This window comes from Somniosus microcephalus, chromosome 32, assembly GCF_052327205.1.
Source record: "Somniosus microcephalus isolate GS21.2 chromosome 32, FLI_Smic_1.0, whole genome shotgun sequence".
NCBI classification, from domain to species: domain Eukaryota; kingdom Metazoa; phylum Chordata; class Chondrichthyes; order Squaliformes; family Somniosidae; genus Somniosus; species Somniosus microcephalus.
In genome coordinates, this window is record NC_141018.1 from 3,149,932 (window position 1) to 3,438,289 (window position 288,358).

Genomic DNA, 288,358 nt, shown 5'->3' on the forward strand with positions numbered 1-288,358 from the left:
TGAAAGACGGCGCCTCCATCAGTGCTGCACTGGGGCTTCAGTCTAGAGATTTGTGCTGAAGTCACTGGGCTGGGACTTGAACACACAACCTTCTGACTCAGAGGCGGGAATACTTCCCCCTGAGCCACGGCTGGCACATGTCAACAAAACAGGGATAAGGAGGGAGGAGTGGCGAGACCATGGAGGGAGGAGTGGCGAGACCATGGAGGGAGGAGTGGCGAGACCATGGAGGGAGGAGTGGCGAGACCATGGAGGGGGGAGTGGTGAGACCATGGAGGGAGGAGTGGCGAGACCATGGAGGGAGGAGTGGCGAGACCATGGAGGGGGGAGTGGTGAGACCATGGAGGGGGGAGTGGCGAGTCCATGGAGGGAGGAGTGGCGAGACCATGGAGGGGGGAGTGGTGAGACCATGGAGGGAGGAGTGGCGAGACCATGGAGGGAGGAGTGGCGAGACCATGGAGGGAGGAGTGGCGAGACCATGGAGGGAGGAGTGGCGAGACCATGGAGGGGGGAGTGGTGAGACCATGGAGGGGGGAGTGGCGAGACCATGGAGGGGGGAGTGGCGAGGCCATGGAGGGGGGAGTGGCGAGACCATGGAGGGAGGAGTGGCGAGACCATGGAGGGAGGAGTGGCGAGACCATGGAGGGAGGAGTGGCGAGACCATGGAGGGAGGAGTGGCGAGACCATGGAGGGGGGAGTGGCGAGACCATGGAGGGGGGAGTGGCGAGACCATGGAGGGAGGAGTGGCGAGACCATGGAGGGAGGAGTGGCGAGACCATGGAGGGAGGAGTGGCGAGACCATGGAGGGAGGAGTGGCGAGACCATGGAGGGAGGAGTGGCGAGACCATGGAGGGATTTGAACACGAATTAGCGGATATTGGCCCAACATCTGCAATCGGAGGCTTCCCGCGGGCGGATGCTTCTGGCCTGTAAAAAAAAATCTACGCATTTACCCAGTGGCCCGTGAGATACGGAGGCTCGCGATCCTGGGCCTCTTTGGTTACGCGCGGGCAGAGGCCCATGCATCAGTGGGGTGCATGCGTTTCGCAAGCGCTCCTGGGATCACGGGGGCCGGCCCATCCAAAACAAAAAGGGAATCAACATTCATATTTATGGGAGTTCCGTATCTACAGAACTGTCATAAATATGAATGGGGATCACTTAAAAAATACAAGAACAGTTAAAATATTTATTTTAAATTACATATTTAATATTAATTAAAATGTCATTTAATTAAATACTTTAAGCAAAAATTTAATTTTTTATTTTTTATTATATGATTTAGCTTATTTTTTAGATGTTTCAAATGATCTTACCTTATTGGGCAGGGTTTTTAATGGATAAATGAGTGATAACATTTTGTTATTCTATTTCTTAAAACTCTTATGCTAGCCAAAGCAGGCCGTACACCTGCTTTCCCCAGGCTTAAGAAGTTCACGGGCATTCAGCGGGGAAAAGTTGGACAAATAGCGCAACTCTCCATCCACAGAGGCCCATTTTGACAGTTCGCAAGTTACAGGTTTTAGCGCATGCACTTCTCATGCCTTAACCCGGAATCTGCGCGGCCCAGACGGGCGCCTGCGCACCTCGGACACACCCATAGGGGTCGCAAAATGCGGCCCATTGTCTCATCCAAACATGCTGTTATAATTACCACATATACAAAGCGTGCAATTATATAGCCCCTTAAACATTGTAACTACGTCACAAGGCACCTGATATTAGGACGGATGGCCGAAAGGAGGAGAGAGAAGTTGAGAGGCGGTGAGGATTAGCGAGGTGATTCCAGATTTTAGCGCCCAGACAGCTGAAGACACGGCCGCCAATGATGGAGCAATCGAAATCTTGGATTGCGCAAGAAGCCTGAATTGGAGGAACGCTGAGATCTCGGAGGAGTGTGGGGCTGGAGGTGGTCACAGAGATAGGGTGGGGGCCAAGGTCATGGAGGGATCTGAACAAGAGGATGAACATTTTAACAACAAGATGTTTCTGTAATGGGTGCCAAATCAGATCAGCCAGCACAGGGGTGATGGGTGAATGGATCTTGGTGCCAGTTAGGACACGCCCAGCAGAGTTTTGGATGGGCTGAGGTTTATGGAAGGTGGGAGCTGGGTTACCGGAGAGCATTGGAATTGTCGAGTTTAGTGGTAGCACGGGATCCCAAGGCAGCATTGTTTCTCAATCCTGTCTCTTCGATACAAAACTCAGAACCGCCTGTCAGACAGGTTTGAAGGCACATTGAACTTTTGACTGAACAAGATTATTTGGGCTGTGTTGGCGGGGAACTGCGCAAGACGTTTAAGCACTTTTCTCACCTAAATCCTCTAAAGATTCCTCGCATGTGTTTTTTTCTGGAATACAGCAACAAAAGGAAACTCTCAGGCATTTTCATTTCAACTGAACAGTGTTTCTTTTTTTCTCCCTGATGCTATAATGCTGGAACAATAAGAACGTGTTAAACAGCCACCAAGCTCAGGGGATGGACAGACACGGCCTGAGTGACGAACCTCTAGAATTGACAAAAGCGGTTGCTGCAAGTCTGAACTAAAAACAGATGACCCGTCGTCAGAAATCCAGTGCAAATGAGTGCACGGGGTTGGGTAGGTTGCTGGGGCAGCGCAGAATGTAGAAATGTAGTGGTCATCGGAGATTCGATATTCAGGGGGATAGAAAGGCGATTCAGCAACCGCCTCTCTCTTGTTAGGATATAAAGGACATCACTGAGAGGGTGCCCATCATTTTGAAGGAACAGACAAAAGTAGTGGTCCCTTTGGGAAAAAAATTACAAGAAAGTAAATGGCTGATCTCCTGCAGTCTGAGTTCTAGGAGCTAGGGGCTAGTGAAGAAGCAAGACCTCAAATGCTTTTCCCAAACAGCCTCACCGTCCTTTATTTAAGAAGTCGCCGAATATAAACATTATTTGTCAATTAAGCTCGTCGTTGAAAGAAACGCTTGGATTTATACAGCGCCTTTCACGACTACCGGACGTCTGAAAGCGCTTTACATCCAATGACGTACATTAGGAGTGTAGTCACTGTTGTAATGTAGCAATTTGAAAGTTATATCTGGTAATAAGGGCGTAAGCACTGGCTTAACGACGTGCTGATTGATATTGACCGTCATGAACAGCTCAATTGGTCTAGCCTCGACAGGTTTCTGTGGGAAAATGTTCAATTTTTCCCCTTCCACTTGTGCGAAGAAATGCTCCTGGACAGCACCCCCCCACAACTTTGAAATAATGCCCCCCTATTCTGAACTCCCCCCACTGACTGAAATACTTTCACTCTATCTACCCTATTAACTCCTTTGATCATCTTAAGCACCTCAGTGAGATGACCGTTTAATCATCTATACTCATGGGAATACACTCCCAGTCATTGCAACCTGTCCTCATAATTGGTACTTTTTCCCAGTTTTAGCCGAAGTATCATTCTAGTAAATCTGTGCTGCACCAGTTTCAAGGCCAATATAGCTATCCTGAATCGATTTGTAAAATGTTTCGTGAAAAAAGAAATCGAAACAACAGTAAAGCACTCTTATTATTTGTATTTTAGGATTATATTCGCTAGAGTTTAGAAGAATGAGAGGGGAGCTCATTGAAACATATAATAATTCTAACAGGACTAGACAGGCTAAATGCAGGAAGGATGTTCCCGATGGCCGGGGAGTCCAGAACCAGGGGTCACAGTCTAAGGATAAGGGGTAAGCCATTTAGGACTGAGATGAGGAGGAATTTATTCACCCAGAGTGGTGAACCTGTGGAATTCTCTACCACAGAAGGCAGTTGAGGCCAATTCATTAAATATATTCAAGAAGGAGTTAGATATATTTCTTAAGGCTAAAGGGATCAAGGGATATGGGGAGAAAGCAGGGACAGGGTACTGAGTTTGAATGATCAGCCATGATCTCATTAAATGGCGGAACAGGCTCAAGGGGCCGAATGGCCTACTCCTGCTCCTACCTTCCATGTTTCTATGTATTCTGTAAAGTAGTGAACCTATAAACCATTTACCTTTTCCTTTTGTTCTCAGCTTCTCTTCTGTTAAGAAACAAACAACTTGAATTTAATAGCGCCTCTAGCGACCTCAGGATCTCCCTTTGCACTTTACAGCCAATGAAGTACTTTATGAAGTGCAGTCACTGTTTTAATGTAGCAAACACAGCAGCTATTTTAAGAACAGTGAGCCCCCACAAACAGCAATGTGATAAGGACCAGACAATCTGCTCTAGTGCTGTGAGTTGCAGCCTAAATATTGGCCAGCACAGCGTGGAGAATGCCCCTGATTTTCTTCGAAATATTGGCATGGGATCTTATATGTCCACTCGAGAGTTCAGACGGGATCTCCTTTTAATGTCTCATCTGATAGACATCACCTACGGCAGTGCCCAGCCCCCGCAGTACTTCAGCATCAGCCTAGAGTTTATGCTCACGTCTCCGGATTGGGAGCTGAATCCAGGACCTTCTGACGCACAAGGGCGAGAGCTGCGAACTGAGCCACAATCTGACACCTAGAATGGAGTTCTGCTGTGTTTACCCAGATTGGGCTTAGAAGTTACTTCACTACCAAACCAATGCAATTGACTCTTAACACCCCTCAGAAATGCATGGAAAGCCAGTTTTATACAACCGCTTAACATCAATAGAGGTGAATACCGGGCGAGGCGTATAACTGGGGAGCGATGCCGTAATGCCCGCTATGCGCTACATTCCAAAACGGATTTCTCCCCCACTGAACTTCTGGTTTATTCCAAGTGGGGCCAAACATAATTGGGCTGTAAACTGGAAGTGCTTCCAATAGGTGCAAAGCACTTTTCTCACCTAAGTCTTTCAAAGAATCCGTCACTTTTTTCAGTTCTAATGCACAGAAAGGGAAATATATCAGCCCTTACGCTGCAATTCATTATTGTTATCACGCCTACCGTAATGCAACTTTGAAACAATGATACAAATAACTTTTTTGGAAAGAAGGCGGCGTGCATCATAGAGGTCACAGACCCGGAAGCATAAGGAAATCTCCACATAACAGTCTGTGGCCGCTGTAAATCCTTCATCACAGCAAAGCTACAGACTGCTGGTGATCGATATAACCAAAGCGCCATAATTCAAGTTCAGTCATAGGACGGACATTCATAGCATCAGGCAGCAGCATGCAACACCCGAAGGAGGCCATTCGGCCCATCGTGCCGGTGCAATATATTCTAAATAGCTAACCAATTAGTCGTGATCCCCTTGAGCTTTACCCATTGCCCGACATATAGAAACAGAAAAATAGGAGCAGGAGTCGGCCATTCAGCCCTTTGAGCCTGCTCCGCCATTTAATATGATCACGGCTGATCCTCTATCTCTATATCATATTCCCGCTCTCTCCTCATACCCCTTGATGCCTTTTGTGTCTAGAAATCTATCTATCTCCTGCTTAACTATATTGCTCCCTTTCAAGCACTTGTGCTATTCCCTTTTGAAAGTTACTCCATCAAGACTTCCAGGCACTGCATTCCAGATCATAAAAACGCTCTGATTAAAAATGAAATCTCCTCATCTCCACGCTGTCTGATTTGCCAATTACTTTGAATCTGTGGCCTTTGGTTATCGACTCTCCTGCTGCAGGATACGGTTGCTCCCCATCTACTCTATAAAACGCCTCTTCGTTTTCAGCACCTCTATTAAATCTCCCTTCAACGTTCTCTGCTCTAAGCTGAACAATCCCAGCTTCTCCAGTCTCTCCACTTAACTGAAACCCCTCATCCCGGATATGATTCTGGTAAGACTCTCTCCACCCTCACCAGGGCCTTGAGATCATTCTTAAAGGGTGGTGCCCAAAATCGGACTCAATAATCCAAACTGAGGCCCGACCCATGATTTACAAGGGATTAGCATAATTTGCTTGCCATTGTATTCTATGCCTCTATTGATATAGCCAAGGATCCCATAAGCATGTTTAAGCACACAATATGCCTTTGTACCTCGAAACATGTTTAACTTTAATCAGTCAATTTTGAAACTACCTTTAGCTTTGGCATTCAGCTTTTCCTCTGTTATGGTGTTAAATTGTTACCAATGAGAACACAGGAATGTACTTGCACACACATGTTGCTACATCCATTACATTGTGGTTGGTTGGGGATGGATTCTGTCAAAATTGTCTTGTACATACACTGCATAAATGTTAACACTATATTAAGAAGCACAGCACAGACTTACGAAACAATTATGGGGCTGGGGGGAGAATAAATTGGACTGGGTTGGCAACTGATATAGGACTCGACCAATATTGAAGTCAATGGAACTGAATATCACGCAGGATAGATAACGGGCGATCAAGGCGATAACTCCCGTTTGTCGACTCCGCCCCTGCCCGATCTCACCCCTTTCACGTAATAATTCTATTTCGATGCAGAATTCGCAATTGCTTGCTACTAATCTGCTGTGCACTTTTACAAGCAGTTTCAATTTTTGGTTCCTTCTAAATGGGAACAAAGGTCAATCGGGCTACTATAGACAGCAAATAGTTGAGGTGGCTTAAACAGACAACAACGACTCTCCCCACCTAAATCTTCTAAATTTTCTTCGCATTGGATTAAATCTGAAAGACAGAAAAGGGAACGTTTCAGTATTTACAATCAACCGAATTTCATCTCCCCACCCCCAACAGCTTTTGAAAATGTTTCAATAACTTTCCGTTTCCTATTGCATAAACGGCATCAGAGTGCTCAATGATTGGGCAGCTTTGTCACATGGTCTAAGGCAAATCTGGGAATATAGTTCAGTCATCAGAATTCATTTCAGGTATTAACTCTGTGCTGCGGATGTATTGATCATATAATTACATACATTTCTTAGTACAGAGAAAGGCCAACAGCCCCATCTGGTCTATGCCGGTGTTTAATCTCCATACGATCCTCCTCCCAAACCTACGTTAATCTCACCCAATCAGCAGAACCTCACTGTTCCTTTCTCCCTCGAGCGCTTATCAAACTTCCCCTTAAATGCATCTGCTATGTTCAATCAGCTACTCCTTGTGGGGGCGAGTTCCACATTCTCAACTCTCGTTGGTAACTAAGTATACGATGAATTCCTGATTGGATTTATATATGACTATCTTATACTTATGATGCCCCAGTTTCGGAGTCCCGCTCAAGTGCAAACATCTTCTATATCTCTACGCTGTTGAAACCCTTAATAATTTAAGACCAAGTAAATTAATTTTAGTAATCTTTCTTAATCATCAAAAATAATCAAGGGAACTCAAAACTCAATCATATGACCAATGGACAATTCAATTGATGACAAATATGTTGCCATTCTGAAAAAACTGGAATGTTGAATGCAATCATATAAACATAGAAACATAGAAGATAGGAGCAGGAGTAGGCCATTCGGCCCCTCGAACCTGCTCCACCATTCAATGCGATCATGGCTGATCATCCAATTTCTCCCCATACCCCTTCATCCCTTTAGCCTTAAGAAATATATCCAACTCCTTCTTGAATATATTTAATGAATTGGCCTCTACTGCCTTCTGTGGTAGAGAATTCCACAGGTTCACCACTCTCTGGGTGAAGACATTTCTCCTCATCTCTGTCCTAAATGGCCTAACCCTTATCCTTAGACTGTGACCCCTGGTTCTGGAATCCCCGACCATTGGGAACATCCTTCCTGCATATAGTCTGTCCAGTCCTGTCAGAATTATATAAGTTTCAATGAGATCCCCTCTCATTCTTCTAAACTCCAGCGAGTATAAGCCCAATCGACCCAATCTCTCCTCATACAACATTCCTGCCACCCCAGGTATCAGCCTGGTGAATCTTCGCTGAACTCCTTCCATGGCAAGAACATCCTTCCTGAGATAAGGCGACCAAAACTGCACACAATACTCAAGATGTGGTCCCACCAAGGCCCTGTACAACTGCAGCAAGACATCCTTGTTCCTGTGATGCGCTATCAATCATTCAAAAGACTGAGGTTAAGCGAGTAACTAACAGGCTTTTATTAACAAGAGAATGAAGGTGTGCCTCGAGTGGTCGACCAGTCCAGAATACAGAGGGACTGTGGAGCAGTCACCTTTATACCTGGACTCGTGGGCGGAGTCAGCCGAGGCATGTACAGACATGTACACAGTGGAATACAAACAGTGGTTTACCACATTCACCCCTTGTTTAAAAATGAGTCTGGCGGGGTGAAGTGTACTAAAAGTTTGTGTATTGGAGTCTCTCCGGAGGTCTTGTCTGCCGCTGTGATCGACGTGGCGACGGCAGGGGTAGTGAAGCTTCCGGCGTCGAGTCCTGTGTAGGCTGGGGCACTGGTGTGTAGTCCTTGTGGGTGTCGAGCGGGTCGCGGGGCCCAGGCGTGCCATCTGCTGGGGTTGGATATTGGATCGTGGGGGGGGGGTGGTAGTGGGTAGTGGGTTACTGGGGCCCCCGAGGGTGCGAGGTCTCGTATGGAGACTGTGCCCTCCCGCCCGTCCGGCTACGCAATGTAAGCGTACTGGGGGTTGGCGTGGAGGAGGTCGACCCTCTCGACCAGGGGGTCCATTTTATGGGTCCTCATGTGTCTTCTCAGAAGGACCGGCCCTGGGGACGTCAGCCATGGCGGTAGCGATGTCCCCGATGTGGACTTCCTTGGGAAGACAAACATTTTCTCATGAGGGGTGGCGTTAGTGGCAGTGCAGAGCAGTGACCGAATAGAGTGGAGCGCATCGGGGAGCACATCCTGCCAGCGGGAGGTCGGAAGGCCCCTAGACTTTAAGGCTAGCAGGGCGGCCTTCCAAACTGTCGCATTCTCTCTTTCCACCTGTCCGTTCCCCCGGGGGTTGTAACTGGTGGTCCTGCTTGTGGCAATACCCCTAGCGAGCAGGTACTGGCGGAGTTCGTTCATAAACGATGAGCCCCGGTCGCTATGGATATAGCTGGGGAAACTGAACAGGGTGAAGAGGTCGTTCAGACATTTAATGACCGTGGCACTGGTCATGTCTGGGCAGGGGATGGCGAACGGGAAACGGGAGTACTCATCAATAATGTTGAGGAAGTATACATTATGGTCGGAGGAGGGGAGAGGCCCTTTAAAATCAACGCTCAGGCGCTCGAAGGGGCGAGTGGCTTTTATCAGGTGAGCCCTGTCTGGTCTATAAAAGTGCGGTTTGCACTCAGCGCAGACTTGGCAGTTCCTGGTCATGGTCCTGACCTCCTCAATGGAGTAAGGCAGGTTGCGGGCCTTGATGAAGTGGAAGAACCTGGTGACCCCTGGGTGGCAGAGGTCATTGTGGAGGGCCCGCAGTCTATCGATTCTGGCGCTGGCGCAGGTGCCACGTGATAGAGCATCCGGGGGTTCATTGAGCTTCCCGGGCCGGTACAAGATCTCGTAATTGTAGGTGGAAAGTTCAATACTCCAGCTCAAGATCTTGTCGTTTTTGATTTTGCCCCTCTGCTTGTTGTTAAACATAAAAGCAACTGAACGCTGGTCAGTAAGCAGGGTAAATCGTTTTCCGGCCAGGTAGTGCCTCCAATGACGCACAGCCTCCACAATAGGCTGGGCCTCCTTCTCAACAGCGGAGTGTCTGGTCTCTGGGCCCTGGAGGGTTCGTGAAAAGAAGGCCACGGGTCTCCCCGCCTGATTAAGGGTAGCGGCCAGGGCAAAGTCGGACGCGTCGCTTTCCACCTGGAAGGGGATGGATTCATCCACTGCGTGCATGGTGGCTTTGGCAATGTCTTCCTTGATACGGTGGAAGGCTAAGCGGGCCTCTGCCGTCAAGGGAAAAGAGGTGGACTTGATCAGCGGACGGGCCTTGTCCGCATAGTAGGGGACCCACTGGGCGTAATAGGAGAAAAATCCTAGGCACCTCTTCAGGGCCTTGAGGCAGTGGGGCAGTGGGAGTTCCATAAGGGGACGCATCCGGTCGGGGTCGGGACCGACGACTCCGTGTTCCACAACACAGCCAAGGATGGCGAGGCGGGTTGTGCGGAATATGCACTTCTCCTTGTTATACGTCAGGTTCAGGAGTTGGGCGGTGCAGAGGAATTTTTCGAGGTTTGCGTCATGGTCCTGCAAGTCACGGCCGCAGATGGTCACATTGTCCAGATATGGGAAAGTGGCCTGCAACGCATTTTGATCGACCATCCGGTCCATCTTCCCTTTGGTGACGCCAAAGGGAACCCTAAGGAAGTGATAGAGGCGGCCGTTTGCCTCAAAGGTAGTATACTGGCGGTCCTCAGGGCGGATAGGGAGCTGGTGGTACGCTGATTTCAGGTCAATGGTCGAGAAGACGCGGTACTGCGTGATCTGGTTGACCATATCAGCTATGCGGGGGAGTGGGTAAGCGTCCAGCAGGGTGTAGCGATTTATTGTCTGGCTGTAGTCGATGACCAGGCGCTGCTTCTCGCCGGTCTTAACGACCACAACCTGGGCTCGCCAGGGGCTGGTGCTGCCCTCAATAATCCCCTCCTTCAGGAGACGCTCCACTTCGGTTTTAATGAAAACCCTGTCTCCGGCACTGTATCGCCTGCTCTTTGTGGCGATGGGCTTACAGTCGGGGGTGAGGTTAGCAAACAGTGCGGGGGGGGTGACTCTGAGTGTGGCGAGGTTGCACCTGGTGCGCGGCGGGCAATTTGGAAGCTGCTGGCTGTGGACTGTGAGTGGGGGGAGGGGTCCACCGTACGCCATCGTAACACTTTTAAGGTGGCACTGAAAATCTAACCCCAGTAGAACGGCAGCGCAGAGGTGGGGCAGGACCAGAAGTTTAAAATTATCGTACACAGTCCCGTCTACTAAGAGTGTCACCACGCAGTAGCCGCCAATGTCCGCCGACTGGGACTCGGAGGCCATAGAAATCCGCTGGTGCGCAGGCAGGACTGGGAGAGAGCAACGCCGCACCGTGTCGGGGTGGATGAAGCTCTCCGTGCTCCCAGAGTCAAAAAGGCAGATTGTTTCGTGACCATTTACCTTAATGTCCATTGTGGACCGGGCCAGTTGGTGCGGTCTCGCTTGGTCCAGCGTAACGGAGGCCAGCGTAGGGGTCGGTGTGTCGTTGCGGGTATCAGATGAGGCGGTGTTGGGGGCCTGCTGCGTCCCAGCTGGCGTCCAAAATGGCTGCTGTTCCGGTGGTTCACACAAGGCTGGGGAGGCCCAAGATGGCGGCCCGCACGGCCCACACGCGGCGCTGCTGGGGTTCGGGGTGGCTTTGGCCCTGCAGACGCTGGCGTAGTGTCCCTTCTTCCCGCAGCCCAAGCAGATCGCATTTTTCGCCGGGCAGCGCGCTCTGGGGTGTTTGGCCTGGCCACAGAAGTAGCATTTCTGGCCTTGGGACACTGCTGCAGTAGTTGGGCCGTTGCTGGGATGTGGCTGGGGTGGCACGGTGCTATGAGGCGGTCCTACCGTGTCCCAGGCTATCGTTCCCCGCGGCGTCCACGGTGCAGAGGAGTAGGCATCCATGCCCCGGTAGGCTGCGTCCAATGATAGTGCGAGTTCAGAGGCCTTGTTGAGGTCGAGGTCACTCTGCTACAATAGACGCTGTCGGGTGTAATTGGACCTGTGGCCCACTACAAAAGCGTCCCGGATAAGTTCCTCTGTGTACACGGCGGCCTTTACATCCTTACAACCACAGGCCCGGCCAAGCACAGACAGTGCCTGAAGGTATTCCTCGGTCGATTCCCCAGGTTGTTGTTTACGACTCCCCAGGAGGTGCCTGGCGTACACCTCGTTCACTGGGCACGTGTACTGGTCCTTGAGGACCTTGATAGCAGCCGTGTACGAGGTCGCGTCCTGGATGACCGAGTACGCTCGGTGGTTCACTTTGGAGGTCAGGACATCCAGTTTGTCCTCATCCGATTTGACCGTTGCAGCGGAGGCGATCAGGAATTTTTCAAAGCACCTAAGCCAGTGAGCAAACTTGGTGGATGCGTCCGCCTCCCGATGGTCTAAGTCTAGGCATGCTGGTGTGAGGATCTTCTCCATTATAAAAAATCTTGTTAATAAAATTGATGCGCTATCAATCACTCAAAAGACTGAGGTTAAGCGAGTAACTAACAGGCTTTTATTAACAAGAGAATGAAGGTGTGCCTCGAGTGGTCGACCAGTCCAGAATACAGAGGGACTGTGGAGCAGTCAGCTTTATACCTGGACTCGTGGGAGGAGTCAGTCGAGGCATGTACAGACATGTACACAGTGGAATACAAACAGTGGTTTACCACATCCTGTACTCAAACCCTCTCGCTACGAAGGCCAGCATACCATTTGCCTTCTTAACCACCTGCTGCACCTGCATGCTTACCTTCAGCGACTGGTGTACAAGTCAATAAACGGTTAAATTTCAAATACATTTTGCAGAGTCCAAAACTTGTCATTAATAAATCCAGTAAGCAATGTGGGAGAAATTTATGAATCCAGTAAGTGACTAGGATGTCGAACTAGCTAATGGATGGAGTAGTTGGGGGAATAGCACGACTTTAAGGTGAAGGAAGTTACATACAGGAGGGAGTAAATAAAGGACGGCTATGCTGATAGCGTTAGAGGCAAAGGTTTGGGAAGAGTCCCTGGTGGACACATGCATAGACCAGTTGGGCCGAATGAACAGATTCAGTGCTGTAAATTATATGGACGTCTGTACAATTAATGCTTCATTGTGTGGTCTGCAACTTTACCATTGCTGGAAGATCTTTGGCATGGCCTTCTGCCTGCTTTTACCAGCTTAAGAGTTTAAAATATATATATATTTTCACTCATTTATAATTTAAAAATACTTTTTAAAAAGGTAAGTTTATGTTTAGCACCGTAAAAAGATTTAACAATTTTTTCCAAAATTAAATTTTTGTTTAAAATACTAAATTTAACGTAATTTTAACTAATTTAAAATATGTGATGTTTTTATTATTTATTTCATGTGTAGCAGTTTTTTAACGTGATCCCTATTCATACTTTTCACAGATCTGTGCGTAGAGACCTGGCAAAAGTGCGAAGGGGGTTTCCCTTCTTTGATTGGTTCCTCATGGCCCACGTGATCCCATGAACTTTTGTGAACCGCATGCACCCCTGGTGTGGTGTATGTAACCGTTCCACCTTTAAGAGAACTATTTTAAGAGTTGCACTACTTTATCTTGGCTGCTGTATACTGTAATACCGGTGGTGACCACACCGGTATATAAGTGCTGTGTAATGATTTATTGGGCAGTTCTGCCCTGACCTTCAACTAGTAAAGACCTGTTAAAGTTTACTTTTGTGGTCTGTGTAGTAATTCTCAATATAACACACAGACTTAACAGTGGCGACGAGTACGATCTTACCCTGCGGCAGAGATACATCCAAGGCAGTTTAACGGGCGTCGAGAGGAGGCATCCGCCCTCATCATTCTGCTGAGAGAAGACTCGGGTCTGCAGAGCAGAGGAAGAATTCTGACACGAAGCCTTCCATCAGCAACAGGCAGTGGTAATCCCTTCTATCACGGTGGTGGGTAAGCCGATCAGCGACGAGCAGCCAGTCGGCAACGTTGACTGTGAAGTAGGGGAGGGAAAAATGGAGAATTTAAGGGCGGAGAACTCGACCACGGCCGGGGGAAAAGAGCCGGACAGAAGTCGGGGCCAGAGGCGCTGAGACTGGGGCAGCGTAAGGCACGGGAGCCGCGGTGAATGTAAATGCAGCCGATGCGAAAGACCGGGCTGCAAGCGGGCTGGGAGACGCAACAGCGTCTAGAGAGAGCTCAACCGCGACCGGTGAAAAAGGCCGGGCAGCTACCGAGGCCGCGAGGCGCAGCGACCGGGTCAGCGTAAGGCGCGGGAGAAAATAAAAACTGCGGAGAACTCAGCCGCAGCCGGGGGAAAGGACTGGACTGCAAGAGGGGCTGGGAGGCACGATTCGAAAACCGCTGGGGAGGGCGAACGCAGCAATACGGCAATCGCCATTACAGCCAGCGGGGGAGAAAGGCAAACGCGGGAAGCCGCCATTTTCGTAGGCGGGGGAAGAAGACAAGCGCGGGAAACCGCCATTTTAAAAAACAAAAATATAAAAGAAAAATTTCTTTTTGTTCTCAAGAAGACTGCGAGGATGCCTAAGCGTGGTAACATCAACGATTTCGATCCCGATGTTGAAGATTGGGCCACGTATGTAGAACGCATAGCGATATATTGTAAGGCAAATAAAATATCGGATGAAGATAAAGCACTAACCTTACTAAACTCAATGGGTGCAAAGACATACGGGCTACTGAAGCATCTTCTATCACCAGCTAAACCGGCGGATCAGACTTTCGCTAAAATTGTTGCTGTTCTGAAAAATCATTTGAACCCCACACCGCTGATGTTAGCGGAACGATTTAAATTTTATGCGAGAACGCAACTGAAAGAGGAAAGCAACGCGGAGTATTTAATTGAACTGCGTAAGCTAGCGAAATACTGTCAGTTTGGGGAAAGTCTGGCAGAGGCACTGAGAGACAAATTCGTGTGTGGATTGTCGAAAGAAGGAACACAAAAGCGGCTGCTTGAAGAGAATGATCTTACACTTGATAAGGCTGTCACTATTGCAGCATCGCACGAAGCCACAGCGAGAGGCACTGCGGAAATGCAGCTGAAGGCAGTGGTACTCAGCGTAGATCAAATGGCTTTGGGTACAACGAAATGTTATCGTTGTGGGATGACAACACACGATCAGAACCAATGCTGGTTTAAAAACCAGGAATGTAGATAATGTGGCAAGCTTGGTCACATAGCTAAAGTATGCCGGTCAGGAAAGAAGACCAGCAACAAAAAGTCACCGCAGGAAAAGTGCAGAAAGGTACATAAGGTGGCTGAGAAGAGTTCGGATGAACAGAATGCGGATTCAGACTCCAACAGCAAGGAACTGGGTAGTCTGAGAATTCACAATGTGAGTAAGGAAGCTGACCGACAAACTATCTGGGTCACACTTCAGATAGCAGGAGTCCAGGTGAAAATGGAATTGGACACCGGATCGGCGTTGACAGTCATGAATAAGCAAGATTACAAAAAGTTATTCACACATATTCCCCTACGGGAGACGGAGATAGTATTGCAGACATACACGGGGCAAAAAGTCTACCTCATCGGAAAGATAAAAGTCAAGGTGGTACACAAGGGCAAAGAACACCAAGGAATGGACATATATGTACTACCTGAGGGAGGTCCACCACTTCTGGGACGGGAGTGGGTCAGGAAAATAAATATGGACTGGCACTCCCTAAATGCAATAACGGTAGATTCCGAAAAGAAAAAAGATGTCAAACCTGAACGATTGTCCAGAATATTGGATGAAGCTAAAGAGGGACTGGGAACACTGAGAGGAATTAAGGCAAAAAATCCAGTTTGCAGAACATGCAAACCCAAAATTTTTCAAAGCCAGACCGGTACCTTATGCGATACGACCTGCTGTGGAAGCTGAGCTGGAAGGGCTTGAACGTTCAGGAGTGCTGTCTAGGGTGGAATGGAGTGAGTGGGCCACGCCCATTGTTCCCGTCATGAAGCGTTCATCGAGTAGCAAGCCAGGGGAACCGGGGAAGGTCCGCATCTGTGGAGACTTCAAGATCACAGTTAATCCGGTGCTTCACACGGTGCAATATCCGCTTCCGCGGATTGAGGATATCTTTGCTTCATTGTCTGGCGGAAAACACTTCACCAAGATAGACCTGGCGCAAGCGTACTTACAGATGGAAGTTGAGGAAGAGTCGCGCCAGTATCTCACAATCAACACGCACAGAGGCTTGTATCGATATAATAGACTGGTTTTTGGAGTGGCTTCGGCTCCAGCAATTTGGCAGAGGGCCATGGAGCAGGTATTACAGGGAATTCCAAGCACTCAATGTTACTTGGACGATATCCTGATTACAGGAGATGACGATGAGGAACACCTTGCAAATTTGAAACTGGTGCTCACCAGGTTGAAGGAATATGGCCTTCGAGTTAATCGCCAGAAATGTGAGTTCTTTCAGAAACGGATCTCGTACTGTGGTCATATCATTGACCAGGAGGGGCTGCACAAGTCACCTGACAAGATCGAAGCTGTTGTGAAGGCTCCCGCTCCGGAAAATGTATCCCAGTTGAGGTCGTTCCTAGGGTTGATTAACTATTACCATAAGTTTCTGCCAAATCTATCCACGGTGCTGCACCCGCTGAATGCTCTTTTGCAGAAAGAAGTACCATGGAAGTGGAGCGAGGACTGTAAGAAGGCCTTTCGCAAAAGCAAGGCATTGATCACCTCAGAGGAAGTGTTGGCTCACTTCAACCCAACGCTACCTATTCGTTTAGCTTGTGATGCTTCTCCTTATGGTATTGGAGCAGTACTCTCACACAAGTTGCCAAATGACTCGGAAAGGCCAGTCGCATTTGCATCCAGATCATTGACCTCCGCTGAGCGCAACTATGCTCAGATAGATAGGGAGGCTCTCAGCCTGGTGTGGGGAGTAAAGAAGTTTCATCATTACCTGCAGGGCCAGAAGTTTACACTGCTGACAGACCACCAGCCGTTGGTATCCATATTCAACCCGTTTCCATTATGACAGCGCAAAGGCTACAGAGGTGGTCCCTTTTCCTAGGGGCCCACCAATATGACATAGAATACAAAGGATCAAAACAGCATGGGAATGCTGACAGTTTATCGCGCCTACCGTTGCCAACGGTAGAAGAGGCGCCTACAGTGGACCCAGTGGAGATGTTCCACTCAACCATAGTGGAATGTCTACCAGTAACAAATTCTACGATCGAAAAGGAAACAAGAAATGACCCGACTCTCTCACGAGTCTACGATTTAACGGTGAAGGGATGGCCAGCACATGGCGAACCACTGTTGCCAGCATTTTCGCAAAGAAGAGAACAGCTGTCAGTGTGCCGAGGAACTTTGATGTGTGGATCCAGAGTGGTGATTCCACCCAAACTCCAGCATAAAGTGCTAAAGGAACTTCACGAGGGGCATCTGGGTGGAGTGAAAATGAAGAACCTAGCCAGAGCGTTTGTGTGGTGGCCAGGTATCGATGGAGACATCGAAGAAATGACCAAAAGCTGTCCAGGATGCCAGAAGGTCCAAAACGCCCCACCACAAGCTCCTCTACATCCATGGGAGTGGCCCTCATCTCCATGGCAAAGGGTACATATCGACTTTGCTGGTCCATTTATGGACTCAATGTTCTTAATCGCGGTGGATGCACACTCCAAGTGGCCGGAGGTAATAAAGATGTCCTCCACCACCACGGAAAAAACCATCACAGTATTAAGGACCATATTTGCCAGGAATGGGCTGCCGGAACAGATCTGTTCTGATAATGGACCGCAATTTGTGTCCGAAGAATTCAGGAAGTTCTTGAAAAACAATGGGGCTAAGCACTACACGTCTGCCCCATACCATCCCGCCACCAATGGATTAGCTGAAAGGTTTGTCCAGACCTTCAAGAAGGCCATAAAGGCCATGGGTAAGGAAGACATAAATCTACAACATAAGGTAGATAACTTCTTGTTGGCGTACAGGAATGCAACACATGCGGTTACAAACCAAACTCCCGCCATGATGTTTTTCAATAGAAGACTAAGATGCCGGCTGGATTTGATCAAGCCAAACATCAGAAGGGACGTAGAGAACCGACAATTTCAAGGCATGAATGAAAGGCCAACTAGAACCTTCCAGATAGGTCAACAAGTTTTGGCCCGGGACTACCGTACCGAGAAATGGCAGCCTGGAACTATTTGCACACGACTGGGACCGCTGATGTATACCGTGGACATTGGTGAAAGCATAATAAAGCGTCATGTTGACCAGATCATAGAGTCATCCGAAAAGGGACAACCTACTCCACAACTCTATATGCCTAATGATGAAGCAGAGATACCCATAGGAGCTACCTCCGATCCGGTGATACTGGAATCAGATGAACCCGACACTGGCATTCAAGCCGAATCGACCTTGCCAAAAGAACCTACTACACCACCGAAAACTACTACACCACCGAGGCGTTATCCGGACTGAGTCAGGAAGCCTCCAGATAGACTGAATCTGTGAACTGTTTTTACATGAAGTTGTGTATATATGTTATTATGTTATGTTAATGGGGAATATATACTGTTAAGCTAAAAAGGGAGGATTGTGGTGTATGTAACCGTTCCACCTTTAAGAGAACTATTTTAAGAGTTGCACTACTTTATCTTGGCTGCTGTATACTGTAATACCGGTGGTGACCACACCGGTATATAAGTGCTGTGTAATGATTTATTGGGCAGTTCCGCCCTGACCTTCAACTAGTAAAGACCTGTTAAAGTTTACTCTTGTGGTCTGTGTAGTAATTCTCAATATAACACACAGACTTAACACCTGGGATACCTGGGACTCTGCACAGTTCGAAGAAGAGAGGCCCAGGATCGGAAGTCTCGGGCCTACTACTGTAAGATTCGCGAAATTTTTCATTAAATAATCACGTAGGGAAATAGGGTTAATAAAACAGCTTTATTGACCAAAAGAAGCTTATACAGAGAAACCTTTGATAAAAGGGCACACAAAATGGCCGCCAGACCTCGTGACCAGCTTCTGTGACCATTTGAATTTCTGTTACTGCAAGCCAGACAGGCTTGTGGATTGAGGGCATTAAAAGCCCTCGAAAACCAGTTTCGGGAAGCCGAAACTCATGGAACTGAGCATACATATTGATTAGATTATGAGTACAGGACAGATTTGGATGGCAGGATGAGACCTATCAAGAAATGGGCGGACAATTGAACGAACGCTTAAACCCATTACACTGTACAAAGAGAAGCCGTTTAACAGCCATCCAGGGCAATCTCCAGACCGATCAATATACAAACCAAGTTACGGTAACAAAGCAAAGACATTATCGGCCCAGGAAGGCCAGTTAAGCTATCACCGACTCCCGTTATGAAGACAAAACACCCCTGCAGAGAGTTCTGCCCGCCAAAATTATTACAAAGACAGGACTATGATTTGGCGGGAGATAAGAATGTTCCAAAAAGGTATAACTGTGGATTGAGAAAAGTCCTTCAGAAGCACTTCGGTTCGGAGCATCGAAACTCTTCGGTTCGGACCGTGTTCGGTGTTCGGCCAGGCAAGGCCCGGCCACGACGGGAAGACGACGAGGGAGGCCCGGGTACTTTTGTCGGGAGATCATCGACGACCCAGGCCGGAGAAGAAGACACTCAGGTCCCAGAGGGTACACCCAGTTCTTCAACAACACATCGGTAATGGATCCATCCGTGGTGAGCGCTCACCAAGGTTGTATCGGCTGCCTCCATCGCAGGAGAACCAAGAGGAAAACAAGCTGCGCCAGAAGCTTCCAAACCCACGTGACGACGGAAAGCTGTGTCGAAAGGCTGCAAAGCCTTTTTCGCAATTCTTAAAGTGGTGAGCATAATCCCGAGTCCCTCAAATCGAAACTTAGTTAGGTTTAGGGGAGGGGGTTAAGGGTAATTGTAATGTGTTACCCCTTTCACGATGTGCCGTGTGTTCCCCATTTCTATAGAGTTAAGTTTATAGATGTGTGCATGCTTGTAGTTGCTTTAATCTGTGCATATGACATGTATTTTATAATGCTGCAAACTGTTCAATAAAGGCATCCATTTCGTGCTATTCGACCTGGTCTATTGAGTTTTTCTCTGCACAACAGCTCCCTGCACCTAAGTCCAAGTTCTAGGACCGTAGGGGCGAGAGGGTCGAACCACTCAAGGGTAATTATTGCAAGGAGCCTGGCAGGAGACCAGAGCAGGCAAGAGAAACCCCCTACAGAGATGGCGACCGCGGCAGGACCTTGGCAGCAGGAATGTAGTGTTTTAGATCAAGGTCTGAATAAACGAAATGTGATGGATGAGAGAATAGCGGATTATGTTTTTGGGAAGGTAAACCTTACAAAACAGTGGATATCCAACCTATTAAGAGATAGGCGCCCGCTAGACGCAGCCATCAAGTGGACAGAAAGCAAAGAGCACAAAAGATCTGTAGAAAAAGCGGTCTGGCTGATGTGCTACAAGAAGCAAGTCCAGTTTTTGGACCAAGTCGTTGTAGCACAGATGGCCCAGATCAAAGGGTTACTAGCAGAAGTAGAGGAAAAGGTTGCGGGAGGAAAGAGACTGATTGCATCGCTCAACGCGCTGAATCAGGAACGCCACTCCGTAACCAATCGCCATGAGACCAAGATAGATTACTTGGAGTGTCAGGTCACTGAGGCCAAGTCCAGTGAAGGAAGAATAAGAGACAGGTGTGTCCGCCTAGCTCAGCAGGTAAAGGCACAGGAGGAGAGTATTCTGGGAGCTAGAGCAGCGTACAAGATGGCCATCGAGGACAGGTCTGAGAACGCCGACCATAACGCTTGCCAAAGGGAGCTAGAGGACCTGAGAACGGCCCTAGCGAAGGCAAATGGCTTGGTGTGTCTCATAAACCCACCAGCGAGCCATCTACAGTTAGCCAGGGAATCCAAAAGACCGATTCCGCGAGAGGCAGTTGGGGTACCAACCACCGAGCCCTCGGCACCTCCCAGCTATGGTGAGTCTTGGGTTGCGGGGGAGGAAACGGTGGAGTTAGTCGAAGAGATTCCTGAGGTAGAGCAACCTCAGGTAGTAGGGTCGAAGCCGGCACCGATGTGTCCCGCTCGACACCGGAGGCTCGGTCCGGACGAAGCGAATGGCAATGACGGACCCCTCATGAATCAGATCGTAATGCCCCACAGCGCACAACAGCTAAGGGCAATGATAAGCCACATTCCAAAACTCTCCAAGTCAGGAGATCCCTCCGTCCATTTTAGGGACGTGGAGCAGACCGCAGCAGTTAATGACTGCGATGGGAGAGAGCAGTCCAGAATGCTGCTGTTCTCCCTGGACAGCTCAATCCTCCAGTGTCTCTCTGATGAGAGCAAGAGAGGACACGGGGAGTATGAGGATTTACGGGACGAGGTCCTGCAGGTTATGGGGGAAGATGACGGAAGTCCGTTCCTCTGATTGGGTAGGACGGTACAGCTAGAGGGAGAGCCCCCACGGGTTTTCGCCGGAAGGTCCTGGCCAGTGTATCGGCACAGCTGCCCGGGCGGGCCGGCCCGGGACAGGCTGGACGCTGGTCAAAGGGTTCATTGGCTCCGGTGCCTGGTCACCAATTGCTTGCCACAGGTGAGGGAGCTGGCCAAAACATGGTTTGACCCCAATAACCCCCGCTCCACGGAGGAGATAGTACTTGATCAGCTCACGATAGGTTACAGGAACAGCAGGAGTAGGGAAGTACCTCCCCCGAAGGGAAAGGTGCATGAGGTGAGGCCTGCCGCTCCTGTTAAAAAAGAGTGGCATCAGGAGGGGAATCGCCCTCCCCAAGCCAAGAATAGTTGTTACGGGTGTGGGAAGGAAGGTCACTGGCGCCGGGACTGTAAAACTCCCTGGAAGGATTTAAAGGGAAAAGCTCCCTCAGCCCCAGCCCAAACGCCCATCCGGGAGAAAGGAGCTGATGTGTCGATCCATCCCGCTGCGATTGAGTCAGTTTTAGAGGCAATGCGGTCTCTAATGACCTCGCAGGGGAAGGTGGCAGTCGCCAACGGCCCTGTTGCTCCCCCAGCCCCAACCGCAGTGCCCCAATGACTAGAGCCAGCGCAGCCTGTCGACCTGTGTCCCCCAGAAAGACATGCACAGGAAAAGACCTCCAGTAAAATGGAGGAAAACCTGCGGTGCCAGGTTGCGGAGGCTAAGTTAGTTGAGCAGGCTTTAAGGGAGGAGAACGTTAAGTTAACAGCGAGGGCTGGCAGTTTAGAGGGTCAGCTAAAGGTTTTTAAAATGGTTCATGAAGATTTTCAGCCACCAGCAGCGGGTGGTGAGGGGATACCTGCCCCCAGTACAGGAGTGGGTAGGGAAGAGGAGATAAAACTAGATTACTGGCTAGCTGCCAGGTATATTAACCAGTGTAAACTGTTTAAGCCGGGTGCACAAGGGCCAACAACAGGGGCCAGGTCTGAGGACAGAAATCCTCAGCCTGAGACAGGGTCACAGACCACACAGGCTGGAACTGTAGCCTGCGTGAGGGGAGGAGTCATCCCATCGGAGTGGGAGGTCTCCCCGTTAGTTTGGGATTCGGACGAGGGAGAGCCCGAACAGCTCGACCCCGCCCCGATCCGATCAAGGAGGAGGAGGAGCCGGAGGACGAAGGTCCCGCCCCCGACTCGAGCATAGGGGAGATAGGGATTGGGGGCGGAGACTCACCACCTGTGGGGACAGGTGGGGTGGAGTCGGATGCCACGGATCCCAGCCCCAGGGGGGCGGAGCCTGAGGGAAGGGAGCCGGAGCCGGCAGCTGTGGTGGGACCACAGGCTGCGACGGTGGAGGTCCCGATCCCCGGTCCGTTAGCCCTGGGAGCCTCACCCAAGGTGCCCCCTCGTAGGTCGGCTCGGACGCCACAGCCCAGGAAGTTTTGGTCAGATTCTCCTTACTTCCCCCAACATCGATCCAGGGTAGCCCAGGAAAGACACGATTCCCGTTCAGCAGCGACAGGCTGCGGGGGATCAAAGCCAAAGGTCAGTGCAGCCCCACTGTAGGGGGTTTCTCTTGCTCGTTCTGGTCTCCTGCCAGGCTTTGTGCAATAATTACCCTTGAGTGGTTCGACCCACTCTCCCCTACGGTTCTAGACCTTGGACCTAGATGCAGAGAACTGTAGTGCAGAGAAAGGACTCAATAGACCAGGTTGAATAGCACGAAATGGATGCTTTTATTTTTAAACAGTTTGAAGCATTACAAAATACATGTCATAGGCACAGATTAAAGTAATTACAATCATGCACAAATTTATGAACTTGACTCTATGGAAATGGGGAACACACGGCACGTCGTAAAAGGGGAAACACATTACAATTTAACCTTACTCCCTCCCCTAATACCTAAACTAAGTTTCGACTTGAGGAACTCGGGATCATGCTCACCACTATCAGAATCGCAAAAGGAGGGGTTCGCAGCCTTTCTGGCACAGCTTTCCGTCATCACGTGGATTTGGAAACTTCTGGCGCAGCTTGTTTTTCTCTCTCTTTCTCAGGCGATGAGGCAGTGGACACAGCCTCGGTGAGCGCTCGTCATGGCTGAAATCCACCAAGTCTGTTGTGGATTTGGGTTCATGGAACAGAACAACACCTCGATGGGATGTTGAGGCACGGAAGTGCTAGGCCCGGAGTGTCCTTTTCTCCGGCCTGGATCGTCGTTTTCCCAAGGGTGTCTTCTCCTTCGGCCTGGGTCGTCGATGATCTCCCGACAACAGCACCCGGGCCACCCTTGTCGTCTTCTCGTCGTGGCCGAGCCTTGCCTGGCTGAACACCGACCACGTTGTCTTTTCACCGAAATTGTCCGTCTGAAGCGTCTTTATCGATTCCGAAGCTACCGAGGTGGAAGAGAGGGCAGGGCAGGGCTGATGGACTTTTCAAAATGCATATTTATACCCTTTTGGGCCAGCCTTATCTCCCGCCAGATCATAGTCCAGTCTTTGTAATATTTTGGCGGGCAGAAATCTCTGCAGGGGCGCTTTGTCTTGTAACGGGAGCTGGTGATAACTTAACTGGCCTTCCTGGCCGATAATGTCTTTTAATGTCTTTTACATTGTCACCGTGACTCGGTTCGCATATTGATCGGTCTGGAGATTTCCCTTGATGGCTGTTAAACGGTTTCTCCTTTGTACATTAAATGGGTTTAAGTGTTCATGCATTGTCCGCCCATACCTTGATGGGCCCCACCCTGTTTGCCTGAAACCGTCCTGTACTTAGAATCCATTGAATATGTATGCTGTTTCCCTGAGTTTCGGTTTCCCGATACTGGCTTTCGCGGGCTTACTGTCTTCAATCCACAAGCCTGTCTGGCTTGCAGTAACAGAAATCAAATGGTCCAGAAACTGATCACGAGGCCCGGCGGCCATTTTGTATGCCCTTTTATCAAAGGTTTTTCTATGCAAGCTTACTTTGGTCAATAAACTGTCTTATTTTATCCTGTTTTCTTGCGTGATTATTGCTGAAAATTTTGAATCTTACAGGCCCCCCTGTGATACTGATAGCTTGCTAGAGGTATCAATGATCCTTGGTGAGCAAATTTTTCCCTGATTCCCCAAATCCAAACATTCCTGGCACTTAACTATCTATGACCCTCACGACACATGCAGTTCCCATTTCCGAAAAAAAATGAAAATTACCTTGTGCACATTTGGACAATCATAGGCAGCACTTCTTAAACTATAACACATTCATCTGTCTGATGTGCAGGGGTTGATACCCTCTTGCACCACCTGCATACACCTTTTATTAATCCCAAAACTTAACAACGACTAATAACATGACAATATTCATATAAAAAAACGCGCAAATGGCCAACATCTAAAAATGGAGGGACGCCTAACTTTCAATACTAGCAGCTTAAAGTGGGGTGTCTTCTTCCCCCATTCGCACATAGCATTCTCTCCATTCTCCTGTGTTCTCGTGCCTCTGGAGGCGTTTGCCTCTTTTGCAATGCACGAACAGCAAAAATATCACAATTAAAACCTGACACACTACTAGGATGTGGGATGCTATTCTAATCCAGGCCGGGACCTCTATGTTAGTGAACAAGTCCCACCATGGTGGGATGACTATGTCCAATATGTCTTTTCCTATCTCTAAAGTCTTCTGCTCCAGTGTGTAAAAATGTTTCTGTGAAACTATAACAGCTTTTAAAATCTTGGTGAGGTGTTCGGGAAGAGGGGGAATGACATAACCAAAATGCGCGACGAATCATTGCAAGTCGCAATGTGTGATATATAGGCCTCCAAATAGTAATATGGAGGTGAGGGAAGGCATAAAAAGGGAAATTAGAGAAGCGTGCGATAAGAGCACAGCTGTCATCATGGGTGACTTTAATTTACATATTGATTGGACTACCCAAATTAGTAAAAATTCTGAGGAGGAGGAATTCCTGGAATGTTTTCGGGACGGTTATCTGGACCAATATGTCGAGGAGCCGACTCGAGATCAGGCCATTTTAGACTGGGTATTGTGCAATGAGAAGGGACTTATCAGCAATCTTCTTGTACGAGGCCCCTTGGGTCAGAGCGATCATAATATGATCGAGCTCTCAGTCGAGATGGAGAGTGAGGAAATTGAATCAGAGACTAAGGTCCAGAACTTAAATAAAGGGAATTACGAGGGTATGAGACGGGAATTGGGTAAGATTGATTGGGTGGTGTTTCTGGGGGGATTGACAGTGGATAGACAATGGCAAGCATTCAAAGATAGAATGGAAGAATTCCAGAACATGTTTATACCGGTTTGGCATAAAAATAAACCTAAAAAGGTGACTCAACCGTGGATAACGAGGGAAATTAGGGACAGCATAAAATCAAAAAAAAGGGCATATCAACTGGCAAAAAAAAGCACCAGACCGGAAGATTGGGGGCAGTACAGGATACAGCAAAAGAGGACAAAGGGATTAATCAGGAAGGGGAAAATAGAATACGAAAGTAAACTTGCAGCAAACATAAAGACAGACTGCAAAAGCTTTTATCGGTATATCAGGAGGAAAAGACTGGTAAAATCCCAAGTCGGTCCCTTGCAGTCCGATTCGGGAGAATATATAATGGAGAATAAGGAAATGGCAGACCAATTAAACTCATACTTTGGTTCTGTATTCACAAAGGAGGACACAAATAACCTCCCAGGAATATCGGCAAACATAGGGACTAATGAGAGGGAGGAGCTGACAGAAATTAGTATCTCTAGGGATATGGTGTTGGGTAAGTTGAGGGGACTGAAGGCCGACAAATCCCCAGGGCCTGATAAACTACATCCTAGGGTACTTAAGGAGGTGGCCCTGGAGATAGCAGATGCTCTAAGGATCATCTTCCGGAACTCCATTGACTCGGGAACAGTACCCGTGGATTGGAGGGTAGCTAATGTTACCCCAATATTTAAAAAGGGGGGTAGAGAGAAAGCAGGGAATTATAGACCAGTAAGCCTTACATCGGTTGTGGGCAAAATGCTAGAGTCCATTATTAAGGATAAAATAGCGGAGCACTTGACAAATGGGGAAAGGATCGGACAGAGTCAACATGGATTTACAAAGGGTAAATCGTGTTTGACTAATCTGCTGGAATTTTTTGAGGAGGTAACTGGTAGAATAGATGGGGGAGAGCCAGTGGATGTGGTGTACCTTGACTTCCAGAAAGCCTTCGATAAGGTTCCACACAAAAGATTATCATGCAAAATTAAGGCTCATGGGATTGGGGGCAAAGTATTAACGTGGATAGAGAACTGGCTGGCGGATAGAAAACAGAGAGTTGGAATAAACGGCTCGTTTTCGGAGTGGCAGGCAGTGACCAGCGGGGTGCCGCAAGGATCTGTCCTGGGACCCCAGCTGTTCACAATATATATAAATGATCTGGATCAGGGAATTGGATGCAATATTTCCAAATTCGCTGACGACACTAAACTAGGAGGAGGGGTGGGCTCTGATGAGGATGTCAGGAGGCTACAGTGTGATTTGGGCAGGTTGGGGGAATGGGCGGATACGTGGCAGATGCACTATAATGTGGATAAATGCGAGGTTATCCACTTTGGGGGTAAAAACAGGAGGGTAGATTATTATCTAAATGGCAATAGATTGGGAGATGGGGAAGTGCAGAGGGACCTGGGTGTTCTTGTGCACCAGTCACTGAAGGAGAGCATGCAGGTGCAACAGGCGATTAAGAAGGCAAATGGTATGTTGGCCTTCATATCAAGGGGGTTCGAGTATAGGAATAGGGATACCTTACTACAGCTGTACAAGGTGCTGGTGAGACCGCATCTGGAGTATTGTGTACAGTTTTGGTCGCCCCATCTGCGGAAGGATGTTCTTGCCATGGAAAGAGTGCAACGGCGATTCACCAGGCTGATACCTGGAATGGCGGGAATGACCTACGAAGAGAGATTAAATAGTTTGGGCTTGTACTCACTGGAGTTTAGAAGATTGAGAGGGGATCTCATCGAAACATATAAAATTATGGCAGGCCTGGACAGGCTGAATTCAGAGAGAATGTTTCCAATGGCCGGGGAGCACAGAACCAGGGGCCACAGTCTAAAAATAGCGGGCAAATCATTTAAAACAGAGATGAGGAAGAATTTCTCCACTCAAAGAGTGGTGAGCCTGTGGAATTCCCTGCCACAGAGGGCTGTGAAGGCTAATTCAATAAATATTTTCAAGAGAGAATTGGATATATTTCTGAAGGCTAAGGGGATTAAGGGTTACGGAGAAAAGGCGGGGACGGGGTACTGAACTGGTAAGATCAGCTATGATCTCAGACGAAGATCAGCCATGATCTCATTGAATGGCGGAGCAGGCTCGAAGGGCCGAATGGCCTACTCCTGTTCCTATCTCTATGTAATCTATGTAAAAAGTCCGTGATATTCTCTTTTACAGTGAGGTGAACGGTGGAGGGTGCAGGAATGGGGACAATTCGTTGTTGTGCCACTTGAACCTCGGCCCTGGGTTTGAAACAGAAACTGCTATCACTGATCGAACACCACTCGTGTTGTCCGTAGCGGTAGTGAGGCGCTGCAGTGGTGACGCAGCATGTCCCACCCCCGATATATGCTACCTGCGGGGGCACATGCTCCTCTGCCATTGCCTCCATGGTGCAATTTATTGGCTTCGCGCTAGCGGTTCTGAACCCGCACTGTGGTTCAAAAAGGCATTCAAGTGCTGGGGACACAGGATGATGTGTGCTCCCCAGCTCCGATACCCCGAGAGGTCGGTGCCTGTCATCGTACGCTCCCATCTGATGACGTAAGGTGGGACCACTGCGTAACGAATGTGTGCGCCCCCCTGAATGACTCCAATGTTCTCCACCCTGTATACCGGGGCGGGCTTTGCTGCGGGACCCAACACCGGCATTCTTACCACTATTCCCATGATAGTATGATTCGAACGTCCGCAGTCCACTGGGACTGGGTACGCTTCTGCAGCTAGTCTGAGCTGGCACGGGCTTAATGCATTCTCAAAAGGGTGGAGCGCTTGCAAGTGCTTGTTGCTGATCCAGGACGGGACCAAACCCTGTTTTAAATCCTCAAGATTACTGCGGCCCTCGCCCAGTAACCACGCCCCGTATAGCACACAGGCCTCGTTTTGCGCAGCTTGATCGGACGCATTCCGATCCTCCTTAATGAGCGCATTTACCGTTCTCGCGTGTTTCTCCAGCTCAGCTATTATTTCCTTAAAGTGTAGTGTCATGGCCTGGTCTTCATGTAACTCAGAACCCACTACCTTATTTTCGTCTGTCAGTATGTTCCTTAACTGGGCTTTTAAACCGTTGATCTGTGTCTGCAGCTCCACGTTATCTAGAGCATTGACGACAGATGTCCCGGTATTAAAAGCAGTGAATATGTCATTTACTGTACCCCTTCTTTGCCTCCCGACTCGATCCAAAACTTCCGGTGGTGTGGTGTATAATTTGTCTTTGTTGATGTCGGCAAAGTCAAACTCGTAAAACTGTCTAAACATTTGGGTTAACAGGACCTGGTATAATTGTTCCGTTTCTTTGGGACACCACTCCGGCAATCGTACATCAGTGAGGTTTAAAATCACTGAGGCCACTGTGTAGTGTACCCCTTGGTACAGCACCTGACCGGTGGGTACCAATACTAAACCGTTCCCGGGTCCCTTGGTGGTGGTTGGGCACCCTTCTTTCAGGGCTAGTGCTACCGGAAGCGTGGGCAGGGGCTTGCGTGGGCGGGTGATGAGTTCAGTGGCGTTTACCGGAATAGGGGAGTATGGGGCTCCGCACGCTCGAGTGCTGACATCCCATCTCATCCCCTTTCCTTCATCCTGCCACTGCCTCTGGAAGAAGATGGATACGCCCTTGGGGCAAACGCGTTTTGAACCCCACATACAGACATATATTCCTTCATCTGGTTCCCACCATTTGTCCCAACACACACGTAATTGTCCGTGAGTCCCCGTAATAGTCCGATGGGTATTATTACCCAGTCGCTCCCACTCGACCGTAGAGTTCTTCATGTCCTTTCCCAGGTTTCGCAGCCACCACCATCGCCTTAGTGGTACGTTCCCATTACACACCAGACAGATCCTCTTTCCCACGGTAACGCTGACTCTGGGTGCAAGGATCCTCACCCGAGGGCACGTTAACGAAGTCTCTTGGTAGGCAAAACCGAAATTGCTGGAGTATTCCGTAGAATTCGTCCCCAGCCAACCTGGCCATCTCCCCTGGTGGAAGTAGGTGGCGGTTTCCTCAACCTCTCGCTCCCCTGTCCCATCCGTCGTGATGGGGGCTGTGTCCCCGGAACACCCGAAGATGATGACGTCCTTGGTGCGGCCTCGGTAGGCCCACCCGCACCCGATCGCCACGAACACGATGAGAATCTTTTTCATCATATCCCAGGTTTCTGTAACCAATAAAATGATGTAGCCAGGCTCCCAATAGGTGCTGGCCTAATTAAATGGATGCGCGGGTTCCTAGACCCCACTTCCAAACAGGCACACATACCGGGCAGACTTCAAAATTGTACTCTTAACATTTCTTAACACTGTATACTTTATATTCCTTAAACTAATCATCATAATTACCTAACTTAACTTATGTACAGTGCCGCCCTCTGCCGGGCGGCCTACTGAATTCCTGTGAGGGCTGCAGCGTGCCGCATCCTGTGGTGGGGCTGCACTGACCTTCGGCTTTGATCCCCCGCAGCCTGTCGCTGTTGAACGGGAACCATGACTTTCTGGGGCTGCTCTAAACCGAGGTTGGGAAGGATGGGGAGAATCTGGCCAAAACTTTCTGGGCTGGGGCGCTCGAGTCGACCTACGAGGGGCTGCTTTGGGTGAGGCTCCCGGGGCTGATGGACCGGGGGTTGGGACTGTCACCGTCACAGCCTGTGGTTCCACCACAGCTGCCGGCTCCAGCTCCCCTCCCTCAGGCTCTGCCCCCCCGGGGCCGGGATTTGTGGCTTCCGACTCCACCTCACCTGTCCCTACAGGTAGTGAGTCTCCGCCCCCATTCCCTACCTCCCCCAAGCTTGAGTCGAGGGCGGGATCGTCGTCCTCTGACTCTTCCTCCTCCGTGATTGGGTCTAAGGCGAGGTCGAGCTGTTCGGGCTCTTCCTCGTCCGAATCCCAAATTAGAGGGGTGGCCCCTCCCTTCACGCAGGCTACTGTTCCAGCCTGTGTGGTCTGTGACTCTGTTACAGGCTGAGGATTTTTGTTCTCAGACCTGGTCCCTTTTGTTGGCCCTTGTGCACCCGATTTAAACAGTTTACACTGGTTAATGTGAAACCATTTGGTACGTCGGGGCACCTTCACTGCATAAACCATGGGGCTGGCCTTGTCTACAATGCTGTAAGGCCCCATGTACAATGGTTCAAAACTCCCTACCCTGGCGTAGTTTCGGACCATGACCTGGTCTCCGACTACCCACTCTTGTTGCTTACGAGGTTCCAGTAACAGTCGATTTCCCTGGTGCTGTCTTCCCATGTTCCCAGCCGCCTGCCCATAAACCTGTTTCAGGCGCTCCAAAAGGGTTTGGACGAATTTGTCTCGCTTCACCTCTCGGAGCTGGCCCTCAGTGAGCACCGGGGCTAGTACATGGGTGGGTGTTCGCATGATCCTTCCAGTCATTAATTCATGCGGGGAATACCCCGTACTTTTGGACTGGCTGGCTCGGATCCCCATGAGGACTAAAGGCAGGACCTCCGCCCATTTCTGGGGCGAGCCCATTGTCTCTTTCCTCAGCTTTTCCTTGAGGGTCCGGTTCATGCGTTCAACAATCCCGGATGACTGGGGATTGTATGCTACGTGCCACTTCCCCTCAATGCCCAAGAGCATGAGGGCGTTCTGCATTACTTGACCGGTGAACTGACTCCCCTGGTCGGACTCTACAAAACGGGGGAGTCCCCACCGTGAGAACACATCCCGAATCAAGATCTTAGCAGTGCCCAGTGCCGTAGCTGTTCTGCACGGGAAAGCTTCTACCCATTTGGTGAACACATCTACCAGGACAAGGCAGTACTTATATCCTCCCTGGGCGGCGGGCAGGGGCCCTATGTAGTCGACCTGAATCGACTGCCATGGTCCCGCTACCCTCCTGATGTGCCCCATGGGCACCTTCCTTTTGTGGGGGTCTGGGTTGTTTGCAGCGCACACAAGACAGCTTGTGCAGAATTCGCGGACATCGTCCCGAAGTCCCGGCCACCATCCCGCCTGCTCTACCCGCTGCCAGGTAACCTCATGCCCAGGGTGTCCCACCCCTGGACCCTCGTGGGCCAGTTGCAGGAATTCCCTCCGGTGCTGCTGCGGCACAACCCACTGCTCCTCTCGGAACAGCATGCCTTCTTTGACTGAGAGGGCTGCCGTACTGTACGGACCCTGTACCTGCTTGCCTTCTGTGATTGCTTTTAGGACTGTTTTTGGGCGGGATCCAGGGTTTGGGCGGTCTTTAGGTCTGGGGGCGGTGTCACCCCTGTGTTCCCTGGAATTCCCTCCCTGCCTTGGATCGCCGCCACGGGTCCGGGTCCATAGGGGTCCCAGAGAATGCCGTTGCGGGCACCCTCCCTGGCTAGTGCATCCGCCTGCTGGTTGCCCTGACTGCGGGGTTCTGTGGTGGAATGAGCCTTCACCTTATGGATGAACACCTCCCCTTCCTCTCCCACAGCTGCCAGGATCTTTTCCAGCAAGGGCTTAACTGTTAAAGGCCGCCCGTCCGCGGAGGTATATCCGCGGCGGGACCAGATGGCGAGGTACTCCGTACACGAATTGCATGTGAACATGCTGTCTGAGCAAATCGTGTATGGGGTTGGGAAAATCTCGGGGTGGGTAACCACGTATGCCACCGCGGACAGTTCAGCCTGCTGTGCGCTCATACTGCTGGGGAGCTTAATTGCCAGGGCAATGTTTGCCGCAGGGTCATAAACTCCACACCCTGTGAGTCGTTCGCCAGCAGATACAGTGCTAGAACCGTCTACGTAGATTTCGCGGCCTGTGGGGTGTATCCCGGCCCGTAAACCCATGTTGACCTCCCATACCCCTTCTACGGAACACCGATGGGCTGTTTCGGGATATACCATGTTGGCTGCGAGCTTTGGCTCGCAGAGGCCTTTAACTTAGAGATCCATCTGGGAAAGGAGGAGGGTCCAGCGCGCAATCCGAGCGCTGCTTACGGTCCCATCCTTAATCCTTCCATCCAGAAGCATTTTTGTGGGGGTGTGATGGATGAGGATCGTGATGGGAGAGGTTCCTGTGAAGATCACTGATCTGTTCACAGCCCAATGCGTGGCCAGGAGATGCCGTTCGCAATTGGAGAAACTCCTCTCTACATCCGTGAGCACCCTGGAGGAATAAACTACCGGTCTCAGCTTGCCGTGCCGCTCCTGGAGCAACACGGCGCTCAGGCTGTCCCCACTAGCGGCTACCTCCAGGAAGAACTCCTCTCCCCCATCTATGGCCCCTAGGGCTGGCGCGGTCTGCAGATCTCTTTTCAACTTCTCAAATGCTGCCTGGCACCCCTCATTCCAAGACCACTCGATTCCCTTGTCTAAGAGTCGGAGTAGCGGGGCTGCTGTGGCAGCATAGCCCTCGATGAAATCTCTGCATTACCCGGTCAATCCCAAAAAGGACCTTACACCCGTTACTGTGTTGGGGATCGGCAGATCTTGTACTGACTCCCTTCTGGCCTTATCTATGGCTCTTTCTCCAGCGCGGATGGCCAGACCCAGGAATTTGACTTTGAAACCCTTCCTTTCTAACAGCTCCAATAATTCGGCTAATTGTGGGCCGTGCTCCTCCCTTGTGTCCGTGAACAGGAGTAAGTCGTCCACATACTGTACTATCTGGTTGGGCTGGCTAAATTCTTTTAAACTCCCCGCCATGCATTGATGGAAAATGCTGGGGCTGTTGTGAAAACCCTGTGGCAAGCAGTTCCAAGTGTACTGTTGCCCTTTGAAAGTAAAGGCAAACTTGTACTGATCCTCCCGCCGGAGCAGAATGGACCAAAAACCGTTCGAGATATCCAGCACCGTGAACGTGGTCGCCGATGCTGGAATATTCCCTATTAGGTCTGCAACTGCTGCTACCGTGGGCGCGCAGGCTGGGATGTTACTATTGAGGACTCTGTAGACCACCGTGGCTCTCCACGAATTGTCCGGCTTCTTTACCGGCCATAAGGGGGAGTTCACGTGAGTGGCTATTGGTCTCAATACGCCCTGCTGCACCAATGAATATATTGCAGTATCCATGTCGGGTTCTGCCTCCTTGGGGAAATTATACTGCTTTTGGGGTCGGATCATGGGGTCCCTGTCTACGCTGACTTCAAACCCAGTGACTCTCCCACAGTCGTGCTTGTGGGTGGCAAACGCAGTCAGATTTTCCGACACACACGCCTGCAAGTCCGTTGGGACGTTCGCTACCATGAGCTCGAGATCGTAACCTCCTGACGGCTTCATGGTGCACAGGGCCCCCTTTTCTTCCCTCCCTGGGATTACGACTACCTTACCTACGGCACAAATAATGACATATGGGTATGATCTTGTGGCCATTACAGAAACATGGCTGCAGGGTGACCATGACTGGGAATTAAACATACCAGGTTATTTAACAATCAGGAAGGACAGGCAGGAAGGGAGAGGAGGTGGGGTGGCTATGTTAATAAAGGAAGGAATCACTATAATACAGAGAAATGATATTGGGTCAAAGGAGCAGGATAGTGAAACAGTTTGGGTGGAGGTAAGGAATAATAAGGGGAAAAAAACACTAGTGGGTGTAGTCTATAGGCCTCCGAACAGTTGCAACTCTGTTGGACGGAGTATTAATCAGGAAATAGTTGAGGCTTGTAATAAGGGAACAGCTATAATTATGGGGGATTTTAATTATCATATTAACTGGACAAATCAAATTGGGCAGAGCAGCCTTGAGGAAGAGTTCATTGAGTGTATTAGGGATGGGTTTCTTGAGCAGTATGTAACTGAACCGACCAGGGGGCAAGCAACCTTAGATCTGGTCCTGTGTAATGAGACGGGATTAATTAAAAATGTCCTAGTAAAGGATCCCCTTGGAATGAGTGACCATAACATGGTTGAATTCCATATTCAATTAGAGGGTGAGAAGGTTGGATCTCAAACAAGCGTGCTGAGCTTGAATAAAGGAGACTATGAAGGTATGAGAGCGGAATTAATTAGAGTGGACTGGGAAAATAGATTAAAGGGTAAGACGGTACATGACCAGTGGTGTACATTTAAGGAGTTATTTTACAACTTCCAAAAAAAATATATTCCACTGAGGAAAAAAGGGTGTAAAAGAAAAGATAGCCATCCGTGGCTAAGTAAAGTAATTAAGGATAGTATCCGACTAAAAACAAGGGCATATAAGGTAGCCAAATCTAGTGGGAGGATGGAAGATTGGGAAGTCTTTAAAAGACAGCAAAAAATAACAAAAAGATTGATTAAGAAAGGGAAGATAGATTATGAAAGTAAATTAGCAAAAAATATAAAAACAGACAGTAAAAGTTTCTATAGTTATATAAAAAGAAAAAGGGTGGCTAAAGTAAATGTTGGTCCCTTAGAGGATGAGACCGGGAAATTAATGGTGGGAAACATGGAGATGGCAAAAACACTGAACAATTATTTTGTATCAGTCTTTACAGTAGAGGACACTAAGAATATCCCAACACTGGACAAACAGGGGGCTCTAGGGGGGGAGGAACTAAATACAATTAAAATCACTAAGGAAGTGGTACTTGGTAAAATAATGGGACTCAAGGCGGATAAATCCCCTGGACCTGATGGCTTGCATCCTAGGGTCTTGAGGGAAGTAGCGGTAGGGATTGTGGATGCATTGGTAATAATTTTCCAAAACTCACTGGACTCAGCAAAGGTCCCGGCAGATTGGAAAACTGCTAATGTAACACCCTTATTTAAAAAGGGTAGTAGGCAGAAGGCTGGAAACTATAGACCTGTTAGCCTAACATCTGTGGTTGGTAAAATGTTAGAGTCCATTATTAAGGAGACAGTAACGGGACATTTGGATAAACATAATTTAATAGGGCAAACTCAGCATGGTTTCATGAAGGGGAAGTCATGTTTAACAAATTTGCTTGAGTTTTTTGAGGAAGTAACATACAGGGTGGATAAAGGGGAACCAGTGGACGTAGTGTATTTAGACTTCCAAAAGGCATTTGACAAGGTGCCACACAAAAGATTATTGCTCAAGATAAAAAATCACGGGATTGGGGGTAATATTCTGGCGTGGGTGGAGGATTGGCTCTCTAACAGAAAGCAGAGAGTTGGGATAAATGGTTCGTTCTCAGATTGGCAACCAGTAACTAGTGGTGTTCCGCAGGGGTCAGTGCTGGGTCCCCAACTCTTTACAATCTATATTAATGATTTGGAGGAGGGGACCGAGTGTAACATATCAAAGTTTGCAGATGATACAAAGATGGGACGGAAAGTAGTGAGTGAGGAGGACATAAAAAACCTGCAAAGGGACATAGACAGGCTAAGTAAGTGGGCAGAGATTTGGCAGATGGAATACAATACTGGAAAGTGTGAGGTTATGCACTTTGGCAGGAAAAATCATAGAGCAAGTTATTATCTTAATGGCAAGAAACTGGAAAGTACTGTAGTACAAAGGGATCTGGGGGTCCTGGTGCACGAAACTCAAAAAGTTAGTATGCAGGTGCAGCAAGTGATTAAGAAGGCCAATGGAATGTTGGCTTTTATTGCTAGGGGGTTGGAATATAAAAACAGGGAGGTATTGCTGCAGTTGTACAAGGTATTGGTGAGGCCGCACCTGGAATACTGCATACAGTTTTGGTGTCCATACTTAAGAAAAGACATACTTGCTCTCGAGTCAGTACAAAGAAGGTTCACTCGGTTAATCCCGGGGATGAGGGGGTGGTCCTATGAGGAGAGGTTGAGTAGATTGGGACTCTACTCATTGGAGTTCAGAAGAATGAGAGGCGATCTTATTGAAACATATAAGATTGTGAAGGGGCTTGATCGGGTGGATGCGGTGAGGATGTTCCCAATGATGGGTGAAACTAGAACTAGGGGGCATAATCTTAAAATAAGGGGCTGCTCATTCAAAACTGAGATGAGGAGAAACTTCTTCACTCAGAGGGTGGTAGGTTTGTGGAATTTGCTGCCCCAGAAAGCTGTGGAAGCTACATCATTAAATAAATTTAAAACAGAAATAGATAGTTTCCTAGAAGTAAAGGGAATTAAGGGTTACGGGGAGCGGGCAGGAAATTGGACATGAGTCTAGGTTCGGAATGGTCATGGCCCTGTGGGTAGTGGAGTGGGCCCAGGGGCCGTGTAGCCTTGTTCTGCTCCAACTGTGTTCTAATTCTGTTAGATTTCAGGAGATGGTTTTATTCCTGTTCCTGGCTGGGGTGGAGATCGCCTTTACAGAAGGTAAGTACTGTAGAAAATATAGGGACAGAGTGATCTCCTGGAAGAATTTCGATCGCCTAGATGGGTCGGAGAGGAATTTCCCAGATTTTTTTCTTCCAAATTGGCCATTGGGTCTTTATCTGGTTTTTCGCCTCTCCCGGGAGATCACATGGGTTCGGGTGGATGCAGAGTGATAGAAGATTTGAGGTTAGGATCAGATCAGCCATGATCTTATTGAATGGTGGAGCAGGCTCGAGGGGCCGATTGGCCTACTCCTGCTCCTATTTCTTATGTTCTTATGTTCTAAACCGCTCTCGGCTCCCCAGAGACAGTGATTTCTCAGGTCCACGAGGATCCCGTGTTCCACCAAGAAATCAGCCCCGAGGATGCCTTTTCCACCCCCCTCACTCCACTTCAATAGGATACACGTCCATGTGGTGTGGAGTGCTCCCAAATGAATGGAGAGCGGGATGGAATACGCGCCAGCCTGTTCTCCGCCTGTGAAACCCGCTACTGAGAATGGAGCCTGGGTGGACAGAGGTGAGGCAAAAGGTCTAGCTGTGTGGATCACGGTACAAGAAGCTCCCGTATCCAACAGGTAACTACCCTTTTCCCTTTCCACCTCCATTTCCACCACAGGTCTTCTCCAGGCGTCATAGCGGAGCGGACACAAGTAGACGGGCTGCGCAGGCGTCAGTCATTTAGGTGCTTCGGTTGGGGTCTCGGGAGCGATAGGGCTGTTGGCGACTGCTACCTTCCCCTGCGAGGTCATTAGAGACCGCATAGTCTCTAAAATTGACTCAATCGTAGCGGGATCCACAACCGCACCACCTCCTGTTGCTGGGGCAGGGTCTACGGTTGGGTTTTGGGCTGGTGCTGGGGCAACGGTCTGGGCTTGGGCTTGGGCTGCGGGGAATCTCCCTCTATTATCCTTCCATGGATTTCTACAGTCCTTGCGCCAATGACCCTCCTTCCCACACCCGTAACAACTGCTTTTGGCTTGGGGAGGGCGATTCCCCTCCTGATGCCATTCCTTTTTAGCAGAAGCTGCGGGCCTTGCCTCATGTACCTTTCCTTTTAAAACAGGCATTTTCCTACCCTTGTTGTTCCTGTAACTGATCGTGAGCTGATCAAGTACTAGTTCCTCCGTGGAGTGGGCGTTAGTGGGGTCAAACCATGCTTTGGCCTGCTCCCTCACTATTGGCAAGCAACCTGCTACCAGGCATCGGAGCCAATGAGCCCTTTGTTCATCATTTAGCGCGTTCCGTTCCGGTCCTCCCGGGCAGTTGCGCCGATACACGGGCCATAACCTTCCGGCGAAAACCCGTGGGGGTTCTCCCTCTAGCTGCACTGTCTTTTCTAAACGGAGGAACGGAGTTCCGTCACCCTCTCCTATAGTCTCCAGGATCTCGTCCCATAACAACTCATATTCCCTGTGCCCTCTCTTGCTCTCATCAGGGAGGCACTGGAGGAGCGCGCTGTCCAGGGAGAACAGCAGCATCTTAGACTGTTCAGCCCCGTCGCAGTCATTAACTGCTGCGGTCTGCTCCACGTCCCTAAAATGGACGGAGGGATCTCCTGACTCGGAGAGTTTTGGGATGTGACTTATCATTGCCCTCAGCTGTTGTGCGCTGTGGGGCATTATGATCTGATTCACAAGGGGTCCGTCCTCGCCATTGTCTTCGTTCGGACCGAGCCTCCGGTGTCGAGTTGGACACATCGGCGCCGGCCCCGACTCTACTATCTGGTGTTACTCTACCTCAAGAACCTCTTCATCTACCGTCTCCGTTTCCTTTCCCGGAGTCCAAGACTCATCATAAGCAGGAGGCGCAGAGGGTTCGGGGGTTGGTTCCTGAACTATCTCTTGTGGAATCGGTCTTTTGGATTCCTTGGCTAGCAATAGCTGGCTCGCTGGTGGGTTTATGAGACACACCAACCCGTTTGCCTTGGCTAGGGCCGTTCTCAGGTCCTCTTGCTCCCGGCGGCAAGCGCTGTGGTCGGTGCTCTCAGATCTATCCTCCATGGCCATCTTATATGCTGCCCTGGCTCCCAGAAGTTTTTCCTCTTGGGTCTCTATTTGCTTAGCTAGACGGAAACACCTTTCTCTCATTCTACCTTCACAGGCCTTGGCTTCAATGACCTGACATTTTAAATACTCTACCCGGGTTTCGTGGCAGCGAGTTGTGGAGTGGCGTTCCTGATTCAGCGCGTTAAGCGATTCAATCAGTTTTTGACCTCCCGCAACCTTTTCCTCTACGTCTGTAAGCAACCCTTTGATCTGGGCTGTCTGTGCTGCAACGACTTGGTCCAAAAGCTGGACTTGCTTCTTGTAGCACATCAGCCAGGCCGCCTTTTCTACAGATTTCTTATGCTCTTTACCCTCTGTCCACTTGATGGCTGCGTCTAGCGGGCGCCTATCCCTTAATAGGTCAGATATCCATTGTTTTGTGAGGTTGACTTTTCCAAAAACATAATCCGCTATTCTTTCATCCATCACATTTCGTTTATTCAGACCTTGATCTAACACACTACTTTCCTGCTGCCAAGGTCCTGCCGCGGTCGCCATTTCTGTAGGGGGTTTCTCTTGCTCGTTCTGGTCTCCTGCCAGGCTTTGTGCAATAATTACCCTTGAGTGGTTCGACCCACTCTCCCCTACGGTTCTAGACCTTGGACTTAGATGCAGAAAACTGTAGTGCAGAGAAAGGACTCAATAGACCAGGTTGAATAGCACGAAATGGATGCTTTTATTTTTAAACAGTTTGAAGCATTACAAAATACATGTCATAGGCACAGATTAAAGTAACTACAATCATGCACAAATTTATGAACTGGACTCTATGGAAATGGGGAACACACGGCACGTCGTAAAAGGGGAAACACATTACGATTTAACCTTACTCCCTCCCCTAATACCTAAACTAAGTTTCGACTTGAGGAACTCGGGATCATGCTCACCACTATCAGAATTGCAAAAGGAGGGGTTCGCAGCCTTTCTGGCACAGCTTTCCGTCGTCACGTGGATTTGGAAACTTCTGGTGCAGCTTGTTTTTCTCTCTCTCTCAGGCGATGAGGCAGTGGACACAGCCTCGGTGAGCGCTCGTCATGGCTGAAATCCACCAAGTCTGTTGTGGATTTGGGTTCATGGAACAGAACAACACCTCGATGGGATGTTGAGGCACGGAAGTGCTAGGCCCGGAGTGTCCTTTTCTCCGGCCTGGATCGTCATTTTCCCGAGGGTGTCTTCTCCTTCGGCCTGGGTTGTCAATGATCTCCCGACAACAGCACCCGGGCCACCCTCGTCGTCTTCCCGTCGTGGCTGAGCCTTGTCTGGCTGAACACCGACCACGTTGTCTTTTCACCGAAATTGTCTGTCTGAAGCGTCTTTATCGATTCCGAAGCTACCAAGGTGGAAGAGAGGGCAGGGCAGGGCTGATGGACTTTTCAAAATGCATATTTATACCCTTTTGGGCCAGCCTTATCTCCCGCCAGATCATAGTCCAGTCTTTGTAATATTTTGGCGGGCAGAAATCTCTGCAGGGGCGCTTTGTCTTGTAATGGGAGCCGGTGATAACTTAACTGGCCTTCCTGGCCGATAATGTCTTTTAATGTCTTTTACATTGTCACCGTGACTCGGTTCGCATATTGATCGGTCTGGAGATTTCCCTTGATGGCTGTTAAACAGTTTCTCCTTTGTGCATTAAATGGGTTTAAGTGTTTATGCATTGTCCGCCCATACCTTGATGGGCCCCATCCTGTTTGCCTGAAACCGTCCTGTACTTAGAATCCATTGAACATGTATGCTGTTTCCCTGAGTTTCGGTTTTCCCGATACTGGCTTTCGCGGGCTTACTGTCTTCAATCCACAAGCCTGTCTGGCTTGCAGTAACAGAAATCAAATGGTCCAGAAACTGATCACGAGGCCCGGCGGCCATTTTGTATGCCCTTTTATCAAAGGTTTTTCTGTGCAAGCTTACTTTGGTCAATAAACTGTCTTATTTTATCCTGTTTTCTTGCGTGATTATTGCTGAAAATTTCGAATCTTACACCGCCACGGGGAGCGGCACGCTGCAGCCCTCACAGGAATTAGGTAGGCCGCCCGAAGGAGGGCGGCGCTGTACATAAGTTTAGGTATGTTATGTTTAGGTAATGATAAGTTAAGTTAAGTAATTTTAAGGTTTGTTTAAGGCAGGTTTTGATTGTAATATATTTACTGTTCGTGCATTGCAAGAGAGGCAAATGCCTCCAGAGGCACGAGAACACAGGAGAATGGAGAGACCGCTATGTACGAGTGGGTGAAGAGACCCTCGCTTAGGCTGCTAAGTATTAAAGGATAAAGCATCCCTCCACTCTTGGTTTTGGTTACTATATGATTTAAGTGTATGAATATAAACATTGATCGGTTTTCCATTATTGATTAATAAAATGTGTATGCAGGTGGTGTAAGGGGTATCGGCCCCTTCACATCTGAAAGATGAATGTGTTATAGTTTGAGGTAGTACTGCCCATGGTTGTCCAACTGTACACAATGTAATTTTTCTGAAATGGGAACTGCATGTACCGTGGGGGTCATAGATAGTTAATTACCAGGAATGTTTGGATGTGGGGAATCAGGGAAAATTTGCTCACCAAGGGTTATTGATGCTTTAAACAAGCTATCAGTATCACAGGAGGGACTGTAAGATTCGCGAAATTTTTCATTAAATAATCACGTAGGAAAATAGGGTTAATAAAACAGCTTTATTGACCAAAAGAAGCTTATACAGAGAAACCTTTGATAAAAGGGCACACAAAATGGCCGCCAGACCTCGTGACCAGCTTCTGGGACCACTTGAATTTCTGTTACTGCAAGCCAGACAGGCTTGTGGATTGAGGGCATTAAAAGCCCGCGAAAACCAGTTTCGGGAAGCCGAAACTCATGGAACTGAGCATACATATTGATTAGATTATAAGTACAGGACAGATTTGGGTGGCAGGATGAGACCCATCAAGAAATGGGCGGACAATTGAACGAACGCTTTAACCCATTACACTGTACAAAGAGAAGCCGTTTAACAGCCATCCAGGGCAATCTCCAGACCGATCAATATACAAACCAAGTTACGGTAACAAAGCAAAGACATTATCGGCCCAGGAAGGCCAGTTAAGCTATCACCGACTCCCGTTATGAAGACAAAACACCCCTGCAGAGAGTTCTGCCCGCCAAAAATATTACAAAGACAGGACTATGATTTGGCGGGAGATAAGAATGTTCCAAAAAGGTATAACTGTGGATTGAGAAAAGTCCTTCAGAAGCACTTCGGTTCGGAGCATCGAAACTCTTCGGTTAGGACCGTGTTCGGTGTTCGGCCAGGCAAGGCCCGGCCACGACGGGAAGACGACGAGGGAGGCCCGGGTACTTTTGTCGGGAGATCATCGACGACCCAGGCCAGAGAAGAAGACACTCAGTTCCCGGAGGGTACACCCAGTTCTTCAACAACACATCGGTAACGGATCCATCCGTGGCGAGCGCTCACCAAGGCTGTATCGGCTGCCTCCATCGCAGGAGAACCAAGAGGAAAACAAGCTGCGCCAGAAGCTTCCAAACCCACGTGACGACGGAAAGCTGTGTCGAAAGGCTGCAAAGCCTTTTTCGCAATTCTTAAAGTGGTGAGCATGATCCCGAGTCCCTCAAATCGAAACTTAGTTAGGTTTAGGGGAGGGGGTTAAGGGTGATTGTAATGTGTTACCCCTTTCACGATGTGCCGTGTGTTCCCCATTTCTATAGAGTTAAGTTTATAGATGTGTGCATGCTTGTAGTTGCTTTAATCTGTGCATATGACATGTATTTTATAATGCTGCAAACTGTTCAATAAAGGCATCCATTTCGTGCTATTCGACCTGGTCTATTGAGTTTTTCTCTGCACTACAGCTCCCTGCACCTAACTCCAAGGTCTAGAACCGTAGGGGCGAGAGGGTCGAACCACTCACGGGTAATTATTGCAAGAAGCCTGGCAGGAGACCAGAGCAGGCAAGAGCAACCCCCTACAGAGATGGCGACCGCGGCAGGACCTTGGCAGCAGGAATGTAGTGTTTTAGATCAGGGTCTGAATAAACGAAATGTGATGGATGAGAGAATAGCGGATTGTGTTTTTGGGAAGGTAAACCTTACAAAACAGTGGATATCCGACCTATTAAGAGATAGGCGCCCGCTAGACGCAGCCATCAAGTGGACAGAAAGCAAAGAGCACAAAAGATCTGTAGAAAAAGCGGTCTGGCTGATGTGCTACAAGAAGCAAGTCCAGCTTTTGGACCAAGTCGTTGTAGCACAGACAGCCCAGATCAAAGGGTTACTAGCAGAAGTAGAGGAAAAGGTTGCGGGAGGAAAGAGACTGATTGCATCGCTCAACGTGCTGAATCAGGAACGCCACTCCGTAACCAATCGCCATGAGGCCAAGATAGATTACTTGGAGTGTCAGGTCACTGAGGCCAAGTCCAGTGAAGGAAGAATGAGAGACAGGTGTGTCCGCCTAGCTCAGCAGGTAAAGGCACAGGAGGAGAGTATTCTGGGAGCTAGAGCAGCGTACAAGATGGCCATCGAGGATAGGTCTGAGAACGCCGACCATAGCGCTTGCCAAAGGGAGCTAGAGGACCTGAGAATGGCCCTAGCGAAGGCAAACAGCTTGGTGTGTCTCATAAACCCACCAGTGAGCCATCTACAGTTAGCCAGGGAATCCAAAAGACCGATTCCGCGAGAGGCAGTTGGGGTACCAACCACCGAGCCCTCGGCACCTCCCAGCTATGATGAGTCTTGGGTTGCGGGGGAGGAAACGGTGGAGTTAGTCGAAGAGATTCCTGAGGTAGAGCAACCCCAGGTAGTAGGGTCGAAGCCGGCACCGATGTGTCCCGCTCGACACCGGAGGCTCGGTCCGGACGAAGCCAATGGCGATGACGGACCCCTCATGAATCAGATCGTAATGCCCCACAGCGCACAACAGCTAAGGGCAATGACAAGCCACATCCCAAAACTCTCCGAGTCAGGAGATCCCTCCGTCCATTTTAGGGACGTGGAGCAGACCGCAGCAGTTGATGACTGCGACGGGGGAGAGCAGTGTAAAATGCTGCTGTTCTCCCTGGACAGCTCGATCCTCCAGTGTCTCTCTGGCGAGAGCAAGAGAGGGCACAGGGAGTATGAGGATTTACGGGACGAGGTCCTGGAGGTTATGGGGGAAGATGACGGAAGTCCGTTCCTCCGATTGGGTAGGACGGTACAGCTAGAGGGAGAGCCCCCACGGGTTTTCGCCGGAAGGTTCTGGCCAGTGTATCGGCGCAGCTGCCCGGGCGGGCCGGCCCGGGACAGGCTGGACGCTGGTCAAAGGGTTCATTGGCTCCGGTGCCTGGTCACCAATTGCTTGCCACAGGTGAGGGAGCTGGCCAAAACATGGTTTGACCCCAATAACCCCCGCTCCACGGAGGAGATAGTACTTGATCAGCTCACGATAGGTTACAGGAACAGCAGGAGTAGGGAAGTGCCTCCCCCGAAGGGAAAGGTGCATGAGGTGAGGCCTGCCACTCCTATTAAAAAAGAGTGGCATCAGGAGGGGAATCGCCCTCCCCAAGCCAAGAGTAGTTGTTACGGGTGTGGGAAGGAAGGTCACTGGCGCCGGGACTGTAAAAATCCCTGGAAGGATTTAAAGGGAAAAGTTCCCTCAGCCCCAGCCCAAACGCCCATCCGGGAGAAAGGAGCTGATGTGTCGATCCATCCCGCTGCGATTGAGTCAGTTTTAGAGGCAATGCGGTCTATAATGACCTCGCAGGGGAAGGTGGCAGTCGCCAACGGCCCTGTTGCTCCCCCAGCCCCAACCGCAGTGCCCCAATGACTAAAGCCCGCGCAGCCTGTCGACCTGTGTCCCCCAGAAAGACACGCACAGGAAGAGACCTCCAGTAAAATGGAGGAAAACCTGCGGTGCCAGGTTGCGGAGGCTAAGTTAGTTGAGCAGGCTTTAAGGGAGGAGAACGCTAAGTTAACAGCGAGGGCTGGCAGTTTAGAGGGTCAGCTCACAGAAATCACAGAAATCACAGAAACCCCACAGTGCAGATAGAGGCCATTTCGGCCCATCGAGCCTGCACCGACACATATCCCACCTGATCCCTGTAACCCCTACATCAACACATATCCCACCCTATCCCCATAACCCCACGTATTTAATCCCCCTAACACTAAGGGTCAATTTATCATAGCCAATCAACCTAACCCGCACATCAACCTAACCCGCAGGTTTTTAAAATGGTTCATGAAGATTTTCAGCCACCAGCAGCGGGTGGTGAGGGGATACCTGCCCCCAGTACAGGAGTGGGTAGGGAAGAGGAGATAAAACTAGATTACTGGCTAGCTGCCAGGTATATTAACCAGTGTAAACTGTTTAAGCCGGGTGCACAAGGGCCAACAACAGGGGCCAGGTCTGAGGACAGAAATCCTCAGCCTGAGACAGGGTCACAGACCACACAGGCTGGAACTGTAGCCTGCGTGAGGGGAGGAGTCATCCCATCGGAGTGGGAGGTCTCCCCGTTAGTTTGGGATTCGGACGAGGGAGAGCCCGAACAGCTCGACCCCGCCCCTGATCCAATCACGGAGGAGGAGGAGTCGGAGGACGAAGGTCCCGCCCCCGACTCGAGCATAGGGGAGGTAGGGATTGGGGGCGGAGACTCACCACCTGTGGGGACAGGTGGGGTGGAGTCGGATGCCACGGATCCCAGCCCCAGGGGGGCGGAGCCTGAGGGAAGGGAGCCGGAGCCGGCAGCTGTGGTGGGACCACAGGCTGCGACGGTGGAGGTCCCGATCCTCGGTCCGTTAGCCCTGGGAGCCTCACCCAAGGTGCCCCCTCGTAGGTCGGCTCGGACGCCACAGCCCTGAAAGTTTTGGTCAGATTCTCCTTACTTCCCCCAACATCGATCCAGGGTAGCCCAGGAAAGACACGATTCCCGTTCAGCAGCGACAGGCTGCGGGGGATCAAAGCTGAAGGTCAGTGCAGCCCCGCCACAGGGAGCGGCACGCTGCAGCCCTCACAGGAATTAGGTAGGCCGCCCGAAGGAGGGCGGCGCTGTACATAAGTTTAGGTATGTTATGATTAGGTAATGATAAGTTAAGTTAAGTAATTTTAATGTTTGTTTAAGGCAGGTTTTGATTGTAATATATTTACTGTTCATGCATTGCAAGAGAGGCAAACGCCTCCAGAGGCACGGGAACACAGGAGAATGGAGAGAACGCTATGTACGAGTGGGGGAAGAGACCCCCGCTTAGGCTGCTAAGTATTAAAGGATAAAGCATCCCTCCACTCTTGGTTTTGGTTACCATATGATTTAAGTGTATGAATATAAACATTGATCGGTTTTCCATTATTGATTAATAAAATGTGTATGCAGGTGGTGTAAGGGGTATCGGCCCCTTCACATCTGAAAGATGAATGTGTTATAGTTTGAGGTAGTACTGCCTATGGTTGTCCAACTGTACACAATGTAATTTTTCTGAAATGGGAACTGCATGTGTCGTGGGGGTCATAGATAGTTAATTACCAGGAATGTTTGGATGTGAGGAATCAGGGAAAATTTGCTCACCAAGGGTTATTGATACTTTAAGCAAGCTATCAATATCACAGGAGGGACTGTAAGATTCGCGAAATTTTTCATTAAATAATCACGTAGGAAAATAGGGTTAATAAAACAGCTTTATTGACCAAAAGAAGCTTATACAGAGAAACCTTTGATAAAAGGGCGCACAAAATGGCCGCCAGACCTCGTGACCAGCTTCTGGGACCATTTGAATTTCTGTTACTGCAAGCCAGACAGGCTTGTGGATTGAGAGCATTAAAAGCCCGCGAAAACCAGTTTCGGGAAGCCGAAACTTATGGAACTGAGCATACATATTGATTAGATTATAAGTACAGGACAGATTTGGGTGGCAGGATGAGACCCATCAAGAAATGGGCGGACAATTGAACGAACGCTTTAACCCATTACACTGTACAAAGAGAAGCCGTTTAACCGCCATCCAGGGCAATCTCCAGACCGATCAATATACAAACCAAGTTACGGTAACAAAGCAAAGACATTATCGGCCCAGGAAGGCCAGTTAAGCTATCACCGACTCCCGTTATGAAGACAAAACACCCCTGCAGAGAGTTCTGCCCGCCAAAATTATTACAAAGACAGGACTATGATTTGGCGGGAGATAAGAATGTTCCAAAAAGGTATAACTGTGGATTGAGAAAAGTCCTTCAGAAGCACTTTGGTTCGGAGCATCGAAACTCTTCGGTTCGGAATGTGTTCAGTGTTCGGCCAGGCAAGGCCTGGCCACGACGGGAAGACGACGAGGGAGGCCTGGGTACTTTTGTCGGGAGATCATCGACGACCCAGGCCAGAGAAGAAGACACTCAGGTCCCGGAGGGTACACCCAGTTCTTCAACAACACATCGGTAACGGATCCATCCGTGGCGAGCGCTCACCAAGGCTGTATCGGCTGCCTCCATCGCAGGAGAACCAAGAGGAAAACAAGCTGCGCCAGAAGCTTCCAAACCCACGTGGCGACGGAAAGCTGTGTCGAAAGGCTGCAAAGCCTTTTTCGCAATTCTTAAAGTGGTGAGCATAATCCCGAGTCCCTCAAATCGAAACTTAGTTAGGTTTAGGGGAGGGGGTTAAGGGTAATTGTAATGTGTTACCCCTTTCACGATGTGCCGTGTGTTCCCCATTTCTATAGAGTTAAGTTTATAGATATGTGCATGCTTGTAGTCGCTTTAATCTGTGCATATGACATGTATTTTATAATGCTGCAAACTGTTCAATAAAGGCATCCATTTCGTGCTATTCGACCTGGTCTATTGAGTTTTTCTGCACTACAGCTCCCTGCACCTAAGTCCAAGGTCTAGAACCGTAGGGGCGAGTGGGTCGAACCACTCACGGGTAATTATTGCAAGAAGCCTGGCAGGAGACCAGAGCAGGCAAGAGAAACCCCCTACACTATGGAGCCAGCAGGTAATTGCGTAGATTTTTTCCGATCAGAGGCATCCGCCCGCATGAAGCCTCCAATTGAAAATTCAGGCCCAGTATGACAGTTCCGTATGTTCAGAATCGTCAAAAGTATGAATGGGGTTTGTGATAATAATAATAACTTCCGGGAAGTTATGTGCATCACTTCCTGTGAACTGTGAACTGTGAACTATGAACTGTGAACTTTGTACATACATCACTTCCTGTCATATGTCACTTCCTGTTGGACTGGTATAAATAGTGAACTCCTCAGTATTGTAAGGGGCTTCTACCAGAGGCATGGTGAAGACCTCTCTTGTATATAGTGTGATTATAAGTTGCTTAAAGTATACTTTAAAGTTACTTAATGTGTGAGACTCCTTTTTCTTACATCAATTTAAGCAACTTAGTATTTACACTCACAAATACTAGACCTTCGGACAAACTCGGAGTTAAGGATCCAGGGAACCACCCATCATGGAAAAGATCCTTAAACCTACTCGTCTGGACTTGGACCCAAACACACCAGCAGCTGGCAGGGTATGGAAGCATTGGTACCGTACTTTTGAGAATTTCCTTGATGAATGTAACGCGGATGCTCCTACTAAACTGAGGATACTTAGCAACTATGTGACTCCAACTGTGTTTGAATATGTTGATGAATGGGATAATTACGATGAGGTGATTCGGGCGCTTAAAAAACTGTATGCCAAGACTCCAAATGAGGTCTATGCTAGACATCTACTGGCCACAGCCCGACAAGGGCCAGGGGAATCAATTAACGAATTCCTTCAAGAACTTTGCAGGCTCAGCATAGATTGTAACTTTCAGGCAGCCTCAGCTGAGCTGTACTGCGAAGAAATGATTCGCGATGCTTTCATCTGCGGGATTGCCTCTCCATTTATACGCCAGCGTCTACTAGAAAGTAAAACACTTGAGCTACAAAAAGCTTTTGACCTAGCTTGTTCTCTGGATTTGTCAAAGAGAAATGCAGACCTCTATCAGCTGCCCAGATCTCGATCTGCTGCTGTAACTGCAACCAGACAATCCAAGTGGTCTCAGGTGAACCCTATCATGGAGGAATCTAATCCTGATAATTCTGATGAAGAAGAGGAGGATGACCCCACTTTAGCAGCCTCTTGGCAATCTATGAAGAAATGCTTCTTTTGTGGCGATGCTTTTCACCCTAGGAAACTCTGCCCTGCCCGCAATGCGTTCTGCAGTCATTGCAAAAAAAAAGGACACTTTGCTAAAGTTTGCCAATCAAGAGCCTCTACGAGGGCCTATCCAGCTAAGGCCTACCGAACTGCCCCAATTAGGGCCTATCAAGATGCTCCAGCTAGGACCTATCAAGCTTCCTCTCGAGCTCTCTCCCGAAGAAGCACACCGAGAGTTTTAGCCACTCTCTGTGTAACGACACCAATTACAGCTGCTTGCCCACAGAACCTGTCTCATGCAGCTACAAAAGTTTCAATTAAAGGGCATACCTCAGATGCCTTAATTGACTCAGGAAGTACTGATAGTTTGACCCGAAACGTTGACTCTATTTTCTCTCCACGGATGTTGCCTGGCCTGCTGAGTTTCTCCAGCATTTTCTGTTGTTATTTATAATTGTAGTGTATGTAACCTGTACCACCTTAAGAGACTACCTTAAGGTGATGGACTACTTTCTGGTGGCTCCTGTATATTGTAGTACCGGTGGTGACCACACCGGTATATAAACCCTGTGGAGCAAAAGTGTATTTCAGTTCAGCCCTGACCCTCAGTTACTAAAGACCTGTTTAAGTATTCTGTTGTCTGTGTCCAGTTATTCAGCATAACTATATTTGAAAGCACAGACTCAACAGTGGCGACGAGTCTGATCGTACCTAGCGGCAGTTTTGCTTCCAAGGAAGCTTCGTCCTCAGAACGGGCGTCGAAAAGGGGCATCTGCCCTCAACATCCTGCTGAGCACTGCATCGCACGGGAGGCCATCGGGAACCTGGGTTGGTTTGCTGGCCACGAAGTCCACCATCAGCAACAGGCAGTGATCATCCCTTCTACGACAGCGGCGGGTAAGCCCGATCGAGCGGCACGGAGGGGAAGTCGGCCGAGTTGTCAGTGGGAGAAGGGGAGGGAAAACGAAGAAAAGGGCGGAGAACACGACCGCAGCCGGTGTCAGGGGCCGGACTGCAATCGAGGCAGAGACGCGCAGCAGCCAGAAAAGCGTTAATGTCCACGAGGACCGCGGGAGCGGTGGGGAACAAGAGCAGCAGCGTCGGGGGAAATAAAGGACCGCTGGGAGGCGAGAACGGCAACAGCGTGGTAATCGCCATTTTAGTCGGCGGGTGAAGAAGACAAGCGCGGGAAAAGCCGCCAAGCGCGGGAAGCTGCCATTTTGAAAAATAAAATAAAATAAAGGAAACTCAACAAGGATGCCAAAAACGGGTAACATCACTGCTTTTGATAGCGATGTAGAAGATTGGGCCACTTATGTGGAACGCGTTGAAGTTTACTGTACAGTGAATGAGGTACCGGCGGATAAGAAAGCACTAACCCTATTAAACTCGATGGGTGCGAAGACGTACGGGTTATTAAGGCACCTTGTAACACCAGATAAACCGATAGGAAAGAGTTTCGTGGATATTGTTACTATCCTGCAAGAGCATTTAAACACCACGCCGCTGCTGATAGCGGAACGATTTAAATTTTACAAAAGAATTCAGCTTAAAGAGGAAAGCAACGCTGAATTCTTAATCAAACTGCGCAAGTTATCAAAGTACTGTCAGTTCGGTACAGGACTAGCAGACGCTCTGAGAGATAAGTTCGTGTGTGGGCTACTAAAGGAAGGAACCCAGAAGCGACTGCTAGAGGAAAAGGATCTTACGCTGGACAAAGCTTTCAGCATTGCAGCATCGCACGAGGCAGCAGCACGAGGCACTGCAGAAATGCGGCAAAGGCCATCGGAATTCAGCACCAATGAAATGGCATTGGGCGCAGTAAAGTGCTATCGTTGCGGAAGGACAACGCATGATCAGAACCAGTGCTGGTTCAAAGATAAAGAATGCAGGCAATGTGGCAAACTTGGTCACATAGCGAGAGTATGCCGGTCAGGAAAGAAGACCAGCAACAAAAAGTCGCCGCAGGAGAAGCACAAAAAAGTACACAAGGTGACAGAGAACAGTTCGGATGAACAGAAGACGGATTCAGACTCCAGCAGTAAGGAACTGGGTTGTCTAAAAATACATAGTGTGGGTAACACAGCAGACCACCAAACTATCTGGGTCATGCTTCGGATAGCAGGAGTCCAAGTGAAGATGGAATTGGACACTGGATCGGCATTAACGGTCATGAATAAGCAAGATTACAAAAGGTTATTCTCACACATTCCCCTGAGGGATACGGAGATTGTATTGAAAACATACACGGGGCGAAGAGTATACCCCATCGGAAAGATAAAGGTAAAGGTGGTCTACAATGGTAAAGAAAGACAGGAAATGGACTTGTATGTGTTACCTGAGGGAGGTCCGCCACTACTGGGACGGGAATGGATCCGGAGAATAAATATGGACTGGCATGCCTTACAAGCACTAACTGTAGATTCCTGTAAAGAGGACGACGTCAAACCTAAACGACTGTCCAAAATATTGGACGATGCTAAGGAGGTGTTCCAACAGGGACTGGGAACACTGAAAGGAATTACGGCAAACATCAAGGTTGAAGAACATGCAAACCCAAAATTTTTCAAAGCCAGACCGGTACCTTATGCGATACGACCTGCTGTGGAAGCAGAGCTGGAAGGGCTAGAACGTTCAGGAGTACTGTCAAAGGTGGACTGGAGCGAATGGGCCACACCCATTGTTCCCGTCATGAAGCGTTCGTTGAGCAACAAGCCGGGTGAACCTGGGAAGGTTCGCATCCGTGGCGATTTCAAGATCACTGTTAATCCGGTTCTTCACACGGTGCAATATCCGCTTCCACGGACTGAGGATATCTTCGCTTCACTGTCTGGCGGGAAACACTTCACCAAGATAGACCTGGCGCAGGCGTACCTACAGATGGAGGTTGATGAAGCGTCACGCCAGTATCTCACGATCAACACACATAAGGGCTTATATCGGTATAATAGACTGGTTTTTGGAGTGGCATCGGCTCCAGCGATTTGGCAAAGGGCCATGGAGCAGGTATTGCAGGGAATTCCAGGCACACAATGCTACCTGGACGACATTCTGATTACAGGAGATTATGATGAGGAACACCTCGCGAATTTGGAGCAGGTGCTCACCAGATTGAAAGAATATGGACTCAGAGTTAATCGCCAGAAATGTGAGTTCTTTCAGAAGCGAATCTCGTACTGCGGTCACGCCATTGACCAGGAGGGGCTTCATAAGTCACCTGACAAGATCGAAGCTGTTGTGAAAGCTCCCGCTCCGGAAAATGTATCCCAGTTGAGGTCGTTCCTTGGGTTGATTAACTATTACCACAAGTTTCTTCCAAATTTATCCGCGGTGTTACACTTGCTGAACACTTTTGCAAATGGGAGTACCATGGAAGTGGAGCGAGGACTGTAAGCGGGCTTTTCAAAAAAGCAAGGCACTGATCACCTCTAAGGAAGTGTTGGCTCGCTTTAACCCAACGCTGCCTATTCGTTTAGCTTGTGATGCTTCTCCATATGGTATCGGGGCAGTGCTCTCACATAAGTTGCCAAATGGCTTGGAAAGGCCAGTCGCGTTCGCATCCAGATCATTGACCTCCGCAGAGCGCAACTTATAAGAACATAAGAACATAAGAAATAGGAGCAGGAGTAGGCCAATCGGCCCCTCGAGCCTGCTCCACCATTCAATAAGATCATGGCTGATCTGATCCTAACCTCAAATATACTATCACTGTGCATCCACCCGAACCCATGTGATCTCCCGGGAGAGGCGAAAAACCAGATAAAGACACAATGGCCAATTTGGGAGAAAGAAATCTGGGAAATTCCTCTCCGACCCATCTAGGCGATCGAAACGCTTCCAGGAGATCACTCTGTCCCTATATTTTCTACAGTACTTACCTTCTGTAAAGGCGATCTCCACCCCAGCCAGGAACAGGAATAAAACCATCTCCTGAAATCTAACACAGAATTAGAACACAGTAGGAGCAGAACCAGGCTACACGGCCCCTGGGCCCACTCCCCTACCCACAGGGCCATGACCATTCCGAACCTAGACTCATGTCCAATTTCCTGCCCGCTCCCCGTAACCCTTAATTCCCTTTACTTCTAGGAAAATATCTATTTCTGTTTTAAATTTATTTAATGATGTAGCTTCCACAGCTTTCTGGGGCAGCAAATTCCACAAACCTACCACCCTCTGAGTGAAGAAGTTTCTCCTCATCTCAGTTTTGAAAGAGCAGCCCCTTATTTTAAGATTATGCCACCTAGTTCTAGTTCATCACAGAAATCACAGAAACCCCACAGTGCAGATAGAGGCCATTTCGGCCCATCGAGCCTGCACCGACACATATCCCACCCAATCCCCGTAACCCCTACACCAACACATATCCCACCCTATCCCCGTAACCCCATGTATTTAATCCCCCTAACACTAAGGGTCAATTTATCATAGCCAATCAACCTAACCCACACATCTTTGGACTGTGGGAGGAAACCGGAGGAAACCCACGCAAACACGGGGAGAATGTGCAAACTCCACACAGACAGTCGCCCAAGGCCGGATTTGAACCCGGGTCCCTGGCGCTGTGAGGCAACAGTGCTAACCACTATGCCACCGTGTATCATTGGGAACATCCTCACCGCATCCACCCGATCAAGACCCTTCACAATCTTATATGTTTCAATAAGATCGCCTCTCATTCTTCTGAACTCCAATGAGTAGAGTCCCAATCTACTCAACCTCTCCTCATATAACCACCCCCTCATCCCCGGGATTAACCGAGTGAACCTTCTTTGTACTGACTCGAGAGCAAGTATGTCTTTTCTTAAGTATGGACACCAAAACTGTATGCAATATTCCAGGTGCGGTCTCACCAATACCTTGTACAACTGCAGCAATAGCTCCCTGTTTTTATATTCCATCCCCCTAGCAATAAAAGCCAACATTCCATTGGCCTTCTTGATCACTTGCTGCACCTGCATACTAACTTTTTGAGTTTTGTGCACCAGGACCCCCAGATCCCTTTGTACGACAGTACTTTCCAGTTTCTGGCCATTAAGATAATAACTTGCTCTATGATTTTTCCTGCCAAAGTGCATAACCTCACACTTTCCAGTATTGTATTCCATCTGCCAAATCTCTGCCCACTTACTTAGCCTGTCTATGTCCCTTTGCAGGTTTTTTATGTCCTCCTCACTCACTACCTTCCGTCCCATCTTTGTATCATCTGCAAACTTTGATATGTTACACTCGGTCCCCTCCTCCAAATCATTAATATAGATTGTAAAGAGTTGGGGACCCAGCACTGACCCCTGCGGAACACCACTAGATACTGGTTGCCAATCTGAGAACGAACCATTTATCCCAACTCTCTGCTTTCTGTTAGAGAGCCAATCCTCCACCCACGCCAGAATATTACCCCCAATCCCGTGATTTTTTATCTTGAGCAATAATCTTTTGTGTGGCACCTTGTCAAATGCCTTTTGGAAGTCTAAATACACTACATCCACTGGTTCCCCTTTATCCACCCTGTATGTTACTTCCTCAAAAAACTCCAGCAAATTTGTCAAACATGACTTCCCCTTCATGATACCATGCTGAGTTTGTCCTATTAAATTATGTTTATCCAAATGTCCCGTTACTGTCTCCTTAATAATGGACTCTAACATTTTACCAACCACAGATGTTAGGCTAACAGTTCTATAGTTTCCAGCCTTCTGCCTACTACCCTTTTTAAATAAGGGTGTTTCATTAGCAGTTTTCCAATCTGCCGGGACCTTTGCTGAGTCCAGTGAGTTTTGGAAAATTATTACCAATGCATCCACAATCCCTACCGCTACTTCCCTTAAGACCCTAGGATGCAAGCCATCAGGTCCAGGGGACTTATCCGCCTTGAGTCCCATTATTTTACCAAGTACCACTTTCTTAGTGATTTTAATCGTATTTAGTTCCTCCCCCCCTAGAGCCCCCTGTTTGTCCAGTGTTGGGATATTCTTAGTGTCCTCTACTGTAAAGACTGATACAAAATTATTGTTCAGTGTTTTTGCCATCTCCATGTTTCCCACCATTAATTTCCCAGTCTCATCCTCTAATGGATCAACATTTACTTTAGCCACCTTTTTTCTTTTTATATAACTATAGAAACTTTTACTGTCTGTTTTTATATTTTTTGCTAATTTACTTTCATAATCTATCTTCCCTTTCTTAATCAATGCTCAGATAGATAGGGAGGCTCTCAGCCTCATGTAGGGAGTTAAGAAATTTAACCATTACCTGCAAGGCCAAAGGTTTACGCTATTGACAGATCACCAGCCGTTGGTTTCCATTTTTAACCCTAAGAAGGGTGTTCCGGTTATGACGGCGCAGAGGCTTCAGAGATGGTCCCTTTTCCTAGGGGCACATCAATATGATATCGAATTCAAAGGTACAAAGCAACATGGTAATGCTGATGGGCTGTCACGCCTGCCACTACCTACAGCGGAAGAGGCACCGGCAGTTGACCCTGTCGAGATATTTCACTCGACCATCATCGAATGCTTACCAGTCACCAATGCGAGTATTGAGAGAGAGACCCGAAACGACCCGACACTGTCTCGGGTCTACGATTTGACAGTGAAGGGATGGCCAGCACATGGCGAACCACTGTTACCTGCATTCTCAGCCAGACGAGAACAGCTGTCCGTCTGTCAAGGAACATTGATGTATGGAACAAGGGTGATTATTCCTCCTAAATTAAGGGAGAGAGTTCTGAAGGAACTGCATGAAGGTCATCTGGGGGGAGTCAAGATGAAAGGCCTTGCTAGGGCTTATGTGTGGTGGCCAGGTATCGACAAACAAATAGAAGATCTGACTAAAAGCTGCTCAGGGTGCCAAAAAGTTCAAAATGCACCTCCAATTGCACCGCTGCATCCGTGGGAATGGCCTTCAACCCCATGGCAACGTGTGCATATCGACTTTGCAGGTCCATTCATGGATTCCATGTTTTTGATAGCGGTAGACGTACATTCTAAATGGCCAGAAGTGATTAAGATGTCGACCACTACCTCTGAAAAGACGATCGCAGTTCTAAGAACCATATTTGCAAGGAATGGGTTGCCGGAACAAATATGTTCAGACAACGGACCACAGTTCGTGTCAGAAGAATTCCAGAAATTCATGAAAAGGAATGGGGTGAAACACTATACATCTGCCCCATATCATCCGGCTACCAATGGGTTGGCCGAGAGATTTGTACAAACGTTCAAAAAGGCGATAAAGGCCATGAGCGAAGACCATATTCCACTACAACACAAGGTGGACAATTTCCTGATGGCATATCAAAACGCCACGCATGCAGTGACAAATCAAAGCCCTGCCATAATGTTCTATAACAGAAGGTTGCGGTCCCGGTTGGATTTGTTAAAACCCAATGTGCGTAGGGAAGTCGAAAAAAAACAATTCCAGCACGTAAATAACAAGGCCACTCGGAGTTTCGAAATAGGACAACCAGTGTTGGCCAGGGACTATAGGAATGATAAATGGCAATCCGGAACAATTCGTGCCCGACAAGGATCCTTGATGTACAAGGTAGACTTTGGTGAGAACGTAATACGACGTCATGCTGACCAACTTGTGGAATCGAGAACAAGGGTCGACCCCATGTCTACGGCAGAGACACCAGTTGAAGAAGTTATTGAGCCTGTAGCATCTACCTCAGACTCGAACGTACATGATGATGTTCAATCCATAAGAGATCAAATGGATGAGTCACCCCAGCAACGAGAACCAGAGACCCCTGAAAGGCGTTATCCGGCCCGGATCAGGATGCCTCCTCAGAGACTGAATCTTTGAACAGTTTTGTATGAAAGTTGTATATATGTTATCCATGTTATGTTTAAATTGGGGTGTACACTGTTAAGCTAAAAGGGGAGGAATTGTAGTGTATGTAACCTGTACCACCTTAAGAGACTACCTTAAGGTGATGGACTACTTTCTGATGGCTCCTGTATATTGTAGTACCGGTGGTGACCACACCGGTATATAAACCCTGTGGAGCAAATTGTATTTCAGTTCAGCCCTGACCCTCAGTTACTAAAGACCTGTTTAAGTATTCTGTTATCTGTGTCCAGTTATTCAGCATAACTACATTTGGAAAGCACAGACTCAACATAATGTAGGAACGAGGCAGTCAGTTTTCTGGCAGTAAGACCCCACAAACACCAGTGGTACAAGGACTGATTATCTGTTTCTCAGTGATGTCGGTTGAGGTGTTAATATTGGCCAGGTTACCCGGGTGAACACCCCTGTCCTTTTCTTCATGATAGTTGCCAGGGAATCCTTTATGTCAACCGGAGAGGGTAGTGGGGCAGAGGGTTAACGCCTCATCCGAAATATGGCACCTCTGACAGTGCAGCACTTCTCCTACACTGCACCAGAAGACTCGGCCTCGATTTTCTGCTCAATTGATCCACGGCTGACGTTAATAAAGTTGCTGGTAGAAACGGACCTGCCTCATTCATCGATCACATCTACTAAAGCAAGATGTGAATCTCTTCATGTAATAACACAGAGAAGGCACGGTGGCATAGTGGTTAGCACTGTTGCCTCACAGCGCCAGGGACCCGGGTTCAAATCCGGCCTTGGGCGACTGTCTGTGTGGAGTTTGCACATTCTCCCTGTGTCTGCGTGGGTTTCCTCCGGGTGCTCCGGTTTCCTCCCACAGTCCAAAGATGTGCGGGTTAGGTTGATTTGGCTATGATAAATTGACCCTTAGTGTTAGGGGATTAAATACACGGGGATAGGGTGGGATATGTGTCGGTGCAGGCTCGATGGGCCGAAATGGCCTCTATCTGCACTGTGGGGATTCTGTGTCTGTGTGTGAAGGAGGAACGAGTGAAGAAAGTGTTAAGCATCCCCCATCCACCACTGGAACTAATTGCTAGCTTCATTTAAGGTTACATAGAAATTATTTTCACTTTTATATGGACTTTCACAAACACAGGATGCTAGAGGTGCATGTTGGATGGTACAGCAATCAGCATACTTTTAAAATATTTTCGCTCTTAATTATAATGAACTCTGAAGCCAGGTACCTTTGCCTTTTGTTTTCAACTTTTCGTCTGTGAAGGATTAGCAGACAAACCAAAATTACATGAAATTAATCGAAGGCAGATTTCGTTTTGGTGGGAACTTAACATTGTCTCGTGCGGGAGATTTTTAAATCTGCAGACTTCGTATAAATCTGGCGAGTCAGTTTGTATATCCTTTACATTTATTACATTGCTAATTTAGGGTAATAATTTCATCAATCACAATCAAATGAACAAAACTGCCCTTTTTAAAATGGAATTAAGGAACAGGAGTTGGCCATTTCGCCCATCTAGCCTGTTCAGCCATGCAATGAGATCTTAGCTGATTTGAGACCTAACTCCTTATACTGGCCTTTGCCCCACATCCATTAATACTTTCCTTCACAAAACATTATCAATCTCAGATTTAATATTAACAGTTGACTCCCTGGCTACAATTGCCTTTTGCAGAAGGGAATTCCAAAATTCAACCACACATTTGTGTGTAGAAGTGTTTTCTAACTTCGATGCTGAAAGGCCTGGATCTAATTTTAAGACGAAGCGCCCTAGTTCTAGACTCCCCAACCAACGTAAATAGCTTCCAAAATGTAATCTAAAAATGCCGCTTAATTACTGGAAGCCATCGATCAAATCACCCCTTCAACTTCTTAATTTGAGGGAATAAAACCCTTATTTGTGTAATCTCCCCTCATAATTAAAACCTTGGTGTCCAGATATCATTGTGGTAACTCTACGTTGCACTCCCTCCAAGGTCACTATATCCTTCCAAAGTTGTCGTGCTGGAACAGCTCACCATGCTTCAGGTGTTGTCTAACAAGGGCTTTGCATAGCTGTAGCGTTACTTTTAACCGTTCGCATTGTAGTCCTCTTTGACATAAACAATAAACTCAACATTTTAATACAACTAAAAGGAAACCTATCAAATCAGAATATTATTCACTGTTTTGAGTATCCACTCCAGCCAATGCCCAGGAGCAGACTCATGAGGATCTCCTCCGAAATGCGCGGCCCCTCCGCACCGTATGGCCAAAGACCAAGAGCGTCATATAGGCCCTTTAAGGGACCCCAAATGAAGCAAGTGACATCACAAGAAGACGGGATCATTACAGGTCGTATCATGTGCCTCACCAGGTTTACAAGAACAGGAAAATGCGAACAATAATCGATCATTGATATATGATTCACGATTGCGTGGCCAGGAGGTCATTCCATGTTGCTTTAGAAGCACTTATGTTTTCATCTAAGTCCGGCGAAAACATTGGAACAGGGCTATAAAAATGGGCATCCACTGGTTCTCTCACCTAATGCTTTTAAAGATTCTTGACATTTAATTAGCTCTGAAATCCAGAAATATAAGCTTAATTTTCAACTGCAATTTGTGTCTGTTGTCGTTTTCGTTAAGGCTAAAAAAAAGTTTCAAATTTTACTGATTAAATGTTTCTTTCCTTGAGTGAAGAAGTCATGTTCTGTCACAGTAGGGTAGAAAATCAGCTGGGAAGGAAGCTTAAAACGGATGTTAGTGAATTGACACTGTAAGGGGTTTTCTCTCTGAGGTCGCAGAGGTTTCTCTCGCCAGAGGCCTCTCTCTCTCTCTCTCTCTCTCTCTCTCTTGCACAGTAAAACCTTGAGTGGTTTGACCCACTCGCCCCTTAGATTCTAGACACTGGGCTTAGGTGCAGGAACTACAATGCAGAGAAGACTCTTATAGACCAAGTTTAATGAATCAAAATGGAATTTCATAGCATGTGGAAAAACAAATCAAATGCAAGCAAATAAGAGGATACATGGGAGGGAAAAACAAATCATAACAATACCGTACTAGCTAAAATAGATACAGGCATATTATACCTTACAGCAGTCATCATGAAATGGGGAAACACATGGAACATCGAGGGACAACAACTCATGTTAATTATACCCAAAATGACCACCCCCTTTAACCTATCTAGATCCGATTATGAAGGGCCTAAAACATGCTCACCAGTCCAACTGGAAAAGTATAGAGTTATGAAACAGGTCTGCATTTTGATCCCCTCAGGCATCCTGTTTCCTCGTGGTCAGTGGAGCCACAGCGAGCTGCGCCACACCTCTCTCCTGAGGTGGGGGTCGGGGACGGCTGGACACCGGCTGGCCTGGATGTCGGCGGGGTCGGGGATCGTCTGCTCGACCCCGGTCAGAGGAGCCTCGGGTTGGCCCCCATAGTTTCCTTCTGTAGTTTTTTATTGTCTCTTCCCCCGATCCGGGGTGGGTCGATGGCCTCCTGACGGTTACCTCGGGGCGGGATGCAGACTTAGAGCTACCTTCTTGATGGCTGCCTGGTTTTCTTCTTCTTCCCCTCCGATGATGGAGCCACGCTGATCTTCTTCCAAGCAGCCCCTCTCTGCCAAGCTCCCCAAAGCTGATAAACTGATCAAGCTCATAACCTTCATTAAGCTTTCTTTCTACCCAGGTGTCTCCCAATTATACTTCTCATCAGAAGCCCCTATCTCGCGCCAAATCAGGTTAGTCTTTTGTTTTAATTTTGGTGGGCTGGTTGCACAACGGGGTAGTTATTATATTTTAAACTGTTCTTGGATGGCCGGTAACGGGCCATCTCTGGTCTGGAATGACCTTCATTGTTTTTAATGTCCTGGTGATGTCCTTAACGGGCCCTTGATGCTCTTCTCATGAATGTGTAGCTGTTTTCCTTTGTCTGGGTAAACATTTAGATGGCCTTTATCTACAGGCCGATCTGGTTGGATCTGCATCCAATCTATATGTATACTAGCTGGGGAGCCCCGCGTTGCGAGGGCAATTTTGGGGCGCGAGGGCAATTTTGGGGCGCTTGATCTCCCTGCCCCTGTGTGTCCCCCCTCTCCCTGTCCTATCCCTCCCTCCCCTCCCCTCCTCTCCCTCCCCTCCCCTGTCTCCCTCCCCTCGCCCACCCCCACCCCCGCTCCCCCACTCCCCTCTGTCCCTCTCTCCGGCCCCTCCCCCTGCCTAGCGCCTGAGGTCCGGAGCTAAGGTCCCCCGCGTATGGCGCGGCTGATGGACGGCCGCTGTGGGCGGGCGGGCGGGCGGCGCATGCGCGGTCAGTGGGCAATTTTGGGGCGCTTGGTCTCCCTGCCCCTGTGTGTCCCCCCTCTCCCTGTCATGTCCTCTCCCTGCCCTATCCCTCCCTCCCCCTCCCCTCCTCTCCCTCCCCTCCCCCACTCCCCTCTGTCCCTCTCTCCGGCCCCTCCCCCTGCCTAGCGCCTGAGGTCCGGAGCTGAGGTCCCCCGCGTATCGCGCGGCTGATGGACGGCCGCTGTGGGTGGGTGGGCGGCGCATGCGCGGTCAGTGCGGGCGGCGCATGCACGATCAGTCCGGGCGGCGCATGCGCGGTCAGTGCGGGCGGCGCGAGCGCCCCGCGGTTTCCCGAGGCTCTCCCCCCCCCGCGATTTCCCAAGGCTCTTCCCCCCCCCGCGATTTCCCGAGGCTCTCCCCCCCCAGCGATTTCCCGAGGTTCTCCCCCCCCCGCGATTTCCCGAGGCTCTCCCCCCCCCCGCGATTTCCCGAGGCTCTCCACCCCCCCCGGCGATTTCCCAAGGCTCTCCCCCCCCTATTAAATTGTTATTTAATTCCCTAACACATCATTAAAATATTTACCTTAGTTCCCTAACACACAGAAAGTGTGGGGGAAAAAATTGTGAAAAATCAAGATGGCGGCCACTCACCTCGGTTCAGAAGGATAAGGCCCGCCCACACACGCACCGATTGGTCGACCAGTCAGGTCACCGAAGCGTAGGATTGGTCAATCGTCGAGTCACTCGACACTCAACTGTAGGAAGGAACCCGCCGTCCGATTGGTGGACCTCGACGTCACACGGTCGCTAATGAGATGCTAATGAGCGGAACGCTGAACGTTTTTGGGATACCGCGGGCAGGATTTTTGTCCGGCCGAAACGTAAATACGCCTATGACCGGTCCTGAATCGCAAGCTTTCTTTTGAGGTGACGCGCGTGTCGGTACGCTCTGTAACTTTCAAACGTATAGAGAACGGACAGACAGACATCAGGACAGACAGACATCAGGACAGACATCGGGACAGACAGAAGAGCTGCTTTATATATATAGATGTTAAAATCTGGTTTTGTTTTCTCAGAAACGGCTTCCAGAACTTACTGTGGGTTGAATCCACAAAGGCTGTCTGAGGACTGCAGGAACCATTTTAAAGTGTCCCAATAAGTTGGTCACGGGGTCTGGTGGCCATTTTGAATGCCCCTTTTTCCTAGGCTTCTTTTAAAACAGTCTTTAAAATCATGGCCTCTTCTGCCATTCGACCCTTATTAATACAATATAAATTTTGCGAATCTTACAGATAGCCAATTTTGCTTTATAAGTCCGCAAAAACATCGGAAAAATGAACTTCAATATAGACATGACGCCGGGATTGCCAGACAGTTACGTCGAGATATTGAGAATCTGGGATGGTTCTCATCAGAGCAGACAGGTGGAGGCGGAGATTTAATCGTGGTTTCAAAGTCATGAATGGCTTTGATAGAGTAAATAAAGAGAAGCTGTTTCCAGTGTCTTACTGGTTGGCAACCAGGCAACACAGATTTAAGTTATTTGACAAAAAAGCCAGATGGAAGAGGCGGAAGTTATCGTTACGCAGCAAATAATTACGATCTGGAATGCACTGCTTGAAAGTGTGATGGAATAGATTGAATAATAACTTTCAAAATGGAAGCGGATAAATACTTCAAAGAGGAAAACAATTGCAGGGCTATGGAGAAAGAGTAGGAGGGTTTGACTAATTTTTTTTTTTAATTCAGTGATGGGATGTGGGCGTCGCTGGCTAGGCCTGCATTTAGTGCCCATCCCTAATTGCCCTTGAGAAGATGGTGGTGAGCCGCCTTCTTGAACCGCTGCAGTCCATATGGTGTGGGTACACCCAAAATGCTGTTAGGAAGGGAGTTCCAGGATTTTGGCCCAGCGACAGTGAAGGAACGGCGATACAGGTCCAAGTCAGGATGGTGTGTGGCTTGGAGGGGATCTTGTAGGTGGTGATGTTCCCATGCGTCTGCTGCCCTTGTCCTTCTAAGTGGTAGAGGTCACAGGTTTGGAAGGTGCTGTTGAAGGAGCTTTGGCGAGTTGCTGCAGTGCATCTTGTAGATGGTACACACTGCAGCCACAGTGCGCCAGTGGTGGAGGGAGTGAATGTTGAAGGTGGTGGATGGAGTGCCAATCAAGCGGGCTGCTTTATCCTGAATGGTGCCGAGCTTCTTGAGTGTTGTTGGAGCTGCACTCATCCAGGCAAGTGGAGAGTATTCCATCACACTCCTGACTTGTGCCTTGTAGATGGTGGAAAGGCTTTGGGGAGTCAGGAGGTGAGACACTCGCTGCAGAATTCGCAGCCTCTGGGCTAGCTCAATGGGCCGAATGACCCCATTCTGCGCTGTGTCACTACATATTTCTATTATTCTGTAAGGGTGATGTGTTATATTTTGGTAGGAGGAACAAGGATACCGCCATCTCCATGGAAAATAATAGTCAAAATTGTATAGAGCAGCAAAGGTATCTAGGGATGCACTTTCACAATTCATTAAAAGCACCAATGATAATGGCCAAGGTAAGCATTTTTAAAAGGATAGAATTCAAAAGCAGGGATGTTATGTTAATCTAGCATATATCCTTGGTTAGATCACACTTTGGGTTATTTTGCACAGTTCTGGTCTCTGTATTACAAACACTGGAGCAGGTGCAAAAAATATTTACAAGTATGATATAAGAGCTGAGAGGTTATATCTATCAGGGAAGACTCAACAGGCTGGGGCTCCTTTCTTCAGAGTAGAGAAGGCTGAATTGTAACATGATTGGGATATTCGCTAGGGTAGACGTCGAGACAATGCTTCCACCTGTGGAGATCCCAAAACTAGGGCCAATGAATATAAGATAGTCAGTACCATAATAACATAAGGACATAAGAAATAGGAGCAGTAGTAGGCCATATGGCCCCTCGAGCCCGCTCTGCCCTTCAATAAGATCATGGCTGATCATCGGCCTCACCTCCACTATTCCGCTTGATATTCATATCCCTTGATTCCCCTAGAGTCCAAAAATATATCTATCTCAACCTTGAATATATTCAAAGGATCAGCATCCACAGCCAACTGGGGCAGAAAATTCCAAAGATTCACAACACACTGAGTGAAGAAATTCCTCCTCATCTCGATCTTAAGTGGCTACCCCTTATCCTGATACTGTGTCTCCTAGTTTAAGACACTCCTGCCAGGGGAAACAAATTCTCAGCATCTACCCTGTCAATCACCTTCAGTACCTTGTATGTTTCAATGAGATCACCTCTCATTCTTCTAAACTCCAGAGAGTACAGGGACATTGTACACAATCTCTCATCATTGGACAGCCCTCTCGTCCCAGGAATCAATCTAGAGAACCTTCGTTGCACCACCTCCAAGTCAAGTATATCTTTCCTTAGATAAGGAGACCAAACTGTGCACAGTACTCTCGGTGTGGTCTCACCAAGGCCCTGTACAATTGTATCAAGACTTCCTTACTCCGATACTCCAACCCCCTTGCAATAAAGGCCAACATGCCACTTGCCTTCCTTATTGCTTGCTGTACCTGCTGATGTGCCAAATAACTGCCCGAATCCGTGAAGTTAAAGTTTAAGACTGAAGGCTTTTATTAAGTAAGAATCATGGCAGAGTTAACAGAGTTCATCATTGACCGAGCCCTTGATAGAACATACCAGAAGAGGGGCGGGGCCAGGGAGGAGCATTAGTGGTTCCCCCCGGTGGAAGTACAAATACAAATACAAGTACAAGTACAAATATCAGAACACAGTTATTTCATTACATTCACCCCCTGCTATAGATTCAGTCTGTCAGGAGGTCTGATAATCCTCTGGGAACGACGTAACTCTTGCTGAGGCTCCTCCCGGAGTACTAACTCCGGTTCATTCGAATTCCCAGAATCATCAGTATTTTCCACACTGAGGGTTTGTGTCTCTGAAGGTCCAATACCACGATTGTAAACTCTACTCTCAGAGTCGAACTCTTTTCGAGCTCCAGCAGGTGCAAGATCTTTAATAGAGACTGTATCCTCTCGCCCATCCGAATATTGAATATACGCATACTGGGGATTAGCATGGAGGAGTTGTACTTCCTCCACCAGTGGATCAGTCTTGTGGCCTCTCACATGTCTGTGCAACAACACAGGGCCCGTGGTCGTCAACCATGTGGGTAACGATGCTCCATTAGTAGCTTTTCTTGGAAAACTAAACATCCTTTCATGAGGGGTGGCATTCGTCGCTGTACACAAAAGAGACCTTATGGAATGCAGCATGCCTGGCAGGACATCCTGCCAGCGAGAGGTCGGCAGGCCTCGTGACTTCAGAGACAGTGCGATAGCCTTCCACACTGTCGCATTTTCTTTCTCGACCTGCCCATTACCACGAGGGTTATAGCTGGTAGTTCTACTCGTTGCAATCCCCTTCGATAGCAAAAACTGTCGTAATTCTTCGCTCATAAAGGAAGAACCCCTATCACTTTGTATATAGTTAGGCATGCCAAACAAGGAAAACAGTTGGCAGAGGCATTTAATTACAACAGCACTAGTCACATCCAGACAGGGGATAACAAAAGGGAACCGAGAGTACTCGTCTATAATATTAAGAAAATAGACATTACGGTCGCTCGATGGAAGGGGACCTTTAAAATCGAGACTCAAACGCTCAAATGGTCGAGTTGCTTTAATAAGATGAGCTGGCTCGGACGGCTTATAGAAGCGGGGTTTGCATTCAGCACAAACATGACAGGTTCTGGTCATTGTCCGGACCTCCTCAATAGAGTAGGGTAGATTGTGGGACTTAATGAAGTGGTTCATTCTGGTAACCCCAGGGTGGCAGAGTGCGTCGTGGAGACTTTGAAGCTTATCTGTACCTAAACTAGCACATACTCCTTGTGACAAAGCATCCGATGGCTCATTAAATACTCCAGGCCTGTACTGAATATCATAGTCATATGTTGACAGTTCTATTCGCCATCTTAAAATATTATCATTTTTGATCTTGCCTCTCTGCTTAGTGTTGAACATAAAGGCCACGGATCGCTTGTCAATAATGAGCGTAAAACATTGGCCAGCGAGATAATGTCTCCAATACCTGACTGCTTCGATAATCGCCTGTGCCTCTTTTTCCACTGAAGAATGTCGAACTTCTGGTCCTTGCAATGTACGAGAGAAGAAAGCTACTGGTCTACCAGCTTGGTTAAGAGTTGCTGCCAACGCAAAATCAGATGCATCACTTTCCACTTGAAAAGGGATCTTCTCATCCACGGCACATACCACTGCCTTCTCAATGTCCCGTTTGATATTAAGGAAAGCCTCCTGAGCTGCCGCCGATAGCGGAAAAGACGTCGACTTAATAAGAGGTCGGACTTTATCTTAGTAGCTAGCCACCCACTGGGCATAGTACGAGAAGAATCCCAGACACCTTCTTAAAGCTTTTACAGTGTGAGGTAAAGGTAACTCCTTAAGTGGGCGTAATCTTTCAGGGCCTGGCCCGATTACCCCATTCTCCACAATGCAACCAAGAATACACAAACGTGTAGTATTGAAGGTACACTTGTTTTTGTTGTAGGTCAGGTTTAACCTCTTTGCAGTCTTTAGGAACTTCGCGAGATTTTGATCATGCTCACGCATGTTGGTCACACCCACAGATGGTAACATTGTCCAGGTACGGGAATGTTGCTTCCAATGCGTATTCATCCACCATACAATCCATCTCCCGTTGGAAGACGGATACCCCATTCGTCACTCCAAAGGGCACCCGAAGGAATTGGTACAGGCGCCCATTAGCTTCGAAGGCCGTATAAGGTCAGTCTTCTATTTTGATGGGGAGTTGATGGTAGGCAGACTTTAAATCAATGGTGGAGAACACGTGGTACTGAGCTATCTGGTTCACCATCTCAGAAATACGAGGCAAAGGATAGGCGTCTAATTGGGTATACAAGTTTATAGTCTGGCTATAATCGACCACAAGTCTTTTCTTCTCATTAGTTTTAACCACCACCACCTGGGCACGCCACAGGCTACCACTGTGTTCGATGATTCCCTCCTGTTGAAGCCTTTCCACTTCCTCTTTTATAAATGTTTTATCTTCTGAACTATACCGTCGACTCTTAGTCGCTATAGGTCTACAATTAGGAGTAAGGTTCGCAAACAAAGAAGGCGGACTTACGTTTAAAGTAGAAAGGCCGCAGACTGTGAGTGGAGGCTGAGATCCACCATACTTAAGGGTAACGCTCTCATGCTGACACTGGAAGTCCAAGCCTAATATTAAGTTCACACACAACTGAGGTAATATGAGGAGTTTAAAGTCCTTATACTTCGTATCCTTAACGGTCAATGTGGCTTTACAATATCCAGTTACCTCCGAAGTAAGGGATTTGGACGCCATCACAATTTCACTTCGAGTAGGATACACCTTCAATGAACAGGAGTTAACAAGGTTGGGGTGTATAAAACTTTCAGTACTGCCACAGTCTATCAAACACCCAGTAGGACGACCATTAATCTTGATGTCCATCATAGATTTTGACAAGGAACACGGTATGGTCTGGTCAACCGTAGCCGAGGCTAGAGTAAAACGATAGGCGGCAGCAGAGAAGACATCGGGTACAGGATTACCCTTACACACTTTACTAAAATGTCCCCGTTTCTTACATTTAAAACAGGTAGCCTCTCTGGCTGGGCAACTTTGCCTGGGGTGTTTAGATTGGCCACAAAAATAACACTTAGACCCATGGGGCACAGCCGCAACAATAGGATTAAGTGGGGGCTCCATTGGTGTTATGGATGCCTCCATACTCGGAACACACGAGGCTGAGAGAGATGCATGGGCTGATGCATACACTTCTGAATTCTTCTGGGCTACATCTAACGATCGAGCAGCAGCGACGACCGTTTTTAAAACTAACGAGTCGTTCTCGAGGAGTTTCTGTCTAATATAATTAGATCGGAGGCCAGATTTGAAAGAATCGCGGATGGCTTCTTCCTGATACACTATGGCAGAGACAGCCTTGTAGTTGCAACCCTTAGCCAAAGCCTTATGGTCCTGCAGGAAATCGTCCAGAGATTCCTCGGGTAATTGCCTGCGAGTAGACAGGAGATACCTGGCGTATACTTCGTTAACCGACTTAAGGTACTGGGCTTTAAGAGCTGTGAGGGCCTCTTCCTATGTAGTAATATCTTCAATTATAGAGTAAGTTTGATGACTTACCAAGTTGGTTAGAAGACCCAACTTGTCAACCGTCGAATCGAACGATGCGATGAGGTGTTCAAAACATCGCAGCCAATGCGTAAATTTCTTCGACGCGTCTGCCGAATGCGGATCGATATCCAAACGCTCTGGTTTCAAAAATTGATCCATCTTCCAAAAGTTGTTACTTAATAAAATTGATGTGCCAAATAACTGCCCGAATCCGTGAAGTTAAAGTTTAAGACTGAAGGCTTTTATTAAGTAAGAATCATGGCAGAGTTAACAGAGTTCATCATCGACCGAGCCCTTGGTAGAACATACCAGAAGAGGGGTGGGGCCAGGGAGGAGCATTAGTGGTTCCCCCTGGTGGAACATTCCAGACATTACAAGTACAAGTACAAATATCAGAACACAGAGTTATTTCATCACACCTGTATGCTAGCTTTCTGTGTTTCTTGCATCCAAATCCAATAGAGAATTCACTGGAAACATATTTACTCAGAGCGCAAAGCGAATGTGTAACTGGATGCCAAAATTGAGCCGAATATCTTAGACACATTTCAGGGGAATTTGAAAGTACATGAGGGAGAAAGGACTAGAAGGATGATGTCATGTACAGGTTATATGAATTAGGTTTGGGGGAGGCCCGTGTGAAGAATAAACTCCGGCATGGTACAGTTGGGTGAATGGCCTGTCTCTTTGCTATAAATACTATGAAATTTATTTAATGATCTACTATCAAAATAAGAAATTGGTTGTCTCGTGTAACTCTAGGAAGGGATTAAGAAGAAGAAAGCAGAGTTAGCTAGCAGAGGGCGTAATTTGAAAGTGGGCTTTCAGAGAATTGGCGACGTCAGAAATGAAATGTCTTAAAGCAGAGGTTTGTTCGTGTTTGGAATGAGTTGCTACAGGTAATGATTGAAGTTGAGATCATTACACCTTCTAAGAGAAATGAATAGATGTATATTTGAAGAGGGAGGAAACATACAGGAACTGCTGGTAGTGTGAAGGCAGTGGGGTTCGTTTTTGGATGGATATAGCAATGCGCTGGCATAGACACGGTAGTCCAAACAGTCCATTTCGGTGCTGTCAACATCGATAGCGCTACACCAAAATACATGCATGGGAAAGAAGAGAGAAAACGAGCACAAGGACAAGACAATTGCGATGTAAAAATAGAGGGGGTGAAATTGGACATGGACCGGAAGGCAAAAGAGGCGGAATCGCCATAGGCACACAATATAGGACTCGATCCATATACAGATACATAGGTCAATATAACTGAATATGGGATGGGGAGTATAACGGACGATCAGTGTTTTGCATCCATGCCAAATACCACCCGTTGGACTTTCTGGAATGTAATTTAAAAAAAGGAACAGTCAAATAATGGCCGTATATTCCGATCCCTACAGGTGTGTAGGTGCTGTGTAAACACCAGTAGGGACATCGGAAATGCCGGTTTCAGGCATGCCAAGCACATGCGCTGAAAAACAGCCTTTCCAATCTGACAGATTGGACACCTGCCCTGGAGAAGGGCCTCTGCAGGCGGATAGTTCCGCTTTCTGGAGAACCTCCGTCTGCAGAAAACACTTAGAAATGGTACGCCTGGCAATAGCGGGCGTAAGGCCTGTTTTTACCAGCGTAAGGTTTGAGAAAAGTTAAAAAAACAGTGTTCTTGGGGTGATCTCCATTCATATATTTGACAGGCCCCTCGACAACCCTCAGGTCAGTCCGTAATTTTTTTCCAGATCAGAGGCCTCCGCACGCAGGGCTCCCGAGGGCCGGACACTTCCGCTCCTGGGCCGCTGCAACTCGAAATGCGCAGGGCCCACGTATCCCAGAGGCGCATGCGGTTGGCAAGCGTCCCTGGGATCATGTGGGCCATGTGGAGCCAATGAAAGAGGGAATCTCCCTTCATACACTTGACAGATAGACCTGTCAAATATATGAATGGAGATCACCCGAAAAACACTGTAAAACATTCAATACATTTTTTTTTTAATCACATTTTGAAATTAGTTAAAATTACAATAAATTGCACCCACGGGAAGCCTCCGACCCGAATTTCTGGGCCAATTAAATGTTAAAACTATTAATTAGAAAATCACGCAACCAACTACCTTTTTCTTTTGCTTGCAGCTTTTCATCTGCAAAGAAGCAAATAGTTCACGTTGCGAGTTCAGAGGACAGATACAGAATAATGTGCAATTGATCACAGCCACTTGGAGTACTGTGCACCAATTACACTGGTATGAGAATACTGAACGCAGTTCTGGTGTCCATTTGCATTGTCTATCCCACGCTTCGAATAATTTACACAGTTCTGGTCCGTATAACTGGCTTAGACCAAACCTGGAGCACTGTGCACAATTCCGGTCTCCATCTAACTGACTTAGACAATACTTGGATTTCTGTACTCAAATAAGTTGGTTAGAAAGCACTTGAAGTATATTACACAGATACAGTCTCTATTTATCTTAATTAGGTAACACTAAGGGAGAGATACACAGTTCTGGTCTTCATATACTTTGATCAGACTGTGTAGTTATCTGTTCTACATAAGAAATAGGAGCAGGAGTAGGCCATTCGGCCCCTCGAGACTGCGCCGCCATTCAATGAGATAATGGCTGATCTTCTGCCTCAACTCCATTCACCGGACTTGTCACCATATCTAGTGATACCCTTACTAGTCAGAAATCTATCGACTTCTGCTCTGAATATACCCAATGACTGAGCCTCTGCAGTCCACTGGGGCATAGAATTCCAAAGATTCACCACCCTCTGTATGAAGAAATTTCTACTCATCCCAGTCTTCAATGGCCTACCCTTGTTTCTGAGGCTGTGTACCCTGCTTCTACACTCCCCAGTCAAGTGAAACATTCTCCCTATCAAGCCCTGTAATAATTTTGCATGCTTCAATGAGATCCCCTCTCATTCTTCTGAATTCAAGCAAATACAGGCCTAGTTTACTCCATCTCTTCTCATTCGACAGTACCGCCATCCCAGGAATCAATCCTGTGAACCTTCGTTGCACTCCCTCTAGGGCAAGTATATCCTTCTTCAGGGAAGGAGACCAAAATTGTACACAGTACTCCAGGTGTGGTCTCACCAAGGCCGTATATAATTGGAGTAAGACTTCTTTACTCCTGTACTCAAATACTCTTATAATTTCCTTCCTAATGGCTTGCTGCACATGCACATTAACTTTCTGTGACTCGTGTACAAGGACACCCAGGTCCCTTTGAGCATCTGCATTCCCCAATCGTTCACCATTTAGGAAATACTCTGCCTTTCTGTTTTTTCTACCAAAGTGGACAACTTCACATTTATCCACATTATATTCCACCCGCCATGTTCTTGCCCACTCACTGAGGCTGTCGAGATCCCCTTGAAGCCTCTGCACATCCTCTTCACAACTGACACTGCCACCTATCTTTGCCTCATCAGCAAGTTTGGAAATGTTACATTTATTCCCCTCATCCAAATCATCCACTTCAGCTAGTCCCGCTCCCCAACCATTTCTCTATAGCCCTGCATTTTTTTCCTGCAGGTAATTAACAAATTCATTTTTGGAAACCATGATTGAATCTGCCTTCAACACCCTCTCAGGCAGTGCATTCCAGATCATAACCAGTCGCTGAGTAAGCAAGTTTTTCCTCATGTCGCATTTGGTTCTTTTGCAAATCACCTTAAATCGGTGTCCTCTGGTTTTCGACCCTTCCACCAATGGGAACAGTTTCTCTCTGTCTACTCTGTCTAGACCCCTCAGGATTTTGAACCCATCTTCTCTAAAACTTCTCTGCTCCAAGGAGAAAATGCCAATAAAGCACTCTCGATGTAGAATTCACCTTGACTTGACAAGTAAATTTCCTTGAACAGGTTTATTTTGACCTTGAACCTACAGATGTAGAAATTCACCTTGGGTGATATCACATTGAACGCCTTTTATAGGCCCTGCTTGATATTCCGTTCAATTGATATTATCAGGGCAGAATAAGGGGCAGGGTTGTAACAGGCATCGGACTCTATACCTTCCATTTTTCACTAAGGCTCAAGGCTTATCACCACTGCTTTGGTTTATTCAAAGATGGGGCAATAAATAAGCAGGTAACTTTTAACAAGAACTATGCAAGAGCTTGAAGCAAAGAGCAAGCATTTCTCTCACCCAAATCTTCCAAACTTTCTTCGCATGTGCTTAGTTCTGGGAAGTAGAAGAGGGAACGTTTCAGCACTTGCACTTCAAGCGCACCTTGAAGTTCTGTATCCAGCGATTCTAAAACATTCCCATTTTTGGATCACAACATCTCTTTTCCTACTGGAGGGTAGGTCTGTTTGTGGAAGAACTCGGAAGGCTGTCCGAATTGCCATGAACCAGCTGATCTTCTTCATTAAAATACACCGTAAACATTAAAGGAGTTAAACTTGACATGGCTGGGTGACAGACGGAACAGGTGTTGGCATCCGGTAAAGGACACGCCCAATATTCACTTCTATTGAAAGAATGAAATAACTTTAGCAGTTATATAGCGCCTTGAACTCCCTCAGGACTTCGCAAAGAGCTTTACAATCAATTCAATACATTTGGAAGTGTAGTTACTGTTGTAATGTAGGACATTAATGTTTTTTATTCATTTATAGGATGTGGGCATCCAGGAATTTGGCACAACGACGATGTAGGATCGGCGATATACTTCTAAGTCAGGATGTGTGTGACTTAGAGGGGCACTTGCAGGTGGTGGTGTTCCCATGTGCCTGCTGCCATTGTCCTTCTAGGTGGAAGAGGTCACGGGTTTTGGAGGTTTCTGCTGAAGAAGCCTTGGCGAGTTGCTGCAGTGCACCTTGTAGATGGTCCACACTGCAGCCACGGTGCGCCGGTGGTGGAGGGAGTGAATGTTTAAGGAGGTCGATGGGGTTCCAATCATGTGGGCTGCTTTGCCCTGGATGGTGTCGAGCTTTAGACTGTTGTTGGAGCTGCACTCATCCAGGCAAGATGAATATTGGGTTGGGTGCATTGCAAGCGGCCGATGGAATACCACCTGTGTTGCACTACAGCCCAAGTCCAATTGCTAACTCTCTATACAATAGCAAAATACTGCGGATGCTGGAAATCTGAAATAACAACAGAAAAGACTGGAAAAACTCAGCAGGCCAGGCAGCATCGGTGGAGAGAGATACAGAATTAACGTTTCCGGTTCTGACGAAAGGTCTTTGACCTGAAACGTTAACTCTGTTTTTCTCTCCACGGATGCTGCCTGGCCTGCTGAGTTTTTCCAGCCTTTTCTGTTGCTAACTCTCTATCATGCTACTTTGTAGGCCACTTTGCCAAAAAACTATTGATGATTTAGAGTCAGAAAATTACCAGACCAATTACCTTTCTTTTTATTTTTCAGCTTTTCTTCTGTGAATGAGGACAGTTTTCTGGTTGAGAATACACTCACAAATACTCCAAAGCTTGCACAGAGCAACATCTGATGGGATTCATTACACGAGACAGCCAAACATATGATAATGAGTACCATTACAATCATGTCAACACAGGACGATCACTGCAGCGAATTAGCAGGGATTCTTGATAAAGCTTTGCCTTTTTGCCCACGCTGTATATCTGAATTCATGATGGAGCAGATTGCGGGATTCTGAGTAAATTGAATAACATTATTTAGAATTCAAGCGCAGAAATAGTACATTCGGAATAACTGGTCTATGCCATTGTTTATGTTCTACACGAGCATCCTCCCACCCTACTTCATCGAACCGAAATGGCAAATCCTTCGATTCCTTTCTCCTTTATGTTCTGATCTAGATCTCTCTTCAATGCAACTAAACTATGCACCTTAACCATTCCTTGTGGTAGCGGGTTCCACATTCTACCCACTCTATGAGTAAAGAAGCTAGTCCAGAATTCACTATTGCATTTATTGTTGACTGTTTTATTCTTATCGTCCATCTTATGACCCCTAGTTTTGGACTAACTTACTAGTGGAAACATCTTCTCTATATCTGCACTATCGAGCCCCTTCATAATTTAAAAGACCACTAGTAAGCCTCCTCTGCACTTTGTCTTTTCTAGATCAAAGACCCAATCTGTTCACTCATATAAAACCCCTCCTAATTTTCTTAAAATCGATGATTCGGCGCATAACTCACAATTGAATAATAAACAACAACAACATCAACAGCAACATGTTTTTATATAGCACCTTGAATGTAGTAAAACGTCCCCAAGGCGCTGCACAGGAGTGTTTTCAGAAAAGAAAATTGACACCAATCCACATAAGGATAAATTAGGGCAGGTGACCAAAAGCTTGGTGAAAGAGGTCATTTTTAACGAGCGTCTTAAAGGAGTAAAGAGAGGTAGCAAGACGGACAGGTTTAGGCAGGGAGTTCCAGAGCTTAGGGCCGAGGCAACTGAAGGCACGGCCACCACATGTTGAGCGATTATAACCAGGGATCCTCAAGAGGGCAGAATTAGAGGAGCGCAGATATCGCGGGGTTGTCGGGCTGAAGGAGATTACAGAGATAGGAAGGGGTGAGGCCATGGATGGATGAGAATTTTGAAATCGAGGCGCTGTTTAACCGGGAGCTAATGTAGATCAGCGAGCAAAGGCATGATGGGCGAGGGGGACTTGTTGCGAGTTAGGACACTGGCATCCGAGTTTTGGAAGAAATCGGCCTAGAAATTCAGTGGCGTTTGCGCCCACTTAACGCCTGAGGAGGTGTTTTGCGCCGGAAGTGTTGTTGCGCCTGAAATTCAGTTCTGGGCGAAATTCGGCGTTAGCCGGTAGCGCTGCGCCGGCACCGATGACGTCATCGGTGTGCGCAGCGCCCCGGTTCCAACGCGATGCCGGCCCGACGCCCAAATTCAGTTGCGGCCGCCTCTCCCGTAGCGGCCGCAAAGAGCGTTTGTAAAACGGGGCCTTGCAGCTCCGAGAGGCCGGGGCGTAAAGTTGGAGGTGCGGCCGGCCGCTTTCCCGGCGGCCGCCTGGCCGCACCTTCCTCCCCGGACTCCCACACCACCCCCCCCCGCGACATTGGTCTCTGACCCCCGTGAGCCCGGCACTTCTCCGTGGTGCCGGGCTCATTTGCCGGGGGAATCCAGCGGCGATCTCACGGCTGCAGGCAGCTCCTCCTTAAGAGAAGGAGGAGGCCTGCAGCACCCCAGCCTGCCGCACCGCATCGGATGGCGCTGCGGCAGCTGGACGCCTGAAATTGACTTTCAGCACCCCAAGCGGAGGTGGCCAAACCCTGCAATAGCGCCCGCCTCCGTCTTGGGGTGCTGCAACTGAATTTCAGGCGGGTGCTACGGGAATCCGGGCGCAGCGCAAACTTTCGGGCGCTAAACACCAGGCGCGGCGATAGGGAATTTCTAGGCCCTCAAGTTTACGTAGGGTGGAATGTGGGATGCCAGCCAGGAGTGCATTGGAAATTTCAAGTCAAGAGGTAAAAAAAGGCATGGATGAGGGTTTCAGCAGCAAATGAGCTGAGGCTAGTGCGGAGTCGGGCAATGTTACGGAGTTGGTAGTAGGCGGTCTTTGTTATGCTGCGGATATGTGGTCGGAAGCACATTTCAGGGTCAAATATGACACCAAGGTTGCGAACAGTGTGGTTCAGCCTCAGACAGATGTTAGGGAGAGGGATGGAGTCAGTGGCTAGGGATCGGAGTTTGTGGTGGGGACCGAAAACAATAGCTTCGGTTTTCCCAATATTTAATGGGAGAAAATGTTTGCTCATCCAGAACTGTATGTCGGACAAGCAGTCTGACAATTTAGCCACCGTGGAGGGGTCGTGCGAAGAAGTAGTGAGGTGGAGCTGGGTGTCCTCAGCGTACATGTGGAAACTGGCGTTGTGGTTTCGGATGATGTCGCCAAGGGGCAACATGTAGATGAGAACTAGGAGGGGCCAAGGATAGATCCCGGGGGAGGCCTCCGGCCGCAAATTCAGGCCCAATGGAACTAAATATTTGTGGGGGGGGGCGTATACCATTGCTTATACCTTTGATGAGCAATTTCTACGCTATTGGTCTGTTGTGGACAAGATTAGATAAAGATTCTAAACTGATACGAAACTTCTCTCTCACCCAAATCTTTTAAAGATTTTAGGCAGTTGTTCAGTTCTGGAATACAGAAAAAAATAGTTTATCACAGCATAAACCTCAACGAAAATGCATTTTGGACGGGATTATACAGCTTTCCAAGACATTGATCCTATATTTATTTCTTCAGGGAAAAGTGTTCCTTCTCATAGAGTCATAGAGTTTTACAGCACAGAAAGAGGCCATTCGGCCCATCGTGTCTGCGCCGCCCATCCCTCCCTGTCACAAGGTTCCCTGACCCGGAAGCAGTGAGCGAGTGATTTCCCACCAGCATGTGGCCTTCATCAGAGTTAATTTCCACTATTTACAAACTGCTAATTGTTGTAGTCATCAATACATTATGTTTATTTAAAGCTGAACGATAATATGTGGTACAAATTTGATAGAACATACAGCACTGAAACTGACCATTTTGCCCAAATGCTCTTTGCCAGCGTTTCAATCCACTTGAGCCTCCTCCCATTCCTCTTCATCTAACCCTCTCAGCATACCCTTCTATTCCTATGTCACACATGTGCTTATGTATCTTCCCTTTAAGTACAAGGCCTTGGTGAGACCACATCTTGAGTATTGTGTGCAGTTTTGGTCACCTTATCTGAGGAAGGATGTTCTTGCCATGGAGCGATTGCAGTGAAGATTCACCGAGACTGATGCCTGGGATGGCAGGAATGACGTATGAGGAGAGATTGGGTTGATTGGGCTTATACTCGCTGGAGTTTAGAAGAATGAGAGGGGATCTCATTGAAACTTATAAAATTCTAACAGGTCTAGACAGACTAGATGCAGGAAGGATGTTCCCAATGGCCGGGGAGTCCAGAAACAGGGGTCACAGTCTAAGGATAAGAGGTAAGCCATTTAGGACAGAGATGAGGAGGAATTTCTTCACCCAGAGAGTGGTGAACCTGTGGAATTCTCTACCACACAAGGCAGTAGAGGCCAATTCATTAAATATATTCAAGAAGGTGTTAGATATATTTCTTAAGGCTAAAGCGATCAAGGGATATTGGGAGAAATCAGGGACAGGGTACTGAATTTGGATGATCAGCCATGATCTCATTGAATGGCAGAGCAGGCTCGAGGGGCCAAATGGCCTACTCCTGCTCCTATCTTCTATGTTTCCATGTTTCTATGTGGTAGCAAAATATTCAATAGCAACTTTCAAAAGGAAAGTGGTTAAACCTTTGAAGAGTGGAAGATTACACGGATATGGGGAAACAGCGGGTGAGTTGCACTAATTAGCCTGAAGTGCTATATCCGGTTAAAATTCCCTCCAACTGCACCCACATTAATGTCAAGATTCACATGCCGTTACTTTGCAAAGCATTTGTAAAATTGGTGGAGTTAAAATAAAAGGAAATGGATTTTCAATCAGCGAAAGACAAAGCACAAAAGGAGCTGATGCTGGCTGTGCCGGTTCTTTGAAAGAACTGTCCAATTGTCCCAGTCCCCTGTTCATTTCCCATACCACTGCAAGGCCACCAAGCGTATATACAAATGCCCTTTTGAAAGCTCCTATTGAATCTGCTTCCACACCACCTTCAGGAGGTGCCTTCCTGATCATAACTACCGACTGCGTTAAAAAAAAATCTCATCGTCCCCCTGGTTCTGTTGTCAAATCAGTGTCCACTGGTAACCAAAGTTCCTGATAGCAACAAATGTGTTTCCATATTTACTCTATCAAAACCCCAAATAATTTTTAACACCAGTATCAAATCTCCCTTTAAACATTTCTCCTCCAAGGAAAACAATTCCAGTGTCTCTACCTAACTGAAGTCCCTCTTCCCTGGTACCAGTCAATGTCAATGGATGTAACCGATGAATTTCGAAACCAGCTACCTTGTTCTTTCGCTTTCAGTTTCTCATCTGTTAAGGAGACAACATGAACAAGCGGGGGAATATTGCAAGGAATATCGAATTAATCTCATAATTTTCTGCCTTACTTGGGATATTTAACACAGGATAGAGCATAGCCAATTAAAAACAGGGTGTGTTTGTAATAGACCTGCCAGTAAACCCCAGCATCATTCGGATAATTACTGAGGATTATGTACACAGATCGGGTTCAAACACGCGGTCTACAGTAACACGCATGTTAATGTGCACAGTGCAGCGTTGTGAAGAAATATTCACTTAGTAATCTCCATCGATACAGAATTCAAAATGACATGAAGGGGTATAACTGGAAATGAGCAGGCCGCATCATTTGCTGTAATCCGCATGCCATTTTCAGCTTTGTTGACATTATTAGAAATGAATATTGGGCATGTCCTTCACAGGGCATACAGGGCGATTGTGCTTGTTTTGCCTGCCCAACCCATGTCTAACTTCGCCTCCATATTTTTTTTACAAGCAACTGGGACCTTTGGCTTAAACGAAGTCAATGCATGTAAGTTTTCAGCACAGAATAAGAGCATTCTGCTCAGCGAGTGCATGCTGGTGTTTATGTTCCACTCCAGCCTCCTCCCAACCTATTTCATCTCACCCTATCTGCATATCCTTCTATCACTGGCTCCCCCATTCAATAATCTACCTTGCTATTACAGGAAACTTTCGATTTACCGGCACCGAAATAATCTGAAATCTCGGTTAACCGGCAAAATTCAGGTGTAGGTTCAGGTAAGTTTTACTTCATATTCTACTTGCCTTCCTCGATTTGTTGCTGTGCAAGGGTGTGGCTGCAGCTGTTGCTAAGCTACAGAGACGCTTGGAACTTGTGGCCATTGTTCTGAACCTGTTGCTAAGCAACAGGGTTTGTTGCTTTATACGGAGCTCTCAGCTCTCCCTATCTTTTACTAAAGCTCTCGGTTATCTGGAATTTTTGATGAACCGGCACCACGTCGGTCCCGTCGGTGCCGGATAAAAAAAAGTTTCCTGTAAATGCATGATATCCACCTCCACTATTGCATGCGGTAGCGAATACCGCGTTCTCACCATTCTCTGAGTAAAGACGCTTCTGCTGAATCCCTTATTGTACTTATTAGTGGCTATCTTATAGTCATGCCCGCTAATATTGGATTTCCCACAAGTGGAAATGTCATCTCTACATCTGCCCTATCAAACCTTTTCATAATTCTAATGACTTCTATTTGGCCATCCATCAGTCTGCTCTTTTCTAGTGAAAATATGCCCAGCCTCTTCAATCTTTCCTGATAGTTATAACTTCTCACTTCTGAAGTTATCCTATTTTTTTTACCATCTCCAGTGCCTCCATATCCTCTTTGTAATATGGAGCCGGGAACTGAGCACAGTACCTAGTGTGGGCTAACCAAGATTCCATACTTTGGAATGCTATCCCGCTGGTAATTAACCCCAGTGATTAGATTTCATTGTTAGTGGCATTGTCTACTTGCACCGTTAAGATTAATGATTTGCGAAGGTGTTCCGCACATCAGTTTGCTCCGCTACCCCATTTAGACTGGTAATAGTTGGGTTATTGTGGACAACATCTATGAATGATAACTAAACAAGCAGCAAGTTGCTCTCCCACCTAAATCTTGTAAAGAAGTATCTTGTTCTGGAAAAAGAAACGATAAAACACAAACATTTTTAACAAATTGTGTATTTTATTCATTTTTATGTGATGAGGGTATCACTGGCAAGGCCAGCATTTATTGGCCATCGCTACTTGCCCTAGAAATGGTGGTGGTGAGCCGCCTTCTTGAACCGCTGCAGTCAGTGTGGTGAAGGTGCTCCCACAGTGCTGTTAGGTTGGGAGTTACAGGATTTCGACCAAGCGACGATGAAGAATTGGCGATATACTTCTAAGTCAGGATGGTGTGTGATTTGGAGGTGCTGGTGTTCCCATGCGCCTGCTGCCCTTGTCCTTCTAGGTGGTAGAGGTCGCGGGCTTGGGAGGTGCTGCCGAAGAAGCCTTGGCGAGTTGCTGCAGTGCATCTTGTAGATGGTACACACTGCAGCCACGGTGCGCCGGTGGTGGAGGGAATGAATGTTTTATGTGGTGGATGGGGAGCCAATCAAGCGGGCTGCTTTGTCCTGGATGATGTTGAGCTTATTAAATGTTGTTTGTGCTGCACTCATCCAGGCGTGTGGAGAGTATTCCTTCACACTCCTTACTTGTGCCTTGCAGATGGTGAAAATTGTGGTAATGAACATTTGCTTCCTAGGATGACATAAGCATCTCTGGTTACATGGCTCCCTGAATGAACTCATGATGACCAAAGACCTGCCAGTTAGATGTTTACACTCCGCTCAGGAGTCAAGTCACAGAATTAATTAAGGCCCTTTAAAACAACTTGCACCTTTATAGCGCCTATAAATTATGAAGACACCCAAAGCAGCTTCCAGGAACATTACTAAACAAAACTTGACATAAAGAGATATTAGAGCATGCGATCAAATGTTTATTAAAAGAGGACAGTTATTAAGGAGCATCTTTGAGGAGGAGAGAGAGGTAAAGAGGCGAAGAGGCTCAAGGAGGGAATTGCAGAGATTAGGGCTTAACCCGCTGAAGAAACAGCCGCCAATGGTATGGTGATGAAAATTGGGAACGCACAATGGGAATTCAAGCGTACAGCGATATTGCAGGGCTGAAGGTGGTTACAGAGATATGTAGGGGCTCCGCCATAGACGGAGATCTCAACAAGTATGACACTTTTCAGATCGAGGCGTAACAGCCCGTGAGTCAATGTAGGCTTACAAACACGGGGGTGATGTGTGAAAGAGACTTGGTGCGAGTTAGGTTCAGGAGGCAGAGTTATTTATGAGTTCAACTTGAAAGAGGGTGTAAGGTGTAATGCGGACTACAAGAGCATTCAAGTAGTCGAGATGAGCTGAGGTGGGGTGGAGATGGACGATGTTACGAATGTGGACATAGGCGGTCTTGGTGAGGGAGATGATATTGGGCTGGAAGCTGCCATCAGGGTAAAATTAGACTTAATTCTTTGCTAGCAAAACCAGTCAGGTGTTGCCACACTGCCCACATCTTCAGCAGTTGAAGTTAACACCGTGCCCTTGTATGGTTTCCTTTTCTGCCCCCTTGCCCAAGCTCTTTCTTAGCTCCCAGGCGGAGAGCACAAAGTTTGGCACCAGCGGGTAGAAATTCATCTCTCCAAGTTGATAGTGCAATACAGGGAGTAGCGAATCGCCCACCTGTTGTGCCTGCGGCCCGATATTGAATTCAATGAAAGCGACGGGTTGCCGATTCTCTATCACCCACTTTGCACTCCAGCCCCAGGCCAATTTTACACTCCTCTGGTAGTGTCTGCTTCATGTCTCACAGCTTTTACATGTAGTGTAATTGTCTGTGGAACATGTTCCCTGTTGACAAGAGAATCTGGGCTGAAACTGGCAGAAGCCGCAAGAATATATCTTAACCATAGGAATGGCAGGAATGACGTATGAGGAGAGATTGGGTCGATTGGGTTTGTACACGCTGGAGTTTAGATGAATGAAAGGGGATCTCATTGAAACTTATAAAATTCTAACAGGACTGGACAGACTACATGCAGGAAGGATGTTCCCGATGGTCGGGGAGTCCAGAACCAGGGGTCACAGTCTAAGGATAAGAGGTAAGCCATTTAGGACAGAGATGAGGAGGAATTTCTTCACCCAGAGAGTGGTGAACCTGTGGAATTCTCTACCAAAGAAGGCAGTAGAGGCCAATTCATTAAATATATTCAAGAAGGAGTTGGATATATTTCTTAAGGCTAAAGGGATCAAGGGATATGGAGAGAAGGCAGGGACAGGGTACTGAGTTTGGATGATCAGCCATGATCTCATTGAATGGCGGAGCAGGCTCGAGGGGCTGAATGGCCTAATCCTGCTCCTATCTTCTATGTTTCTATGTTTCTATGAACAGAAGTAGGCCATTCAACCACTTGAGCCTGTTCCACCATCCAAGTAGTTCATGGTAAATTTGTATGCTAACTCCATCCTTGACCCATGTTTTTACCACTTCTACGCTATTTCTGGAGCTAAACCCTGACTATTGTCACATTCGCCTCGCAACTTACAGGAAATGAAAGAGAGATTTGCATTTCTATAGTGACTTTCCGACCTCACAAGCCAAAGCGCTTAACATCCAATGAAATACCTTTGAAATGTAGGCACTGTTGTAATGTAGGAAACATGGCAGCCAAATTGCGTGCGACAGGCTATAAAATAGTAACCAGACAAACTGTTTTAGTGATGTTGGCTGAGGGAAAACTGTTGGCCCTTGAAATAGGGCTAAGGGATCATGTGCACCAGTCTGAGAGGACCACTTTAACGTCTCATCCGAAATATGGATCATCCATGGCCACCACTAGTCCTGGCATGGCCGTCTCAATGATGATCATTGGCTTGCTGATTATTCACAGTTTAAGATACAAATATTTGCAGAACATGTTATCTTGCAGTGGCTTGTCGAAAATTTTGACCGTAGAGGGTTTTAAGTGGCTTGGAGTTGGAATTGTGGGTATTGACATGTTAAGGCATTGCAGTCACTTCTTGATGATGCTTAGTCTGTTAATCACACACTGGGCGGAGGAGGAAGAGTAGGAAGAACAAGGTGAGGAAGACGTGCAGGAGCCGGCGGAAGAGGAGGAGGAAATGACTGGGAGGAGCAGGACAAAGAGGAGCTGGCAGAAGAATAGAAGGACCAGGAATAGGAGGAGGGGAAATTGAATGAGGAGGAGGAGGGAGAAGAACAGGCGGCAGAGGCATAGGAGGAGGAGGAAGAGGAGAATGAGGAGCAGGAGGAAGAGGAGCAGGAGGAGGAAGAGGAAAGTGAGGAGCAGGAGGAAGAGGTGGAGGAGGAGGGAGTGGAGGACCAGGAATAGGAGGAGGAGGCAGGGAATGATGATAAGGAGGAAGCAGAGCATGCGACGGAGGCATAGGAGGAAGAGGAATAGGAGAAGAAGGTGGAAGAGGATGCTAAAGAAGAAGGAGCATGAAGAGGAAACAATGGAGGAGCAGGAGACATGGTTGAGGGAGGGTCAGGACTGGCAGCTCAATATTCCGGGGTATAGAATCTTCAGGCGAGACAGAGGGGGGTGTAAAAGGGGAGGGGGTGTTGCAATATTAATTAAGGAGTCAATTACTGCTGTAAGGAGGGATGATATATTAGCGGGTTCCTCTAATGAGGCCATATGGGTAGAACTTAAAAACAAAAAGGGGGCAAGCACTTTGCTGGGAGTGTACTATAGGCCCCCAAACAGTCAGGGGGAGATAGAGGAACAGATATGTAGGCAAATCTCCGAGAAGTGCGAAAATAATAGGGTAATAATAGTGGGGGATTTCAACTTCCCCAATATAAATTGGGACAGTCAGAGTGTGAAAGGCTTAGAGGGTGCAGAATTCTTAAAGTGCATCCAGGAGAGCTTTTTGAGCCAACATGTAGAAAGTCCTACAAGAGAGGGGGCGGTACTGGACCTAATTCTGGGGAATGTAGCCGGGCAAGTGGTGGAAGTGTCAGTAGGAGAGCATTTTGGCGACAGTGACCATAATTCGGTGAGATTTAAGGTGGTCATGGAAAAAGACAAAGACGGCCCGGAAATAAGGGTTCTAAATTGGGGGAAGGCCGATTTTAATATGATAAGGCAGGATCTGGCCAAAGTGGACTGGGAGCAGCTGCTTATAGGAAAATCCACATCAAAACAGTGGGAGACTTTCAGAAGGGAAATAGAGAGAGTACAACGCCAACATGTTCCTGTAAAGGTCAAGGGTGGGACCAACAAGCAAAGGGAACCTTGGATGACAAGGGATATACAAAAATGCATTAGAAATAAGAGGGGGGCTTTTGGCAGTTACAAAAGACTAAAGACAGAAGAAGCCCGAGAGGAGTATAAAAAGTGCAGGGGCATACTTAAAAAAGAAATTAGGAGGGCGAGGAGGGGCCATGAAATAACACTGGCGAGCAAAATAAAGGAAAATCCTAAGATGTTTTATAAGTATATTAAGGGCAAGAGGATAACCAGGGAAAGGGTAGGGCCCATTAGGGACCAAAGTGGCAATCTGTGTGTAGAGCCAGATGATGTAGGCGGGGTTTTAAATGAATTTTTTGCATCTGTGTTCACTATGGAGAAAGACGATGCAGACATAGAAATCGGGCAAGGGGACTGTGACATACTTGAACATATTAGCATCGAGAGGGAGGAGGTGCTAGCGGTTTTAGCGGGCCAAAAAGTGGATAAATCCCCAGGCCCGGACGAGATGTATCCCAGGCTGCTGTGGGAGGCAAGGGAGGAGATTGCAGGGGCTCTGACACTAATTTTCAGAACCTCTCTGGCCACAGGGGATGTACCAGAGGACTGGAGAACAGCTAACGTAGTACCATTATTCAAGAAGGGTAGCAGGGATAAACCAGGGAATTACAGGCCAGTGAGTCTAACATCTGTGGTGGGGAAATTATTGGAAAAAATTCTGAGGGACAAAATTAATCTCCACTTGGAGAGGCAAGGATTAATCGGGGATAGTCAGCATGGCTTTGTTAAGGGTAAATCATGTCTAACAAATCTGATCGAATTTTTCGAGGGGGTGACTAGTGGGGTGGATGAGGGAAATGCTGTGGATGTGGTGTACATGGACTTCAGTAAAGCTTTTGACAAAGTCCCGCATAGGAGACTGGTCAAGAAGGTAAGAGCCCATGGGATCCAGGGTGCCTTGGCGCGTTGGATCCTAAACTGGCTGAGTGGCAGGAGGCAGAGGGTGATGGTCGAAGGTTGCTTTTGCGACTGGAAGCCTGTGTCCAGTGGGGTACCTCAGGGATCGGTGCTGGGTCCCTTATTGTTTGTGATCTACATAAATGATTTGGATGAAAATGTAAAAGGTATGATCAGTAAGTTCGCAGATGACACGAAAATTGGTGGGGTGGTAAATTGCGAGGAGGAAAGCCTCCGGCTACAGGACGATATAAACGGGTTGGTCAGATGGGCGGAAAAGTGGCAAATGGAATTTAACCCTGAAAAGTGCGAGGTGATGCATTTTGGACGGACAAATAAGGCAAGGGAATACACAATGAGTGGTAGGACCCTAGGAAGTACAGAGGGTCAGAGGGACCTTGGTGTACATGTACATAGATCCCTGAAGGCAGCGGAGCAGGTAGATAAGGTGGTTAAAAAGGCATATGGGATACTTGCCTTCATTAGCCGAGGCATAGAATATAAGAGCAGGGAGGTTATGATGGAGCTGTACAAAACGCTGGTGAGGCCACAGCTGGAGTACTGTGTGCAGTTCTGGTCGCCTCACTATAGGAAGGATGTGATTGCTTTGGAGAGGGTGCAGAGAAGATTCACCAGGATGTTACCTGGGATGGAGCGCCTCAGCTATGAAGAGAGGCTGGACAGGCTGGAGTTGTTTTCCTTGGAGCAGAGAAGGCTGAGGGGGGACCTGATTGAGGTGTACAAAATAATGAGGGGCATAGATAGGGTAGATAAAGAGGAACTTTTCCCCTTAGTGGGGGGGTCAATAACAAGGGGGCATAGATTCAGGGTAAGGGGCAGGAGATTTAGAGGGGATTTGAGGAGGAACTTTTTCACCCAGAGGGTGGTTGGAATGTGGAACTCAATGCCTAAAAGGGTGGTGGAGGCAGGAACCCTCACAACATTCAAGAAGCATTTGGATGAGCACTTGAAATGCCATTGCATACAAGGCTATGGACCAAATGCTGGAAAATGGGATTAGACTGGACAGGGATGGATGGGCGGCGCAGACACGATGGGCCGAAGGGCCTCTTTCTGTGCTGTAAAACTCTATGACTCTATGACTCTATGAGGTGTAAACAGAGACGTGTAGGATTAAGAAATAAAAGAGAGGAATGGGGGAAAGGGGAGTTTGAGGAGGAAGAGGAGGCGCATTGGAAAATGAGGAGTACAATGGAAAGGATGAGCAGGAAGAAGAGACGGAGCTGGAACAAGAGCAGTTGGGGAAGGATTAGAGTGGAGGAGGGATAGGGAAAGGAGGTGAAGGAAGAGCTGGAGGAGGAAGTGTAGGAGCAGGAGAGGCAGGAGGAGGAGGAAGAGGAACGTGCAAACATAGTTGCAGTTGGAGAGTGGCAGCATTTCCAGAACTAGGGGGTGGTCAGTCATCACTTGTGGCACCTCTTTCCCGAGAAGCTGGAGCCAACAGTTATATATCGCCCAGCATTTCTCGCTGCAATGAAGCGCAGGGGAGCCCTGACCTTCCTTTGTCCTGGACCTTTCCTGGCTGCTATCAGAGATCTCAGCAACTCCGGCATGTTAACAAACAATAAACGTACATGAAGTGCCTCCTACTGTAAATTGTTTAGCCAGGTCTCGCTTACCGGCTGCTTTCAGCTTATCTTCTTCTGCTGGGGAGCAAACACATGCGCAATGAGTGTCGAAATAATCAAAACAGCTAAAGGGAAGGTAGGATTACCGCTAGTTTTGCGCCCAATTTTCAGCACATCCCAGACGGAATCAGGAGAACTAACGCAATAGATTGGGGAATATCACACTTAAGTGAGTTATGCACCAAAACCACATCATTTCGTCTTTTACGCCAGCTTTTCCACTGGATCAAGATTCCATTTGCCTGTAGCTGCCCACACAAGCACCTGTCCATGACCCAAGACAAAACTGCGAGATTCTGTCGATTGCGTTTGCTCGCGAAGACTGTTCAAATCTCACTAGTCCTTAGGCGGACAGGCACCAGTAGCCACGTTTTAAAACATTTTTCACATCCTAACATGATCAGTGTAGTTATTGAGTAGTTTGGTATACCAATGTAAAGTCAGCTTTAGTGATTTTATATCAGGTTACTCCTCGTTTCAAAAATGCTTAATATCAGCTTGTTTTTATAACTGCACTAGGTTCACACTCTTAAAGACATGACGCAGTATTTCTTATTGAAAAAAACCTATTCATTCCATTCTGCTGCCGGATTGCGCTGGTTCATGGAAGATTTTACGTTTGTGATTCTGCAGAAGGATTTCAGCGGACTCGCTGCAGGTATCCTAATGGTGTAGGATTAAGCCAAAGATGCGCTAAAGTAGCACTATTGCATATGGTTATGAATCTTATGATCCATGAAGAAAGACTCATGAAATAACAGTGGACGGCCAGCTGGTGGCGCCGTCCAAGGAGTATAAATACTCGGGCGTGGGCCCAGCTTTTCCCAGGACATTTTGTAAACAGGAACTAGTGAAAGATAACTAGACCTCTATGTTTTGAAACAAGTTGATTAAAGCCTTTCTTTATACTCGAACCAAGTGCACAGTGAGTTTTCTTACGTCACATATATGTTGGGGTAACCAACACTATGCGATGAATTAGCATGGGCTGTGTAAAAATGAAAATATTCTTTAAAAGCTGTGTATTTTAGCACATATATTAAGCAAGTTATTTACAATAAATATGCATGTTATAATTTCTGGTCTATACGGAATTCGCATGTACATTTGCTGCCAAATAATGTGCATGAGACTTACAAAAAAACAAGGAACCGTATTCTCACCCAATTCTTTTAAAGAGGCGTCGCATTCGCTGAGTTCTGGGATAAAGAAATTGAATCATCTGAGGACGTATCTTTCAATCATCATACATTTTGCACTAGATTAAACAGAGTTCAAAAAATTACATGCCATTGGGCCGATCTGCTCCAAGTCGGAGATCATGCTCCACACGACCTACTTCCATAATTCATTCAAACCTATCAGGCCTTGTTCTATTTATTTTTTCCCTCCCGTATTTATCTGGCGTCTGCTTAAATGCATCTCTGCTATTCGCCTCAATCACGCCATTTGGTAGCAAGTTCCACATTCTATGCACTCTCTGGGTAAAGAGGTTTCTGCTGAATTCCCTTTGGGTTCAATGGTGTATAACTTCAGTTAATGATCCCTTGTTATTGTTTTCCCCTAAAAGTGCAAACATATTCTCTACATAGAAACATAGATGATAGGAGCAGGAGTAGGCCATTCGGCCCCTCGAGCCTGCTCCCCACAGCACACACGCCCACCCAGCTTTGTGTCGCCTACTGTCTACTCTATCAAATCTCTTAATAATTTAAAAGAACTCTATAAGGTCATCATATTCGAGAGAAGCAAGACACAGCCTGTTCAGTCTTCTATGATAGTTAATACCTCTCAGTTACGATGTCATTCTTCTGAATATATTTCGCATCTTTTCTGCTGCCTCTATCTGATTTGTTTTTGTAGTATTTAACTGCCTCACTGCTGCATTGGATTTGGTGCTCAAATCCCTGGAGTGGGACTCGAACTCACACCTTTCTGACTCAGAGGTGAGCGCGCTCTCCATTGAGCTGTGGTTGGCAAAAGTGCGAATAACACATTGATCACACTGTCGCTAACTGAGATTAAAATGATTCATAGGTCTGTATGAATGTCATGTGAATAAAATAACAACACCAAACAGACTTGGAATAACAGTGCTTCTATGCACTGAATTGCCAAAGCAACTACCTTTCTCTTTCTCTTTCAATTTCTCATCTGTTGAAGATGAAGTGTCCCACTTTAAAAATGCACAGGACATTATTACCCCACTATGCAGAAATGAACAAATTAACAGCAATTTTATTGGTGCATTCCTGCATCACACAAAGCAGAGCAAATCAAAAATGACTGTCTTTCCAAGCACGTTATCACTCGCAGCCTTGTGCACCGAGATTGCAAGAAGTGTGCCTTAGGATAGAAATGCCTCTGAGGCGGTAGCACAAAGTGCTGGTATCTTACCTGACGCACTTTATACTTCCACCCGATTAGTTTCCTTCAATAAAACTAAAAGTCGCGCGGGGAGTATAACAGATGACCAATTCAGTGCCTCCACTGCCCAAGTCTAATTTCTACCCCATTTTGTGTATACGTCCATTACCCTTCCACTCATGTATGTTTATAATTCTCCATCTACACGGAATTAATTATTTGGAACACAGGAAGAGGAGGAGGCCATTCAGCCTCTCGAGAATGCTGCACCATTCAATTAGATCATGGCTGATCTGTACCTTTACTCCATCTACACATCTTGGCCCTTAATACACTTGCGTAACAAAAATATATCAATCAAAGTTTTTTTTAATTTTGTATTGACGTAGCCTCAACAACTTTAAGGGGAATAGAGTTCCAGGTTTCCAGGGCCCCATCTATAAGATTCCTGACATCACGCCTGAACGACATGGCTCTAATTTTAAGTTTGAGCCTCGGAGTTGACTCCCCGCCACTGGAAATATAATTACCCTCTATCCATTTTATAAACGTTTTAATCATCTCAACACCTCAAGTAGATCATCCTTTAATCTTCTATACTCAAGAACTCAAGAGCTAATGCAGTTTTGCTAAGAAATTTTATTTTAAATCTGGACACAATGTATTCGGCAGATGAGGACAGTCACTGTGTAAGTATTTTAAACAGAAACCACACATTTTACTGACCTAACTCATTTAAATCTAACATGCATTTCTTTAGCACTGCAATACAGAAGTGGAAAAGTTTAATTGTTCGCATTTCACATGACATACGTGTGCTACCTCTCCACCTACCAATATCTAGATTTCCAAAAAAAACCTATGTATTACATTTTCTTCCCTATTGGGAGGAAGATGTGATCTCGCACACAGTTCATTGACTCAGGAGCTTTGTCCTTCTTTCATTAGAATTCAGTTCAGATTTTTATGGAAAAAAAGAAAGCAAAGGAAGGAAAAATAGAATGAAGGAAGGAAGCAAGGAAGGATGGAAGGAAGGGAAGAAGGAAGGAAGGAAAGAAGGAAGGCAGGAAGGCAGGAAGGAATGAATGAGGGAAGGAATGAAGGATGGACGGAGGAAAGGAATGGAGGAAGAAAGGAAGGAAGAATTGAAGGAAGGAAGGAAGGAAGGAAGTCTGGATGGAAGGAAGGAAGGAAGGAAGGAAGCAAGGAAGGAAGGCATGAATGAAGGAAGGAAGGAAGGAAAGAAGGAAGGAAGGAAGGCAGGAAGGAGGGAATGAATGAGGGAAGGAATGAAGGATGGAAGGAGGGAAGGAAGGGAGGAAGAAAGGAAGGGATGAAGGGAAGAAGTAAGGACGGAAGGAAGGAAAGCAGAAATGAAGGAAGGAATGAACGAAGGAAGGAAGGAGGGAAGGAAGGAAGGAACAAAGGAAGGAAGGAAGGAAGGTTTGAAGGAAGGAAGGAAGGAAGGAAGGATTGAAGGAAGGAAGGAAGGAAGGAAGGAAGGAAGCAAGGAAGGAAGGCATGAATGAAGGAAGGAAGGAGGGAAGGGAGGATGGTGGAAAGGAAGGAGCAAAGTAAGGCAGGAAGGAACGGATGAAGGAAGCAACAATGGGAGGATGGAAGGAAGGAAGAAAAGAAGGAGGGAAGGAAGCATGGAAGGAAGGAAAGGCAGCAGGAAGGAAGGAAGAAAGGAAGGAAGGAAGGAAGGAAAGAAGGAAGGAAGGAAGGAAGGAGGGAATGAATGAAAAAAAGAATGTAGGAATAGAGCTTCTCAGGCCACGAAACACTTCTCAAAGTGCAATCAGGGTGGCTCTGTGTGACCGCACATGCTGCTGGAATCAGGGAGTGCGGTGAACCAGTAATCATTTTGATGAAAAGATTCAATCGCCAATGTATCTGCATGCTAGAATTGTTGTGGGTAAAGGTTAATAATACATGGTCATCTCGGATGAGGTGATTTTGTATGATCGTCAATGACCAGTCACTCGCCCACTGCCACACTAATGCAACAGCTCCATTTGCAACAGCCACCGTGTTTTTTACTATCTCTGAATTATTGCAGCTGCTTTTAATTTAGCAAGATGCAATTTCGTTGCAAACTGCTGTCAACTAATGGTTACAGTTTCTTTGCAAGTTTGCAAGATATAATGCAATCCCAATCCGACTGCCTATCCAATGCATTCAGAGCATGCATAAGCATAGCCCTGTGTCTGTGCTTACATCGAGAATAACTATAAATGTTTAGCAATTTCTGGAAAATACTTTTGTACTGTTTAATCCTGGATCCCCGGTGTTTTATTCCTGCTCCCATTCACTGCCTCCATTGTATAGCCATCAGTTTGCCTCTCCTGTTCTGCCGCTTGTAGGTGTCTGAGAGGCAGCTGCCATCTCGGCCTCACACTCTGTGCAAAGGGAAGGTTGAGTGAACAACGAACGAGACCTGTTAACTCTCTGCATGCTGGTCAGTGTCTCGGGCGGCAAGCCTCTGTGTTGATTTGTGCGATTATAATTGAGGGCAAGACGGCAGCAAAAGCAAGCTGAGTCGCCTTCTGGATCCTGCAATCTTGGTGAACAAAGTTTTAGATTTGTTATTGTTATTTATTAGTTTATTGATTCATTTATTGTGCAGTTTATTTGTGACTTAGCTACAATGTTATGTTTTATAAGTTATATCTTTCAGTATATCAATTAAAAACAAACCTTTGAGATTACAGCTTTAATTCTTAAAATTTCGCTAATACTACAATATACTTCAACTCAATGATAGGGCTCCAACATACAAGATCGCCCGGGGCGCAATTTTCCACAAGTAATGTATGGAAATCTGCAGCCATTTACCACCAAAGAGAATGGACATAAATGATTAGATGATATAGGAATTGTGCTGTACGCTCCTTTACTTCTTCCTAAAAGGCCAGCCATGCCTCTGGTCAATGCCTCAACTTAAAGGCGGAATCTCCGAGCGTGCAGCACTCCCTCAGTACTGTGTTGGAGTGCCAGCGTTGATAATGTACTTCAGTCTCTCAAGTGGAACTTGGACTCACGATCTGAGACTTAACAATGAGAGTGCTATCACTGAGCAAGGGCACGTAAAAATGCAAGTAACATGGAACCATTGACTTATGATGCATTGAAGGAGGCCTCTTGGCCAGTGGTGCCTCTGCTGGCTCTGTGAAAGTTCTATCCTGTTCGGCCCACTCCGATGCTCAAACCCCTCAGCCCTTCTATTGTTCAACCCTTCAAATATTTCTCCAATTCCATTTTGATAATGGAAAAAAAGAGATACTTGCATTTATATAGCACCTGTTACGACCAGCGGAAGTCCCAAAACGCTTTACAGCCAATGAAGTACTTTATCAAGTGCAGTCACTGTTGTGAAACATAGAAACATAGAAGATAGGAGCAGGAGTAGGCCATTCGGCCCTGCGAGCCTGCTCCGCCATTCAATGAGATCATGGTTGATCATTCAAATTCAGTACCCTGTCCCTGCTTTCTCCCCATATCCCTTGATCCCTTTAGCCTTAAGAAATATATCCAACTCCTTCTTGAATATATTTAATGAATTGGCCTCTACTGCCTTCTGTGGTAGAGAATTCCACAGGTTCACCACTCTCTGGGTGAAGAAATTCCTCCTCATTTCTGTCCTAAATGGCTTACCCCTTATCCTTGGACTGTGACCTGTGGTTCTGGACACCCCGACCATTGGGAACATCCTTCCTGCATCTAGGCTGTCCAGTCCTGTCAGAATTTTATAAGTTTCAATGAGATCCCCTCTCATTCTTCTAAACTCCAGCGTGTATAATCCCAATCGACCCAATCTCTCCTCATACATCATTCCTGCCATCCCAGGTATCAGCCTGGTGAATCTTCGCTGCACTCCCTCCATGGCAAGAACATCCTTCCTCAGATAAGGCGACCAAAACTGCACACAATACTCAAGATGTGGTCTCACCAAGGCCAATGTTATTAAATATTCAGCTTCCAGCACTTTTTCAGGCAATGGATTCGAGGGAATAAGAGCTCGCTGTAGAAAAAAACCCGCCTGATCTCCCCTATGGTCCTTTCGCCAAATATCATGAAACAGTGTCACAGAACTTCCTGCCAGTGGAGACAGTTTCTCCTGATTTACTCTATCAAACCTGTCATATTGAACGCCTCTATTCAATCTCCACTTAACCTGCTGTAATTCTAGGAAAACAATCCCAGGTGCTCTAATCGCTCCATATAACTGAAGTCCATCTCCCCTGGCACCATTTTAGTAGTTCTCATCTGTACCCACTCTTTTCATCGTTCCTAATGTGTGGTGCCCAGAATTGGACACAAAACACCAACTGGGTCCTATGTAGTGATGTATAAGGATTTATGGAACATTCTGTCCCTAAACTCTGCTGCAGTCAGCTTTTGGTAAATATGATAGTCAAGTGGAAAAGCCTGGAGTAATCGTGCTTTGCTGCACTGAATTTCAAAATCACCTACTTTCATCTTTTGCGTGCAGTTTCTCTTCTGTTGAAGAAGAAATGTTTCCCTTTACAATATGCAGGAAAATATTGCCACCGATGTCGAACTAAACAAAGTAACTTGTATTAATGTCGACTCTTCTAGGCCACGCAGTGCAGAACCCGTTATGTGGAAGATCGACTGCTTCACGTAAAGGATGTAACATCCATTCATGCATCATGATCATAGCGTGGATTGTCTGAAAGCCTTGGGGTAGAACTTTGTCTTGGCCGAGAAGACAAAACATGTTGGTATGCTATATGGTGACATTTAGATATCCCGCCCGATATTCAGTGCCAGTGATGGCAAAAGCTGCCGATACATTAATGACAGTTTAGATCCATCGACTAAGAATTATTTGTTTTTTTTATATTCATTTATGGGATGTTGGCGTCGCTGGTGATGTCTGCAATTATTGTCCATCCCTAATTGCCCTGGAGAAGGTGGTGGTGAGCCGCATTCTTGAACCGCTGTAGTCCGTGTGGTGAAGGTACTCTCACAGTGCTGTTAGGGAGGGGGTTCCAGGATTTTGACCCAGCGACGATGAAGGATCGGCGATATATTTCCAACTCAGGATGTTGTGTGACTTGGAGGGGAACCTGGAGGTGGTGGTGTTCCCATGTGCCTACTGCCCTTGTCCTTCCAGGTGGAAAAGGTCGAGGGTTTGGGAAGTGCTGCCGAAGAAGCCTTGGCGAGTTGCTGCAGTGCATCTTGTAGATGGTGCACACTGCAGCCACGGTGCGCCGGTGGTGGAGGGAGTGAATGTTTAAGGTGGTGGATAGGGTGCCAATCAAGTGGGCTGCTTTATCCTCGGTGGTGTCGAGCTTCTTGACTGTTGTTGGAGCTGCACTCATCCAGGCAAGTGGAGAGTATTCCATCACACAGAGCTGGGTGGGTGTGTGTATTCTGAGGAGGATGCCGAGAAACTCCAGTATGATTTGGACAGGTTGGGTGAATGGGCAGATGCATGGCAGATGCAGTATAATGTGGATAAATGCGAGGTTATCCACTTTGGTGGCAAAAACAGGAAGGCAGATTATTAACTAAACAGCAATAGATTGGGAAAAGGGAAAGTGCAACGAGACCTGGGTGTCCTTGTGCACCAGTCGCTGAAGCTACGCATGCAGGTGCAGCAGGCGGTTAAGAAGGCAAATGGAATGTTGGCCTTCGTAGCGAGAGGGTTTGAGTACTGGAACAAGGATGACTTGCTGCAGTTGTACAGGGCCTTGGTGAGACCACATCTTGAGTATTGTGTGCAGTTTTGGTCGTCTTATCTGAGGAAGGATGTTCTTGCCATGGAGGGAGTGCAGCGAAGATTCACCAGGCTGATACCGGGGATGGCAGGAATGATGTATGAGGAGAGATTGGTCGATTGGGCTTATACTCGTTGGAGTGTTAAAGATTGAGAGGGGATCTCATTGAAACTTATAAAATTCTAACAGGACTGGACAGATTGATGCAGGAAGGATGCTCCCGATGGCGGGGAGTCCAGAACCAGGGGTCACAGTCTAAGGGGTAAGCCATTTAGGACTGACATGTGGAGGTATTTCTTCACCCAGAGAGTGGTGAACCTGTGAAATACTCTACCACAGAAGGCAGTGGAGGCCAATTCATTAAATATATTCACGAAGGAGTTAGATATATTTCTTAAGACTAAAGGGATCAAGGGATATGTGGAGAAAGCAGGGACAGGGTATTGAATTTGGATGATCAGCCATGATCTCATTGAATGGTGGAGCAGGCTCGAGGGGCCGAATGGCCTACTCCTGCTCCTATCTTCTATGTTTCTATGTTACACTCCTTAATTGTGCCTTGTAGATGGTGGTAACGCTTTGGGGAGTCAGGAGGTGGGACACTCGCCATAGAATACCCAGCCTCTGACGTGCTCTTGTTGCCACTGTATTTATGTGGCTGTTACAGTTAAGTTTCTGCTCAATGGTGACCCCCAGGATGTTGATGGTGCAGGAATCGGCGATGGTAATGCCGTTGAATGTCAAGGGGAGGTGGTTAGACTCTACTTTTTTGGAGATAGTCATTGCCTTGCCCTTCTGTGGCTCGAAAGTTACCTGCCACTTATCAGCCCAAGACTGAATGTCGTTCACATCTTGTTGCATGTTGGCATGGGCTGCTTCATTATCTGAGGATATGTGAATGGTGCTGAACACTGTGCAGTCATGTCTATGTAAGCCTGTGCGGTAAGCCTGACATCAGTAGTGCGGAAAATGCTAGAGTCCATTATAAAAGATGTAATAGCAGAGCACTTGGAAAACAGTGACAAGATCGGACAAAGTCAACATGGATTTACAAAAGGTAAATCGTGCTTGACTAATCCACTGGAATTTTTTGAGGATGTAACTGGTAAAATAGATAAGGGGGAACCAGTGGATGTGGTTTATTTGGACTTTCAGAAGGCTTTCGATAAGGTCGCATATAAGAGATTAGCGTGTAAATTTAAAGCACATGGGATTGGGGGCAAGGTATTAACTTGGATAGAGAATTGGTTGACAGACAGAAAGCAAAGAGTTGGAATAAACGGGTCTTTTTCCGAGTGGCAGGCAGTGACTAGTGGGGTACCGCAGGGATCAGTCCAAGGACCCCAGCTATTCACAATATATATTAATGATCTAGACGAGTGAACTAGATGTAATATCTCCAAGTTTGCAGACGACACAAAGCTGGGTGGGCATGTGTGCTGTGAGGAGGATGCCGAGAAACTCCAGTAAGATTTGGACAGGTTGGGTGATTGGGCAGAAGCATGGCAGATAAAATATAACGTGGATAAATGCGAGGTTATCCACATTGATTTCAAAAAAAGGAAGGCAGATTATTATCTGAATGGCAATAGATTGGGAGAAGGGGAAGTGCAATGAGACCTGGGTGTCCTTGTGCACCAGTCACTGAAGGTAAGCATGCAGGTGCAGCAGGCGGTTAAGAAGGCAAATGGTTTGTTGGCCTTCGTAGCAAGAGGGTTCGAGTACAGGAACAAGGATGCCCTGCTGCAGTTGTACAGGGCCTTGGTGAGACCACACCTTGAGTATTGTGTGCAGTTTTGGTCGCCTTATCTGAGGAAGGATGGTCTTGCCATGGAGGGAGTGCAGCAAAGATTCACCAGGCTGATACCTGGGATGGCAGGAATGACGTATGAGGAGAGATTGGTTCGATTGGGCTTATACTCGCTGGAGTTTAGAAGAATGAGAGGGGATCTCATTGAAACTTAGAAAATTCTAACAGGACTAGACAGACCAGATGCAGGAAGGATGTTCCGGATGGTTGGGAATCCAGAACCAGGGGTCACACTCTAAGGATATGGGGTAAGCCATTTAGGACAGAGATGAGGAGGAATTTCTTCACCCAGAGAGTGGTGAACCTGTGGAATTCTCTACCACAGAAGGCAGTGGAGGCCAATTCATTAAATATATTCAAGAAGGAGTTTGATATATTTCTAAAGGGATCAAGGGATATGGGGAGAAAGCAGGGACAGGGTACTGAATTTGGATGATCATACATGATCTCGTTGAATGGCAGAGCAGGCTTGAGGAGCCAAATGGCCTACTCCTGCTCCTATCTTCTATGTATCTATGTGTCTATGTCATCAGCGAACTTCTCCATTTCTGACCTTATGTTGGAGGGAAGTTCATTGATGAAGCAGCGGTAGATGGTTAGGCCTAAGAAACTGTCCCGCGGAACTCCTGCAGCGATGTCCTGGGGCTGTGATGATTGACCTTCAACAACCATAACCAGCTTCCTTTCTCCACACTTAACTCTGAACACAATTAATTGGGCTGCCATGGACTGTCACTGTGCAATAGTTTCAACAGGCACAAATCAATTTACTGACCTGCACCTTTCAAAGCTTCTTCACCTGTGTCTTTTTCTGCAAAACAGGAAATGAAAGATTTCAGCCTTTACAATTCAAACTGCAGCACCTGTTCCCCACGTCCTTCACCAGTGTACCGATTTCCAAAAACTTGACAGTAACATTTTGCTTCCTATTTGGGAGAGAGCGGATCGCAGACATCAATCATTGAACTGGAGAAAGAAAGTGAGGAAGATAGCAAGAAAGATAGAAAAGCGAAAGATAGGCAGAAACAAAGAAGAAAGGGGAAGAAAAGCAAACAAGAGAGAGTGCGGAAGAGAGAGAGAAAGAAAGGAGGAATAAATAAATAAAGACAGAAAGAAAGAAAGAAAGAAAGAAAGAATGAAAGAAAGAAAGACAGAAAGAAAGAAGGAAGAAGAAAGAAAGAGAAAAGTTTAAAATGGGAGAAAGAGAGAAAAAGGGAGAAAGAGGCTGACAATGTTGGTCCCGCCAATCAATAAGTTTCCGGATATCCTGTTGCCCTCGCCACCATTATCACCTCGCACTTCCAGCAAGGATACGAGGCAAAACAAATATAGGGCTGATGGTGGAGGGATAAAGTCGAAATAATGGTGTACGCCCTGAGATGCCCACACCAGAAAGACCTGGAGCAAATTTTGAGAAGCAGTGAATTCTTAAACCAGATACCTTTGTCTTTTGCGTCCAGCTTATCTTCTGCAAAGGATGAAATTATTCACTTTGAAAGTAAGTTGGAATATATTTGCCAGAGTGTAGAATTAAGCAACAACTGGCTTTTTTGAGCAATTTTCTAAATTGATATCTGTGCAAACATGGTTTGGCTTTGGAACCAGCTTCGGTCTCACCACACGAGGGATGACACAGTGGCCTGGCAAAAGCTTCAAAGGAGATCTAACAGAATAATCCTAGGCTAAAGAATCTCAGCTGATCACATCGGCTCAAGGGCCTTGATTCATTTGCTTCAAAGCAGCGTAGACATAGAGGTGACCTGATAGAGGTGTGTAAAATAATTAAGCGAATGGATCGTGTGCGTGTGTGTAGATAGATTATTCCAGTTCGACAGGTTGGGGTGGACCAGGCAACAGATGTTTAATATTTGGAAGACTAGGAATAGACTGGATGTTGGGCAGTTCTTAATTTCATAGGGAGTAGCGAGCCACGGAATGGAAAGCCAGCTAGTGCAGTGGAAGCGGCATCTCGGTATCCATTTAAGAATCAGCTAGATAGGTTCATAAATGGTGCAGAGATCGCAACATATAGAAGGGAATTGGCTTTATCGTTAGCACCTGGTCCATGTGATATGCTGGACTGTGTTCGATTAGCTGAGTGGGTCAGAGAGGAATTATCCAGTGTATAGTCAGGCGGTTAAGAAGGCAAATGGTATGTTGGCCTTCATAGCGAGAGGGTTTGAGTACAGGAACAAGGATGTCTTGCTGCAGTTGTACAGGGCCTTGGTGAGACCATATCTTGAGTATTGTGTGCAGTTTTGGTCACCTTATCTGAGGAAGGATGTTCTTGCCATGGAGGGAGTTCAGCGAAGATTCACCAGGCTGATACCTGGGATGGCAGGAATGACTTATGAGGAGAGATTGGGTCGATTGGGCTTGTACTCGCTGGAGTTTAGAAGAATGAGAGGGGATCTCATTGAAACTTATATAATTCTGACAGGACTGGACAGACTAGATGCAGGAAGGATGTTCCTGATGGTCGGGGAGTCCAGAACCAGTGGTCAAAGTCTAAGGATAAGGGGTAAGCCATTTAGGACAGAAATGAGGAGGAATTCCTTCACCCAGAGAGTGGTGAACCTGTGGAATTCTCTACCACAGAAGGCAGTAGAGGCCAATTCATTAAATATATTCAAGAAGGAGTTGGATATGTTTCTTAAGGCTAAAGGGATCAAGGGATATGGGGAGAAAGCAGGGACAGGGGATTGAATTTGAATGATCATCCATGATCTCATTGAATGGCGGAGCAGGCTCGAGGGGCCGAATGGCCTACTCCTGCTCCTATCTTCTATGTTTCTATGTTTCACTTATTGGCGCTGGGATTTCTGTTTTGGCTTAGTCCTCGCCTCTCCCAGGATAGTGCATTGCTGCGACGGGGAGGAAGTGTCTGTTCATGGTGCTCAAGCTATCATAGTGTGGGACAGGCTTGATCGATCAGCTAGTATGTTTCTACCCATTATATTCGTAAGTTCCTATGTTCCCACCCCCAATAATGCGCGCTGAGCTGGTGTGGATTAAGGATAACACATACTTCACAAGATTGACATTTTCACACTGTATTATCAAAATATATATGACCACGTAGAAGAGGCTGGCTTTCAAATAAACGTTAACAAATTACCCTTGACACGGAAATGTCAATTGCAAGCAAATGCCGCCCGCTGATCAGAATTACGAGCAAATTCAGCAGATGTCTTTTTCCATATAGAATACTAATTGGACTGTTGCAGACTGTAACTGTGCAGGGGCTTCAAAGAAACACGATTCAGAAACCTTTCTCACCTAATTCGCTTATAATTTTGTTGCACATGGATAGTTCTGCAGTGAAAAAACAAAAAATTGCATTTACATAGCGCCTTTTATGACCTCAGGACGTCCTAAAGAGACTTACAGCCATTAAAATACATTCAAGGTTTAATTGCTCTTGTAATGTTGGAAATTCAACAGCAATACTGGCCCAGAAATTTGGGTCAGGGGCTTCCCACGGATGCAAGCCCCCGACCTGCACTTACCTAGCGCGCCGGCCGTTGTGCTGTGGGCCCGGGTGGGATTCCGATCCTGGGCCTCCTCCAGCTGCCGGCGCGCAGTGCTTGCATATCCCAGGATCGCAGTTAGTTCGAAGCGTCCCTTGGGATCACGTGGGCCATGAAGCGCCAATGGTAGCAGGGAATGCTTCATTCATAAGTTTGACAGGAAGATCTGTCAAACCTATAAATACTATAAGCCCCAAAACATCACTAAAACTTCAAATACATTTTTTTTTAAATCTCATTTTTAAAATAAACTATAGATTACATGAAATAACTATTTTAAACACTAGTTTAAATTTTTGAAAAAATTAATTACATTTTCTAATGGGGCTAAAAATAAACTTACCTTTCTTTAAACATTTAAATATAATAAACCTGTGGAAAAAATGTTTTAATTTTAATTAATTCACCACTTACCTTGTAAGAAGCAGGCCCTGCGCCTGCTTTTTAAAAGTGTAACTCCTGGAGACTCTCCCTCCTGGGAAAACCTGCAAAAAAACCTAAGTTCGATGCGCACGCGCTGCCTCTCCTGCGCATGCGTTCTACCTCTGAACCCCTTCTTTCAGGGGAACTGAAATGCCGGATTCCCGCGCATGCGCAGTGCATGCACGAAACCAGCACTTCCATTCAGCTTACGGGTGAGTACCCCATGCGTACTCACCCGTGGAAACCCGAATTTCTGGGCCTATATAATGCACAGAAAGTTCCCATACACAATCATGATCATTTTTTTCGGTAATTGCAGTTAGGTGATGATTATTTGGCCATGTGACCGGAAATAATCCAATGCTGTTTTTTTCAATAGTGCTGTGGGATCCTATAAACATATTTGAAATGGTAGACGGGGCCTCCGCTTAACATCTCATCTGAAAGTCGGCACCACTGACCGTGTAATGCTTGCTCCGAACTGCTATAGGGGGGTTTTGGTTTGGGGTTTTGTGTCTGGCCAGTCAGTCATGTCTGAGCTGCTCCAGCCCCGTGCGGTTCGAATCGCTTCCCCCTTTTAGTTCTGAGCACCGGACTTATTTACGAGTAGCGATATAGACAAACGAGACCAGTGGTTCGGTGCAAAGAAAACCAATGTTTATTAAAATAGAGAAACAATTACTATACAGAGAAAATCACTATGGATGCATCACAATTACACTTAGGAGAAACGGACACATCGAGGGAAAATGACTAAAATGACACTTTAGCAATTCCCCTTAAATCCCACCCTTTATACCTATCTAGGTTGTCTTGTAATGGGCCAGAAAGTTGATGCTCACCAGTCTAGGATGTTGAAATGCCTGCTCCATGCCCTGTCGCCTGCCGATGTTTTAAGGTTTCACCGCCCCAAAGCAGAGATACCCCAGTAATTCAAACGTGACTGCTGGTGTCCTACTTCCCTGGACAGGCTCTTCGTCGACAATCCTCTCACTGGGTTGATGATACGGCAGGGCACTGGAGGCCAGGCATGAGAGAGAGAGAGAGATGGCTTCCTGAGGGACTAGTTATACCCTTCCCAGTAGCCCTTATCTCCCGCCAGATCAGCTCATTTCTTTGTCTGGGCTGGACGTGTTGAAGCTCACACAAAGGAAACCGATCTGGGCCCATCGACCTGGATGGCCGGTTAATCAGTTTTAAACGTCTCATCAGTGTTCCCCTTTGTCCAACGGGTTTCGTGATGGGGCCATTCCAGTCTGAATGCCCCGTTGATTGTTTGTAAACAGTGTTGATGTTCTCTAACCAAGGTCTGAAATGCAGCTAAGCTTGTCCCATTACATATTGAATAGGCCTTGCTTGCTCTTGATTGTTTGTGCAAACAACCTTGATGGGTTTTAATCAGAGGCCCGAATGCCACTGGGTTTGCTTCTCATGCATAAATGCAGAAGGTCTGTCTGCATTCTAATTTCTGGAAAGTTCCTTCTTTGTCAGTCCAAACTGAAACTTACAGGCCTTGGCCACGAGGTTGACCGCAGCCATCTTGTTGAGACCTGGAGCCCTGGATTTTAAACTCAGTCCAACCAGGGTTTTTTTTTCAATAAGCCAAAAGTAAATATTTGGGGGAGACATGAAATTTATGAATCCTTTCACTGCACTTGATGTGTCAGACTAGATTTTGTACTCAAATCCCTTGAGTACGTCATGAAGCCCCAACTTTCTGATTCTGCCCGTTCTGCGCTATCGCCCAACATTAACTTCAACCTGCTTCAATCAAGGGTTTATAAAAAGTCACCTGCCTTTCTCTTTTACGTTCATCTTATCCTCTGTTCAAGAGCAAAATTGCATGCGCACAGGTAAATAGTCTCGCGAATAAAACATTCCATATTATCTTTAGTTATATATGTTTATGCACAACAAAGGAAGTAGAAAATCGTGAGGCGCTAATGTATGTGTTCAAACCTGTTGTGACAAATACTCATGAGCGCCGAGGTACCTGGGCAGCCTGAAATCCATGGGGGTGATCCTTGTTTCGGCCAATGGTGTAAATAGGTTGCAAAATGTTCTTGGAGGTTTTATCACACGAGCTCTCACTTGCAACCGGTTTGCCCAGTCAAACATCCACTTTCCCATCTGTAATATTTTTTATTTATTCACGGACATGGATGTCACTGGCATGTCCAGCATTTATTGCCCCTCTTTAATTGCCATTGAGAAGGTGGTGGTGAGCCGCCTTCTTGAACTGCTGCAGTTCATGTGGTGAAGGTGCTCGCACTGTGCTATTAGGGATGGAGTTCCAGGATTTAAAGCCAGCAAGGTTGTAGGAACGGCGATATATTTCTAAGTCAGCACAGTGTCTGACTTGGAGGGCAACTTGCAGGTGGTGGTATACTTATTCGCCTGTTTCCTTGGTCCTTCCAGGTGGTAGAAGTCGCAGGTTTGGAAGATGCTGTTGGAGCAGCCTTGGTGATTTACTAAAGTGCATCTTGAAGATGGTAAACACTGCAGAAACGATGCGCCGGGGGTGGACAGAGTGCATGTTTAAGGTGGGGGATTCAAGCGGGCTGCTTTTCCCTGGATGGTTGTTGGAGCTACACTCATCCAGGCAAGTGGAGAGTATTCTATTACACTCCTGACTTGTGCCTTGTAGATGGTGGAAAGTATTCTGGAGTCAGGAGTTGAGTGACTGGCTAAAAAAGACCCAGCCTCTCACCTGCTGTTGTAGCCAGAGTATTTATGTGGCTGGTCCACTTAACTTTCTGGTCAATGGTGATGGCCCATTATGTTGATTGTGGGGGCTTCGAAGAAGGTAATGCCATTGAATGTCGAGGGGAGGTGGTGAGACGCTCTCTTGTTGGAGATGGTCAGTACCTGGCACTTGTGTAGCATGAATATTACTTGCCACTTACCAGCCCAAATGGGAACATTGTCCAGGGCTTGTTGCATTCGGGCATGGACTGCTTTATTGTATAAATGCAAGTTGTTATTGTTGTGCAGAAGATGTAAACAGACGGGGACCACGTCTCTCACCTAAATCACTTAAAGCTTCGTTGCACGTGCTTAGTCCTGAAATAAAGGAAAGGACGCGTGTTTGTCCAGATACGCTTTCATGGCAATTTGTGCACCAACCCCGTAATCACACCGATTTCCCAAGCACGATGAATAAGATGTTTCTACCTAATGGAGAGGAGGGTGGTTTCAATCACATTGTCCTTGGACCCAGTAGAATATCCTGAAAATATGGCCAAGTGACCTGATGCTAGGAACTGTGGCTGAGCAGAGAGATTTCGGGGACCCAGCACCGAAATCATTCAAAGTTGTGGACAGGTACAGAAAATAGTTTAAAAGAATGATGGGATGATGGTCTTCATCACAAGGCGGCTGGAATACAAAATATGGGGAAGATATTTTACAGTTACTTAAAATCAATTCGATGCTATTTAGAAAATAGTTACATTCAATTCCGAGAACCACACCTCAGGAAGGAAGTGTTGACCTTCGTGGGGGTGTAGAGTAGACTCACTAGAATGTTGCCGGACCTAGAAGGGTTAAATAATGAGAATGGCTTGCATGGACGAGGATTGTATTCTCTTGAGTTTAGAAGAGTAAGGGGTGATCTAATTGAGATGTTTAAGATGAGTAAAGCTTTTGATAGGGTAGATACAGGAACAAAAAGCGATTTCCTCTGGTCGGGGTGTCCAGATCAAGGTGGGATAATGTTAAAATTAGAGCTAGGCTGTTCAGGGATGACATCAGAAAGCACAACAGGAAGGTTCACGGAAGTCAATAGCCAAAGTTTGCTCTTCCATCGGAATTGAGCTCCGACATTTGCCCTCTGATGAGGATGTTATATTCATGTATACAATAAAGACTTTGCAAATCCGCAACATAAGAGGCATCAGTGTATACATTTTGCGAATTTATATGCTCGTGTCTAAAAGGGAATGTACAGTGTGCGAATGAAAACAATTCATGTCTGGGCTGTGGGGTCAGTTTTAGATTTGCAACGGGGACGTGTATAATGCTCCGAACAGCCTCCTTGGGGTCGGAATAATACGTCTTGGGTGGGAAGCGAAACAGGCGTAAACACAGCGGCCGCCTGTTATAAACCCGCCATGTGCTCAGTTACATTGAAGTCAATGGAACCGAATAACAAGCGGGATTATAACCGGCAGCCCATACTGTACCGCCCATATTGCGCTACAATCTAAAGTGACCTTCTACATTTTAATACTTCAGGTTTGAGAGACTTTGTTTGTGGTATTTCAAAAGGAGATATAGTTAGAGAGGAGCAGTTATGGACCCTCCAGTCCCTCAGGAGTGTTGCAGCATTCAATTAAATCATGGCTGATCTGCAGTTTATCTCCATCCACCATCCCCGCTTCTTTCCCTAACTATTCATACCCTTGCGAAGCAAAAATCTATCATTCTGAGTTTTGACATATTCCATAGGCCCAGCCTGAAAGGTTTTTGAGGGAGAAGCTTCCAGGTATCCACTACCGTTTGTATGAAGAAGTGATTGCTGAACCCATCCCTGATCAGCTTAGCTCCGATTTTAAGATTATGCCTGTGCATTCTGGACTCCCCCACAAGAAGAAATAGTTTATCTCTATTAATTCTTTCATCAATGTAAATACCTCAAGTAGATCATTCCCGGAAATACAAGCCTGCCCTATGCAACCTGTCCTTATAATTCAACCCTTTCACCGAATCAGTTCCTCAGTTTGCACCCCCCCCCCCAAAATTATTTTGTTTCATTGAAGTCAAAGGAAATGTATATCGAGCGGGATATGTAGACTGTTTCCTGGCGCCAGTTCTGTGCTTAGCCCAACACCAATTTCACCCCATGTTAATCATCGGTCAATGGAGAGCCAGCTACCTTCATCTTTTACTTTCATGTTATCCTCTGTTGAAAGGGCAAATGATTATTTTAAAACGAGCAGCTAAATATTCCCAAGAATTAATCAAAAAGCAACTTGTATCTCGATTATACGGTGGTGGACAACATAGAAAGTAGACAATCATGAGGCTCTGTTTTATATTTAGGAATTTCTTATCACTTCCATTCATGAGTGCTGGAACAGCGTGGATTTTGTGCAAACCAAGGGGTTAATGTTGACAATTCTGGGTGAACATAATCCCCGAGGGTTTATCACATGAAGTCCCACCTCCAACCGACCGTCCCATTCAAACATATTATTTCCCCATCTGCATTTTTTCAATAATTAATATTCAGAAGCTTTGAAAGGAAATAACAATAGTTTCACGTTTTTCTACGAGCTTTGTCTCGGATTCACTCGCAGCAATGCCCTGGTGCGTAATGCTTAACTCCTGAAGACTCCAGCGCTGTACTGGATTGTCGACAGTCGGAGGTGTAATGCGGGCGATATCAAATTGTCGCCCGTTAAAACAATTTCCTTTCAAAAGGATTGGATAATCGGAAGAGCCGCATAATGGGGCGTTAATTAGATCTCGCCAGTAATCCATATAATTGCACCGAATATACCGTAGATAAGCAGGCCATTCGACACAACTTGTCCCTGCCTGAGTTTAAGATCCACGCGAGACTCCTCCTACACTACGTCATTATATTTAGCAAGGCCGTCGTTGATTGCCCTTGAGAAGGTCGTGGTGAGCCGCCTTCATGCAACGTAGAGTGCAGTTAAGAGTGAACTTCATGGCTGGGGTTCTGCAGTCACATATAGATCAGCCCAGGTAAGGGCGTCAGATTTGCTTCCCTAAAGGACGTTAGAGGTTTTCTTTATGACTAACCGGTAGTATCATAGTCATCATTAATCTGATACTAGTTTTTTTTTTGCAGAATTTTAAATTCGGCAGCTCTCGTGGTGGGATTTGAACACACGTTTCCACATCATTAGTCCAGACCGCTCGATTATTGGTTCAGTATCATATCTACTATGCTACCATTCTCCTTACTTCATCTCACCCTATCAGCATATCCTTCGTTCCCTTTCTCTCTCATGTACTTATCTAGCGTCCACTTAAATGCTCCTGTGCTAGTCGGCTCAACTACTCATTGTGGTAGCGAGTTCCACAATCTAACCACAGTGGGTAAAGAAAATGTTCCTGAAATCCCAACTGGAATTATTGCTGAGTATCATAATTATTAGCACTGGTTTTGCTGTCCCCGCAAGTGGAAACATCTTCTCTACTTCTAATCTATCGTAGCCCTTCATAATTGTAAAGCTCCATATCAGGTCACCCGTCAGACTTCGATTTATTGCAGTGAAGTGCTTATCCTGTCAGTTCTAGTAAAATCGTTGTTGATCTTAAACTGTACAAATTTAAAATAACCTGTTTGTATTTATACACGCTATCAATTTGAATACATATATTACCACATGATTGCAGTATTTTTTTAACAAATATACTCCATCTACTCAAAATTCACAATTCACAATTGAATGATCACACCATTTCACTATGTTGACAACACACATATTGAACGTACAGTCTGAGAAATATATGATAATTTAACTGATGTGGACTTTTTTAAAATTTGTTTTTATGGGAGTTGGGCGTCGCTGGCAAGGCCAGCATTTATTGCCCATCTCTGATTGCCCTCGAGAAGTTGGTGGTGAGCCACCTTCTTGAGCCGCTGCTGTCCGTGTGGTGAAGGTACGCCCACAATGCTGTTAGGGAGGGAATTCCATGATTTTGACCCAGCGGCGATGAAGGATCGGCGATATATTTCTCAGTCAGGATGGTGTGTGACTCGGAGTGGAACTTGAAGCCGCTGCTGCTTCCATTTTAAATTTGAGATTGATAGATTTTTGTTAAGCTGATGTGATCAGGGATATGGAGCAAAGGTGGGTATAAGGAGTCAGGTCGCATGATCTCATTGAAGGCGGAACTGGCTCGAGGGTTTAAACTACATATTCCTCTTCCTATCTTCTCGTAAGGTACATGTAAGCTCATGTGGTGTATAAACTTTGGCATTGAACAATCGTGCACAATGTCCTGTTCCTGTGCTTGTAAAACCTTTGCATGTCTATGTAATTATAAGTGTGCCCTTTGCCTTACATTTACTTCCACTCCTTAAGTAGAACTGAATATGGGGCGGGTTGTATAATGGGTAGTCGATTCGATAATGCCCGGTTCGCACAGCCGACCAGTGCCAGAAATGTAAACATACAAGTGTTTCAATGGACAGGAGTCGCTTTTCTCACCTAAATCTTTTAAAGATTCTTTGCAGGCGGCAAGTTCTGGAATGAATGAAAGGAAATGTTTCAGCTGTTTAATTTCAATCAAAAATAACAATTTGCCTCCATAACGCCGGTTTATCTTAGTTAATCTTCTGTCAGGCGCATCGCAAGGCCGTTTTCAGACATAAGCTGACACTGAGCCACATCGGGAGATGTGAAGACAGGTGCCGAAGGTTGTTAAGGAACTTTTTTAAGCAGGAGCGAGAGGGAGTGAGGTTAGAGGGGCAATTCCAGGACTGAGGGCAGCTGAAGGTATGGCACCCAACGGTGGACCCAGGATTGGTACAGCATAGTATTGACGAATGGCTATAGGGCTGGAGCAAGTTACATAGACAGGGAGGAGCGAGGTTCTGTCAGTTTGGCCCCTGTACCAGAAGCAAGGTCCAATTACTTCATACCAACCCCTGGAGGTCCTTCATCAGATGTTCCTTCAGAGATTCAGGGCAGGTTGAAATTGGTCATGGCCGGTAGTGCAGAACGGGCGGCCGGTTCGATGCCAATTGCTTTGTGGTAGAGCATTTGGGCTACTGTGGGCAACAGCTGCAGACGATTTGTAAAACTACAACCTGTAGCTCAGTCGAACGCACTCTCGCTTTTGAGTCCGAAGATCGTGGGCTTGAGAGGTTTCAGCACAAGATCTCGGCCGAGAGACCCTGCGCAGTACTAAAGGAGCGCTACACTGTTGTAGATGCTATCTTTCGGATGAAACACTAAACCAAGGCCCTGTGGATGTAAAAGTACCCATGGGACTATTTTGAAGACGATCTGGGGAGTTCTCGCTCCATGCAGTTGTAGAAACCGCCCCTCAGGAAGGATAAATTGGCCTTGAAAAGGATGACAAATGAACATAAAAATATAAGAATTCGGAGCAGGAGTAGGCTATAGGCCCTTTGAGCTTGTTCCACCATTCAATAAGATAATGGCTGATCTTTGATCTCAACTCCACTTTCCCACCCGATCCCCATATCCCTTGATTCCCCTTGTGGTGTATGTGCCTTTAAGAGCAATTATGGTGTATGTGCCTTTAAGAGCCCCAGGTGTGCGTAATGCCGGTAATTGCCACTTGGGCTATATAAGCCTGTGTATTGTGTATATCCTTTAGAAACCCCCCCCCCCCAGACTTGCTTAGTAAATACCTATGAACCAACTCCTGTCTTCAGTGTCTTTATCTACACACGGACACTACAGTGGCGACGAAGTGGAAACGGACTTACCTGCAATTCGGCAGCACCTCAAGGACATCGATTCCTCCAGCATCCAGAAGACTCAAGGAAGTAAGAGAAACTGTGGTTTCACCAGCTGGCCAAGCTGGTGACAGGTACTGCGCTAATCCTTCCTGGGCGTCAGGCTGGAGCTCCAGCGGCGGGCTCTACAGCTGAGACAGGCAGCAAAATCGGAGGCAAGCAATAACAGACTGGGAGGGTGCACTCGAGAGACGGCCGGCGCGGCAAGCAGGTCAGCGTTTAGACCTCCGTCGGGAACGAGTCTCCAACAGTGAATAAACGGAAAGCACAGTAAAACAGCGTTGCTATCGGTAGCAGCAGCGGGAAAGCGCGGGAAGCGCCATATCTTTGCTACAGAGAGAAAAAAAAAGCGCGGGAAGCGCCATATCTTTTCTGAAATGCCTAAATCTGGTAATATTGAGGCTTTTGATGGTGAAATAGAAGATTGGACCACATACGTGGAAAGAGTAGAGGTTTATTGCACTGCAAATGGAATAACATATGAAAAAAAAGCTTCAGTACTTCTGAACTTAATGGGCGTGAAGACATACGGGCTGTTACGAAATTTAATCACTCCAGCCAAACCAAAGGACAAGACTTTTAAAGAAATTGTTGATACCCTGCAGGAGCATTTAAACCCAACACCGCTGCTGATAGCGGAACGATTCAAGTTCTTCAAGAGAAATCAACACAAGAATGAAAGTAACGCTGATTACCTAACCGAATTAAGAAAGCTATCAAAGTACTGCCAATTCGGAGCAGGACTATCGGATTATCTTCGAGACAAATTTGTTTGCGGTCTCTTAAGTGAAGGAACACAAAAAAGACTGCTTTCTGAAAAAGATTTAACATTGGACAAAGCTTTCAGTATGGCTGTATCATACAAAGCAGCAGCAAAAGGAGCTGCAGAGATACAACAAGAGACACAAGACTTCGGCACCCATAAAATGACACAGGAGTTCGGAAGATGTTATCGCTGTGGCAGATCCACCCATAACCAGAGGGACTGCTGGTTCAAGGGCAAAGCATGCAGGCAATGTGGTAAGATTGGACACATTGCACGGGTATGCCAATCTGGACAAAATAAATCCACTGACAGAAAACAAAAAATCAATAAAGAAAAGTACAGGAAGGTACAAATGATGACGGACAATAGCTCCGAAGACCAGAATAGCGATAGCGACTCCGGGAACAAGAGACTAAGCTGTCTTAAATTACATAATGTACTTGCCAAAGAGGATTACCAAACCATTTGGGTTACCCTCACAATAGCAGGGTCCCCAGTTAAAATGGAGCTAGATACAGGATCAGCTCTAACCGTAATAAATCGACGAGATTACGAGAGGCTATTTTCGCATATACCGCTAAAAGACACATCCATTATCTTGAAAACATATACAGGGCAGAAAGTCTACCCCAAAGGAAAAATAAGAGTGCCTGTGGTATACAACGGCAAAGAAATACAAAAGTTGTATTTATACATTCTACAAGATGGTGGTCCACCGTTGTTGGGACGTGAATGGATAAGGAAGATACGTTTAGACTGGCACTCCATTCAGGCACTGACGGTGACCAGTAAGGAAAAAAACAATGATGACATCATACCTGAACGATTAAAAGACATCTTGGCCAACGCCAAAGAAGTGTTTCAAGAGAAACTAGGAACCTTGAAAGGCATCACCGCCTCAATAAAAGTGGAAGATACAGCAATTCCAAAATTTTTTAAGGCAAGACCGGTGCCATACGCAATACGTCCGGCAGTCGAGGCAGAGCTGAAGAATTTGGAAAAGGCAGGCGTATTATCCAAAATAGATTGGAACGAATGGGCAACACCCATCGTTCCAGTCATGAAAAAAACATTGAAAAATAACTCTGAGGAACAGAAAAAATTTTGCATCTGTGGGGATTTTAAGGTGACCGTAAACCCGGTCCTTCACACGGTACAGTATCCTCTTCCGAGGATAGAAGATATTTTCGCCTCACTATCCGGAGGGAAACGTTTCACAAAAATTGACTTGGCACAGGCATATCTACAGATGGAGGTTGAGGAGACCTCTAAAAAGTATCTCACAATAAACACACACAAAGGCCTGTACCAGTACAATCGACTGGTTTTTGGAATAGCATCAGCTCCAGCTATCTGGCAAAGAGCTATGGAGCAAGTCCTGCAAGGGATTCCGGGGACTCAATGCTACCTAGACGACATCCTTATAACAGGAGAAAACGACAACGAGCACCTTGCCAATTTGGAGCAGGTGCTCACTAGGCTGAGAGAACGGGGCCTACGAGCAAATCGCCCCAAGTGCGAATTTTTCCAAAATCAGATATCATATTGTGGCCACATAATTAATAAGGAAGGGTTGCATAAGTCACCTGAAAAAATTGAAGCAGTTATAAAAGCCCCAGCACCTGAAAATGTTTCACAATTAAGGTCATTCCTGGGATTAATAAATTACTATCATAAATTTTGACCGAGCTTATCAACTATTCTACACCCTCTTAATGATCTTCTACAGACAAGAGTGATTTGGAAATGGAACGAAGACTGTAAACGTGCCTTCCATAAATGTAAAGACTTAATCACATCCGAGAAAATTTTGGCTCATTACAACCCATCACTACCAATCAGACTGGCGTGCGATGCATCCCCTTACGGCATAGGAGCGGTATTGTCCCATAGATTCCCTGATGGCTCGGAACGGCCGATAGCTTTTGCGTCACGCTCATTGAACTCAGCTGAGCGTAACTATGCCCAGATAGACAGGGAAGCACTCAGCCTGGTATGGGGAGTGAAGAAATTCAACCATTACCTACACGGACAAAAATTTACCTTGCTGACTGACCATCAACCCCTCATCTCCATATTCAACCCTAAAAAAGGTGTCCCCATTATGATGGCACAAAGACTACAGAGGTGGTCCCTTTTTCTTGGGGCACACCAATACAACATTGAATACAAAGGGTCAAAACAGCATGGGAATGCTGACGGTTTATCACGCCTACCATTGCCAATGATAGAAGAGGCACCTACAGTAGACCCAGTAGAGATATTCCACTCTACCATAGTGGAATGTCTACCGGTGACAAATTCTGCCATTGACAGGGAGACAAGAAATGACCCTACTCTCTCACGGGTCTATGATTTAACAGTGAAGGGATGGCCAGCACATGGCGAACCACTGTTGCCAGCATTCTCGCAAAGAAGAGAACAGCTGTCAGTGTGCCGTGGAACCTTGATGTGTGGATCCAGAGTGGTGATTCCACCCAACCTCCAGGATAAAGTGCTAAAGGAGCTTCACGAGGGGCATCTGGGTGGAGTGAAAATGAAGAACCTAGCTAGGGCATTTGTATGGTGGCCAGGTATCGATGGCGACATCGAAGACATGACCAAGAGCTGCCTAGGATGCCAGAAGGTCCAAAATGCTCCGCCACAGGCCCCTCTACATCCATGGGAGTGGCCCTCATCTCCCTGGCAAAGGGTGCACATCGACTTTGCTGGTCCATTTATGGACTCAATGTTCTTAATCGCAGTTGATGCACACTCCAAGTGGCCGGAGGTAATAAAGATGTCCTCCACCACCACGGAAAAAACCATCACAGTATTAAGGACCATATTTGCCAGGAATGGGCTGCCGGAGCAGATATGTTCTGATAATGGACCGCAATTTGTGTCTGAAGAATTCAGAAAGTTCTTAAAGAACAATGGGGCAAAGCACTACACGTCCGCCCCATACCATCCCGCCACCAATGGATTGGCTGAAAGGTTTGTCCAGACCTTCAAGAAGGCCATCAAGGCCATGGGTAATGAAGACATAAAACTTCAGCACAAGGTGGATAACTTCTTATTTGCATATAGGAATGCAACGCATATGGTTACTAACCAAACTCCCGCCATGATGTTCTACAATAGAAACCTAAGATGCCGGCTGGATTTGGTCAAGCCCAACATCCGAAGGGACGTGGAGAACCGGCAGTTTCAGGGCATGAATGAAAGGCCAACTAGGGCCTTCCAGATAGGCCAACCGGTTTTGGCCCGGGACTACCGTACCGAGAAATGGCAGCCTGGAACTATCTGCACACGATTAGGACCACTGATGTATACCGTGGACATCGGAGACAGCATAATAAGGCGCCATGCTGACCAAATCATCAAGTCATCCGAAAAGGGACAACCTACACCACCACTCTATACATCTAACGATGAAGTAGAGATACCCATATCTACCTCCGATCCGGTGATACTGGAGCCCGATGAACCCGACACTGGCCTTCAAGCCGAATCAGCCTTGCCAGAAGAACCTACTACACCACCAGAAACTACTACACCCCCGAGGCGTTATCCGGACCGAGTCAGGAAGCCTCCTGAGAGACTAACTTATAATTAATTAATACAGCAATGTATATTATTTTGCATATAACATGTAATTAATAATTACTTAAAATATGATGTACTAGTTAGCTAGAAGGGGAGGAATTGTGGTGTATGTGCCTATAAGAGCAATTATGGTGTATGTGCCTTTAAGAGCCCCAGGTGTGCGTAATGCCGGTAATTGCCACTTGGGCTATATAAGCCTGTGTATTGTGTATATCCTTTAGAAATCCCCCCCAGACTTGCTTAGTAAATACCTATGAACCAACTCCTGTGTTCAGTGTCTTTATCTACACACGGACACTACACCCCTAGAATGGAAAAATCTATCCATCTCAGCCGTGGCTATACTCAATGCCTCAGCAACTACAATTCTTTGGGGTAGAGAATTCTAAAGATTCACAACCCTCTGAGTGAAGACATTTCTGCCCATCTCAGAATTAAAATGCTGACCCCTTATCCGGAGACTGTGCCCCCTAGTTCTAGACTCTCCAGCCAGGGGAAACAATCCCTCTGCATTTACTCTGTCAATCCCACTCAGAATCTTATATGTTTCAATGAGATGACCTCTCATTCTTCTAGGGGGAGCTGCAGAAATTCAACAAAAACCACAGGAATACGGCACCCATGAAATGACACAGGGATTTGCAAAATGTTATCGCTGCGGCAGAACTAACCATGACCAGAAGGACTGCTGGTCCAAAGACAAAATATGCAGGCAATGCGGGAAGATGGGACACATTGCACGAGTTTGCAGGTCTGGGAAGAAGACCAGCGACAACAAAAAGGCTACTAAGGAACCGTACAAGAAAGTACAAAAGATGACGGACAGTAGTTCCGAAGACCAGATGAGCGATAGTGAATCCGGGAACAGGAGACTAAGCTGTCTCAAACTTCACAATGTAATCGCAAAAGAGGATCACCAAACCATTTGGGTCACCCTCACAATAGCAGGGTCCCAAGTTAAAATGGAATTGGATTCAGGATCAGCGTTAACCGTCATGAATCGATGAGACTACGAGCGGCTATTTTCACATATACCCTTGAGAGAGACATCCATTGTCTTGATGACGTATACGGGGCAAAAAGTATACCCCAGAGGAAAAATAAGGGTGCCTGTCGAATACAACGGCAAGGAAATACGGAAATTGTATCTCTACACACTGCCAAATGGTGGACCACCGTTATTGGGACGGGAATGGATCAGGAAGATAAACTTAGATTGGCACTCCATTCATGCAATGATGGTGGACGGCAAGAAAGATGAAGACGTCACTCCTGGACGATTGTCAACAATCTTAGCTAACGCCAAAGAGGTATTTCAACAAGAACTGGGCACGCTTAAAGGCGTAACCGCCTCGATAGAAATAGAAGAGAATGCAGTTCCCAAGTTTTTCAAAGCAAGGCCGGTACCATATGCAATTCGCCCAGCCGTCGAGGCAGAGCTGGAGAATCTGGAGAAGGCAGGCGTGTTGTCTAAGGTCGACTGGAGCGAATGGGCGACACCCATCGTTCCTGTCATGAAGAAAACGTTAAGCAATAAGTCCAGGGAGCCAAGGAAGATTCGCATATGTGGGGATTTCAATGTGACGGTGAACCCAGTCCTTCACACAGTACAATATCCTCTTCCAAGGATAGAAGATATCTTTGCCTCACTGTCTGGAGGGAAGCGTTTTACAAAAATTGACCTGGCACAAGCATATTTGCAGATGGAGGTTGAGGAGTCCTCTAGGAAGTATCTCACGATAAACACTCACAAAGGTCTTTACCAGTATCATCGATTGGTATTCGGAGTAGCATCGGCTCCGGCGATATGGCAAAGAGCGATGGAACAAGTCCTGCAAGGGATTCTGGGGACTCAGTGTTACTTGGACGACATCCTTGTGACAGGTGAAGATGACAGTGAACACCTTAACAACCTAGAACAGGTGCTCACTAGACTACGGGAACATGGGCTACGAGCCAACCGCCCCAAGTGCGAATTTTTTAAGAAACAGATATCGTATTTTGGCCACGTGATTGAAGAAGAGGGGTTACATAAGTCCCCTGACAAAATTGAAGCGGTTGTTAAGGCCCCAGCGCCTGAAAATGTGTCGCAACTGAGATCATTCCTCGGATTGGTGAATTACTACCATAAGTTTTTGCCGAATTTGTCGACAATTCTGCACCCACTGAATGCCCTGCTACGAACGGGGGTAGCATGGAAATGGAGCGATGATTGTAAGCGGGCCTTTCAGAAGAGTAAGGACTTAATCACTTCAAGGGAATTATTGGCTCACTACAACCCAGCACTGCCGATCAGACTGGCGTGTGATGCGTCTCCCTACGGTATTGGGGCAGTACTTTCACATAAATTCCTTGATGGTTTAGAGAGGCCGATAGCTTTTGCGTCACGCTCATTAACTTCTGCCGAGCGTAACTACGCCCAGATTGACAGAGAGACCCTCAGCCTAGTGTGGGGGGTGAAGAAGTTCAATCACTACCTGCACGGTCAAAAATTTACTCTACTAACCGCTCATCAACCTCTTGTCTCCATTTTCAACCCTCAGAAGGGCGTACCGATAATGACAGGACAACGGCTGCAGAGGTGGTCCCTTTTCCTAGGGGCACACCAATATGACATCGAGTACAAAGGAACTAAACAGCATGGAAATGCTGATGGATTGTCACGCCTACCGTTGCCGACGGTGGAAGAAGACGACGTTGCAGTGGATCCAATGGAGTTATTCCACTCGACCATAGTCGAATGTCTCCCTGTGACGAATGCAAACATAGAAAAGGAAACACGGAATGACCCGACACTATCACGGGTCTATGATTTAACGGTGAAGGGTTGGCCAGCACAGGGCGAACCACTGCTGCCAGCATTCTCGCCGAGAAGAGAACAGCTGTCAGTGTGCAGAGGAACCTTGATGTGTGGATCCAGAGTCGTAATTCCACCTAAGTTGACGGATAGAGTGCTCAATGAGCTTCATGAGGATCATCTGGGTGGGGTAAAAATGAAGAACTTAGCCAGAGCGTTTGTGTGTTGGCCAGGAATCGATAGAGAAATCGAAGAGATGACCAAGAGCTGTGCAGGATGCCAGAAGGTCCAAAACGCCCTGTTGTGTATGTACCTTTAAGAGAATAACTGATCTCAGACTGCAGTACCGGCAGTGACCACCCCTGTATAAAAGGCGCTATTGAGCCTCTGTGCTTTTTTAGTTTCACTATTGACTTCCACCAGTAAAGACTTACTTTGTTCACTCCTGCTGTCCGTGTCTCAATTATTCACGGACGTAACACTGGCGACGAGTAAGAAACAAACTTACCTGCAACTCGGCAGCACCTCAGACGACGTTATTGAAGGTCGAAGCCAGAAGAAAGAAAATAAATAAATAAATTTAATCCAAAGAAACTCGAGAAACGGGCGTCGACCGTGGGCAACTGCCCTCCAAATCATCGGATTGGAAACTTGCAGGAGAGACTGTCCAGAGCTAGGCTTGGTTCCTCGGTCTGTGGTTTTCCAGCTAATCGGGCTGGTGGCAGGTAGTGCACTGATCCTTCCTGGGCTGCGGCGGGCTGAAGTTTGATCGGGTGGCTTTTCAACAGGGCCGGGCAGCGAGTCGGGAAGCAAAGAGAGAGAGAGAGGGTGGAGCACACAGGGCGCGGCCGGTGCTTCGGAGCCGGGCAGCGTTCGGACCTAAGAAGAGGGAGGGAAGTGTCCCAGAGGGTCCGCTCCACGATGGGAAAATAATAAAAGAAAAAAAATCAATATTAAACACGCAAGAAACCGTGGAAAGCAGCGCTAACAACAGCGGGGAAGAAGGCAAAGCGTGGGAGGCGCCATTTTAGATTTGCAAGATGCCGAAGACTGGCTGTATCACTGCTTTTGATAATACAATAGAGGACTGGACCACGTATGTGGAAAGAGTCGAGGTATATTTCAAGGCAAACGAAATAGCGGAGGGGAAAAAGGCATCGATATTGCTAAACTTAATGGGTGCTAGAACGTACGGCATATTGCGGGACCTGATTACTCCAGCCAAACCGAAGGCGAAGAGTTTTAACGAAATTGTTGCTGTCCTACAGGAACACTTAAACCCTGCACCGCTGTTGATAGCAGAAAGATTTAAATTCCACAGGAGAACTCAGCACAAAGATGAGAGCAATGCTGAGTATCTTACCGAACTACGCAAGCTATCAAAGCACTGCCAGTTCGGAGCAGGACTGGCAGATACCCTACGGGACAAATTTGTCTGTGGACTCCTGAGTGAAGAAACACAGAAGAAGTTACTCTCAGAGAAAGAGCTGACGCTAGATAAGGCTTTCAGCGTGGCAGTATCGTATAAAGCAGCAGCCAGGGGAGCTGCAGAAATTCAACAAAAACCACAGGAATACGGCACCCACGAAATGACACGGGGATTTGCAAAATGTTATCGCTGCGGCAGAACTAACCATGACCAGAAGGACTGCTGGTCCAAAGACAAAATATGCAGGCAATGCGGGAAGATGGGACACATTGCACAAGTTTGCACGTCTGGGAAGAAGACCAGCGACAACAAAAAGGCTACTAAGGAACCGTACAAGAAAGTACAAAAGATGACGGACAGTAGTTCCGAAGACCAGATGAGTGATAGTGAATCCGGGAACAGGAGACTAAGCTGTCTCAAACTTCACAATGTAATCGCAAAAGAGGATCACCAAACCATTTGGGTCACCCTCACGATAGCAGGGTCCCAAGTTAAAATGGAATTGGATACAGGATCAGCGCTAACCGTCATGAATCGACGAGACTACGAGCGGCTATTTTCACACATACCCTTGAGAGAGACATCCATCGTCTTGACGACGTATACGGGGCAAAAAGTATACCCCAGAGGAAAAATAAGGGCGCCTGTCGAATACAACGGCAAGAAAATACGGAAATTGTATCTCTACATACTGCCAAATGGTGGACCACCATTATTGGGACGGGAATGGATCAGGAAGATAAACTTAGATTCATGCAATGACGGTGGACGGTAAAAAAGATGAAGACGTCACTCCTGGACGATTGTCAACAATCTTAGCTAACGCCAAAGAGGTATTCCAACAAGAACTGGGCACGCTTAAAGGCGCAACCGCCTCGGTAAAAATAGAAGAGAATGCAGTTCCCAAGTTTTTCAAAGCAAGACCGGTACCATATGCAATTCGCCCAGCCATCGAGGCAGAGCTGGAGAATCTGGAGAAGGCGGGCGTGTTGTCTAAGGTCAACTGGAGCGAGTGGGCGACACCCATCGTTCCTGTCATGAAGAAAACGTTAAGCAATAAGTCCGGGGAGCCAAGGAAGATTCGCATCTGTGGGGATTTCAAGGTGACGGTGAACCCGGTCCTTCACACAGTACAATATCCTCTTCCAAGGATAGAAGACATATTCGACTCACTGTCTGGAGGGAAGCGTTTTACAAAAATTGACCTAGCACAAGCATATTTGCAGATGGAGGTTGAGGAGTCCTCTAGGAAGTATCTCACGATAAACACTCACAAAGGTCTTTACCAGTATCATCGATTGGTATTCGGAGTAGCATCGGCTCTGGCGATATGGCAAAGAGTGATGGAACAAGTCATAGATACATAGATACATAGAGATAGGAACAGGAGTAGGCCATTCGGCCCTTCGAGCCTGCTCCGCCATTCAATGAGATCATGGCTGATCTTCATCTGAGATCTTAGCTGATCTTACCAGTTCAGTACCCCGTCCCCGCCTTTTCTCCGTAACCCTTAATCCCCTTAGCCTTCAGAAATATATCCAATTCTCTCTTGAAAATATTTATTGAATTAGCCTTCACAGCCCTCTGTGGCAGGGAATTCCACAGGCTCACCACTCTTTGAGTGAATAAATTCTTCCTCATCTCTGTTTTAAATGATTTGCCCGCTATTTTTAGACTGTGGCCCCTGGTTCTGTGCTCCCCTGCCATTGGAAACATTCTCTCTGAATTCAGCCTGTCCAGGCCTGCCATAATTTTATATGTTTCGATGAGATCCCCTCTCAATCTTCTAAACTCCAGTGAGTACAAGCCCAAACTATTCAATCTCTCCTCGTAGGTCATTCCCGCCATTCCAGGTATCAGCCTGGTGAATCGCCGCTGCACTCTTTCCATGGCAAGAACATCCTTCCGCAGATGGGGCGACCAAAACTGTACACAATACTCCAGATGCGGTCTCACCAGCACCTTGTACAGCTGTAGTAAGGTATCCCTATTCCTATACTCGAACCCCCTTGATATGAAGGCCAACATACCATTTGCCTTCTTAATCGCCTGTTGCACCTGCATGCTCTCCTTCAGTGACTGGTGCACAAGAACACCCAGGTCCCTCTGCACTTCCCCATCTCCCAATCTATTGCCATTTAGATAATAATCTACCCTCCTGTTTTTACCCCCAAAGTGGATAACCTCGCATTTATCCACATTATAGTGCATCTGCCACGTATCCGCCCATTCCCCCAACCTGTCCAAATCGCACTGTAGCCTCCTGACATCCTCATCAGAGCCCACCCCTCCTCCTAGTTTAGTGTCGTCAGCGAATTTGGAAATATTGCATCCAATTCCCTGATCCAGATCATTTATATATATTGTGAACAGCTGGGGTCCCAGGACAGATCCTTGCGGCACCCCGCTGGTCACTGCCTGCCACTCCGAAAACGAGCCGTTTATTCCAACTCTCTGTTTTCTATCCGCCAGCCAGTTCTCTATCCACGTTAATACTTTGCCCCCAATCCCATGAGCCTTAATTTTGCATGATAATCTTTTGTGTGGAACCTTATCGAAGGCTTTCTGGAAGTCAAGGTACACCACATCCACTGGCTCTCCCTGCAAGGGATTCCGGGGACTCAGTGTTACTTGGACGACATCCTTGTAACAGGTGAAGATGACAGTGAACACCTTAACAACCTAGAACAGGTGCTCACTAGACTACGGGAACATGGGCTGCGAGCCAACCGCCCCAAGTGCGAATTTTTTAAGAAACAGATATCGTATTGTGGCCACGTGATTGATGAAGAGGGGTTACATAAGTCCCCTGACAAAATTGAAGCGGTAGTTAAGGCCCCAGCGCCTGAAAATGTGTCGCAACTGAGGTCATTCCTCGGATTGGTGAATTACTATCATAAGTTTTTGCCGAATTTGTCGACAATTCTGCACCCACTGAACGCCCTGCTATGAACCGGGGTAGCATGGAACTGGAGCGATGATTGTAAGCGTGCTTTTCAGAAGAGTAAGGACTTAATCACTTCAAGGGAAGTATTGGCTCACTACAACCCAGCACTGCCAATCAGGCTGGCGTGTGATGCGTCTCCCTACGGCATTGGGGCGGTACTGTCACGTAAATTCCTTGATGGTTTAGAGAGGCCGATAGCTTTTGCATCACGCTCGTTAACTTCTGCCGAGTGTAACTACGCCCAGATTGACAGAGAGGCCCTCAGCCTAGTGTGGGGGGTGAAGAAGTTCAATCACTACCTGCACGGTCAAAAATTTACTCTACTAACCGCTCATCAACCTCTTGTCTCCATTTTCAACCCTCAGAAGGGCGTACCGATAATGACAGGACAACGGCTGCAGAGGTGGTCCCTTTTCCTAGGGGCACACCAATATGACATCGAGTACAAAGGAACTAAACAGCATGGAAATGCTGATGGATTGTCATGCCTACCGTTGCCGACGGTGGAAGAAGAAGACCTTGCAGTGGATCCAATGGAGTTATTCCACTCGACCATAGTCGAATGTCTCCCTGTGATGAATGCAAACATAGAAAAGGAAACACGGAATGACCCGACACTATCACGGGTCTATGATTTAACGGTGAAGGGATGGCCAGCACAGGGCGAACCATTGCTGCCAGCATTCTCGCTGAGAAGAGAACAGCTGTCAGTGTGCAGAGGAACCTTGATGTGTGGATCCAGAGTAGTAATTCCACCTAAGTTGACGGATAGAGTGCTCAGTGAGATTCATGAGGGTCATCTGGGTGGGGTAAAAATGAAGAGCTTAGCCAGAGCGTTTGTGTGGTGGCCGTGAGTCGATAGAGAAATCGAAGAGATGACCAAGAGCTGTGCAGGATGCCAGAAAGTCCAAAACGCCCCACCACAAGCTCCTCTGCATCCATGGGAGTGGCCCTCATCTCCATGGCAAAGGGTGCACATTGATTTTGCTGGTCCCTTCATGGACTCGATGTTTTTAATTGCGGTGGATGCACACTCAAAGTGGCCAGAGGTAATAAAAATGTCCTCAACCACCACGGAAAAAACTATCACAGTTTTACGAACCATATTCGCCAGGAATGGGCTGCCTGAACAGATTTGCTCTGACAATGGACCACAGTTTGTGTCTGAAGCGTTCCGGAGGTTCTTAAAGAACAATGGTGTTAAGCATTACACATCTGCCCCATATCATCCAGCCACTAATGGATTGGCGAGACGTTTGTCCAAACATTCAAGAAGGCTATCAAGGCAATGTGTAATGAAGATATACCCCTACAACACAAGGTGGACAACTTCTTGTTTGCCTACCGGAATGCGACACATGCGGTTACCAACCAAACTCCAGCCATGATGTTCTTCAATCAAAGACTACAATGCCGCTTGGATTTGGTTAAGCCAAACGTCCGAAGAGATGTGGAGAACAGGCAGTTTCAGAATATGAATGAAAGGCCGACCAGGAGTTTTAAGATAGGTCAACCAGTTTTGGCCCGGGACTACCGCACTGAGAAATGGCAGCCAGGAACGATTTGTACACGACAAGGACCTCTCATGTATACCGTGGACGTTGGGGAGAGCATTGTAAGACGCCATGCTGACCAGATTCTAGAGTCACTGGAAAACGTCAACTCCACACCACGATCTGATAGACCTGGTAATGAAATCGACGTTCCAATTGCAGCTACCGCAGAACCGGTAATATTGGAAGCAGATGAACCAAACAACGACATTGATCCTGACTCAACATTGCCAGAAGAACCTGATACCCCAAAGAGGCGTTATCCAGACAGAATCAGGAAGCCTCCTCAAAGACTGAACTTATAATTGCTTAAACTTAACCAATGTATCTAGCAACCGTAATTGTGATTGTAATTAGTTATCATTTAGTTGTTAAATGAATGTTATGTACTGTTTATCTAAAAGGGGAGGAATTGTTGTGTATGTACCTTTAAGAGAATAACTGGTCTCAGACTGCAGTACCGGCAGTCACCACCCCTGTATAAAAGGTGCTAGCGAGCCTCTGTTGTTTCAGTTTCACTATTGACTTTCATCAGTAAAGACTAGTTTTGTTCAACTCCTGCTATCCGTGTCTCAATCATTCACGGACGTAATAGTGTTGTAATGTAGGAAACGCGGCAACCAGTTTGCCCACAGCAAGATTCGAAAAACAGCAATATCATTGTCTTCATCCCCATCCCTAAGCCTGTCCACCAGCTGCCAACTCCATCCCTCTGACTGGGGCTGAACCAGACCGTTCTACATCTTGGCATCCTATTTCACCCTGGGATGTATTTCCGACCATACATCCTCTCCATCACGAAGACCGCCTATTTCTACCTCTGCAACATCGCTCGTCTCTGACCCTTCTCATCTGCTACTGATGCCCTCATCCATGCCTTTGTTACCTCTAGACTTGACTATTCTAGTGTTCTCCTGGCCATCTCTACAGCTTCCACCCTCCAGAAACTATCCCCCATGACCTCGCTCCTCCCTATCACCCAAAAACCTCTCTGGTCCTAGAAGCCTTGAAAATCTGTGCGCTCCTCCAATAATGGACTCTTGCTCATCCTTGGGATATATCGCTCCAGAATTGCCGGTCATGCCTTCAGCTGAATGGATTCTAAGCTCCAGAAATCCCTCCCTAAACATGTGCACAACGTTACTTCTTCCTCCCTATTAAGACGAGTCTTAAAACCTATATTTTTGACCAGTTCTTTTGGTCACCTATCGTATTGTCTCCTTGTAGTGATTGGTGCCAAATTCTGTTTGATAACGCTCCTGTGACGAGCCTTGGGACTTATTACGATGCTAATAGCACTTTGTAAATGCAAATTGTTGCTGCCTTTTGATATATTGGCCCAGAAATTCGGGTCTCCACGGGTGAGTATGCACGGGATACTCACCCATAGGCCCAATGGAAGTGCCGGTTTCCTGCATGCACTGCACATGCGCAGGAAACAGGCACTTCCATGCCCCTGAAAGAAGGGGTTCAGAAGTCGAACGTGTGCGCCGGAGAGGCAGCGCGTGCGCATTGAACTTACGTTTTTTTTGCAGGTTTCTCTGGGAGGGTAAGTCTCCAGAAGTTAGTGGTGAATTCATTAAAATTATAACATTTTTTCCACAGGTTTATTATTTTTAAATACTTTAAAGAAAGGTAAGTTTATTTTTAGCCCCATTAGAAAATAAAATTATTTTTTTCAAAAATTTAAATTATTGTTTAAATTGTTATTTCATGTAATTTATAGTTTATTTAAAAAATGTGATTTTTCTAAAAATTTATTTGAAGATTTAGTGATGTTTTGGGGCTTGTAGTATTTTATAAGTTTGACAGCCCTTCCTGTCAAACTTATGAATGAAGCATTCCCTGCTCCGATTGGCTCCCCATGGCCCATGTGATCCCAGGGGATGCATCGAACTAACTGCGCCTCTGGAATACGCAAGCACTGCGCGCCTGCATTTGGAGCAGGCCCAGGATCGGAATCCCACGCGGGCCCACAGCACAACGGATGGCGCACAAGGTAAGTGCAGGTCGGGGGCTTGCACCCATGGGAATTCCTTGACCCAAATTTCTGGGCCAATATGGCAAGATGAACAGCGGTTGTGTATGTTTGGTGTGGAGGTAAGATTGAGTCGACTATGTGTATATTCTTTCAAATTTACAAGAATGTAAGGTGATCTCATTGATTGAATGCAAAATTCTTGCAGGGCTTGATAGGGTAGATGCAGCGAAGATGCTTCCCCTGGTTGGGGAGTCTAGAACCAGAGGTCACAGTCTCAGGATAAGGGGTCGGCCATTTAGGACTAAGATGAGGAGAAATATATTCATTCAGAGTTTGGTTAATCTTTGAAATTCTCTACCCCAGAGGGTTGCAGAGGCTCAATCATTGCGCATACTCAAGACAGAGATCGATAGGTTTTTGAATATTACGGGAATCACGGGATATGGGGATAGTGCAGGAAAGCGGTGATGCGGGAGAAGATCAGCCATGGTCTTATTGAATGGTGGAGCAGGCTCAAACGGCCAAATGATCTACTTCTGCTCGTATTTCTTATGTTCTTATGTCATGTTATTAAATGCCCGTATATGCCAATTGTGATGAATTATGTGCTATAAATTCAATGGAAGACTGTGTAAGTTAACCAGATAGTCTGTTCTAGGTGCTATTGATGATGGGCCCAATGTTGATCGGAATACCAGGGCAACTCCAGATTCTTAATTGTAAACTTCCGTGGTATCCTTTGTGCCTGCATCTGAAGGACTGCACTCCTTCTATGGCCCAGAAATTCGGGTCGGAGGCTTCCCGCGGGTGCAAGCCCCCGACCTGCACTTACCTTGCGCGCTGGCCGTTGAGCTGTGAGCCCCCGTGGAATTCCGATCCTGGGCCTCCTCCAACTGCCGGCGCACAGTGCTTGCGTATCCCAGGGGCGCAGTTAGTTCGATGCATCCCCTGGGATCACGTGGGCCATGGAGAGCCAATGGTAGCAGGGAATGCTTCATTCATAAGTTTGACAGGAAGAGCTGTCAAACCTATAAATACTATAAGCCCCAAAACATCACTAAAACTTCAAATACATTTTAAAAAAATCACATTTTTAAAATAAACTAAAAATTATATGAAATAACTATTTTAAACAATAACTTAAATTTTTGAAAAAATTAATTACATTTTCTAATGGGGCTAAAAATAAACTTACCTTTCTTTAAAGTATTTAAAAATAATAAACCTGTGGAAAAAATGTTTTAATTTTAATTAATTCACCACTTACCTTGTAAAAAACAGGCCTTGCGACTGCTTTAATGCCTAACTTCTGGAGACTTACCCTCCTGGGAAAACCTGCAAAATAAAGTGAGTTCGATGCGCGTGCGCTGCCTCTCCTGCGCACGCGTTCCACCTCTGAACCACTTCTTTCAGGGGAACGGAAGTGCCGGTTTCCTGCGCATGCGCAGTGCATGCACGAAATCGGCACTTCCATTGGGCTTATGGGTGAGTACCCCGTGCATTCTCACCCGTGGAGACCCGAATTTCTGGGCCAAAATTATTGCACAAGAATGTCACCCGGGATTATAAGCTCAAATCTTTTTATTGCGACTATCTGTCCCAGAGGCGAGTGTGATACTACTGTGTGAAGTCTGATATTTGTCCTCTAATGTGGCAAACATTGATATCCGCCTCTACAGTATTGTAAAGTTAGTGGGTGGGGCGGGCAACCACATCGAGTTGAATTGCGTTTGTACGCAATGAATTTCAAAATAAATGCCTTCCTCTGAATTAAGTCTCATGTGAAAGACTTCACCTCCGGCAATGAAGCACTCCTTCATTACTGCACGAGAATGCCGGCCTGGATTATGAGCTCACCTCTCTAGATTTGGACCTCAGTCTCACTGGTAAGTGTGCTACTACTGACCCACCTCTGAAATTACTCAGCTATTGTCACTTGCAGTGATTTCCATCTCGACTGCAATGGACATTTGGCGAAATACAACCAAATTAAGTTGCAATGCGTCTTAAGGCCCTGAAATGCAAAATCAATTACCCTCATCTTTTGCTTTCAGACTTTCTTCTGTAAAGGAGCAAATAATTTAATTTGAGATGTAGAAGAAGAAAATATTGCCAATACTGGTGGACATCGATAGAAATGTGTATTTCGTCAGGCCAGTCTGTATGTCAGTTTTACAGTTCTTAACGATCTAGTTAGACCCCATCTAGAGGACTGCACTATGTTCTGGGCATCACACTGCAGGAAGGAACTACTCACCTTGGAGGTGCTGCAGCGCAGTTTTACCAGCTTAGTACCAATACTGGGACGACCAGGGTTAAATTTTGAGGAACGGTTCCGTAGACTAGCCAAGGATTCGCTTGACATAGAAAATTAAGCCTGATCTCACTGAGTTGGTTAAGGTCATTTTGGATTTGATAGAATCATCATCAACATCATCTTCAGTAACATCCTCATCACCATCATCTTCATCATCATCACCATCATCACCACCATCACCATCACCATCACCATCACCATTGATTGGGGCATGTTTGCCCATAATGACATCGATGAATACGCATCCACAGTGCTATTCTATATCAGCAGCTGCGTCGAGGTCATCACGACCCATAAAAATATCAGGACATACCCCAACCAGAAGCCTTGGATGGACGGAGAGGTCCGCTCACTGTTGAAAGCACGCGATGCAGCATTTAAATCTGGCGACGCGGCAGCTTACAGTGCAGCTAGGACCAACCTAAAAAAAGGTATCAGGACTGCCAAAAGGAAACAGACACTGCGGATAGAGGATCACTTCCGCAACAACTCGGACCCCCGGCGCATGTGGCAAGGCATCCAGTCCATCACTGACTACAAGGGCAAAAACACCAGCCCCCCGGTCAGCGATGCCTCCCTTCCGGAGGAGCTTAACAACTTCTACGCTCGCTTCGACAGGGACAACAGGGAGCCGGCTACCAAAGCCTTGCCACCCCCGGAAGACCAGGTGCTCACTCTGTCGACCTCTGACGTAAGGGGTGTGCTACGCGGAGTGAACACACGAAAGGCTGCTGGACCGGATAGCATCCCTGGACGGGTACTCAAGGAATGTGCTGATCAGCTGGCTGATGTGTTCACCGCCATCTTCAATCTGTCATTGGCCCAGGCAGTAGTCCCTACATGCTTCAAGACCGCTACCATTATTCCTGTGCCAAAACAAACGGCTGTGACGTGCCTGAATGACTATCGACCTGTCGCACTCACACCCATCATAATGAAGTGTTTCGAAAGACTGGTCCTGGCTCATATCAAAGCCAGTGTTCCTGCCTCTCTTGACCAACACCAGTTTGCCTATCGTGCAAACAGATCAATGGAGGATGCAATCACAACTGCTCTACACTCGGCACTGAATCACCTAGATGGTAAGGGGACCTACATCAGAATGCTGTTCATAGACTACAGCTCAGCATTCAACACTATCGTCCCCAACAAGCTGGCCACCAAACTCCAAACTCTTGGCCTGAACACTTCCCTCTGCAACTGGACCCTGGACTTCCTAACAGACTCCAGTCTGTCAAATTAGGTAACCACACCTCCCCCCCTGACCCTGAACACGGGGGCCCCACAAAGATGCGTGCTGAGCCCCCTCCTCTACTCCCTCTTCACCCACGACTGTGTGGCTATTAATGGTTCCAACACCATCATCAAGTTTGCGGATGACACCACGGTAGTAGGCCAGATCACCAACAACGATGAGTCAGCCTACAGGGAGGAGGTCCAGCATCTCGTGAAGTGGTGCGCTGATAACAACCTGGCCCTTAACATCAAGAAAACCAAAGAAATCATTGTGGACTTCAGGAAGTCCAAAGGCGGAAGTCACACCCCCATCCACATCAATGGGGCTGTGGTGGAAAGGGTGGACAGCTTTAAGTTCCTCGGAGTCCACATCACGGAAGACCTCTCCTGGTCACGCAACACCTCCTCTCTGGTGAAGAAGGCCCAGCAGCGCCTTTATTTCCTAAGGAGGCTGAAGGGATGTAACCTGTCACCCCTGATCCTCTCTAACTTTTACCGCTGCACAATAGAGAGCATCCTGACAAACTGTATCACAGTATGGTATGGCAGCTGTAGCTACTGTGACTGGAAAGCCCTGCAGCGGGTAGTCAAAACTGCCCAACGAATTACCGGCACCCGGCTACCGACCATAGAGCACATATACCAGAAACGCTGTCTACGGAGGTCACGGTCCATCATCAAAGACCCTACCCACCCCAGCCACAGTCTGTTTACTCTCCTGCCATCTGGGAGACGCTACAGATGCATTCGCACCCGAACGACCAGATTTAGGAACAGCTTCTTTCCCAGGGCTGTCATCCTACTGAACTCCACAAATAAACTCTAAAGCCTGCACATCTGCCAATGCACTTTATTAGGGTTATGTTTATGTTAATATACTACAAGCCAAATGTATGTTGAATGTTTAAATGTCTTAATCCAAATGTACACTCTCGGGAGCCGCAAGCCTACATTTCGTTGTAGTGCACTTGTGCACTAACAATGACAATAAAAGTTGATTTGATTTGATTTGATTTGATCACCATCATCATCGTCATCATCACCATCATCATCATCGTCATCATCATCACCATCATCACCATCATCACCATCATCACCATCACTGATGCGCTATTAATTACTCAAAAGACTGAGGTTAAGCGAGTAACTAACAGGCTTTTATTAACAAGAGAATGAAGGTGTGCCTTGAGTGGTCGACCAGTCCAGAATACAGAGGGACTGTGGAGCAGTCACCTTTATACCTGGACTCGTGGGAGGAGTCAGCCGAGGCATGTACAGACATGTACACAGTGGAATACAAACACCCACACAGGCAGGTATAACAGTGGTTTACCACATTCACCCCTTGTTTAAAAATGAGTCCGGCGGGGTGAAGTGTATTAAAAGTTTGTGTATTGGAGTCTCTCCGGAGGTCTTGTCTGCCGCTGTGATCGATGTGGCGACGGCAGGGGTAGTGAAGCTTCCGGCGTCGAGTCCCGCGTAGGCTGGGGCACTGGTGTGTAGTCCTCGTGGGGGTCGAGTGGGTCGCGGGGCCCAGAGGTGCTGTCTGCTGGGGTTGGATATTGGATCGTGGGCGGGGGTGGTAGTGGGTTACTGGTGTCCCCGAGGGTGCGAGGTCGCGAATGGAGACTGTGTCCTCCCGCCCGTCCGGGTACGCAATGTAAGCATACTGGGGGTTGGCGTGGAGGAGGTCGACCCTCTCGACCAGGGGGTCCGTTTTATGGGTCCTCACGTGCCTTCTCAGTAGGACCGGCCCTGGGGATGTCAGCCATGGCGGTAGCGATGTCCCCGATGTGGACTTCCTTGGGAAGACAAACATTTTCTCATGAGGGGTGGCGTTAGTGGCAGTGCAGAGCAGTGACCGAATAGAGTGGAGCGCATCGGGGAGCACATCCTGCCAGCGGGAGGTCGGAAGGCCCCTAGACTTTAAGGCTAGCAGGGCGGCCTTCCAAACTGTCGCATTCTCTCTTTCCACCTGTCCGTTCCCCCGGGGGTTGTAACTGGTGGTCCTGCTTGTGGCAATACCCCTAGCGAGCAGGTACTGGCGGAGTTCGTCGCTCATAAACGATGAGCCCCGGTCGCTATGGATACAGCTGGGGAATCCGAACAGGGTGAAGAGGTCGTTCAGACATTTAATGACCGTGGCACTGGTCATGTCCGGGCAGGGGATGGCGAACGGGAAACGGGAGTACTCATCAATAATGTTGAGGAAGTACATATTGCGGTCGGAGGAGGGGAGAGGCCCTTTAAAATCAACGCTCAGGGGCTCGAAGGGGCGAGTGGCTTTTATCAGGTGAGCCCTGTCTGGTCTATAAAAGTGCGGTTTGCACTCAGCGCAGACTTGGCAGTTCCTGGTCATGGTCCTGACCTCCTCAATGGAGTAAGGCAGGTTGCGGGCCTTGATGAAGTGGAAGAACCTGGTGACCCCCGGGTGGCAGAGGTCATTGTGGAGGGCCCGCAGTCCATCGATCTGCGCGCTGGCGCAGGTGCCACGCGATAGAGCATCCGGGGGTTCATTGAGCTTCCCGGGCCGGTACAAGATCTCGTAATTGTAGATGGAAAGTTCGATTCTCCACCTCAAGGTCTTGTCGTTTTTGATTTTGCCCCTCTGCTTGTTGTTAAACATAAAAGCAACTGAACGCTGGTCAGTGAGCAGGGTAAATCGTTTTCCGGCCAGGTAGTGCCTCCAATGACGCACAGCCTCCACAATAGCCTGGGCCTCCTTCTCAACAGCGGAGTGTCTGGTCTCCGGGCCCTGGAGGGTTCGTGAAAAGAAGGCCACGGGTCTCCCCGCCTGATTAAGGGTAGCGGCCAGGGCAAAGTCGGACGCGTCGCTTTCCACCTGGAAGGGGATGGATTCGTCCACTGCATGCATGGTGGCTTTGGCAATGTCTTCCTTGATACGGTGGAAGGCTAAGCGGGCCTCTGCCGTCAAGGGAAAAGAGGTGGACTTGATCAGCGGACGGGCCTTGTCCGCATAGTAGGGGACCCACTGGGCGTAATAGGAGAAAAACCCTAGGCACCTCTTCAGGGCCTTGAGGCAGTGGGGCAGTGGGAGTTCCATAAGGGGATGCATCCGGTCGGGGTCGGGACCGATGACTCCGTGATCCACAGCACAGCCAAGGATGGCGAGGCGGGTTGTGCGGAATATGCACTTCTCCTTGTTATACGTCAGGTTCAGGAGTTGGGCGGAGCAGAGGAATTTTTCGAGGTTTGCGTCATGGTCCTGCTAGTCATGGCCGCAGATGGTCACATTGTCCAGATATGGGAAAGTGGCCTGCAACGCATTTTGATCGACCATCCGGTCCATCTCCCTTTGGAAGACGGAGACCCCGTTGGTGACGCCAAAGGGAACCCTAAGGAAGTGATAGAGGCGGCCGTTTGCCTCAAAGGCAGTATACTGGCGGTCCTCAGGGCGGATAGGCAGCTGGTGGTACGCTGATTTCAGGTCAATGGTCGAGAAGACGCGGTACTGCGCGATCTGGTTGACCATATCAGCTATGCGGGGGAGTGGGTAAGCGTCCAGCAGGGTGTAGCGATTTATTGTCTGGCTGTAGTCGATGACCAGGCGCTGCTTCTCGCTTAACGACCACAACCTGGGCTCGCCAGGGGCTGGTGCTGCCCTCAATAATCCCCTCCTTCAGGAGCCGCTCCACTTCGGTTTTAATGAAAACCCTGTCCCCGGCACTGTATCGCCTGCTCTTTGTGGCGATGGGCTTACAGTCGGGGGTGAGGTTAGCAAACAGTGGGGGGGGTGACTCTGAGTGTGGAGAGGTTGCACCTGGTGCGCGGCGGGCAATTTGGAAGCTGCTGGCTGTGGACTGTGAGTGGGGGGAGGGATCCACCGTACGCCATCGTAACACTTTTAAGGTGGCACTGAAAATCTAACCCCAGTAGAATGGCAGCGCAGAGGTGTGGCAGGACCAGAAGTTTAAAATTATCGTACACAGTCCTGTCTACTAAGAGTGTCACCACGCAGTAGCCGCCAATGTCCGCCGACTGGGACTCGGAGGCCATAGAAATCCACTGGTGCACAGGCAGGACTGGGAGAGAGCAACGCCGCACCGTGTCGGGGTGGATGAAGCTCTCCGTGCTCCCAGAGTCAAAAAGGCAGGTTGTTTCGTGACCATTTACCTTAATGTCCATTGTGGACCGGGCCAGTTGGTGCGGTCTCGCTTGGTCCAGCGTAACGGAGGCCAGCGTAGGGGTCGGTGTGTCGCTGCGGGTATCAGATGAGGTGGTGTTGGGGGCCTGCTGCGTCCCGGCTGGCGTCCAAGATGGCGGCGTCCATGATCCCCATGTGGCTGGAGGCGTCCAAATGGCTGCTGTTCCGGTGGTTCGCACATGGCTGGGGAGGCCCAAGATGGCGGCCCACACGGCCCACATGCGGTGCTGCTGGGGTTCGGGGTGGCTTTGGCCCTGCAGACGCTGGCGTAGTGTCCCTTCTTCCCGCAGCCCGAGCAGATCGCATTTTTCGCCGGGCAGCGCGCTCTGGGGTGTTTGGCCTGGCCACAGAAGTAGCATTTCTGGCCTTGGGACACTGCTGCGGTAGTTAGGCCGTTGCTGGGATGTGGCTGGGGTGGCACGGCGCTATGAGACGGTCCTACCATGTCCCAGGCTGTCGTTCCCCGCGGCGTCCATGGTGCAGAGGAGTAGGCATCCATGCCCCGGTAGGCTGCGTCCAATGATAGTGCGAGTTCAGAGGCCTTGTTGAGGTCGAGGTCACTCTGCTCCAACAGTCACTGTCAGGTGTAATTGGACCTGTGGACCGCTACAAAAGCGTCCCGGATAAGTTCCTCTGTGTACACGGCGGCCTTTACATCCTTACAACCAGAGGCCCGGCCAAGCACAGACAGTGCCTGAAGGTATTCCTCGGTCGATTCCCCAGGTTGTTGTTTACGACTCCCCAGGAGGTGCCTGGCGTACACCTCGTTCACTGGGCGCGTGTACTGGTCCTTGAGGAGCTTGAGAGCAGCCGTGTACGAGGTCGCGTCCTGGATGACCGAGTACGCTCGGTGGTTCACTTTGGAGGTCAGGACATCCAGTTTGTCCTCATCCGATTTGACCGTTGCAGCGGAGGCGATCAGGAATCTTTCAAAGCACCTAAGCCAGTGAGCAAACTTGGTGGATGCGTCCGCCTCCCGATGGTCTAAGTCCAGGCATGCTGGTGTGAGGATCTTATCTATTATAAAAAAAATCTTGTTAATAAAATTGATGCGCTATTAATTGCTAAAAAGACTGAGGTTAAGCGAGTAACTAACAGGCTTTTATTAACAAGGGAATGAAGGTGTGCCTCGAGTGGTCGACCAGTCCAGAATACAGAGGGACTGTGGAGCAGTCACCTTTATACCTGGACTCGTGGGAGGAGTCAGCCGAGGCATGTACAGACATGTACACAGTGGAATACAAACACCCACACAGGCAGGTATAACAGTGGTTTACCACAATCACCATCATCATCATCACCATCACCATCATCACCACCATCACCATCACCATCACCATCACCAGCATCATCACCATCACCATCACCATCACCACCATCACCACCATCACCACCATCACCACCATCACCATCATCACCATCATCACCATCACCATCATCACCATCAGCACCATCACCATCGCCATCGTCACCGTCACCATCATCATCATCATCATCATCACCATCGTCACCATCACCATCAACATCGTCATCGGCATCGTCATCATCATCACCATCACCATCACCATCATCATCATCACCATCATCACCATCATCACCAGCATCATCGTCATCGTCATCGGCATCGTCATCATCATCACCATCACCATCATCATCATCACCATCATCACCATCATCACCAGCATCATCACCATCGTCATCGTCATCGTCATCGTCATCAGCATCATCATCATTACAATTCCCATCAGCACAACCGTCTACATCTCCAGCACTATCACCATCACTGTTATCAACACCATCATTATCAGCGTCACCGTTATTATTATCACCATATGCTGATCATCTCTCTATCTCTGTTACCCGCACCATCATCATAATCAGCACCATTAGCATCATTATATTCAGCTCCATCTCCATCTTCTTCACCATCAGGATCATCATCATCATTGATTAAATATCACCACGGTTGCTTTTACCTTCGTCTTGCTGTCTTTTATTCTCTTTCATTTTTACGGAACATTGTTCAACATATATGCGATGGAAAATGTCCGAATGGCTGAAGGACCTAATCCTGCCCCTATGTTCTCATTGAATCGAGTCACATTATGTTTGCAACCATTGAATTTCAAAATCAATTACCATCATGTTTCGATTTCAGCTTCTCTTCTGTAAGTAGTGAATTATTTACATTGAGAACAGACAGGAAAGTTTATTGCCAGGAATTTCGTTCAACAAAACAAGTTCAGATTGGCTGCGTTTTTCTGCATGACACAGAACATTGCCCAATGTTGTGCTGAATTGGTATCTTCAGTAAATCTCACCACATGTGCCGTAAAATCTTCCTCCTGGGCGATAACGCTAAATGGGTGGTATTGTAACAGTCTCCTGTAAATCATTTGTACATTTTCACGCTAAACTTAATGCAGATTTTTTGAGGCGGATTGCACGGTCCAGTTGGGACGTATATCCTGGAGCTGTGTTGTAACATTTATATAATGCTAGGTAAAACCCTGCTCTTTGATTAATTGCAATGACTTCAGCAGATATGAATATAAATCGGGTTGTATAACTTGCTGCCGAACTGATGCCATCCATTTCGCCCTAGCTCCTCAGTCCAGTTACAGTCCCATGCAAAAGCTTTGAAGAGACAGAACTCCTTTTTCTCACCTAAATCTTTCAAAGATTCTTTGCAAGCGCTGAGTTCTGGCACGAAGAAAATGGAAGTTTCAGCACATTAATTTTTTAGACAAAGTGAGATGTACATTTATACCGCGCCTTTAATCAAGGAAAACTTTTAAAACGTACTTCCACACTTGTATTTTTCACATGTTGTAATGAAGGAAATTGGGATTCCATTTTGAAGACCAATGTCCCACAGACAGCAATGAGATAATGAACAGATCATCTCTTTAGTTCTTTAAGGGAAAAATATTGGCCTGGAAACCGAGGAGCTTTCCACTGCTCTTCATCGATATAGTGCCAATGGATCTCTGTCATGCACATGAGAGGGCAGATCGAGCCTTGTTTAAAGATCTCTTTGAAAAGCTGCACATCCGGCAGTGCCCCACCCACTCATTACCCAGTCGCAGCCAAGATTTTGAATGCAAGTTCCTGGAGAGTTTCGATGTACTCGCAAACTAACTGACTAGAAGGCGAGAGTGCAGCACCTCCCAAACCCAGGACCTCTTCCAGCTAGAAGAACAAGGGCAGCAGGCGCATGGGAACATCATCGCCTCCAAGTCCCCCTCCAAGTCACGCACCATCCTGACTTGGAAGTATATCACCGTTCCTTCATCGACGCTGGGTCAAAATCGAGGAAATCCCATCTTAACAGCACTGTAGGAGTACCTTCACCGCACGGGCTGCAGCGGTTCAAGAAGGCGACTCCCCACCACCTTCTCAAGGGCAGTTAGGGATGGGCAATAAATGCTGGCCTTGCCAGCTACGCCCACATCCCATAAACAAATAAAAAAAGAGTCAAAAAAGCCAACTGTGACAATAGTTTACCCTACATTCCGCATCCGTCATTACAAGGCGCACAGGAACGCATAGTTGGGTGGGGTGAATGCAATCAAATTCAGTTCAAAAATGTCTGTACGCAATGAATTTCAAAATGTACTACCGTCCTCTGCTGATTGTAACTTTTCTTCTGCAAAGGAGAAAATAATTTTCGTTGAGAAAACACAGGAAATAAGATTGCCAAGAATGGTAAACGTACAAAACTAACTTGCGTTTTGAAATATAGAACATAGTAACATGGAAAAATATGAGCAGGAGTAGGCCATTCGGCCCTTTGAGCCTGCTCCGCCATCCACTATGATCATGGCTGATCCTCTATCACAATACAATATACCCGCCCTCTCTCCCCATACCCCTTGATGCCTTTTGTGTCTAGAAATCTATCCATCTCATTCTTAAATATATTCAGTGACTTGGCCTCCACAGCCTTCTGTGGTAGAGAATTCCACAGGTTCACCACCCTCTGAGTGAAGAAATTTCTCCTCATCTCAGTCCTAAATGTCCTACCTCGTATCCTGAGACTGTGACCCCTTGTTCTAGACCCCCCCCAGCCAGGGGAAACATCCTACCTGCATCCAGTCTGTCTCGCCCGGTCAGAATGAGATCCCCTCTCATTCTTCTAAACTCTAGTGAATACAGGCCTAGTCGACCCAATCTCTCCTCATACGCCAGTACTGCCATTCCAGGAATCAGTCTGGTGAACCTTCGCTGCACTCCCTCTGTGGCAAGTATATCCTTTCTTAGGTGAGGAGACCAAAACTGCACACAGTACTCCAGGTGTGGTCTCACCAAGGTCCTGCACAACTGTAGTTGAGAGCCAGGATATCATGAAAAAAACAAAGGAACGCTAACATTTAAATGAGCACATTGAAAGTTTGCTTCCCTCTGAGTCTTATAAGAAATGCCCGTTACGGATTATAACAATGCGAAAATGTTGTACAAATAGAAATCCCGTTTCTGACCTGCATTTTGCAATGAATCTTTGCATGCAGCGAGTGCTGGAATAGACATAAATCAATGATGCCCTTTTGGTTCAACAGAAATTGATATTTCCCTCCCGCCCCTCAAAGGTTGTACAGATTTTCATCAGTTTGTTAATAACGTGTCAGTTTCCATTGTGCAGGAGGCGTTTTAATAGATGAAATAACTTGTACTTCTACCGTGCCCTTCACAACGGTCGTGCGGCCAGATGCGCATTGCAACCAACCAGTTACTTTGGAAGCCTAGTCGTTATTGTAATGGGCCACAGTTTCCGATCGGAACATCTACGGACTGCATGAGGGCTCCTGAGGTCCGGACACTTCCGCCCCTGGGCCTCTCCAAAATCACAATGTGCAGGGCCCACGTATCCCAGAGGCGCATGCGGTTCACAAGTGTCACTGGGATCCCGTGGGCCATGGGGAGCCAATTCAAGAAGGGAATCTCCCCTCATACACTTGACCGATAGATCTGTCAAATATATGAATGGAGATTGTTATAAATCTCATCATCATCAAGAAACTACTCATGAAATAATGCTGGATGACCAGCTGGTGGCGCCGTCCAAAGAGTATAAATACTCAGGCGTCGGCCCAGCCTACCAGGGACATTTTGTAAGACAGGGAACTAGTGAAGTACAACTAGAACTCCATGTTCTGAAACAAGTTGATTAAAGCCTTGCTTTATACTCAAACCAAGTGCTGAGTGAGTTTTATTACGTCAGAGAACACACCAAAAACACTGTAAAGCACTAAATAAATTTTAAAAATTCACATTTTTAAATTGAGTTAAAATTACAATAAATTAAATATTTTAAACAAACATTTTTGAAAGAAATAGTTAAAAATTTTTACGGGGCTAAATATAAACTTACCTTTATTAAAGTCTTTTTAAATGATAAATGAGTGAAAAACATATTTTTTACTCTTTTTCGACTCTTGTGCTGGTAAAAGCAAAGGCAGGCCTTCTGCCTGTCCTTTACCAGGCGTAAGGTTTCTAAGGGTTGTCTGCGGGCGGAGGTTCTCCAGAAAGTGTTACTATCTGCCCGCAGAGGCCTTTCTCCAGGGCAGGCGTTCGATCTGTCAAGAGTATTCTTGATAGATCAGAAATGCCTTTTTTCAGCGCATGCACTTGGCATGCCTGGAACCGGCATTTCCGATGTCCCTACAGGTGTGTAAACACAGTGTGTACACACAAGTAGGGAATGGAATATCTGGCCCATTGTTGGATACATTTCAACCAATTTACGCACAGTTAGCTCCCACAGACACCAATGTAATGGGGCAGTAATTCGGGTCGGTGGCTTGCCGCGCGTGCAAGCCCCCGATATGCACTTACCCGACGCGCCTGCCGTTCACCTCCAGGGACGCCTGGAATTCCATTTTGAAACAGAAGAATCCCGGGCAGCGTTTGACGTCACGCCGCCCAGGAGTGCAGCCAGCGCGAAGCCTGGAGCGCGCTGTGCAAGTGAGACACGCCCCTTAAGGTCTCATTGTAGTAGGACACGCCCCCAATCTCTCCAAGCAGCTGCAGAGGACTTTGTAGTTACACAGCTGCAGGGAAAGTAAGTTATCTGCTATTTTATGAATGTTTTGTGAACTTTTATAAAATTTTAAAAACGTTTACATTATTTTGAAGAATCTGAAGTAGTTTTGAACAGAATTAAAGCAATTTAAAGACTTTTAAAAGCCCTAAAATAATTTTTTTTATTCCATTTATTTATTTAGCAATGTCGTCGTCATACGTGTCTTCACACTGTTCCCTTTGGGGAACTGTATGAAGTGGTGGAAGGATTTATGGCCGTGATTAACGCTCATTCCGTGACCGTAACCATCTTTGAACCAGCCATTAGGGTGGTTAGTCCTATGGCGGGAGGGTTTTACGGGCTCCCACAAGCTATACAAGGAGGGGGGGCCACCCACACCCACGGACGCAAATATCCCGCTGGATGTCAACCCAGAATTTAGAGCCGGAGCTCCGACTCCACTTGCCGGGACTGTCTGGAGCGGGGTTCGAAACCCTACCCCGTCTGGCCCAGCGGCGGGGATCCTACCGCTACGCCAAAGGCCCAATCCGATTAGCAACGTGAAATGGCTGGAATGAGCACAATTCACGGCATTAAAAGAACTCACAATTGAACTGATGATGACCTCAGCAATCTCCTCAACGAGGTGGAGGCGCAGCGCCTGCTCATCATTGGTAATGAGAAGTCAAAGGCGCCGCAAAAAGGACAGATGATAGCTTGATCTTTCAAGTGGCAGCATAGGGCTCCAGTCACGGGGAGGGAAAAGGCGCAGGAAACGTATGGGTGTCACCTTTTGCGCGGAGTGGGCCTTTTGCGTAGCGGTAAGCATCCCCGCCGCTGGGCCAGAAGGAGTAGGGTTTCGAACCCCGCTCCAGACAGTCCCAGCAAGTGGAATCGGAGCTCCAACTATAAATTCTGGGTGGACATCCAGCGGGATACTTGCGTCCGCGGGTGTGGGTAGCCCCCCCAGCCCGTAAAACCCTCACGCCATAGGACTAACCACCCTAATGGCTGGTATGAAGATGGTTATGGTCACGGAAGGAGTGTTAACGTGGCCAGAAATCCTTCCACCACTTCATACAGTTCCCGAAAGGGAACAGTGTGAGGATACGTACGACGATGACCTCTTGCACAATGCACCTCCTTGGACCCTCAGTCGCAGATGCGAGGGGGCAAATCGTGCAATTGTTAAATTTTTCATTTTATTGACATGTAAAATGTTGGCCCAGTAATTCCCTTCCAAACGCGCGAGTACGGTCGGGGTACTTACGTGTCTGGCCGGAGGAAATGCCGGTTTTCAGCATGCACAGTGCATGCGGGGAAAACCGGCATTTCCTGTCCTCTGAACGAAGGGGTTCAGAGGCAGAACGCATGCGACTGTACAGGCAGCACGTGCGCAGTAAAATTCTCCGCTTTCATTCATGCTTTCAGTGAGGTCAAGTCCTTACAACTTACACATGAAAAAAGCATGAGTACAGTTGCTCCAGAGGCTGCGGAGGAAGATATTTCTTATCGTGGAGCTTCTGAAAGGCAATATTTTTGTTTGGGAAAGGGAGGAAAGCTATTTTAAGAAATGCTGAGGTAAGTTTTAAAGTTTATTTTTGTTTTTTAAAACGGGTTTTCAGTACTGTAGGTAGAAGGATCAATTGTGGCTATGTGAATTGAATTTGCTGTGTTTATTAAATGTGAAAATGACTCTGACATTTTTAAGAAAGAAACTTTTCATCAGTAATATATTCTTTTAAGTAATTATGTATGTATGTCTGTATATATTCCTTTGCGTGTATGTATATATTCCTTTACTTATGTGTATGAATGTATGTATTTAATTATGACTTTCAGAGAAAGTAACTTATTGGAAAATCATAATTAAAAACATACATTCATACACATAAGTAAAGGAATATAAAACACACATACATATACGTAAAGGAATATATGCGGACATACATACATAATTACTTATTACTGATGAAAAGTTTCTTTCTTAAAAGTGTTGGAAATGTTACATTACTCATTTTAGAACACTCATTCTCACATTCAATTCACACAGCCACAATTGCTCCTTCTACCTACCGTACTGAAAACCTGTTTTAAAAAAAAAAAATTTAAACTTTAAAACTTACCTCAGCATTTCTTAAAATAACTTTCCTCCCTTTCCCAAACAAAATTATTGCCTTTCAGAAGCTCCACGATAAAATATATCTACCTCCGCAGCCTTGGAGCAACTTTACACATGCTTTTTTCAAGTGTAACTTGTAAGGACTTACCCTCACTGAATCCATGAATGAAATCGACGAAGTTCACTGCGCACGCGCTGTGCCTCTGAACCCCTTCGTTCAGAGGACTGGAAATGCCGGTTTTCCCCACATGCGCTGTGCATGCTGAACGCCTGCATTTCCTCCGGCCAGACGCGTGAGTACCCCGACCGTACTCACGCGTTCAGAGGGGAATTACTGGGCCAATATTTGATGAGAAAACCTGTTCGTTTAATTGCTGTTGGTTGCGAGCAAAACATTGGGCCAGAAATTCGGGTCCAAATGCGTGAGTACGGTTTGGGTACTCACGCATCTGGCTGGTGGAAATGCCGGCATTCAGCATGCACAGCGCATGCGGGGAACGCCGGCATTTCCAGTCCTCTGAACGAAGGGGTTCAGAGGCACAGCGCGTGCGACTGCACAGGCAGCGCTTGCGCAGTGAACTTCGTCAATTTCATTCATGGATTCAGTGAGGGTAAGTCCTTACAAGTTACACTTGAAAAAAGCATGTGTAAAGTTGTTCCAAGGCTGCGGAGGAAGATATATTTTATCGTGGAGCTTCTGAAAGGCAATATTTATGTTTGGGAAAGGGAGGGAAGTTATTTTAAGAAATTTTAAGTAAGTTTTAAAGTTTAATTTTTTTTTTTAAAGGGTTTTCAGAACGGTAGGTAGAAGGAGCAATTGTGGCTGTGTGAATTGAATGTGAAAATGAGTGTTCTAAAATGAGTAATGTAACATTTCCAACACTTTTAAGAAAGAAACTTTTCATCAGTAATAAGTAATTATGTATGTATGTCCACATATATTCCTTTACGTATATGTATGTATGTTTTATATTCCTTTACTTATGTGTATGAATGTATGTTTTTAATTATGATTTTCCAATAAGTTACTTTCTCTGAAAGTCATAATTAAATAATACATTCATACACATAAGTAAAGGAATATATACATAACACGCAAAGGAATATATACAGACATACATACTTTCAGAAGCTCCACGATAAGAAATATCTTCCTCCGCAGCCTCTGGAGCAAATGTACCCATGCTTTTTCATGTGTAAGTTGTAATGACTGGACCTCACTGAAAGCATGAATGAAAGCGGCGAATTATACTGCGCACGCGTTCTGCCTCTGAACCCCTTCGTTCAGAGGACAGGAAATGCCGGTTTTCCCCGCATGTGCTGTGCATGCTGAAAACCGGCATTTCCTCCGGCCAGACGCGTAAGTACCCCAACCGTACTCGCGCATTTGGAAGGGAATTACTGGGCCAACATTTTACATGTCAATAAAATGAAAAATTTAACAATTGCACGATTTGCCCCCTCGCATCTGCGACTGAGGGTCCAAGGAGGTGCATTGCGCAAGAGGTCATCGTCGTACATATCCTCACACTGTTCCCTTTCAGGAACTGTATGAAGTGGTGGAAGGATTTATGGCTGTGATTAACGCTCATTCCGTGACCGTAACCATCTTTGAACCAGCCATTAGGGTGGTTAGTCCTATGGCGTGAGGGTTTTACGAGCTCCCACAACCCATCTGAGGGGGGGGGCCACCCACACCCACGGACGCAAGCATCCCGCTGGATGTCCACCCAGAATTTATAGTTGGAGCTCCGACTCCACTTGCCGGGACTGTCTGGAGTGGGGTTCGAAACCCTACTCCTTCTGGCCCAGCGGCGGGGATGCTTACTGCTACGCAAAAGGCCCACTCCGCACAAAAGGTGACACCCATACGTTTCCTGCACCTTTTCCCTCCCCGTGACTGGAGCCCTATGCTGCCACTTGAAAGACCAAGCTATCATCTGCCCTTTTTGCGGCGCCTTTGACTTCTCATTACCAATGATGAGCAGGCGCTGCGCCTCCACCTCCTTGAGGAGATTGCTGAGGTCATCATCAGTTCAATTGTGAGTTCTTTTAATGCCGTGAATTGTGCTCATTCCAGCCATTTCACGTTGCTAATCGGATTGGGCCTTTGGCATAGCGGTAGGATCCCCGCCGCTGGGCCAGATCAGGGTAGGGTTTCGAACCCCGCTCCAGACAGTCCCAGCAAGTGGAGTCGGAGCTCCGGCTCTAAATTCTGGGTTGACATCCAGTGGGATATTTGCGTCCGTGGGTGTGGGTGGCCCCCCCTCCTTGTATAGCTTGTGGGAGCCTGTAAAACCCTCCCCCCATAGGACTAACCGCCCTAATGGCTGGTTCAAAGATGGTTACGGTCACGGAATGAGCGTTAATCATGGCCATAAATCCTTCCACCACTTCATACAGTTCCCCAAAGGGAACAGTGTGAAGACACGTATGACGACGACATTGCTAAATAAATAAATGGAATTAAAAAATTTTTTTAGGGCTTTTAAAAGTCTTTAAATTGCTTTAATTCTGTTTAAAACTACTTCAGATTCTTCAAAATAATGTAAACGTTTTTAAAAGTTTATAAAAGTTACCAAAATCTTCAAAAAACTTCCAAAAACCTATTTAAACTGCTGCTTTGCATGTAAAAATGCTTAGCAGCTTGGCAGAAACATTGGGGGCGTGTCCTGTTAAACTGAGACCTCAAGGGGCGTGTCTCAGTTACACAGCGCGCTACAGGCTTCGCGCTGGCTGCACTCCTGGGCGGCGTGACGCCATACGCTGCCCGGGATTCTTCTTTTTCAAAATCGAATTCCAAGCGTCCCTGGAGGTCAACGGCCAGCGCGTCGGGTAAGTGCAGATCGGGGGCTTGCACGCGCGGCAAGCCCCCGATCTGAATTTCTGGCCCATTATCTCGGGACACCAGGAAGCATTCTCCTACGCTTCTTCGAAGTACTGACATGGGAGCTGTAACGTCCACATGAGAGGTCAGACAGGGTTCGAAATTGTTGTTAATATTGTGTCACTTTCTCGTTGCCAGAGTCTGTTTCCCATCGAAAGTTACCTGACCCGGAAGAAAGGTTCATTTCCAGCAAATCAGCTGCCTTTTGCTGGAGCCATTTCTTCACATTGCACGTCAGAGTTCGACGGATGTATCTGTAAATGGCCGGCAGCGCGTAACTGTCTTTATTGCATCATTCGCCTGTTAGATGCACCTCGCTGCCCTCCGTTCCTTTTGCCTACAAAGTAATTAATAGAGGGTGTGTCCTTCAATGGGCGCCAGCACCGATTCTGCCAGTTTGGCATTAACGCCCATGTCCAGGTTCATACTCAATGTTGTACCAGCTGTAATACGAAGGGAACCTTTAGCTTCTCCCTGAACTTCGCAAGAACTTGGAGAGAAATGAGTCATGTGACAGTTTCTCAATTATTATATTGGTCTCTAGTTATGCGAGTCGCACTTTATTCATTTCAATTGACTTAAGAAATCGAAGAAAGGAGTGTTACTCAAGGCACACCCTCGGGTGTGGAGTGTTACTCAATGGTCACCCTCGGGTGTGGAGTGTTACACAATGGTCACCCTCGGGAGTGGAGTGTTACTCAATGGTCACCCTCGTGTGTGGAGTGTTACACAATGGTCACCCTCGGGTGTGGAGTGTTACTCAATGGTCACCCTCGGGAGTGAAGTGTGACTCAATGGTCACCCCCGGGTGTGGAGCGTTACTCAATGGTCACCCTCGGGTGTGGAGTGTTACTCATGGTCACCCTCGTGTGTGGAGCGTTACTCAATGGCCACCCTCGTATGTGGAGTGTTACTCAATGGTCACCCTCGGGTGTGGAGTGTTACTCATGGTCACCCTCGTGTGTGGAGTGTTACACAATGGTCACCTTCAGGAGTGGAGTGTTACTCAATGGTCACACTCAGGTGTGGAGTGTTACTCAATGGTCACGCTCGGGTGTGGAGTGTTGCTCAATGTTCACCCTCATGTGTGGAGTGTTACTCAATGGTCACCCTCGTGTGTGGAGTGTTACTCAATGGTCACCCTTGGGTGTGGAGTGTTACTCAATGGTCACCCTCGTGTGTGGAGTGTTACTCAATGGTCACCCTCGTGTGTGGAGTGTTACTCAATGGTCACCCTCGTGTGTGGAGTGTTACTCAATGGTCACCCTCAAGTGTGGAGTGTTACTCAATGGTCACCCTCGTGTGTGGAGTGTTACTCAATGGTCACTCTCGTGTGTGGAGTGTTACTCACTGGTCACCCTCGTGTGTGGAGTGTTACTCAATGGTCACCCTCGTGTGTGGAGTGTTACTCAATGGTCACTCTCGTGTGTGGAGTGTTACTCAATGGTCACCCTCGTGTGTGGAGTGTTACTCAATGGCCAGCCTCGGGTGTGGAGTGTTACTCAATGGTCGCTCTCGTGTGTGGAGTGTTACTCAATGGTCACTCTCATGTGTGGTGTGTTACTCAATGGTCACTCTCGTGTGTGGAGTGTTACTCAATGGTCACTCTCGTGTGTGGAGCATTACTCAGTGGTCACCCTCGGGTGTGGAGTGTTACTCAATGGTCACCCTCGGGTGTGGAGTGTTACTCAATGGTCACCCTCGGGTGTGGAGTGTTACTCAATGGTCACCCCCGGGTGTGGAGCGTTACTCAATGTTCACCCTCGGGTGTGGAGTGTTACTCAATGGTCACCCCCGGGTGTGGAGTTTTACTCAAAGGCAAGCCTCGTGCGTGGAGTGTTACTCAATGGTCACCCTCGGGTGTGGAGTGTTACTCAATGGTCACCCCCGGGTGTGGAGCGTTACTCAATGGTCACCCTCGGGTGTGGAGTGTTACTCAATGGTCACCCTGGTGTGTGGAGTATTACTCAATGGTCACTCTCATGTGTGGAGTGTTACTCAATGGTCACTCTCGTGTGTGGAGTGTTACTCAATGGTCACCCCCGGGTGCGGAGTGTCACTCAATGGTCACTCTCGTGTGTGGAGTGTTACTCAATGGTCACCCTCGTGTGTGGAGTGTTACTCAATGGTCACCCTCGGGTGTGGAGTGTTACTCAATGGTCACCCTCGTGTGTGGAGTATTACTCAATGATCACCCCGTGTGTGGAGCGTTACACAATGGTCACTCTCATGTGTGGAGTGTTACTCAATGGTCACCCTCGGGTGTGGAGTGTTACTCAATGGTCACCCTCGGGTGTGGAGTGTTACTCAATGGTCGCTCTCATGTGTGGAGTGTTACTCAATGGTCACTCTCATGTGTGGAGTGTTACTCAATGGTCACCCTCGTGTGTGGAGTGTTACTCAATGGTCACCCTCGGGTGTGGAGTGTTACTCAATGGTCACCCTCGGGTGTGGAGTGTTACTCAATGTTCACCCTTATGTGTGGAGTGTTACTCAATGGTCACCCTCGTGTGTGGAGTGTTACTCACTGGTCACCCTCAAGTGTGGAGTGTTACTCAATGGTCACCCTCGTGTGTGGAGTGTTACTCAATGGTCACCCTCGTGTGTGGAGTGTTACTGACTGGTCACCCTCGTGTGTGGAGTGTTACTCAATGGTCACCCTCGTGTGTGGAGTGTTACTCAATGGTCACTCTCGTGTGTGGAGTGTTACTCAATGGTCACCCTCGTGTGTGGAGTGTTACTCAATGGCCAGCCTCGGGTGTGGAGTGTTACTCAATGGTCGCTCTCGTGTGTGGAGTGTTACTCAATGGTCACTCTCGTGTGTGGAGTGTTACTCAATGGTCACCCTCGGGTGTGGAGTGTTACTCAATGGTCACCCTCGGGTGTGTAGTGTTACTCAATGGTCACCCCCGGGTGTGGAGTTTTACTCAATGGTGACCCCTGGGTGTGGAGTGTTACTCAATGGTCACCCTCGTGCGTGGAGTGTTATTCAATGGTCACCCTCGGGTGTGGAGTGTTACTCAAAGGCAAGCCTCGTGCGTGGAGTGTTACTCAATGGTCACCCTCGTGTGTGGAGTGTTACTCAATGGTCACTCTCGTGTGTGGAGTGTTACTCAATGGTCACTCTCGTGTGTGGAGTGTTACTCAATGGTCACCCTCGTGTGTGGAGTGTTACTCAATGGTCACTCTCGTGTGTGGAGTGTTACTCACTGGTCACCCTCGTGTGTGGAGTGTTACTCAATGGTCACCCTCGTGTGTGGAGTGTTACTCAATGGTCACTCTCGTGTGTGGAGTGTTACTCAATGGTCACCCTCGTGTGTGGAGTGTTACTCAATGGCCAGCCTCGGGTGTGGAGTGTTACTCAATGGTCGCTCTCGTGTGTGGAGTGTTACTCAATGGTCACTCTCATGTGTGGTGTGTTACTCAATGGTCACTCTCGTGTGTGGATTGTTACTCAATGGTCACTCTCGTGTGTGGAGCATTACTCAGTGGTCACCCCCGGGTGTGGAGCGTTACTCAATGGTCACCCTCGGGTGTGGAGTGTTACTCATGGTCACCCTCGTGTGTGGAGCGTTACTCAATGGCCACCCTCGTATGTGGAGTGTTACTCAATGGTCACCCTCGGGTGTGGAGTGTTACTCATGGTCACCCTCGTGTGTGGAGTGTTACACAATGGTCACCTTCAGGAGTGGAGTGTTACTCAATGGTCACACTCAGGTGTGGAGTGTTACTCAATGGTCACGCTCGGGTGTGGAGTGTTGCTCAATGTTCACCCTCATGTGTGGAGTGTTACTCAATGGTCACCCTCGTGTGTGGAGTGTTACTCAATGGTCACCCTTGGGTGTGGAGTGTTACTCAATGGTCACCCTCGTGTGTGGAGTGTTACTCAATGGTCACCCTCGTGTGTGGAGTGTTACTCAATGGTCACCCTCGTGTGTGGAGTGTTACTCAATGGTCACCCTCAAGTGTGGAGTGTTACTCAATGGTCACCCTCGTGTGTGGAGTGTTACTCAATGGTCACTCTCGTGTGTGGAGTGTTACTCACTGGTCACCCTCGTGTGTGGAGTGTTACTCAATGGTCACCCTCGTGTGTGGAGTGTTACTCAATGGTCACTCTCGTGTGTGGAGTGTTACTCAATGGTCACCCTCGTGTGTGGAGTGTTACTCAATGGCCAGCCTCGGGTGTGGAGTGTTACTCAATGGTCGCTCTCGTGTGTGGAGTGTTACTCAATGGTCACTCTCATGTGTGGTGTGTTACTCAATGGTCACTCTCGTGTGTGGAGTGTTACTCAATGGTCACTCTCGTGTGTGGAGCATTACTCAGTGGTCACCCTCGGGTGTGGAGTGTTACTCAATGGTCACCCTCGGGTGTGGAGTGTTACTCAATGGTCACCCTCGGGTGTGGAGTGTTACTCAATGGTCACCCCCGGGTGTGGAGCGTTACTCAATGTTCACCCTCGGGTGTGGAGTGTTACTCAATGGTCACCCCCGGGTGTGGAGTTTTACTCAAAGGCAAGCCTCGTGCGTGGAGTGTTACTCAATGGTCACCCTCGGGTGTGGAGTGTTACTCAATGGTCACCCCCGGGTGTGGAGCGTTACTCAATGGTCACCCTCGGGTGTGGAGTGTTACTCAATGGTCACCCTGGTGTGTGGAGTATTACTCAATGGTCACTCTCATGTGTGGAGTGTTACTCAATGGTCACTCTCGTGTGTGGAGTGTTACTCAATGGTCACCCCCGGGTGCGGAGTGTCACTCAATGGTCACTCTCGTGTGTGGAGTGTTACTCAATGGTCACCCTCGTGTGTGGAGTGTTACTCAATGGTCACCCTCGGGTGTGGAGTGTTACTCAATGGTCACCCTCGTGTGTGGAGTATTACTCAATGATCACCCCGTGTGTGGAGCGTTACACAATGGTCACTCTCATGTGTGGAGTGTTACTCAATGGTCACCCTCGGGTGTGGAGTGTTACTCAATGGTCACCCTCGGGTGTGGAGTGTTACTCAATGGTCGCTCTCATGTGTGGAGTGTTACTCAATGGTCACTCTCATGTGTGGAGTGTTACTCAATGGTCACCCTCGTGTGTGGAGTGTTACTCAATGGTCACCCTCGGGTGTGGAGTGTTACTCAATGGTCACCCTCGGGTGTGGAGTGTTACTCAATGTTCACCCTTATGTGTGGAGTGTTACTCAATGGTCACCCTCGTGTGTGGAGTGTTACTCACTGGTCACCCTCAAGTGTGGAGTGTTACTCAATGGTCACCCTCGTGTGTGGAGTGTTACTCAATGGTCACCCTCGTGTGTGGAGTGTTACTGACTGGTCACCCTCGTGTGTGGAGTGTTACTCAATGGTCACCCTCGTGTGTGGAGTGTTACTCAATGGTCACTCTCGTGTGTGGAGTGTTACTCAATGGTCACCCTCGTGTGTGGAGTGTTACTCAATGGCCAGCCTCGGGTGTGGAGTGTTACTCAATGGTCGCTCTCGTGTGTGGAGTGTTACTCAATGGTCACTCTCGTGTGTGGAGTGTTACTCAATGGTCACCCTCGGGTGTGGAGTGTTACTCAATGGTCACCCTCGGGTGTGTAGTGTTACTCAATGGTCACCCCCGGGTGTGGAGTTTTACTCAATGGTGACCCCTGGGTGTGGAGTGTTACTCAATGGTCACCCTCGTGCGTGGAGTGTTATTCAATGGTCACCCTCGGGTGTGGAGTGTTACTCAAAGGCAAGCCTCGTGCGTGGAGTGTTACTCAATGGTCACCCTCGTGTGTGGAGTGTTACTCAATGGTCACTCTCGTGTGTGGAGTGTTACTCAATGGTCACTCTCGTGTGTGGAGTGTTACTCAATGGTCACCCTCGTGTGTGGAGTGTTACTCAATGGTCACTCTCGTGTGTGGAGTGTTACTCACTGGTCACCCTCGTGTGTGGAGTGTTACTCAATGGTCACCCTCGTGTGTGGAGTGTTACTCAATGGTCACTCTCGTGTGTGGAGTGTTACTCAATGGTCACCCTCGTGTGTGGAGTGTTACTCAATGGCCAGCCTCGGGTGTGGAGTGTTACTCAATGGTCGCTCTCGTGTGTGGAGTGTTACTCAATGGTCACTCTCATGTGTGGTGTGTTACTCAATGGTCACTCTCGTGTGTGGATTGTTACTCAATGGTCACTCTCGTGTGTGGAGCATTACTCAGTGGTCACCCTCGGGTGTGGAGTGTTACTCAATGGTCACCCTCGGGTGTGGAGTGTTACTCAATGGTCACCCCCGGGTGCGGAGTGTCACTCAATGGTCACTCTCGTGTGTGGAGTGTTACTCAATGGTCACCCTCGTGTGTGGAGTGTTACTCAATGGTCACCCTCGGGTGTGGAGTGTTACTCAATGGTCACCCTCGTGTGTGGAGTATTACTCAATGATCACCCCGTGTGTGGAGCGTTACACAATGGTCACTCTCATGTGTGGAGTGTTACTCAATGGTCACCCTCGGGTGTGGAGTGTTACTCAATGGTCACCCTCGGGTGTGGAGTGTTACTCAATGGTCGCTCTCATGTGTGGAGTGTTACTCAATGGTCACTCTCATGTGTGGAGTGTTACTCAATGGTCACCCTCGTGTGTGGAGTGTTACTCAATGGTCACCCTCGGGTGTGGAGTGTTACTCAATGTTCACCCTCATGTGTGGAGTGTTACTCAATGGTCACCCTCGTGTGTGGAGTGTTACTCAATGGTCACCCTCAAGTGTGGAGTGTTACTCAATGGTCACCCTCGTGTGTGGAGTGTTACTCAATGGTCACCCTCGTGTGTGGAGTGTTACTCACTGGTCACCCTCGTGTGTGGAGTGTTACTCAATGGTCACCCTCGTGTGTGGAGTGTTACTCAATGGTCACTCTCGTGTGTGGAGTGTTACTCAATGGTCACCCTCGTGTGTGGAGTGTTACTCAATGGCCAGCCTCGGGTGTGGAGTGTTACTCAATGGTCGCTCTCGTGTGTGGAGTGTTACTCAATGGTCACTCTCGTGTGTGGAGTGTTACTCAATGGTCACCCTCGGGTGTGGAGTGTTACTCAATGGTCACCCTCCGGTGTGGAGTGTTACTCAATGGTCACCCTCGTGTGTGGAGTGTTACTCAATGGTCACTCTCATGTGTGGAGCATTACTCAATGGTCACTCTCGTGTGTGGAGTGTTACTCAATGTTCACCCTCGTGTGTGGAGTGTTACTCAATGGTCACTCTCGTGTGTGGAGTGTTACTCAATGGTCACTCTCGTGTGTGGAGCATTACGCAATGGTCACCCTCGGGTGTGGAGTGTTACTCAATGGTCACCCTCGGGTGTGGAGTGTTACTCAATGGTCACCCTCGGGTGTGGAGTGTTACTCAATGGTCACCCCCGGGTGTGGAGCTTTACTCAATGGTCACCCCTGGGTGTGGAGTGTTACTCAATGGTCACCCTCGTGCGTGGAGTGTTATTCAATGGTCACCCTCGGGTGTGGAGTGTTACTCAAAGGCAAGCCTCGTGCGTGGAGTGTTACTCAATGGTCACCCTCGTGTGTGGAGTGTTACTCAATGGTCACTCTCGTGTGTGGAGTGTTACTCAATGGTCACTCTCGTGTGTGGAGTGTTACTCAATGGTCACCCTCGTGTGTGGAGTGTTACTCAATGGTCACTCTCGTGTGTGGAGTGTTACTCACTGGTCACCCTCGTGTGTGGAGTGTTACTCAATGGTCACCCTCGTGTGTGGAGTGTTACTCAATGGTCACTCTCGTGTGTGGAGTGTTACTCAATGGTCACTCTCGTGTGTGGAGTGTTACTCAATGGCCAGCCTCGGGTGTGGAGTGTTACTCAATTGTCGCTCTCGTGTGTGGAGTGTTACTCAATGGTCACTCTCATGTGTGGTGTGTTACTCAATGGTCACTCTCGTGTGTGGAGTGTTACTCAATGGTCACTCTCGTGTGTGGAGCATTACTCAGTGGTCACCCTCGGGTGTGGAGTGTTACTCAATGGTCACCCTCGGGTGTGGAGTGTTACTCAATGGTCACCCCCGGGTGTGGAGCGTTACTCAATGTTCACCCTCGGGTGTGGAGTGTTACTCAATGGTCACCCCCGGGTGTGGAGTTTTACTCAATGATCACCTCCGGGTGTGGAGTGTTACTCAATGGTCACCCTCGTGCGTGGAGTGTTACTCAATGGTCACCCTCGGGTGTGGAGTGTTACTCAAAGGCAAGCCTCGTGCGTGGAGTGTTACTCAATGGTCACCCTCGGGTGTGGAGTGTTACTCAATGGTCACCCTGGTGTGTGGAGTATTACTCAATGGTCACTCTCATGTGTGGAGTGTTACTCAATCGTCACTCTCGGGTGTGGAGTGTTACTCAATGGTCATTCTCATGTGTGGAGTGTTACTCAATGGTCACCCTCGGGTGTGGAGTGTTACTCAATGGTCGCTCTCATGTGTGGAGTGTTACTCAATGGTCACTCTCATGTGTGGAGTGTTACTCAATGGTCACCCTCGTGTGTGGAGTGTTACTCAATGGTCACCCTCGGGTGTGGAGTGTTACTCAATGGTCACCCTCGGGTGTGGAGTGTTACTCAATGTTCACCCTCATGTGTGGAGTGTTACTCAATGGTCACCCTCATGTGTGGAGTGTTACTCAATGGTCACCCTCAAGTGTGGAGTGTTACTCAATGGTCACCCTCATGTGTGGAGTGTTACTCAATGGTCACCCTCGTGTGTGGAGTGTTACTCACTGGTCACCCTCGTGTGTGGAGTGTTACTCAATGGTCCCCCTCGTGTGTGGAGTGTTACTCAATGGTCACTCTCGTGTGTGGAGTGTTACTCAATGGTCACCCTCGTGTGTGGAGTGTTACTCAATGGCCAGCCTCGGGTGTGGAGTGTTACTCAATGGTCGCTCTCGTGTGTGGAGTGTTACTCAATGGTCACTCTCGTGTGTGGAGTGTTACTCAATGGTCACCCTCGGGTGTGGAGTGTTTCTCAATGGTCACCCTCCGGTGTGGAGTGTTACTCAATGGTCACCCTCGTGTGTGGAGTGTTACTCAATGGTCACTCTTATGTGTGGAGCATTACTCAATGGTCACTCTCGTGTGTGGAGTGTTACTCAATGTTCACCCTCGTGTGTGGAGTGTTACTCAATGGTCACTCTCGTGTGTGGAGTGTTACTCAATGGTCACTCTCGTGTGTGGAGCATTACGCAATGGTCACCCTCGGGTGTGGAGTGTTACTCAATGGTCACCCTCGGGTGTGGAGTGTTACTCAATGGTCACCCTCGGGTGTGGAGTGTTACTCAATGGGCACCCCCGGGTGTGGAGTTTTACTCAATGGTCACCCCTGGGTGTGGAGTGTTACTCAATGGTCACCCTCGTGCGTGGAGTGTTACTCAATGGTCACCCTCGGGTGTGGAGTGTTACTCAAAGGCAAGCCTCGTGCGTGGAGTGTTACTCAATGGTCACCCTCGTGTGTGGAGTGTTACTCAATGGTCACTCTCGTGTGTGGAGTGTTACTCAATGGTCACTCTCGTGTGTGGATTGTTACTCAATGGTCACCCCCGGGTTCGGAGTGTCACTCAATGGTTACCCTCATTTGTGGAGTGTTACTCAATGGTCACCCTCATGTGTGGAGTGTTACTCAATGGTAGCTCTCATGTGTGGAGTGTTATTCAATGGTCACTCTCGTGTGTGGAGTGTTACTCAAGTGCCACCCTCGTGTGTGGAGTGTTACTCAATGTTCACCCTCGGGAGTGGAGTGTTACTCAATGGTCACTCTCGGGTGTGGAGTGTTACTCAATGGTCACCATCGGGTGTGGAGTGTTACTCAATGGTCACCCTCATGTGTGGAGTGTTACTCAATTGTCACTCTCGGGTGTGGAGTGTTACTCAATGGTCACTCTCGTGTGTGGAGTGTCACTCAATGGTCAACCTCAGGTGTGGAGTGTTACTCAATGGTCACTCTCATGTGTGGAGTGTTACTCAATGGTCACCCTCGGGAGTGGAGTGTCACTCAATGGCCAGCCTCGTGTGTGGAGTGTTCCACAATTCCCAGTGTGATTCATGCCCGTTGAGCGCTACCATCCAAGACGGATTTCTAACCCACCGCTTTTCATTGTTTTCTCACCTGCTCCTTCTGCAGATTTCTTTGAATCTTCAATTTCTGCCGTGAAACAGGACAGGGCTCCTTAAGCACCATATACCAATCGATATTCCGATTACACGCTCTGTGCTAATAGATCAGAGTATTAAAATCACTAACGACACTTAGGATATTTATCATTATCTTAATCATCATCATCAACATCCACATGATCAGCATCACAATCATCATCAACACCATCTCTATCACCGTCACCATCTTGATAATCATTGTAGTCATCATCAACACCAACACCATCTTCACCAACATCATTATCAGCACCATTTTCCAAAAAATAACCTCCATCACCATCATCATCATAACCACAAAGATTAGCCATCATCACAATATTCATCATCATCATCATTGTAGGGGTTCGCAAAAATCCCCTCAGTCCCCGAAGATCGGGAAATATTAATCTACATTGCGGAAATTGCCCCTGGGTTGGACAATGTTTTAAACATACCCACAATTGCAGGGGGGCTGCATTGAGTTGGGCAGCACGTGGACAACACCGGAATCGGGAAACTTCATGGAAAAATTCAAACACTTTAAGACAGCACATTTTATTAAAATTTGTACCCTTGAGTTTGGTAAATTGCAAAGGGGTTTAAAAATGGCAATTGGAATGTGTGGCCAAGGACAAAGGAAGCAGCTTTCTGTGTGTGAAGCAGTGGCAGTCAGATTCTGTCAATCAAAAAGAGAGTTTCCCTTCCCTTCAGAGGCAATCGATGTTTGTTTACAGGAAACTGCTACCTTGTTGACATAAGGGATTAAACCACTTGAGACTGCAGTTTCAGTAACCGCAGGACAAAGGGCTCCTGTTTACCTAGTAATCCAACTCCATTCAAAACCCATCACACACCATGAGACACACCTAAACTATGGAAGAGACTTTTTAAACTAAGAAAAGGAACAGTTTAAGAATTAATGCGTTTGAATAACCCATTCCAGACAATGGGAGCAGTTTGGCCACTGGGAAATAGCCCATTTGAATCAGCGAATTGTGGCCTTTCTCTTGTGTATTCAAACTTTTCGGCGCAAATTTGCACACAGACCTTTTCAGTGCCAAAACAGCAGGAGCTCCCAGGATATAAAGATAGCTTCTCAGAAGCATATCTCTCTCTTACTCTTTGGACCACAGGTGAGCAGGTTTCTGACTCCTCAACAAGGCAACCTAGTGAGAAAGGGGTGGTAATTTAAGGGAAATGTTCTGAGATTGTAAGGTTAACATTGTAGCCATTTATCCCTCATTTTTGCCATCTGCCTTCCCCTGTTAAGCAATTTTAACTGTTGTATTGATCGTGTGGTGTAGTTTATTTAGTTAATAAAGTTTGATTTTCTCGCATCCAGACCATTTTGTCCATTTTAATATATCATTAATTATAAGTCCCTCCAGTCAGAACTGGAAGGGTGGGTTTAGCGATTCGAAACCGCTGTTTCGGATTGGTCAGAGTGCAGCAGAAAAAAAGGGCTGCTTGACCAGGTAAATTACCGTAAACCAGGTAAAGGAAGGTGAATTACCGTAAACCAGGTAAAAGATGCCCCCCACATCATCATCTTCACGATCATCAGTATAATTACCATCACTATCATCATAACGCTCAGCACCATCAGCAGCCACCATGCCGACACCAAAATCAGCACCATCATCACCATGAGCATCGCCATCTGAATCATTACCATAATTACCATCAATATTGCCATCACCAACAAATGAGCAGGGAGGTCATGAGAAAGGACCTTACCCAGTCAGCGGAGAGAATCTCGATTTCGGGAGCATAAGGACAGCTTGAGGTGGTTTGCATAGTACAGCTGTGACATTTTCCTCGTACAGTGCTGTAACTACTGTGTAATTTCAAGTATACGCCCCGCTCTATAGATAGTTGCAATGGGCTGGATTTTCCGACGCTCACGGATGCATACGAGGTGTGGGCTCGCCTGTAGTTGCTGCGCAAGTGCCGGTTTCAGACATGTGAAGCGCATGCGCTGAAAACCGGCACTTGCGATCTGTCAAGAATTCTCTGGACAGATCATCTGCCTGCTGGGGAAAAGGGCATCCGTGGGTGGAGAAATTCACTTTTTGCACAACATCCGCCTGCTGAATGCCTGTCAAAGTCTTACGCCTGGTAAAAGCATAAGGCCTAAGGCATAAGGGCTGCTTTTAAAAGCTTAAGAATTTTACAAAATAGACAAATGAAAATTGATAAATTATTTATAAAGTAACAATAAACTTCAAACACGTAAGTTTATTTTCAGCCCCGTATAAACATTAAAAAAGTTCCTTTAAAATATTTAAGTAAATGGCATTTTAATTAATTTTAATTACGTAATGTTTTTGAAATATATATTTACTATTTTAGTGCGTTCTAAAATGTGATCCACTTTCACACTTTTGACAGTTCTGTCCGTACGGAACTATCAAAAGTATGAAGGGGTGATTCCCTTCTTCCAGTGGTCCGCCTGGCCCACATGATACCAGGGGCACTTGCGAACTGCATACATCCCTCTGATAGCTGGAACTCTATGTATTTCGAAGAGCAGAGGCCCAGGATCGCAAGCCTCAGGATTAACGGAACTAGCAGGTAAATTAGCAGATTTTTCTCTGATCGGAGGCATCGCCCGCAAAAAGCCTCTGATCGGAAATTCAGGGCCATTGACTTCAACAGATCTGAATGTCAACCAGGTTGACACGGCACTCGACCGCGTCCGTTCTATCTCCCTCATTTCTGCCCTCGCACCTGCCCCTCCCTCCCGGAACCACGATAGAGTTCACCTTGTCCTCACCTTTCACCCCATTTCCGCCACCTCCAACGTGATCCCACCACCAAACGCATCTTCCCCTCACCTGCCCTTTCCGCATTCCGTAGGGAACGCTCCCTCCGCGACACTCTGGTCCGCTCCTCTATCACCCCCAACACACCTTCCCCTTCGCCTGGCACCTTCCCGTGCAAGCGCAGGAGATGCAACACATGCCCTTATACCTCCCCCTTCCCACTGTCCAGGGCCCCAAACACCCCTTCAAGGTGAAACAGCGATTTACTTGTACTTCTCGTAATTTAGTATACTGTATTCGCTGCTCACGATGTGGTCTCCTCTACATTGGGGAGACCAAACATAGATTGGGTGACCGCTTTGCGGAACACCTCCGTTCAGTCCGTAAGGGGGTCCCGAGTTTCCAGTCACCTGTCACTTTAATTCACCGCCCCATTCCCACTCGGACCTCACCGTCCTCGGCCTCTTGCATTATTCCATGGAAACCCAGAGTAAGCTCGAGGAACAACACCTCATCTTTCGATTAGGCACATTACAGCTTTGCGGACTCAACATAGAGTTGAACAATTTCAGATCATAACCTCGGCCCCTATCACATATATATTTTTTATCCGCACTTTTTGTTTGTGCTTTTTTTCCCCACATGGCAGCTGTCTTTCATTCTGCCAGCGCAATTCACACTCCATCTGGAGCCATCCTTTGTTCCTTAACCTGTCCCATTACCGTCTCCTCTCGCCTTGAATATCTCTCAATGCCTCTTTTCTTCCCCTGCCTTCCATCCGATCACAGACCTTCCCTTTTGATCTTTTATCCCCTCCCCCATTTCCCAGCCCCTGAACTTGTTTTAAAATCTGTTCCATTTCCTGCTTGTTTCCAGTTCTGATGAAGGGTCACAGACCTGAAACGTTAACACTGTTTCTCTCTCCACGGATGTTGCCTGGCCTGCTGAGTTTTTCCAGCGTTTTCTGTTGTTATTTCAGATTTCCAGCAGCCGCAGTATTTTGCTATTGTAGGTTGTACAACGTGCTGACGAAGTGATGGCACCCATTTTGCTCTACACCCTGAGTTCAATTTCAGGCCCTGTAACTTTGAAAAAGCTTTGAAGAGACAGAATAACTTTCTCTCACCTAATTCCTTTAGAGATTCTTTGCATACATTGAGTTCTGGTGTGAAGAAAAGATAATCTTCAACACATTTATTTAAAGGAAAACTGAAATGTACATTTATATTGCGCCTTTAAGCGAGAAAATATTTTAAAAGCTACAAGAATTCACTGCATTTGACGAGGATTCACTGTTATAATGAAGGAAATTAGCAAAACAATTATCACAGAGCAAGGTCGAGCACACAGCAACAAGATAATGAACAGATCATCTGTTTAGTTGGTTGAGGGATAAATATTGGGCAGCAAGCCGAGGCGATCTCCCCTGCTCTTCATGGAAGTAGGTTCAGAGAAGGTTCACTCGGTTGATTCCGGAGATGAGGGGGTTGACTTATGAGGAAAGGTTGAGTAGGTTGGGCCTCTACTCATTGGAATTCAGAAGAATGAGAGGCGATCTTATTGAAACATATAAGATTGTGAAGGGGTTGGATCGGGTGGATGCGGGGAGGATGTTTCCACTGATGGGTGAGACTAGAACTAGGGGGCATAATCTTAGAATAAGGGGCTGCCCTTTCAAAACTGAGATGAGGAGAAACTTCTTCACTCCGAGGGTGGTGAATCTGTGGAATTTGTTACCTCAGAGAGCTGTGGAAGCTGTGACATTAAATAAATTTAAAACGGATATAGACAGTTTCCTAGCAGATAAGGGAATTAGGGGTTACGGGGAGTGGGCAGGGAAGTGGATGTGAGTCTAGGTTCGGATCAGCCATGATCCTATTGAATGGCGGAGCAGGCCCGAGGGGCCGTATGGCCTACTCCTGCTCCTACTTCTTATGTTCTTATGTTCTTATGTATTGACAATGTATCTTTCATATCCCCCTAAGAGGGCAGATCGAACCTCGGTTTAATGCTTCAATTGAAAGACGGCAAATCCGAAAATGCGGCACTCACTCAGTACTCGCACTGTAGGGTCAGCCAAGGCTTGAGCACAAGTTTCTAAAGTGGGCCTTGATGTCACAATCTAACTGACTAGAAGGCGAGAGTACAAGCAATTGAGCCACAGCAGCCGAAAATGGCACCGTTGTAGCCTACATTCTACCCTAATGCGGTTACCAGACATTACAAGGCCTACAGGAATGAATGGTTGGGCGAATACAACTCATTTGAATTTAAAAATATCTGTGTGCAATGAATTTCAAAATCAAATACCGTCCTCCTTTGATTTCAATTTTTCTTCTGCAAAGGGGGAAATGATTTATGTTGAGAATACGGAGCAAATAATATTGCCAAGAATTTTAAATGTACAATTACAGATCAAAGCTCTGCTGTCCTGCCACATCCAGTTGTGAATTGTGGTGGACAATTAAGCAACTTACGGGAGGAGGAGGCTCCATGAGTATCCCCATCCTCAATGATGGCGGAGCCCAGCACGCGAGCGCAAAAGTCAAGGCTGAAGCGTTTGCAACCATCTTCAGCCGGAAGTGCCGAGTGGAGGATCCATGTCGGCCTCCTGCTGAGGTCTCCACCATCACCTTAATATTCATATTGACTGGACAAATGAAATTTGCAAAGGTAGTCTGGAGGACGAGTTCATGGAATACATTCGGGACAGTTTATTAGAACAATACGTCATGGAACCAACCAGGGAACTGTCTATTTTTGATTTTGTAATGTGTAACGAGACAGGGTTAATTAATAATCTCATAGTAAAGATACTCTGGGGTCGAATGATCATAATATGATAGAATTTAACATTAATTGTGAGATTGACTCGCCTAAGACCGAAACTAGAGTCTTAAAATTAAATAAAACCAATTACATAGGTATGAGGGTCGAGTTGACTAAGTAGATTGGAAAAAGAGATTGAAAGGTATGGCTGTAGATAATCAGTGGCTAGCATTTAAAGATTTATTTCATAATTCTCAACTAAGCTACATTCCATTGAAAAATAAAAACTCCACGGGAAAAGTGAGCCAAACGTGGCTTACTGAAGATGATAAGGATAGCATTAGATGGAAAGAACAAGCTTATAATGTTGCAAAGAATAATAGTAAGCCTGAGGATTGGGAGAGATTCAGAAACCAGCAAAGGATGTCGAAATAAATGATAAAAATGGAAAAAATAGAATGAGAGAAAACTAGCAAGAAATATATAAGCAGATTGTAAGAGCTTCGACAAGTATGTAAAAAGGAGGAGAGTAGCCAATGTAAACGTTGGTCCCTCAGAGGCTGAGACAGGAGAAATTATTATGGGGAATAAGAAAACAGCCGAAAAGTTAAACAAATATTTTGTATCTGTCTTCACAGTTGAAGGCATCAAAAGCATACCAAAAATGGTGGGGAGCCAAGGGTCTAATGAGGGTGAGGAACTTAACATAATTAATATAAGTAGAGAAAAAGTACTAGTGAAACTATGTAAATAAAATCCGACAAATCCCCTGGTCCTGACGGCCTACATCCTAGGGTTCTAAAAGAGGTGTCTGAAGAGATAGTGGATGCATTGGTTTTGATCTTCCAGAGTTCCCTATATTCTAGAATGGTGCCAGCAGATTGGAATGTCGCAAATGTAACACCGCTATTGAAGAAAGAAGGGAGAGAAATAACAGGGATCTACAGGCCAGTTAGCCTGACATCAGTAGTCGGGAAGATGCTGGAATCCATTGTTAAGGAAGTGGTAAAAAGTCACTTGGCCCAGAACTTCGGGTCTCCACGGGTGAGTACGCACGGGGTACTCACCTGTAAGCCCAATGGAAGTGTCGGTTTCCTGCATGCACTACGCCTGCATGGGAAACCGGCACTTCCGTTCCCCTGAAAGAAGGGGTTCAGAAATAGAACGCGTGTGCCGGAAGAGGCAGCGCGTGCGCATCGGACTTACGTTTTTTTTGCAAGTTTTCCTGGGAGGGTAAGTCTGCAGAAGTTACACATATAAAAAGCAGGCGTAAGGCCTGCTTTTTACAAGGTAAGTGGTGAATTAATTAAAATTAAAACATTTTTTCCACAGGTTTATTATTTTAAAATACTTTAAAGAAAGGTAAGTTTATTTTTAGCCCCGTTTATTGTTTAAAATAGTTATTTCATGTAATTTATAGATTATTTAAAAAATGTGATTTAAAAAAAAAATTATTTGAAGATCTAGGCCCGTAGTATTTCTATGTTTTGACAGCTCTTCCTGTCAAACTTATGAATGGGCATCCCCTGCTCCGATTGGTTCCCCATGGCCCACGTGATCCCAGGGGACGCATTGAACTAACTGCACCCTGCGATACGCAAGCACTGCGCGCCGGCAGTTGGAGCAGGCCCAGGATCGGAATTCCATGGGGGCCCACAGCGCAATGGCCAGCGCGCTAGGAAAGTGCAGGTCAGAGGCTTACACCCGCGGGAAGCCTCCGACCCGAATTTCTGGGCCAATATGATTAGGCAGAGTCAACCTGGTGTTATGCTGGACAATTGTATTAGTGTTTTTTAAGATGTAACTAGCAGGGTAGATGAAGGGGAACCAGTTGATGTAGTATATTTGGATTTCCAAAAGGCATTCAATAAGGTCCCACATAAAATGTTATTACACAAGATTAGGGCTCATGGGGTTGGGGTTAATAAAGTCGCATGGATAGATGATTGATTAACAGACAGAAAGCAGAAGGTAGGGATAAACAAATATTGTTCAGATTGGCAGGCTGTAACTAATGGGATGCCACAAGGATCATTGTTGGGGCCTCAGCAATTTGCAATTTATATTAATGACCTAGATGAAGGGGCCAAGTTTAACATATCCAAGTTTGCTGATGTAGCAAAGCTAGGTGGGACAGTAAGCTGTGAGGAGAACACAAAGAGTCTGCAAAGGGATATAGACAGACTCAGTGAGTGGGCAGTGAGGTGGCAGATGGTGTACAATGTACGGAAATGTTAGGTTATTCATGTTATTAGGAAGAATGGAAAAACAGCACATTTTATACATGGTGAGAAGCTTTGAAATGTTGGTGTTCAGAGACTTTGTTGCCCTCGTGCAAGAAACACAGAAAGCTAGCATGCAGGTAGAGCAAGCAATAAGGAAGGCAAATGGCATGTTGGCCTTTATTGCAAGGGGCTTGGAGTATCGGAGTAAGGAAGTCTTGCTCCAATTGTACAGGGCCTTGGTGAGGCCACACCTGGAGTACTGTGCGCAGTTTTGGCCTCCTTATCTAAGGAAGGAAAAGCATGCCTTGGAGGCGGTGCAACGAAGGTTCACTAGATTGATTCCTGGGATAAGAGGATTGTCCTATGATGGGAGATTGTGTACAATGGGCCGATACTCTCTCGAGTTTTGAAGAATGAGAGGTGATCTCATTGAAACTTACAAGATTCTGAAGGGGATTGTCAGGATAGATGCTGAGAGGTTGTTTTCCATGGTTGGTGTGTCTAAAACTAGGGGGCATAGTCTCAGGGTAAGGGGTAGGACATTTGAGACCGAGATGAGGGGGGATTTCTTCACTCAGAGGTTTGTGAGTCTTTTGGAAAGCTCTGCCCCAAAGAGCTATGAATGCTGAGTCTTTGAATGTACTGAAGGTTGTGACAGATAGATTTATGGACTCTAGGGGAATCAAAGGATAAGGAGATCAGGTGGCCTTGATCTTATTGAATGGCGGAACAGGCTCGAGGGGCCGTATGGCCTACTCCTGCTCTTATTTCTTATTTTCTTATGTTCTTATCACAGAATCCAGTCTTCGGCCAATTCAATTCACTCCATGTGATATCAAGAAACAGCTGAGCGCACTGGATATAGGAAATGTTGTGGGCCCCGACAATATCCCAGCTATCGTGCTGAGGATTTCCGCTCCAGAACTAACCACGCCTCTAGCCAAGCTATTCCTGTACAGCTACAACACTGGCATCTACCCTACAATGTGCAAAACTGCCCAGATATGTCCTTTCCAGAAAAAGCAAGTCAAATCCAATCCAGCCAATTACCGCCCCATCAGTCTACCCTCACAAAGGGATGGAAGGTGTTGTTGACAGTGCGATCAAGCTTACTTACTCACCAATAATCTTCTCACCAGTGCACAATTTCGGTTCCCCCAGAACAACTCGGCTACAGAGCTCATTACAGCCTTGAGCCAAACATGGACAAAAGAGCTACATTCCAGAGGCGAAGTGCGTGTAACTGCCCTTGACATCAATGCAGCATTTGACCAAGTGTGGCATCAATGAGCCCTTGTACAATTGAAATCATTGGCACTCAGAGGGAGAAAACTCCATTGGCAGGAGTCATACCGAGCACAAAGAAAGATGGTTGTGGTTGTTAGATGCCAATCACCTCAACCCCAGCACATGATTGCAGGAAGTTTAGAGGGGATTTGAGGAAGAACTTTTTCACCCAGAGGGTGGTTGGAATCTGGAACTCACTGCCTGAAAGGGTGGTAGAGGCAGGAACCCTCACAACATTCAAGAAGCATTTGGATGAGCACTTGAAATGCCATAGCATACAAGGCTACGGACCAAGTGCTGGAAAATGGGATTAGATTAGACAGGGCTTGATGGCCGGCGTGGATGCAATGGGCCGAAGGGCCTCTTTCTGTGCTGTATAACTCTATGACTCTATGACTAAGTTCCACAGGACGATGACCTAGGCCCAACAATCTTCAGCTGCTTCATCAATGAACTTCCCTCCATCACTAGGTCAGAATTAGGGATGTTCACTGATGATTGCAGTGTTCAGTGCCATTCATAATACATCCGAGAAAGAAGCAAACCATTCAGCAAGACATTGACGACTTTCAGGCTTGGGTTGCTAAGTGGCAGGTAACATTTGCGCCAGGCAATGGCTGTCTCCAACAAGTGAGATTCTAACCATCTCCACTTGACATTCAATGGCATTTCCATTGACGAATCCCACAACATCAACATCCTGGTGGTCACCATTGACCAGAAACTTAACTGGACCAGCCACATAAATAATGTGGGAAGAAGAGTAGGTCAGAGGCTGTGTATTCTCAGTGAGTGACTGACCTCCCGACTCCCCAAAGGCTTTCCACCACCTACAAGGCACAAGTCAGGAGTGTGATGGAATACTCTCCACTTGCCTGGATGAGTGCAGCTCCAACAACACTCAAGAAGCTCGACATCATCCAGGACTAAGCAGCCCGCTTGATCACACCACATCCACTCCCTTAAAATTGTCCTCACTCCACCACCGGCGCACCATGGCTGCAGTGTGTGCCATCTACAAGATGCACTGTTTCAACTCGCCAAGGATTCTTTGGTAGCACCTCCCAGCCCACGAGCTCTACTAGCTAGAAGGACAAGGGCAGCCAACGCATGGGAACACCATCAGCTGCAAGTTCTCCTCCAGGTTACACAGCATCCTGACGTGGAAATATATCGGTTTTTCCTTCATCGCCACCGGGTTCAAAATCCTGGAACTCCATCCCTAACAGCACTGTGGGAGCACCTACACCACACGGTCTTCAGCGGTTCAAGAAGGCGACTCACCACCAGATTCTCAAGGGCAATTAAGGGTACAGGCAGCAGAGTTTTGGATGAGCTCAAGTATAGGAAGTATGAAAAGTGGGAGGCCAAAAAGTTGAGCATTCAAATATCTGAGAGAGGATCTATTGAAAAAACAAATCAAAGCTAGAAATTATGAAGACGCGTTGAAAGTTTGCTTTACTCTGATTCTGATAAGAATTGTCCATTATGGATTATAACAATACAACAATGTTTTACAGATAGAAACCCGTTTCTCATCGCCATTATGCAAAACATTCTTTGCATGCAACGAGTGCAGGAACACAGACCAATAAAAATTGCAGCTCTTTCATTATGACACAAACTGACAACATTTCCCTCTGACCTCCCAAAGTTTGTACAGATTTCCAAAAGTTTATCAATTACGTGTCAGTTTCGACAGCGCAGAAGGCGTGTTAAGGGCTGAAATAATTTGTCGTTAAGTCGCGCCATTCACGACGGCCATGCGTGCGAATGCGCTTGTTAGTCAATGAGTTACTTTTGAACTGCAGTCACTATTCTAATTTCGGAAATGGGGCAGCCAATTTGCGCACAGTAAGCTCCCACACACATCAGTGATATAACTGAACAGATAATCTGTTATTTTAGAGTTTTTAGTTGAGAGCTCAATATTGTCCTGTGTCACCAGGGAGAATCCTCAGCTCTTTTTCGAAATACTGCCACGTGATCTTTTGCGTTCACCTGAGGCATCAGATATGTCTATACAGCATCACAAATTGTTGTTACTTATTTGTCACGTTCTCCTGGGAGGAGTGCGTTTCCCATCGAATTTTTCATGACCCGGAAGCAAGGTGCATTTTGGAAAAACCAGCTGGTTGCTGCTTAGAAAATAAGAAATAGGAGCAGGCGTAGGCCATTCAGGCCATCGAGCCTGCTCCTCCATTCAATGAGATCATGGCTGATCTTCTGCCTCAGCTCCATTCACCGGTCCTATCGCCATATCCCTTGATGGCCTTACTAGTCAGAAATCTATCGACTTCTGTTTTGAACATAACCAATGACTGAGCCTCCACAGCCCTCTGGGGTAGAGAATTCCAGAGATTCACCACCCTCTGTGTGAAGAAATTTGTTCTCATCTCAGTCCTGAATGGCATACCCTTTATCCTGACGAGCCATTTCATCAGATTGCCCGTCAGAGATAAGGGTGAAATAGTAAGTGGTCAGCCACGCATAACGGTCTGAATAGCATCAGTCGCCCATTATATGCAACTCGCCATACTCAGTTCCATTTACTTCAGATAAATTAATGGCCCAGAAATTTGGGTCGGGGGCTTCCCGCGGGTGAAAGCCCCCGACCTGCAATTACCTAGCACGCCGGACATTGAGCTGTGGGCCCCCGTGGGATTCCGATCCTGGGCCTCCTCCAACTGCCGGCGCGCCGTGCTTGCGTATCCCAGGGGCGCAGTTAGTTCGAAGCATCTCCTGGGATCACGTGGGCCATGGAGAGCCAATGGTAGCAGGGAATGCCCATTCATAAAATTGACAGGAAGAGCTGTCAAAACTATAAATACTATAAACCCCAAAACATCACTAAAACTTCAAATGAATTAAAAAAGATCACATCTTTAAAATAACTATAAATTACATAAAATAACTATTTTAAACAGTAATATAGATTTTTGTAAAAACGAAACTTACCTTTCTTTAAAGTATTTAAAAATAATAAACCTGTGGAAAAAATGTTTTAATTTAAATTAAGTCACTACTTACCTTGTTAAAAGCAGGCCTTGCGACTGCTTTTTCCATGTGTAGCTCCTGGAGACTTACCCTCCTGGAGAAAGCTGCAAAAAAAACAGAAGTTCGAGGCGCACGCGCTGCCTCTCCAGGAAGGGAAGTTCCTGTTTCCCGCGCATGTGCAGCGCATGCACGAAACCGGCACTTCCGTTGGGCCTACGGGTGAGTACGCCATACTCACCCGTGGAGACCCGAATTTCTGTCCTTCAGCTGTAATATGAAGGGAAACTTTAGCTCCTCCCTTACCTTGGGAAGAATGGGATAGAAAATAATCATTGGGCGTCATCGTATCGGCTTCTCGTTATGCGAACCCCGCGATTTTCAGTTCTATTGACATAAAATCGACGTATATTGGGCGGTCAGTGTGATGCCTGACCGTTAAGCCTTACCGTCCACGTCGAATTTCAACCCCACAACTCTCCATTGTGTGCTCACCTGCCCCATCTGCAGATTTCTGTAAATCTTCCATTTCTGCAATGCAAAATGACAAAGCTCGTTAGGTACCACAAAGCAAGAGAGATTCCGAATCCAATGCTGCCACTGCAGATCCCAAGATCTGCAGCTGAGAATTTATTTCAAAATCTCATTCATTTTGCCAGCCTTCCTATCCATGACACATTCTTTTCTGAATGATCACAGCAATAACAGCATTACCACAAATTAGGATAATTATCATTATCTCCATCCTCATCATCAGCTTCATCATCATCATCAACATAACCACAATTACTACCAGGATAATCATCGTCATCATGATTATCATCATTTTAATTACCATCGCCATCATTGCCACTGACAGCATCACCATCAGCAGCATTGTCGACAACAAAATCTCCATCAGCACTGTGGTGTATGTAACCTGTTCCACCTTAAGAGAACTTAAGCCTGTTCCACCTTAAGAGATGTACTACTTTCTCTGGCTGCTGTATACGTAATACCGGTGGTGACCACCGGTATATAAGCACTGTGTAGTAATATTGTATTTAGTATAGTCCTGACCTCCAACCAGTAAAGACCTGTTGAACTTTAATCTTGTAGTCTGTGTTAGTAATTACAACTAGAACACACAGACTTAACAGTGGCGACGAGTCCGATTCTTACCCTGCGGCAGTTTATATCCACGGCGGCTTCATCCACAGAACGGACGTCGAAGAGAGGCTTCCACCCTCATCACCCTGCTGGAAGACACGTCGCGCGGCAGACATCGAGAAACCAGAGTGCAGAAGACATCCTGAACTCGAAGCCTCCATCAGCGGCAGTCAGCTATCTTCTTTCTACCTCGGTGGTGGGTAAGCCGGGCAGCGACACGACCAGAAAGTCGGCCGCGTTGGCTGTACAGACGGGGAGGGAAGACGGAGGAATAAGGGCGGTGAGATCGATCGCGACCGGAGATAAGGGCCGGGCCGCATTCGGGCCGAAAGGCGCAGTGCGGGGACATCGATCGTGGCTGGTGATAAGGGCCGGACCGCATTCGGGCTAAAAAGGCGCAGCGTCTGGGGCAACTGAAGGCGCGAGAGCTGCGGTGAAGCGGAGACAGCGTCGGGGGACGGGTGAAGACCGCCAAGCGCGGGAAAACCGCCATTTTGTAGGCGGAGGACGAAGACAAGAGCGGGAAGCCGCCATCTTGGATAAAAATAAAAATAAATTAAATTGCAACGATGCCTAAACATGGGAACATTAATACCTTTGATAGCGACATCGAAGATTGGGCCATGTATGTAGAACGCATACAAAATTATTGTAAAGGCTCCCGCTCCGGATAATGTCTCTCAGTTGAGGTCGTTTCTAGGATTGATTAACTATTACCATAAATTTCTACCAAATCTATCCACGGTACTGCATCCGCTAAACGCTCTTTTACAGAAGGGGGTACCATGGGAATGGAGCGAAAACTGTAAGAAGGCATTTCGCAAAAGCAAAGAATTGATCACCTCAGAGGAAGTGTTGGCTCACTTCAACCCGACACTGCCTATTCGGTTGGCTTGTGATGCTTCTCCACATGGTATTGGGGCAGTACTCTCACACAAGTTGCCAAATGGCACGGAAAGGCCTATCGCGTTTGCATCCAGATCATTGACCTCCGCTGAGCGCAACTATGCGCAGATCGATAGGGAGGCTCTCAGCCTTGTATGGGGAGTGAAGAAGTTTAATCATTACCTGCAGGGCCAAAAATTCACACTTCTGACAGACCATCAGCGGTTGGTATCCATTTTTAACCCTAAGAAGGGTGTTTCAGTGATGACAGCACAGCGTCTCCAGAGATGGTCCCTTTTCCTAGGGGCACATCAATATCAAATAGAATTCAAAGGTACGAAGCAGCATGGCAATGCTGATGGGCTGTCGCACCTGCCACTACCTGAAGAAGAAGAAACGACGAAAGTTGACCCTGTTGAGTTATTTCATTCGACCATCATCGAGTGTTTACCAGTCACCAATGCAAGTATTGAAAGAGAAACCAGGAACGACCCGACACTGTCCAGAGTCTACGAGGTGACAGTGAAAGGATGGCCAACACGTGGTGATCCTCTGTTACCGGCATTCTCGGCAAGGCGAGACCAGCTGTCCGTCTGCCATGGTACTTTGATGTACGGGACAAGAGTGATTATTCCTCCCAAGTTAAGGGAAAGAGTTCTAAAAGAACTGCATGAAAGTCATCTGGGGGGAGTTAAGATGAAAAGTCTTGCTAGGGCTTATGTATGGTGGCTGGGTATTGACCAACAGATAGAGGAGTTGACGAAAAGCTGCGCGGGGTGCCAAAAAGTGCAAAATGCACCTCCGATCGCACCACTACACCCATGGGAATGGCCTTCAGCCCCATGGCAACGTGTACATATTGACTTTGCTGGTCCATTCATGGACTCCATGTTCCTAATTGCGGTGGACGCACATTCCAAATGGCCAGAAGTGATCAAGATGAATACCACTACTTCAGAAAAGACAATTGCGGTGTTAAGAACAATATTCGCAAGGAACGGATTGCCAGAACAGATCTGTTCGGACAACGGACCACAGTTGGTGTCGGAAGAATTCCAAAAATTCTTAAAGAAGAATGGGGTGAAACATTATACCTCTGCCCCATATCATCCGGCGACAAACGGGTTGGCCGAGAGATTTGTCCAAACATTCAAAAAGGCAATAAAGGCCATGAACGATGATCAGATTCCGCTACAGCACAAGGTGGACAATTTCCTAATGGCATATCGAAACGCCGCTCATGCAGTGACTAACCAAAGTCCTGCCATGATGTTTTATAACAGGAGGTTGCGGTCCAGGTTGGACTTGTTAAAACCAAATGTGTGGAGGGAAGTGGAAAACAAACAGTTCCGGCATATTAATAACAAGACCACTCGAAGTTTCGACGTAGGACAACCAGTGTTGGCAAGGGGCTATGGAAACGAAAAATGGCAGTCCAGAACAATTCGGGCCAGACAAGGACCTCTGATGTACACAGTAGATATTGGTAACAATGTGATAAGGCGCCATGCGGATCAACTGGTAGAATCGAGAGCAAGGGTCGAACCCATGGTTGCGACAGAGACAACTGTGGAAGACGTTAATGAACCTGAAGCATCTACCTCGGTAGGGACTGTACCTGATGATGATAACACCCAATGCATGGGAGACCAACTAGAGGAGTCACCTCAGCAACAGGAATCAGAGACCACTGAAAGGTGTTATCCAAACCGAATCAGAAGGCCTCCTGAGAGACTGAACCTTTGAACTGTTTATACCTGAAGTTATATATGTTATTATGTTATGTTAAATGGGGATATGACTGTTAAGCTAAAAAGGGAGGATTGTGGTGTATGTAACCTGTTCCATCTTAAGAGAACTTAAGCCTGTTCCACCTTAAGAGATGTACTACTTTCTCTGGCTGCTGTATACGTAATACTGGTGGTGACCACCGGTATATAAGCACTGTGTAGTAATATTGTATTTAGTATAGTCCTGACCTCCAACCAGTAAAGACCTGTTGAACTTTAATCTTGTAGTCTGTGTTAGTAATTACAACTAGAACACACAGATTTAACAAGCACCACCCTGAGCATTGGGAACGGTAGCATTGTGGTTATGTTATGGATTAGATCATCTATGTTGAGACCTGGACAACTGATCTGGAACTTGCACAGTTCACATTCCAAAATGACAGCTGGGGAATTTAAATTCAGGCAATTAATTGTTTTCATTATATTCTTTAATGGGACGTGGGCATCGCTGGCACGGCCAGCATTTATTGCCCATCACTAATTGCCCTTTAAGGTGGTCGTGAGCCACCTTCTTGAACTGCTGCAGTCCGTGTGATGAAGGTGCTCCCACAGTGCTGTCAGGATTTTGACTCAGCGACGATGAAGGATCGGCGATATACTTCTAAGTCAGGATGGTGTGTGACTTGGAGGGGAACGTTGAGGTGGTGGTGTTCCCATGCGCCTGCTGCCCTTGTCCTTCTAGGTGGAAGAGGTCGCGGGTTTGGGAGATGCTGCCGAAGAAGCCTTGGCAAGATGCTGCAGTGCATCGTGTAGATGGTACACACTGCAGCCACGATATAGAATCAATATGGAGTAAAAAGCTAGAGGATTTTTGGAAAAAAAACATCTTGTTCACTAATGTCCTTTAGAGAAGCAAATCTGTTCTCTGGCCTATATGTGACTCCAGACTCTAAGCTGCCCTGCGAAATTCAGTTGTATCAAACCGCTGCAATGAACAAGGGTTCAAGAAGGCGGCTCACCACCGCCTTCTCAAGGGCAATTAGGGATGGGCAATAAATGCTGTGCCTGCCAGCACATTCCATGAACGAAAAAGTAAATTAAAGAAAAAGCTTCTGCATCTTAATCGCTATCATTATCAGCGTTGTTATTATCAGCATCACCCTCACCATCACCGTCATCATTCAAATACCACGATGGTCGCCTTTACCTTTGTCTTGCAGTATTTGTTTCCTGTTTCATTTTTACGGAGCATAATTCCATATATGTACGGCGGAAAAGACCCGAGTAACTGAATGTGTAAATCCCATTCCTTTGTTCTTATTGATTCGAGTCATATTTCCTCTGTGTTTTCGATATAAATGATGTGTACCTTGACAGAAGGAACTGAATACCAGGTGCTGCATATAGCGGGCAGCCGATCCCATAACGCCACATTTGCGCCACCACCTGAAACTAATTTCGAGGTCACGTTCTTTATTTCCTGTAGGTCTTGTAATGAATGTTAACCACTTTACCGCGGAACGTAGGATATGCTTTTGTGCGATGGGCTGCCATGGCACAATTGCTCACTCCCTTGCCTTCTGGTCAGATAAGTTGTGAGTTCATGGCCCAATCAAGGAACTTGAGTGCAAAATCTTGGTTGACCCTCCAGTACAAGTACTGAGTGAGTGACGATTGTCGGAGTTGCCGTCTTTCAGACGAGTCGTTAAAGCGAGGTTCGATCTGCTCTCTCAGCTGGATGTCAAAGATCGAGTGGCACTATTTCGATAAAGAAAACCTTAAAAAACCTTACGCCTGGTAAAAGCAGGTGTAAAGCCTGCTTTAACCAGCATAAGTGTTTAAAGAAATAAAAACATATTTTATTCACTCATTTCTAATTAAAACAAACTTTTTAAAAAGGTACATTTATTTTTAGCACGGTAAAAATCTTTAATTACTTTTTTTTTAAATTTCATTTTGTTTAAAATATTTAATTTAATGTAATTTTAACAAATTTACGTGATATAAAAAATATATACTTAATGTTTAACTGTGTTTTTTAAGTGATCCCCATTTAGACTTTTAACAGGCCTGTGAGCAGAGATCTGTCAAAAGTGTGCAGGCAGCTCCCCTTCTTTGATTGGTTCCCCGTGGCCCCCATGATCCCAGGGACGCTTGCGAACTGTGTGCGCCCCGTGATACCTGGGCCTCTGCGCATTTTGCAGTGGCGAGGCCCAGAATCGGAAGTCTCGGGAAGTACGGAGCCAACAGGTTAGTGCGTAGATTTTTCCCAATCAGAGGCTTCCGCCTACAGGAAGCCTCCGATCGGAAAACCCGGTCCATTATATCCCTCTATTTATAAACCCACGTAACACATGATATTTTTTAACCAACCTATCAACTTGCCCTGCCACCTTTAAGGATTTCTGTAAATGAACACCAGGGGCTCTCTGGTCATCTATAATTTTAAAAGTAGTGCCATTTATAGTCTAATGTCTATCCATATTTTTCCTCGAAATGTGCATCACTTCACACTTCTACGCATTAAACTCCATCTGCCATGTTGCTGCATGTTTCAATAGCAGGTCTGTATCATCATGAAGCCTACAGCTATCCTCATCATGATCGACTGCTTTGACAAGTTTCGTCCCATCTGCAAAGTTTATAATGCTGCTCACTGCACCCGAGACTGGGTCGTCGATAAAGATTGCAAAGCAAAATGGAGACAAAACTGACCCTTGGGGAACATCACCGAAAACCACTTCACAACATGAAGAACATCCATCCAACACCACTCTTTCCTTCCTGTCACTGAGCAAATTGTTTACCCAACCCACCAGATTCCCCTTAATTCCACGGTTTTATATCTTCTTAATAAGCCTCCTGTCTGACACTTTGACGGATCCCTTCCGAAGGTCCATATATACATCATCCATTAGCTCAATCAACCTTCTCTAGTACTTCATCGAAAAATTCAATCAAGTTAGTCAGGCACGATTTATATTTAATGATTATCTGCTGGCTCTCTTTGATTATCCCAAGCCTTTCCAAATGAAAGTATATTTAGTCATTGACAATGCTTTGCGATAACTCCCCGACCACCGATGGCAGGCTGACTGGCCTGCATGTTCCTGGAGTATCCCTCTTGCCTTCCTTCAATAGAGGTATAACATGAACAAACCTCCAGTCCTCCTGCACTACTCGTCCATCCAATAAGGATTGAAAAAATAATTAATTTATGGGATGGGGTGTGACTGGCAATGCCAGCATTTATTGCCCATCCCTAATTGCCCTTGAGAAGGTGGTGGTGAGCCGCCGTCTTGAACCGCTGCAGTCCGTGTGGTGAAGCTACTCCTACATAGCTGTTCAGTAGGAAGTTCCAGGATTTCGACCCAGTCACGATGAAGGATTGGCGATATACTTCTAAGTCAGGATGGTGTGTGACTTTGAAGGGGAACTTGGAGGTGGTGGTGTTGCCATGCGCCTGCTGCCCTCGTCCTTCTAGGTGGTAGGATTCGTGGGTTTGGGAGGTGCTGTCGAAGAATCCTTGGCGAGTTGCTGCAGTGCATCTTGTAGATGGTACACACTGCAGCTGCGGTGCGCCGGTGGTGGAGGGAATGAATGGTTAATATGGTGGATGGGGTGCCAATCAAGCGGACTGCTTTGTCCTGGATGGTGTGGAGCTTCTTGAGTTTTGTTGGAGCTGCACTCATCAAATCAATTGGAGAGTATTCCATCACACTCCTTACTTATGCCTTGTAGATGGTGGAAAGGCTTTGGGAAGTCAGGAGGTGTGACACTTGCCGCGGAATACCTAACCTCTGTCCTGCCTTGTTGTCACAGTATTTATGTGGCTGGTCCAGTTACGCTTCTGGTGAATGATGACCCCAGGATGTTGATGGTGGGGGATTTGGCGATGGAAATGCCATTGAATGTCAAGGGGAGGGAGTTAAAGTCTCGCTTGTTGGAGATATCATTGCCTGGCACTTCTGTGGTGCGAATGTTACCTGCCACTTATCAGACCAAACCTGAACATTGTCCAGGTCTTGGTGTATGCAAGCACGGACTGCTTCATTTATCTGTGATCAGTTCATCTACTATTTCTATCTTTGCATGTTCTTGTAGCCTAGGATACATTCCATCTGAACCAGTTGATTTACCAAGGTTCGTAAATGCTAATTGTGTTCATACATCTTCTCTATCTATTATTATCCTTGGTGTGGAGATGCCGGTGTTGGACTGGGGTGGACAAATGTAAGAAGTCGCACAACACCAGGTTATAGTCCAACAGCTTTATTTGAAATCACAAGTTTTCGGAGCGCTGCTCCTTCGTCAGGTGAAGTGGAGAGATGCATATAGACACAGCTTATATAGTCAGAGAATACTGCCAGATGATTACAGGTAATCTTTCTAACTGCCCTTTCTCACACCTCGGCAGAGAGATAATCACAGCAATCAAAGGTGTGAATGGTGTCCAAACAGGTCAGTCAGGATAACATTACATCAAAGAACAACGAGGTGGGGTCACAAGGGGTCAAATGTTGCAGATGCTGGGGTCTGTATGAAAAACAAAAAGCAGACAAAAAACATTTTTTTTTGCTGGAAATCAGAGCAGGTCCAGCCGCATCTGTGTAGAGAGAACAAGCCAATGACGACTCGAGTCTGGATGACCCTACATCAGGCGGGGTTACATGTAGCATGACATGAACCCAAGATCCCGGTTGACGCTCGACTCATCGATCGACAGTTCCGACGGGCCACAGCGAAAAATCGCATAGACCTCCTCAGAAGACAAACACGGGACACAACCAACAGAGTACCCTTCATCGTCCAGTACTTCACTGGAGCAGAGAAACTACGCCATGTTCTTCACAGCCTTCAACATGTCATCGATGATGATGAACACCTCATTAAGGCCATCCCCACGCCTCCACTACTCACCTTCAAACAGCCACCTAACCTCAAACAGACCATAGTTCGCAGCAAATTACCCAGCTTTCAGGAGAACAGCGACCACGACACCACACAACCCTGCCACAGCAACCTCTGCAAGACATGCCAGATCATCAACACAGATACCATCATCACACGTGAGGACACCACCCACCAGGTACATGGTACATGCTCATGTGACTCGGCCAACGTTGTCTACCTCATACGTTGCAGGAAAGGATGCCCCGGAGCATGGTACATCGGCGAGACCATGCAGACACTGCGACAACGGATGAATGGACACCGCGCAACAATCGCCAGGCAGGAGTGTTCCCTCCCAGTCGGCGAACACTTCAGCAGTCAAGGACATTCAGTCTCTGATCTTCGGGTAAGCGTTCTCCAAGGAGGCCTTCGAGACACACGACAACGCAAAATCGTCGAGCAGAAACTGACAACCAAGTTCCGCACTCATGAGGACGGCCTCAACCGGGATCTTGGGTTCATGTCACGCTACATGTAACCCCACCTGACGTAGGGTCATCCAGACTCGAGTCGTCGTTGGCTTGTTCTCTCTACACAGATGCGGCCGGACCTGCTGCGATTTCCAGCAAAAAAAAAATGTTTTTTGTCTGCTTTTTTTTTCATACAGACCCCAGCATCTGCAACATTTGACCCCTCGTGACCCCACCTCATTGTTCTTTGACGTAATGTTTTCCTGACTGACCTGTTTGGACACCATTCACACCTTTGATTGCTGTGATTATCTCTCTCCCGAGGTGTGAGAAAGGGCAGTTACAAAGATTACCTGTAATCACCTGGCAATATTCTCTGACTATATATGCTGTGTCTATATGCATCTCCCCACTTCACCTGACGAAGGAGCAGCACTCCGAAAGCTTGTGATTTCAAATAAAGCTGTTGGACTATAACCTGGTGTTGTGCGACTTCTTATAATTATTATTATCCTGGCCTTTAGTTCCCTATCCTGTTCTAGTTTAAGGTGCAAAGGGGGTGGGTGTCGAGTATGTGGGAGAACTTGGGGAAGTATCAAGGTGTGTCTGGGGTAACTGGGTGATAGGGGATCTGTGGTCATGCGTGAGCACTGTGCGAGTGTGTGTCTAGCAGTGCAGGGATCTGGAGATGACATGGAGCACTGTGCGAGTGTGTGTCTAGCAGTGCAGGGATCTGGAGATGACATGGAGCACTGTGCGAGTGTGTGTCTAGCAGTGCAGGGATCTGGAGGTGACATGGAGCAAGTATCTGTAAAAAGAGCCGCCTGCTGCCAAAAATTCTCAGGGATGGAATAGTTTTGTCAAAAGGGATAATCTGCACAGTTCTGGTCTCCATATTATAAAAATGATATAGAGTAACAGCATAAGGTGAAAACAATATTAACAAGAATAGTAAATTGAATTTTTTGATGAAGTAACAGGGAGGATTGATGAAGGGAATGCAATGGGTGTTTTCTACATGGATTTTAGGAAGGCTGTGCCACATAGAAGGCTGGTTAACAAAGTTGAGGCTCATGGAAAAGTTGGTTCAGTGGCAGCTTGGATATTGAATTGGCTTAAGGACAGAAAACAGCGAGTTGTGGTAAATGGCTTTTTCTCAGACTGCAGGCTGGTAGACAGTGGTATTCCCCAAGGGTCAGAGCTGGGGCCATTGCATTGTTATTTATAAATGACCTGGATATTGGAATACAGAGTAGAATTTCTAAATTTACCGATGGCACCAAACTTGGGGGTGTGGCAAACAATGACGATGATACCAATCGACTGCAACGGGATATAAAAAGGCTAGCAGCATGGGCAGACCATAGGCAGATGGAATTTAATACAGAGAAGTGTGAGGTGATGCATTTTGACAGAAGGAACAGGGAGAGGCAATATACAATTAATGTCACAGTTTTAAAGAATGTGCAGGGACAGAGGGACCTGGGAGTTAATGTGCATAGGTCCCTGAAGGTGGCGGGACATATTGAGAGATTGGTTAGCAAAGCATATGGGATCTTGGGCTTCATAAATAGAGGTATTGAGTACAAAAGTATAGAAGTTATGCTGAACCTTCATAAAGCGCTGGTTAGGCTACAACTAGAGTATTGTGTGCAGTTCTGGTCGCCACACTTTAAGAAGGAGGTGAAGGCCCTTGACAGGGTGCAGAGAAGATTTACCAGAATTGTGCTGGGAATGGGGGATTTCAGTTACAATGTCACGTTAGAGAAGCTGGATTTGTTTTCATTGGAGCAAAGAAGGTTGAGGGGTGATTACGATAGAGGTGTACAAGGTTATGATCGGTTTGGATAGGCTAGACGGGGGTAAAGGCTGTTCCACTAGTTGATGGCACAAGGACTATGTGACACAGATTTAAGGTCTTGGGCAGGAAATACAGGGTGCATGTGAGGAAAATCTTTTTTACGCAGTGAGTGGTGAGGACCTGGAGCTTGCTGCCATCGGACGTGTTACTTTCAAGGGGAGACAGGTAAGGAACTTGAGGGAAATAAACTTGTAGGGCTACGGGGATAGAGCAGGGGGAATGGGACTGACTGGATCGCTCTACAGGAGAGCCGGCACAGACTTGTTGGGCCGAATGGTTTCCTTCTGTGCCGTTGTGACTCAATGACTAGAACTGTGAGGTTCAAAAATAAGGAACCGCATTATAGGATTGGGCTCTTTACTTTAGATAATAGAAGGCTGGGGTGACCTAATGGTGTGTGAAAATTATGAAGGAGTTTCAGTAAGCTAGACGTAGAGACGTTGTGTCCTCTTATGGGGGAGATCAAAACTAGAAACTAAAAGTTAGTCCCTAATTAATCCAATAAGGAATTCGGGAGAAAAGTCTTTACTCAGAGAGCGGTTGGATCTAGCTGCCTCCAGGAATAGTTGAGGCGAATAACATTGCTGCATGTATAGGAAAGCTACGTAAGCTGATACATTAATGGAATGATATGTTGATAGGGTGAAATGCAGGCTGCTGGAAGGAGGCTAGTGTCAAGCATAAAAGCAGGCATAGATCACTTGGGCCGAATGTCCTGTACGTCTGCTGTAAATTCTACGTAACCTCGCCAATATATAGTGATTTTGCACGTGGTTTTATATAACATGGGAGTATGAAAATTATTATGAAGTATTTTACCCTTTTCTCTATCCTTCAGCTCTTTACCTGCAAGGTATAAAAATGCACAAATTGAAAATATAACTAGAAGTAAACCAAGTCCAGACAATTCTCATTTACGCACGCGATATTTTAGCTAAAGGAGTGGGATCAATGTGTGTACAAGCCAATTTAGGCTGGCTATCACAATGGTGTAGGGTGAACAGGACAAGGTTAGTCTGCGACATAGGTTATGGCAGGAGATTTTTTCGATCAGCTCATGTTTGCGGTGGGTGTTGGGCGAAACATTGGATCTGTTCTAGCTCAGGGAAGCACTGGGATGCGTGAGGTCCGGTGCGTGAACCAATTACTATTGGGCGTTTCTGGATGAACCGTGAATGTTCAGTAAAGTGTACTGAAGTCAACATTTAGCTGTGTTGCTTACTGTTACGTTTCAACTCCGCCTCCAACTCTACAATAGAAATATGGAACAAAATGAATAGTTACCGTTAGAAATTGGCATCTGAGAATGCAGCCACATAAATGCATGCACTTGCTATAAAACACCGTCATAACATATCGCAAGAGTCATCATTCTGTACATTTACCTTTTATCTTTCGCTGAAGCTCCTCTTCTGTAAACGAGCCAATGAGAGAATCAAAGAATCATACAGAAGGAGGCCGTTCGGCCCATTGTGCATGTACAGGCTCATCGGAAGAGTTATCTGATTAGTCCAACTCTCGCCCTGCTTTTTGCCCTTAGGCTTGCAATGTTACGCTTCAAATATACATGAAATTCCCTTTTGAAACTTATTATTGAATCTGCTTGCACCACCCTTAGAGGCAGAGCATTGAAGATCACAGCGTAAAAATAATCTGCTCATCACTCCTCTTGTTCTGTTACTAATTATCTGGTCCTCTGATTATCGATTCCCCTGCCCGTGGAAGCAGTTTTACCCGATTTAAGTATATCAAACCCGCGTCATTTGGAGCACCTCCATTGAATCTCCCCTTAACCAGCTTTGCTCTATTGTGTACAATCTCAGCTTAACTGAGGAAGAATGTTCTTGCCATGGAGGGAGTGCAGCGAAGATTCACCAAACTGATACCTGGGATGGCAGGAATGATGTATGAGGAGAGATTGGGTCGATTGGGCTTATACTCGCTGGAGTTTAGAAGAATGAGAGGGGATCTCATTGAAACTTATAAAATTCTAACAGGACTGGACAGACTGGATGCAGGAAGGATGTTCCCGATGGTTGGGGAGTCCAGAACCAGGGGTCACAGTCTAAGGATATGGGGTAAGCCATTTAGGACAGAAATGAGGAGGAATTTCTTCACCCAGAGAGTGGTGAACCTGTGGAATTCTCTACCACAGAAGGCAGTTGAGGCCAATTCATTAACTATATTCAAGAAGGAGTTGGATATATTTCTTAAGGCTAAGGGGATCAAGGGATATGGGGAGAAGGCAGGGACAGGGTACTGAATTTGGATGATCAGCCATGATCTCATTGAATGGTGGCGCAGGCTCGAGGGGCCGAATGGCCTACTCCTGCTCCTATCTTCTATGTTTCGATGTGTAACCAGTCTCTTTGCCTATTAGATATCCTCTTCCAATTGCAGTAAAGTCCACTGCAACCTCTCCAAGGCATTGACAGCATTCCGATAGTATGGTGCCCAAAATTAAACACCATAATTTTTCAGCGTAACTGCTTTTCTTTTGTGCTCTATGCCTCTACTTGTAAACCGAAGGAAACCAGTATGTTTTTTTCTTGCCAGCCTTATCGACATGTCCTGCCGCCTTCAAGGACCTTGGGGTAGATACTTGCTTTGGGCAGGAAACGGTTCTTTTACTACAGAAAATGCTTCCTTTTATATGGAACATTACAAAACCAGATAAGACAACAGTTTGCTCACCAGCTTCGTTTTGCACTTCAGTCTGGTCTTTGAGTTCTGCAGAAATAAGTAGAAAGCTCTACTTCAGCAATTACTGTTAACGTTTACGGCTCCATGCTCCATGCTTTATATTTTTCTAGTTCCAATTTCCTTCGCAGTTGTAAAGTCTCCACGGTCATCTCCCAAGCATATATGCAAATACGCACACTGGCTTTCAGGAAATTAAGTAGGTCTTATAGTAAGGTGTCATAGGAACAGAGGAAAAGGAACATGGCATTCAACACTTCCAGCCTCTTCCACCATTCAATTAGATCATGGCTCCTCTCTCTCTTACCTCACTCCAGCTACAAACTTGTTTCTGTATCCCTCGATTCACAAAATATCATCAATTATGAAGCTTTCAATTGACCTTGACTCAATACAATTTTGGGGGAGAGAGTTCCAGATTTCAACTAATGGTTGTTTCAAGAAGTACTTCTTGAAATCAGCCCTGCACATCCTAGATCTAATTTCAAGGTTATGCCTCCTCGTATGGACTCCAATACCATATGATATAATTTCTCGCTACTCTACCAACTCCTTTAAACATATTAAATGGCACACTTACCTCACAACCTTAATAATCTACACTCCAGGGAATACTAATCTAGTGAATGTAATCTATTCGCTTAATTTAACCTTCAGCCCCGGTAGCATTCTGCTGAGTCTGCACTGAACACCCTCCAAAGCCAATGAATCCTTCCTGAAGTTTGGTGACCAGAACTGAACACAGTAGGCTAAATGGTGTCTAATCAATGCTTTAAGCTCAGCATTTCCCTCTCTTTAAGTCTCTTTGCCTCTGTACCTCCCTTTCCTTTTATAAGATGATCCTTAACCAAGTTTTTGGTTACCTGTCCGCATATAACCTCATGCAGCTCGGAGTCAAATTTTGCTTCATAACACGCCACTGATGCGCCTTCGGTCATTTTATGATGTTAAAGGCGCTATATAAATAAATGCGACAAAAAAATCGTCTCGGACGTTATACGCAGCGCCTGATATTCAGTTCCATTACCTTCAATGGAAATGTATATTGGATGGGTATATATCGGGCGTCAGATGTGATTCTGTCCATGACGAATTTCTATCCTTCCAGGTTAAACGTAATAATAGGCACATTGGAAACTGATATCAGCAAGGCCTCCTTCGCATAACACATATAATGGTTCCGGCTGGAGCAGAAACACTGGAAAAGAACACTTAAATGGAAGAAAGAAAGACTTGCATTTATATAGCGCCTTTCATGACCACCAGACGTCCCAAAGTGCTTTACAGCCAAAGAAATAATGTTTTGAAATGTAATGTTGAGACGAACGGCCTGTTCTGTGCTGTTAATTCTCTGTAGTTATACGTAAAAAGAGCAATAATTGGATAGAAATTAAACTTGGGCGGTAACGCATAATGGGGTTTTTGAATGCGACGCCCATTATACTCCTCATCTGGTATTCAGTCACGTTAACTTCAAAGGAACAGACTATCAAGCAGGGACTATAACAGGCGGCTGGTATGATACCACCCGTTTAGTGCCACCCCAATGAATAATTTGCATTAAGTAGAGGAAGTAACTAATGAGGAAGTAACTAAAGAGGAATATTCTGCATGCACTGGATGCACAGAAAGGCTTTGGGGATATGCATCGAAAATGCACTTGTAAAAAGGTATAAAACGGCCAAAATCACTTTGGGTTTTCTAAATAAGTGCATGGAGCACAAGAACACAGATTCAATGCTTAATCGGAAATAATACACGGTTTGTGAAAGAAACTAAACGGTTTGATTTCCAAAGGGAGGCGCTCATACTTTGTCTCTAACAAATTTTGACCAATTTAGGCAGAATTCTCACAAGCACCTACTGAGATCATTTTTATTTATTATTATTCATTCAAAGGATGTGGGCGTCGCTGGCAAGGCCAGCATTTATTGCCCATCCCTAATTGCCCTTGAGAAGGTGGTGGTGAGCCGCCTTCTTGAACCGCTGCAGTCCGTGTGGTGAAGGTGCTCCCACAGCGCTGTTAGGGAGGGAGGTCCAGGATTTTGACCCAGCGACGATGAAGGAACGGCCGCTATATTTCCAAGTCGGGGCAGTCTGTGACTTGGAGGGTAATTTGGTGGTGATGGTGTTCCCGTGCGCCTGCTGCCCTTCCCTTCTAGGTTTTGAGGCCGTAGGTTTGGGAGGTGCTCTCGAAGAAGCCTCGGCGTGTTACACTGGCACACATTGCAGCCATGATGCGCCGGTGGTGGAAGGAATGAATTTTAAAGTTTGTGGTGGGGTGCCATTGATGCGGGCGGCTTTGTCCTGGCTGGACAAAAAGATTCAACGTAAAAAGAGTCATAGTTGAGGAATTATTCCGAGCAGCGTAAAATCGGCGGGAGATCGGCGGGACATTGCGTAAGCAGACTCTCTTCCATGGAAGTTACTGCGGCAACATTGAGAGAACCTCCGAAGGAAATCGCGCCTGCCAGTCCCGATTTTAACAGGTGGACCCGGACATGAACTGGGCATAGTACTCTCCCTTGCCAGTTCAGCACCCTGCCCAATTTTAAGCTCCATCTTACTTGATGATTCCTAAAGATTTCCCTAAAATCAACCAGATCTCGATAGTTTACTGATATCACCTTTTTATTGCTTGTGTTTTTAAAACTGAATTTACATTGCATCCATCCATCTGTCCGTCCGTCCATCTATCCATCCATCCATCCATCCGTCCATCCGTCCATCCATCCATCCATCCGTCCGTCCGTCCGTCCATCTATCCATCCATCCGTCCGTCCGTCTATCCATCCATCCATCCGTCCGTCCATCCATCCATCCGTTCGTTCGTCCGTCCGTCCGTCCGTCCGTCCGTCCGTCCATCTATCCATCCATCCGTCCGTCCGTCCATCTATCCGTCCGTCCGTCCGTCCGTCCGTCCGTCCGTCCGTCCGTCCATCTATCCATCCATCCATCCATCCGTCCGTCTGTCCGTCCGTCCGTCCATCCATCCATCCATCCATCCATCCGTCCGTCCATCCATCCATCCATCCATCCATCCGTCCGTCCGTCCGTCCATCGGTACATCCTACTGCACCTACCAGATTCTTTATCTTTTAATTTTGTTGCTGAAGTATAAATACAAATTAACAGTGATTAATTATTTTTCAAATATAGTGCTAAATCTTTTCGAACCTGGCAGGGAGATTAGCTAGTGCTGGTGCGGGACTGTTTGAACCAATTTGCAGGGGTTAGGGGCACCGTGATGAAGCAGTAGAGAGGAGACACAAGGCGCACAGACGGGCAAACAACATCAGGATAAAGAGTAGATCAGGAATCAGAGGGAAATGGACAGGGGGGACATTCCACGCAGACTAGTGCATGGGCGCAAAGTGTCAATGGCCGCGAGGGCCCGACACTTGCTGAGGGACAGAAACCAAACTGCAATGATGAACATTTCTTCTTCTGACTGGTGGGCTGTGTGTAGTAGTGTCCCCTAGGGCTCGGTGTTGGGGCAATTGCTCCTTTTGATTCTTATAAATGACTTGGACTTGGCTATATGGGCATAATTTCAAAGTTTGCAGGTGACATGAAACTCGGAAATGTAGTAAACAATGAGTAGGATAGTAACAGCATTCAGGGGAATATAGACAGACTGAAGACATGGGCATGCACATGGCAGATATCATTTAGCGCAGGGAATTGTGTCGTGCTTAATGTTGGGAGAACGAATGAGGAGAGGCAATGTAAGCTAAATAATACAATTGTAAAAGTGTGCAGGAAAATAGAGACCTGTGGGTTCATGTACACAAGTCTTTGACAGTGAATGGACAAGCTGTGAAGTCTGCTAAGGTGGCATACTGGGGCCAGGGCTGTATAAAGAGAGGAATCGTGCACAAAAGCAAGGAGGTTATGCTGTATTTTTTGCCAATTGTGGGCATCACACTTTAGGAAGTATGCCAATGCTTTGAAGGAGATTTACTGGAATGGTATAAAAGATGAAGGACGCAAGTTAAGTGGCGAGACCAGAGAAACAGGGGTTGTTCTCCATAGAATAGAGAAGGTTAAGGAAAGACTGATAGTGGTGTACAACAGCGTAAATAAGGAGAAACTGTTTCCAGTGGCAGAAGGGTCGGTTACTAATGAACACAGAATGAGTGTAATTGGCAAAATAACCCGAGACAACATGGGGAAATAATTTGATGCAGCGAGTTATTGTAATTTGTTGTGCTCTGCCTGAATGATTGGTGGAAGCAGATTCAATAATAGCTTTCAAAAGAGAATTGGATAAATACTTGAAAGGGAATACTTGACTGGCTATGGGGAACGAGCAGGGGAGTGAGGCCAATTGGATAGTTCTTTCAGATAGCCGGCACAGACAAGATGGGCCGAATGACCTCCTCCTATACTGTATAATTCTATGATTCTATTATTCTCTGAAAAAATAGTGAAGCATATAATGTGATGAGAAGTGAATAGAAAGAAAGGCTGATTTTATACATCCATCAAGCCAAACAAAGGGACATGACTTGCATTTAATAATTAGGTTGTGTTATAAAATAAAGTTAGCACGGCACCAATTTGTAACTAACAAAGAACATTGCGACTAAATTAAAGAGGATATTTTAGCACAGTGCTTATGCTACTGGGTAAATAATCCCGAGGCCTGGACTAATGATCCGGAGACATTAATCCCACCACGGCCATGCCTTCCGGGCAGGATATTTTCCAATCGGGGTTATTTAACTGGGCTTCTTTCAAAATCTATTCCAAACTATTCAGATTGACTCACCTAATTCTTGCATTTTTCTTTTCAGCCTGGCAATTTCTGCAAAAGTTGACAAAAGCACCCCAAAGGTTTAGCTCCAAACCAGGAAAAGTCAATTTATTGGCTGGCCATGCTTTGCGCGTTTGTACCCTTTTTGATTCTTTCTCACAAGCATCCTATCGTTCACCTCAGTTGTGAAGAGATCAAAAGCTGGCCAGCTTATTTCCGCTAATCATAACGACATAGGAACCGGAGTAGGAAATTCCACCCCTCGAGCCCATTCCCTAATTGAATTGGGCCATGGCTGAACAGTATCTCAGTTCCATCCACCCGCATTGGATACAGAATCCTCAGTACTGTCGACTAAAAAAGCCTATTGTAAAGTCTGTGGGTTGTGCAGTTAATAAATACACAGACTTCAGAAGTAACAAACAAAACAGGTCTTTACTATTCGAAGGTCCGGGCGAATCTGCCCCAGCAATCCTGCTGCAACACTTATATACTGGTGTGGTCACTATCGGTATTACAGTATACAGAAGCCAAACAAATAGTGCCATACCTAAAGTAGTTCCCTTAAAGGTGAACGGTTACATTCAATAGTTCCCTTAAAGATAGACGGGTACATACACTACACCTATCTAATTTGGTTTTGCAATTTTCAGTTGTCCTCCAGCCTCAGCAGTGATTAGTGGAGAGCCTTCTTAATTTCCAATTCATGCTGTGTGAGTAAAAGCTTCTTGATTTTACCCCATAAGGTGCAGCGATGATTTTAAGGTAAAACCCCTTGTTCTGATCTCCCCCGCCAGGAAAAATAGATTTTCTCTATCTACCCCACCAAATCATTAGATCTTCGTAAACACACCAATCCGATTAAGTGAAGGGAATTTAATTGAAAGTGACAACTGAAATGACCAGACATCAAGGGAATTCCAATTTTCCTTTTCCAACTTCTTGCAACTTTATCTTTATTCGTTTATGGGATGTGGGCGTCGCTGGCAAGGCCAGCATTTATTGCCCATCCCTAATTGCCCTTGAGAAGGTGGTGGTGTGCCACCTTATTGAACCGCTGCAGACCGTGTGGAGAAGGTAGTCCCACAGTGCTGTTTGGTAGGGAGCTCCAGGATTTTGACCCAGCGTCGATGAAGGATCGGCGATATACTTCTAAGTCAGGATGGTGTGTGACTTGGAGGGGAACTTGGAGGTGGTGGTGTTCCCATGCATCTGCTGCCCTTGTCCTTCTAGGTGGTAGACATTGTGGGTTTGGGAGGTGCTGCCGATGAAACCTTGGCGAGTTGCTGCAGTGCATCCTGTAGATAGTACACACTGCAGCCACAGTACGCCTGTGGTGGAGGGAGTGAATGTTTAAGGTGATGGATGGGGTGCCAATAAAACGGGCTGTTTTGTCCTGTCCTGGATGGTGTCAAGCTGCTTGAGTGTTGTTGGTAACTTTTGCGGTTCCCAATGGGTCACTGTGGAGATCATTTCCGCCAGCACCAACTGGGTAGTAATCACTTCGTATGTTGCAAACCAGGGTCCGAATTCTAATCAGGAAGTTTCTGCTGAATTCCATGTTAGATTTACAAGTGACTAACTAGTTTGTTGTAAGTTCTCCATGCCTCCAACTCATTAGCTGAAAGTGTGGTTTCAATACTCACTCCGAATAATTAAAGCAGAGAGAGGTACCGGCCAATGGGAAGAGACCATGGGGTAATATGATTCGTTTGTGATTTCACTAGAACTAAAAACTATCACAGGTGCAATGCGCAGGAGCGAACCACCTCCTTCTCTGTTTACAGTCAATGGGGCTGAATATTGGGCCGGGCGGGTAACAAGCGGCCAATGCAATTTTGTGCTGCCACCTGATTCATAGAAACATAGAAATATAGAAAAATAGGAGCCGGAGTAGGCCATTCGGCCCTTCGAGCCTGCTCCGCCATTCAATAAGATCATGGCTGATCCTTTATCTCAATACCATATTCCCGCCCTCTCCCCATACCCCTTGATGCCATTTGTGTCTAGAAATCTATCTCCTTCTTAAATATATTCAGTGACTTGGCCTCTACAGCCTTCTGTGGTAGAGAATTTCATACCTTCACTACCCACTGAGTGAAGAAATGTCTCCTCATCTCAGTCCTAAATGTCCTACCCCTTATGCTGAGACTGTGATTGCTCGCTCTAGACCCCCCAGCCAGGTAAAACATTCTCCCTGCATCCAATCTGTCTAGCCCTGTAGAATTTTACACGTTTCAATGAGATACCCTCTCATTCTTCTAAACTCTACTGAATACAGGCCTAGTCGACCCAATCTCTCCTCATACCGACCCAAATTCCTGCCATCCCAGGAATCAGTCTGGTGAACCTTCGCTGCACTCCCTCTATGGCAAGTATATCCTTTCTTAAGTAAGGAGACCAAAACTGCACACAGTATTCCAGGTGTGGTCTCACCAAGGTCCTGTACAACTGTCGTAAGTCATCTTTGCTCCTGTGCTCAAATCCACTTGCAATGATGGCCAACATACCATTTGCCTTCCTAAATGCTTGCTGCACCTGCATGTTTGCTGTCAGTGACTGGTGCACAAGGACACTCAGGTCCCTTTGTACATTAACATTTCGCAAGCTATCACCATAAAAAATCTACATGTGCGAATTGAAAGTAGTCGCCCAAGTGTGTGAGAAATATGTAGGAAACATTAACGGGGATTCATTACCATTGTCTTTTTCTAACAGCTGGTCTTCTGTAAGGATAGATATATGAACGTCATGACTTACTTTGATAATAGCATGAAAGCAATTGTATAATTCCATAGATAGTACAGCTCCGAAGCAGACCATTAAGTCTAACAGGTCCATGCCGCTGCTAATTGCTCCTCAACACCCTCCTCCCACGTTATTTAATCTCACCCTATCAGCATATCTCACTATTCCTTTCTCCCGCATGTGCTTATCTAGATTCCCTCTAAACACATCCATGATTTTCATCTCAACTGATCCGTGTTGTACCGAGTTCCACCTTCTGCCCACTCATTGTGTAAAGAAGTTAATCTTCAATAACCTATTGGGTTTATCGTCTCTTATATTTATGGCCTGTAGTTTTGGACTCTCTAACAAGTTGAAACAACTGCTGTACGACTATCCTCTCTAGCTCCTTCATAATTTAAAAGACCTCAATTAGGTTGGCCTCCGTCTTCTCTGTTCTGGAGAAACACCCCCAGCCTGCTCAACCGTTGCAGGTCGTTCTGATCTCTCACTTGTATAACATATTTGTGAACCTTCTTTGCACCATCACCAATGCCTCTCTATCCTTTACCTATGAGGAAAGCAGACTGCGCACAGTAGACTGAGTGTGGTCCAACTAGGGTTCTATAAAAGTTGAACAAAACGTCTCTGCTTTTAAATTTTATTGTGGCGGAGCCACCAAAGGACTCAGATCGTTTGTATATAATTCCTTTAACAACATGTTAGCTACAGCCTGAGTCTGTATCTTTATTTATGCTGCTTAACTGTACAGAGCGTGGTTACTTTAACAGCGCGGCTAAAACGTGATGACATCACGCCGTTCATCACGTGATTCCCCACTGGCGGGAAAATGTGATGACGTCATGACGTCAGCCACAGGACTGCCAGAGCAGTCCTCATGGAGCCTCCAGAGAGAGCAGACCTACATTCGATGTTATCCTGCAGTTTCTTGTTAAAACCTGTTTGTTTCATTAAAGTTCGTTTTGTTTGATCGCCTGAGTAGAACTCAGTCTTTTTGTTAGGAACCCGCGTTCCTACATTGGTGACCCCGACTTTCGCGAACGGTTTTCGTGGAAGATCTTCAGCATGGACACGAATGCCGTGACTCTGAAACTGCCACAGTTCTGGGAGCAACAACCAGCCGCGTGGTTTATCCAGGCTGAAGCCCAGTTCGCCATCAGGAATATCGTCGCAGATCAGACCCATTATTACAACGTGGTCTCCGCGCTCGATAGTGCAACTGCCTCACGGATCGTCAGCCTCCTCGGTAGTCCTCCTACTGACAGCAAGTATGATACGTTAAAGGCGCGGTTGCTACAAGTCTTCGGGCCCTCAAAGTCAGAACGCGCTCGCTGGCTCCTCGCTATGCCCGGCCTTGGGGACTCCAAACCGTCCGAGCTCATGAGCCAAATGCTCACACTGTTAGGTGCCGAACTGGAATGCTTCCTCTTCCAGGAACTATTCTTCTGCCAACTGCCAGAGCAGGTGCAGGCTGCCCTAGCCAGATCCGAGGTTACAGATTGCGCCGCGCTTGCTGCCGAAGCCGATAAGATTTTCACAGTAACCCAGCAGTGCTGCGCTGCCACGAGGCGCCCATCCCCCACAGACGCAGCTCCAACTCCTCTTGCAGCGGGCTGGTTCTCCTACCATGCCCGTTTTGGCGCGAAAGCATGACGCTGCCGCTCTCCCTGCAACTTTTCGCCCAAAAATAAAACAAGGCACCTGCAGCGTTCCTGGAGAAGGAGGACCATGTCTAACGGGCGCTCCGCAGCTGCAATGGCTATTGGATCTTCGCAAAACTTCTTTACATCACCGATTCCCTCTCGGGTCGACGTTTCCTTTGTGACACCGGGGCGCAGTGTAGCATCCTACCTGCATTGCATCTCGATATGCAAGCAGGGGACCACGGTTTTTCCCTCGTGGCTGCTAATGGCGCAGCCATTTGAACTTTCCGAAAGCGGCAGGTCCAAGTGTGTTTCGGCGGTCAGCGCTTCCATTGGGAATTCGTCATGGCCACAGTCTCGCAGGCCATCCTAGGGGCGGATTTTCTGTGTGCCAACGGCCTCCTCGTCGATGTCCGGCACCGCCGGTTGATCACCGCGGCCACCTTCCACTCGATTCGGTGCCACCACGGCACCACCGTGTCGCGCTCTATCGCCTGCACGTTCCCATCTCCGGATGACTTCACTCAGCTCCTCGGAGAGTTCCCGGAGCTGACCAGGCCCACTTTCTCCTCCTCGGCCACGAAGCATGGTGTTGAACATCATATCACCACTACTGGCTCCCCGGTTTATGCACGGGCTAGAAGGCTCGAACCCGGCAAGCTCGCGGCTGCAAAAGCGGAGTTCGACGCGATGGAGCGGCTGGGGATTATTCGCCGGTCGAATAGTCCCTGGTCTTCGCCTCTCCACATTGTTCCGAAACCGGGCGGCGGCTGGCGGCCATGCGGTGACTACCGACGCCTGAACGACGCCACTACTCCTGATCGGTACCCGAGCCCGCATATTCAGGATTTCTCAGCCCATTTGGCGGGAAATTCTATCTTTTCAAAGGTCGACCTCGTCCGGGGGTATCACCAGGTTCCTGTGCACCCGCAAGATGTCCCGAAAACTGCAGTCATCACTCCTTTCGGCCTTTTTGAGTTCCTGCGGATGCCGTTTGGTTTGAAAAATGCGGCACAGGCTTTCCAGCACCTAATGGACTCCGTGGTCCGAGACCTAAACTTCAACTTCGTCTACCTCGACGACATTCTCATCGCCAGTGCTAGCAAGGAAGAGCACATCTCCCATTTGCGTACCCTCTTTGCACACCTCAGTCAGCACGGTTTGATCATCAACCTGGCCAAGTGCTAGTTCGGCCTGCAGCGGATCGATTTCTTGGGACACCGCATAACATCAGATGGCGCCGTCCCCTTACTGATGAAGGTGGAAGCTGTTACCTCTTTCCCGCGCCCGCCAACCATCAAGGCCCTGCAGGAGTTCCTCGGGATGGTCACTTTCTATCACCGATTCTTCCCTAAGGCAGCTCAGCTTATGCAGCCTTTGTACGGGGCCCTCAAGGGCAAGTCCGGTAAGGATCCAATCAGCTGGATGGCCGAGATGGACCAGGCATTCGTCAACACCAAGAGCGCTTTGGCCAATGCAACCATGCTGGCGCACCCACTTCATGGTGCCACCATCGCCCTTACCACAGATGCGTCAGACTATGCCATTGGCGCAGTGCAGGAGCAGTGGGTGAACGGCACATGGCAACCGCTGGCATTTTTCAGCCGTCAACTACGGAGAAATGAAAGAAAATACAGCACCTTCGATCGGGAGTTGCTGGCCCTTTTTCTAGCCATCCGCCATTTCCAGTTCTTATTAGAAGGACGTCCCTTCACGGCTTTTGTCGACCACAAGCCTTTAATATTTGCCATGGCCAAGACCGCCGAACCGTGGTCAGCTCGTCAACAACGTCACCTGACGTTTATTTCTGAATTCACCACGGACATTCAACATGTGTCTGGTAAAGACAACCTGGTGGCGGATTGCCTCTCCCGCGCGACGGTCCATGCGGTTCACCTTGGGATTGACTACGCCCTCATGGCTGCGGATCAGGCCTCGGACCCAGAGGTCCAAGCATACAGAACCGTCCCATCTAGTTTCCAAGCGACCGATGTCAGTTTCCAGGCCGCAGGCACCACGCTCCTTTGCGACGTCTCCATGGGCGTTCCCCGACCTATCGTGCCAGTCGCATGGCGCCGGAAGGTGTTTGACGCCATACACGGGTTCTTGTACCCTGGTATGAAGGCTTCACAACGGCTAATGTCGGCGAAGTTCGACTGGAAGGGTATGCACCTTGATGCCCGTGACTGGGCCAACACCTGCGTGGTCTGCCAGAAGGCCAAGGTCCAGCGTCATATAAAAGCTCCAGTGGCTACGTTCGCTGTTCCAGAGCGTCGTTTCGACCACGTGCATGTGGACCTTGTGGGGCCACTTCCGCCTTCCCATGGTTATACGCATCTCCTTACCATGGTGGACCGCACCACTAGGTGGCCAGAGGCAATTCCTTTGGTTTCCACCACTTCATAAGAACATAAGAAATAGGAGCAGGAGTAGGCCAATCGGCCCCTCAAGCCTGCTCCACCATTCAATAAGATCATGGCTGATCTGATCCTAACCTCAAATCTTCTATCACTCTGCATCCCTTCTGAAACCATGTGATCTCCTGGGATAGGCGAAAAACCAGATAAAAAACCCAATGGCCAATTTGGGAGAAAAAAATCTGGGAAATTCCTCTCCGGCCCATCTAGGCAATCGAAACTCGTCCAGGAGATCACTGTCCCTATATTTTCTACACTACTTACCTTCTGTAAAAGGTGACCTCCACCCCAGCCAGGAGCAGGAATAGAACCATCTCCTGAAATCTAACACATAATTAGAACACAAGAAGTAGGAGCAGAACCAGGCTACATGGCCCCTGGGCCTGCTCTTTTACCCACAGGGCCATGACCGTTCCGAACATAGACTCATGTCCAATTTCCTGCCCGCTCCCCGTAACCCCTAATTCCCTTTACTTCTAAGAAACTGTCTATTTCTGTTTTAAATTTATTTAATGATGTAGCTTCCACAGCTTTCTGGGGCAGCAAATTCCACAGACCTACTACCCTCTGAGTGAAGAAGTTTCTCCTCATCTCAGTTTTGAAAGAGCAGCCCCTTATTCTAAGATTATGCCCCCTAGTTCTAGTTTCACCCATCATTAGGAACATCCTCACCACATCCACCCGATCAAGCCCCTCCACAACCGGTGGCATAGTGGTTAGCACTGTTGCCTCACAGCACCAGAGACCCGGGCTCGAATCCGGCCTCGGGCGACTGTCTGTGTGGAGTTTGCACATTCTCCCCATGGTTGCGTGGGTTTTCTCCAGGTGCTCCGGTTTCCTCCCACAGTCCAAAGATGTGCTGGTTAGGTTGATTGGCTATGATAAATTGACCCTTAGTGTTAGGGGGATTAAATACGTGGGGTTACAGGGATAGGGTGGGATATGTGTTGGTGTAGGGATTACGGGGATCGGGTGGGATATGTGTCGGTGCAGGCTCGATGGGCTGAAATGGCCTCTATCTGCACTGTGGGGTTTCTGTGATTCTGTGAAGATCGCCTCTCATTCTTCTGAACTCCAATGAGTAGAGTCCCAATCTACTCAACTTCTCCTCATATGTCCACCCCCTCATCCCCGGGATTAACCGAGTGAACCTTCTTTGTACTGACTCGAGAGCAAGTATGTCTTTTCTTAAGTATGGACACCAAAACTGTATGCAGTATTCCAGGTGCGGTCTCACCAATACTTTGTACAACTGCAACAATACCTCCCTGTTTTTATATTCTATCCCCCTAGCAATAAAAGCCAACATTCCATTGGCCTTCTTGATCACTTGCTGCACCTGCATACTAACTTTTTGAGTTTCGTGCACCAGGACCCCCAGATCCCTTTGTACTACAGTACTTTCCAGTTTCTTGCCATTAAGATAATAACTTGCTCTATGATTTTTCCTGCCAAAGTGTATAACCTCACACTTTCCAGTATTGTATTCCATCTGCCAAATCTCTGCCCACTTACTTACTATGTCCCTTTGCAGGTTTTTTATGTCCTCCTCACTCACTACTTTCCTTCCCATCTTTGTATCATCTGCAAACATTGATATGTTACACTCGGTCCCCTCCTCCAAATCTTTAATATAGATTGTAAAGAGTTGGGGACCCAGCACTGACCCCTGCGGAACACCACTAGTTACTGATTGCCAGTCTGAGAGCAAACCATTTATCCCAACTCTCTGCTTTCTGTTAGATAGCCAATCCTCCACCCATGCCAGAATATTACCCCCAATCCCATGATTTTTTATCTTGAGCAATAATCTTTTGTGTGGCACCTTGTCAAATGCCTTTTGGAAGTCTAAATACACTACATCCACTGGTTCCCTTCATCCACCCTGTATGTTACTTCCTCAAAGAACTCAAGCAAATTTGTCAAACATGACTTCCCCTTCATAAAACCATGCTGACTTTGTCCTATTAAATTATGTTTATCCAAATGTCCCGTTACTGTCTCCTTAATAATGGACTCTAAAATGTTACCAACCACAGATGTTAGGCTAACAGGTCTATAGTTTCCAGCCTTCTGCCTACTACCCTTTTTAAATAAGGGTGTTACATTAGCAGTTTTCCAATCTGCCGGGACCTTTGCTGAGTCCAGGGAGTTTTGGAAAATTATTGCCAATGCATCCACAATCCCTACCGCCACTTCCCTCAAGACCCTAGGATGTAAGCCATCAGGTCCAGGGGATTTATCCGCCTTGAGTCCCATTATTTTACCAAGTACCACTTCCTTAGTGATTTTAATCATATTTAGCTCCTCCCCCCCTAGAGCCCCCTGTTTGTCCAGTGTTGGGATATTCTTAGTGTCCTCTACCTTAAAGACTGACACAAAATAATTGCTCAGCGTTTTTGCCATCTCCATGTTTCCCACCATTAATTTCCTGGTCTCATCCTCTAAGGGACCAACATTTACTTTTGCCACCCTTTTTCTTTTTATATAACTACAGAAACTTTTGCTATCTGTTTTTATATTTTTCATAATCTATCTTCCCTTTCTTAATCAATCTTTTAGTTATTTTTTGCTGTCTTTTAAAGACTTCCCAATCTTCTATCCTCCCACTAGATTTGGCTTGTTTTTAGTCGGATACTATCCTTAATTACTTTACTTAGCCACGGATGGCTATCTTTTCTTTTACACCCTTTTTCCTCAGTGGAATATATATTTTTTGGAAGTTGTAAAATAACTCCTTAAATGTACACCACTGATCATGTACCGTCTTACCCTTTAATCTATTTTCCCAGTCCACTCTAATCAATTCCACTCTTATACTTTCATAGTCTCCTTTATTCAAGCTCAGCACGCTTGTTTGAGATCCAACCTTTTCACCCTCTAATTGAATATGGAATTCAACCATGTTATGGTCACTCATTCCAAGGGGATCCTTTACTAGGACGTTTTTAATTAATCCTGTCTCATTACACAGGACCAAATCTAAGGTTGCTTGCCCCCTGGTCGGTTCAGTTACATACTGCTCAAGAAACCCATCCCTAATACACTCAATGAACTCATCCTCAAGGCTGTCCTGCCCAATTTGATTTGTCCAGTTAATATGATAGTTAAAATCCCCCATAATTATAGCTGTTCCCTTATTACAAGCCTCAACTATTTCCTGATTAATACTCCGTCCAACAGAGTTGCAACTGTTCAGAGGCCTATAGACTACTCCCACTAGTGTTTTTTTCCCCTTATTATTCCGTATCTCTACCCAAACTGTTTTGGCAGACGTCGCTAGAGCTTTCATCTCCTGTTGGGTTGCTCGCTTCGGGGTACCGGCGGACATCTCCTCCGATCGTGGGCCACAATTTTCCTTAAAGCTTTGGAACGCTGTACCTCAGGGGCTCGGCACCAAACTTCATCACACCCACCGCCTATCATCCACAGGCGAACGGCCTGTGCGAGCGCTTCCACAGATCACTTAACGCCGCCCTATAGGCCAGTCTGCAAGGTGCAGGAAGGGTGGACAGACTCCCATGGGTCCTTTTGGGTCTTCGTACAGCGCCCAAAGAAGACCTGCAATCATCCTTGGCAGAACTCGTTTATGGCCAGCCGCTCCAAGTAGCGGGGGAATTCCACCCTTCTCCCACAGAGCCATGGTCCACCTCCCAGCAACTCGTCAGCCACCAGGAGGCGGCCAGATGCTTTGCTCCGGTGCCTACATCAAATCACGGCCTACCGAGCTCCCACAAGCCAGCGGAGCTGAAGAACACCGAGTACGTATTTATCCGCCACGACGCTCACCGGGATCCGCTCAAGCCCCCTTACACTGGTCCTTTCCGCGTTATCGAATCAGGAGACAAATCCTTTTCGGTCGACATCGGAGGAAAGCTGGATCACATTTTGGTGGACCGGTTGAAGCCGGCTCACTTGGACCTGGACCGCCCAGTCGTCATCGCTCAACCGCCGAAACGTGGCCGACCGCCCACAGCCGCCATGCCAGATCAACCACAGCCGCCCGCCAGCTCGACCACACTCGCTGCGCCAGCTCAACCACAACCGCCCGCCAGCTCGACCACCGTCCATCAGCTTCCTCTGCAGGGTTACCGAAGTTGCTCGGACAGACTTGTCAGGCCTCCTCGACGCCTCACTTTTGCTGTTAAAGACAATTCTGCGGGGGTGCATGTGGCGGAGCCACCAAAGGACTCAGATCATTTGTATATAATTCCTTTAACAACATGTTAGTTACAGCCTGAGTCTGTATCTTTATTTATGCTGTTCAACTGTACAGAGCGTGGTTACTTTAACAGCGTGGCTAAAACGTGATGACGTCACGCCGTTCATCACATGATTCCCCACTGGCGGGAAAATGTGATGACGTCATGACGTCAGCCACAGGACTGCAGGGGCAGTCCTCATGGAGCCTCCAGAGAGAGCAGACCTATATTCGATGTTATCCTGCAGTTTCTTGTTAAAACCTGTTTGTTTCATTAAAGTTTGTTTTGTTTGATCGCCTGAGTAGAACTCAGTATTTTAGTTAGGAACTCGCGTTCCTACACTATCTCATTAGAAAAGAACCCCAGTCCATTGTTTACTTCTTAATGGCCTTATTAAACAGCGTTGCTACCTCTCATGATTTGTTTATCTGCAGCCGTAGGCCCCTTTGGTCATCTACCCCGTTTCAACATTAACTTCCCATCACTATATGGCCTCCGTATTATTCCTACCAAAATGCACCAGCCCACAATTATTCGTTGTTGTCTTTCCCCCAAAGATTCCCCACTCAAATAACGGAACAGGTTTTCCACTCCATAACTGGACGCCAGTAATCTGTCTTGAAATCAGCCGTTTAAGATGTATATTTTGCTGCCTGGATTATTTTCCCAGAAGGGGCATTCTTTGGCGTCCACTGGAAGCAAGTGGGACTTACATTGGTCTCAGGAATGGGTGTCAGGAACGGGGCTGCTCCGTGTTCCAGCGTGAGGGCAGTTAGTCTTCAGGTTCTCGGCCTGCCCGTCCCATCCTCACCTGCTGCGAAGGTGGCGTCAGGGTGGAGGTTCAGACGGCAAGAGCTTTAATCAGCCAGAACATGTCACAGATAAGTCTTTCTGGGAATCTGCACAACTTTCTTCCAGTGTCAATTCGTCTTCTAACATTTATGGAGGCAGGATTGACCACCACGATAAACTAATTAAGCGATACCGGCGGCAGAACATCGTCCTCGGTGGATGCGCAATTCTAGCCGTACTGATTCGGCCGCCCTTTATAGGCCCTGCCCAATGTTTCGATCCATTGAGTTCAATAGAATTGATTATCGAGCAGCCACAATTTGCCTTTTATATATCGTCATTAATTGCGGGCCAGATTTTGCGACCCATTACAGCTGCGTAAGAGGTGCGCATGTGCCCGCAGGGGCCACGCAAGTGCCGGATTTAGGCATGCGCTGAAACACGGCCCTTGCGATCTGTCACGAATTCTCCTGACAGATCCTCCGCATGCCCAAGGAAAGTGCCTCTACGGGTGGAGAATTGTGCTTTTTCACAACTTCCGCCAGCTGAATGCCTGTCAAATTCTTACGCCTGTTGAAAGCAGGAGTAGCGCCTGCTTTTACCAGCATAAGTTTGAAAACGTAGAAAAAATAATTTTATCTCTCATTTATACGTGAAAAATATTCTTCAAAAAGGTAACTTTATTGATAGCTTCAATTATTTTGTTTAAAATGACATTCTCATTAATTTCATTAATTTTGAATATGTAATTAAAAAAGATATATTAAATATTCGGGTCGGGGGCTTCCCGAGGGTGCAAGCCTCTGACCTGCACGTACCTACTGCGCCGGCCATTGAGCTGTGGGCCCGCGTGCAATTCCGATCCTGGGCGCGCAGTGCTTGCGTATCCCAGGGGCGCAGTTAGTTCGAAGCCATGTGGGCCATGGAGAGCCAATGGTAGCAGGGAATCTCTATTCATAGATTGGACAGGAAGAGCTGTCAAACCAATAAATACTATAAGCCCCAAAACATCACTAAAACTTCAAATAATTTTTTTTTTAAATCACATTTTTAAAATAACTATAAATTACATGAAATAACAATTTTAAACAATAATTTAAATTTTTGAAAAAAATTATTACTTTTTCTAACGGGGCTAAAAATAAACTTACCTTTCTTTAAAGTATTTAAAAATAATAAACCTGTGGAAAAAAATGTTTTAATTTTAATTAGTTCACCACTTACCTTAAAGCAGGCCTTGTGACTGCTTTTTAAAAGCGTAGCTCCTGGAGACTTACCCTCCCGGGAAAGCCTGCAAAAAAAAGTAAGTTCCAGGCGCACGCGCTGCCTCTCCGGCGCATGCGTTCGACCTTTGAAGCCCTTCTTTCAGGGGAATGAAAGTTCTGGTTTCCCGCACATGCGCAGTGCATGCACGAAACCGGCACTTTCGTTGGGCCTACGTGTGAGTACCCAGCGCGTACTCACCCGCGGGGACCCGAATTTCTGGGCCAATGTGTTGGTGTATTTTTAAGTGTTCCCCAATCATACTTTTGACAGTTGTGTACGTACGGACCTTTCAAAAATATGCAGGGAGATTCTCTTCTTTAATTGGTTGGGACAGCCCACGTGATCCCAGGAGCGCCTACGAACCACTTGCGCCCCTGGGATACGTGGGGCCCCTCCCCCATGGACCCGGAGAGGCCCAGGATCACAAGCCGCCATTCCCAGTCGCTCACCTTTTAAAAATACTCTGCTTTTCTATTTTTCCTACCCAAATGGATTACTTCAAATTTCTCCAAATTAAACTCCATTTGCCTCTACTTATTACAGAGAAGCTGACAGAGAGATTTTATAGAGTTGGTCAATGTTTTCAGTGATTTTGTTAGAGTAGATTGGCAGAATCTGCTTCCAATTACATGAGGGTCAGTAACCAGAGGACTTAAATTTATTGGCCCAGAAATTCGGGTCTCCACGGGTGAGAACGCACGGGGTACTCACCCGTAGGCCCAATGGAAGTGCCGGCTTCCTGCATGCACTGCGCATGCGTGGGAAACCGCCACTTCCGTTCCCCTGAACGAAGGGGTTCAGAGGTCAAATGCGTGTGCTGGAGAGGCAGCGCGTACGCATCGAACTTACGTTTTTTTTGCAGGTTTTACCAGGAGGGTAAGTCTCCAGAAGTTACACTTTTAAAAAGCAGTCGCAAGGCCTGCTTTTAACAAGGTAAGTGGTGAATTAATCAAAATTAAACCATTTTTTCCACAGGTTTATTATTTTTATATACTTTAAAGAAAGGTAAGTTTATTTTTAGCCCCATTAGAAAATGTAATTAATTTTTTCAAAAAATTAAATTACTGTTTAAAATAGCTATTTCATGTAATTTATAGTTTATTTTAAAAATATGGTTTTTTAAAATTTATTTGAAGATTTAGTGATGTTTTGGGGCTTATAGTATTTATAAGTTTGACAGGTCTTCCTGTCAAACTTATGAATGAAGCATTCCCTGCTACCATTGGCTCTCCATGGCCCACGTGATCCCAGGGGACACTTCGAACGAACTGCGCCTCTGGGATACGCGAGCACTGCGCGCCGGCAGTTTGAGGAGGCCTAGGAACGGGATCCCATGCGGCCCACAGCTCAACGGCCGGTGCGCTAGGTAAATGCAGGTCGGGGGCTTGCACCCACGGGAAGCCTCCGACCCGAATTTCTGGGCCATTATAATTCGAAAATAGACCGGGTGAGTTGAGTAGAATTGTTATTCACGCATCCAGTTGTTATGATATCGCATGCGCTGCGTGAAATTTTGGTGGAAGCTGTTACAATATTAAGTTTCAAAAAGGAATTCAATCTCGACTTAAAAAAGGTACAGTGGAATGATCTGGGGAGTGGAAGTAATTGGATAGGTCTGCAAAAGACCCGGCACAAGCATAATGGGCCGAATGGCCTGCGTAGGTGCTGTTGCATTCTATGAATATTTGATTACAATTTTCACTATGCAATTCAGATTTGAAGTATTCACTTTTGTAAATAGTTTGAAATTTCTACATATTGTCTTTGATGTTTTAAAATCCTTTCTTTCCTGAAGGTTTCCCGGGATTATTTCTAATGACCTTCTGTTGGTTTTATTGTAATTGTGATTCGGTAAAGGTTTCGAATTCGACACAGCCACGTTCTGGCACCAGTTCAACAAAGAGGGGGACTGGAATGCTTATGGGCTCATCCAGGGAGTTAACGAGCAGTGACTGGAAGAGTTACTCGCAGCGATGAGAGGCAATATTCAGCCATATGACAAGGGGGATCCCACTACTCTGTCGCCCAGCTATACTTTGGCTGCAAGTGGATTTCGGACCGTGTTATCCTGCACCTGAATTGATTAAGCTGGTGTCTCATACCACCAACATCCTCTGAAGGGATTCGATAGAGTAAGCAAGGAGAAACTGTTTCCACTGACAGAAAGGTTGGTAACCAGTGGGCGCATATCTAACGAAATTAGCTAACCAGCCAGTGGGGAAACGAGGATGTACAGGAAACATTCGATTTACCGGCACCTAAATAACCGGAAATCTCGGTTAACCGGCAAAGTTCAGGAGTAGGTTCAGGTAAGTTTTATTACTTGCCTTCCTCCATCTGTTGCTGTGCAAGGGTGTGGCTGCAGCTGTTGCTAAGCTACAGAGCCGCTTCAAACTTGTGGCCATTGTTCTGAACCTGTTGCTAAGCAACAGGGTTTGTCGCTTTATACGGAGCACTCAGCTCTCCGTATCTTTTACTATAGCTTTCGGTTATCCAGAGTTTTTGATGAACCGGCACCACGTCGGTCCCGTCGGTGCCGGATAAAAAAAAGTTTCCTGTATGTTTTATCACAAGTTGATATTCTGTAGAATGCATAAGAACATAAGAAATAGGAGCAGGAGTCGGCCAATCGGCGCCTCTAGCCTGCTCCGCCATTCAATAAGATCATGGCTGATCTGATCCTAACCGCCAATCTACTATCACAGAACCATCTTCTGAATCTAACAGAATTAGACACATGAAATAGGAGCAGGGTCAGGCTACACGGCCCCTGGGCCCGCTCCGCTACCCACAGGGCCATGACCGATCCGAACCTAGACTCATGTCCAAATTCCTGCCCACTCCCCATAACCCTTAATTCCCTTTACTTCTAGGAAACTGTCTATTTCTGTTTTAAATTTATGTAATGATGTAGCTTCTACAGCTTTTTGGGGCAGCATATTCCATGGACCTACCACCCTCTGAGTGAAGTAGTTCCTCCTCATCTCAGTTTTGAATGAGCAGCCCCTTATTCTAAGACTATGCCTCCTAGTTCTAGTTTCACCCATCATCGGGAACATCCTCCCCGCATCCACCCGATCCAACCCCTTCACAATCTTATATGTTTCAATAAGATCGCCTCTCATTCTTCTGAACTCCAATGAGTAGAGTCCCAATCTACTCAACCTCTCCTCATATGTCCATCCCCTCATCCCCGGGATTAACCGAGTGAACCTTCTTTGTACTGACTCGAGAGCAAGTATGTCCTTTCTTAAGTATGGACACCAAAACCGTACACAGTATTCCAGGTGCGGTCTCACCAATACCTTGTACAACTGAAGCAATACCTCCCTATTTTTATATTCTATCCCCCTAGCAATAAAAGCCAACATTCCATTGGCCTTCTTAATCACTTGCTGCACCTGCATGCTAACCTTTTGAGTTTCGTGCACCAGGACCCCCAGATACCTTTGTGCTTCAGTACTTTCCAGTTTCTTGCCATTAAGATAATAACTTGCTCTACGATTTTTCCTGCCAAAGTGCATAACCTCACACTTTCCAGTATTGTATTCCATCTGCCAAATCTCTGCCCACTTACTAAGCCTGTCTATGTCCCCTTGCAGGTTTTTTATGTCCTCCTCACTCACTACTTTCCCTCCCATCTCAGTATCATCTGCAAACTTTGATATGTTACACTCGGTCCCCTCCTCCAAATTGTTAATATAGATTGTAAAGAGTTGGGGACCCAGCACCGACCCCTGCGGAACACCACTACTTACTGATTGCCAGTCTGAGAATGAACCATTTATCCCAACGCTCTGCCTTCTGTTAGATAGCCAATCCTCTATCCATGCCAGAATATTACCCCCAATCCCGTGATTTTTTATCTTAAGCAATAATCTTCTGTGCGGCACCTTGTCAAGCACCTTATCAGGACTGAGCAACTTGTCAGCACCTTGTCAAGACCGAGAACAAAGGGAAAAACCACAGAACTTAATACAAGCAAAACATAACACAGATAAACAGTTATTGACATAGGAGCTCAAGGCAAGCAACCACTAAGGCAACCGGCTTGTCAAGGCAAGCTACCACATAGGCAAATGGCTTGTCGAAACAGAGCACCTAGTCGAAACAGAGCACCTAGTCAAGACAGAGCACCTAGTCAGGACTGAGCCCAGAGGGAAGAAACCACAGAACTTAAATACAGGCAAAAACAGGTGAAAACAATAAACCAAATAAAAAGCAGTTAAGTAATAAAGAGGAAAAACAAGTAACAATTAACAAAAGGAAACCAACCAGTGAAGGTGCCATCTAGGGGTTAGTGAAGGAGTTGACCGGCACCCTCACACTCATTCCAGACCTTGCTCTCTGTGGAGCAGGTTGTGCTGCTGCTGAGTGGAGAGTGGTGGTCGCCTTGACCAGGGAGTGGAGAAGAAGGAGAGACCCCGGGCCACCACCACCATCAAACATCTACTAACATCATCTACCGAAGTGCCTGGAGAGAGAGGAGGAGAGGGAAAAAGGAGGCCAGCATTTACAACAAGAGAGGCTTTTCCATCACTGCCTCCCCAAATTGGCCTCCATTCCAGGAGAGGGAGAGAGGGGAGAGGAGCGGCCTTCAACACCCACTACTTGGAAGGAGGGTAGGAGCAACTTCTTTTCCATTTGAACTTCTGCAGGGGGGTGTCATTTGGTGCATTCCCCAAAGACTTTGTATTGTGGGTAGGGGGAGGAAAGAAGACCGGGCCGGAAGACCAAGGGGTGTCAAAAGCCCCTTCCATTGCCTGGCCTGGGTTAGCTGGAGCTGCCCAGGTGAAGCCTTCATTGCGAAGACCTGGTGTGGGGCTGAGTCTGGGCTTTTCTTCAGCTTTCCAGGCGAAGACATCTTCTCCCCCTGCCTGAAGACCACCCACAGAGACTTTATTTTTTCCATCGGGGAGTGCACCCCCTGCCGACGCCCACCCACCCACCTACCATCCTGAGTGGCGCCCCTGCCTTTGCAGCCTCCCTCCTTCCCAGCCCCCCACTCCCTCCCTCTCTTTGTCTCTCTCTCTGTCTCTCAGGAGGCACCTCTGGTGCAAAACCTCTTACCTATTGCCACTTGAGCAGAGGGGAGTAGGCCCCTCTCCCAATTACTTCCAACAAGGGGAGAGGCGGGCCTTAGTTTAACAGCTCCCTCTGCTCAAGGGAAGACTTAAAAAAACCTGAGGCCTTTTAACACCTTCAGGCCTGTGACTTGGGGTGAGTGTAGCTCTTTCTTTTTAAAAAAGAGAACCACCCCATAAGGCGAGTACATCTTCGCCGGTGGCGGGGTCAGCCAGGTCGTATGCGAGAGTGGTAGCCACAGCCACATCCGCTCTCGCTTCTTCTGCTGCCCCGTCCCCTATTAAACTTATCACCAAAAAGCTTGGGGTGAAGAGCTACACCCACCCCAATATGACAATTGAGGCGTGCGTTAAAGCCATGGCTGGGGTTGTCGGCCCTTCAGCCATCCTTGCCGCCTCAAAAATGTACGGGAAGGCTGTGTTCTTCCTGGGGTCGGAGCGGGCAGTGTCCCTGGCCATCACAAAGGGGCTCACTGTGGGCGGGACCTTCCTGGCGGTGGATCCTCTCGAGGCCACCGCGAGGAGGATCGTTATTTCTAACGTCCCGCCCTACATTCCTGGTGAGCTCCTCCTCCCCCACTTGCATCAACTTGGGGAGGTGAGGTTGGGGATTGCGCCTATCCCGCTCGGCTGCCGGGAAGCCAGCCTTCGGCACGTCTTCTCCTTCCGGCGCCAGGTCTACATCCACGGGGCTTTTGTCGTCCTCCATGAGGGGACCGCCTACCGCGCCTTTTGGACGTCGGACGGTGTGCGGTGCCACGCCTGTAAGGAGGTGGGGCACATTAGAAAGAACTGCCCCGCCTCCAAGGCCGCCAGATCGTCTGGCGTGGCCGAGGCTGGCGCCGCCACCGCTCCTCTCCCCCGGTCTGGCCGCGCCCCCCAAACACCTGATGCGCGGTCGTCGTCGGAGGCCGATGCCACCGGGGCCTCCGGCGGGGGGGAGGGAGCCCGTCCGGGCGGAAAGAAGGCGCGGGGCAAATCCAAGCATTTCAGGGTGGGTCCCCCCACGGAGGGCGAGCCCCTGGACTTAGATCCCCTGACACCCGCGCTCATTGCGGAGTTGGTCGGGGCAGACGAGGGTGGGAGGGCCCTCGTGCCCGAGCCTGTGGCCGCTGCCGCCGAGGCGGAAACATTAATACCTGCGGCGTTAAAAAGAAGGCGCGACCCCCTGGATGAGGAGGAGGACCGGGAGGAGGAAGGTCCCTCCGAACAGGGGGAGTCGTCGCCCACCGCGGGTACTGCGCGCCCCCCCCCGCTGTCACCATCTCCGGTGTTCGGCAGGGGTCGCCTGTCCCTCGGGAGGCTGAGGCAGATGTGTCTGTCCAGCACGCGCCTCCCGGGGATGGGGAGGAGACCCTGCCCGTGCGGGGGGTCGCGGAACAACCTGCGGCAGATGTAGATTGTCTCTCGGTGCCCTTACCCCTCGACGGGTCGGGCGGCCTGGGGTCTGGGTCGGGCGAGTTTGATGAAAGTGAGCTCGCCCAAAGCGACCCGGGCATTTTCCAGGGGCTGCTCATCCTGGTCGAGGGTTTAGTTAAGGGCACCCCATCTGCTGGGTCGGAGGCCGGTGGCAGGGAAGAGGAGGGCCCTCTGACTGTGTCTCCGGCGCCGGACGTCTTGGAGGAGTTGGGTTTTGTTATTTCCCCGATTCCTCCGGTGTCTGAGGCGTCTGAGGCGGAGGGGGGCTTCGAACCGCCGCCATCTTCTGGCCCGGCGCCCCCAGAGGAGCCCAGGGAGGATTCCTCTGCCATCGATCCTGGGGGTGGGGTCCGGGCAGAGGCGGGGCCGGCTGTTGCGGCCGAGCCGTTCGCTGCGCACTGCGCGACGGATGGGTCGGCCGCCGGCGACGACCCCCCGGAGGAGGATGGGGACTCGGTGATGGGCATGGAGGACGATTTGGATTCCATCGCAGACGAGGCGATGGATGTCCCCGTGCCCCTCGCCGGGTCTCCCCTCATTCCCGTCAGGGAACTCCGGGATTTTGTGGCCGTGCGCCACGGTCGTCAGAATAAGACCCAGCTGGCCCTCGCCAAGTGGTCGGAGCTGGCGCTGCTCATCGGGTCGGTCCACGCCGCCATCAGGGCCGTGGGCGCGGACGCGGACGTGAGCCCGCTCGAGCTGCGTCAGCTCAGGTTGTTCCTCACTGGGCTCCTGAGGGAGTGGCGGTTGACTAGCGGCTGCGCTCCCTCCCCCCGTTAGTTGTAGGTAGAGGTTGCACTATGCTTCTGAGTTGAAGATAACCATAGCCAGCCTCAACATCAACGGCAGCAGGGAGGCTCGCCGCAGATTTAATAACCTTTTGGTCCTTTGTGACGGGAAGTATGCGGTGTGCTTCCTGCAAGAAACCCACACCGTTCCGGGAGACGAAGCCACGTGGCTCCTGGAGTGGCAAGGAGGGGTCAGCATGAGTCACCTCTCCAGCGTTTCCAGCGGGGTGGCTATCTTGCTGGCCCCGCATTTTCAGCCGAAGATCTTGGGGGTCAAGGAGCTCGTGCCGGGCCGCTTGCTCCAGGTCACTGTGCGCCTGGGGGGCGTGCCGCTCCATCTAGTGAACGTGTACACCCCTCAGGCCGGTGCGCAGCAAGTGCGCTTCTTTGAAGAAGTGTCCGCTCTTCTGGGCTCCATCGACGCGGGCGAGTGCGTCATCCTCGGGGGGGATTTTAACTGCACCCTCGAGGCGAGGGACCGTTCGGCCCCCCAGCGATGCCCGGTGGCGATGGAGAAGTTGAGGGACCTGGATGGGTCCTTCGACTTGGTGGACGTCTGGCGACATCTCCACCCCGACTCCAGCGCCGTCACTAGCGTGAGGTCTGGAGGAGGATGGTCCAGAATCGACCACCTTTATGTTTCCCGGGCGTACGTCTCCTGCGTTCCGGCAGCTTCCATGCGGCTGGTGCCGTGCACGGACCACCACCTGGTGTGGGCGGAGCTCGCTCCGCTGCGCGCACGGGGGGGGGTCCGCGTACTGGCATTTTAATAACCGGCTGTTGGAGGATACGCAGTTCCGGGATTCGTTTCGCCGGTTCTGGGCCAACTGGAGAAGGAAGCGGGGGGGCTTCCCCTCCTTGAGGCTATGGTGGGACGTGGGCAAGGCTCACGTCCGTCTCTTCTGTCAGGAGTACGCGAAGGGGTCGACGAAGAGGCGGGAGGCCCGGGTCGGGCGGTTGGAGAAGGAGGTGCTCGACCTGGAGTCCCGTCTCGGTCAAGTCTTCAAGGACCTGGCCCTGCGGATGGTGTACGAAGAGAAGAAGGGCGAGCTGAAAGACTTGCAGCTTGTCGGGTCCCGAGGCGTGTACGTGAGGTCGCGGATCCAGTTCCTGCGGGACCTGGACCGCGGCTCCCCCTTCTTCTACTCACTGGAAAAAAGACAGGGGGTTCGTAAGCAGCTCTTGGGGCTGCTGGCCGACGACGGATCTCTGGTCTCGGATCCGGAGTGAATCAGTGCGGAGGCCCACGCCTATTACGGGGCTCTGTTCTCTCCGGATCCGTCCAGCGAGGCTGCGTGCAGAGTTTTGTGGGAGAACCTGCCGAAGGTCGGCCTGGAGGGCGCCGAAAAATTGGACGCTCCTCTGAGTCTGGAGGAGCTGACCGGCGCCCTCCACCAGCTCTCCAGGGGAAAGTCCCCGGGGCTGGACGGGCTGACCGTGGAGTTCCACAGGGCGTTCTGGGACATCTTGGGGGGCGACTATGTGCGGGTCCTGGGGGAAAGTTTGGCGACCGGGGAGATGCCCCTCTCTTGGCACAGGGCGGTTATTGTCCTGCTGCCTAAGAAGGGCGATCTCCGCCTCCTTAAGAACTGGCGCCCGGTCTCCCTCCTCAGCACAGACTATAAAATTTTTGCCAGGGCTATGTCTGCTCGCCTAGGCGCCGTGCTGGCCCACATGATCCACCCCGACCAGTCCTACACGGTCCCGGGCTGGACCATCCACGATAACATCCATCTGGTCCGGGGCCTGGTCCACCATTCCCACTGGGCTGGTCTGTCGGTCGCCTTCCTTTCCCTGGATCAGGAGAAGGCGTTCGACAGGGTGGATCACGAGTATCTCTTCGGGACTCTGCGTGCTTTCGGGTTCGGGACGCATTTTGTCGCCCGGATCCGACTTCTGTAAGCTGCCGCAGAGTGTCTGATTAAAGTTAACGGGTCCTTGACGGCGCCCCTTCACTTCGGGAGGGGGGTGCATCAGGGATGCCCCATGTCCGGCCAGTTATACGCCGTTTGCGTAGAGCCTTTCCTGCGCCTCTTGCGGAAGAGGTTGACGGGACTGGCTCTGCAAGGGCCGGGCGTGGAGGTGGTCCTCTCGGCTTACGCCGATGACGTGCTCCTCACGGTCACGGATCCCGCTGACTTGCGGAGGATGCGGGAATGCCAGCAGATTTACTCGGACGCATCCTCCGCCAAGATCAACTGGGAGAAATGTTCTGGACTCCTGGTGGGTCAGTGGCAGGTGGACTCCCTGCCGGAGGAGTTCAGGCCCTTCGCCTGGAGCACCACGCACCTCCTCTACTTGGGAGTCTACCTCAGCCCTGCCGAGGACGCCTGCCGGCGAACTGGCAAGAGTTGGAGGCCAAAGTCACCGTTCGCTTAGGACGCTGGACAGGATTGCTCCGAGTGTTGTCCTACAGGGGTCGAGTGATGGTCATAAACCAACTGGTGGCTGCCATGTTGTGGTACCGGTTCGTCACTTTGATCCCTCCCCCTGCGTTTGTCGCCAAGATACAGAAGAAGCTCGTCGACTTCTTCTGGGACAAAAGGATGCACTGGGTCTCTGCCGCGGTTCTGAGTCTCCTGCTTAGGGAGGGCGGTCAGGCGTTGGTGTGCCTCCGCACCCAGGCTGCGACTTTCCGTCTTCGGATGCTGCAGAGATACCTGTACGTCGAGAATCCTCCGAGATGGTGTTCGCTGGCGACGTAATTTTTCCGCCAACTGCACGGCCTCAATTACGACATGCAGCTCCTGTTTTTGGAAGTGGGCGGCAGGCGTATCAGCCTGCGGGAGCTGCCTGTCTTCTACCAGGAACTGCTATGGGTTTGGAACCACGTCGCCTCCAGGCGGAGCTCTCCCCCGTCAGGAATGGTGGCTGTCCTTCGGGAGCCGCTGTTCAGGAATCCGCACCTCCACGTCCGCGAGTTCGGGTGGCTGGCGGAATGCAGGGCTGTGCCTGGCAAGGTGACTAGAGTCGGGGACATACTCGATGGCGGAGGAGCGGGCTGGATGGCGCCGGAAGAGTTGGCGCGGCGCATGTCTTGGGACAACGTCTGGCTCGCGGTCGATGCCATCGAGTCGGTGAAAGCGACGCTGCACCCCGGCGCCACAAGGTGTATCGAGGCGGCTCAAGCGCATGGGGCGATCCCGTCCGAGCTTTCCCCCGTTCGGACGGAATTCCTTATCGGCGCCCTGCCCCGAAACCCCCCTCGGGAACCGGCGCCTCACAACTTGAGCCGTCTCGAGGAGATGCCCTCCGTGCCTTTTCATTCCGCACGGAGGGGTTTCCTGTACGGGCTGCTCCTGCACACTTTCCACTTTGTCATCTTCGCCCGCCGTCCGGACACGCTGTGGCATGCCGTTTTGCCTTCCGGCGGAGGCGGAGGTCCCCAATGGAGGGCTCTCTATGCGGGAGTCCTCCCTTGTTCTATTGGGGACTTGGCCTGGAGGGTGTTGCATGGAGCAGTCCCGTGCAATATATTGTTAAATAGGTTCACGGACTCCCAGACCGCCTGCTTGTTCTGCGGTCTGGAGGAGTCTGTTTTTCATGTTTATGTTGAGTGTGAGAGGTTGCAGCCCCTCTTCCATTATTTGAAGGGGCTGCTCCTCGATTTTTGGTTGCACTTCAGTCCCACGCTCTTGATCTACGGTCACCCGGTGCGGGGGGGGGAGCAGGCAGGTTGGAGGACCTCCTCGTGGGTCTGCTCCTGGTCTAGGCAAAAAAAGCCATCAATTGGTCCAGGCAGCGGGCGGTCGAGGGGGTCATCCAGCCAGATTGCCTCCCTCTCTTCCGCGGCCCTGTTCTGGCCCGGGTGGCCCTGGAGATGGAGCACGCGGTGTCCGCCGGCGCGCTCGAGCACTTCCGTGACCGGTGGGCGCTGCGGGGACTGGAGTGTGTAATTGGATTAAACAACCAAATTTTATTTTGATTTGTTAAGGTTTATTTAAAGATTTTTTAGTGGTTTAGTTACAGTTTATTTGTTCATTTATTTGGTCTTACCAAAAGAGGAGAAACAAGTAACAATTAACAAAAGGAAACCAACCAGTGAAGGTGCCATCTAGGGGTTAGTGAAGGAACTGACCGGCACCCTCACACTCATTCCAGACCTTGCTCTCTGTGGAGCAGGTTGTGCTGCTGTTGAGTGGAGAGTGGTGGTCGCCTTGACCTGGGAGTGGAGGGGAAGGAGAGACCCCGGGCCACCACCACCATCAACCATCTACTAACATCATCTACCGAGGTGCCTGGCGAGAGAAGAGGAGAGGGAAAAAGGAGGCCAGCATTTACAGCAGGAGAGGCTTTTCCATCACTGCCTCTCCAAATTGGCCTCCAGTCCAGGAGAGGGAGAGAGGGGAGAGGAGCGGCCTTCAACACCCACTACTTGGAAGGAGGGTAGGAGCAACTTCTTTTCTATTTGAACTTCTGCAGGGGGGTGTCATTCGATGCATTCCCCAAAGACTTTGTATTGTGGGTAGGGGGAGGAAAGAAGACCGGGCCGGAAGACCAAAGGATGTCTAAAGACCCCTTCCATTGCCTGGCCTGGGTTAGCTGGAGCTGCCCAGGTGAAGCCTTCTTCAGTACATCGCGAAGACCTGGTGTGGGGCTGAGCCTGGGCTTTTCTCCAGCTTTCCCAGGCGAAGACATCTTCTCCCCCTGCCTGAAGACCACCCGCAGAGACTTTATTTCTTTTTCCATCGGGGAGTGCACCCCCTGCCGACGCCCACCCACCCACCTACCATCCTGAGTGATGCCCCTGCCTTTGCGGCCTCCCTCCTTCCCACCCCCGCCTCTCCCTCTCTTTGTCTCTCTCTGTCTCTCAGGAGGCAGCTCTGTTTCCAAACTTCTTACTAATTGCCACTTGAGCAGAGGGGAGTAGGCCCCTCTCCCAATTACTTCCAACAAGGGGCGAGGCGGGCCTGTAGTTTAACAGCTCCCTCTGCTCAAGGGAAGACTTAAAAAAACCTGAGGCCTTTTAACACCTTCAGGCCTGTGACTTGGGGTGAGTGTAGCTTTTTCTTTTAAAAAAAAAGAACCACCCCATAATGGCGAGTACATCTTCGCCGGTGGCGGGGTCAGCAAGGTCGTACGCGAGAGTGGCAGCCACAGCCACAGCCGCTCCCGCTTCTTCTGCTGCCCCGTCACCTTTTAAGCTTATTACCAAAAAGCTTGGGGTGAAGAGCTACACCCACCCCAACATGACAATTGAGGCGTGCGTTAAGGCCATGGCTGGGGTTGTCGGCCCTTCAGCCATTCTCGCCGCCTCAAAAATGTACGGGAAGGCTGTGTTCTTCCTGGGGTCGGAGCGGGCGGCGTCCCTGGCCATCGCCAAGGTGCTCGCCGTGGGCGGGACCTTCCTGCCGGTGGATCCTCTTGAGGCCAGCACGCGGAGGATCGTGATCTCCAACGTCCCGCCCTACATTTCTGGCGAGCTCCTCCTCCCCCACCTGCGCCAACTTGGGGAGGTGAGGTCGGGGATTGCGCCTATCCCACTCGGCTGCTGGGAAGCCAGCCTTCGGCACGTTTTCTCCTTCCGGCGCCAGGTCTACATCCAGCTGGCGCGGGAGGAGGACACCGATGGGGCATTTGTCGTCCTCGATGAGGGGACCGCTTACCGCGCCTTTTGGACGTCGGACGGTGTGCGGTGCCACACCTGCAAGGAGGTGGGGCACATTAGAAAGAACTGCCCCGCCTCCAAGGCCGCCAGATCGTCTGGCGTGGCCGAGGCTGGCGCCGCCACCGTTCCTCTCCCCGGGTCTGGCCGCGCCCCCCAAACAACTGATGCGCGGTCATCTTCGGAGGCCGATGCCATCAAGGCCTCCGGCGTGGGGGAGGGAGTGCGTCCGGGCGGAAAGAAGGCGCGGTGCAAATCCAAACATTTCAGGGTGGGTCCCCCCGCGGAGGGCGAGCCTCTGGACTTAGAGCCCCTAACACCCGCGCTCATTGCGGAGTTGGTCGGGGCAGGCGAGGGTGGGAGTGGCCTCGTGCCCGAGCCTGTGGCCGCCGCCGCCGAGGCGGAAACGTTAATACCTGCGGCCGGGCTCGGGCCCGAGGGACCTGATGAACCTGCCCCGCCGGAGGGAGCAGAGGAGGGGGCCTCTACAGGCATGGAGGTCTCCCTCGCTCCCTCCGCGTTAAAATGGCGCGACCCCCTGGATGAGGAGGAGGACCGGGAGGAGGAAGGTCCCTCCGAACAGGGGGAGTCGTCGCCCGCCGCGGGTACTGCGCCCCTCCCCCCCGCTGTCACCATCTCCGGCGTTCGGCAGGGGTCGCCTGTCCCTCGGGAGGCTGAGGCAGATGTGTCTGTCCAGCACGCGCCTCCCGGGGATGGGGACGAGACCCTGCCCGTGGGGGGGGGTCGCAGAACAACCCGCGGCAGAAGTAGATTATCTCTCGGTGCCGTTACCCCTCGACGGGTCGGGCGGCCTGGGGTCTGGGCCGGGTGAGTTTGACGGAAGTGAGCTCGCCCAAAGCGACCCGGACATTTCCCAGGGGCTGCTCGACCTGGTCGAGGTTTTAGCCGAGGTCACCCCATCTGCTGGGTCGGAGGCCAGTGGCAGGGAAGAGGAGGGCCCTCTGACTGTGTCTCCGGCGCCGGACGTCTTGGAGGAGTTGGGTTTTGTTTTTTCCCCGATTCCTCTGGCGTCTGAGGCGTCTGAGGCGGAGGGGGGCTTCGAACCGCCGCCGTCTTCTGGCCCGGCGCCCCCAGAGGAGCCCAGGGAGGATTCCTCTGCCACCAATCCTGGGGGTGGGGTCCGGGCGGAGGCAGGGCCGGCTGTTGCAGCCGGCTGTTGCGGCCGAGCCGTTCGCTGCGCACTGCGCGACGGACGGGGCGGCCGCCGGCGACGACCCCCCGGAGGAGGATGGGGACTCGGTGATGGGCATGGAGGACGAGTTGGATTCCATCGCCGACGGGGCGATGGATGACCTCGTGCCCCTCGCCGAGTCCCACCTCATTTCCGTCAGGGAACTCCGGGATTTTGTGGCCGTGCCCCACGGTTGTCAGAAAAGACCCAGCTGGCCCTCGCCAGGTGGTCGGAGCTGGCGCTGCTCATCGGGTCGGTCCGCGCCACCATCAAGACCGTGGGCGCGGACGTGAGCCCGCTCGAGCTGCGTCAGCTCAGGTCGTTCCTCACTTGGCTGCTGAGGGAGTGGCGGTCGACTAGCGGCTGTGCTCCCTCCCCCCATTAGTTGTAGGTAGAGGTTGCACTATGCTTCTGAGATGAAGATAACCATAGCAAGCCTCAACATCAACGGCAGCAGGGAGGCTCGCCGCAGAGTTAATAACCTTTCGGTCCTTCGGGACGGGAAGTATGCGTTGTGCTTCCTGCAAGAAACCCACACTGTTCCGGGAGACGAGGCCACGTGGCTCCTGGAGTGGCAAGGAGGGGTCAGCACGAGTCACCTCTCCAGCGTTTCCAGCGGGGTGGCTATCTTGCTGGCCCCGCATTTTCAGCCGGAGATCTTGGGGGTCAAGGAGCTCGTGCCGGGCCGCTTGCTCCAGGTCACTGTGCGCCTGGGGGGTGTGCCGCTCCATCTAGTGAACGTGTACGCCCCTCAGGCCGGTGCGCAGCAAGTGCGCTTCATTGAAGAAGTGTCCGCTCTTCTGGGCTCCATCGACGCGGGCGAGTGCTTCATCCTCGGGGGGGATTTTAACTGCACCCTCGAGGCGAGGGACCGTTCGGCCCCCCAGCGATGCCCGGTGGCGATGGAGAAGTTGAGGGACCTGGTTGGGTCCTTCGACTTGGTGGACGTCTGGCGACATCTCCACCCCGACTCCAGCGCCTTCACTAGCGTGAGGTCTGGAGGAGGATGGTCCAGAATCGACCGCCTTTATATTTCCCGGGCGTACGTCTCCTGCGTTCCGGCAGCTTCCATGCGGCCGGTGCCGTGCACGGACCACCACCTGGTGTGGGCGGAGCTCGCTCCGCTGCACGCGCGGGGGGGGGTCCGCGTACTGACATTTTAATAACCGGCTGCTGGAGGATGCGCGGTTCCAGGATTCGTTTCCCCGGCTCTGGGCCGACTGGAGAAGGAAGCGGGGGGGCTTCCCCTCCTTGAGGCTATGAAGGGACGTGGGCAAGGCTCACGTCCGTTTCTTCTGTCAGGAGTACGCGAAGGGGTCGACCAAGAGGCGGGAGGCCCGGGTTGGGCGGTTGGAGAAGGAGGTGCTCGACCTGGAGTCCCGTCTCGGTCAAGTCTTCAAGGACCCGGCCCTGCGGATGGTGTACGAAGAGAAGAAGGGCGCGCTGAAGGACCTGCAGCTCGTCGGGTCCCGAGGCACGTACGTGAGGTCGTGGATCCAGTTCCTGCGGGACCTGGACCGCGGCTCCCCCTTCTTCTACTCGCTGGAAAAAAGACAGGGGGTCCGTAAGCAGCTCTTGGGGCTGCTGGCCGACGACAGATCTCTGGTCTCGGATCCGGAGGGAATCAGTGCGGAGGCCCGCGCCTATTATGGGGCTCTGTTCTCTCCGGATCCGTCCAGCGAGGCTGCGCGCAGTTTTGTGGGAGGACCTGCCGAAGGTCGGCCTGGAGGGCGCCGAAAAATTGGACACTCCTCTGAGTCTGGAGGAGCTGACCGGCGCCCTCCGCCAGCTCTCCAGGGGAAAGTCCCCGGGGCTGGACGGGCTGACCGTGGAGTTCCACAGGGCATTCTGGGACGTCTTGGGGGGCGACTACGCGCGGGTCCTGGGGGAAAGTTTGGCGACCGGGGAGATGCCCCTCTCTTGGCGCAGGGCGGTTATTGTCCTGCTGCCTAAGAAGGGTGATCACCGCCTCCTTAAGAACTGGCGCCCGGTCTCCCTCCTCAGCACGGACTATAAAATTTTTGCCAGGGCTATGTCTGCTCGCCTAGGCGCCGTGCTGGCCCACATGATCCACCCCGACCAGTCCTACACGGTCCCGGGCCGGACCATCCACGATAACATCCATCTGGTCCAGGACCTGGTCCACCATTCCCAGAGGGCTGGTCTGTCGATCGCCTTCCTTTCCCTGGATCAGGAGAAGGCGTTCGACAGGGTGGATCACGAGTATCTCTTCGGGACTCTGCGCGCATTCGGGTTCGGGACGCATTTTGTCGCCCGGATCCGACTTCTGTACGCTGCCGCAGAGTGTCTGATTAAAGTTAATGGGTCCTTGATGGCGCCCCTTCGCTTCGGGAGGGGGGTGCGTCAGGGATGCCCCATGTTCGGCCAGTTATACGTCGTTTGCGTAGAGCCTTTCCTGCGCCTCTTGCGGAAGAGTTTGACGGGACTGGCTCTGCAAGGGCCGGGCGTGGAGGTGGTCCTCTCGGCTTACGCCGATGACGTGCTCCTCACAGTCACGGATCCCGCTGACTTGCGGAGGATGCGGGAATGCCAGCAGATTTATTCGGACGCATCCTCCGCCAAGATCAACTGGGAGAAATGTTCTGGACTCCTGGTGGGTCAGTGGCAGGTGGACTCCCTGCCGGAGGAGTTCAGGCCCTTCGCCTGGAGCACCACGCACCTCCTCTACTTGGGAGTCTACCTCGGCCCTGCCGAGGACGCCTGGCCGGCGAACTGGCAAGAGTTGGAGGCCAAAGTCACCGCTCGCTTAGGACGCTGGACAGGATTACTCCGAGTGTTGTCCTACAGGGGGTCGAGCGATGGTCATAAACCAACTGGTGGCCGCCATGTTGTGGTACCGGTTCGTCACTTTGATCACTCCCCCTGCGTTTGTCGCCAAGATACAGAAGAAGCTCGTCGATTTCTACTGGGACAAAAGGATGCACTGGGTCTCTGCCGCGGTTCTGAGTCTCCCACTTAGGGAGGGCGGTCAGGCGTTGGTGTGCCTCCGCACCCAGGCTGCGACTTTCCGTCTTCGGACGCTGCAGAGATACCTGTACGTCGAGAATCCTCCGAGATGGTGTGCGCTGGCGACGTACTTTTTCCGCCAGCTGCACGGCCTCAATTACGACATGCAGCTCCTGTTTTTGGAAGTGGGTGGCAGGCGTATCAGCCTGTGGGAGCTGCCTGTCTTCTACCAGGAACTGCTATGGGTTTGGAACTACGTCGCCTCCAGGCGGAGCTCTCCCCCGTCAGGAATGGCGGCTGTCCTTCGGAAGCCGCTGTTCAGGAATCCGCACCTCCACGTCCGCGAGTTCGGGTGGCTGGCGGAACGCAGGGCTGTGCCTGGCAAGGTGACTAGAGTCGGGGCCCTACTCGATGGCGGAGGAGCGGGCTGGATGGCGCCAGAGTAGTTGGCGCGGCGCATGTCTTGGGACAACGTCCGGCTCGCGGTCGATGCCATCGAGTCGGTGAAAGCGACGCTGCACCCCGGCGCCACGAGGTGTATCGAGGCGGCTCAAGCGCGTGGGGCGATCCCGTCCGAGCTTTCCCCCGTTCGGACGGAATTCCTTATCGGCGCCCTGCCCTGAAACCCCCCTCGGGAATCGGCGCCTCACAACTTGAGCCGTCTCGAGGAGATGCCCTCCATGCCTTTTCATTCCGCACGGAGGGGTTTCCTGTACGGGCTGCTCCTGCACACTTTCCACTTTGTCATCTTCGCCTGCCGTCCGGACACGCCGTGGCGTGCCGTTTTGCCTTCTGGCGGAGGCGGAGGTCCCCAATGGAGGGCTTTCTATGCGGGAGTCCTCCCTTGTTCTATTGGGGACTTGGCCTGGAGGGTGTTGCACGGAGCAGTCCCGTGCAATATATTGTTAAATAGGTTCACGGACTCCCAGACTGCCTGTTTGTTCTGCGGTCTGGAGGAGTCCGTTTTTCATGTTTATGTTGAGTGTGAGAGGTTGCAGCCCCTCTTCCATTATTTGAAGGGGCTGCTCCTCGATTTTTGGTTGCACTTCAGTCCCACGCGCTTGATCTACGGTCACCCGGTGCGGAGGGGAGCAGGCAAGTTGGAGGACCTCCTCGTGAGTCTACTCCTGGGCCTGGCAAAAAAAGCCATTAATTGGTCCAGGCAGCGGGCGGTCGAGGGGGTCATCCAGCCAGATTGCCTCCCTCTCTTCCGCGGCCCTGTTCTGGCCCGGGTGGCCCTGGAGATGGAGCACGCGGTGTCCGCCGGCGCGCTCAAGCACTTTCATGACCGGTGGGCACCGCGGGGACTGGAGTGCATAATTGGATTGGACAACCAAATTTTAATTTGATTTGTTAAGGTTTATTTAAAGATTTTTTAGAGGTTTAGTTACAGTTTATTTGTTCAATTTATTTGGCCCTACAAAAAGAGGAGGAACAAGTAACAAGTAACAAAAGGAAACCAACCAGTGAAGGTGCCATCTAGGGGTTACTGAAGGAACTGACCGGCACCCTCACACTCTGGGGCAAGAGCAGGGAAGTGGGACTCTTTGGAAAGCTTTTACAAAGCGCTCGTACAGGCTTTGTGGGCCAAATCGTCTTCTGCTGTGCTGATAATTTCCATATGTTTCTGTCTTAGGCCTATGGCTGACGTCTTCGAACCAGAAGACAAGCTACAAGAGAAGAGCAGATGTGTAACAGTAGGTATGAAGATCAGGAATATGTAACGGATGAATTCCTTCTTAAACAATTCATGCTTCCCTCACCTGTATCTTTCAAAGCTTTCTTCTGGTTTTCCAGTTCTGATGAATAAAGAAAATGAATTGAAATCCTGGTTAATTGTAACTTTTTTTTTGCAGTGTGTGACATATAATTATTCATGGGCTGTAGCACAGAAGGGCTATCCATTTTCGTTGCGCCTGATATTCCGGTCGATTGTCACCACATTACAGGAAGGATGCGATTGCACTAGAGGGGGTGCAGCTGAGAGTTATGAGGATGTCGCCTGGGCTGGGGAATGTTAGCTATGAGGGAAGATTGGATAGGCTGCAGTTGTTTTCTTTGGAACAGAGGAGGCAGAGGGCAGACCTAATTGGGGTGTATAAAATTATGAGGGGCCTAGATAAAGTGGATCGGAAGGAGCTATTTCCCTTAGCAGAAGGGTCTATAACCAGGGGGCACAGATTTACGGTAATTGGTCAGAGGTTTAGAGGGGATTTGAGGAGAATTTCTTTCACGCAGTGGATGGTGGGGGTCTGGAACTCACTGCCTGAAAGGGTGGTAGAGGAAGAGATCCTCATCATATTTAAAAGCTCTTGGATGTGCACTTGAAGTGCCGTAACCTACAGGGCTACGGCCCAAGTGCGGGAACATGGGATTAGGTTGGAGGGTTTTTGTCGGCCGGCACGTAAAAAATGGGCCAAATGGCCTCCTTCTGTGTTGTAAATTTCTATGATTCTATGCGATTCTGCGACGGAAATGAAAATCGGGAGGCCCACTCGCTAACGGCCATTTAGTGCTAGAAGCCAGGAATTATTTCTAAGCCACAGATTTGTTTTGTGGAGAGCAATGTTGTCAAGCTACAGCCTGAAATTGGTGTGATGATACGACACACTTCATTTATAATTGAAACTTCTTTGAATAAGCTGGGGGATAAGCAACCCAACATTTTATCACCTGGTTTCAGAATCTGGAGGCCAATTTCTAACACGCACAATTCATTGGATGTGAAGTACACATTCGATTCACTCTGGAGATGCTGAGTCACTTTTTCGGCTGAAAATGGCATAATTTCAGAAAATACAGAATTGTTTTGGACTTCGATACGTTTAATATGTACATACCCTCCTGGCACTGTCTGAGTCGATCCTCTAAAATAAAACATTATTGTTAATAATAGTAACAATCGGGATTGCCGTGAAAGGATGGTAGAAACAGATTCAATAGTAATTTTCTAAATTAAAACAGAAAGTCTATTTAAAAAGGAATTTTTTTTAGGTTTATGACAAAATGTGCTCAAGCGATTCTCAGTTTGGTTCCTGCTAGGACCACTGGGCTCAAGACCTCATTACAGCCTTGGTCCAAACATGGACAAAAGAGCTGAATTCCAACGGTGAGTTGAGAGTGACTGCCCTTGACATCAAGGTGGCATTTGCCCGAATTTGGCATTAAGGAGCCCTAGCGGTATTTGAGTTAATAGGAATCGTGGGGGAAATCTTTCCACTGGTTGGTGTCATGCCTAGCGCAAAGGAAGATGGTTGTGATTGTTGGGTGCCAATCATCTCAGCTCCAGGACATCGCCGCAGGCGTTCCTCAGGGCAGTGTCCTAGCCCAACCATCTTCAGCTGCTTCATCAATGTCCATCTCTTAATCACATGTTCAGAAGTGCGGATGTTCGCTGATGATTGCATAGTATTCAGTGCTGTTCACAGCTGCTCAGATAATGAAGCAGTCCATGCCCGCATGCTGCAAGACCTGGACAACATTCAGGCTTGGGCTGATAAGTGGCAGGTAACATTCGCACCACAGAAGTGCCAGGCAATGACTATCTCCAACAAGCGAGAGTCTAACCACCGCCCCTTGACATTCTACTGCATTACCATCGCCGAATCCCCCATCTATCAACATCCTGGGGGCCACCATAGAGCAGAAACTTAACTGGACCAGCCACATAAATACTGTGGCAACAAGAGCAGGTCAGAGGCTAGGTATTCTGCGGCGAGTGTCTCACCTCCTGACTCCCCAAAGCCTTTTCACCATCTACAAGGCACAAGTAAGGAGTGTGATGGCATACTCTCTACTTGACTGGATGAGTGCAGCTCCAACAACACCAAAGAAGCTTGACACCATCCAGGACAATGCAACCCGTTGATTGGCACCCCATCCACCAAGTTAAGCATTCAGTCCCGTCACCACCAGCATACCGTGGCTGCAGTGTGCACCATCTACAAGATGCACTGCAGCAACCCGCCAAGGCATCTTTGGCAGCACCTCCCAAACCCGTGACCTCTTCCACCTAGAACGATAAGGGCAGCGAGTGCAAGGGAACACCATCACCTCCAAGTTGCCCGCCAAGTCACATACCATCATGACTTAGTAGTATATCGCCGATACTTCATCTTCGTTGGGTCAAAATCCTTGTACTCCCTACCTAAAAGCAATCTGGGAGTACCTTTACCACACGGACTGCAGCGGTTCAAGAAGGTGGCTCACCACCACCTTCTCATGTTCAAGTAGGGATGGGCAATAAATGCTGGCCTTGCCTGCAACACGCAAATCATATAAACTGATAAAAAAAAGTTGATATTGTGCGGCGAGTATCTCACCTCCTGATAACCCAAAGCCTTTCTCTCATCTAGTAGCACAATTCAGGAGTGTAATGGAATACTCTCCACTTGCCTGGATGAGTGCAGCTCCAACAACACTCAAGGAGCTTGACACCATCCAGGATGAAGCAGCCCATTTGATTGGCAACCCATCTGGTACCCCAATCCATTACCTTAAACATTCAGGCCTCCTACCACTGTGGCTGAAGTGTGTATCGTCTTCAAGATGTACTGCAGCAACTCGTCAAGGCTTCTTGGAAAGACAAGTGCAGCAGGTGCATTGGAACACAATCACCTCCACTTCCCCATCCAATTCGCAAGCCATCCTGACTTTGAATTATATCGCTGTTCCTTCATCGTTGCTGGGTCAAATTCTTGAAACTCCCTCCCTATCTGCACTGTGGGAGTAGCTTCACCACAGGACTGCAGCGGTTCAAGAAGGCGGCTCAACTCCACCTTCTCAAGGGCAATTCGGGATGGACAATAAATGTTGGCCTGGCCAGCGATGCCCACATCCCAGGAAGGAATATAAAAAAGCCGTGCATGGGACTAAAGGATCGCACTTTCAAAAAGCATGTACAAAATTGATACGCCAATTATGCTCCTTCTGTGTTGTCGTGTTCTATGATTATATGATTGCGTTCTCTCAATGTAATTCAAATTTGGAAAATACAAATTTGAAAATAGCTTTTAATTTTCCAAGTTGTTCATTTAGTGTTTCTGATCACTTTCCTCCTTAGAACCATTTTAATAATTGTGTCTGGAAGTGATGCTGCTTTTACCTGAAGGTGAGTTCACAAAGGTTCAAAATCCTTCACAGCCACATTCTGCAGCCATTGGAAGAGAGTGTGGAGCTCTATGCTAACGAGTTCATCCGTGGAGATAATGGGCATTGACTGACAGTGTTACCCATAGCGAGGAGAGGAAATATCGAGCTCATGTGACAAGGGGGATCCAACCGTAACATCGCTAGGCTCAACTTTTATGTTCATAATTAATAATCAGCAGATGATAACTGAACATCAACAATTAGTAATCAACAAGAAATCATTCACAATTACCAACAATAATAAATAATATAATCATCAGCAGAATCTCCATTATAATTAATGCACAGGACAAATGCATTAACATTCCAGCTGACGTGAGTGGGGTTGTTTTCCTGAACGAAATATGAATGAAACTGTTACAATAGAACATAAGACGTAGGAGCAGGAGTCGGTCATTTGGCCTCTCGAGCCTGCTCCGCCATTCAATAAGATCAGGGCTGATCTGATCTTGGCCTCAACTCCACTTCCCTGCCCGCTCCCCATAACCCTTGACTCCCTTACCATTTAGAAATCTTCTATCTCCACCTAAAATATATTCAATGACACAGCTTCCAAAGCTCTCTGGGGAAGAGAACTGCAAGATTCACAACTCGCTGAGAGAAGACATTCCTCCTCATTTCCGTTTTAAATGGGTGCCAACTAAATTCTGAAATCATGCCCACTAGTTCTAGATTCCCCCACGAGGGGAAGCATCCTCTTTGCACCTACCCTGTAAAGTCACTTCAGAATCTAACATGCTTCAATAAGATCCCCTCTCATTCTTCTAAACTCCAAAGAGTATAGGCCTAACCTGCTCAACCTATCTTCATACGACAACCCCTTCATCTCTGGAATCAACCTTGTGAACCTTCTCTGAATTGCCTCCAATGCAAGCGTATCCTTCCTTAAATAAGGAGACCAAAACTGAGAAAAATGAAAACGATCTCATAGAGTCATAACGTAATATATTCAGAGAGTCATGACATCACAGAAGGAGGCCCATTCGGCCCATCGAGTCCGTGCCGGCTGTCTGTAGAGCAATCCAGTCAGTCCCATTCCCCCGCTCTATCCCCATAGTCCTGCAAATTTATTTCCCTCAAGTGCCTATCCAGTCTCCCCTTGAAAACATTGAGTGTCTCCACTTCCACCACTTCCGTTGGCAGCGAGTTCCAGGCCCTCACCACTCGCTATGTAAAAATGTTTTTCCTCACATCCCCCATTGTATCTCTTGCCCAAAACCCTAATTCTATGTCCCCAGTCCCAATATCATTAATTAGTGGGAACAGCCTTTCCCCGTCTAGTCTATCGAAACCCATCCTAATCTTGAACACCTCTATCAAATCATCCCGCAACCTCCTTGGCTCTAATTAAAACAAATTCAGCTTCAGTGACGTCATGACTCTATGACGCTATGACTCTATGAGATCTTCTTCATTTTTCTCAATTTTGGTCCCCTTATTTAAGGAAGGATATACTTGCAGCCTGTCCTTATAGCTAAGATCCCCCCATCCCCAGAACCATTCTGGTAAATCTCCTCTGCATCCTCTCAAGGGTTTTCACATCCTTCCTAAGGTGTGGTGACCAGAACTGGACGCAATACTGTAAGAATTCGCAATAATTTACAGTTCTGAAGATTCATTTTTTTGATTAAAGAATCCCTGGCGATATGCTTTTAAATTTCCAGGGATAAAAATGTCTGTCACCACATGGCCGAAGACAAAGGACAATGCTTTGTTTACAAAGCAATTGAATGCTATTAGCATTTGTTTGTATATCGAGTGGATACATCTAAACTGCAGAAGAGACTTTTGCACCATGAATGGGAATCGTTCAAGATTTGAATGGGTTTTAAATCACCCAGCGCTGGACAATAGAGCAGTTGTATCTCCCTTTTGGTTCAGCCCAGGGAGCTCCGGAAGACACATTAACCCAGTCTAACCACTTTGAGTTAGCCAATCACAGCTTTCTCTTGTGTATTGGACCCTTTGGGCGGGGAATTTTGCACACAGCCCTTGCGAGGCAGAACGGCAGGGGCCTCACCAGGTATAAAGATAGCGGCTGAGAAGCGATCTCTCTCTCTTACTTCGCTGGACCACAGGTGAGCAGGGTGTTCTGACTCCTCAGCAAGGCAACCTAGCAGGAGTTTGGGGTGGTGATTTAAGGGAATTGCTAAGATTGTTTAAATAACATTGTAGCCATTTTATCCCTCATTTTTGCCATCTGCCTTACCCCATTTTAAGCAATTTTACTGTAATTACTGTGTGCGTGTGGGATAGTTTGATATTTTGATTATAGTTTCTTTTAGTTAATAAAACTTGATTTTTTTCTCTCATCCAAACTACGTGTCTGTTTTAATATCAATAATTATAAGCCCTGCAGTCAGAACTGGAAGGTGGGGTAGCGATTCGAAACCGCTGTTTTAGAATTGGTTTTATTGGAACTGGTCTGAGGGCAGGCAAAGGCTGCAAGACCAGGAAAATTACTTTAAACCAGTTTAAAGAAGCCCCAACCCTTACAATGGCGACCGTGGGCAGGACTGCAGGCCGTTTTTGATATGATAAGTGGTCTGGGTCTAGAGAAAGCATCAGTTATTGTCTTTCTTGCTTTCAGTCTGTGGGCAGCCCTGCGGAAGGTAGTGGCAGTGTGTAAGCTGACCTATCGGGGTATAGGTGGCTGGGCTAGGAAGGGTGAGATGGGAGAGCAGGAGGAGTTTAAAGAGGCCAAGAATCGGGAGTCCCAGCTTGAAAAATGCCAGGCGGAGGTAGAACGCCTCAGAGAGGTGTATGAGGCCAGAGCTAGTGGTATGAGGGTGCAGGAAGAGAATGCACGCCTCACACTAGAGGTCACGAAATGCCAGGCATTTATAGAGCGCCTTGTGCAGGAAGTCACAGAGGTGAGGGACAGAGAGATGAGGCTACAAGAGGAGAATGCACACCTCACCCAAGAAGCTAGCGAGAGTGAGAGCCATGTGAGAAACGAGATAGAATTCCTAAAGTACCAAATCACTGAGGCCAGGGAAAATGAGATGAGACTGCGGGAAGAGAATGCCAGGTTTGGTGAAGCAGATCATGGCCCCTGTAGGGCAGAGATAGAAAGCCTTAACATGGCTTTAAAGGCATCAAGGGGAATGATTTGCATGATCAGCCTGAAGGCAGGTCAGCCAGACTTTACTGGCAGCCCAAGTAGAACCATCCCACAGGCAGCACCCAGAACGGTGCTGGATTGGGAATTAGAGACCCCAAGACCGCAGCCCACAGCTCCGAGTCTTGAGGAGCTCTGGCAGCGAGGAGGGGTGGACAATGGGGTGGTAGGAGATCACCAGCTGGTCCCGCTAGGCAGGCAGGGACCAGGACCAGTGTACCCCCTCCAACAACGGAGGTACGGTCCGCCCGTGAGGAGTGAGCCTGAGAATAGGAATCCTCAGCCCACAGCAAGTTCGAGTTCACAGGCAAGCACTGTGGCTTGTGTGGGGGGCAGAGCCATTCATATTCAGAGTAAGCTGTTTAAGTCAGGGAACAGGAAAGGAGAGTTCTGGGACCCCTGTAGAGCAGGTCCAGTAGCAGAAATCCGGGACAAGGGAGGCACACAGGGGATAGTTTTGGCCCCAGAAGAAAGGCAGGTCCAAAATTCCCCAGTTAAAGCCACCTGGGTGAGGGAACGTGCGTTTGCTGTCCATGCAAGTTCAAGTTCACAGCCTACAAAAATAGGAACTGTGACTTGTTTCCAGGGAAGAGCAGACAAACCCAGAGAGAGATTTGCACCGGCAGGCTGCCAGGTACATTATACAGTGCGGGCTATTTGGACATGGGGGAGAAGGTTCCCAGCCAGCTGGGGCTGTGACCCAAGCTCAGGGTCCGCCAGCCAAAGTTTCCCCCATAGAGACACCCCTCAGAAGGTCTCAGCGGGTGCCCCAGCCTAAGAAAGCATGGTCACCCACTTTACAGTGGAGTAGGGTGGACTCCCGAGCCGGGGAGAAACCAGAGAACAGAGGCCCCCACTCAACAGCCATAAGCTGCGAGGGACCAGAGACAGGAGGCAGTCCAGCTTCGCTGCAGCCAGCAGCAATCTGCAACAGTGCCAGAGATTAGACTGGCCGTCCGGAGACGGGCGGCATTTGTATTATAGCTATGTGTGTGAATAATTTTTTAAGGTGGATTTTAAGTTTTGTTGATTTAACTAGTTTCAAGTTAAAGTGCAAAGAGTTTAACTTTACATGTGTGCCGAATGTTTGTATTTTGGTCCGAGGTCGAGGGACCCGACCATGTCTCCACCTAAGGCAGCAGGTCAGTGAGACCTGGCTGCATGTCCTTTTAAGTTTTTGCAGGAGATTGGAAAATGAAGCAGCCATGTTCGCCCAGCCCGAGCTGGACATCGAATGAAGATACGGAATGTTGGGGATCACCTCGCCACTGGACGAATCCAGGAGACCCCGCAGCGGTCTTCGGGAAAAACCGGACAGAGTCCGGAGGAACTTGCCTACTCCTCCTACGGGGAGGAGATGGCTCCAGCTGGGTGGGGCACGGCCCCCAACCCAGCACTATCCTGACCGAAGTTCACTTGCGGGAGACCTCGCTGTCGAGGAGTCACGATGGGGAAGCGCGGGCGCCTTGTGATAGGGATGCGTTCCCCGGGGGTGGGTGGTGATGGCCCGGGAATGATTGCATAGAGGAGGGGGAGACCCAAGAGTCACGTGGGTGCGGTCGGGGGAGGGAGGAACTCACCCGGGGGCCCACGGGCAAAGAGGATAAGTGTGGCTGGGAAGAATGAGTGGGTGGCCGGATCAGTGTGGGGCCAGGGAGAGCCACCACACAGGCACCCATCATTTTCTGCAGCCAGTCGAGGGAAGACGGGAGGGGGAGGGACTGGGAGTCATGAGATCCCATACTCCCCGGTCTCGGTCTGTGCCAAGGTAATTTAAACGTGAGGGGTACCCGCCTCCACAAAGGGACAAGGGAATGGTTCGGGGCTGGCGGAGCAGGCTGGTCGGTAAATCCATTCTGCCTGTTTTAAAGTTTAAGACGATCAAAGGGGGGTGGAAGGTACTTTTACTGCCTGAGTGGGAGGAGCAATGCCCACTCGAATTTCGCGACCCATCATCGGCACGTGATGATCGGGGTTCATTTAAGCATGTTGTTTAATGAATTTTTGTATTTTGTGTTACAGCCCCAAGTTGAGCAGAGGCGTAGGACCCTCTCCGTGCTTGGGATCGTTTTGATTACATTGTGTAACTAAGATTGCAACATTTTGTAATAACTTATGATGTAAAAAAAAGGTGATTGTAAATTTGGTTTACACTGTATAATTTTACAAGTGTGTAGGTGTATGAGACCCCTTGTTGAAAACTGAAGTATATGTAAGATGCTTACCGTACCATGGTTTTTTTCTTGAATTTAAGGGGAATAGACGGGACAGGGATCAGTGGCAGATAGCTATTAGGTAAATACAGGGGATGGTTGTTTGTGGGGGGGTCAGAAATTATTGCTCATTTCTTCAAGAGGATACTACAAGCAAGCTGAAAGTATCCAAGGGCGGACTGTAAGAATTCGCAATAATTTACAGTTCTGAAGATTCATTTTTTTGATTAAAGAATCCCTGGGCGATGTGCTTTTAAATTTCCAGGGATAAAAATGTCTGTCACCACATGGCCGAAGACAAAGGACAATGCTTTGTTTACAAAGCAATTGAATGCTATTAGCATTTGTTTGTATATCGAGTGGATACATCTAAACTGCAGAAGGGACTTTTGCACCTTGAATGGGAATCGTTCAAGATTTGAATGGATTTTAAATCACCCAGTACTGGACAATAGAGCAGTTGTATCTCCCTTTTGTTTCAGCCCAGGGAGCTCCGGAAGACACATTAATCCAGTCTAACCACTTTGAGTTAGCCAATCACAGCTTTCTCTTGTGTATTGGAACCTTTTGGGTGGGGAAGTTTGCACACAGGCCTTGCAAGGCAGGATGGCAGGGGCCGCACCAGGTATAAAGATAGATGCTGAAGCTATCTCGCTCTCTTGACTTCCTGGGACCATAGGTGAGCCTCTCTCTCTCTCTCTCTCTCTCTCTCTCTCTCACTTCGCTGGACCAAAGGTGAGCAGAGTTTCTGCCTCCTCAACAAAGCAACCTAGTTAAGGAGTTTGGGGGATGGTAATTTAAGGGGATATTACTAAGATTGTTTAACCAACATTGTAGTCACTTACCCCTCGTTTTTGCCATCTGCCTTACCCCATTTTAAGCAATTTTACTGTAATTACTGTGTGCATGTGGGATAGTTTGATATTTTGATTATAGTTTCTTTTAGTTAATAAAACTTGATTTTTTTCTCTCATCCAAACTACGTGTCAGTTTTAATATCAATAATTATAAGCCCTGCAGTCAGAACTGGAAGGTGGGGCAGCGATTCGAAACCGCTGTTTTAAAATTGGTTTTATTTTAAAATTGGTCTGAATGCAGGCAAAGGCTGCAGACCAGGAAAATTACTTTAAACCAGTTTAAAGAAGCCCCAAACCCTTACAATGCTCCAGTTGTGGCCTAACAAGCGCATTATAAAGGTTCAACAGAACTTCTCTACTTTTGTACTCAATACCTCTATTTATGAAGCCCAAGAACCCATATGCTTTGCTAACCACTCTCTCAATATGTCCCACCACCTTCAGGGACCTATGCACATTAACTCCCAGGTCCCTGTGTCCCTGTACACTCTTAAAAATTGTGCCATTAAGTGTATATAACAGTCTGTCTCTGTTAACATCTATAAAGCACATTGCAATGTAAGTGATCGCAATCTAGGCACATAGCTCAAACCCTGTGACAGGTTTAACATTGGAATATTAGGGGAAATTTGCAGCCCGCTGTAGGAAGTCAAACTCTGCATCAGAAATGCAGAGATGGAGGAGAAGCAGCGGACGATATCTGCACTTGTATCTTTTAGATCTTGCTTCAGTTTTTCTAACTCTGGAATTAAAAGCAATATTCCACTGATCAGCAGAACATTTGCTGATAAAACCTGACAGTGCATTATGGTGCTTCGCCTTTTAGCTTGTGGCTGGCAACATTGTCTTTTTTTCTTTCACGGGAAGAGGGCGTCGCTGCCAAGGCCAGCACTTATTGCCCAATTTTCCTTTAACTGAGTGGCTTGCGAGATCCATTTCAGTAGGGCTGTTAAGAGTCAACCACATTGCTGTGGGTCTGGAGTCACTTATAGGCCAGACCGAGTAAGAACGGCAGATTTCCTTCTCTAAAGGACATTAGTGAACCAGATGGGTTTTTACGAGTCGGAGTAGTCTCATGGTCACCATTACTGATACTAGCGTATTATTCCAGATTTACTTATTAGCTGAAATTACATCTCCAGATGTGTCTGTATTACTAGTCCAGTAACATAACCCATCTGCTACCGTCCACATTGCCAACATTGAACTTTGCATTTCGGTCGAGTGATTGCTTGCTGGAATTTTTTTTTTAATCATGCTTGTTCCCTGTGGAGAACATAGGCTGAAGTGAAACAGACAGAAGAGAATACATCTGCTGCTGATTTCCAACGCTCGTGCTAAAATCATTGCACTTCAATGTCCAGTGGCTGATTGAAGATTTAATCTACCTCTATCTATAATAATCCATTTTCTATCTATGTGTAAATATCTATCTATCTATCTATCTATCTATCTGTCTATCTATCTATCTATCTAACTATCTATCTATCTATCTATCTAACTATCTATCTATCTATCTATCTAACTATCTAACTATCTGTCTGTCTGTCTATCTATCTATCTAACTATCTAACTATCTATCTATCTAACTATCTATCTCTCTATCTATCTAACTATCTATCTATCTATCAAACTCTCTATCTATCTATCAAACTCTCTATCTATCTATCTATCTATCTAACTATCTATCTATCTATCTATCTATCTATCTAACTATCTGTCTGTCTGTCTATCTATCTATCTAACTATCTAACTATCTATCTATCTAACTATCTATCTCTCTATCTATTGAACTATCTATCTATCTATCTATCTATCTATCTATCTATCTAACCATCTATCTCTCTATCTATTGAACTATCTATCTATCTATCTATCTATCTATCTATCTATCTATCTATCTATCTATCTATCTATCTATCTATCTAACTGTCTATCTATCTATCTATCTATCTATCTAACTGTCTATCTATCTATCTATCTATCTATCTAGAGCACGGAAGAAGGCCATTTCATTTCTCTCCACAGTTTATGTTGATATTTTCAACACCATAACACACTTCTCTTCTTTCTAAGTTACTGCCAAACGAAAGACATTTTTAAGTTGACAGCTCATTAGCCAGACTGACATAAGCCAATGAGGTGCAACTGGGAACTGGCCTTTAGTCTGGCTCCTACCTTTCCGTCTGTATGATTTGCGCAGTCCAATCAGGAGTTATACTCCCGTCAACCTCGCACTCAGTGTTATGGGACTGTTCTGGACTTATTACATGCAGATAGCACCCTCTAGTGGTAGTTATTGTATAGCAGTGTTAGTATACAGCAGAGGTCATTTGACCTTTCTTCCTGTTTGACCCCGGAAGTAGTTTGCCAGAAAGAAGCTACTGAGCTTTGGCGAATCTTCCATGTGAGAATCTCAATCTAGTGCCATCTCATCTCATATGCTAGGCCAGACGCAATATCTGTGAGTATCTTTGGTGGTTAACATGATAGCAACTTTGTCAGTGTAGTATTTGACAATACTATGGTTATAAGAAGTTAATAGTTGGTAGTTACCGAAGTCCAGCTTAAATGTTAGTTAGTATACAATTCGTCTATTCTATTGTTATAACTATGTTTATATCTTACTAGCTGGAGTGCCCGGCGGTGCCGAGGGTTTTTGAGGGCATGTTGTTGTGAAAAAAGTAGAAATAATTTTTATATATATAAATGAGTTTGTCTGTCTGTCTGTGTGGGAAGGAGAGAGAGAGAGAGAGGGAAACGGAGAGAGAGAGACTGGGGGGGGGGGAGAGGCCTGGGGATCGAAAGAGAGACTGGGGGGAGAAGAGAGAGACTGGGGGGAAGAGAGAGAGACTGGGGGGGAGATAGAGACTGGGGTGAAGAGAGAGAGAGGGACTGGGGGGAGAAGAGAGAGACTGGGGGAGAGAGAGGGAAAGAGAGAGGGGGAGGGAGAGAGAGAGAGGAAAGGTGAGAGAGAGAGAGGGAAGGAGAGAGAGAGGGAAGGAGAGAGAGAAAGGGGAAGGGGTGGGGGAAAGGGGTGGGTGGGGGAAAGGGGTGGGTGGGGGAAAGGTGGTGGGTGGGGGGAAAGGGAGGGTTTGGGGGGAAAGGGGGGGTGTGGGGAAGGAAAGGGGGTGTGGGGGGAAAGGGGGTGGGGGGAGGGGTAAAAGGGGGTGGGAGGGAGGGGGAAAAGGGGGTGGGGGGAGGGGGAAAAGGGGGTGGGGGAGGGGAAAAGAGGGTGGGGAGGGAGGGGGAAAGGGGTGTGTGGGGCCTTGGTGAACCGGAGCCCCGCTCACTTTCGGTTGGGCTCTCGGGCCACGCGGTTGACGCCGCGGGGAAAGCCGTGCGCGGCGGCTCCCGCTCTGGTCCGTCGCAGCGGCTTGCCTGTGTCTAGTCGAGGGGGGGAAAGCCCGAGTCCCCGGCCTGCGGCCGCAAACACGGCCAAGCCCTGGGACCGGGCCAAGGGGGGAAAAGCCCGAGTCCCCGGCCCCGGCCGCCCATTGGGCCTGCCGCACCGCGCACCATCGCTGATCCGCTCCGGCCGGCCACCGCCACTTGAGGAGTTAATGTCTGGAGGTTTGAATAAAGTTGAGAGGAGTGAGGAGGGAAGTCGTCTCTCTGCACCTTTGCTCAAGAATCCTGCTGAAACACCGAGCGGGAGCGGGATACTGTGCCGGAGCCGCAGTGTGGGGGTTTGTTGTGCTGGTGCTGTCGCTGTCGGTATTAAAAAAATGGCAGCGACGTTTTGGGAGGCTGCAGGATTAGGCCCGCCCCCACACGGAATCAAACACCCCCCATGATGCACCGATTGGTCAACCATCAGGTCACTGAACTGTAGGATTGGTCAACCATCACGCCACTCAATGTTAATGAGCGGTAGGATTGGTCAACCGCTAATGAGTGGATTTGTCAAAGTGTTTTGTATACTGTCCGAACAATTTTTGTCTGACCAAAAAGTAAATATGCCTATGACACTCCCCTGATCATCAGCTTTCTTTTGATATAACATATGTGTAGGTACGCTCTATAACCTTTGAGTCTATAGCAGACAGACAGACAGACATACTAGCAGACAGACAGACATACATACAGACAGACAGACGGACAGACACCACTATCCTTTTATATATATAGATGTAACATTTAATGTATAGTACTCAGTTCTATGTACAAAACATACTTTGTCTTTGTTTACAGTTTCACAAATTTGTTCAAGTAAAGCTTCAAAACAGCAAACCGGCTTCTCGAGGAATTATTTGAATAAGTGTTTAACTTGCTGGATAACTAGATAGGAGCACGTCTAGCAAGAGCAGTACAGTGGAAAGATAGCAATATGGCTAGCTGTGCAAAGTGGAGCAGCAGGAAGTCAGAGTAGGCCATCACGACAGAGCCAGCTTAAGTCTTCACCTTGTAAACCACACTTACCTCACATCAACATGTCAGAAGATAATACCGAAAATGCTACTCAGCGAGTAGAAGACCTTAAACAGTCAGACGAAACTGTAGAATGTGACAATCGGTCTATAAGCTCCGGTTACTACAGATCATAAGCTGGTTTACGGTCATCAGGTGGTTCTAGAGTAAGCATGGCTATCGCCAAAGCACGGGCTAAGCTAGAAGCAGCTCAAGCCAGAGCTGCGCATGCCGACAGAGAAATAGAAATAAAAGTAGAACAAGCTGAGCTCCGTGCTGAACTCCAAGCTGATCAGGCCCGTCTCCAAGCTGAACTCCAAGCCGACCAGGCCCAACTCCAAGCTGATCAGGCCCGTCTCCAAGCTGATCAGGCCCGTCTCCAGGCCCAACTCCAAGCTGACCAGGCCCGTCACCAGGTTGGATGCTAGGCTGAACAGGCCCGTCTCCAAGCCACATTAGACGCTCTGCAGCAACAAAAAGAGATAGATGCTACATTAGCTGAGGCACAAGTACTCGAGGCAATTTTGGAGGTAGCTGATCCCGAGGCTGCTTACAAACCTTTAATTCCCATTCCATGGCAGAGTCGACGACAGCGCACCAGAGATTATGTGAGCGACCATGCCGACATACAGTTTACGAGAGAGAGGGATGAAGGCCCACACATCTCTACAGACACAAGCACTTCATGTAACATGCCCCAAGTTGCCAGCCAAGGTCAAAGTAGGCAGCGTGCCTCAAGCTGCAGAATCTCCCCCAGCAAAACAGAAGACACGGTGCAGAGGAATAGAACGCTGAAGAGAGAAAGTCAGCAGCAAAATCCCTTTCGTTTCCTTGAGACCCCCAACAGAGCCCCTACTCAAGGCAACCCTGGCACAGGTCCCAGCACCTACGACCTTGCCAAATGCCTTGCACGCAGCCAGCTGGTGACTACAGGGTTAACCAAGTTTGATGACAGGCCAGAGAATTATCGGGCTTGGAAGTCCTGCTTCCACGATGCCATATCGGGCTTAGACCTGTCGGCAGGAGAAGAGCTCGGCCTCCTTATCAAATGGCTCGGCCCAGAGTCCGCCGGACAGGCCTGCAGGATAAAAGCGGTCAATGTGGGACATCCGCCAGCGGGGTTGAAGATGGCTTGGGCGAGGCTGGAAGAAAGCTACGGCTCGCCTGAAGCCATTGAAAGGGCTCTCTTTGACAGGTTGGAGACCTTTCCGAAGTTGACGAATAAGGAACCCCAGAAGCTCCGCAACCTTGGAGATCTGCTGTCGGAACTCGAAGCCGCAAAGCAGGATGGCTACCTACCTGGCCTATCGTGCTTAGACACTTCCAGAGGGATAAGTCCCATCATTGAGAAGCTTCCATTTAATCTGCAAGAGAAGTGGATATCGTTTGGGTCAAAGTTCAAGCTAAAGCACAACGTTACCTTCCCACCATTCTCTGCGTTTGCCAAATTCATCCGTAAAGAAGCCAAAGCCAGGAATGACCCCAGCTTCAACCTCTTCTCCTCCCCCACAGCACGTGCCAGAAGAGACAAGTTTGACAGACATGCAAAGACACCAATATCTGTCCACAAAATGCAAGTGTCTTCAACCGAGAACACGAAGGATCAGAAGAAATCTGAGGATATGAGCAAACAATGCCCCATCCACAACAAGCCCCATCCATTAAAGAAATGCAGAGGCTTCAGAGAGAAGTCCCTGGAAGACCGCAAACAGTATCTCAAAGAGAACTCTATATGTTTCAAGTGCTGCTCTTCCACGAACCATCTCGCCAAGAACTGCAAGGTAGATGCAAAATGCACAGAATGTGAAAGTGATCGGCACATTTCAGCACTCCACCCAGGCCCAGCTCCTTGGAAGTCAGTCACCTCCTCCCGCCTCAGAGCATGGCGGGGAGAGGGAGCTGCCGGTCCGGAGATTACATCCAAGTGCACCGAGGTGTGTGGAGAAGGAGTGAGCGCAAGAGCATGCTCCAAGATATGTCTCGTTAACGTGTACCCTGTAGGACGTCGCCAAGAATCTGAAAAGATGTATGCCATACTAGACGAACAAAGCAATCGTTCTCTAGCAAGATCTGAGTTCTTCAACATCTTCAAGGTCAAAGGAAGTCCGTCGCCTTACACGCTGAAGACATGTGCTGGACTTTCAGAGACAGCTGGCAGGAGGGCCTGCGGTTATGTTGTTGAGTCAGCCAACGGGAAGATTAGTCTCCCCCTTCCTACACTGATCGAATATAATCAAGTCCCCGACAACCGTTCTGAGATTCCCACTCCGAATGCAGCTCATCATCACCGTCATCTGAGACGCATTGCAGACGAGATCCCACCTCTTGATCCAGATGCAGGCACACTTCTGTTGTTGGGAAGGGACATCCTGAGGGTACATAAGATAAGGAAACAGATCAACGGTCCACATGACGCCCCTTTCGCCCAAAGGCTAGACCTCGGCTGGGTCATTGTTGGAGACGTGTGCCTCAAGGGCGCTCACAAGCCATCTCAGGTGAGCACACTCAAGACTTCCATCTTGGAGAATGGTCGTACAAGCTACCTTACCCCATGCAGTAGTCAGATCTGAGTGACAGAGAAGTTCAGTCATACGGCCCAGCCTCAGAAAACCCCGGCGCTGATCTCCGCAGACAGCACACAGATGATGCTCACTGGAGAGAACTCGGGTCAGTCAGTCTTCTGTCACACCGCCAACGACCACAAACTTGCTCCATCGATCGACGACATGAGATTCCTCCAGATTATGGACAATGAGGTCTCTCGTGACAGCTCTAACAGCTGGGTTGCACCCTTACCCTTCTGGAACCCCAGACGACAGCTGCCGAACAACAGGGAATATGCCTATAATCATCTTAACTCACTCCGTCGCACACTAGAGGAGAAGCCGAAGATGAAAGCACACTTCCTAGAGTTTGTCAAGAAAATGCTTGTCAACGATCATGCAGAGATAGCTCCTCCACTCCAGGAAGGCCAAGAGTGCTGGTACCTCCCTTCCTTCGGAGTCTATCACCCCAAAAAGCCAGAACAGATCCGCGTGGTGTTTGACTCCAGTGCACCATATCAGGGAGTGTCTCTCAACGACGTACTCCTCACAGGGCCCGATCTCAACAACAGCCTCTTGGGGGTACTCATGAAATTCAGGAAACTTTGTTTACAGTTTCACAAATTTGTTCAAGTAAAGCAGCAAAACAGCAAACTGGCTTCTCGAGGAATTATTTGAATAAGTGTTTAACTTGCTGGATAACTAGATAGGAGCACATCTAGCAAGACCAGTACAGGGACCAAGGACGCCATCACACCAGGTCAAGGCGTAAATCCCGGGAGGATGGCTGTTTACAGGAAACTCTTTATTATCCGGCACCAACGGGACCGGCGTGGTGCCAGTTTATCAAAAAGTCCGGATTACAGAGAGGTATAGTAAAAGGTACGAGAGCTCCGTACACAGCAACAAATCCAGGCTTCCCTGTTGCTTAGCAACATGTGCAGGAACTCCGGCCACAGACCAAGCATCCCTGTTGCTTAGCAACAAGTGCACGAACCCCAGTTACATGGCCACAGATCCAGGACTGCCACTAATATGAAGTAAAATTTACCTGAAGCTACTCCTGAATTTTGCCGGTTAACAGAGGTTTCCGGTTATTTAGGTGCCGGTTAAAAGAGAGTTTCCTGTATAAAGGATGTCTTCTGTTCAAGGATGGAGACAGCGGGAAATAACATCCAAAAGGGACAGTTATTTAACCGAGTCGCGTATCTCCTCCTGCCAATGGCTCACAGATGCTGATGAACAATAGCCATCAATCCCATATAAATCCCAGTCACCCTTCAAAATATAACTCACCAGCGATCTGGTATGCTCACCATGTGCTCCAGTTCGCTCACTCATTTCTAAAAAATATAAACAACAGTTAAATAATAATTAAAATGCAATCACTGCAATTGGAATATTAGAGGATTTAAAGACGTTTCAGAATGCCCTCATTATAAGGCACATATTTCCGGCATGATTACCTCTCTCGCATTGCCGCAGCTTTGCTTCTGAATAATAATATCAAACATCAATAATTAATACTTAACATTTAATACTGAATGCAATTGACCATTCCTTTATCTTCTGCTGTGATTATTATTAATAATTAGTCAATTCATAAATAGTAATTAATAATTATATTGGCTGAATAAATAATACCTAATTAATCATTCGTAATTCATAATTACTAATGAAAGCACTTGTCCTGTGTTTTTCTTCTAATAATAGCAGATGCTGAGATAATTATTAATAATTTGTGACTATTGATAACTATTAGACAACACATAATTATACAATAAAATTAATAACTAGCAAGAAACAATTGACAATTTTTGATAGTTGATAATATCATAGTCAGCAGCATCTGTCATTGTAAACAATGCACAGGACAATTTCATTAGCATTCTCGTCAGTTTCAATGAGGTTGTTTTCCTGTCTGAACTATGGTTGAAATGGTTACTTTCAATGAAGAAGATCTGTCGCTGTTAACATCTATACTGCGCATTGCAATCAAATCCAGGCACGTATTTCAACCTGTGTGACAGGATTAACATTGGTCAATTAGCAGCAATGTTCAGCCGACTGTAGGAAGTCAGCTGTGCAACAGAAATGTGGACGCGGTCGGGAAGCACCAGTTGATATTCGCACCTGTATCTAGCAGATCTTGCTTCATTTTTACCAGCTCTGGAATTAACACAGAAATGCCATTGATCAGAAGAAAACTTGCTCTGAATCCCCGTCAGTGCGTCAAGGCGTTTTGCCTTTTAAGTTCAGTCGGTCAAGATTATTGCCACATCCATGTCCATTGAGTGATTGATGGCTGCAGGGAACAGAGAACATCTTTTGTGTCCCTGTTGACAGCACAGGCTGAAAAGAAACAGGCCAGTCATCAATAAAAATGCAGAAGAGATGACATCTTCCAACTGAAGTGATATGGACAAAGCTGCTGATTTCCATTACCTGAGTTAGATGCATTGCTTGTGAATGAGCAGTTCCTGGTTAAAGATTAAAGCTACATCTATCGACATTAATTAATCATTTATCTAGGAAATTTATTTCTATCTGTCTGTCTGTCTGTCTGTCTGTCTATCTATCTATTTATCCATCCATCCATCTATGTCTCTCTCTGCCTGTCTGTCTATCTATCTAAGCTATCTAACTATGAAGCTATGTATCTGCCTATCTTTGGTTCTGTCTTCACAAAGCAGGACACAAATAACCTCCCAGAGATGTCGAGGAACATAGGGTTTATTGAGAGGGAGGAACTGAATGAAATCAGTATTTGAAGGGAAATGGTGTTAGGAAAATTGATGGGATTGAAGGCTGCTGAATCCCCAGGGCCTTATAATCTACATCCCAGGCACTTAAGGGAGTGGTCCTAGAAATAGTAGATGCATTGCTGATCATCTTCCAACATTCTTTGGACTCTGGAACAGTCCCCATGAAGTGGAGGGTTGCTAATGTTACCCCACTATTTAAAAAAGGTGGTAGAGAGAAAACGGTGAATTATAGACTGATAAGACTGATACCGGTAGTGGGGAAGATGCTAGAGTCTATTATAAAGATGTAATAGCAGAGCACTTGGAAAACAGTGACAGGATCGGACAAAGTCAACATGGATTTACAAAAGGTAAATCATGCTTGACTAACCTAGTGGAATTTTTTGAGGATGTAACTGGTAGAATAGATAAGGCAGAACCAGTAGATGTGTTGTATTTGGACGTTCATAAGGCTTTCAATAAGGTTGCGCATAAGAGGTTAGTGTGCAAAGTTAAATCACATGGGATTGGGAGTAAGGTACTGATTTGGATAGAGAACTGGTTGGCAGACAGGAAGCAAAGAGTTGGAATAAACGTGTCTTTTTCCGAGTGGCAGGCAGTGACTAGTGGGGTACCGCAGGGATCGGTCCTTGGACCCCAGTTATTCACAATATATATTAATGATCTAGACGAGGGAACTAGATGTAATATCTCCAAGTTTGCAGGTGACACAAAGCTGGGTGGGCGTGCATGCTGAGGAGGATGCAGAGAAACTCCAGTATGATTTGGACAGGTTGGGTGATTGGGCAGATGCATGGCAGACGCAGTAAAATGTGGATAAATGTGAGATTATCCACGTTAGTGCAAAAACAGGAAGGGAGATTATTATCTGAACGGCAACAGATTGTGAAAAAGGGGAAGTGCAACGGGACTGGGGCGCCCTTGTGCACCAATCGCTGAAGGCTAAGAAGGCAAATGGTATGTTGGCCTTCGTAGCGAGAGGATTCGAGTACAGGAACAAGGATGTCTTACTGCAGCTGTACAGGGCCTTGGTGAGACCACACCTTGAGTATTGTGTGCAGTTTTGGTCGCCTTATCTGAGGAAGGATGTTCTTGCCTTGGAGGGAGTGCAACGAAGATTCACCAGGCTGATACCTGGAATGGCAGGAATGACGTATGAGGAGAGATTGGGTCGATTGTGCTTGATTTCACTAGAGTTTAGAAGAATGAGAGGGGCTCTCATTGAAACTTATAAAATTCTAACAGGACTAGACAGACTAGATGCAGGAAGGATGTTCCCGATGGTCGGGGAGTCCAGAACCAGGGGTCACAGTCTAAGGATAAGGGGTAAGCCATTTGGGACAGAGATAAGGAGGAATTTCTTCACCCAGAGAGTGGTGAACCTGTGGAATTCTCTACCACAGAAGGCAGTGGAGGCCAATTCATTAAATATATTCAAGAAGGATTTAGATATATTTCTTAAGGCTAAAGGGATCAAGGGATATGGGGAGAAAGCAGGGACAGGGTACTGAATTTGGATGATCAGCCATGATCTCATTAAATGGCGGAACAGGCTCGAGGGGCCGAATGGCCTACTCCTGCTCCTATCTTCTATGTTTCTATCGATCTGTCTATCTAGCTGATCTATGGAGAGGACGGCACTTGCTCAATGCTGCTCAGGTGGTTTGCTGTTTGACTCATTGTGACTTCAAATATAAAGATCTAGATCATGAACCTGTCGCCTTACATCACCTGCCACGTCCTTCACACTGGACACCAGGATATGACACAGAATCATAGCTGCAACCATGGGCGGTTCCTTTTATCGGTGGTTGATCAGCATCACCAGCTTTACGCACATGTGTCGAATAACTACCCCAAGTATGTCCGAGTCTATCTCGGCAATTAGTGAAACCTTTATCAATTCGAAAGAATATATCATCAGTTCAATGCGTGACCAATTAAAGGTGTATAAACTGAACCACTGAAGATGGTAGAACACATTATGCTTGCGTGGTGAATGGTTTGGTAGGTGCATAATAAGGCCAAATACTGCTTCGAAAATAAGATTCTAAAAGGGTAAGAAGATCAAAGAGATCTAGGAGTACAGATTCACAAATCACTAAACGTAGTGAGGAATTCCTTCCCTAAAACGATCCCCCTCTCGACCTCTCTTTGATCCTTTAAAACGCTGCTTAAATTCTTCATCATTCGCTAAGCCTACATGATATCTGCGTTCTTTAGCTACAAGACAAATTTTCATCAATAAAGTTCTTGTGACTCGCCTATGGACATTTTACAACATGACAAGCACTGCCTAAATGCAAGTAGGAGTTGTTGATGCCAGTCGGACATCAGATGCATGACACCATGTCTGTAACAGACGTGTCTTCTGCCAGTTTGTTGCCAAAACAAAAGACATTGTTATGTTGGCAGGTCAGTATCGAGCATTGAAAACGCCCACCACCTCACTCTCAGTGCTATAGGACTACGGATGTCTGCACACCAGGTGAAGGTGCAATCCCCAGGGATGGCAGTTTGCAAAGTCTGGTTGTTGGTCAATATTAGAGACAGTGGGAACTACAATGTAAAGGGACTTTTTTTTAATAGAGGCAAATCATGTCCCACCAACCCGTAATAAATCCAGATGAATAGCATTCATCGACCCCATGAATACACAGTCACCACTCTGAATATAACTCAGGTGCGATCTGGTCTGCTCACCATCTGCAGAAGGCCGCTGGATCAGCTCTAAAGTTATAAGAAACATTGAAATAATTATTAAAATGTAATCACTGCAATTGAGAAAATATAGCATCTAAAAAACATATTCAGAATTCCCTCATTTAATACCAAAATGTCTGATATGTTTACCTCTCTCACATCGCCTTAGCTTGGCTTCTAAATAATAATAATATAAACATTGATAATTAATACTTAATAATAAATAATGAACGCAATTGACCGGTGTTTAAAAGCTGCTGGAATCATTATAAATATTTAGAGTCAATAAATAATATACATATATATGTACATGAATATATATAGATAGTTAGAGAGATAGACAGATAGATAGTTGATAGATAGATCGATAGATAAACAGATAGATATAGAGATAGATAGATAGATGGATAGATAAACAGATAGATATAGAGATATAGAGGTAGATAGAGAGGTACAGACATAGAGAGATAGGTAGAGAGATAGGTAGAGAGATAGGTAGAGAGATAGAGAGATAGATAGAAAGATGGATAGATCGATAGGTAGATAGAGAGGTAGAGACATAGAGAGATAGATAGAGAGATAGGTAGAGAGATAGATAGAGATATAGAGAGAGCGATAGATAGAGAGATAGATAGAGAGATAGATAGAGAGATAGATAGAGAGATGGATAGATCGATAGGTAGATAGATAGATAGAGAGGTAGAGACATAGAGAGATAGATAGAGAGATAGGTAGAGAGATAGGTAGAGAGATAGGTAGAGAGATAGATAGAGATATAGAGAGAGAGATAGATAGAGAGATAGATAGAGAGATAGATAGATAGACAAATAGATAGATAGATAGATAGACAAATAGATAGATAGACAGATAGACGGACAGAGAGACAGAGACAGGGAGACAGATAGATAGAGAGATAGAGAGATAGATGGAGAGAGAGATAGTTGATAGATAGATTAACAATTTTTATTTATTAATTATTTATATATATAATTAATAAATACTAAATGTTAATTACTAATTTATATTTAATAGTTGGTAATTATTAATTATTAATGGATGCAATTGTATTTTTTATTTAGAATGAATAAAGCTGCTGAGATTATTATAAATAATTACTCACTATTAATAATTAATATTCAAGTTATTAATTTAACGAGAATAATAAACAAAAAATATTGAAAAGTTAAAAATAATAATTAATAATATCATCATCAGCAGCATCTCTCATTATGACTACCAAACAGGAAGATGACGATAATATTTTGCTGCGATGGTTACGATTAACATCAGCACAGCATATTGCAATGTACATCCTATAATTTAGACAGCTATTCAGCGCCTGTGAAGGTTTAACATGTATAAACGAGTGGATATATTGCCGGTCGCAGCCAGTAGACTAACTATGCATCAGAAATGCGGAGACGGACGTGGCAGCACGGTGGCATAGAGGTTAGCACTGTTGCCTCACAGCGCCAGGGACCCGGGTTCGAATTCGGCCTCGGGTGACTGTCTGTGTGGAGTTTGCACATTCTCCCCGTGTTTGCGTGGGTTTCCTCTGGGTGCTCCGGTTTCCTCCCACAGTCCAAAGATGTGCAGGTTAGGATGATTGGCTATGATAAATTGACCCTTAGTGTTAGGGGATTAAATACGTGGGGTTGCGGGGATAGGGTGGGATATGTGTCGGTGCAGGCTCGATGGGCCGAAATGGCCTCTATCTGCATTGTGAGGTTTCTGTGATTTCTGTGATTCTGTGAATCACAGTCTGATATTCCCACCTGTATCATCGAGGTCTTGCTTCAATTTTGCTAAATCTGGAATAAATCAGAAATGCCACACTTCAGCAGACCACTGGCTGGAAAACCCGAAAAGAGAATAAGGCCTTCAGCCTTTTAACTTCAGTCTGTTAAGATTAATGCCACATGTAAATGTTCTTGTCAATCCAGTGATTGCTTGCTGGAAGAAATAGAAAGCAGAAGGTGTGACCTGGTAGAAAGCCCAGACTGAAATGAAAGTTTCCAGTCAGCAGTTAACAAGCCTAAGAGAATAAACATTACACTTTGTGAAGAAATTGAGCAAGCTCATGTTATCCACTACCTGTGCTAGAAACATATTTATTTATCTATCTATCTATCTATCTATCTATCTATCTATCTATCTATCTATCCATCTATCTATTTGCCATCTATCTATCTAGCCATCTATCTATCTATCTATCTATCTATCTATCTATCTATCTATCTCTCTATCAGTCTATATACCTATCTATCTAATCCATTTATCTATCTATCTACCTTATCTATCTATCTAACTACTATCTATCTATCTAGCTATCTATCTATCTAACTATCTATCTATCTATCTATCAATCTACAGCTCTATCTATATCTGTCTGTCTGTCTGTCTATCTGTCTATCTCTCTATCTATCTATCAATCTACAGCTCTATCTATTTATCTATTTATCTATCTATCTATCTGTCTATCTATCTGTCTATCTATCTGTCTATCTATCTATCTATCTATAAATCTACAGCTCTATCTATCTATCTATCTGTCTATCTATCTATCTATCTGTCTAACTATCTATCTATCTATCTATCTATCTGTCTATCTATTCTATCTATCTATCAATCTACAGCTCTATCTATTCTATCTATCTATCTATGTATCTAACTATCTGTCTATCTATCTATCTCTCTATTTATCTGTCTATCTATCAATCTACAGCTCTATCTATCTATCTATCTATCTATCTATCTATCTATCTATCTATCTATCTATCTATTTATCTATCTCCACGAATACCCCAGTCTCCACGCAGAATATAACTCCGGTGCGATCTGTTATGCTCACCATCTGTAGAAGGCCGCTGGTGTTGATCTAAAAAATATATACGACATTGGAGTAATATTTAAAATGGCATCACTACAATTGAGACAATACAGGATATAAAGACTTTTCAAAATGTCCGCAGTTTGAGGCAGACGGTTCTGATAGGTTTACCTCTCTCACATTGTCTCAGCTTTGCTTCTAAGTATTAATAAACATTGATAATTAATATTTAATAATAAATAATGAATGTGAATGTGTTTGAACTACTGCTGAGATTATAACTAATAATTAGATTCAATCAAAAAATAGTCATGAATAAATAATACTTAATAATGGTTTATTTATAAGTTGTAATTAATAATTGGTAATTGCTTATTAGGAAGGAATGCAACTGTCCCGTGTGTTACTAACAATGTTAAAACCTGCTCAGATTATTATACATAATTATCCTCTCTTAACAATTAACATTCCATGTCTTCAACAATGAATAATCAGCACAAAACAATTGCCAATTAATAATAATAATTAAGAATATCAACGTCAGCAGCATCTGTTATTTTAAGTAATAAACAGGACAATTACATTAACATTCTAGCTGGTGTCAATGTGTTTGTTTCCCTGTCCAAACTATAGATGACCTGGTGTTATGTTAAATGAAGATCTCTCTCTTTTAAGTTTGACTCTGCGCACTGCAGTGTAAATGTACATAATGTAGGCACGTATTTCATCACCTGTGAACGTTTAACATATATAAAAGAGCGGAAATGTTGCAGCCCACAGCCAGTAGTCTAACTATCCGTCAGAAATGCAGACAGACGTGAATCACCCACCTGTATCTTCCAGGTCTTGCTTCAGTTTTGCTAACTCTGGAAATAAATCAGAAAATGCCAAATGTCAGCAGATCACTTGCTGGGAAAACCTGACAGAGCAGAAGGACATAAGCCTTTACACTTCAGTGTGTCAAAATTATTGCCACATGGAAATTTGCATATCGATCTATGTCTCTATCTCCCTATCTCTCTATCAATTATCTATCTCTCTATCTATCTATCTCTATATCTATCTATCCATTTAATTATCTACCTACAATTTATCTATTTATCTACCTATATATATATATATATGTCTAAACATCTCTCTATCAATCTATCTTCGATCTAATCTATACAAGTGATGGCTCCTCCGAAAGTGCCGCCTCACTGTGCCCTCCAATATGACAATCAGAAACATTACATTGACACATTGCACCCAAGGCAATGTCTAAAGCCTGCTACAGCCTTACCAATGGGCACCAGGAGAGGAAAGAACATCATAACTGCAACCCGGAGCTGTTCGCATGGCTGGTGACAGATTAACATTGCCAGTCTCATGCCTAAATGTCAAGTTGTAACCCACCCCTTGTGTTCAAGTCTAAGTGGGCCTGGCTGGCCTGTAGATTTCTGAATGATACCTCTCCCCTTTATGAATTGTGGTATAACATTAGCAGCCCTCCAGCCCTCCAGCACCATTCCTATATCCAATGAGGATTGAAAGATTGTGACCAATACCTGTGCTATTTCTAACTTTGCTCCTGGTAGCAACCTAGAATGTACTCCATCCGAACCAGGTGATTTTCCATTCATTTTAGTATTTCTTCTCCATCTATTACTATTGGTTGCATAACTTCCCCCTCCTCTTTCAGTTTAACCTTCACTTCATCCACTTCCTTTATGAAGACAGAAGCAAAGTAATCATTTAATGCTTTAGCTATCTCTTCTGCCTCTACATGAAGATTTCTCTTTCAGTCCTCAATAGGCCCAACCTTTTTCCTAGCTAATATGTTGCTGATAAAATGTTTATGAAATGTTCATGTTGAACATGCATGTTAATGTTTCCTCGCACCATCTCCTTGCCTATTAACGTTTTCAACTTCCTTCTGTACTTTCCATAAACTTCCTACAATCTTACTCCTGACACATAATATGCCTCCTTTTATTTCTTCGTGTGTTTGACTGTTATTTACTTTGTCACTCAGGGCGCATTAGCTTTGCATGCTCCACTTTTTCCCCAGAAGTGTATATGGCTAGATTTTACCTGAAAGATCTCTTCCCTCAATGCATTTTATTGCTCCATTAACGCTTGACAATGTGATCACCTTTTATAAAATGACTGTTCTGGGGACCTTCTTAAATCACTGAAAATATCTCTTCCAAAGTTGAGCATTTTTACCTTCGCTATTTTGTGGTCTCTTTCTGTAATTGGGCTGATAAGTGGCAGGTAACATTGATGACAGACAATGACCACTTCCAACAAGAGAGCGCCTAACCACCGCCCCTTGACATTCAACGGCATCACCATCACTGAATCCACCACCATCAACTTCCTGGGGGGTCACCATTGACCAGAAAGTTAACTGGACCAGCCACATAAATACTGTGGCTACAAGAGCAGGTCAGAGACCGGGAATTCTGGGGCAAGTGTCTCACCTCCTGAATTCCCCAATGCCTTTCCAACATCTACAAGGCACAAGTCAGGATTTTGATGGAATAGTCTCCACTTGATTGGATGAGTGCAGCTCCAATAACACACAAGAAGCTCGACACCATCCAGGGAAAAGCAACCCGCTTGATCAGCACCCCACCCACCAACTTAAACATTCATTCCCTGCACCACCGGCGCACCATGGCTGCAGAGTCTAACATCTACAAGATGCACTGCAGCAACTCGCCAAGGCTTCTTCGGCAGCACCACCCAAACACCCGGCCTCTTCCACCTACATGGACAAGGGCAGCAGGTGCATGGGAACACCACCACCTCCAAGATCCACTCGAAGTTACACACCAAATTGATTTGGAAATATATCGCCGTTCCTTCAGCGTCGCTGGGTCATAATCAAGGAACAACTCCCAAACAACAATGTGGGATTACCTTCACCACACAGACTGCAGCGGTTCAAGAAGACGGCTCACCACCACCTTCTCAATGGCAAATAGGAATGGGCAATAAAATCTGCCCTTGCCAGCAAAGCCCACCTCCTAGTAACGAATAAAAAAATACGCAAAACCGAATTATGTTGTGGTGACTGTTAGTTAGATGGTTTCCTAGTGCAACCAACTCCACTTGAACTACTTCATGTCCCACAACCAGATTCATCAGTGCTTCCTCCCTTCTTCCACTATGGACTTAATGGGCCATGATTTGCAGCCACTACGAGGTGTTTACACGCCCGTAAGGGCCGCATCAAGTTGCGGATTTAGGCATGCGCTGTTCATGCGCTAAAGCCCGGAAATTGCGATCGGTCAAGAACCTGCTCGACTGATCCAATGCATCCTGGGAAAAGGGACTCCATGGTGGAGAGTTGCGCATCCTGCCCAACTTCTGCCCAGCAAATGTCCGTGAAATTCTTACGCCTGGTAAAAGACTTTCAAAGATCAGTAAAATTAAATATTATCAATAATTTATACATTTAGAAACCTGCGAAATAACTGAAATTATTTTTAACCCCTTTAAACAATTACATTTATATTCAAAAAATTACATTTTTGTTGTAATGATTAAATTAAATGCCATTTTAATTAAATTTAAATATTTGATTTTGTTTATTGATTTGAAGTGTAGAAGTATTTTTTGTTGTTTTCCCCCTCATGCTAATGGGGTTTCCGTACCTACAGAATTCCCATAAGCATGACTGGGGAACCGCCTGCACCCCTGGGATATTTGGGCCTTTACCCGCGGGTACCCGGTGACAACCAGGACTGCGAGTCTCCGTACCTCCCTGACCAGCAGGTATGCGGGCATTTTATTTGTGAATCGGAGGCATTTCCCCGCGGGAAGCTTCCGACCGTGAATTCAGGGCCATTAATTGAGAAAGTTCTGATGCGCACATATGAGAAATTGCTCTCCTTCCCTACACTATGTGTCTTCCCCAATCTATCTTATACTAATTTAACCCTGTTAATATTATTCTCTATTTCTGTTAAATGTCTTTGAAATGTCTCCAAAAAAATGCTGGTCGTGCCTTTGCAGTGAACACTGGGAGCAGAAACAGAACCAGAGGTGCAACCTATTAGCGATATGACAATGCCAGATTTACACCCAAGTTGCTGGATAGAAAGACTTGCATTTTAAAGAGCCTTTCCCGAATGCAGGGCATCCTAAAGAGCGCTACATCCAAAAAAGTACTTTCGAAGTGCAGTCAATGTTGTATTATAGGAAACACGGCATCCAACTCGCGCTCAGCAACGTCCCACAAACAGCGTGTGGAGGCCTGCGATCTGGAAAAATCTTACCCGAGGGCTGCCGCGGCACCTACACTTCCGATCCTGGGCCTCTCCAAACTCCAATTACGCAGGGCCTATGTATCCCAGAGGCGCATGCAGTTTGCATGGGTCCCTGGGATCACGTGGGCCTGGCCAGCCAATAGATGGAGGGAATCTCCCTTCATAAACTTGCCAGGTAGATCTCTCAAAAATATGAATGGAGATCAATGAAAAAACATAGTAAACTTTAAATACGTTTTTAAAAATCCATCACCTTTTTAAAATTAGTTGAAATTGCAGTAGATTATACTGGGCTGATAATAAATTTACCTTTTTTAAAGTATTTTAAACGATAAATGACTGAACAACATTTTTTTTTCTTTGTTCAACTCTTCTCCTTGTAAAAGCAGGCCTTAAGTCTGCTTTTGCCAAGTGTAAGAATTCTAAGGGTTTTCTGTGGGCAGAGGGTCTCCAGAAAGAGGAACTTCCCCCTCCCCGCAGAGGCCGTTCTCCAGGGCAGGTGGAGGATCTGTCAAGGCCATTCTTCACAGGTCGGAAATTCCGGTTTTCAACACACGCACTGTGCATGCCTGAAACCGCCATTTCCGATGTTCCTGCGGATGGGTACACAGTGTGTACCCACCCGGAGGGATCGGAATATCAGGGCCAATCTGTTTCTTTTGTGCTGTTGATCAAGGGACAAATACTACCCAGGACACAGGTCAATCTATGAAAATAAATGTCAGACAGAAGATTAATCTTTACTTCACCAATGTGTGGTCATAATAATTGTCTGTAAGCTGACCCACAGAAGGCAGCAGAACAATGTCTGTCAATCACTTTCAATTTATTTACTCTACCATAACCACTGAGAATATTGAACACCTCAAATACATCTCCTTGTAACCTCCTCTGTTCTCAGAAGAACAAGCTCAGATTATGAAGTTTCTCCATTTAACTGAAGTCCCTCGTCCCTGGACCCTTGAATTAAATCTTCTCTGCACCCTCTCCAAGGCCTTGACATCCTTCATAAAGTCTGGAGCCTGGAAATGGAACCTATAATCCAGCAGAGACATAACTCATGATCTATTAAGATTTATAAAATTTATCATATTCCAAGGATGAGAATATTCAATTTGACGCGTTGGTGGACAGGGAGTCCACATTGTTCTCCGAACCCATAACCCAGAAGCAATAGGAAGATGGTTGTGGTGAATGAAGCTAAATCATCGCAGCCCCAGGACATCGCTACAGGAGTTCCTTGGGGCACTGTCCTAGGACCAACCCTCTTCATAGAAACATAGAAACATAGAAGAAAGGAGCAGGAGTAGGCCATTCGGCCCCTCGAGCCTGTTCCGCCATTTAATGAGATCATGGCTGATCATCCAAATTCAGTACCCCGTTCCTGCCTTCTCCCCATATCCCTTGATCCCTTTAGCCTTAAAAAATATTTCTAACTCCTTCTTGAATATATTTAATAAGTTGGCCTCAACTGCCTTCTGTGGTAGAGAATTCCACAGGTTCACCACTCTCTGGGTGAACAAATTCCTTCTCATCTCTGTCCTCAATGGCTTACCCCTTATCTTTAGAAGGTGACCCCTGGTTCTGGACTCCCCGACCATCGGGAACATCCTTCCTGCATCTAGTCTGTCTAGTCCTGTTAAAATTTTATAAGTTTCAATGAGATTTCAGCTGCTTCATCAATGACCTTCCCTCCAACAAAAGGTCAGAAAAGGAGATGTTCGCTGATGACTGCACAGTGTTCAGCACCATTATAACTCCTCAGATAATGAAGCAGCCCATGCCCGCATGCAACAAGAACTGGACGAAGTTCAGGTTTGGGCTGATAAGTCGCAGGTAACAATCATGCCATAGAAGTGCCATGCAATAACTATCTCCAACAAACGAGAGTCTAAACACCGCCCCTTGACATTCAATGGTGTTACCGTCACCGAATCCCCCACTATCTACATCCTGGGGGTCACCATTAACCAGAAACTTAACAGGACCAGCCACATAAATGCTGTGGCAACAACAGCAGGTCAGAGGCTGGGTATTCTGCAGCGAGTGTCTCACCCCCTGACTCCCCAAAGCCTTTCCACCATCTACAAGGCTCAATTCAGGAGTGTGATTGAATAATCTCCACATTTCTGGATGAGTGCAGCTCCAACAATACTCAAGATGCTCGACACCATCCAAGACAAAGCAGCCCACTTGATTGGCACCCCCTCTACTACCTTAAACATCCTCTTCCTCCACCACCGGTGCACCGTTGCTGCAGTGTGTACCATCTACAAGGTGCACTGCAGCAACTCGCCAAGGCTTCTTCGGCAGCACCTCCAAAACCCACGACTTTTCCCACCTCGGAGGACAAGGGTAGCAGACACATGGGAACACCACAACCTCCAGGTTCCACTCCAGGTCACACATCATCCTGACTTAGAAGTATATCGCCGATCCTTCATCATTGCTGGGTCAAAATCCTGGAACTCCCTACCTAACAGCACTGTGGGAGTACCTTCACCACACGGACTGCAACATTTCAAGAAGGCGGCTCACCACCACCTTCTCAAGGGCAACTAGGGATGGGCAATAAATTCTGGCCTTGCCAGCGACGCCCACATCCCATAAAAACGAATAAAAAATAAATTTTGATCCCCATCTGAGCATTAACACTGCTAATTCCGAAGCCTTCATTGATGTTGGAACTGGGCGATGCAAATCTCCCACTGTGGGGCCACAGTGAATGTGGACCACTTCCAGTCTTTGCAGGAGGGTGCAGTGACTCTGTGAGATTCGCAGTCAAATGGTTAACACAAAGCTGTACGTCATGTGAGTTATAGAGAACGCTGTCTCAGAATGTCAGTGCTCCTGTGGCATGTTGCAGCAAGGGGTATATTTCAGGATTTCTGTTAGAATTGATTATTCAAAATTACGACTTGGCATCAGTGCCACGGTTAGCAAATCCCTTTTCTCCAAACACAACGCCTTCCATTCTACTGACCATAATAAGGGGACTGGAACCGTGCACAACATCGATTACTCTCTACCTTTCAATTCCCTACTTTTCCAAATTTTCACCTCTACTTCTCACGCCTTAGGTAATCGTATATCTCCCTTAACATCGCAAACAAGGAGTGAAGACCAAGGAGTGAAAAATTTTGTGCCAGAAATTCGGGTCCCCACGGGTGAGTACGCACGGGGTACTCACCTATAAGCCCAATGGAAGTGCCGGTTTCCTGCATGCACTGCGCATGCGCGGGAACCCGGAACTTCCATTCCCCTGAAAGAAGGGGTTCAGAGGTCGAACGCGTGCGCCGGAGAGGCAGCGCGTGCGCATCGAACTTACGTTTTTTTTGCAGGGTTCTCCGGGAGGGTAAGTCTCCAGCAGTTACAAATAAAAAAGCAGGTGCAGGGCCTGCTTTTAATAAGGTAAGTAGTGAATTAATTAAAATTAAAACATTTTTTCCACAGGTTTATTATTGTTAAATACTTTAAAGAAAGGTAAGTTTATGTTTAGCTCCATTAGAAAATGTAATTAATTTTATCAAAAATTTAAATTATTGTTTAAAGTAGTTATTTTATGTCATTTATAGTTATTTTAAAAATGTGATGTTATTTTTAATTTTATTTGAAGTTTTAGTGATGTTTTGGGGCTTATAGTATTTATAATTTTGACAGCTCTTCCTGGCAAACTTATGAATGAAGCATTCCCTGCTACCATTGGCTCTCCATGGCCCACTTGATCCCAGGGGGCGCATCGAAATAACTGCGCCCCTGGGATACGCAAGCATTGCGTGCCGGCAGTTGGAGGAGGCCCAGGATCGGAATCCCACGCGGGCCCACAGCTCAACGGCCGGCACGCTAGGTAAGTGCAGGTCGGGGGCTTGCACCCGCGGGAAGCCTCCGACCCGAATTTCTGGGCCATTTCGCCCAGAAATTCGGGTCCCAACGCGTGAGTACGCACGGGGTACTCGCCCATAGGCCCAACGAAAGTGCCGGTTTCGTGCATGCACTGTGCATGCACGGGAAACCGGCACTTCCGTTCCCCTGAAAGAAGGGGTTCAGAGGTCGAACGCGTGCGCTGGAGAGGCAGCGCGTGCGCATCGAACTTACGTTATTTTTTGCAGGTTTCTCCGGGAGGGTAAGTCTCCAGCAGTTACACTTTTAAAAAGCAGTCACAAGGCCTGCTTTTAACAAGGTAAGTGCTGAATTAATTAAAATTAAAACATTTTTTCCACAGGTTTATTATTTATAAATACTTTAAAGAAAGGTAAGTTTATTTTATAGCCCCGTTAGAAAAATGTAATTACTTCTTTGAAAAATTTAAATTATTGTTTAAAGTAGTTATTTCATGTAATTTATAGTTTATTTTAAAAATGTGACTTTTTAAAAAATTTATTTGAGGTTTTATTGATGTTTTGGGGCTTATAGCATTTATAGGTTTGACAGCTCTTCCTGTCAAACTTATGTAAGATTCGAAATTTTTCATTATATAATCACACGAGACAACAGGATTAATAACACAGCTTTATTGACCAAAAGAAGCTTGTACAGATAAAACCTTTGATAAAAGGGCACACAAAATGGCCGCCGGACCTCGTGATCAGTTTCTTGGACCATTTGATTTCTGTTGCTGCAAGCCAGACAGGCTTGTGGATTGAGAACAGTAAGCCCGCGAAAGCCAGTATCGGGAAACCGAAACTCAGGGAAATGGGCATACATATTCAATTGGATTCTAAGTACAAGACAGTTCCAGGCAACAGGATGGGGCCCATCATGATATGGGCGGACAATGCATGAACACTTAAACCCATTTAATGTACAAAGGAAAAACCGTTTAACAGCCATCAAGGGAAATCTCCAGACCGATCAATATGCGAACCGAGTTACGGTGACAAAGTAAAAGACATTATCAGCCAGGAAGGCCAGTTAAAGCTATCACCGGCTCCCGTTACAAGACAAAGCGCCCCTGCAGAGATTTCTGCCCGCCAAAAATATTACAAAGACTGGACTATGATCTGGCGGGAGATAAGGCTGGCCCAAAAGGGTATAACTATGGATTTTGAAAAGTCCATCAGCGCCTCTTCTACCTCGGTAGCTTCAGAATTCGATCAGGACGTTTCCGACGGGCATTTCGGAAAAGGACAACGTGGTCGGTGTTCAGCCAGACAAGGCTCGGCCACGACGGGAAGACGACGAGGGTGGCCCAGGTACCGTTGTCGGGAGATCATCGACGACCCAGGCCGAAGAAGAAGACACCCTCAGGAAAACCGACGATCCAGGCCGGAGGGAAAGGACATTCCGGGCCTAGCACTCCCGTGCCTCAACATCCCATTCTCAGGGTGTTTTCCTCACTGGACTCTCCCATGTGCATCCAGTTATTCAATATCACATCGGTGGCAGAAACTGCTCCAAAGGAATCCAAATCCACAACAGACTTAGCGGATTTCAGCCATGACGAGCGCTCACCGAGGCTGTGTCCACTGCCTCATCGCCTGAGAGAGAGAGAAAAACAAGCTGCGCCAGAAGTTTCCAAATCCACGTGACGACGGAAAGCTGTGCCAAAAAGGCTGCGAACCCCTCCTTTTCGCGAGTTTCAAAGTGGTGAGCATGATCCCGAGTTCCTCAAGTCGAAACTTAGTTTAGGTATAAGGGGAGGGAGAGGGTAAGGGTAATTGTAATGTGTTTCCCCTTTTTCAATGTGCCGTGTGTTTCCCATTTCCATGGAATCAAGTTTATAGATATGTGCATGCTTGTAGTCGCTTTAATCTGTGCTTATGATATGTATTTTGTAATGCTGCAAACTGTTTAATAATAAAAGCATCCATTTCGTGCTATTCAACCTGGTCTATTGAGTCTTTCTCTGCACTACAGTTCCCTGCACCTAAGTCCAAGGTCTAGAACCGTAGGTCGAACCACTCACGGGTAATTATTGCACGAAGCCTGGTAGGAGACCAGAAGGAGCAAGAGAAACCCCCTACACTTATGAATGAAGCATTCCCTGCTACCATTGGCTCTCCATGGCCCACGTGATCCCAGGGGACACTTCGAACTAACTGCGCCCCTGGGATACACAAGCACTGCGCGCCGGCAGTTGGAGGAGGCCCAGGATCGGGATCCCACAGGGGCCCACAGCTCAACGGCCGGCACACTAGGTAAGTGCAGGTCGGAGGCTTGCACCCGCGGGAAGCCCCCGACCCGAATTTCTGGGCCAATTATTGCCCAGTTAACAATGATTGTTCTGTCATTACTTAATAAAAATATTTAATTTCAAACTAATGTTAACTTGCCCGTGGGCATTCTATGGGCTTGTTTACTGGAAGATCCACTGGAACAAATATCAAAAAGGGCAGCGCCCTCTACATAGCATCTTCATACAATATATATTCCTTGAAATATCGGATTAACGAATCGTTAATGAGTGGCGCAAGATCTGAAACAGGAAATTGTGAGTTACAATATTTCACTCAATGTCAAATCAGGAACAGGAAGTGAAACAAAGAGATGTAATAAATGGTTATAGAAAGGAAACTAAAAAATGTTTTAAACATTCTCCAACGATAATTATAATGTGAAGGTTTGGGACTTTACAATTTCAGTGTCAGAGGGGGATTTTGCAGTGATCAAGTCTCATCGTGCTGTTTGAAATGAATATACATTAGAGTGGACATAACTGAACTTTTCTGGTGCATTCAGTGAATATATATATCAGGTAAGTAGCGCAACCTCACGCCATTCCATGTAGTTCAACATCGAGTGTACCAGCTGGATACAATTTGCGCACAGCCTCTGGAAGAGCAGGGTAGCTGGGACAACAACTCCTGATTTCCGCATTTGTTTTTTATTCATTTATGGGATGTGTGCATTGTTGGCAAGGCCAGCATTTATTGTCCATCCCTAATTGCCCTGGAGAAGGTGGTGGTGAGCCGTCTTCTTGAACCAGGTGGTGAAGGTACTCCCTCGGTGCTGTTAGCTAGTGAGTTCCAGGATTTTAACCAAGCAACGATGAAGGATCGGTGATGTACTTCCAAGTCAGAATGGGGTGTGACTTGGAGGGAAACTTTGAGGTGGTGGTGTTCCCATGCGCCTGCTGCCCTTGACATTCTAGGTAGTAGAGGTCGCGGGTTTGGGAGTTGCTGCCGAAGAAGCCTTGGCGAGTTGCTGCAGTGCATCTTGTAGATGGTACACACTGCAGCCATGGTACGCCGGTGGTGGAGGGAGTGAATGTTTAAGGTGGTGGATGGGGTGCCGAGCAAGCGGGCTGCTTTGTCCTGGATGGTGTCGAGCTTCTTCAGTGTTGTTGGAGCTGCAACTCATCCAGGCAAGTGGAGAGTATTCCATCACACTATTTACTTGGGCCTTGTAGATGGTAGAAAGGCTTTGGGGAGCGAGGAGGTGAGATTCTCGCCACAGAATACCTAGCCTCTGACCTGCTCTCGTTGCCACAGTCACTGGATGTTGCTGTCCTTGTTATGTATTACTAACAGTGACCGCTGTTAGCCTCATCGCTATTTTAAACACAAAATTCGTCCAAATAATTTAATAATAAAATTAATTGGAATAAATGCTTTTGTATAGACTATTTCACCACCTCAGGACTGTCCAACGCCCTTAATTAGCACCATGTTACTTACAGCCGATTAATTACATTTTGAGCAATGTGATAAATGACCAGTTGACGTGTTTCTGTGATTTTGGATGGGGAATACACCCTTGCTCTTCGAAATCGTGCCGTTGGAATTTTCCCGCTCACCTGAGGAGGCGGAGAGAGCCTTCAGCCGAAGAGAACACTTCGAACAGAACAGCACTCCTTGAGTACTGCATTGGAGTGGTTGCCTAGATTTCTGCGCTCAGATCTACTAGGCGTGCTGCTTTGAACCCACAGGCTTTCTGAGTCTGGAGGTGAGAATGCTCTCCAGTGAGCCATGGCTGGTTTTCGCAGCAATTTGGAAAACAGAGCATGGAAACGTAAGGGTTTCCTTACTGCCCTTGTTGGGCAGTTTGGAGACACAAAATGGCCGATAGGTGGCGTTAATGCTGGGAAAGTTTACATAGGCAGTTTCCATTGTATATCTTGACAGCGCATTTTAGAATGGAGAATATGCCACAGGAAGCGTGTGTCAGTGAAAGCGCATTAAGTTTCATCTAGGTACAGCAGATATATTGGACCTTTGATTAGAATTTTAAAGCTCGTCCTGGGAACACTTAAACTCGTGATATCCAGGTGGATATATCAATATTAAGGTTATCATACCAGAATCATGTTACAACTAAACATGGATTGGAAGAAGGGGAAGTGCAACGAGACCTGGGCATCCTTGTGCACCACTTGCTGAAGGTAAGCATGCAAGTGCAGCAGGTGGTTAAGAAGGCAAATGGTATGTTGGCCTTCGTAGCGAGAGGGTTTGAGTACAGGAACAAGGATGTCTTGCTGCAGTTGTACAGGGCCTTGGTGAGACCACACCTTGAGTATTGTGTGCAGTTTTGGTTGGCTTATCTGAGGAAGGATATTCTTGCCATGGAGGGAGTGCAGCGAAGATTCACCAGGCTGATACCTGGGATGTCAGGAATGATGTATGAGGAGAGATTGGGTTGATTGGGCTTATATTCGCTGGAGTTTAGAAGAATGAGAGGGGATCTCATTGAAACTTATAAAATTCTAACAGGACTGGACAGACTAGATGCAGGAAGGACGTTCCCGATGGTCGGGGAGTCCAAAACCAGGGGTCACAGTCTAAGAATAAGGGGTAAGCCATTTAGGACAGAGATGAGGAGGAATTTCTTCACCCAGAGAGTGGTGAACCTGTGGAATTCTCTACCACAGAAGGCAGTAGAGGCCAATTCATTAAATATATTCAAGAAGGAGTTGGATATATTTCTTAAGGCTAAAGGGATCAAGGGATATGGGGAGAAAGCAGGGACAGGGTACTGAATTTGGATGATCAACCATGATTGCATTGAATAGCAGAGCAGGCTCGAGGGGCTGAATGGCCTACTCCTGCTCCTATCTTCTATGTTCCTTCTCTGTTTCTATGGAATCATAGAATGGTTAGAGCATGGAAGAAGGCCATTCGGCCTGTCGATCCCATGCCGGTTTTCTGCAAGAGCACTTCAGCTGGTCCCATTCTCCCGCCCTTTCCCCGTAGCCCTGCAAATTTCTTTCCTTCAGAAACTTATTGAACTCCCTTTTGACAGCCGCGATTGAATCTGCCTCCAGCACCCTTTGATGCAGTGCATTCGAGATCATAACCACTCGCTGCATAACATTTTTTTTTCTTACGTCGCCTTTGGTTCTTTTGCCAATCACCTGAAATCTGCGTCCTCTGGTTCTTGGCCCTTCCGACAATGGGAACAGATTCCCTCTATCTACTCGGTCCAGACCCCTCATGATTATGAACACCTCTATCAAATCTCCTCTCGATCTTCTCTGCACTGAGGAGAACAACCCCAGCTTCTCCAGTCTATCAATGTAACTGAAGTTCCTCATGTCCGTAATCATGTTTGATTGCATTACCATTCTCCTTCTCGATTAGTGACGATGCTGCGAATATATAAATAGTTAATTTTACTAATCATAATTACGTAACATTAGGCAAATAATGATGGAATAGAAACATAGAAACATAGAAGATAGGAGCAGGAGTAGGCCATTCGGTCCCTCGAGCCTGCTCCGCCATTCAATGAGATCATGGCTGATCATCCAAATTCAGTACCCTGTCCCTGCTTTCTCCCCATATCCCTTGATCCCTTTAGCATTAAGAAATATATCCAACTCCTTCTTGAATATAATTAATGAATTGACCTCTACTGCCTTCTGTGGTAGAGAATTCCACAGACTCGCCACTCTCTGGGTGAAGAAATTCCTCCTCATCTCAGTCCTAAATGGCTTACCCCTTATCCTTAGACTGCGACCCCTGTTTCTGGACTCCCCGACCATCAGGAACATCCTTCCTGCATCTAGTCTGTCCAGTCCTGTCAGAATTTTATAAGTTTCAATGAGAGGGGATCTCATTGAAACTTATATCATTCTAACAGGACTAGACAGACTAGATGCAGGAAGGATGTTCCCGATGGCGGGGCAGTCCAGAACCAGCGGTCACAGTCTAAGGATAAGGGGTAAGCCATTTAGGACTGAGATGAGGAGGAATTTCTTCACCCAGAGAGTGGTCAACCTGTGGAATTCTCTACCACAGAAGGCAGTTGAGGCCAATTCAGTAAATATATTCAAGGAGGAGTTGGATATATTTCTTAAGGCTAAAGGGATCAAGGGATACGGGGAGAAGGCAGGGACAGGGTACTGAGTTTGGATGATCAGCCATGATCTCATTGAATGGCAGAGCAGGCTCGAGGGGCCGAATGGCCTACTCCTGCTCCTATCTTCCATGTTTCTATGTTTCTATGCCCCCACCCAGCGACAACGCGGCTGGATTCATACGCAGTAAAGCTACAAATAATATAAACTATGTGGCGAAATTATTTTAATCTCTATGCTTACCTGTCTCTTTAAGAAGTTTGTTAAGATCTGAAAAACAATTTAACGTTCGTTGAATTCAGTTCTGATAGATGTTAAGAAGCATAGGTGTCATTTTATGTTACCGTTATATGCAGCTGTCTTTAGACCTCATTCAGAGAACTGCGCTCAGTTCTGGGCAACTCACATCAGGAAGCGTATGTGTCTTACAGGTGGTGAAGCACAGAACGATACCGGGGCTAACATGGAGAAAGTATGAGGACAGGTTGCAAAGAATATTCTTGTGTTCCCTTGGATATAGGTTACGCAGATATATAATTGAGAAGTTTAAGGTGATTAAAGCCCTCGCTAGGATAGATAGAGATAAACTATTTCCTCTGGTGGGGAACAGAGAACAAAGGGCATAATCTTAAAATTAGATCTAGGCCATTCAGGGGTGATCTCAAGAAGCAATTCTTTAGAAAATGATCAGCAAATAATCTGCAATTCTCTCCGCCAAATAGCAGAAGAGGCTAGTTCAACTACAATTCCAAAAATTGAGATTGATAGACTTTTGTTACACCAGGATATTGAGGGATACGGAACCAATGTGCATAAATGGAATTAAGATACACACCAGTCACGATCGTGGAACAGGCTAGAGGGGCTGAATGGCATTCTCCATTTCCAATGTTATATTTCGCTATACATCTCAGCTGTGTCTAAGGGCCAGCGTAGAGCTCAAATTTACGGGGGTTACGACTGTAGGGCCCCAGGACGTGGGCAGTATTAGTGAGGGTCTACCTACTTAACAAATATTAGGAAGAGAGCAGTTTGTATTTGATAAGCAAGTAGATATGTTCATGCTGGGGAAAGGACTAGCCGAGGAGTGACTGAACCCCGCCACAAACCACATTCACCAGCATCCGAATCAGTCCCCCTCTGGGCCACCGTATTTTACTTAAGTTATTCATTCACGGGATGTGAGCCTCACGGGAAAGGCCAGAATGTACTACCCATCGCTAATTGCCCTTGAGAAGGTGGTGGTGAGCCGCCTTCTGGAACCGCTGCAGTCCGTGTGGTGAAGGTACTCCCACAGTGCTGTTCATTAGGGAGTTCCAATATTTTGACCCAGCGACGATGAAGGTTTGGCGATGTATTTCCAAGTCAGGATGGTTTGTAACATGGAGAGCAAATTGGAGGTGATGGTGTTCCCATGCTGCCCTTGTCCTTCTAGGTGGAAGAGGTCGCGGGTTTGGGAGAGGCCTTGGCGAGTTGCTGCAGTGCATCTTCTAGATGAAACACACTGCCGCCACTTTGCCACAGTAGTGTAGGGAGCGGATTTTTAAGATGCTGGATGGGGTGCCAATAAAGCGGGCTTCGTACTCCTGGATTATGTCGAGATTCTTGCGTGTTGCTGGTGGTGCATGCAGCCAGGCAAGTGGGGAGTGTTCCCTCACACTACTGACTTGTGCCTTGTAGATGGAGGAAAGGAAATCGGAAGTAAGGAAGTGAGTCACACTCAGCAGAATAAGCAGCTTCTGACCGGCTCTTGTTATTATCTATGTGGCTTGCACAGTTAAGTTTGTGGTCCCTGGTGACCACTAGGATGTTGATGGCGGAGTATTCTGCTATGGTTTTGCCATTGAATGTCAAGGGGAGGGGGTTAGACTTTATCTTGTTGGTGACGGTTCTTGCCTGTCACTTGTGTGGTGTGAATTTTACTTGCTAGTTATCAGGCCAATCCTGGATGTTATACAATTCTTTCTTTGTGCGGGCACGGTCCTGTTTATTACCTGAGGAATTGTGAAACGAGCTGCATAATGTGCAGTCATCAGCGAACAGCCCCACTTCGGACCTATGTTGGAGGTTAGGTCATTGATGAAGCAGTTGAAGATGGTTTGGCCTAGGACACTGCCCTGAGGAACACCTGCAGCGATGTGCTGTGGCTGAGATGATTGACCTCCAATAACCACCTCCATCTTCCTGTGTGCTGTGTAAGACTCCAGCCAGTGGACAGATTTTCCCTCAATCCCATTGATTTCAGTTTTACTAGAGGTCTATGTATGAGGAAGAACCAGTCCATTCATAAACCTGGTGTAAAGTCTGTGGGTTGTGCAGTTAATAAATACACAGACTTCAGAAGTAACAAACAAAACAGGTCTTTACTATTCGAAGGTCCGGGCGAATCTGCCCCAGCAATCCTGCCACAACACTTATATACTGGTGTGGTCACTATCGGTATTACAGTATACAGAAGCCAAACAAATAGTGCCACACCTAAAGTAGTTCTCTTAAAGGTGAACGGTTACATTCAATAGTTCCCTTAAAGGTAGACGGGTACATACACTACAATCCTCCCTTTTTAGCTTATTACTTACAGAGTCCCCGTTAAACATACATATCTTCAACTTCCTATAAACAATTACAGATATAATCTCGGTGGAGTCAATGTCATATAAAACAATTTACAGATATAATCTCGGTGGGAACAGTTCACAGGTTCAGTCTCTGCGGAAACAGTTCATAGATTCAGTCTCTGATCTTGACTCGTTCCGAACAACATTTCTTTGGTGTAGCCGGTTCACCTGGCTAGCGTGACTCCTCCATAGCCTTTTTCTTGACGTAACAGCTTGAACTTTCGTCCCGTTGAACCAGCAGTGCGGACTTTTACAACCAACTGGCTGTCTTGACATTTTCCAGTTTTTCAACTAATTTAGCTCCTTTCGTAGTGTTCCGCCTGAGATGGTAGAAGTGCTAATATTTTAGACAGTTATTATCTTCTGCTTCTTCTTTTTCTTTTCTGCCTTTTTGAAACTCTCGGAGCTCCTTTCTCGGCTGCCAGCTGTAGCGCCACCAACTCTCTATGTTCCTTAGGCCTTAAGTGCTTCCTCCGGATTTCAGCACTTTGGGAGTTTTCATCACAAGCTGGGCAGACCACATCCTCGTAATATTCAGTGTCACTCAACAGGTCATGGTAATATTCGGGTTCGTCCTGAGTTAGGCCAGCGAGAAAGCCTTCTTCTTCCTCCTCACCCGCCTGGACGTTAGCTGACGGTGGTTCCTTCCCTAGACATCTTTCTTGAAACGACTTCTTCATGCATTCATATTCATCCCGCTCTTCCTGGGTTGTCTGCCATTCCTTCACTACTGACCTCATTTGTGAGTTCAATACCTTCCCTTCCACCGGGGATTGCGGTATCAGGCTATTTAATCCTTCTACTGAAGCAGCTGTTTCAACATTCTTCTGTTCACATTGACATGATTCAGCGAACTCTTCATAGAGTAAACTGTAACACAAAATCTGTGTTGCCACCTCAGTTATTTCTGTAACTTTTGGGAGCTCCGAATTCCTTCCCTTTGCAGATTGAAGCTTGTGTTCCCATTGTGGAGTCTTGTCTCTCAGCATGTGAAGGAGTTGGCTGACCGTTAACTCTTCCGCGGGGACTCTGTGGATCAGAGTCTTCACCATTTCATCCACCTTTCCCTCCAATGCTTTCACCTTCCTTTCCTCTTGTACTTTGGTTTCAAGCGCTCGAAGAAGTTGCACCTTGATGCTCCCAAGCTCATGTTCAGAGCCCATTCTTACAGTCTCTGTGTTTCTTACAGTTTCCTTCCCTTCCACTGAAAGGATTCCCAGTTGACTCTGCTCTTCAAGTCGTTGAACCTCGGTCATTGCCGCTTCATATTTGTCTTGGGTTTCCTCCAATATTTTTATGAGTTCTTGGACATCTTGTCTTTCATATTCTGCCATGTCTTTCACTGCTAAATTCTCATCTATGGATGGAACTTCTACCGATGAGTCTGTCTTGGCCTTGAGCTCATCAAGAATTTCCTGCAGCCTTTGGACTTCTTGCTCATGTTCAACCTTTAGTTGTTCATATGCTTCTACTGAAACTAGCTTTTCGGAGGTTGCCGAGTTAATCCCCTCCAGAATTGTAGCCTGGGCCTGTTCATACTGTTCTTTCAACTTCTCACACTCTGCTTGTAAGGAGTCGTAGAGAAGGACTGGAATAAAATCCCGGCTTCCTGAAGATTCCTCTTCATTTGCTTCTTTCGCAATTTCCTGTTGGAGTTCAGCCAAGGCTGCTATGCCAACTGCCTCTTGAAGTCTCACTGCCATCAAATCTTCTTTATTCTTGCAGTCTATCTCAGTCATTTTCCCTTTATTTTCATTTAACTGAGTGATAAGCTCCTCTTGCAACATGGCCACATTATTCACATCAGGTAAAGAAGTGTTTCTCTTTTCCATGTCCAAGATTTTTTTCTGCATCTCTTTAAGTGCACACTGCGATTCAGCTTCTCTTAACCTTGCCTGCACTAGCTCCGTCTCCAATTGCAGAACAAAATCCTCAGTGTAGCGTGGTTTGCCTTTGTGCTGTATCTCTAGATCATGCAAATATTCTAACTCCTGAACATCATAAGGGAGGTGTGATCGGTAATTGGTCACGATGGCTCTATGGTCGCTCTCTGCTTGAGCCAGCAGGTTCTGTTGTCTTTCCAGACTCTCCCATTCGGTGTCATAGAACTTTTTCATTGTTTTCATCTCCTGTACGAGACGGTAACTTAATTGTTCGAATTGTTGTCGTACTTTGAAATAACGTTGAGTTCGAGCTCGGTGTTCCTCCGTAATGCATATGTCTGTGACTTGAACAGACTCAGAATTCTCTGTCTTTATGCACGCCATCGTTTTTCCAACCTTAGTCAGTGAGTTCATGTTAACCTTGTTTTTCATACGTGGGCTGGACTTATCGTCTTCCGGCTCAGAGTCTGAGCTGCTTGTCTGCACCGAGTCCTCACTCGTCATTGCTTGTTGGTAGTGCCATTCCATGTCTATTTTCTTGATCCACTCCCGTCCTAGAAGTGGTGGTCCTCCCTCATGTAGTACATACAAGTTCATTCTTGGGTGTTCTTTACCCCTATCTCTCACCTTGACTCTTATTTTTCCCATGGGGTATACTTTATGCCCCGTGTATGTCTGCAATACGAACTTGGTATCTCTTAAAGGTATGTGTGAGAATAGCCGGTGGTAATCCCCTCGATTTATGACTGATACAGCTGATCCAGTGTCCAACTCCATTTTCACTTGGACTCCAGCTATTTTTAGCATGACCCAGATAGTTTGTAGGTCAGCTTCCTTACTCACATGGTGGATACTCAGACTACCCAGCTCCTGGCCGTTTGGATCTGAGTCTGGATTCTGTTCGTCTGAACTCTTCTCAGCCCCCTTGTATACCTTGTTGTACTTTTCTTGTGATGGCTTCCTTTGGTTGTTGGTCTTCTTCCCTGACCGGCATACCTTAGCGATGTGACCCAGTTTGCCACATTTCCTACATTCTTGGTTCTTAAACCAGCATTGATTCTGGTCGTGTGTTGTCTTCCCACAACGATAGCATTTTGTTGTACTCGAGGTAATTTGGTCCACCCCGAGCGCCGCCGCCTTTAGTTGCATTTCCGCCGTTCCTTTCGCTGCGGCTTCGTGTGATGCGGCTATAAGGACAGCCCTGTCAAGTGTAAGGTCATTCTCTTCTAGTAGGCGCTTTTGCGTCCCTTCCTTGGACAATCCGCCTACGAACTTGTCTCGCAGTGCCTCTGTCAGATTCCCTCCGAACTGGCAGTATTTCGCTAGCCTACGCAGTTCGACCAAGTATTCTGCGTTGTTTTCGTCTTTCCGTTGCGTTCTTGCATAGAATTTGAATCGTTCAGCCAACATCAACGGTGTGGGGTTCAAGTGGTCCTTCAGAACAACCACAATCTCTTCGAAAGACTGATCCGCCGGTTTAGCTGGTGCTAGTAAATCCTTCAAGAGCCCGTATGTCTTTGCGCCCATTGAGTTTAACAATGTTATCGCCTTGTCGTCTTCCTCTATTTTGTTGGCTTCACAATAGATCTCGATGCGTTCCACGTACGTGGCCCAGTCTTCTATTTCAGAATTAAAGTCGTTAATATTCCCTCGCTTAGGCATTTTTCTTCCCTTGGGAGCAGCACCAGTATTTCTTTAAGTATTCTTATTTATTTGTTTGTTTCTAAGATGGCGGTTTTCCCGCGAAATCGGCGGTTTCCCGCTCTTCCTTTCTCGCCCCGCCCACTTCAATGGCGGTTTCCCGCTTCTGGCGTCTTCTCCGCCTAATGGCAGCTCCCCGCGTTTCTTCCCGGTGGAAGGGGTACGCTTCCCCCACAGCGGACAGGTTCAGCCGCTGGCTGGCTTCCGCACAGCTCCCCTTACTCGGCTATGTCTTTTCCTCCCGCCCGCACGGCTCTACCGGCGCTGGGTACACCCCGTTAACGGAGGACAGTTCAGCCGCTGGACTGGCTCTCGCGCAGCCTCTCTCTCCGTACCCGGCTCTGTCGCTCTCTCACCCGCACGTTCGGTGCTACCGGCCCTGGGTACCCCGTTGGTGGAGAACAGTTCAGCCGCTGGACTGGCTCTCGCGCAGTCTCTCACCCCATTTTCGGCTGTGTCTCTCACCCACTCCCGCACGTTCGGTTTTGCCGGCTCTGAGTACCCCGTTGGTGGAGAACAGCTCAGCCGCTGGACTGGCTCCTCGCAGTCTCTCTCTCCGCACCCGGCTCTCACCCGCACGGTTCCCGTTCGCCTCCCCAGCCCTCTCGCAGACCGGTGTTTCCCTCCCCGGCTGTGGCTGGGTTTCTCTTCCCGCGCCTACTCGCAGGCTCAGCGCTTCGTGGCTGCGGTCACTGCCCGGATTTTTCCCGCCGATCGCGGTCCGGCTGTCACCCGACGCCGTTGGACCCGACTTTTGGCCGGCACAGCTCCCCCTCGACCAAGGTCGAGTGCTCTGCCCTTATCCTCCGGATACTTCTACACCTTCCCCTACTCACAGTCTCTTCGGCCGCCTTGTTCCCTGCTGATCGGCTCACTCCGCACCGTGGTAGAAGGGTAGTCAGTGCCTGTTGCTAATGGAAGCTTTTGTTGCTAAAGTCTTCCACCTTTCTCCTGCTGCAGCCTCGTGTTTTCTTCCAGCAGCACGACGAGGGTGGTTGCCTCTCTTCGACGCTCTTCTTGCTTTGGTAATCTTGCCGCAGGGTACGATCGGACTCGTCGCCACTGTAAAGTCTGTGGGTTGTGCAGTTAATAAATACACAGACTTCAGAAGTAACAAACAAAACAGGTCTTTACTATTCGAAGGTCCGGGCGAATCTGCCCCAGCAATCCTGCCACAACACTTATATACTGGTGTGGTCACTATCGGTATTACAGTATACAGAAGCCAAACAAATAGTGCCACACCTAAAGTAGTTCTCTTAAAGGTGAACGGTTGCATTCAATAGTTCCCTTAAAGGTAGACGGGTACATACACTACACCTGGCATCGTAATTGTCCCTGCCACTGAAATATTCATCCATACCTTTGTTAGTTCAGGACTCGATTATCACAAAGCACTCCAAACTGGCCTCACACATTGCACCCTCTGTAAATTTGAGTTCATACCAAAATCTGCAAACCATATCCTATCTCATATGTAGTCCAGTTTACCAATCACCCCTGTGCTTTTCCACCTACACTGGCTCCTGGTCTGGCAACGGATCAATTTTAAAATGTTCATTCTGATTTTCAGATCCCTCAATGGCCTCGCCCTTCCTATCGCTGGAACCTCCTCCAGCCTTACAAAGTTCTGAGATTTCTGCGCTCCTCCAATTCTGACCTCGTGCTGAAGTCCGGTTTATATTGATTCACCATTGGCGGCCAAGCAGTCATGCTCCGACGGCCTAGGCTCTGGAACACATTCCCTACGTCTCTCCAGCTCCATCGCCTCCTTTAGGAAGTTCCTTAACGTCTCGCTATTTGAACAAGCCTTAGGTCATCTATCAAAATATTTCCTTATGCGGCTCTTCGCAAAGTTGGTTTGGTCAGGCTTCTGCGAAGAACATTGGACAGCTTTACTACGTTAAAGGCGCTATATAAATAGAACTTGTTGCTGTTACCTGTTCGGGAGTAAATTGCTGATATAATTCATGAAAACAGTCCTCATCTGGTATTGCAGCAGCAACGGTCAAACTTCATGCTCTCTCACAGTTTCTCTCTTTTGTAAAGATAGGGAAAGACAAGAAGAGACAGCGACAGGCGAAGGTGTGCCTTGCACTGAGCCAATCAGAGAAGGAGGGTAAAGGAGAAAGCGGGGTCCATATGCATCTTGTGCGTGGGTGCTAATCGGGCGGTACGCTATTGCCCGCCTGCTTAAGCCACGCCCGATATTTGGCTGCATGGAAGTCAATGGAATTGTATATCGGGCAGAGCGTATAATGGTCGACAGATGCTGGCGTTACCAACAACAATGTGGGACGATGTACTCTGGAAAATCCTTCTCTGGAACCAGCCCAGGAGGTCACATTGTCAAAGCGACTCCGACTGAAACAAATGGCCCTTAATTATAGCAGAAAAGGGCCATAATATAGAAGTGCCTTGCTGTGCTTTCCATGTGGAAGGACTTCTGCACTGTACCTGCAACTGATGCATCATCTTCACCTTCTGTAAGGGAAAAACACAAATGTCACACTCCTCGCAATCTCTGGCAATAATTTCTCTCATATTGTTTGCTCTTGTGGATTTTGGATTTCGTAAGTTTGCTCTGTAAGGATATAGTCGCCTAAGTAGTCACGGTACTGGGCTAGATGTGTTTGGTGGTGGGATCACGCTGGAGGTGGCGGAAATGGCGTAGGATGAGGTAGGACTTCTCCCCGGTATTCTGACCAATATGCATTCCTCAACCATTTCCATTCCGGCACAAACAATTTGCTCTAACTTTCTTTGATTCTATGACAAACGCAAAATACGGTGGATGCTGGAATACAGAAACAATAACAGAAAATGCGAGAAATGCTCAGCAGGTCAGGCATCATCTGAGGGCCGAGAAACAGAATTAAGGATTTAGGCCTGCGACCTTACGTCAGCAGTTCTGACGAACGGCCACCGTGGAAACGTTCACTCTGTTGCTCTCTTTACATTCACAGCCTGACCTGCTGAGGATTTCCAAAATTATCTGTGTTTCTTTGATTCTGTGATCGGCATGGAGAATTACCAATAGATTTCTAGCAATCCTTCTATATGGCACCTATTGGGGAGATAATGTTAACGGTGCACGAGGGTGTCAAACGGGTGATATCGAGTTCGCTGCCATCATATATCAATGGCCAACCGAAAAGGAAATCAGTTGTATAATAGGCGAAAACAAATTTGCAACTCTTTTACCTGTTAATGGAAGGGAAGGTAAATCAGAAGGCCAATTTTATAATACTCGACATTATCTAGGGCAAAGACACCAATAGCCATGTGCGGACCAGTGGACAGCACACTTGCTTCTGATTCAACTGGTGTTGGATGCAAATCCGACTTGAGCACAACACTACAGACTGACACTCCAGTACAGCATTGAGTGCGTGTTGCACTGTCGGAGGCGCCGTCTTTCAGATGAGACGTTAAACCAGGTCGACATAATGATCCCACGGTGCTCAGAGCATTCGAGCACTCAGTGCTGTTCTGGTCAGTATTTATCCCAAAACAACAGGGTTAGAAATTCAACTATGGGCGATGACGCTAAATGGGCATTGTGACATTCGCTGCCTGTTATACGCGCCACTTGAGATTCAGTCCTGTTGAAGTCAATTGGAGTTGATTATCAGCCATTGAGTTCAACGGGCGGCCGATCCGCTCTCGCTAGCCCTCAAGACAAAATTCGGACCCATTATCTTGTCATTAACACATTTCTGTTGGTGGGACTTTGTTGTGTGCAATTAATTGCCACGTTTCCCACATGAAAACAGTGACGACCCTTCAAACAGTATTTAATTTGGGTGGCAAGTGCTTTGAAACGAAATTTGTTCGGTAAAAGCCAATGGCTTATAAATTCGCATCGGACGTGGCGCATAATGGGCGGTATTTCATTGGCTGCCCATTCTGTGCAGGGCCTGATATTCAGTTCTATTGACTGCAAAGCCTGCATATAACGGGAATATTCGGTAAATGCCAATGTCACTCAAGTTTATCAAGAACCACAGAGATTCTAAACACAAATCAGTTATGGGCCGAATTTTGCGACCACTACGGGTGCGTACGAGATGTGTACGCACCCATGGGGCCGCGCAGGTGCCGAGTATAGGCATGCAAAACGCATGCGCTAAAACCCGGCACTTGCGATCTGTCAATAATCCTCTTGACAGATTGCATGCATCCCCGGGAGAAGGGCCTCCGCGGGTGGAGAGTTGTGCTTTTTTGCGCAACATCCACCCGCTGAATGCCTGTCAAATTCTTACGCCTGGTAAATGCAGGCATAAGCTTGTTTTTACCAGCATAAGAGTTTAAAATAACATAAAAATATATATTTCTTCAATCATTTAACCATTAAAAAACCTGTACCATAAGGTAAGTTATTTTTAGCTCAAAAATATTTAAATTTATTTTTCAAAAAGTTAAATTTCTCTTTGAAATATTTAATAATATGGCATTTTAATTAATTTTATATATGTAATGGTTTTTCTTTATTTATTTCAGTGTGTTGGTGCATTTTTGCGGTCATCCCCATTCATACAGAACTGTCAAAAGTATGAAGGGCGGTTCCCTTCTTCAATTGGGTCCCCTGGCCCATGTGACACCAGGGGAGCTAGCGAACCACATGCGCCCCTAGGATACGAGGGCCTCTGCTCATTTCGAAGAGGAGAGGCACAGGATCGCAACACTCGGTATCAGTGGAATGGAGCAGGTAAGTTCGTAGATTTTTTTCCGATCGGAAATTCCAGGCCAATTTGGCCCAGAAATTCGGGTCCCCACGGGTGAGTACGCACGGGGTACTCACGCGTAGGCCCAACGAAAGTGCCAGTTTTGTGCATGCACTGTGCATGTGTGGGAAACCGGAACTTCCATTCCCCTGAAAGAAGGGGTTGAGAGGTGGAACGCGTGTGCCGGAGAGGCAGGGCGTGCGCATCGAACTTACGTTTTTTTTGCAGGGTTCTCCGAGAAGGTGGGTATAAAAAACCCACGACCAGCGAGGCCCGAGAGCACTCGGAGCAGCGGGAGCAGAGGAGGAGCAGCTGGGTATAAAAACCCACGACCAGCGAGGCCCGAGAGCACTCGGAGCAGCGGGAGCAGAGGAGGAGCAGCTGGGTATAAAAACCCACGACCAGCGAGGCATACCAACTCCGCAGCGGGGAGAGAGGTAAAAAATAGTCAGTGTGTGACGTCACCAGGGAGCAGGTAAGTGATTGGTTGGTGAGTATTTCTCTTTTTAAACTTTAACTCTGTAGTTTATCGTTACTAGGGTCTTTTCTGGTGTAGCAGGTACTGTTGGTAGACTATACAAGAGCCTTAGAGATATCTTTAATTGGTGATAGTAAATTAATTTAAATTAATTAAGGGGAAAGTCATGCCAGGAGAGCCCAGCCCCGTGATGTGCTCCTCCTCCATGTGGGAATTCAGGGGCACTGCCCCTGGTGACTACGTGTGCAGGAAATGCATCCATCTGCAGCTATTAGCAGACCGCATTGAGGAGCTGGAGCTGCGGGTGGATGGGTTGTGGAGCATTCACGAGGCTGAGAAGTTCGTGGATAGCACGTTTAGTGAGTTGGTCACACCGCAGGGAAGGGCTGCACAGGAAGAAAGGAAATGGGTGACCACCAGGCGGAGCAATAGAAGTAGGCAGGTAGTGCAGGAAACCCCTGTGACCATTCCCCTCTCAAACAAGTATACCGTTTTGGATACTGTTGGGGGGAATGACTCACCAGGGGAAGGCAGCAGCAGCCAGCTTCCTGGCACTGGGGGCGCTCCTGCTGCCCAGGAGGGGAGGAAAAAGAGTGGGAGAGCAATAGTCGTAGGGGATTCTATGGTAAGGGGAACAGATAGGCGTTTCTGTGGCCGTAGACGTGAATCCAGGATGGTTTGTTGCCTCCCTGGTGCCAGGGTCAAGGATGTCACTGAGCGGCTGCAGGGCATTCTGGAGGGGGAGGGTGAACAGCCAGAGGTCGTGGTCCACATTGGTACCAACGACATAGGTAAAAAGAGGGATGAGGTCCTGCAGCAAGAATTTAGGGAGCTAGGGGCAAGATTAAGGAGCAGGACCTCAAAGGTTGTAATCTCTGGATTACTCCCGGTGCCACGTGCTAGTGAGTATAGGAATAGGAGGATAGAACAGATGAATGCGTGGCTAAAGGGATGGTGCAGGAGGGAGGGCTTTAGTTTCCTGGATCACTGGGTCTGCTTCTGGGAAAGGTGGGACTTGTACAAGTCGGACGGTTTACACCTGAACCAGAGGGGAACCAATATCCTTGCGGGGAGGTTTGCTAGCACTGCTGGGGGGGGTTTAAACTAATTCAGCAGGGGGATGGGATACAGAGTGGAGCTATAGTAGGGGGTGATGTACAGCCAAATAAGGAGGAAAAAACAAGTCAGCAGGGAAGGCAGAGCAAAGATATGAAGGCAAAAGGGAATATGGCAGGCCTGGAAGGCATTTATTTTAATGCAAGGAGTCTTGCAAATAAGGTGGATGAACTGAAGTTGTTGTTGAACACATGGGAGTACGATATTGTTGCTATCACGGAGACATGGTTGAGGGAGGGTCAGGACTGGCAGCTAAATATTCCGGGGTATAGAATCTTCAGGCGAGACAGAGGGGGGTGTAAAAGGGGAGGGGGTGTTGCAATATTAATTAAGGAGTCTATTACTGCTGTAAGGAGGGATGATATATTAGCGGGTTCCTCTAATGAGGCCATATGGGTAGAACTTAAAAACAAAAAGGGGTCAAGCACCTTGCTGGGAGTGTACTATAGGCCCCCAAACAGTCAGGGGGAGATAGAGGAACAGATATGCAGGCAGATATCAGAAAAGTGTGAAAATAATAGGGTAGTAATAGTGGGGGATTTCAACTTCCCCAATATAAATTGGGATAGTCAGAGGGTGAAAGGCTTGGAGGGAGCAGAATTCTTAAAGTGCATCCAGGAAAGCTTTTTGAGCCAACATGTAGAAAGTCCTACAAGAGAGGGGGCGGTACTGGACCTAATTCTAGGGAATGTAGCCGGGCAGGTGGTGGAAGTGTCTGTAGGAGAGCATTTTGGCGATAGTGACCACAATTCGGTGAGATTTAAGGTGGTCATGGAAAAAGACAAAGACGGCCCGGAAATCAGGGTTCTAAATTGGGGGAAGGCCGATTTTAATAAGATAAGACAGGATCTGGCAAAAGTGGACTGGGAGCAGCTACTTATAGGAAAATCCACATCAAAACAGTGGGAGGCTTTCAGAAGGGAAATAGAGAGAGTACAACACCAACATGTTCCTGTAAAGGTCAAGGGTGGGACCAACAAGCAAAGGGAACCTTGGATGACAAAGGATATACAAAAATGCATTAGGAAAAAAAGGGGGGCTTTTGGCAGTTACAAAAGACAAAAGATGGTGGAAGCCCTAGAGGAGTATAGGAGGTGCAGGGGCATACTTAAAAAGGAAATTAGGAGGGCGAGGAGGGGCCATGAAATAACACTGGCGAGCAAAATAAAGGAAAATCCTAAGATGTTTTATAAGTATATTAAGGGCAAGAGGATAACCAGGGAAAGGGTAGGGCCCATTAGGGACCAAAGTGGCAAGCTGTGTGTAGAGCCAGATGAAGTAGGCGGGGTTTTAAATGAATTTTTTGCCTCAGTATTCACTATGGAGAAAGACGATGTAGATATAGAAGTTGGGCAAGGGGACTGTGACATACTTGAACATATTAGCATCGAGAGGGAGGAGGTACTAGCGGTTTTAGCAGGCCAAAAAGTGGATAAATCCCCAGGTCCGGACGAGATGTATCCCAGGCTGTTGTGTGAGGCAAAGGAGGAGATTGCAGGGGCTCTGACACAAATTTTCAGAACCTCTCTGGCCACAGGGGATGTACCAGAGGACTGGAGAACAGCTAATGTAGTACCATTATTCAAGAAGGGTAGCAGGGATAAACCAGGGAATTACAGGCCAGTGAGCCTAACATCTGTGGTAGGGAAATTATTGGAAAAAATTCTGAGGGACAAAATTAGTCTCCACTTGGAGAGGCAAGGATTAATCGGGGATAGTCAGCATGGCTTTGTCAAGGGTAAATCATGTCTGACCAATCTGATTGAATTTTTCGAGGGGGTGACTAGGTGTGTGGATGAGGGAAATGCTGTGGATGTGGTTTACATGGACTTCAGTAAAGCTTTTGACAAGGTCCCGCATAGGAGACTGGTCAAGAAGGTAAGAGCCCATGGGATCCAGGGGGCCTTGGCGCGTTGGATCCTAAACTGGCTGAGTGGCAGGAGGCAGAGGGTGATGGTCGAAGGTTGCTTTTGTGACTGGAAGCCTGTGTCCAGTGGGGTACCTCAGGGATCGGTGCTGGGTCCCTTGCTGTTTGTGATCTACATTAATGATTTGGATGAGAATGTAAAGGGTATGATCAGTAAGTTCGCGGATGACACGAAAATTGGTGGGGTGGTAAATTGCGAGGAGGAAAGCCTCAGGCTGCAGGACAATATTAACGGGTTGGTCAGATGGGCGGAAAAGTGGCAAATGGAATTTAACCCGGAAAAGTGCGAGGTGATGCATTTTGGACGGACAAATAAGGCAAGGGAATACACAATGAGTGGTAGGACCCTAGGAAGTACAGAGGGTCAGAGGGACCTTGGTGTACATGTACATAATTCCCTGAAGGCAGCGGAACAGGTAGATAAGGTGGTTAAAAAGGCTTATGGGATACTTGCCTTCATTAGCAGAGGCATAGAATATAAGAGCAGGGAGGTTATGATGGAGCTGTACAAAACGCTGGTGAGGCCACAGCTGGAGTACTGTGTGCAGTTCTGGTCACCTCACTATAGGAAGGATGTGATTGCTTTGGAGAGGGTGCAGAGAAGATTCACCAGGATGTTACCTGGGATGGAGCGCCTCAGCTATGACGAGAGACTGGACAGGCTGGGGTTGTTTTCCTTGGAGCAAAGAAGGCTGAGGGGGGACCTGATTGAGGTGTACAAAATGATGAGGGGCATAGATAGGGTAGATAAAGAGGAACTTTTCCCCTTAGTAGGGGGGTCAATAACAAGGGGGCACAGATTCAGGGTAAGGGGCAGGAGATTTGGGGGGGATTTGAGGAGGAACTTTTTCACCCAGAGGGCGGTTGGAAGCTGGAACTCACTGCCTGAAAGGGTGGTAGAGGCAGGAACCCTCACAACATTCAAGAAGCATTTGGATGAGCACTTGAAATGCCATTGCATACAAGGCTATGGACCAAATGCTGGAAAATGGGATTAGACTGGGCAGGGAGGGATGGGCGGCGCAGACACGATGGGCCGAAGGGCCTCTTTCTGTGCTGAAAAACTCTATGACTCTATGACTCTAAGGTAAGTCTCCAGCAGTTACGCTTTTAAAAAGCAGGCACAGGGCCTGCTTTTAACAAGGTAAGTGGTGAATTAATTAAAATTAAAACATTTTTTCCACGTTTATTAATTTAAATACTTTAAAGAAAGGCATGTTTATTTTTAGCCCCGTTAGAAAATGTAATTAATTTTTTCAAAATTTTAAATTATTGTTTAAAATAGTTATTTCATTAATTTATAGTTATTTTAAAAATGTGATGTTTTCTTTAAATTATTTGAAGTTTTGGTGATGTTTTGGGGCTTTTAGTACTTATAGGTTTGACAGCTCCTCCTGTCAAATATATGAATGAAGCATTCCCTGCTACCATTGGCTCTCCATGGCCCACGAGATCCCAGGGGATGCTTCGAACTAACTGCGCCCCTGGGATATGCAAGCACTGCACGCCGGCAGTTGGAGGAGGCCCAGGATCGGAATCCCATGCAGGCCCACAGCTCAACGGCCAGCGCGCCAGGTAAGTGCAGGTCAGAGGCTTGCACCCGCGGGAAGCCTCTGACCCGAATTTCTGGGAGTTGGTTTTGAGTTGTCATTACTTTTCTATTGTACAACATGCAGCAGCCAATTTGTGCACAGCAAGGTCCCAGAAACAGCACTGTGTTAAAGGCCAGGTAATGTTTTTTTTAATGATGTTGGTTGAGTGATAAATGTCGACCAGTACACAGTGCCAATAGTGGCCACGGGATCTTTCACGTACACCCAAGAGAGTTTAACGTGTCATCTAAAAGACAGAAGCAACTAAACCTGCAACACGGAAGCTGGCAGGGATTGTGTGCTCAAACTCCAGAATGTGTCTGGACATTACATTCTGAATCATTGGGAAGAGTGCTACAGCAGAGCCATGACTCAAAGACTTGCTTCTAGCTTTTAGACTATGTCCCCTAGTCCTAGACTCCCCAACCAGCTGATTTAGTTTCTCTCTGTACCCTATCAGTTCCCCTTAATATCCTGAAAGTTAAGGCTAAATCACCCCTTACCCATCTGAATTCCATGCTTGTACAACCCTGGCTTGTGTAACAATTGATATCACATGGTGTGAATCGAACTGTCCGAGGACCGAGGATGTCCTGCAGCCTCTTTCTCCAGTTAGTTGTTTAATTTTCCGCCACAATTTACTTGTCCACCACCATTCACGAGTGGATGTAGCAGGACTGTTGAGCCTTGATCTGATCTGCTGGTTGTGGAATTGCTTAGCTCTGTTCAGAGAATGCTGCTTCTGCTGTTTATCGTGCATGTAGTCCTGTGTTGTATCTTCACCAGGTTGGCACCTCAATCTCAGTTATGCCTGGCGCCTCTCCAAGTATGCACCTCCGCACTCCTCCTTCAATCAGGGTTGGTTGTCTGGCTGGATCGTAATGGTAGTGAGGGACATGCCGAGCCATGGGGTTACAGATTGTTGTGGAGTACAATTCTGCTGCTGCTGATGGCCCACAGCATCTCAGGGATGCCGAATTTTAAGCTGCTAGACCAGTTCCGAATCTAACACATTTAAAACAGTGGTAGTGCCGTAGAACATGATGGAGAATGTCCTTACGCTGAGGACGAGACTTCTTCTCCAGGAGGGATGCATCATGGAAAGACGGGTAGGTTGGTGAGGATGAGGTCCAGTAGGTGTTACTACTCAAGCTAGTCTGGCAGCAATGTCCTTCAGGACCCATTCAGCAATGGTCCTACCGAACCAGTCTTGATGATGGACAGTGAAATGCCCTGCGTAGAGTACATGCTGTGCTCATTGCTACCCTCAGTGCATCTCCCAAGTTGTTTTGAACAAGGACAATTACTGATTCTCAGTAACTGCTGGGGATAACTGTAAATTTGGGAGTGCTGTCCTACGGACAAGTCAAGCAACAGCCTGACATGGTCATATTCAAAGAACTTATCAGTCAAATTCCGGACTCCGCCTGCGCCATCCTGTTATACTGAGGAAGAATTTACAGTGTCGACTGGGCTGGTCTGCGATGCCCATGCCTAGATCAAAGCTGACTGTTGCATCCTGTTTTATCTTCTTGCAAATTTTTGTAGCGGTTACATACAACTGTCTCGAAGAGCAGTCAAAAGTCAAGCACATTGCTGTGGGTTTTGAGTCACGTATTGTTCAGGCTGATTAAGGGACATTAGTGAACCAGTTGTGTGCTCCTGCAAATCCGCTAGATTTAAGTTTGAGTCACCATTGTTGCTACTAGTTAATAATACCAGGTTATTTAATTCACTGAACTCAAATATCATAAGCTGCCATGTTGGGATTTGAACTCGCGTCTCCCGATCATTAGCCCTGATCTCAGCGATTGACTAGTCCAATGACCTAACCACGGCGCTACCATTTCGTGGATTGCCTCCACCATTGCACACTCCATAAACAGGAACTCATCTAAAATGTTTGCTACACGCATCCTAACTCGCAGCAAGTCCCATTTCAGCATCATCCCCTTTTGCTCGCTGAGTTACAATGGCTCCGGGTGCATTCAAGTCTCGATTTTAAAACTTCTTTTTTCAAATTCTTACATGACCTCAAATCTCCCTAACCCTGTAACCTCCGCTAACCGTAACAACCCACTCAGGTTGCTGTGCTCCTCCAATTCTGAACTCTTGTGTACGCCTCTTTTAATTGCTCCACCAATGGCGGCCATGCCTTTTGGTGTGTAGGCAGTAAGCGATCGAATTCCCTCCCCTAACCTCTCCGCCTCTCTTCCTCTCTAGTCTCCTTTAAGACATTACAACATAACATAAGAAATAGGAGCAAGAGTAGGCCTTTTGGCCCTCGAGCCTGCCCTGCCATTCAGTAAGATCATGGCCGATCTTATACCTCATCACCCCTTTCCCACACTATCCCCATATCCCTTGATTCAGTTAATATTCAAAAATCTAAGATGCTTCTTAAAGCCAACTCTTTGATCAACCTTTCTGTGGCTCGGTGGCACATTTTGGTGATGACGCTCCTGTAAAGCGCCTTGGGTTGATTAACTCCTTTGAAGGTGCTATATAGATACAATTGTTTGTTCTGTACTGCAAGTCCTAAATGCCATAGTCGATATCAGCTTCTTGACGATTTCCCTTACCTTTACTGTCCAGAAGATCCTTCAACTTGCGTAATTCTGAAATCAAAAATCATTTGTTGAGATACAATAGCCAACAATTCTTATTGGACCACAGCACAAAATGGGCGGGACCGTACCTGCTGCCCTTATATTCCACGCCCAATATTCACCATTGACTATTTCAATAGAATTGAATATCAGGCAGCAGTATAACAGGCGGCCAATGCAGTACCGCCCGTCTAACTTTGCCGTCCTAGAAGTATTATTGCCTCCTGGAGTCTGGGAGTCTTGGAGCATCCGGCCCATTAATTCGGACCCCTGATGGACGCAGCGCGTTTGACACTTCAATATCAACATGGGACATAGATAGTAAATACAAAATACTGCAGATGCTGCGATTCTGACATAAAAACAGCAAATGCTGGAAATACTCAGCAGGCCAGGCAGAACTTGTGGAGAGATACACAGAGTTAACGTTTCAGCTCAATGACCTGTCATCTCAATGCGAAACATTAGAGGTGTAACAGATTTTAAGCAGGTAGCGAGGCAGGGAATGGTGGGAGGGGAGATGAATTTCTGTGATAGGGTGGAAGGCAGCAGTGATTAAATAACATAATGGGCGACGCTGCAAGGCAAAGGGGGTGATAATGGGATAAGAAAGAAATAAATGATGGAGCTAGAGTGGTTGAAAATCAGTATCATTACCAGCAACTCCTGTCCGACAAAGATGATAGCAGTGGGAATGATGTGAAATGGTTGAACTCAATTGAAGTCCGGAAGGCTGGAGAGATGAGCTGCTGTTCCCTGAGCTTCCTTGAGCTTTATTAGAACAGTGTAGGGTGCTGTGGAAAGAGAGCTCAAGATGGGAGTGGGACAGAGAATTAAAATGACAAGCGACCAGAAGCTCAAGCTTGCGGACTGAATGGTGGTGATCCACAAGATATTATCCCTTTTGTCAGTTAATCACTCCTGCTTTCCACCGCATCACAGACCTTCCCATTTGTTCTTTGCTGCTCCCTTTCACTGCCTATGTAATTGTATAAAATCTCTTACAACTCTGTTTCGAGTTCTGATGAAAGGTCATCGACCTGAAACGTTAGCTCCGTTTCTCTATCCCAAAATGCTGCGTACCCTGCTGATTATTTCCAGCAATTCCTGTTTTTATAATGATTAAATATTTCTGTAGTGTTTTTAAGTCATTTTCAATGAGTTGAAATCAAATTGCTCAGGTTGGATGATGGGGCAACCTTAATACAAAATGTTTACGGTTGCTGAAAATGCAATTCTCAGCTGTATTAAGGAAATTGCACCAGATTCCAATCTTAAATATTAATGGCCCAGAAAGTCGGGCTCCCACGGGTGAGTACACACGGGGTACTCACCCGTAAGCCCAATGGAAGTGCCGGTTTCATGCATGCACTGCGCATGCGCGGGAAACAGGAACTTCCGTTCTCTTGAAAGAAGGGGTTCACAGGTCGAACGCGTGCGCCGGAGAGGCAGCGCGTGCACATTGAACTTACGTTTTTTTTGCCGGTTTCTCCGGGAGGTTAAGTCTCCAGGAGTTAAACATTTAAAAAGCAGTTGCAGGGCCTGCTTTTAACAAGGTAAGTGGTGAATTAATTCAAATTAACACATTTTTTCCACAGGTTTATTATTTTCAAATACTTTAAAGAAAGGTAAGTTTGTTTATAGCCCTGTTAGAAAATGTAATTAATTTTTTCAAAAATTTAAATTATTGCTTAAAATAGTTACTTCATGTAATTTATAGTTATTTTAAAAATGTGATTTAAAAAAATATATATTTTAAGTTTTAGTTATGTTTTGGGGCTTAAAGTATTTATAGTTTTGATAGCTCGTCCTGTCAATTTTATGAATGGGCATTTCCCTGCGACCATTGGCTCTCCATAGCCCACGTGATCCCAGGGGATGCTTCGAACTAACTGCACCCCTGGGATACGCGAGCACTGCGTGCCAGCAGTTGGAGGAGGCCCAGGATCGGAACCCCAAGCGGGCCCACAGCTCAACGGCCGGCACGCTAGGTAAGTACAGGTCGGGGGCTTGCACCCGTGGGAAGCCTCCGACCCGAATTTTTGGGCCATTAATAAGCATTACATGTTATTGGAGAAAAAGCGTACATAACATTCCGCTGCGCGATTGCACTGGTCATAGAAAAAATTGGCCAGGATATTCTGATCCCTCGGGTGCAGTATGCGTACGCATCCGTAGGGGCCTCGCAAGTGCCGGTTTCAGGCATGCGAAGCGCATGCACTAAAACTCGGCACTTCTGATCTGTTAAGAATTCTCTTGACTGATCATCCGGCTGCCTGGGAGAAGGGCCTCTGCGGGTGGAGAGTTCTGCTTTCTGCAGAATTTCCCCTCCGCTGAAAACCTTTAAAAATCTTACGCCTGGTAAAAGCAGAGGTAAGTTCTGCTTTTGCCAGCATAAGAGTTTTAAAAAATAAAAATACTTTTTTTCACTAATTTATAATTAAAAAATACTTTTAAATAAAGATAAGTTTATTTTAACACAGTAAAAAACGTTAATTATATTTTTCAAAAAATTAAATATTTTTTGAAATATTTAATTTAATGTAATTTAAACTAATTTTAAATATGTGATGTTTTTTTAAATTCATTTAATGTTTAACTGTTTTTTAAGTGATCCTCATTCATATTTTTGACAGATCAGTGGATAGAGACCTGTCAAAAGTGTGATGGGATATTCCCTTGTTTGATTGGCTCCCCATGTCCCACGTGTACCCAGGGACGCTGCGAACCGCATGCGCCTCTGCGATCCCTGCGCCTCTGCGATCCCTGGGCCTCTGCGATCCCTGGGCCTCTGCGATCCCTGCGCCTCTGCGACCCCTGCGCCTCTGCGACCCCTGCGCCTCTGCGCGCACGGACCAGGTGATGCCCAGGATCGAAATTCTTGGCACTCAAGGGCGAGGCAGCAGGCAAGTGCGTAGATTTTTTACCGATCGGAAATTCAGGGCCAAAAAATTATTTTGCCATTGCGCAAATGAACTTGAGTGCATATTTGAGGAGTCTCTAACCAGCGAGAGTTTGGGTGCCATTTTCTGAGGGGGCCCACAGTGGAAACTCTACACCAGAATGTTTAAGATTTGTGGAAGATTTTCAATTGGAAATTTGCATTTTATTAACACCTTATAAATACTTTCAAAGAAATAGCAAATACCCGGCAGGTCTCAGTAAGTGTAAATTAACAAAATCAGTCCAAAATCGAAATTAAACAAGATGAAAATTGTATGGAATTCCTTAGAATCTGCATCACAGAAACTGGCCATTCGGCCCAAATGGTCGATGCTGCTGTTTATGCTCCAAACGAGCCTCCTTTCAACCCTTTCCTGTAAACCATTTCTACTTACCCAGCGTGTCCTTTCTCCCTCACATGCTCATCAAGTTTCCTCTGAAACCCATCTATGCTATTCACCTGAACTCCTCCATGTGAGTGTAGGTCCACATTCTAACTATTCTCAGGGTAAAGACCTTTCTCCTTAATTCCCTGTTGGAATGATTAGCGACAATTTATATTGATGGCTCCTAGTTATGGACTCCCACAAGTGGCAACATCTTCTCGATATCTACCTGTCAAACCGTTCCATAATCTTAAAGACCTCTATCGGGTCAAACCTCAGCCTTCTCCTCTCTAGATTGAAGTGCCATAGCCTGTTCAGCCTTACCTGTTAAGCATCACCTCTCCCTTCTGGTGTCAACCTGGTGAATCTGTTTTGCACCCTCTCCAATCCCTATAGATTCTTCCCTGCTGCGCCGAAAACTCAGCTTAATTTAACTCCCACCTTGAACTAGAATAATGTCAGAAAAATTGCAGGATTAGCGTAGGAGTGGAGACATTTTAATGAGGCTAGTAGTGTTTGGACCCAGAGTTCGAAATGCAAAGCGCAATGCAATGAATAATATTGGGGGTGGCGTAATTATATCTGGAAGGCAGATTATTATCTGAACGGCAATAGATTGGGAGAAGGGGACGTGCAACGAGACCTGGGTGTCCTTATGCACCAGTCACTGAAGGTGCAGCAGGCGGTTAAGAAGGCAAATGGTATGTTGGCCTTCTTAGTGAGAGGGTTCAAGTACAGGAGCAAGGATGCCTTGCTGCAGTTGTACAGGGCCTTGGCAAGGCTAGACCTTGAGTGTTGTGTGCAGTTTTGGTCACCTTATCTGAGGAAGGATGTTCTTGCCATGGAGGTAGTGCAGCGAAGATTCACCAGACTGATACCTGGGATGGCAGGAATGACGTATGAGGAGAGATTGGACCGATTGGGCTTATACTCGCTGGAGTTTTGAAGAATGAGAGGGGATCTCATTGAAACTTATAAAATTCTAACAGGACTAGACAGACAGGATGCAGGAAGGATGTTCCCGATGGCCGTGGTATCCAGAACCAGCGGCCACAGTCTAAGGATAAGGGGTAAGCCATTTAGGACAGAGATGAGGAGGAATTTCTTCACCCAGAGAGTGGTGAACCTGTGCAGTTCTCTACCACAGAAGGCACTGGAGGCCAATTGATTAAATATATTCAAGAAGGTGTTGGATATATTTCTTAATGCTAATGGGATCAAGGGATATGGGGAGAAGGCAGGGACAGGGTACTGAATTTGGATGATCAGCCATGATCTCATTGAATGGCGGAGCAGGCTCGAGGGGCCGAATGGCCTACTCCTGCTCCTATCTTCTATGTTTCTATGTTTCTATATGTGCAGCATGCATGTTCCTGGCTTTTTGTTAGATCTTTTACAATGGCAATTTGTTTCATAAGTTCATCCCCGATTAGATGCATATCTCAAAGCCAACATATCGAAAATTCACCCTAAATATAAGGTCAAATTTAAAGATGCATCCTTCCAAATAAAGTTAAATAGCATGGCTTACACGGAAGCAGAAATTGGGTACACAAGGGCCTAGAAATTCGTCTCGGGCTGTGGCGCAATACGGGCGATATCGGATTAGCCGCCCATTATAGGCAGCGTTTGATATTCAGTGCCAATGGTCAATCAGATACCGTCTGTCTTCACCACCGCCTGGGAATATGTTCAGCCAAGTCGTAGTATCAAGTTTACATAGGCTGTTTCCAGTATAAATACTCACAAAGCAATTTAGAGTGGAGAGAATGTGTCACAGGAAGTCTGTGCACTCATAGGCACACACAGATTAAGCTGCATATAGCATGGACTTCTGATTCACTGGGGTTGCAAGCCGTTATGGTTGGTAGTACATAGCAGTCAATATAATATAATATCGGTCAGATGCTAAACTCTTCGCTCGATATTCAGCTCCACTGACATCAATAGATACCAATATCGAGCCGGGTATATAACAAACGATCGATGCGATAACCCCCGTTTAGCCCTAATGCCCCAAACCAATTTCTGCCCTAGCATTTCAAGGGCGAGTCCAAGAGCGCGATCGCTCATATATCCATGGATTTGTAATCCTTTACAATCGAGACAGAGGTGCACGAACAGGGGACTTATTTACCTTGTTCTTTTCCTAGCAATCTGCTTGCTGCAAAATAGTAAATATATAAATACAGCAATAATAATTAGTCACTTTAGAGTTCACATTTGCATGGACCTGTATATTTTGCGGATGCAATAGGAAATAGAATCTGCTGCATTTTGAATGTAAAATTGTTTTAAAAAGCAAAAAGAATTCGGAAAATAAAACGTTTCATGTTTCATTAATAGTACAAAAGATCTCCCAATAAACAAATTCTAGTGCCATCAAAAATACATTGGCGCAGAAAATCAGGTCCCAACGTGTGAGTATGCACGGGGTACTCACGCGTAGGCCCAACGAGAGTGCCGATTTCCTGCATGCACTGCGCATGCGCGGGGAAACCGGAACTTCCGTTTCCCTGATAGAAGGGGTTCAGAGGTCGAACGCATGCGCCGGAGAGGCAGCGCGTGCGCATCGAACTTACGTTTTTTTTCCAGCTTTCTCCGGGAGGGTAAGTCTCCAGGAGTTAGACATGTAAAAAGCAGGCCTGCTTTTAACAAGGTAAGTGGTGAATTCATTAAAATTAAAACATTTTTCCACAGGTTTATTATTTTTAAGTACTTTTAAGAAAGGTAAGTTTATTTTTAGCCACGTTAGAAATTGTCATTAATTTTTTCAAAAATTTAAATTATTGTTTAAATTAATTATTTCATGTAATTTATATTTTACTTTAAATGTGATGGTTTTAAAAAATTTATTCACTTCTCTTGATATCAAGGAATGGTTGGATGCTCTAGATACATCAAAGGCCATGGAACCTGACAAGATAAATATACCTAAGAACATAAGACGTAGGAGCAGGAGTCAGTCACTTGGCCCCTCGAGCCTGCTCCGCCATTCAATAAGATCATGGCTGATCTGATCTTGGCCTCAGCTCCACTTCCCTGCCCACTCCCCATAACCCTCGACTCCCTTATCATTCAAACGTCTGTCTATTATTATAAAATGTTCAATGACTGAACCTCCACAGCCCTCTGGGGAGGAGAATTTGAAAGATTCCCGATCCTCAGGGAGAAGAAGTTCCTCTCTATTTCCGTTTTAAAAGGGTGCCCCCTTATTCTGAAGTCATGCCCGCTAGTTCTACATTCACCCACGTGGGGAAACATCCTCTATGCATCTACCCTGTCAATCCCATTCAGAATCTCATATGTTTCAATAATATCAACTCGCATTCTTCTAAACTCCAATGAGTATTGGACCGATCTGCTCAACCTTTCTTCATAAGACATCTCGGCTGCAGTGCTGAAGACATATCCCCCAGAACTAGCAGCGCCTCTAGCCAAGATTTTCTAATACTGGCATCTACCCGGCAATGTGAAAAACTGCCAAGGTATGTCCTGTCCACAAAAAGCACGATGAATGCATCAGTCTTCTCCAAATCATCAGCAAAGTGATGGAAGCTGTCGTCGACAGTGCGCTCGTGTGGCACTTATTCACCAATAACCTGCTCACAAATGCTCAGTTTGAGTTCCGCCAGGACCACTCGACTCTGGACCTCATTACTGTACATCCTTTGTCCAAACATGGACAAAATAGCTCAAATCCAGAACTGATGTAGGAATGACAGCCCTTGTCATCAAGGCAACATTTGACCATGTGTGGCGTCAAGGAGCCCTAATAAAATTGACGTCATGGGGAATCAGGGAGATAACTCCCCACTGGCTGGAATCATTCCCAGCACAAAGGCAGATGGTTGTGATTGTTGGGCGCCTATCATCTCAGCCCTCGGAAACGTTGCAGGTTTTCCTCAGGACAGTGTCCTAGGCCCAACCATCTTCAGCTGCTTCATCAATGTCCTTCCCACCATCATAAGGTCAGAACTGGGGATGTTTGCTGATGACTGCACAGGGTTCAGTAATGAAGCAGTCCATGCCCGCATACAGCAAGACCTGGACAACATTCAGGCTTGGGCTGATAGGTGACAAGCAACATTCAACAAGTGCCAGGCAATGGGAATCTCCAACAAGAGAGAGTCTAACCTCCGTACCTTGACGTCCAACGGCGTAACCATCGCAGAATCCCCAACCATCAACATCCTGGGGATCGCCTTTGACCGGAATCTTAACAGGAAAACCCACACAAATACAGTGGCTACAAGAGCTAGTCGGTGGCAAGATATTCAATGGTGAGTGTCTGATCTCCTGACTCTCCAAAATCTTTCCACCATCTACAAGGCACAAGTCAGGAATGTGACGGAATACTCTCCACTTGTCTAGATGAGTGCAGCTCCAACAACACTCAAAAAGCTCGAAACCATCCAGGACAAATCAGCCTGCTTGAGCGGCATTCCACCCCTTTACTTACACATTCACTCCCTCCAGCACCGGCGTACCGTGGCTGCAGTGTGTAACATCTACAAGATGCACTGCAGCAACTCGCCAAGGCTTCTTCAGCAGCACCTCCCAAACCCACGACCTCTTCCACCAAGAAGGACAAGGGAAGCAGGCGCATGGCAACACCACCACCTCCAAGTTCCCCTCCAAGTCACACACCATCCTACCGCGGAAGTATATCGGCGATTCTTCATCGTCGCTGGGTCAAAATCCTGGAACTCCCTCCCTAACAGCACTGTGGGAGTACCATCACCACACGGACTGCAGTAGTTCAAGAAGGTGGCTCACCACCACCTTCTCAAGGGCAACTAGGGATGGGCAATAAATGCTGGCCTTGCCAGCGACACCCAAATCTCAGGAACGAATAAAAAAAATACCTTGAATGGCCTAGCACTAATTTTAAATGTATGTCTCCTTGTTCTGTTCTACAGCATAGTTCATCTTTTCTTTCGACCTACCATATCAACACCTTTAATTATTAAATAGCTCAATTAGGTGTACCCCATAATCAAATGTACTAAAAGAAATACACGCCTAGTCTATGCAACCTATCCTGAGAGTTTATCCGTTGTAGCCCTGCTATCATTCTGGTGGATCGGCCCTCCATACTTCATTAGGGAGCTACAGAGCTGGCGATTCTCCACATCTTAAAAAAACATCCATGTGACATCCTTTATCTCCACCCCCATATGGCCCCTCATGCATATAATGTGTAGATTTGAGTTGAGAGCCATCAGTTAAAGTTGCGCATTACAGCGACGATCGTCCATTTCCACATACAACCTTTCAGTACAGACGGAGACATTTCGGCCCACCGTGCTTGTGCTGTTTCTTTTAAAGAACTATCCAATTAGTCCCACGACCCTGACCTTTCAGTCTTAGCCTTGCACATGTTCTCCCTTTCAGGTATTTATCCAGTTCCTTTTTGAATGCTACTGTTGAATGGGCTTCCACTTTCAGGCAGTGCATTTCAGATGAAAACAACTCGCTACGAAGAAACTATCTCCTCATCTCCTTCAATGGCTCTTTCCTTTGCCCTGAGGCTTTACCTGAGTTGTATTCCCCAGTGGTTATGACTCCACTCACGAGGCTGACTGATGCTGCTTTGTGCCGCTCAACCAATCTGTTCCACCTAGCGCGCTCACCCTGCTCATACTGCTCTCACCTGAGGAGCTTCCTGAATCTGTCCCAGTGGAGAGTTGCTCATATCACATTTAATTTGAAGCTGATCCGGTGCCTGGGGAGAAAATCGCTCTCTCAACCTCCAAAATTCAGTTTGTCTGCTGGCTTATTGTTTTTGTGTGTGTCTTGCTCCTTCACTATTGCTGTCGATTGGGACTGTTACTTTAACATAAATGGACGGACGGGAATCCCACAGCAACGGATAGATCCCATTTTTATAACCCGCCCAAGATTAGTTCTGTTGGGAGTGTGAAAACTGTTGGGCGGATGTAAACCCAGCGTTGCAACTGAGCTCGTCAGTTTACTGACCGGGTTGTTAGGTTAAAATTGATCCCGCGGGCCTGCCCCGAGCCTTGGTCTAATTTGATATTTATCTTCTTAGAGAAACAGGGAAGATTTGTCCACAATTGTGTAGTGTATGTACTTTGAAGAAGGAACTATATTCTGCAGCCCCTGTATACTGCAGTACCAGTATTGACCACCCCGGTATGTAAGCCTGTGAAGTAACTTTGTATAGTAGTTCCAGTTTGTCTCCATTCAGTAAACACCTGTTATAACCAACTCCTGCAGTCCATGTCTCAATTACACACGGACGTTACAAATTGGCCCTCTTTGATTCTCCTTTCTCTCAAGTGATTTTGGGAATAGAAATGGGGTGGACAGTGTAGTTGGATGTAGCATCTCTCAATGGTTTGGACCTGATAGAGCGCGTGACCTTTCCCATCCTTTGTCCCACTCCTGTACCCTCACCTCTAGAATTTTCAAAGAATCTAACCTTTTCTTGCCCATCTCCCTGCTCACTCTTGATTCTGTTCCTCCATCATCTGAAATTTGCCTATATGGATGAAGATATGCTGGCTGATGGACCTATGACTGTCCATATACATAAAAATCTGGACATTAATATAGATCACTATATAGTTATGGATGTATATATAGTGTTCGTTACAGGCATAGATATACATACAGTAACCGATTGGAATGTCAGTACTGATATGGATATAAATGTCAATCTAGATATAGCTAGTGATATAGATATTGAAATGTGTATGAATAAGGCTATGGATTTCTAACAGTGTTCTGCTTGCCCTTCACCATTTCCGAAAATATTTCACGATCCACGATCAATTGTTTTAATTTAGTGATCACATGGTGGAATAGTCAGTGTGAGTGTAATTGACAGTGCGTCTGCAGTAAAAAGTAGAAGGAAGCTTATGGGCTACCTTTCCCCCAAAGCTTCTGATAATTCAATTCCAACTCAATAGCCAACCCAGCTATTCTTTCTCTCCCTCGATTGGCCTGATTAAAGTAACTGTCTCGCACCTTCCCTATCACAACGTGACGGATTCCATGTTCAAAATGGCTGCTTCACTTCTACCGATCAAGCAAAAGGTTATTTTTGCAAAAAAAAGCCTAAAATCTCTAATAGCTTACTTGTGTTTTCAAGGAGTTCTTCAACCTCTTAAAACATAAACAGAAGTCAATTGACGCATGGTTCTGACGGGTTTCAGAGAGCATCTCGGCAATATCCCACTGACAGCTTATGCTGTGGGATTTGAAATTGGTCTTGGGCAGAAGGACAAAATTGCTGTCAGCGCATTGGTCTCCCGTTAAACTCCCCGCCCAATATTCGGTTCTATGGCAGTCAATGGACTCTAAAATCAGGCGGGGCGTGTAATGGGGGTTCGATCTGATAGCGCCCGTTTTGCGTCTGCGTCCAAGATGAATATCGAGCGCCGCTATCCATTTAATCGGGTCAACAATGTATCCCACTGAGTACGGCCACAGCAGGTGACCTTAACCAATCATTGCAACTGACACATCGGTCTGAAATGACTTGCGATTCACACATTGTTAAAACTGCTACGAACTTCAGGCAAGTTCGGTGCGGGATTACAGAAATGACAGAGGTAGAAGACTCAGGACAGGGAAAGAGTCAGCACCCCTGTCGATCAGTTCCAGAACAGCCTCTGGTCCCAGTTAGTCAAGCATTTGTCTGTAAATAAATATGGCGTGAAATTGAGATATGGGGGAATTGCAAATGGGCAATTTCACATCGGTCGCCAATTAGATGCCCGACCCAGAGTTCAGTTCCACTGAATTCAATAGAACTGGTTATTGGACGTGTCTTATAATGAAGGCAAAAGCGATATCACTTGTTTTCACCGCTCATGTCCACTTTCACACCCAGCAGTCTTGGGAGCCCACTTGGGCATCAGTTACATTAAGGCTAATGGGAGACAGAATATCGGGCGGGGCGTTAAACAGCGTCTGGTTGTATACAGGCCAATGTGCGCCAAGTGAAATGTGTCCGTCGGAAGAAATGCCCAGAGTTGGTGTGAGGTGAACAGATAATGTCTGGTTACTCACCGTTGCACTGATGCTGACGCTCTCGATCTGCGAATATTATTAATATGAAAATTGGTGTAATCCAAATAACAAAAGCGATTGTCACAAAAATAAGAAAGCATTAAAAAAAATCAACACGTTGGAAGGGGAACGCTTTTGAACTAATTTACCTTGATCCTTCAAACTAAGCTCGGCATCTGAAAAACACGATTTTTGGGTAGGCAATTTGACATTGGTGAACAAGCAATTTGTAGAGAACGGAGCAGTTTCGAATAATTATCGTGCTTCAGACTTGCAATAAATTAATACTTTGGCATACTTCTGTTTATATATTCCTATCAGCCCCTCGGGCCAGTTCCACCAGTCAATTAGATCATGGTTGCTCAGTAATTTAGCGCCATCTTCCTGCCTAGTCTACGGAACCCTTCATAACATTGCTGAATAAAACACTATCAATCTCAGTTTTGAAATGTTCAATGGGCCTATTATTACCAGCTTTTGGTGGGAGAGAGTTCCAGATTTAGCCAACCCATTGCTTGAAGAAAGACTTCCTGGCATCACGGCACAGCATTAATGTTAAGTTAGTGCCCCCTTGTTCTGTACTGCCCCATCAGCGCAAATAGTTTCTCTACATCTAACATATCAAATCGTCTGGTCTATTTAAACACCTATATTAGAGCACGCCTTAATTTTCTTTATTTAAAGGTATACAAGCCTAGTCTATGGAAAATGCCCTGATAATTTATCACTTTTAGCCTGGTATCATTGTGGAAAATCTCTGCTGCAGCCCCTCCAAGGCGATTATAACCCTCTTTCACCCATTCTATCTGTACAACAAGGTGAAAATAAATTCAGGTTTTAATGCTTTCAACTTGCCTTTTAATAATGTCAAATGCTGCAGAATGAAAAGTAAAAAGCAGCAACAATTCCTTCAAAATGATATTTGACAATAATGCTCTTCCTCACCTTTATCCGATAGAGCTTTTTTCAGCTTTCTAAGTTCTGAAGGAAATAAGAAAATGTTCTTCAGATGAGATGGTTCTTCATAGATCACTGAGATTAACTATAGGTGTTCAGAATAATGAACGGCTTCGACAGAGTAGACAGGGAGAAACGGTTTCCAATGACGGGGGGATGGTAACACGAGGGCACAGAGGGCACTGGCTGTAGTCGTGCCCAGCATAAAGGAAGATGGTTGTGGTTGCTGGAGACAATCACCTCAGCCCCAGGACATTGCTGCAGGAGTTCCTCAGGGCAGTATGCTAGGAACAACATCTTACATGGAATTAAATAACATATACGGCACAGAAACAGGCCATTCCGCCCAAGCAGTCAATCCCAGCGTTTATGCTCCACACGAGCCTCCTCCCATTTTTCCTCCTCGAACTCTACCTTCTTCTTCTTAGGCAGTCCCTCAGAACCGAGGATGTCTTGCTTCCACATTAAAAATGAGTTCTCAGGTGGCTGATGAGTCCAATGTGGGACCTACAGCCTCTGTCACAGGTGGGGCAGACGGTGTTTGAAGGGGCAGGTGGGTGGGGTGCTTGGGTTGACGTCCACTCCTTGCACTGCCTGCGCTTGGCTTCCGCTTGTTCCCGGCGAAGAGACATGAGGTGTTCCCGGATGCTTCTCCTCCACTTTGTGCGGTCTTGGGCCAGGTGTCGGTGGGGATGTTATACTTTTTCAAAGAGGCTTTGAGGGTGTCCTTGAAGTGTTTCCTCTGCCCACCTGGGGCTCTCTTGCCGTGCCAGAGCTCCGAGTACAGCGCTTATTTTGGGACTCTCGTATCGGGCATGCGGACAATGTGACCCGTCCATCGGAGCTGATTGAGCGTAGTCAAAGCTTCGATGCTGGGGATGTTGGCCTGAGCAAGAACACTGACGTTGGGTCGCCTATCCTGCCAATGGATTTGCAGGATCTTGTGGAGGCAGCGTTGGTGGTACCTCTCCAGTGCTTTGAGGTGCCTGCTGTACATGGTCCATGTCTCTGAGGCATACAGCAGGGTGATATCACCATGGACCATGTACAGCAGGCACCTCTAACTCTAACAGCATAGTCCTCTATGCCCTTCTCCCTCGTATGCTAATCTAGTCACCCCTTAAATGCATCTTTTCGCTTCCACCACTCCATGTGGTAGCAAGTTCCATATTCTCATCACTCTCTGAGTAAAGATGTTTCAGCTGAATTATCTATTGGTTTATTGCTGACTATCTTATAATGATGGCCCCTAGTTATGCTCTTCCCCACTAGTGGAAACACTCTCTCTGTATCTACTCTATGAAAACATTTCATAATTTTGAAGTCCTCTATTAGGTTACTGTTGCGTTTGCAAAGATAATCCAGAGACCGTCAGTGAGTTCAGTTCATGCTGCTTTTAATATGGCTGCTACACACACACACTTCCAGGCACAAGCAATCGAATACCTATACACAATACAATGATCACAGCACTATCAAACTCCATGTGCTCAGGCCAAGGCAATCGAGTACCTATCACCAAATGTCAGACATAACATTTCCTCCCCCCTCACAGAATTTCAAACATGAAATGTAGTGACAAAGTCCTGTAGGTGGCCAGGGCGAGAACGTGTACGAACAGGCCGAGGTGTGGACTGGTGAGGAGCAGGCTGAGGCACAACATCTGCTTGAGGGTTGGCTGGCTGAGCCACAGGTACATCCCGGCACTCTGGGGGTAGGGCTTGGGGGTTACGTCCATATAATCCGAAGGCGGCTGGCATGCCACCGAGAGCCGTCAGTGAGGCAGAAAGTGGCTGGTCCAAGTTGGCGGCTGATTTGGAGAGGGGAGGACCAGAATGACGCCATCTTATTATTGCGGTGAGGCCTGCGGACTCTGACCCAATCGGAGACTGAGATGTTGGGCGCCTTGGCCCTCTTCGGCTGGTCGAAGCGGAGTTTCATCTTCTCCTGCTGTCTAGCGACTGTGGCTTGAGCCGGTGGAGCAGGGCTCTGAGCTAGCGAGGGGCGGAGCCTGCCAAAGGGCAGCATGAGCTCACGGCCTAGCATGAGGGATGCGGGTGAGACCCCTGTAGTGGAATGCTGGGAGGCTCTGTAGTGCAGCAGTGTTTGGAGGAAGGCCTTGTCAAACGCACACCCCTGGGATAGGTGTGCTCTGAGGCCATTTTTCAGTGTCTGGTTAAAACGCTCCACCCCCCCATTTGACTCGGGGTGGTAGTACGCTGTGCGAATGTGATGGATGCCCTTGCTCTCACGGTAAAAGGAGAGTTCCGAAGAGACCATTTGGGGGCCATTGTCTGTGGTGATGGCCTTTGGATGACCCCAGCGGGAGAAGAGGGACTCAAGGATATCAATGATGACCCGAGAGGTGACGGAGCCCACGGCAGTGACCTCTGGCCATTTTGAATGCAGGTCATAGGTCACCACTAGGAACCGTTGATGGTGGGGGACACAATGGATCTCCCCGCAGACGTCCAGCTGCAGGTGCTCCCAGGGCTGAGAGGGCCAGGCAAGGGGTTGCAGGGGTGGGGGAGCTTGGTGGCCAGTCCTGCCACTTACAAGGCAGGCTGCACAGTCCTTGACCAGGGCCTCGATTTCCCTGTCGATACCCGGCCACCACACTAGGTCTCGGCATCGTTGTTTGAGCTTCACTATGCCCAAGTGGCCCTCGTGCGCCATGGATAAAACATGCGCACGAAGAGCACTTGGGACCACAGTGCAGAGCCCACGTGCAACACAGGAGTCATTCCAGCAGGAGAGCTCCTCTTTAACTCTGGAGTAGGCAGACAGTTCCTCAGGCACCTTGCGAGGCCAGCCATCTCTGATGAAGGTGCACAGCTGGGAGAGGGCCGGATCCTGTTCAGAGGCCTCTTTGAGCTCCTGGAGAGAGACTGTGGTTTGGAGAGGCGTGTGCAGCATCTGTACGATATCCTGTTCCACTTGTTCAGACCCGACGAGTGGGGCTGGGGCAGAGACAGTGCGGGAGAGCAGATCTGCAACAACATTGTCACGTCCTGGTGTGAACTGGAGACTGAAATTGTATTGGCGGAGGCGGTCAGACCAGCGGTGTAGACGCAGTGGTCTGTGGCCCGTGCCGGATGTTGACAGCAGGGCAGTGAGAGCCTGGTGATCGGTTCGCAGGGTGAAGGCACGTCCATACGTGTACAGGTGCCACCGCTCACATGCCCAGACGCACGCCAGCGCCTCACGCTCGCCTACTGAGTACTTCTGTTCGGTGGGGCTAAGGGCTGGCACAAGCAATCGAATACCTATACACAATACAATGATC